This window comes from Drosophila subpulchrella, unplaced genomic scaffold (assembly GCF_014743375.2).
Source record: "Drosophila subpulchrella strain 33 F10 #4 breed RU33 unplaced genomic scaffold, RU_Dsub_v1.1 Primary Assembly Seq354, whole genome shotgun sequence".
NCBI classification, from domain to species: domain Eukaryota; kingdom Metazoa; phylum Arthropoda; class Insecta; order Diptera; family Drosophilidae; genus Drosophila; species Drosophila subpulchrella.
Window position 1 is genome coordinate 6,867,553 of NW_023665577.1, and position 217,003 is coordinate 7,084,555.

The 217,003-nt window shown below is 41.4% G+C and overlaps 19 protein-coding genes across 26 annotated transcripts; 8 read left to right on the plus strand and 11 right to left on the minus strand.

Moving 5' to 3' along the window:
* Nucleotides 1-13,101: 13,101 nt before the first annotated feature.
* On the plus strand, nucleotides 13,102-13,829 carry LOC119559990 (pheromone-binding protein-related protein 6). The gene is made up of 3 exons (XM_037873254.1): nucleotides 13,102-13,181; nucleotides 13,243-13,318; nucleotides 13,395-13,829. Exons 1-3 carry the CDS (start codon nucleotides 13,107-13,109, stop codon nucleotides 13,670-13,672), a joined length of 429 nt encoding a protein of 142 aa, XP_037729182.1. The 5' UTR covers nucleotides 13,102-13,106; the 3' UTR covers nucleotides 13,673-13,829.
* Nucleotides 13,830-14,961: 1,132 nt separating this feature from the next.
* LOC119559982 (general odorant-binding protein 83a) lies at nucleotides 14,962-19,040 on the plus strand. The gene is made up of 5 exons (XM_037873240.1): nucleotides 14,962-15,114; nucleotides 17,013-17,240; nucleotides 17,333-17,408; nucleotides 18,585-18,841; nucleotides 18,899-19,040. The coding sequence occupies exons 2-5, from the start codon at nucleotides 17,127-17,129 to the stop codon at nucleotides 18,914-18,916; spliced, it is 465 nt and encodes a 154-aa protein (XP_037729168.1). The 5' UTR covers nucleotides 14,962-15,114; nucleotides 17,013-17,126; the 3' UTR covers nucleotides 18,917-19,040.
* A 12,355-nt stretch (nucleotides 19,041-31,395) lies between these two features.
* LOC119560737 lies at nucleotides 31,396-32,317 on the plus strand. Its single transcript, XM_037874351.1, has 3 exons — nucleotides 31,396-31,679; nucleotides 32,064-32,115; nucleotides 32,181-32,317. Exons 1-2 carry the CDS (start codon nucleotides 31,524-31,526, stop codon nucleotides 32,085-32,087), a joined length of 180 nt encoding a protein of 59 aa, XP_037730279.1. The 5' UTR covers nucleotides 31,396-31,523; the 3' UTR covers nucleotides 32,088-32,115; nucleotides 32,181-32,317.
* Nucleotides 32,318-33,049: 732 nt separating this feature from the next.
* LOC119560486 lies at nucleotides 33,050-140,764 on the plus strand. Of its 2 annotated transcripts, none has more exons than XM_037873949.1 (18): nucleotides 33,050-33,693; nucleotides 55,259-55,911; nucleotides 95,297-95,429; nucleotides 108,093-108,231; nucleotides 108,311-108,380; nucleotides 108,721-108,831; nucleotides 114,183-114,389; nucleotides 114,466-114,611; nucleotides 114,749-114,899; nucleotides 116,861-116,991; nucleotides 117,062-117,221; nucleotides 122,225-122,473; nucleotides 123,487-123,612; nucleotides 124,084-126,096; nucleotides 129,092-129,226; nucleotides 135,975-136,133; nucleotides 136,689-136,951; nucleotides 137,614-140,764. In XM_037873949.1, exons 2-18 carry the CDS (start codon nucleotides 55,752-55,754, stop codon nucleotides 138,265-138,267), a joined length of 5,007 nt encoding a protein of 1,668 aa, XP_037729877.1. In that variant the 5' UTR covers nucleotides 33,050-33,693; nucleotides 55,259-55,751; the 3' UTR covers nucleotides 138,268-140,764. The 2 variants fall into 2 exon arrangements, with proteins under 2 accessions (XP_037729877.1, XP_037729878.1); XM_037873950.1 differs by having other exon boundaries at nucleotides 33,050-33,545.
* Nucleotides 140,765-141,800: 1,036 nt separating this feature from the next.
* LOC119561037 (GTP-binding protein 2) lies at nucleotides 141,801-146,572 on the plus strand. Of its 3 annotated transcripts, none has more exons than XM_037874866.1 (4): nucleotides 141,801-142,037; nucleotides 144,102-144,783; nucleotides 145,104-145,981; nucleotides 146,047-146,572. In XM_037874866.1, the coding sequence occupies exons 2-4, from the start codon at nucleotides 144,111-144,113 to the stop codon at nucleotides 146,317-146,319; spliced, it is 1,824 nt and encodes a 607-aa protein (XP_037730794.1). In that variant the 5' UTR covers nucleotides 141,801-142,037; nucleotides 144,102-144,110; the 3' UTR covers nucleotides 146,320-146,572. The 3 variants fall into 3 exon arrangements, with proteins under 3 accessions (XP_037730794.1, XP_037730793.1, XP_037730792.1); XM_037874865.1 differs by lacking the exon at nucleotides 141,801-142,037 and adding an exon at nucleotides 142,142-142,385; XM_037874864.1 differs by lacking the exon at nucleotides 141,801-142,037 and adding an exon at nucleotides 143,075-143,359.
* Nucleotides 146,573-146,709: 137 nt separating this feature from the next.
* Nucleotides 146,710-148,038, minus strand: LOC119561039 (evolutionarily conserved signaling intermediate in Toll pathway, mitochondrial). The gene has a single exon (XM_037874867.1). It carries the CDS (start codon nucleotides 147,949-147,951, stop codon nucleotides 146,710-146,712), a length of 1,242 nt encoding a protein of 413 aa, XP_037730795.1. The 5' UTR covers nucleotides 147,952-148,038.
* Nucleotides 148,039-148,335: 297 nt separating this feature from the next.
* LOC119561036 (protein dispatched) lies at nucleotides 148,336-155,405 on the plus strand. Its single transcript, XM_037874863.1, has 7 exons — nucleotides 148,336-148,889; nucleotides 149,503-150,510; nucleotides 150,756-150,847; nucleotides 151,659-152,204; nucleotides 152,269-152,907; nucleotides 153,145-154,125; nucleotides 154,328-155,405. The coding sequence occupies exons 1-7, from the start codon at nucleotides 148,734-148,736 to the stop codon at nucleotides 154,563-154,565; spliced, it is 3,660 nt and encodes a 1,219-aa protein (XP_037730791.1). The 5' UTR covers nucleotides 148,336-148,733; the 3' UTR covers nucleotides 154,566-155,405.
* LOC119561041 lies at nucleotides 150,708-151,634 on the minus strand. Its single transcript, XM_037874870.1, has one exon. The coding sequence runs from the start codon at nucleotides 151,570-151,572 to the stop codon at nucleotides 150,865-150,867; it is 708 nt and encodes a 235-aa protein (XP_037730798.1). The 5' UTR covers nucleotides 151,573-151,634; the 3' UTR covers nucleotides 150,708-150,864.
* A 47-nt stretch (nucleotides 155,406-155,452) lies between the features above and the next one.
* Nucleotides 155,453-157,897, minus strand: LOC119561040 (farnesol dehydrogenase-like). Its single transcript, XM_037874869.1, has 2 exons — nucleotides 157,281-157,897; nucleotides 155,453-155,833 (listed from the first exon to the last, which is right to left on the minus strand). The coding sequence occupies exons 1-2, from the start codon at nucleotides 157,851-157,853 to the stop codon at nucleotides 155,654-155,656; spliced, it is 753 nt and encodes a 250-aa protein (XP_037730797.1). The 5' UTR covers nucleotides 157,854-157,897; the 3' UTR covers nucleotides 155,453-155,653.
* A 3,279-nt stretch (nucleotides 157,898-161,176) lies between these two features.
* On the minus strand, nucleotides 161,177-162,086 carry LOC119560563. Its single transcript, XM_037874080.1, has one exon. It carries the CDS (start codon nucleotides 161,998-162,000, stop codon nucleotides 161,269-161,271), a length of 732 nt encoding a protein of 243 aa, XP_037730008.1. The 5' UTR covers nucleotides 162,001-162,086; the 3' UTR covers nucleotides 161,177-161,268.
* A 2,596-nt stretch (nucleotides 162,087-164,682) lies between these two features.
* Nucleotides 164,683-170,690, minus strand: LOC119560409 (facilitated trehalose transporter Tret1). 2 transcript variants are annotated; one of them, XM_037873844.1, is made up of 4 exons: nucleotides 170,549-170,690; nucleotides 167,039-167,211; nucleotides 166,216-166,629; nucleotides 164,683-165,780 (listed from the first exon to the last, which is right to left on the minus strand). In XM_037873844.1, exons 2-4 carry the CDS (start codon nucleotides 167,181-167,183, stop codon nucleotides 164,864-164,866), a joined length of 1,476 nt encoding a protein of 491 aa, XP_037729772.1. In that variant the 5' UTR covers nucleotides 167,184-167,211; nucleotides 170,549-170,690; the 3' UTR covers nucleotides 164,683-164,863. The 2 variants fall into 2 exon arrangements, with proteins under 2 accessions (XP_037729772.1, XP_037729770.1); XM_037873842.1 differs by lacking the exon at nucleotides 170,549-170,690 and adding an exon at nucleotides 167,785-167,915.
* Nucleotides 170,691-173,057: 2,367 nt separating this feature from the next.
* On the minus strand, nucleotides 173,058-181,099 carry LOC119560436 (facilitated trehalose transporter Tret1-2 homolog). Of its 2 annotated transcripts, none has more exons than XM_037873878.1 (6): nucleotides 180,905-181,099; nucleotides 175,806-175,914; nucleotides 175,592-175,741; nucleotides 174,793-174,978; nucleotides 174,491-174,735; nucleotides 173,058-174,289 (listed from the first exon to the last, which is right to left on the minus strand). In XM_037873878.1, exons 1-6 carry the CDS (start codon nucleotides 180,929-180,931, stop codon nucleotides 173,522-173,524), a joined length of 1,485 nt encoding a protein of 494 aa, XP_037729806.1. In that variant the 5' UTR covers nucleotides 180,932-181,099; the 3' UTR covers nucleotides 173,058-173,521. The 2 variants fall into 2 exon arrangements, with proteins under 2 accessions (XP_037729806.1, XP_037729805.1); XM_037873877.1 differs by lacking the exon at nucleotides 180,905-181,099 and adding an exon at nucleotides 176,483-176,817.
* On the minus strand, nucleotides 180,994-183,852 carry LOC119560437. The gene is made up of 3 exons (XM_037873879.1): nucleotides 183,554-183,852; nucleotides 183,300-183,504; nucleotides 180,994-181,495 (listed from the first exon to the last, which is right to left on the minus strand). Exons 1-3 carry the CDS (start codon nucleotides 183,745-183,747, stop codon nucleotides 181,328-181,330), a joined length of 567 nt encoding a protein of 188 aa, XP_037729807.1. The 5' UTR covers nucleotides 183,748-183,852; the 3' UTR covers nucleotides 180,994-181,327.
* Nucleotides 183,853-185,968: 2,116 nt separating this feature from the next.
* Nucleotides 185,969-188,254, minus strand: LOC119560721 (autotransporter adhesin BpaC). Its single transcript, XM_037874338.1, has 4 exons — nucleotides 188,069-188,254; nucleotides 187,517-188,006; nucleotides 187,351-187,452; nucleotides 185,969-186,735 (listed from the first exon to the last, which is right to left on the minus strand). The coding sequence occupies exons 1-4, from the start codon at nucleotides 188,093-188,095 to the stop codon at nucleotides 186,290-186,292; spliced, it is 1,065 nt and encodes a 354-aa protein (XP_037730266.1). The 5' UTR covers nucleotides 188,096-188,254; the 3' UTR covers nucleotides 185,969-186,289.
* Nucleotides 188,255-188,473: 219 nt separating this feature from the next.
* Nucleotides 188,474-189,501, plus strand: LOC119560723 (vesicle transport protein SEC20). Its single transcript, XM_037874340.1, has 2 exons — nucleotides 188,474-188,654; nucleotides 188,707-189,501. The coding sequence occupies exons 1-2, from the start codon at nucleotides 188,574-188,576 to the stop codon at nucleotides 189,307-189,309; spliced, it is 684 nt and encodes a 227-aa protein (XP_037730268.1). The 5' UTR covers nucleotides 188,474-188,573; the 3' UTR covers nucleotides 189,310-189,501.
* Nucleotides 189,410-189,939, minus strand: LOC119560724. Its single transcript, XM_037874341.1, has one exon. The coding sequence runs from the start codon at nucleotides 189,885-189,887 to the stop codon at nucleotides 189,627-189,629; it is 261 nt and encodes an 86-aa protein (XP_037730269.1). The 5' UTR covers nucleotides 189,888-189,939; the 3' UTR covers nucleotides 189,410-189,626.
* A 1,681-nt stretch (nucleotides 189,940-191,620) lies between these two features.
* LOC119560719 (THO complex subunit 1) lies at nucleotides 191,621-194,425 on the plus strand. The gene is made up of 5 exons (XM_037874333.1): nucleotides 191,621-191,801; nucleotides 191,872-192,555; nucleotides 192,813-193,099; nucleotides 193,159-193,461; nucleotides 193,516-194,425. The coding sequence occupies exons 1-5, from the start codon at nucleotides 191,724-191,726 to the stop codon at nucleotides 194,303-194,305; spliced, it is 2,142 nt and encodes a 713-aa protein (XP_037730261.1). The 5' UTR covers nucleotides 191,621-191,723; the 3' UTR covers nucleotides 194,306-194,425.
* Nucleotides 194,348-199,974, minus strand: LOC119560720 (zinc finger C2HC domain-containing protein 1C). Of its 3 annotated transcripts, none has more exons than XM_037874335.1 (5): nucleotides 199,629-199,974; nucleotides 198,261-198,570; nucleotides 195,141-195,695; nucleotides 195,018-195,053; nucleotides 194,348-194,955 (listed from the first exon to the last, which is right to left on the minus strand). In XM_037874335.1, the coding sequence occupies exons 2-5, from the start codon at nucleotides 198,312-198,314 to the stop codon at nucleotides 194,446-194,448; spliced, it is 1,155 nt and encodes a 384-aa protein (XP_037730263.1). In that variant the 5' UTR covers nucleotides 198,315-198,570; nucleotides 199,629-199,974; the 3' UTR covers nucleotides 194,348-194,445. The 3 variants fall into 3 exon arrangements, with proteins under 3 accessions (XP_037730263.1, XP_037730265.1, XP_037730262.1); XM_037874337.1 differs by lacking the exon at nucleotides 199,629-199,974 and adding an exon at nucleotides 198,639-198,924; XM_037874334.1 differs by lacking the exons at nucleotides 198,261-198,570; nucleotides 199,629-199,974 and adding an exon at nucleotides 196,139-196,327.
* A 2,066-nt stretch (nucleotides 199,975-202,040) lies between these two features.
* Nucleotides 202,041-213,847, minus strand: LOC119560722. Its single transcript, XM_037874339.1, has 4 exons — nucleotides 212,928-213,847; nucleotides 209,241-209,288; nucleotides 207,500-207,889; nucleotides 202,041-205,878 (listed from the first exon to the last, which is right to left on the minus strand). Exons 1-4 carry the CDS (start codon nucleotides 213,037-213,039, stop codon nucleotides 205,427-205,429), a joined length of 1,002 nt encoding a protein of 333 aa, XP_037730267.1. The 5' UTR covers nucleotides 213,040-213,847; the 3' UTR covers nucleotides 202,041-205,426.
* Between the last annotated feature and the right edge of the window lie 3,156 nt (nucleotides 213,848-217,003).

A 217,003-nucleotide genomic window follows, 5' to 3' on the forward strand; every position in this document is an offset into this window, starting at 1 on the left:
CTTTAAGCCGGAGTGGAGTGCAACTTTGTGCCACAATTATGCTTGGCAATTAATTTCGACTCGCGGGTGCATTAGGGCGAGCCGAAGACGAGTTACAACTTACTACACAACTGCACATCGCACCTGCCGCATTGTAAACTATGCTGCGGAATAATGCTGGCAGTGGCTTATCTGCACAGAGGCACAAAGCAAGTTTGTTGGCCAGCTTATCGCTTCGGTGGCCAAAACTTAATGCCTGGCTCGATGGCGATTAAACTGCAATAACAGAAACAGACCCGCCCAATCGTCCGCACTCAATAATCGGGATATTTGTTGTTCAAAAAATGTTACATCGCCGCAAATGTGTTTTTCAATTATCACCGGGATTATGTTAATTTGCGCTTCTTTCCTGCGCGTTTGCAACCGCAACAAATCGCCGATTTATGTGCATTTAGTAAGTAGATTTTACAGATTTTACACATGTTATGGCATTAATTTATGGTTATGCGAGTGGATGAGTGCGGGATTCTGTGTTGGATGTAATGGTCGTGATAAGGGCATGACTTGATGGAGAAGTCTTATTACACGCGGGCTTTAATTGAGTTTTAAAACTGTCATGTTCGGCGCAATGTGTATTAACTAGTTATTTTATTGCATTTTTTGTTGCAAATTGAAGCTGTGTTTACATAGGAAAGTTATGAAATAATTTTAACATAATTATTTTGTCATTATTTTTATGATTTGAAAATATTGTCCAACTGCTTTCTGGAGAACATCTTTTTATATCTTCATCACCAGTAGAACTCTCCATTCGATTGAGGGTCAATAAACAACACTTAATATGAACCAGAACAGATTGCTCCCCACAAGTTCCATCCATTTCGTTCGCTTTTTTGGGGAACAAGGAAGGCCACCAGTTAATATAAGTTTGATTCCACTTGTAATGAATCTTTCCAACTATTTCTTTATGCCGCACTCACAAAAGGAAACTTTCGCAGCGACACAGATTTCATTCCGAGACCATTCTGTTCCATTTACTGGCATAGTTCTGCTGGGAATTTCGGTGCTAGTTTCGCACTTTCAGCAGGAAAAGCTCGTCATTTAATTACAAAGGGGGCAGGAAACGGGGATCGGGCATAAAAGAGACATTCCATTTGGCCGGCCAACATGAAAGTATCCAAGTTTAGGCAAATTAAATTACATACTTTAGTTTCGGGGCCAGACACCAAATCAAAGATGCGGCAATGTGTTAGCCATGGCCAAGTTACGGACAATTCGGATTAGCAAACACAAAATATCTTAAATTATTTTGCCAGTCCGTCCGGTCCGAGTGAATTGGGAACTTTGCTCCTGCCGTTGCCACACTTTGACACATTTTGTTGATTTTCTTGTTGCTGCGTGGGTGACGCCCACGGGGCGCATTAGAAATGTTAGAAATGGAATGGAAGGGCCGGCCTGGGCAGGTTGGGATTGTTTGATGCTTTTAGCTAAAGGGCCAATATTGATTTCGATCTTAATTAACTTTGGCACATTTGCAGCAGCCTCCAGCTCCGCCCCCTGGATGGCAAAAACAAAAAAGGAAAAAAATAAAACAGACAAAAAACACCGGAGACGCTCGGACATTTCTCCCGTAGAGGTTTATTTGTGCTTGTTTTCTCTTTGGGTTGCTCCTTTTGCTAATTTGTTTGTGTGCACGTCTCTGTGGCGGTTGCTTTTGCACTGAAAAAAATCGATTAAATGGGGAGTAGGTTTAGTAACATTATTTTAAATATTCTGGGACATCTTTGCAAGCAAGCCAAAACTTATAAGATAGCAGACGGACCTGTACATAATACAAATCTAAAGAATGCCAGCATGTCTTTAAATTTTTTTGAAGTTTCGAAAAAAGTTATCATTTATTCAAAAGATCGATACAGCCATCAAAATCTAAATTCTTGTTCTGTCAGTGGACTCTGTTTCTCTAGTTTTAGTAACATTATTTTAAATATTCTGGGACATCTTTGTAAGCAATGCCAAAACTTATAAGATAGAAGACGGAATACAAATCTAAAGAAAAATTTATGTTTTAAGTGCTTTTAATCATCTATTGAAGAATTAGCAAGCATTTGTCTAGGAAACCAAAAAAATCTCTAGGCGACGGCAATAAAATAAAGTTTCCGTAATTTTACAAAATTGGATATTGGCAAAAAAATTTTTGATTATAAAAACCATTTTAAAAATGTCTTACAGATTTGATGCTTTAAATTGAGCTTCCTTTGATTTCTTTAGAGCTTCTGAACTCTATATTAATAATTTTTTAAGAAATCTGGTAAAAAAAACCTTAAAAAGTCTTAATAACCATTTTATCAGCTGGTAATAATTTAAAAGATATTAGTATCTGGCATAAATACAAAAATCTGTTCTCCTGCAGATACAACCATCAAAAACTAAATTCTTGTTCTGTCAGTGGACTCTGTTTCTCTACTGACTTTTTAACCGTACTGATCTGCGTTCTAAGAAAGTATTTCTGACCCTAAATTAGTGATTTTCCGCCGTGTTCTATCTGGATCCCACCCATCCGTTTCGCTTTCGCACACGGTTCCATGTTGTGTTTGCGGAATATTCTAAAGCGCAGCTCAAATGGGTGTCAACCCTTGGCGAAAAGTTTCCACTGCGGCCAGTCTGCTTTTGGTTTTACCTCAGTTGTATCGCACACAATACTGGCTCCCATTGCGTTTGTGTGTGCGGGGGCCCTGAACTTTTGCCATTATCAGTGTTTGCCACCAGGACAACCCATCCAACCTCGAACCTCGAACCACAATCCCTTCGCCCAGGTCCGCACTGATATGGTATTTTTTGATTGGTTTTACAGGGACTTCAAGTGGCGCTCGCTTTGCGTTTTAATTGCCAACTGAATTTTTGCAACACTCTGTGTGGGGTGGACTGCAAACAAATTTAAGCAAATATTTTTCTAGGCTTTTGTCTGCAACTGCCAAAAAGAGTGAAGAGTGCTGATGTGACTGTGAACTGCTCTTCTCCTGGCAAATCCAATCAAAGAATCTTCCCATTTCTCTTTCAGCAGCAGATTGATTGGGCTGAAAAGTTGGTTTCTTTTATATATTTCTACGCTCTATCCGTTTCTTTTTACGGCAGTGCTCTTTGGAAACCATCAACGGTGACAGGATGAGTAGTAAGCGAGGAATAAATGAAGATGATTCGGCAGCAAAGCCCAATTTGAAATCCCATTTTATTTTGTTAATTTGAATCACAATTTACTTATTATTTACAGATTTAGCAGATTTCCTACCACCTTAAAAGTTCGGAATCCAGCTTAAAGAGTTATTTATCAGAATGCCACGGAAATCTCTTAAGGTTAAGAATTTCTTTAGAATGTAACCAAAAGTATGCGACAATATATTTTCACCACAAAAGTTCTGGGAGTAGCCCCCATGTTTCTAAGAAAAATTTCCCATTCTTAGTATCGATGGAAATGTCGCTTTTCCCCACCTCTATTTGCCAGTTGGTCTAAACTTCCCAAGCTGACCCCATTCAAATAACTCACTTCACTTGCGCTATTTGCGCAACGGCTGCCAGGGCCATTATTAATTGATAATTTGTTAATTAAAATCACTTTGGCCGGCACATTGTTATGCGCAACATCTTAGCGCGCCGACTTTGATGTGACCTTAAGTAGGCATAATTATAATGCATATTGAAAGCCATATTCGGGAATTGAGCACTGCGTATTTATTTAATTACAATTGGGCAACTTTCAACTTGAATGGCTGCCTCCCGCATCACCGAGGGCACAAAAGGCCATGGCGGACAAAAGCTCAATGAAAAGGCATTTAATAATAATATTAGTCAACCGATGGCTGAGTTGCCAGGCGTTTAATTAATGAAAACGAAATGGCGCTTGTATGGAAATGTTTAAAGTGCCCAGGAGCCGAGGGGCGGCGAAAGTGAAAGCGAAGGCGGCAAAAATAGGAAACAAGGCCAACATCCTTCAGTCATTCTTTATTTTGTACTTCGCCGACTGGCAGAACGAAACTTTTAATTAAACAATTTCTGGCCTGGCAACGCCGAAAAAATTCAACTTCTTACGACAAATTGCATAAAAAACAGAAGCAACACAAGCCGCACAACCCGAGTATAGCGTCACATTAGAAAGTCCGCCCAGCATTTAGATCTAATTAAATTTCTGACTTTTCCGTTGTCATGCAAAGCCGAATAAATTCGGGCTCATAGATCCCCAGCTACCCAGTCGCAGTCGCATCCGAGGCGCACAGCTCTATGGCAACAGATGAGCGGAGGGCTTAAAGCCCGGGAAAGAAAAGAAGTTGACAGAAAGTTTTAATAAGGCAAGCGGACACAGGAGGGCCCCGAAAATAAACAAAAAATAAATAGTACGAGTAGTGGAAGTGGGCAAATAGAAAACGCAACGGGGCGAGCTGAATTTTCAGGCAGGAGGCATTCATTAGAAAATTTCTGGCCAGCTATAATTAAAGTTTACTTTGCCCTGTCCGTTGCAGCAGCAACTTTTCTACTTTTTTTTTGCTTGACTTATTTTTTATTCTGTTTTTTGTTATTTTTTGAGTTTGGAGGAGCCGGCGAGCTAGGCTGCAAGAGCCTGATAAAAAACTTTATGGGCGGGGTGAGTTGGGCCGTGATTTTCAAAAAGACATTACACATTACGAAGCTTAGAAGCGGGAGCAGCAGCCACAACAGCAACAGCAGCCATTAAATTGACATCGTTTGCATTTATTTGGTTTCATTCGGCTTTTTGCCTGACATTTTAGCATAGAAATTCGACAGGAGGTTGGACAGAGGACCGCGGAAAAAATTTCCATAGCCGCGGCCCGCTTCGAGCGCGTGGGCCAACCCTTTTGATGTAACCACGCTTTTGACTGGCGAAATCAACACCGCAAAATGCGAAAAAAGCCACGGAAAAACTGCTGGCTGCGGGGTATGAATCCCCAAATACCCTTGTTAACCCGACATTCACGGAACAGGCAGGGGATATATTTGTCCTATTTTTGCACACCCGATGCGGATAGATATTGTCCAAGAATAACAGTCTCTACCCGTCAGACCTTCACGAAAGACGCCTTTAACGAAATCCAAACACCGCTTCCATAACTACCCACTAAATTCAATCTCTTTCCGTTTATATTTTGTATCTGTTGTAAAGTAACATTAAGATGCTTAAGATAAAAGTTGGGTATTTTGCCAACTATGAATTTTTAAAATATATCTAGGGATAAAATAATGAAATTAAGCTTCAAAATAATCGTTGATGTAATATGTTCATTTGTTTTTCAGTTTTAAAATACAAAATCTGTTGAAATCGTCTGTACGAAGTCCTTACGTACTCTGGTTAATTATTTGAGGATAAGAAAACCCTTGAAGAGATATAATATCTAATGGATAATGGAAATATATAACACTTTTATATTGTTTTGAAAATTGTTATATCATTTTTAGCTTGATACAATTTAATCACATGAATTAAGGTCAGACTACAATTAAACTGAATTCTCATTTGACTTAATTAATTCGGCATTAATCGGGGGTGATATAGAAATATCTTTAGTTGGAATTCTTAAGTACATAAATTCAAGTTCCAAGTGAAGAAATTTCTGTGGCATTTAAAAAGGTATTTTTTAGTTACCTATAAGTTATAAGTTTTATTATATTATACTTAAAGATCCTTTAAGGTTTGCTTTCTGTGCACGTTACATGCTACTTTTTCATATTTGTGTATCCTTTGCAAGGGTATGAAAGCGAAAAGGGACACCAGCAAGATGGTAACGCTTACGGAAAACAAAAGGCAAGTCCTGCTCCAGCTGGCAGCTTGCCCTCCTGCTGTTCGCCGTTCGCCTTTTGCTTTTTGTTTGCGGCCGTGTCATTTTTACAGACTAAATTAAAATATCTGGCCCGAAAAAATGGCGGTCTAATTTACATTTGTAAAGCAAATGCCAGAAGCCTTTCTCCGCCGGCCGAGAGGAGGGAGCCAAATCTTAATCACTGTCAAGTTCAAACGCCCCGAGCTCATGAATATCAATGACAATCCTGAGCAGGGACACTTTCGAGCGTTTTCCTCCGTTCGGACCCAGTTTAGCGTATCAAATTTGAGAGTGGCCAAGTGTTAAATGAATTTTTATGCATATTTATTTTGGTATATGGAAACTGCGATTTCCGGCCCTGGTTTGGGGCCGGGATCGGGCATAAAGTACTCTCATTGCCGTTTGACATTTTATTTAATAAAAATAAATTGAGTTTACTTTGTTTGGTCCGCGCACATGTATTGAATGCGTTTGTATATTTTGCTCTTAATTAATTTTTAATGACATACAATTTCGTGTATTTATCAGCAATTTAATGCCCAAATGCATAACGGTAAATTTGCGAACCGAGTGGTCAGCATGAGGCAAACCACTCGCCCGGATCCAGTTAGTTTAACTATTGAAAATGATTTTCCTTTCTATAATTTGAACTATATACACGCCGCATGTTTGCTGAATTTGTGTTTGCCCCTGGGTGATGGAAAATGAATAACAAATTAAGAGCTTAACTAGAGGCGGACGGTACTATTTAATTATAGCCAGTATTTCAGGTGCATTCCCAAACATGCGATTATATAGTTGGTATCCGTATCAGGGACCGAATAGCACCACAGACTATTTTTTATTTTGATCCATTTTATTGACTTTTATTTGTTAATTTCGGGCCCAATGTGAAACCATATAAAATTATTAGCTTGTGTAAAAACGATTTAAAATTTCTGATGATTATAGATTTTTCGTATTTGTGTTGGTGTTGTAGTTTAGAAATATTATTACCATTATTATTATAAGGTAAATAAATAACTAGTATATAATAAAATGTAAAGTTACAATTAAGGAAAAAACAAATTTTTATATACATTTATATATGGACTGTAATATTTAAATTATATATTAGAACATATTGTATGTAATGTTTTTGAAATGATAGAGTTAATTGAAGTACTGACATGATATGTCAGTATATACGTAAATCCGGTAAAACTTGTAGGATCTTTTCGCGAGTTGTTTCCTTTAACAAAACACAAAGTTTTTGACAAGAAGGAGTGCTTAGATCTTTGGGCTTCATTCGCTGATTCTCGGGGTCAATTAGCATTACGCTAATAACTGGACAAAATCCCCGCCGGAAAAGCGACCCAGTTGCAGTTGTAGACCCAGTTCCATATCCATTTCCATTTCCCTGGCCGTTGCTACCCAGCTATTAGAGCACAATTTTCAAATGTGTGCTTGGCTTGCACTTTGGTTTAATGCTTTCATTCGAGTGGCCCGCATGCTCAACTTGCATTTAAGTGCAAAACTTTCTAATTATGTGCCCAGGGAGTGAGCCAACCGACGAGAATGGGCTTGATGTTGATGCGATGTTGATGTTTATACTGATGACGACTTGAGACTGCAGTGGCGGTGGAATGGCGACTACAACACGCTCTCAGCAAATTAATAGACTGTGAATATGTTAATGATGCAAGTTGTGTGTGTGTGGCTTTGAGCGGCGTTTTTGTGTTTTCAAGACCCTGCTGAAAAGGTCCGGGCCCAGGCATTAATAATAATCACAACAATAATGAGTGGCAATAAAAATATTAAATTCGCCACTAAATTCAAACGGCCTCTGACCTTGTCCAGTTATTTATTGTGTGTATTCCACCTCGCCTAGTGCTAATTTAAATTTATTGTGCCCAAGCAATTTCCAAGTGGCCCGCTATAAATTTCAAATGCTAAGCCGCCGCTCAAGCCGCAATCATTAATTATAATTCATTCGAGCTGGTTATGCAGCCGGAGAAGTGCTCTCCACTCATGGCCCAAACACTGGGCCCTTTGATGAAATGCGTAGAATGGAGTCCACAATCCCGACAACAGTAAATCGATTATGTCCAACGGCAAAAGGGTCTATGCATCGCACACTGACTGGAGCGAACGGTGCACTTGCAGAAATTTCGGTGTTAAAAAAATTATTTATATATTTTAAAAATTTGTAAGTAAATTATATTTCTAATTGCTGCAAATTAGAATTTCTTTAAATCTATATAATCTAAACATACTCTAGTTAATATATAAGCATTAAGTGATTGTATTTCATAATCAAAAATGTCCAAAATATAGACTATAGAGAACTATTATAGCATTCTTTTAAGGTAACAATTAAGCTTTAATTTATGTATAATACATATTCAACGTATTCTACACTATATTATAGTTTACAATCGAATAGTTCAAAGAATGTTTTTTTATGGTTAACACTAATAATTCAACAAAATAGTGGTTGTTGAGGTATGCGTCCTATAATCATCTGTAATACGTATTAAAATGTATCAAGTAAGTTATATTTCCTAAATGTAGATTACTAGTAATTCCGGTACATCATTCCTGAAACCCCAGTAAGTATTTATGAAATTCCCCATCTAAACGCATTCCTGCAGTGTAGTTTTCGAGTGGACTGCAGTTCGTTTAACGAAGTTGTCGTCCAGCTGTCATTTGGACTCTAGTCGTAGTCCTGCGGTGCCGGCCACTGACGATGAGCGGCAACTTTTCATGCCTGGGCCGCTCCAAAAAATTACACATGTAAATTGCATGTGCAAACCGCAAAACGAGTTGTGCCATTTGGGTGTGCGTTGCCAAATAAGGTGTCAATAAATTGTGCAGCCAGAACGACCAGACAGCCAGGCTGCTCTACTGCTGATGTTGCCTGCGAGCGTTTAATTTGCAAGTGTCAAATGTCAATAGATTGCTATTGCCGATGCTCGGCGCCGCATTAAAGTGCATTATTATGGCCCAGAGCTAGTGACAAGGATGCCGATGACAGCGGCGACTAAGCCAAGTCAAACAATGCATAATGAAAACGAAAATGGGAGGGATGGGGATGGGGATGGGGATGGGAATGGGGTGGGCATGACCCACCCACACATGTCAGCCCAAACGACCTGACCTTTCTGAGCTCGCCTTAAACTGCGGCGCCAGATGCCAAAAACTTTAATTACAACGCACGACCCATCTAAATCTATTATTTGGCAACATTCGGGCGTCGGCGATTAAAAATTAATTTGACACTTTGCGCTTGCATGTCAAAGTGTGCGAGTGGCCCTGTCCAAAACTTTTGCCGAGCGCTTAGCTTGCATAGTAATTAATGAATGCTGTGGGTGGGAAAGTGGGCGCATCGGCGGGAAAGTGGGAAAGCGGGGAAAACTGCAATGGCCATAATTAACGCGTTTCGTGTGCGACAAATGATGGTGCTCAAGGGTCTGGAGAGGGGCGAAGGGCCGTGTTTTAGCTCGCATTATTTTTAATGGCTCTGTGCGTGTTGTATTTGTGCCTCTTGTTGTTATTGCAATTAACTTGTTGCCCAAGTCCGCCGTTTGTTTCGTGGCATTTGGCCATTTCCATACATTTCACTGAGGAAAACGGGGTAAAAATTAGTGAAAGAGGGCTGTTTGTAACCCCCGGATTATTAAATTTATTTTCCATAAATGTGTACAAGTCTTAAACAGTGAACTTTCATATATTGTTTATTCTAATTAGTGGTAGATATGTATATCGAATACCTACATATTCGCCGAATTCGACTGTATCTTTGCAAGCTACAGCAATAAAATCTAAAAGTAGTTAAAACGAATTGAATACTTTTTGGAAATAATATCTTACGAAATGCAAGTTTACATTTTTATTAATATTATGTTTTGTTTTTAAGCTAAGAAAAATAGCAATAACATTATCGGCTAAATATATTATGAACTTTTAAATTAATTAGTAGCTTTTATCGACTGTTTTAAGCAGGAACTGTCAATAATGATTATTGATCTGTTTTATGAATACAAAGATCAACAACTTAGGTTCGACAGAACAGGACTATTGTCAATCTATCCATTTTTAAGTTATTTTTTAATTGATTTAAAATAAAATCGATATTCTTGTAGTCCTTATATGGTGTCTGCAACAGAAGCCGAGGTATCAAAATAGGTTCTATCTTAAGCGAAAATTAAAAATCGATGCAAACTGTGATTAATACTGAATGATATATTTCGTGTGATTTTATAAGAAATGGAAAACATTTGCAAGTCAACATTGTTTGCAGTGTATAAATGTTATGTACATGTTCTCACTGTTATTTTTGCCATCTTGGACCACAGTCCAACGCGGCGTATGATTACTGGGCTGCCTATTATCGCGTTATGCATTTTCGCGCCTTGGAGAGCGGTATTTGATTGCCGAAGGCGGGAGGTTAATTTAAGCGGTTCCTGTTATGAAAGCCGCATGGCAGCGGCAGCAGCAGCGGCAACGACAGCGGTCATAAGTCTTTCAATTTGGCTTGGCACGTGATGGCCGCTGAGCCACTAAGTCGCCGACATCCCTGCCACTCACGTGCATTGATACCCGGCTTACAGCTACTTAAGCTTTGAGCTTTGCCATCTCCCATCGCTGTCACGTGTGACCTCCGCCTCAGTCAGATGTCGTCAAACTTATTTTTGCCAATTTCGTTGCCCCGAATCGGGTAACAAGCTTGCTTCGTTGGATTAAAATATTAGCTCGTCATCTTGGCGAGCAATCGCAATGCATTTGGCATAAAACGGTGCGCAGAAAGCATTTCATTCTTCAGATACTTTTTATTTATTTTAACACGGATATTCATTTTTGTTAGCTAAATATCTGAGCAACTCAGTTAATTCGTCTCCAAGGAAATGAAAGAAAAAAAAAGAATTCCCTGCTACCTTCGAGATAAACAGGATAAGCTTTAGATGCCAGGTAATTCGTTAAGCCAGTTAAGCATCACAGAAAATAAGCTAGGTTCAGAAGGGGAAATATTATGTGCAATACACTGAGCAAAAATGTTGGTTCAATGTTTGCCAGCAAAAATATTTCTTTATCTACAAGTTTTGTTTTGGAATACTTAAAATATATTAATAAACAAAAAGAGAGTGCTGTATTACAGTGAGGCATCTAATATGTGAACATCTTTTATTCAATTTTCCAAGCGTCTGTATTCATTTCTTGCTTAAAAATTGTATCGTATTGGTTTTTTATCCTAGGCATTCCTTTTTTTCAGTGATGAAATTTAGATCCATGATGGAACATAGCTGCAGCATCTTGTGCAAAGCGAATAATGAACTACTGCCTATGTTGCATTAGTTTTTGAGAAGGCAAAACAGAGCTGGAGTGCATTTAGGATTTATTTTGTATTACTTTGCTAACAATTTGCTTCAAATTGGATCAGGACATGCAAGTATTACAACGAGAAGGGGAGTAATGAATAAAATAAGAAAAATGAGAAATACATTTTACCCAGCTGTTGCCATATGGAATTGCATAATTGTCGCGCCTGATCGATGGCGCTCATAAATCGGCTGACTGGCAATGACCTAAAGCATATTTAATTATTTAATTAGCGCTATCTAAAGAGCGTATCTATAATTTTATGCATCGACAAGCATTAATGGCGTCATAATAAAATTAATATGTGGCCGACAGCCAGCTGCAAGCGAGCTGCATCCTCATAATTATATTCCGCATTCGCCCGATGGCGAAAGCAACTGCTGTTGCTGTTGCATTTGATGCCGATGTTGCTGCCGCAACTGAAATTGCACTTGCTGCTGCACGAGTTCCGCGGATGCGCTTTCATTGCGGATTGAGAGCAGCGCATAGAAATTGCTTTGATTTCATGGCTGATTGAAGTGCGCTGCTCTGGAATCTGTTTGCCATTAGTATATAGACAACCAGGCTGAAAGAGTCCAGGAGGAGACCCACAAAGCTGGAGAGCTATGAATCTACCAATTACCTTAATTCTTTGACATTAGGAACTTATATAACATAAATCATTTACCCTTGCCTTTATATTTATTGAATAACCAAGAATTACTCAATTTTTAGAGCTCAATGTGTCGCAATAAAATAAACCTAGTTTCGACACTTCCAACTTAAATCGACAAAGTAAGCAATACGAACACAGAGGAATGTCAGACAGGCTTTAATCAAATTAAAAATGTTATATTTGCTTCAATATCTACTCTTTGTATTTAATTTCAATTTAATTATTTAAATTGTATTGAAAAAATATTTTTAGTGAAAAGAGAGCTTGAATTGAGACGTTGAAAAACAGAATAGCAGGTCAAAAGCGAGCGCATTACAAAAGACTTTAAACATTTTCAAACAAAGACTTGTTTTGTGAAAATACAAATAATAAAAGAAACTAAAAAGGTACCCTGAACTTCAGGGCCTGAAGTGCTCCTAATCTTAAGCTAAAATGAGAAGGATTCAAAGAGTGGTTAAGTAATATTTTTCACTTTAAGGAGTTGATAACAATAGTAAATCTTTCCTGCTTTAAAAGAAAGAAGAGTGGAAGATTCAAAGAGTGGTTAAGTAATATTTTTGATAAGAATAGTAAATCTTTCCTGCTTTAAAATAGAACGCATCTATTTGTTACCCAAAACAGTTCGCGTTCACCTTTCAATCTACAACCTCAGCCAGAGGTGATTGAAAAAGTTTAATATATTTTCAGGAGTTACCTTGATTGATGGCCCCTTTCAGTGCTCAACTTCAAGGCAATTGAGTTATGTTCGGTATTTCAAATATTTCGCATTGTCTACGCGAATGTGCTGATGTCGACGTGTCAAAAGAAACGCAAATTGGAATTGAATTTGACATACGTTTTTTGGTGGAGCGATATTTGACTTTTATGACATGTTTCCCCCACACAATAAAGGCCGTTCAATCGTAATGCGTGCGTGCTGCAACGCCCACAGAAATAAAGTATTTCAAAACCAGGCAGGCCCAGATCGCAATGAACCAGTTCGGCGTGTTGGGGATGACACTCAAAAATTGCAGGTCCCGGCCACATACAATCATTGCTTAATTTGTGTGTTTCTAGTTTTTAGTTCTCCATTTGGCAGCTGGCTATCAATTGCCGCTCTGTATGGGCTGTCATTTATTCATTTGCCTTGCGTGCTGCCAAATGGATTCGCAATTCGATTGCAAATGGCAGCCTGCAATTAGTGTGCGTTTTCTAATGACAGTCATCACGGCGTTGAATATTGAAATGGAGCCCCAGCAATCTCATAAAAGGGCATTCCCGGCCCTCTGGCCATTCATTGTAGTTTCAAAATGATCCAATACCTGGCCCTGCTGGTATTTCTCTTCGGCTGTGCCGCTGCCCAGGAGCCACGGCGCGATGCTGAGGTTTGTCCGGTGGAAAGCAGAGTTTCCAATTACTAATAATTATCTTGGTATTATCTGTCAGTGGCCTCCGCCGGCGATTCTCAAATTGGCAAAGCACTACCATGACATATGTGCACCCAAAACAGGCGTAACTGATGGTGAGTTATCTTTTGGGGAGGGATTTTGAACATTTTGAACTTGAAATAAATATTATAATTTTCCAATAACCCACAGAGGCCATCAAGGAGTTCAGCGATGGCCAAATACACGAGGACGAGGCCCTCAAATGCTATATGAACTGCCTCTTTCACGAGTTCGAGGTGGTCGACGACAATGGTGATGTCCACATGGAGAAGCTTTTGAACGCGATTCCAGGAGAAAAGCTAAGGAACATATTGATGGAGGCCTCCAAGGGATGCGTGCATCCTGACGGCGACACTCTGTGCCACAAGGCCTGGTGGTTTCACCAATGCTGGAAGAAGGCTGATCCTGTCCACTACTTCTTGGTTTAAGGACCTATTTACTTTAGACATTTCAGGGAAGATATTTTTGGGGGTTCTGAGTGGTCTTAGCGGATTTATTTAAGTCAAAAATAGTTACAAGTTGTGTGTGATATGCGTAGTCATTAATAAATGGTGTCAGGAATAATAAATGGTATTCTAAAAAATATTTTATTAAAGTATTTTTTTTATTTTCTTTATTGTTAATTTCGGTTTCACACGGCATTGTTACTGTGACAATTAACATGTTTTCTATAGGAATTCTTCAAGTGAAATTATAATTTAAATGAAAATTTGTAGACAACTAAAATGCCTCAAAAGAAGTACAGCCCAAATTCAAAACATACTTTTAAAAATGAGGAAAAATGGAGAGGAAATAAATTGGCAGAGTTCGTTTCCCACCCTGCACTTCAATTGGGCTGATTCAACTTAATTTACCTGTTGGTTGTTTAGATAAGGCAGCATCTGCTGCATCCATTCGAACAAGTTCAAGTGGATTTCCACTCGGGAAGAGCCCTCCGATATTGAGCTACTTACAGAATCTGTCCGTCTAGCCTGGATGGACAACAAAAGCTCCAACTGGCCATTGAGGGGATTGCTTTACCTTGATTACTTTTGCAGCCTGGAACTTTCCGTTTTTGCATTTCTTTCGCCTCGTCTGCCTCGGAAGTTGATTTAGCCTGCATTGGTTTGACCCACAAAACATTTGTGCACTCAGAAAAGCATTTTAGTGGGCGCACTCTCGAATCGACGTTATTATTTGTTTTCAGGCCAAGATGGGAATGAGTCGAAATCAGCTAACTTTGTTTTAACTTAAACTATTTAAAAATACATTGCTTGAGATATTTCTAGTTTTACAATTTTTATTTTCCGAATGAGTAGGGGATATTTTACCAGTTCTACACTTATAATACATATAAATATTCCAAATTAGTTCTGTTACTTTATAATTTTATTTTTTATTTTTTCTTTCAATTTTGTATTATGTTTTTATCTAAAACGGTTGGTATTTTATGGAGCTATTTTCTTAAAAATGAATAAAAAAATGAATAGTAATTTTAGACTAAATAAATATTTAACCCCTAATGAGGCTTTTTGCAAGTCGATGGAGAGCTCTTTCTTGCCGACGAGCGCCATTTCGAGTGTACATTGGAATTCTCCGCCTAATGATTACAGGCACGCCAGGGGGCGTGGTCCTCGAGTTGGCCCTGCACTTATATGGGCGATGCCATTATAGAGACATTCGCCTCGGCATGAAGCGTCAATTGGCCCGATAACTGAGTGCGGCAGTCAGTTGTGGTCTTGTGAACTTGGCCAAAATCAATATAAAAGCCAAACGCTGCAAACGGCAATAAAGCAAATTCAATTGTGACTGCGGTTGTCAAACAATTCTTGCGTGTCGTGTGTGTGCAGTATCGAATTTTCGACATAACTACTCCTGCTAAAAGCGAACGGTACGGTATAGTGGTCGGGCGAAGGACCGGCTGCCAGTTCCTGAACAGGAAAAGGACCTGAAAAGGGGGTGGGGCCAGGACCACACTTCCACCAGGTCGAAGGCGAATAAGAGGTCGAAGGTTGCCCAAGCATAGGCAAACGACGCGTTGCAACACGAAAATTGAAATGGCAATTAAAAAACCATCCATCGTTCCTGCCGCACACAACTGCGATACGTATACGTATACGTATTCCTACTCGTATTCGCACAAACCTCCATTCATACTACAAAAATGTGCTGTTGCTGTAATTTCATTCGTCCTCCATTTTTGTGCGAGTGTGCGAGTGTGCGAGAGTGTGTGAGTTGGGGGGCGAATGTCGTTTTGTGGCTTTGTTTCGGTTGTTGCGTTGACATTTGATGAAACAAAAGTGACAGTTGTGCACAAGTTGAAGTCTTTGTTTTGCGTATTTCGGTTGTACAATTTCAAACGAAGCGAACGAATGGGAAATTTTATATTTTGATACCCTGGCATCCGCTGAAAAGTGCAAGAGGATCGGCGTTCAGCTGGGATATCCAGTCCTCATAACAAATCCAATGGTATAAGCTTACTCCTTAAATTTCTGCACCCACATTCCTGCTTTCGTTTTTTAAATAAAATGTTTTTCAAATCATAAGCTCTTTAGAACTCCCATATGAGCCAGATGCTATAACAGATCTTTTATCTACTTGTAAGCTAAGTCCTTGACAAAATGTATTATATACTTTTCAAGCTTTTTCCCTTGACACTTTCAATAATTATAATGCTTACAGATCAGCCCGTTATCAGCGCATACATTTTTCTTAAGAGGAAATATGCTTTTAAATAAAAAGTGAACCTCACTTGGCTCGTAAAAAATGTCCATTGCCGCCCATCATACATCATAAGGAATCCCCGAATCCCCGAATCCTCGAATCCTTGGCTAGGCAATATATCACAGTCGACCTGAGCGAAGAATTTCGAGGAACGGGTGGGTTGGAGAGTCCTAAGTGGGAGGATTGGTCGTAGTGGGGGCATGCCACGTGGGCATGTGTTTGTCAGACGGAACACGACAATTGTAGACTTGTGACGACTTCGCTGACGTCTCGGGCACAGTTCCGTTTCCGTTTTGGCGGTCGCTTTTTGTTCGGCCATCAGCGGTTGGAATTAATTTAGCGTGCGCTGAGCTGGCAAGAAACAAATGATTTTTTTCTTGGTTTTCGTGGCTTTCAAAAAATACAAAATATAAGAAAACACAAGAACAAAAGTTGCGAAAAGGAAAGAAAAACGCTGGGGCTTAGAAAAACACAACCTTACACTATGAGTAATTTTGGTGTCAAATAAAATGTTATATATATTAAATATAGATTCGTACAACCCAAGGAACCAGTTTTAAATAAATGTTTCCTTCAGATATAAAGGTGTCTAAAAGTATGCAACAATTCATTATTACTTCTTCATTGCATACTTTTAGACGCTTTTAGAAGCTGTTTCAAAACTAAAGAGATTTGTGCAGCACCCCTTATAAAATAATTTATCTGAAGAAATTTTATTACATTTATGTTGAATTTCTAGCAATATAATTAAGGGAAGGGGAATTTTCCGAGAACGACACCAGCTCGAGAAATGAATTCTATTGTTGGCCTTTAATGGCGCTTTCCCCTCAGTGTACCCACACACTGCCTCGCCCATTGTCATTGTCCAGCTGTCACGCGTGGCACATCGTCGTCAACAGCATCTGCATCCTCATCCACATCCCATCCCCGTCCCCATCCTCGTCCTCATCCTTATTCGGATTCTCGTTCTTGTCCTTCCGACGCTTGCCCTCGTCCTGTGCCGTGTACTCTGCTATGCATCGCCGCTTTTGTTTCACGTTTCACGTTTCTCGTTTATTTTTCCAGGGCTTGTTTTTGTTTTATTCAGAATTCGCAAACAAGGCCGAGGCAGCGAACAATTTTTGCTGTTTCACGGACGGACCGGACGGAAGGGAGCGGAACGGAAAGAGCCACATTAAAATGGCTTTGAATGGCTTTGGTCGGCGTGTCAGTGCGTCTGTCCTTTTAATCGCCTTGTCGCTGCTCAGCGGAGCGCTGATCCTGCCGCCGGCTGCGGCGCAGCGTGACGAGAACGTGGGTTAATGAAGTGCCCGGCCGCGCTGTTGCGCCTCCGCCGCCGCCCCGCCCGCTGCCACGCCCACTTAAGCAACAATTTTTAATTGCAGTATCCACCGCCGGGCATCCTGAAAATGGCCAAGCCCTTCCACGACTCGTGTGTGGAGAAGACGGGCGTCTCCGAGGGTGAGTTGCAATGGTAATGGTCAGGTCCTTGGCCGAAAGTGAGCCCATAATTGCAGCCATCGCGGGCGAGCACTTATCGCACCCTCAGCCATGTGCTAAATTTGCATCCATCCAAGGGTTATCGTTGGGTATTTAGTGAAACTAAGTAAGCCAAAGGAATTGCCAGCAATTTGAAACCACTGAAATTCAATGAAGTTGTCCCCATCAAGTTGACTAATATAGGATACCTTTTGTAATCAGATGATACAATTGTAGGACCGTTTAATTTAGTCTGAGTGGATAATTCTATTAATATATCAGAAATATTAACAGATTAACATCTTTATGTTATTTTAGCATGGGTATGTTCCGAATCGCCATGGTTTACATTGGTAATTGGTACAGAAATATTCAAGTACATTGTTCTTGAATTGAGAACATTCGTTCTTAAAAACCGTGGAAGTACATTTTGGGTTCAATGTCCTCAATATCAAGACAGAATGGTTTTTTTAACGTGGAATTTTTTGTTTTGTTTTATACTGTCCCAACATGGACAACCAATAAATGTGTTAATATAAGACTTAGGATTTGGGTTTATCATCTATGGCAGGCTAGGAGAGTGGATCGATGGTCCGTCTGGTTTCAGTGTGTAGACTCGCAACATTGTTTCATTCAGAGAATAGAACATTCGTTCTTAAAAACCGTATAAGTACATTTTGGTATCAATGTTCTCTACATTAGAACAAAATGGTGAGACGAGAAAAGATAAATTGAGTTTACTTAACAACTTTTTGATAAATGTACTTTACTGACAGGACTAATTGTTTAATTGTTGAGATAAAGAATGTAAGTACCGAAAATTCAACATGATTCAATCACATTGTAAATATTTTAAGCTTTAAGAATGGGTTTATGTTTTAAAGAATATTATCAACTCAGATGAGAACGCCAGAATTCTCTCTGTTTGGGGATGATTCTTATCTTTATCAAGATAAAGCAAAATTAATTTTCTTGGAAGCCTCGAAATAACAAGATATTCTCAGAACATATTTAACAGAAGTGCTGATAATTTGTGCACGCTTGAGGGTAATGAAAAATTTTTGAATACCTATCCTAACACTTTAAGATGTCTTAAAAATCTTTAATAACAGAATGATAGTCTATTGCTTTGCATATTTCAAATTCTTTTTCTTGCAGCTGCCATCAAGGAGTTCAGCGATGGCGAGATTCACGAGGACGAGAAGCTGAAGTGCTACATGAACTGCTTCTTCCACGAGATCGAGGTGGTGGACGACAATGGGGACGTGCACCTGGAGAAGCTCTTCGCCACGGTTCCACTCTCGGTGCGGGATAAGCTGATGGACATGTCGAAGGGCTGCGTCCATCCGGAGGGCGACACCCTGTGCCACAAGGCCTGGTGGTTCCACCAGTGCTGGAAGAAGGCCGATCCCAAGGTGGGCATAACCCAGATTGCCAAAATCCCTAAGCTGAGACCCATTCCTTCTTTGCAGCACTACTTCTTGCCTTGAACACCTGGCCGAGCCTGTTCTGCGGCTTTCCCGTTGACGACCCCGCGCTATTTATAATGTAGTTTAGTTTTCCTAGTTTTTCAATAGCTGTCGAGTAATAAACGTAGGCGAGTTGTGCATGCAAGCTAAGCTTTCAATTATTTGCCGACTGCCAAAAGGGAAACGCTCAATGCGCTGAAAAGTGTGCTGCAAAAACGGGGCCACAAAAGGACCTCACACACACAAACAAACAAGCACACACACAGGCACACGTGTGCGCTTTTGACATAATTTATACGCATTGTGAAGGAGTGTACGCTTGTGTGCCTGCGACCGTGTGTAAATAAAATTATGCGTAAAACTTCGCCGAGCTTGTTGACGCCGACAAGCGTGTTACATTGCGGCATTTACATGCGAGCGGCTGTTTTTCGCTTTTTACTCTCGACTCCCTGTCAAAGCGGCCGAGCCCTGGGAAAAAACCTTTTAAATAAATGTTTAAACTGGTCAGGGGCTTTGAGAGTCATTAGTTCGGCTCCGAAAGAGGCAAAAAACTGCCGGTTTTAATATCTTATTGGGCATCAATCACTTTGCATCAGACAGCAAGTCAAGAGTTGTTTGCGCCACAGCAAAAACTTTCATAAAAATAAATAAACGTGATGGTAATTGACCCGCTTCTTGAAAAATGCTTTAATTGAGTGAGCGGATTATGGCAATGAATAAATTTCAGCAGTTCGGGCTCAGAAAGGGGAAAACGAATACATTTATAATTGTAGCATTTTATGTACTTAACATTTATTTTAATTGTGTTGTATGGGTATGTACAAAGCTTGGATAAGCAAGTAACAAATAAATTATTATTTACTGAGTCGGATTAGGCAGAAATCACTAGCAATTTGCTGTTCATTTTGACGTGGTCAAAATATTGCCGATTTAGTTTAATCAGCTTATGGTATTCATTCTAAGCTGCAGTGTGATGTACTACACAAAAATAGATTTTATTAAATCGTAAATGTAATGCCCATTTGCACGTGACAATTCCCTTAGAAATAAAGTTCAATTTGATGTATTTTCCTCACATTTCTGTGGCTTGAAGCTTCGTTTTTCCTTCCGCTGCCTTACATTTCCAAAGCCATTAATTCTAATTTTTTTTCAATTTAACATATATTTCATTGCTGTCGGTCAAATGTACGCTGGCACCTTTTTGAACCAACCGAGATGGGTTTCTGAGCGGGTTTTAGGGGCGGTTCCTTGGTTTTTTATTGTTTCGACGACTTGTTGCGCAAAGCTTTTCATTTCAGAGTCAATGATTTATTTTTTCACTTGCGCCCTCGCCCCCATTTAATGCTCTTTTTATTATTTATGCGTATTGGTTTTCATTTTTCTCTGCCGCCTGAGTGAAAAGTTTGCTGTAAAAAATGCGCTTAACTGCGCCAATGGTTTTTCCCATCAGTCCTCATCGCTGTAATTGTCGAAAGGAGCTTAAGAAAGCGGATTCTTTTGTGCCAGGCCAGCTCATTATTGTCAGCTGGCGATTCTCAGTTGCCGTTGTCATCATTACATTTCACTTAATACTAATTTCTTTTCCGGCTGCTGCACTGAACGAAAAATAATTAGAAAAAAAAACTCTCTAGGCATTATAAAATAAGAATCTTGCAGGAAAATTAAAAAACTTTAACTTAAACAAACATAAAGGTTTTACTTTTAGTAAGGCTGAATATAATATAGGATTCTTATCTAAAAATGTTGAAAATTTAAGTAACTTGTGTAACTTTAAGTAACTTAAAGTATGATCTCATATTTTGATTGAAATTAATAATTTAAACACGGTTAGTAAAGTGTTAAAGCTTTTGTTATTATTGTTTAATATTTTCTTAAGTAACCAAGGATAAAGATGCATTTTTTGTTCCACAGTTTTTCGTCCTGTGTGGGGATCTTCCGTTTTTGGGCCCACACATCTGCCCGACTAATTTGGTAAATTGAAAATTTTTTGACGGCCTTCAATGAAGTGTGGAAGACGACACTTTACGTTGTGCGGTTCATTGGAGACGGGATGGGACTCAGGACACAGGACACAGGACACAGCATTTAGGATCCTGGACCCTCAATGGATTTCCACACGAGCAGCTTGAGCCATTTAGGCAGCCAATTAGCTGCCCAAATGTTGGTTAATTTCCTGGGCGCCTGTTTTTGTTCCTAATGATACAATCATCTAATTGATTCGCCCCCCAGGCGATTCCGCTTCCATTGCACAATTCACCGCGAATTTGCAGGCTGACCTGTTTGGGTAAGCAGTCCATGCATTTGTAATTCGAAACTGACACAGTTGGCAGTGGAAAGCGATTGGATTGGCAACGAACTTGGCTGAGGAGTCTGGGCCACGTGGCGCTGACCGGGCGTACAATTAATGGAAGTTTAACTGTTCAATTGAAGCTGATTTTTTTGCTCCTCCTCTTCCGGCGGGGTCTCTTTTTATATTTTCTGAAATGAGTACAAGCGGCCGTGTGCCCTGCCATTAGGGCACTTTGTTCATTTTTCATTTCGTTGGATTTTCCGCGCGTTGGCAAAGTTTTTTTCTTCGCTAAACGCTGCCGCCGCTTCCCGCTTCCCGCTGCCTCTGCACTTATTTTACGGTCTATTGTTCGTTTTGTTGGCCACGTCCCGAGCAGAGGCCCAGTCCTCACTGACCGGTTGCTCGACCCATTCATATTTTCCTTGATTTCTCTCCTTTTGCCCGCCTTTGCTCTGGCTCACAACTTATTCCTGTCGTTTCCCGGGCAAAAGTAATTCAAACGGAATTAAATTTTCCCATGCCTGTGTTCGCCTTCGCGAAAAATTTAGGTTAGTCGCAATGGCCGTATAATTAGCATATAACTCGACAATTGGCCACAGTTTTGTCTTGTCTTCGGCAGTATCCGCGAGTGTCCGCAAGTGACGCCAGGTCTGGCAATGGGATTTGCATAAATTGACATTGAATGCAAATTTCTGTCACCACGCCACTGCAGCGGCGATCAAAATTGTTTTCCATGTAACGCAAAAAGAGGGAGACCAGCGCCAAAATCGCCAAGCTAAGCGTTAACAAACAAAACTCGATAACGAAATAAGAGCGGGAAATTTCCCTCGATTTGTATAAAAAATCAAATTAGTGTGCCATCCAGAAATGCAGCGATAGGCGCACTGCGAAAAATAGTTATAAAAAATCAGTATGGATAGCTGCCTTTAAAAATAGTTTAGGTTTTTCTAGAAAAACCTAAGGTACACCACCTATTGCTTTTTTTAGAGATAAATTTTTAATAATATAGATGCAATTAAAAGAAATTATTTATTTAAAATAAGATTCCTTGACCTAAGACTAAACAATTTCTGATATACATAGGCTCATAAAGTTTCTTTTAAAATATATCAAAATAGAACATATCAAATTGTAAGAACATGAAATCGAAAGCATAAGTGTAAAACTTAAAATCAAAATGATTGACCATTGAAGGCAAGAATTTATCATGGAAGATTGATCATTTCATATATCCATATCATATCTATTTTTTCTTTCAGTGTTCAGGAACAGAGACACATTCACTTGGACAGCGACGGCAACAGCAGCAAAGTAACTGAATTGAGGCATCGCAAAAAAGCTATGGGTGGGGGATCAGTTCGGTTCGGTTCGGTACGGTCAGAGGGCCGGGAGCAATCATCCCTTACTTGGTCGAAAACCCAACCCTTCCCGCCCTCACTACATCCGGCAATGTTGTGTAGTGGTCGCTATTGCGCCGATTTTTATTATGCTTTTATACATATCTTTTATTTTTTCACTGTTATCGGATTTGCATGCCCGGTTAGATGGGAAGCGAGAAGCCGAAAAATTGTTTAAAATCGAGCAGACTCTTGTTGTATGGCGGCAGGCCACAAAAGATTTAGTGGGGGCTAAAAATCCATTTTTACAACTAATGATGATGGAAAAGATTGCCAAATTTTAGTCACAATTTTGTCATCAGAAAGACTAATTGGGACTTAGTGAAGGGAAAATCGGTATTTTTAAGGACCTCGCAAAAAGTTAAATCGTCCCTTAGAGGGTAAAAACGTTTTGATTTCTTTTTTTTGCGAATATAGCTCATGTGGTGGATTTGAATATGCAACTATGTTGCACAGCAAGGTATTGACAGATATTTTGTACAAAAAACCGATATAAGTTTTTTGAAAAAGTATCTTTAGGTGGCCTACAAATATTTTTTGCAACTATTAATAAAGGCAAGGATTAAACGAATGTAAGGAACTAACATTGTGTTCCAAAAAAAAAATAGTTGTAGTTTTCCTATTAACTTCAAAGGGTATTTAAGCTTCAACTTATCGCAGTGATCTGGATTTCATGTTTTTCTGTTTTTTCCAGGTCTTTCTACGGTTCATTTGCCGCGCATTTTTCAGTCGGCACAAGTAAATGTTAATAGCGTCAACATCGACTGACAAAACATTCGCAATGCGGGGAGTGGAGGGTCCTGGCAGCAATTACGCTCACTTGCATCGTGTTGCACTGCCAAATGGCCTTATGCTGCATTTAATAATTGCGCATACGCAACGTTGCCCCTTAAAGCGGGCAGCCTGCAACTTGAAGTGGAAGACATTTTATTGCCCGACACACATATCGCGCAGAATAGGAATACAAAACAGGCCCGGCACTGTTAAGATTTGAAAACATGCATTCACCCGCAGGAACACATATACTTCGGCTTATCCTTTGTCTTTTGTTGCAGCATTGTTGCACTGGAGCAATGTGCCCGGCATTGTGTCCACGTCAGCCCGTGGCGATTCATCTGGCAGCACCACAAACGGCGGCCCTAGTCAAATTAACCTCCATAGTTTAATGTCTGTGGGCCCGACTTGTTACCGCCTGACATGGTAGTGTCAGCTCAACCCAATCCGAATGCAATGTGTATCCCAGCGGCACGTTGATTATGTGTCTCCCGGGGTCTTCACCTAACAATGGCGATGGATTCGTGAGTGGGTCGTGACTTCGATTGTGAAATCGTTGCTTAGAGTGCACCAGCATATTATTTCCGAATTTCGGTTTTCGATTCCACGTTTATTTGTCAATCAGTATTTGCTGAACACCGAGACCCCTCAAAAAAGGAGCCACTTTATAACTATATTTGCATTGCAAGTCGTAGTAGTTTCTCAAATAGTTCGTTTTACCAAACAAAATTTATATAGAACATTTAATTTAACTTTAAATTCAAGATTTGTTGTACAAATAGATAAATTAACCCAAAAACACCATCCCTAATCCTGTCACACGCCTTCCTCCCCAGAACTTGTTGCAATTGTATGCAAATTGCGCTTAGACTTCTGGCTGCTCTCATGTTCTATGTAAATAAGCCGACGGCCAAATGGAAAACAAGACGCAATCGTAAACCTGGCCAGACCATTAGGCCAGCTTTAGATGGGCTAAGAGAGACTTGGTCGGATTTGGAGTTTATAGAAAGTCGGCGAGTCACATTGCCGAAATGTTAATGAATCAAAGGCTACGAAAAGTTTGCGGAAAACTACAAAGGTGGCACAGGAAACGGGTGTCGGATGGGGGCCGGTGGGTGGTGGGCTGGCGGACTGGTTGGTCGGGGAGGTACGAAAGTGATGTGGGCGTGTTGATAAGGAGTGAAGGCGCCAAAGTCATGCATAATTAATCATTTGTTAATTATAGACTTTGACCAGGTACAGGTACTCGACGGACTCACCTGTCGTCATCGCCGGGGCACCACACACTCGTACGCACACACATTTGACACCTGGCAAAGTAATTGCCTTTGTCCACTTTGAAGTTGTTTAGTTTTTGCTCCGGGCTCATTACAACGTGGGCGTGGCGAACGCCCTCAGACGAAGCCCCCTCTTTCCCCTTTTCCCGCCCGCCCACGACGAGGCATTTATATAAATGAACTCGTCGCAGTCGCAGCTCCCCGCTGGAGAAACACAAACAGGGTACGGGCATCGTGTGTATACACTGGGAGAAATTCTTACGACCGCTTAAATATTATTTCATTTAACATTTATATATCGACATAGAATTATCGTTTTGCAACAATATACAAAATAAATTGGAAGATAAGCTATTATATACTTGCAGTTGTGTTTCTTTTTGAGTTTAAGTTAAGTTACTTTAAGATCATGAATTTTAATTATGTTTATCACAAAACATAAATGTAAATTTTCTAAAAAATTTATATATATATAATTGCTTGTGCTATGTAATTAGATTTTAGTAATTTAAATAAGATATGCCTATTGGTTTTTTAAATTTCATATATGATTTTATACGAAATAATTGTGTCTGATTAAATTCGTTTGATATTGCCGACTATCAAGGATATTTGGTAATGGGAAGCGCAAATTACTAATGCCTTATGTTTTAAAAACTATTAAAATACATATATCATGTATTATGAATCTAATATCTAGCTAACTAGTTCCATTTAATTCGATTCATGAAAAATAAAATATAATACGTAATGATAAGGGTGTTTTAAGTAAGTAAGAGAAGCCTTATTTTCCGTCCTAATGATGGCCATTAAAAGCAATGCCTTAAAAATAAGTCAGTTTACCAAAAAATCTACATTTTTCTGTCGCATGACATTAATCTTTCCCGGACTTAATGCAATATTTTTGCGAGTGTGTGTGTGTTTTGGCCATAGTTCACGTGCATGCGTCGCCCGCCTCGCCCCTCGCCCTCGTGCTCGTCGTCCTTTGGGCCAGGACACGGTGGGCAGCTGGTGTGCGAGTGCTTGTATGCTGACTGTACCATGTTTGCTGCGGAACAGGAAATGAGCACCTGCTGCTTATTTATATTTTCCGCTCACTTGAATGTAAAATTACATAATATTTTGTTTTCGTTTTTTCAGCTCCTGATGCTGCTGCTGCCGCTTGCCACTTGTGCTAGTCTGAAAATTGCTGTGTGAAAATACTTCTAGTGGAACATTTGAAGACAGCTGGCCGCAGAAGAGAAGAGCAGATTCATGGTGGCCTTTTAAAGAAGTTGAATCATCAGAGCGGGCCTTCTTAATTGCAAGTGTTGTTCATAAATTTAAAAGCAATTTACTTGCAGGTAGCAAGCTACCTCCGTTGCTACATGAAAATATTAAGTGTAAACAATTTAGATACAAAAGAGTTGAATGGAATTTTATGAAGGCCCCCGAAAAAGAGGGGAAAAAGTGAAAGGCCAATCATAGAACCAGCTGAATAGCTGCTAATTGAACAGATATTTTTCGAAGCGGAAAAGAGTTTGCACAAGGTAACATCATTCGAAATATTAGTTAACTATTTGTTCAAAATGTTTGCATACCACGGACATGGAAGGGCTTCCCCCCAGCTGCCAGAAAAAGTTCACTATTTGTTGGCTGGTTCGGTTGCAATGTGGTAACCACAATGTACGTGAAGTGGCGATGGGACGGCCAACTGGCCAAATGCTCATATGCGAGTTGTTTATGTTGTCGTTTTGGTTTTTTGGTTGTTTTGGTTGTTTCTGGCTGTTTTTGCTGTTTTGCTGGCCGCACAACTCGCTGCGGCCCTGGCCCGCATAAATTGTTGCCGCTTTTGAGTTTAAGCCAACAGTTTGTTTGCCGGTCATCCGCCGTTAGTTAATTGCCGTTGCCGCTGCAACTTGATTGCACTTATTGGTCAGCGGCACAATCAAATGCGCAACTTTTTGGCATGAAAGCTTAATTAGAAAGCTCGCATGTGCGGTGCGTAATGTGATAGTGTGGGCTCCGTTTAAGGCAAAACTAATTCCAACTCATAATTAAGCCACTTGCGCTGCAAGTTGGCCCGTAATCAGGCCTTCCTCCGACTCTGGCTCATTAAAAATGGCAAACAAACTGCTCTCACCTCACACAGATGCCGGGATGTTTTATATAATTTCTTCGTCCGACAGCGACTCAAATGCATGGCAATGCAGCTCAAGTCGCAGGCGCTAACTCAATTTGCCTGCGCGTGTAATTGCAGCCGGCTCCGTCGAGTTGTGGGCCAAACTTTAGTTGGCCTAATTGAGGGCATCATTATTCGCCCAGCAGAGCGGGCCAAACGAATGGCAGTCAGGGCTCAGAGCGGGCTATCCCTAGTTATAAGTCAAATTAGAGTTGACCCTCGCCAAAGGCATCTTCCCGGGGATCTTCGGGCGCAGGAGCAAAAGCACTTTGTGCTTAACGTTTTATTTAATATTTAGCCAAATTTACTCGGTCACATAAATCAATGCCAAACAACAGGCCGGGTGCTCCCATATGAATACTCAAGTGTCTCGCCGAGCAACAAATGGGACAAATTTCCATTTCAAGCCAATGCCGCATAAATGGCACATAATTTACGATATGAACAACGGAGAGGGGCGGCAGAAGCAGCTAACCAAACATGCAGCTAACTATCCAAAAGCTGGTAACAATATTAGTTAGCAAGAGCGGCCACAGCAGCAAGAGCTACAGAGCCACACTTGGAAAAACAGTCTACAACTTTCAGAGGAAACCCCCATAAAAGCAGTTATAAGTAATTTATTATTAAAAATGTATTATCAAAAATGTAAGCATGGTGACTCGTTGCTTGAAATGCCGATTTATTTGAAACTGTTTATATATATGCTATATTACCAAGTTCACTAATATATACACTGAGATAAAAGGCTTTTAAAAAATATTTGACTAAAAAACTAGATGTATTATCTAAACAAGTTAATTGAACAGCGAATGTAAGGATTTTAAATTGTTTCTTGCCTTGTTAACATGAACATTAAATTTCAATCAGTATTATATTATTAGTTTAGTATGATAATAATAACACCTTACTTTTTGGGTCGGGTATTTTTCCTGGGTGTACTGACACCATCGGAATCAGAGAGTAAACTTTACATTGGGAAACCCGCACCCGAAGCTGGCCGGCGTCAATGTGTGAAGTAATTAATTACAAAGCAACTGATGTGTATCTGTGTGTGGGTGTCCGCTGCGAGGGTGTGCGTGTGGGTCCTGGGTTTTGGATTATGATGCATGATCATCTGTGCTGCACGCACACTTGAAACCCAAGCCCTACACGCACACGCTGGAACAGATAGGTAATGCTATCTGGACATGTGCACATGTACATATTCCCCACATCCCACTAGCCTGGATTTCCAGTGGCCAAAAATTAAATTGATTTACACCTGAGGTGAGAAAGCAGATTGGTTTCCCAGGCCCAAATGCATTTCGTTATTTGAACAAAGCAACCGAAGATTTTCCTATCGGCAGAACTGAGTTGCGTGACAGATGGGGATCGTAATGAGATTTCCAAATAAAAAACTATCTAGATATTTTATTTGATGGAGTTTGAGTTATTATTTACAAGAGAACAACATTAAAGGCTGTCACAGAATTCATTAAAAATGTTGTCTTTCGGTATATTAATAATCTCTTGCATTCTTGGATTAATTTTTACAAAGTCTTAAAAGGAATATTACTATAATATTAGCTTGAGGAATAAAGAATCATAAAAGGTTATAAGAAAAGAAAAGAAGAAAAGCTTTAGGTTGGTAGTTAATCAATACATTTTTTCGTTACTTCAATAGGGGTTCTGCGTGAATGTTATATCTAAAAATAAATATTTATAATTTAAGTTGTGTATATATTGCAAGCATTTCTTATCAAGGATCATAAAAACTGAAATAAGTTAGCTATTGTAAGTTCGTTAAAGAGTTATCTTAACTTTGTATAAGTAGCATTTAAAATTAAATAGTTTCATTTATAATTAGAAATAGTCCTTCAGGATTTTATCCAAGTGTATATCTCCTTAGAGCTTTTTTATAAAAAAGGTATAGCTCAACCCATAATTAAGATGTAAAATGGAAAACTTCGTTTGTATATGCCTCGTTATAATCATAGTTTATGAATGTTTGGTGTGCCGTAGCGCCCTTCCCCCATCCACGCCCATAAAATTCGTATATGATTACGATTCCCATATAAATTCCAGACGCACAACGATTCCGCTTCCTTACGCTAATCCCAAAAGCCAAGTCTAGGGTATTCCACATTAGCACGGCAACTCTAGGCGTTGTCAGCCATTGGGGGCTAATTGAGCCCATAACCAGAGCCCGTCTTCTCTCTATGAGCACTTCGATTTAAAATTGCGGCGCGGGAGCCTCAAGGATATTTATGAATCCCAAACACGTGACGGGGAATAAAAATTCCGAAGGATCGGGGTATGGGGTGCATTTAAATTAATCACAGTAAAAGCGAATTGCCCAAAACAATGTAATATCCCGTGCGAGGACCTTTGGGGAACGGAAATCTGTAAACCGTGACGAGACCGAAACCAGAGCCTGTCACTGTATGGGTGGTGTGTGCGAGTGTGTGTGTGCATGGGGCTTTCCACTGTTTGTTTGTGTGCGTGCGGTTGCTCAAATTAAAACAAAGTGTCGTGCGTTTGATGAAAATGTAACGCATTTTGCTCAGCCAGCCAGCGACGCACATAAATGCTAATTGGCTTAAATGTATGCGTGTGTCCTTGTCTGTGTGTGGGGTGTTTTGGTATTTGGGGAAACGTTTTTCTACCAGCCAGGTGTTCAAACTTAAACATTTTATAGTTCGGTTAATTGTCAAAGCAGTGGCAAGAGCAGCCGAAAGTAAAAGGGTGCGCCGAACATTTGATGACTCAATTATTCGATGGTTTTTGTGGTTATCCTGCGGGACCATAAGGATTGTGAGGGGGTCTACAATGATGGTACACTGTGGGAAATGCCCCCACATAAGTTGAAAAAGCTTGTATATAATTGGGATTCGATTATCTTCAGAGGGACATTTTATATTAATTTTTAAGTAAGAGGAAGTTTATATTTTTATAACAGATATCTGTGGAGAATTAAAAAGAAGCAATTATTTGGCCATATTTATGTTCCCATTGCAAAGTGTCGAGAACAACCTATTATATTTTACTGTAAAATATAGAAAACCCCTAAAAAAACTATTTAAAATTCAAATTGTAAATGAAAATAATCATAACTATGTTTAGCAACTAACGTTTATAATTTATAAGATAATTTTATAGAAATACATTTCAAATCTTAATTAAGGAGATCATAGAATTTGACTTTGAGCTTGGCATTGTGGATTTTCTATTCACATTTATCAGTGTAAACTGTGATTTTTCCAGATGAGGTCGGAACCGTTTAGGCAGCTGTCGCACTGATTAGCATGACCTCTACGTGATTTCACCCCCTGAAAACTGGGGGTGGACAAAAAGAGCTCTGAAGAAAATTGAAAACAAGTGAAATAAAGTGATTGGCCATAACATTTGCGCGTACGCGTGCATTTTCCACTCTACGAGCTTGGCTTTTCCGTTTCCTTTCGCATTTCTCGGCCCGCCTGTGCCTTTGTGTGCCACAATTCTATGCTATTTTTATGTTTATCTGCTTCACTCCATTACGACTTTATGCTCTTTAGCAGACAATCAACATTGTTGCCGTTGCCACCCCAAAACAGCGCCCACTTTCCACCCCTGGGGGCATGCTACAAGGGCACCGTTTGCCGGGCGGACAATGCCCGTGCGAAAAATGCAAATTGCGAGTGGCGGAATGAAGTGAATGGGGCGTCGAATGATGGAATGAATGAATGAGTGAGTGATTGTTGCTGGGGGCCAGACATTTAGAGGAATTTGCGCTGCGCCGCCTTGATAAATAGCAACGCTTGGCCTAGCTTCACTTGGACTCCCTCATATGCCATAATTTATGCAAATTAATTTATAAAAAATATATACCTACTTGTACAGCCGTCTATGGCACGGACATATTTCATGCAAGTGCGACAATTTTCCCGCAAGTACGTAAATATAGTGCGCCTTAAAGTAGACTCATTTATATGGCTTTATGCTTTATGCGTAATTTCAGGCGCTGACATTTATGATGTATGCTCACAACAGCAGCATTCATAGCAATAGACTTGCCAAGTGGGCTTAAAATTCAACACAATAAATCAATACAATTAAACTAAAGCGTTCTTTAAACCGTAGATTCATAACTTGAAATATTTGAATTTCCCATGAAACAAGCAGCCCAAAAAGAATAGCACAATTTGAAGTCTTCTAAGTTTAATTTTGTATGTGGGAGACTGTTGTTTCAACAATGTTCAATATTCTTAGGAAGCATCCAAGAAAATAAGTGACACCAAAACTTTAAAACAAAAGTTTTAATATATATAAGAGTAGGCTAGAAAATTTTTAAGTTATGTATTTGTAGCTTATGAACTGTAAGTATTACGTATTCTTAATTCATAACTTTATTGCGATACAAATATAATTATATCATAATCTATGGGTCTTTAAATTTGTTGAATATATATATGTTGACGAATTATCATTCGATTGCTCCTATTGTTATAGGCACAGGTGTAAATACGTTTATGAATCTTCAGTTAAGTTGCCGTGACGACTGACGAATGACTAGACTGCCCTGTGGCCTCTGACTGAAAGTCAGACAGGTATTCGTTTGCCTGGCTGAAACTCGTCATGTGAATTTGATTCCCCTTTCTTCGCATCTAGTGGGCGACCACATTAAATTCATCCAGAGTGGAATATAAAAATTTCACAGATTAAAAATTGTATAGGCAATAGTCTCTGGAAATATAAGTAAAGCAGCGTGAAGATGCCCGAGAAACCAGCAGCGAAGTCCCCTCCGAAGACCCTGACCAGCATCAAGGGGACCAGGCCTTCCACCGCCTCATCCAATCCCACCTCCAACAGGAACAGACCCACTGGAACCGGAGTGGTCCGACCCCCATTGCCCAATACACATGATAGGGTAAGGCGTTATAACCATTTGGACAATGGTTATACGGGAATATATTAATCACTATATCTTAATGGGAACATTTGTCGATGTCTTAGAAAATCGAATTTTGTCTAATTGCAGTTTTACTATTTTCTCTGTGAAGTATTAATACGATTTATCTTTAATAATGTTGTCTTTGCAAAATAGATTGGATGTATTATTAAAAAGTACGGCAATCAAAAATTTTTTATGCACAATTGAACAGAGCAGTAACATTTTTTAAATAATAGAGGTCCGATAATAATATTTTTATATCAGGGAAAATTAAATAGACCTTAATGTTGGTCGTTGACAGTGTAACATTGATTTTCTTTCGTTTATATTTCACTAATTTATTGTTTTTAAATTTTATAGATTTGGAAGATCATGAAGATGTAATACCATGAAACAAAATTACTTTTAATGGGTAATAACTTCAGCAGCCATTAACACTGATGCCTAAGATAATACAATAATTTAATTTATTTTTAGGTCTCCAAACGGAATCCACACTTTTAAATCAAGATACTCTGTTTTATTACAAAATGCATTTGATTAAACGAAATCTTGAGCTTCGACAGTGCTGAATAAAGCGAGAAATTCCCACTTAGGAAACTACTCTTATAATTCCTTGATTTGCTGACTGGAAGTTGGTCGAAGCGCAGGCGCTGGTCTCCGAAGAGAAATGGGGGTTATTTATATTACAGGGCTATTTTCCCTTGCACTCTGACTTTTTATCGCAGTTTGCCTGAAGCTGGTTTAGAGGTAGAAAATATTTAAGTCAATAAGAGCCTTAACTGGTATTATTTTAACTATAAGGAGCTTATTATAAATGTCAAGAATCTTGACTGCCAGCATTTTGAGCGTTCATAAAGTGTTGCAATAGGTAATTGGGAGATATCTATTATTTTATGTTAAATATCCAAGAGACCGCATTTATAAAGATACAAAATATGGAAAGTAAACCAAATAAATAGATATAATGCAAATAAGATCTTGTAATATATGAAGTTGATTCAAGCAAGCAAAAATGTAGGTAAGGGGAAATATCCTAAGTATTACATTTTAAAAGCATCCTGCAGGCAGGACCAGAATGCAAAACAGCTTGGGATAGGCCCACTTCCCAGTTCCTTAAATGCAATTTAAACCAAAACAAACTCAAACGGCCGAGACTCTCTGGCCGAGCTCGTGGCATTTTACTTTCATTCGGTAATTGAGTGGAAACGAGGCGGTCCTGCGACGAAGGACTCGCCCGACGAGCGAAAAGTCCCCGAGATGGAATCGACCGAGCAAAGGACATTTTGGTGCTCGGCTGCGTTTTTGCCAATGCCGTGGCTCAGTTTCGTATTCGTGTCGGAACGTGGCGCTACGGTCTTCTGCCCAAGGATACGCGGAGTCCAGTCCGTTGGAGGAGCAAACGCGGCGCGTGGAACCCACAAAACAAATCGAAAAAAGAAGAAAAGCAGCAAAAGCACAACCGATTCGCTCGAGTGTGCCCGTGTGCGAGTGTGTGAGTGCCGAGTATCTGTGTGCGTGGATCGGTCCTGTGCTGTTTGGGGCCGTTTAATTTTATTAGCGCCCCGCGATGCGTCATGAAAATTGCAGGCAAAACACAGAAATACAATAAATGAAAAATTAAATATTAATTAAATTCCGCATACGAATCGCGCGGCGAGTGCTGCGATTCCGCTGATTGAAATGTTAAATAGATATTAAAAATTGATGGTGTACTTCGGCCACACAGTCGCTCCTTCTGCCGGATAAGTTGCCCCTCTGCGTACATACATATTGTGCATTGTGCATTGTATATTGGCATCTTGGCCATCGGGTGTGCGTGTACATGACTTTATTAAAATTGTAAGTCCCCAACTCGCGCGTGTTCTCACACATTGTTTGTGGACTCTTGCGACCGCTCCAGATTTCCCTCCCATTTGTTGTTGCACTTATCGCGATTACCGCACGGAGCGCTCCACCTACTTGCCACATCCTGCAACGTCCTCAAAAAGTGCGTACGAAACGGCAAGTTAATTGAGTTTTGGGCCCTGCATATGACAAATCCCGGCTTAAGCCGACTTTAATTAATAATACAAGCACGGAATTCTTTAATGTTTATCGCCTTGTAGTCGATTTAAATGGCTGTTGCGGGCGCAAATATATTCATGGAATCTTTCTGCGTGCTGCACTTAATTGCATTTAACTGGCAATTAATTGCCTGAGCTGGGAAATTGGTTACCCGCAAGGGGTTCAATTATTTTGTGTATGCCTTTATATCAATTTCGCAGCTTAAAGTCTCATTCAGAAAATGTGAATGGGAATAGGATTATCATCCGAGCCAATGTATGAAAATATTTGAAAGCCAGCTCAACAATGGAGGATTCTTTCTGTTGAAAAATATTAGATGAAGCTTAAAAAAGTGTATTTTATTTTTGGGAGCCAAAAACACAGCTAGCTCAATTCATTGAAATAAAATTTGCTTGGACAAAGGCAAATTTCTAGCTGTCGGCAAAAAAATGATAAAGAAATGGCCAAATACCAGCATTTGACCAAAATTTATGGCCCGACTCTAAAGCAGAGTGGTTCAAGCCAGTTAGTCCAGGCATAAAAGCTCCTTACAACAAGCCAAAGAGTACGCCAGAAATCCTTGCCTAAATTCAACCGCACAGATAGGCCGACAGACAATCAGCAAGTGGGCTTATTTGCGAGAGCCGGGGTAAGCATTTTGGCCAGGCATTCGGGATCTGCACTTACCTATCTGCGGCAGCAGCACGTTTTATAATATTTATGCATGTCCCTGCCGACAGGAGATGTGCACTCATAGGGGTCTGGGGTTTCAAGGGGTTTCGGGGGTTTCGGGGGTTCGAGGGGTTCCAAGGGTTAGCCAGGGTGGAGGGCTAAAAAATAAACCAACAGCCAGCGTGGACCTGGAGTGTGTGTAGAGGCACTCCGACATTTGCCAAAAGTAACACTCCAGTCTGAAGTGGGCCAGGGCATTTGAAGCGATGCATATCCGAGTGGTAGGCGCATCCGAGAATTACATTTAACATTATTTTACTTGGCAGGGGTTAGGCAAACAAACACAGATACAGGCGAAACAGAAGCAGGCAACAGATGCCGCAACAACAAAATTAACGAAATAAAAACAGGCCAAGGAAAACAAAACAAGTGCAGCCAGAGAACACGCACAAAACGGTCGACTTGAGTTCATGTGGGATGGAATTAACCCATTGAGTAATAGACGTCGCCAGTCCCTTAATTTAACTTTCTTTTGACCTCTTTTTTTTAATTCTCGTACATTTCTTTTCGCATGAAAGTGCTTTATTTACTTAGTTGTTTTTAATGTATTTTTTATTAATTTTAAATCAAAGCATAATATTACAAATTAAAATATATGTAATTCTTATCTACTTTTCTTAAGAAAGACATCAAAATCTATTTTACAAATAAATGTTACTTACAACTTTTTCTGTTTAAATTAAGCTTAAAATTTAACTACATCTAGTCTTATTATTATATTAACAATCATGCAATAATAATATTTTTATTTTATTTCTAACCGTTCTATAAAAGTAATGCAGTTTATGTCAATTGATATGCAAAACTTCTTCATATTATAAACATCTTTAAAAAATATTCTAAGAAGTTTGTTAAATGGTAATAATTTTCCCAGCTGTATACCAGCTCCCAAAGTCAATGGATGTTTTCCGTTTCGTTCCTGAGTAATGGGTTAAATGTGAATGCTGGCAGATAGCTGAGCAGAACATCTCGACGCCCACTTGGCTGTTGGCTTGTTTACACAAGCCCAACATTTTTGACAGTGCCACTCGCAACAAGAGGAACATGTGGAGCAGCTGCGGGAAAAGATTGATCCTTCGTCGCTGCGTAGCGAGAAAAATAAAAAAAAAAGAAATGAAAAATGCCTTCCAATCCTTGGCGATTCCCTTGGTCCTTGACTTTCCTTTGAACTATCGCAGTGGCCGAGACCGTTTGTTTTGCTTATTCCCCATTTGTTGCTTGCTTACAGCTGTCCAAATTTATTACGGCCAAAACAAATCGGTAAACTTTCTATGCCAACTTGCAGCAACTTTCACGTACTGCCCGTAGAACGCAGTGTTTCCCTGTGCACTCGCTCCTGGTTTCGTGTTGGCCTTTTGTCATAAAGCTTAACACGTAAAAATGTTATTGTCCGATGTGGAGTTGTGTGGCTTATGCTGATTTGTGTTGACCTAGTAAGCTTGCAGTGCCAGTGGCAATGGCAACGGAAACGAACCAGAATCGGAAAGAAGTATGGACGTTTTATGGTCGTAAGGCTGATTTAGGACTCCCAAGTGAAAGCTTTAAGGTCTCGGAACCGGAGAGATGTGGGTTAGACGTCGAAAGGCGTTGCATATCCGGGCCCCAATTATTGGGGTGCTCATAAAATCCTGCCCTGCATAGAGGGTTTTTAAGGGATATTTAGAGTAACTAATTCCATTTGGTTGAGTTTGGGGAATTTGATTTGAGTTGATGTACTAGCTGAAGCCCAGTCTACTGCAAAACGAACCCATTTTTTCATAATAAAATAACTTTGGGAATTTCGGCTAATGAAATAAAAGCCGAGAGTAAATTTAAGCACGTAAAAAATTTTTGTTTTTTATTTTTTGTTTTTGATTTGGTCCAAATTGGGTTCACTGTTAATTTGTTTAAAGTAAAAAATCTGTTGTCTGGATCTAGTTATCTAAAATTCTGCCTTTTATGCAAAACAAGTCCACTTTAAAGTGTACTATAAATTGCATGGACATAAATAAATACCGTTAAAAATCTTCTGCAAAATTAATGGAAACCTTAGCTTCGTCAAATCATTTCAAATTATTTATTTGATTGCCGTAGCCAATGAGGCTATTTAAACAGTTCATATTGAGCTTTCTAAAAAATAATACATTACAAATGCCAACTTATTGTTTTTTAAACAAAAATAGTAAGGTTAATAAATTTGTGAATGTAGTTGAATGTTTAAATTTAATCTGCCCATGAAATATGTAACTTTAGCTATAAGTATCTGCATTTAAATTACAACCATATGCCTTTGTGATTCGAGTTCTGTCAGTCCTTCATTACACTACAATTACAACCTCAGGAAATACTTCGGGATAAATTCGGCTACAGCGAAATTCGAAACAATAAATTGCAAAGCGCTGTTCAAACCGAAAGAGTTGCTAACTTAAATAATAAACAACGGCTGACGTAATGGCGGGCACTTAACCCTTATCGAGTCCGAAGTTAACCTGTAATTGCGGCACTTGAGCTGTTAACTCCCAATAAGTCCGGCGAAAGCGTTTCGAGTCGGCTCTAGCCGGGAATTACACTTCATTTGCCTAACCAAACTGGCCCACAGAGTTTTCCGCCCGGAGTTTGCGCAAAGTTTTAACTCTTATCTGTTGTCTATCAGGAAATTTTATGCGATTTTGTTTACCTATTTTAATGAGAACCGAAAAATGCTCACACCAAAGCGGCGATGAGCGAAAGGAGACGGAAAGGAAAGCACACACACACAGGCGGTGGGAAAAGTGGGAAAAGTGGGAAAAGCGGGAAAAGCCCTGGCGAAAAACCAGGTCAAAGCAAACAGAACGAAAGGGCCGAAAATTTATGCAAAACTCAAAAAAACAAAACAAACCGGGAGCGGCTGGAAAAAAGGCACGAAAGTACACACATATACATATGCGATGCAAGGACCATGTCCGAAGCGAAAGTGCGAGTGTGGTCGTGTGTGCTCGTAGGTGTGTAGAAATGGCGTGTATTGTATCAAATTTAAATGCACAACAGTAAAATAATGAATTCCTTTGTTTGTATTTGCATCTGTGCCTGTTGTTGTTGATGGGCGCGTTGGAAGACCAAAATACAAAACACAAACCAACCCAACCGAGCCGAAAAACAAAACAATGAAAACGAAAGAACACACACGTCACTGCTACACGGAAACAAATTGTGTCAAAGGTCAAACAAGCATTTTTGAGACTCTTCTCCCTTGCATTCCTGCCGGCATTTTCGATTTTATATGTCTAGGATTTTACACTCATACCATTTGAACTCTGAAATCGTATTTTAATTTCAAAATGTACAAGTTCCAACATTTATCTGAGCGTCATTGTTTATTAATATGAGGTTTTTAGCTATTTATTGCCATCTTAGGAACAGTTGAAATTAAGAAAGAAATATTTTAAATCGGAAATTTTAAAAATACTAAGTCTGTATCTAATAAAACTTTTATGAAAACATGACAACTTCTAAAGGACTTACCATTTAGAATTTAAAATTATTAAATATTATTTATTAAAAAAACAAACATTACAATATTAGCCGACATGAATTTAAAATTAATGTTCTTGTATATAAATGTTTGTTTCACTGCCTTTGATACCTGTTTTTTAATGTGCAGAAAATAAAACACAAGTTCCTGCTGCAAATATATTTACAGCTGCGGAGATGAAAAGGCCAGATGGAAATTAAGCTTATATGGAAATTAATGTGTGTACAGTGAAAAGTTTTTCTGCTGTTGCACGTGTCCGACAAACGAAAATTTACTCGCAACAGTCAACAGTTAGTGCAAAAAGCAGTCGGCCACCCAGACAGTGCAGTCGCTCTAGCCGTTTTTAAAACCAATTTTCAACTACATTTGGACTTCCCTTTTGTATTATCAAGAGTATGTGAATTTTAATCAGGTATAGGTATACAGATAATAAATTAATGAATTTTCAACATTTATTATTCTCGAAGATAAATGCTTAACCCCGTATTTGTAAGTTGTTTTTTTTGATACCGATATATCAACATATAAATACAAAGTGAACGAATATGTTTTTATTTAAGCTATCACAATCACTTCAGACACACATTGGAGGCAACCTCTGTAATGTATGACATAACTTCTATAGAAACATCCTAGGAAGGAAAGGTCTTGCCTTGATGACCTGTCTCAATATAGTTCCCTTTACCCTCTATACTTTTTGGCTTGCTAATTGCACGCCTTTTGTGTGGAAATGCAAAGAGCAATTAAACTTGTATTCGCCTGCGAAGGTTGTTCCATAATTGCATGGCTCGGACCACAAAGCAAGGAATTCGAGGAAAATTATAATTTCAAGCCCTAATAACGCGGCAAGGTGTAAGGTAACGAAAAACGCTAAGTGAGGGCGTGTTTCGGGGGGCGTGATGTGGGTTGGCTATAACTCAAGTCAGTTGGGGTCGGGCGAAAAGGGCGGAAAATAGATCTCAGCTCGGGTTGGATTTTCGGGGCGGAGCGCGGTTTTATGGGTATATGGAAAAATACTTGCCTACTTATCGGTGCTGAACTGAATGCTAAAATTAGCACGTGTGGCCCCACATCTAATCCCTATCAATAAAACATTGCGCAGGGCTCATTCCAGGTCATCATTTCGAACTATACCTTCCAGCCACTGTTATATTTAGCTTATTCTCGGCAGTTTATGTGGCCGCAAAGTGCCCCTTTCCTCGGTGAAGTTTGCAGTACAAATACAAGTTAAAGCAAATATTGCAGGGCAAACATTTCATTTAAACAATCAACGTCAATGATCTGTAAACAACAATGAAAAGGGTTTTTACTACCGTCGAGCATTTCGAAGGAGGCGTGCACATGCATACATCATACAAAACCAGCCAAGACAACTCCCACACACTCACACAAGGACGGCCATTGTGCCGGGCATAAACACACACTTTTAAAACACATCAAGCATACGCCCTGTATGGCATACGGCTCTGGTATGTGGCTGTGCTCCTGCGGGGTGTGAGCCCATTTGATATGAAGGTAGCTCGCGGGTTACTTTCGGTCTACAAACCGTGAAAATGTTTTATTCAGCAGCAACCAAACCAAACTAAATAGAACGAAAAAAACGTGAGTCTACAAGCAGACAGTTTCCAAAACACGTAAAGAAAAGGAGCTAAAGTTGAAAATAACTAATTTCTGGATTTGGCTGGACTTGATAGTTTTGTATGTGTCATAAAAAATAATGAGAAACTTTAAGAATTAAATTAATACCTGAAAATGACAGATCGAAGTACATAGTATTTAATGCTTTTTTAGAAGTACTTTTTTCTACAAGTGCACCCAGATACTAAAGTAAGCCACAAGCTACAGCAGCGGAATACAACGGAAAAGTTTCCGCCTTCGATGTTTTGTTGGGTTATTCATTTATTTTTTGTTTGCTGTTCTCAACTCCAACACATGCGGCTAACAAACAAGAGCGCATAAAATGTGACTTTACCAGAAATAAATAAGCCAAAGCGCTAAAAGCATTTGCCAGCGGCAGTGGCCCGCTTTTATAGAGGTGAGAAACCGCCGAGAGAGCTTTAGAAAATTGTCCATGCTAATTATTCGAGGACGCTGGCATGGTTTAAACTTGTAACAACCAGACATGAGTTTAATTTTAAGTGCCAGTCTAGGAAGTAATTCAGTTTGGTTCATTAGAGCGACTGCAGCAGGCTCACACATGAGACTTGCAGCAACGTAAAATTGACAAACAAGTTTTTGGGCGCTTACTTAACACCAAAGCAAACACATGTTTACAGCATGTTGCATATACATACAAACACCCTTGGAGAAGAGACTCTCGAACAAAGTCTGGCGCATATAACTACACTGAAAATAATTGATTCTAGGTGTATCTATTCTTAACATAGGTGCATCTTTGACTACCAAATAAATTGATGAAAATGATTTTTTATTTCAAACTCAATAATTTGAACTTTTTAAAATTTAATTTTTTTTATCAAGGGTTCTTATATATTTGTATTTATTAATAATTTTTAATTTGCAAGATAGATTGGTATTTAACATTTATTATATTTTAATGATGATACCATATAAACCGGTATTTCACTTTTATTATATTTTAAAAATTATATGATATCGATATGATATGGTATATCGACATGAGTTTCTTTGAAAACGTATTTTCTCAGTGGACATCAAAAATGCTCAAGTAATTATTAAGTACTGCTCTTTGCGGTAACCGAGGAAGGGCCGGGTCCCATGTTGCACTTTTCTCTACTTATGGCATGTTTGCAAGGGTGTTCGAGAGACTTGTGGCATTTTTTGCTCCTCGGGGCGTATGCGCAATATTTTTGAGGGCAAAAGTCGCAGCCGCATTGTCAACAAACTTGAAGGATTATCAGAGTCAACAAATGTTGAGGCAACTTAAGACAGGCTGGCTGGCTGGCTGGCTGGCTGGTGGCTGGTTGGGCGGTTGGCAGGGCAAACAAGTCGAGCTGGCCAAGATGCCCACTAAACTATTCAAATATGCACTTGCGGCCCAAACATTTGCCTGGCCAAATTCAATTTCCAGCAGCTGCTCTCCTCTCGAGGTATTATTGAAGTTTCTCCTTTTCGCCCAGACTAATAATTTAATTTTGTTGTAAATATTCTTGCGGTCATTTGTTTTAAATTCAAAATTAATTTCATTAATTTATTTGAGACCATAAATTGCCAGTAAAGATATGCCGACCGAGCCTTTGGCCAATTCGCATTCACAATTACATTGCATTCACATGCACAGGCATTTTAAAAAGGCTTCCATACGAACTGAATGTGTGCGTTGGCTTGTCCGGCGGAGAGTTGGCAAAATTAGTGCTCGTTTTAATTGAGTTTGTTAATAATTCAGTAATGGCCACTACATTCCATCGGTCTCCGAGCCAGAGAGCTTTAGCCACATTCCGGGATGCGGACGTGGTAGTGGGACGTTGGTCAAACTGTTACATGCCAGCTGCCAACGAATTTCCAGCTGCCTGCCATATTCGAGTCCATTACAGTTGCGGTTACGCTAGTAGATAGGGTTTTATATTTTCCCCACGAAACGATTCAATTTGTAATATCTAAGCCTATAATATTATGTGATTCATTATAAGACTTATTTTTCACGCACAAATTGTCTAAATTTATATTTATAGCTTAGGCTTATGACTATAAAATTTCTAAAAAAGGCTTACTCTTCTTTTATGAATAAAATATACCTATCGATAAAAACGATTGAGGCTTATAAAATAATTATCTATAGCAATAAATACATAAATTCATTTGGATTTTAATTTTATTAGTAAGCGGAAACCATTCCAAACACTCTTTAGTTAGTATGACTTTAGCCTATATATTAACCTCAAAGATCTTGAAAAATTACGCCGACTTAAACTTTTTTTGGAACGCCTTCTACTGCTATCACCATGACCGCAGCTGTAGGTCCTTCAATATCCTTATATGTAACTGAAATTGCCGAGCATGTGTATGTGCGTGGGAAAAACTAATTAACTAGTTTTGCATTTGGCTCATTTCATTTGGCTGCGCTCTCAGAGCTTTTTATGATTTTGATTAATTTTCAGCCATAAATATTTATGCAGCCAGCTTTATTATTCCGCAGCTGCTGGGCGGGCTGAGGGCATTTAGTTTAGCTCCAGATCCCGCCTCTCAGACGCACAAAGCAACCAGGCCAGCCAGTCAGCCTTTAATGTTTTCCGGGTCAGTCACAGTCACTCACTTCCCTTGAGCTCGTTGTCGGCACTTTTGTTTGTCAGCATGGACGATGACACCGCCGGACGGCCAGACACTCAGACGGCCGGACGGAGAGGGTCGACCCGGAGGACGGAGGACGAAGCATGGAGCACCGGGCCAGAACGGAACAGAGGCCAGGGAACAGGGAACAGGCCATGCCAGAGCCTCTGGCTGCGCTTTTTACATGGGAAACCGGCAGCACAAGCCGCTTCACTGGCACCCACATGGAGCGAAAAATATTTTGTGTTCTTAAAAGGCAACTATTGCGTTTGAAAATCCTGTAAGCTACACTTTTTTACCTAAAATATGGTCGGTAATATTTAAAATATTTCTAATATTTCTATATTAACAAATAGTACAAAATAGTACATTTTCCCATTTCATCATTTCTTACAAATTTTGAAAATACAATAAGCTACGTAGATTGTGGCAGCCTCTTTGGATTTAATAAAGTTATAATTGGCAGAAATAAGATTAAGTTGATTGCCTAAAATGCCAATTAAAATAAGTGTATTTCATTTTGCTTTGAGCTATGTACTTTACACATTTTACTACAACTTATTGCAGAAGCATAAGGCAATTGTCCAATAAAAATAATGCTAAACCGGTTAGTAAGAACCTAATTGCAAAATTTTATTGCATCACGTTTTACAGTATTTAGATAGGGCTACTCCCGGACTAAGGCAGGCATTGTACCCCCTATTTTTCTCAGTGCACGGCAGACAAAGAGGCTGTCGGTCCGTCGTGGTGCTGTGCACTTGGGCGACTAAGCTGCATCAGCTCACTGGGCAGCAGCTGCGACTCGGGCCGCTGGAGCCTCCTCTGTTGACAAATAAGCAAAGGCCGAGGGCCGCCAGTCTGCCGCCCACTTTTCATGCCGACAAATTGAGCAGGACATTGAATTGTCAACCAGGGGCTACGCAGCAGCCCTTGACGGCCTGACGAACACCCACCCACCTCCGAAACACCCACTTTTCAGTTGCCAACCCAAGCCCATACCAACTGGCAACTCCGGTGAAAAGTCGCTGTCTCTCTGCGGGGGGTTGATTATATTGTTGACGTTGATGTTGATGAAGCATGATTTGGATTTTCATCTTTATTGCATTATACTTAAAAACTATTAGCGGCCATCCAACGGGTCCACTAGCTGCGCACAGTGCTATCAGCTTGCTTTGTTACAGGAAAAGGGAGTATTTATGGTCCAAAAAGAGAGTTGGATTTTGTTTAAGTTTTAGATATAAAAATATATCGTTATGATATCTGTAAGATTAAAATTTTTTTTATTTCAATTGCGTTTTTTTAATTGTCTTTAATAGAGTCTTGGTTCAGAATATTAAAATATAGAATTTGAAACTTTAAGATTTTTATGGAACTTGAAAATGAGGTACTATGGGACTTATAAATCCTTTAAACTTAATCCCTTATTTATTTTTATACAGAAAAACCAAAGCTGTGACATTTTAGCTGTTTCCACTGCTCAGTTCTAGCAACTCTTTGGAATATAAAGCGGGCAACTGTGTTCCTGACATGATTGCATTAGCCGCGAATGGACTGAAGTCTAGACCAACTACTGCTAAGCCGGTCTCTCAGTTTGTTGCGTGGCCTGTTAAGTGATTTATGTGATTAGTCGCGTCGCCGGGCTTAATGCAGATGAATGATGCTGTTAAAAAATTGAGAAATCAAATGATTCCACTGGCAGGCAGTGGCTGTAATTTACAAGCTGATAAAAAGTGGCACTTAAGGCGACTGCGAAACGCTCGTTAGCCTGCATTCGGTGTGTATATAAATTTAACCAGCCAGAAAATAACGCCCGATAGACAAATGGCCAAGGGCTCCGTGTTCCCAAGTTCCCAAGTCCCCTAACCAACTCCCGTCAGAGCGACTTATCTGCAAGTTGAGCAGCTTGGAGCACAAAATCTTGATAATGGAAAATTTATTAATCCCATCAACGACAACAATAACAATAAAATGTAAACAAATGACTGACAGCGAGCAGAAGCTCTGTGGGAAAAGGGGTGGCCACTGCTTATGGAGGTGTTGCACGACAGTCGAGTCCATTGATACAAATCAAAATCGGCCATTTCAGGGTTTTATTGCGTTCGAGGAACTATGAGTTACGGGTCGAGTGAGTCCTAATCAGGTGGCCAGGGGTGCTTTTTATTGAAAATGTACATTATTCCAACACGCAAAGGTGGCCATTGTTTGGCTCTGATTTCCATTCGCCATAACGATGATAATAACGACGTTGATACACCGCATTCCGTATTGGGCTGTCAGTAATAACTCAATTGGCCAGATCGATGGCGTTTGATAGGGACTGTGGGTCGGGGATACCGAGCTGTGAATTGATGTTCTATAGTTTGGGTGGTGATTATCTAACATTTTATTGGGGCCCATGAGGGCTCATTGTTGGGATTTGTGTGTTTAATCGGAGGGCCAATTAACTAGGACCAGCGAAATGCGGGCCGGAATGCTTGACAACCTGAGCGGGCCGAAAAAAGCAATTTAGCAAGTGTCAAAAGTGGCCAATTTACTTGTTACTCCTGGCTTTTGCGCCCCAGAACTCCGACTCCCTGCTGTGTCAACAATGAAATCGGTGAAATTGGCTGGAAGTCCATCAAAAACCCGCTTAGAGAGGCGAACGGGAAACAAAGTTGGAATGAAATGAAACTTTACCAACTAATAGAAATGTTATTATTTGTCTGGGGGAACTCCCAGGCAAATGAAATATGAGGGGCCCCAAAAGTTGAGAGTTCCCAAAGAGCATTGAGTGCCCGTTTTTTCCGTTTGCTTTGTTTGTTAAATCAACAATTTGCTTGTCTCGAAACTTCATTAATTAAACATACCCACTATCCGATCTAGAATTGATTTGCGACTCTAACCTTGAGCAGTCGAGATTGTTCATCCAGCCGCATCATCAGTGAATCAGCGAGTAACCCCTCCGTTAAATTCTGAAATATTGAACTTTGCCACTAATTAACATTCACGCACCTGCAGTATCCCTGTGCCCCAAGGCCCCCGTTGCCCATCACGCCCTTCAGGTTGCGACTTAACTTTTCAGCGCACAATTTATACAAAGTCATCTGGGAGCCCACCGTCTTGGCCCGGAATCAAAATAATTTAGTTGCCACCTTCGTTCGCCTGCAATCGATGGCGGCTGTCGGAAACTTTAAAACTTTCCCCAACTGTTTGCACAATATCGCATGTTGGCAGTTCGGCAGCGAAACTGCTGGGCTGGGTCACCACCTTAACTCCAGACGACATTTCGGACGCTATATTATTACAACAGTTCATCAAACTCGGAATCAGTGCACAGAGAGTATCTTTGGGGTAAAATGTGGAGAAAGCATAAAATGTATACATTTATTGGTCCTTTAAACTTCTATCATAATGTTTTGTAATAAATCTAATAATTAAGTAATGTCTTGATCATCTTTAATAATTAAGACTCTCCTTTTTCAAGCTATTGGAAGATCAAATGATAGAACACTTAAATATATTTAAATACTTGGAAAAATATGAAAGCAATTATTATTTTTACTGTCTATTATAATATAATATTTAAAAGGTGTTAATGTCCTTTTAGGTGTATCAAAGTACGCAACAATACATTTTATCTCAGAAGTATTAACTCATGAGGTATCATTCATTCAAAAAGACGACTATTTTCTAGTCACTGCATACTTTTAGACACCTAAAATTAAATTGAAGAGTTATTTTAAAGCGCCCACTCCGTAATCCATATTTGAAATGTAATTTCGGTATCGATTCTTTTCGCTCTGTGTCTCGAACTATATTTATAGCGAGGTATCGCTGTCGATGCCGACGTCCTCGCTAATGTAGATGTAAACGGGTAGCCCCTGGGACTCACTTTTATCAAACAGCCCATTGGGTATTTGGGCTGGAGCTTTGGTAAACTTTGCCCCTGCTCAGCTCCCCCGGTCACCTCATCCTCACCTGAGCTCCCTGGCGGTGGTTGGTTAGTTGGTCGGGGGCCTTTAGTCACAGAAAGTTTTCGCTTTCGATTTGCTGCTGCCTGCCCCCCTTAACCATACCCATTTTCGTGCCAGGCCGTGGCCAAAACGCAAATTGTTGAAAGTTTGCACTAAAGTCGTTGATTTCATAGCTGAGAGGTGAGCTCAACTCGTTCAGAAAGTCTGCCAAAGTAGTTGACGTGAATCGATGGGGGGAGCAGTGCCGGACCGGGGCTCCTGGAATCCTGGGGATCCTGGGCCGGGAGGCAGCCAGCAAGGCACGTAATTGAGTAAAGTTGCCGCTGCGGCGGTGCAAATGCGAATGCGGATCCACTTGAAAGCCGAACGGCAAATGTTTCGATATATTGCGTCTGGCAGCCGGAGCGCGACAATGAAAACTAACAATAACTTCCATGCAGCGGACGAGTTTCCATCTCCCAGGGAGGCCACAAAGCTAAAATCATAGGCCGTGCCCGGGGGATCAGCGAGCGCTGCAGCGACTGCGGCCCAAACAATCGGCTTTTACTCCTGGGCTTTTTAATTGTCCGCTTCTGAGTGTGTGGGTTTATTGAGTACAGTCGTGGTCAAGAATAAAATCGAGGCAGATAAAAATGGTTGGAGAGAAAACTGAATATTAATATCCTCAAAACACCTTTAACAAACAATAGCACCTTAACATAGTTTTCAACGGTTGCCTTTTCAATAAAATTATTTAGCCTATAATAATAAATATAATCAATTTTGTAAAAGATATTTAATTTAAGAATACCTTTGAAATTTGTCATTTTAATTATAAATTAATTTTGATTTTCAAAGGGAATAGACAAATAACATTTGAAAAAAGTTTGTGAAATTTGTACTTTATATTAAGAATGAAGTAGTTAAGGTACTCTTTTAAAGCTTTTGACACAGAATATATTTTTGTGGCAAGTCCTATTTTTCTGATATAATGGTTATAATATTTTACATATTCTTACTAAACAAAATATTAAAAATTTGATGTCCATGCTAAGAACTCGAATTTGAATATTACAAAATTATATTATTTTCTGTTTACGTATATTTTGATGTACCAAAATTCTCCGAGGAAAAAACGCCTACAAACTACACATAAAATATTGCAACGAAAACTTTTAAAAGTTATTTTTACCCCTATATTTGTTTGGCAGCAGTTTTGTTGAAGTGAATACTAAGCATTAGCTGGCGGATTTCAGTAGTTTATGGCAGGGTTTTAGATGCTACCATTTTACTCGCAGCTGTGTGTGTACCAGCGTGCGCTGGTGTGTGTGACCGCGTGTCCGTGTAAGGACTTTGATTGTTTTCTTGATGGCGATGTGTGGGTGAGTTTTGCAATGGCTTCCGCCGGGTTCAACTGGATACTTCTGGTGTGTGTCTGTGTGTGTGCTTTATTTGTCGAGTGTAGCTGCGCTTCAATTTATGACATTTTGACAGCAGTGTTGCAGTTGAATCCGAAAGTTGCTCTCTTGAGTAATCGCACAGCTTTTTTTTACTTACAAGCGCGCAATTTTGTGGATTGCGCAGAAATATTTAGAAATATGTGTGTGTTTATAGAACTTTTCTGAAAGCCTATACAGCAGTTAGCAGCGGAACTCAAATTAAATATTTATGGTGAAGAATCTAAATGTGGATTTTCATGAGATGGGTCGAAAGAAGCCCTGCGAATATATCAATACATCAGTTTTAATCAAAGGAATAAAAGGGGTAAAATTGAATGGTGGAATCAGATACTTTTGCGGTAATATTCCCTATGATGGACAGTTGAAGGCCAACTAAAATTGTAGGCAATTATATTGAGTTACAATGGAAGCGACTTGAATGTTTAAATGAATAAATAATTGAAATGAAACTATAGACATTTACAAAAAAATGTTAGTACAATGCAATTATTTGAAAAAACAACATAAAAATTCTTTATGATTTCGCATAAAAAGGACATTCCAGTAATTGACTCTAGCGAATAAAAAATAACCGGCGAAGCTGTCATATTTTATTCGTTAGTTGATATGTGTTGTAACTGAAGCAACTTTGCAAGTAAAAAACGGAATTCAATGCACGCATTAATGTGTTATTCCCGATCCGTTCGGTAAGCCCATAATTAGTGCAAAACAATGGGGCCTGAACAAATAAATGTATCAAGCGTTGCAATTATAATTTAATAGCATTTTACCAGCTGAGCTGTTCGAAGCATAATTTTCCCCGACACATTCCATTACTTAAACTTCAGTCGCCGAGCGAAGGCAGCTGGAATTACAACGTACACGGCCGTATTTGCTCGAAGTGTTTGAGGAGGTAACGCTGACGCACAAATACAGCGAGTTAGCTATTAAACATATTTGACTTGCCGTCGAAGTGAGCAAAGCACACACCCTTGCACTTGGGTTCCCTGGTGGATGCTGTGTTGTCAATTTAGCTGTTATTTAGCTGAAACTGGCTGTCTTCGAGGATCAAGGATATCCGATAATGGTTACGAACTTTGTGGATCTTTCAATTTTTAACTTGATATAGAAAATTAGCCTATATATAGGGAGAAGTCGTTAGGAAAGGGATTACAAGAAATTAAAAAATAATATTACTGCATTTATACTTTGACATAAGCAGTTTAGAACACAGTTTTATACGGAAAATATATATTAAATGTATTAGTGACAGTTAGTGTGTAAAAAATCAGATCTTAATTTGTAGACTTAACTTAATTATGTTATTTATTAAATTATTCTCAGGTTAAAAGGCAATTGCAAATTACCTATAGGCTATGTTTTTATTTACGTTCTTACATTTTGACTTTGTCTAGGATTTAGATCAGATGATATATTTTGTTTGCCCTTAAGAGACTTAACATAATTAAACAGTGTTTAATTGTTCCTAACCTGATAAGTGAGGACAATAAATATTGAATTACAGAGAAAAAGTATGGGTTATTTGTAGGTTGTTAAAAAAAGAGCTTTGTATTTTTATAAGAACCTTCTAGTATATATTTTTAGCTCCTTTCGTGGCCCGTAATTAGCAGCACTGTTAGGATGCTGAAGGATTTTCCCCAGGTCCGTGTTTGTGTTGGTGAAGGGGTGGCGGTGTATGATAATAATTCAACAAATTGTTGTTTAACAAGGAGAGACAGCCACAGTCACGCGACTGGCTCCTCGCTCCCCAATCCTCACTGCTCGTCCTTCGATCCTTGAACCCCGAACCCCCAACCACCAACCCCCAACCCGAACCTCTCGAGCGTTCGTCGTGTTAATCGCTTTATATGCAGCGCTCTCAAGTGTGAGTGCGAGTGATGTCTTGTTTTAATGCAATGTGTGTGGGTGTGGGTGTTGCTGTGAGGGTGTAAGGGTGTGCGAGTGTGCGAGTGTGGGAGTGCCTGGGGCAATACACGCACAGCTGCCGAAATATCTTACCTCCATTTCATGAAATGAAACAATTAGGAGAAAAAGTTGCCTCTGCTAAGGACACTTTCCTTTGGCCCCTCCATCGCCTCTTCCCCCTCCGAACCCCCGCATTTCCGGAGGGTTTTCGGATATCCAAAGCCCAACCCTTTTTATAGCTCGGCAAACATGTGTATGCCTGTAAACAAGGCTGCCTGCCTGTGTGTGTCTCTGTGTGCGTTTAATGACAAAATAATTAGAAAACTTTTTGTGTACTTTGTAGCCGGGGCCCGGAGTCTGAGACTGAGTCCTCGATGTGTCGTAGTTGCTCGGATGTCCTCCCACATTCCGCCCTGTCAATGTCACCGCCAATTTGCTACTTCAGCCTGTTTTTCGGGCCCGGGCCCTGCCTATATGTACGGAAACGTGTGTATCTGCTTCTGGCTTCTGGCCACACACATCTGGAAATTGCCAAACAAGAGCTCCGCCTCCGCCTCCGCATCTGCCTCTGCCACCAACGGCCTTGGTGTCTTTGGCAATTAAGGGGCTGGGGTTGCGACATTGACACCTGACTGGCTGGGTTTTCCTGGCAGGGGGATCATTGCTCGGGAAGCATGTCGAAATGTTAAAAATTTAAGCAACTAAACGCTAAATATTTAATCAAAGACCCTGGGGTTACACCGCCGTGAAATTTAAAAGCTGCTAATGTTGTTATCTAATTAGGAGGCATGTTCTGTAAAAAGCTTTTACAGCTGAATTTAGTCCTTTGAAATGTCTTTACTGCTCTAAAGCATTTTAATGATTTTTTAAGTGGTGTTGCCCTGACCAAATATTTAAACCATATCGCTAAAATTAAGTTGTTATAAACTTTAGACTGCAGAATTACAAGCCATGTATAGCAAATATATTGAATATAATTTATAAATTTTGTAATATTTAACCAATTAAAATTGCAAAGATATTGTGCTCTGTTAAAAAAACTTGGGAGGCCCACGTGCGCTGAAAACGGGCATAAATACAAACTGCTGCAAGCCATTCGCAGCCATGTTTTCGTAATTTAAATATAACCCCATAGTTTTTCATAGCATAAGAAGATTAAATATATTAAAACCATCGAATTTTAATAGCTTGCGGATGGTGTAAGCCCTTCACGTACAATGCCCCAACTCTCCAGTGTGGGACGTAGATTAAGTGGCTCAGAGGAGCTTATTATTTCAGACGCCTGGAGGCGGGGCTGGCTTTGCTATCGGTTTTTAATTATCTTTGAATAGATGCCATTTGTATTAAATCGAGAGCACCGCAAGGCACCGGGGTGTGACTAATGCGAAAATCTGCGCGGCAGGGGCAATAGTACCAGACCATCCGATTGCCCGAATATTTTATTGGACTCGGCTATCAGCCACTTGGCATTTAGTTATTAAGCACTTGAGCATATGGCGCAGCCAGGGGGAGGGCCCAACTTCCGCCAGACAGACGCAGGATACACCCACTATACATGCTGCCAACAGACTGCGCCACTTTATTCCGCCGATGGCCCACATTGCGTATGCGTATCGTCACGAAACTAGCTGCTTACCGGCTGTGTACGTGGAGGTGTTTTTATTGAAGTGCGTGGCGAAACACTTTAACTCGTTGTCCGAGCTGACGCACGGAAGCGGGGAACGGGAACACGGGGATCCGCATCTGGGCACGACATCTCCTGGGCTTCCAAACCCACGAAACGTGCCAAATCGATGGCAGTCCATGTCCGTGGTCGCAGAAAAAGAAAAAGTCGTAAACGCGGTGCCAAGAAAAACCTCGAGGAGGTCCACAGCCATAAAAGAAATTACCCATTTCGTTCTCAAAACTGGACCTTTTCTCGAAGTAATTGTAATGGCATGCATATAGTTGGAAGTTTAGAATGCAGAAATGCTGTACAGTCTTAGTTTTCGACTTGCGTATTTTTCTAAACAAAATCAAGGAGGTTTAAAATAAAACTTAATCAGTATAAATTTACCAATAACATTAAAATCTGTTAATTAACTAATTAACTTGTTGTTTATATAGAACTTAGCTTTTATTATTTCTTGTAAGCTACGATTATCCTCATTTTAGGCTTATGTATCTGTAAAGGCCAAATGTTAGTTGCTTATTACTGTATGACACTTGTTTAAGTTTCGACTAACTGACTGACTTTATTTAAAAAAGTCATGGCAACCTCATCAAATGTTTTTGAACAACAGACCCTGTTTTCCCTCAGTTACCAGGACTGTTTGTAAGTTTAGTCAGTTAAGCAAGTGTCATACGGTTATACTTAAAATTTCAATTGTTTCATTATAGATTTTCCCTTCGATTCCATTTAAATAAAGCCCTATGCATGACATTTTGATTAACTCAATAAATTGTATAGTGTGTTTTGGAGTATGCTTGACATCAAGTTAACCCTTATGTTTAGCCTGGTTTGATGTTGTCTTTTAACTCCCCAATTTTAAACGTGTCCTTAGAGAAATAGCGGGGAACATAGCAGTTTCCGGGTACAAGCTCAGCGAAAAATTCCAACTACCCGGTGGAAAGATGCCAAAAAGGTTTTTGGTCAGGAGCTGGGCCCTGACCGATAAATGCTTACATGAACTCATGCCTGGACAAATACTCGTATGAATATACACGGAGCGAGGGCACATACGCTGCCAAGTATTTGCACTGCCCGAAAGGAGGAGCCGCAGAGGCAAAAGGACGAAAAAGGACGGGGAGCGTCGGGCTAAAGGCAAACTTTGTGCCACGTGTGGGGCAGGAATAGAGGGCAGGAGCTAGTTGATTTTCAACAGTTGAGTCGAGTTTATTTTGCCGGCCAGGTGAGACTGCGAGCAGGTTGGAAATGGTTGGAAATGGGGCAAAAGAACAGGCAACAGCAGCCGGCATTGCATACATTTTTGCTGCGTGCCTCGGCAGTTTTTCTACCATTTTCCACCCAGCCGGCCAAGTCGAGCGTGAAATGTTGATGAAGTAGCCGCACATGTTTGCCGTTCGCCTCTTGTCGTGCATAAGTTCCTGGAACCGGTTTCACCTCAAGTGAGTGTTTAGGCGCAAACTTTTGTCCTTCCCCGGTCTCCGCCTGTCTAAGCGCAAATTAGTTTGTCGGGCCAGGGGGGCAGAAGTTGGGATTGTGCAACATCAAATTCATGTTCCCCGTTCTGGCCCTGCATTTCGGGTGCCACTTGTCCCATATGCATATAAATAAGCGATAAAAAACGCTCTCAGAAAGAAGGAAAGTTTCGCAACTGGAGCATGTCATGATGCACGGCCACCATAGATGTTGAGGCACATGCATCGTTACCGAAACAACCGTCAAAAACGAGAAGAGCTGGCTTGGGCCAAACAACGGGTCGGAACTCAGGATTCCCCGGCGCCAGGACTCTGATTCAGTTTCAGTTTCAGTTTCTGGCACTGTTTCGGTTCCAAGGACAATGTAACCATGTTAAACAGCAATCAGAGTGGAAATACAAACCACTCGCTGGTAATTTTGCATGCAACGCTTAATGTTTGTGGCGAAAGTGGCGTTGATTTCGGCAGACAACTTTTTCAGTTTTTCGCCTCCGCCCGCCCCGCTCTTTTGGATTTTTATTTTCTGCCTGTGTTTTGTTTTTTCTGCATTACATTTCCCCCCTCCCAAAACAGTGTCGCTAAAGTTTTTCCAGGGGCGGTAGGTGAAAGGGGTGATGGTGGGGAGGGGCAGCCCCTCGGCAGCGGGCCAAATTAAACGAAATGTATACAAAATTCGCTGCAGCGACGCTGCTGCACTCGAAATTTGAGTGAGTGGCTGCCTGCATAAAATAAAGAAGCCCCGCCAGCAGCGGATGGCTGAGGGCTGAGCAGCGTTCTGCACTGCGGAAAAAGAGCTGGGCTTAACCTTATATTCGGAGATTATACATACTTATCAGCTAAATTTAAAAATCCCGAAATATAGTAATGTGTTTGAAATTGTCATTGATTATTTTCCTAAATAGTTCTATCTATCCATTTGCCTTAAAGTAATCGTAAACAACAACAATACTCCGTTCACAGTCCAAATTTTTTGAGTCCGTCAGCAGCTTCAAATTTCTAAGCATTAAATCAAATTTTCTGGAAGCTAGGAAAAAGCTCTTTGCTGAGACTCGATGCCACATCTTAGAATTAAGTTTTAGTTTGTTTCGTGAGTAAGCCCCGATCGGTTGCACTATATAAATACAAAAATACAAAAAAAAACACAAAATAAAAGTTTTTATATTATAGTGTTTTGTACTCACAAGTTTTATTAAAAAGGTTGTTTGTATATAAAAATTGCTACAGTCAGCACAAATTATTTGTAAGTAAAGTTCTCTAAGTTCTTGAAATTGAGAAATGGAAAAAATAAATAATTTATTTGAATCGCTTGTAAATTTATATCGTAAAGGTGTTTAATAGCGCTTTAAGACCGTGTTGCGTTAGAGGTTTGAGTTAGTGCATTTGAGTATATATCAGGCTTAAAGATAAGGTATTATTAAGATCTATTTAACTATAAAGGTTTTTTAAAAGGCTTTTAGGTCACCCAGACACAAGATCTCAAAACAGTGTAAATGGGCAAAGTGAGGCTTAATTAATAGGCAAATTGTTGGTTAAATTCCTAATGCTGTCAGGTTGAGCCATTTCGCTAGTAGGTTAATTAAACTATAGCCACATAAAATTTTAAAGGGGCTATCAATCTAGCAAATTCATTTTAGTTTCGAGTTGAATGTTTTTCCCCGAGTGTTTGGTTTGGTTTTCGGCCTGGTCGGGCGGCTGGGATGTGCAGGCAGCCGTGGCGTGAGATGTTTGCCAACATGTACAACAATGTGCTGTTGCTTTTGGTCTTGTTTTTGCTGTTGCTGTGCTTCTGGTGCTGCCGCGTTGTCTAAAGTTTGAAGTGCGCATAATAAGCCGGGCGGGGTGTGGGGATGGGGATAGGTTGGTATGGGGATGTGCCCAAACCATGCCAAATTAGGCACTGCAGATAGTGCCCCGAAATGTAGGCAACCGTTTTTGGGGGCCAAAAGAAGCGAGAAGTGCTCCGCCGAAAGAGACTGGGGTTCAATGAGCCCGTCATCATTGCGCAGCTTGTTAGCTTTCGAAAGTGAAACTAATTTCCGTTTTTACGTGGATACAACTTGCTCGAAACTAGGTCAAAGAGTAAGAGTTTGGGCGTGTAGTTAGAGCCAACACTAGGCAGGTCTTTCCTAATGATGTCTAACGCGAACAAAGTCAAGTAATTTTAATGACTTTCATGGAAATGGAAATTAAGGTTATAAAGGTATATATTTATGATGAAAAACTAATCCATTAGCTTAAGAAAAATAATTAAATTACTTGGCCAAACATCAAAAATATACCTATGTATTTATACTCTTAGAGTCTATTAAAAAAGTTCCCTTAGATAAAATTTTCTAAATTTAAGTGTATAACATATTGCAATGTGTCGCAATTAGCTGAGAAAGGGTTGAGTTAACAAAAAACTAAACATATGATACATTGTCACTATTAATTGCGAAAAACCATATTCTGCACCGGCGTCATTATCTCATTAAGCAACATGCAATTAGCTAATTTATTAATTTACTAATCCACTTAAAAGGGATTTCGTATTTCCCCCGGCAAAACTGAAATTATAATTCTGTACACCTCTCTATTTTTCCAACCCTCCACCTTTTGCAGAAAATTGAAATCGGAAAAACAATGCAACAATTGGAGAGCTTCGCACACCTCAGTGCCACGCAGCAGCAGCAACATCAACGGCAGCAACATCAGCAGAAACAGCAGCAACACCAGCAGCAGCAGCGCGAAAGTTATGCCCCGGGCAAAAACTGAAAATGAAACAACTTAATTAGTAGTTGTAGGAGTCGAGAGCAAAAAGCCGCGCACTCCCTGAATTCCGAATCAGACCAGAACCAGCAACCAGCGAACAGCAACCAGCTCAGCTCGAGGAAGTGGTAGTGGAAGTGGAAAAGGACGCGGATGCGCACGTGGAAGCTAGTACCCACACAAAATTTTAGGGAATTTTTCGAAGAAGGTTAAAGTGTTCGCGTGTGAGTGGAAGAGTGGGTGCACTTTTTCGAGAAAATTAAATTGAAAACAACATCAGAAGCGAGGCGAGTAAACAGTCTGAAATACGAGACGAGCCTGCATATAAATTGTTACACTTTACACAATGGATTTGCCAGCGAAAAGGACTTCCACAATGCCCGTAACAACTTCCTACAAGGCCAACATCGGCCGAAGCTGCCTGGCTTTATTCACGCTCTTCCTGTTCGCGGCACACATCAGCATGACTTCCGGTCAAATCGATTGGGACGACGACGATGATCCAGGTGAGTGAGTTTGAATGCACTGGAAGAACAGCCGTTGGTCTTGGCTCAAAACCAAATGTTCTTGATATACCTTAAAATAATCTAACACCCAGTCATGTACTTTGTGCCACAAAAAGCACTAGAGTTTTGAAATCACTTTTAAATATCAATTCTAGGTGGCTAAAAGTATGCAACAATATATTTTGAACTCAAAAGAACACTTAGTTCACTGCATACTTTTAGACAGTTTAAATTTGATTGTGAAACCTAGTGAATTGTGGAGCACAACCCATATATATATATTACAACTATTTTCTGGAGATTTATAGTTGAATAGTACGACATCTTTTAACTTACAATAATTTTATTGGAAAAGAATACTAACAATACCAGTTACATAATATTTCACCATCGAGATAACCAGTTTTTTCGCAGTGCCGATACCAATTGAAATTCGATGCGAACGTTAAGTTAGGCAAAACAATCCGGCCAACGACTGGCTACTTCTTTTATGACCGCTCACCTCGGGCGCCGTGATTTGCATAAATTGCAAATCGCTGTCGGAAGAGACAGTTCAATCAACTGGAGATCCAAAGCAGGCGAAGCATTTTCCAATTGAGTTTCGGTTATGTTTTTGTAATTAAGTTTAATTGCCATTAGGTTTACGCCCTGGATACCTCAAAACCACGGGAACGGGGCCTTTAATTAATCGCAGATTTATGGCTTGAGGTATGTGTACGGCCATATAAATGGAATTTTAATTATTGAAAAGCTACAATTAAAATATTTAATGAATTCATAAGTCTGACAGTTTAATTGCAAGAGTTTGCCATAACTTTGGCAGCGCTGAGGAGAATATTTATAGAAGCGGATAAATCCAGTTGTTGTGACAGGCCCAAGGAGCCGCTCAGAGGCTTTGTGCTTTCGGATACCTGTTGGACACACATTTTAATTTATTTATTTGCAGCAGCTGTGGGCGAAAAGTTCAATCTTCGGCCAGGCCATTAGCACAAATATTCATAAACTTTTGCCAGAGCTTGCAGTCTCTTTTTCTGAGGTCCTCTCTTCCACCGATTCAAATTCATCGGAATAATTAATTTCTGCTTTGAGGAGAACGCTTTCACGGCGCTTGGGCCACGGCCACACCCACACCCACCCACCGACGGACGGATGGCCTTGTAACCTCCACACTTTTCTATTTTGCGATCAAAATGGAAGTCCTTTGTGGCCCGGAGGGGGCCAAATCACACGGTTTGTCTCGTTTATCGATTTTCGCCCCATTGTGCGAGGCGCTCGGTGGCGCACGCTTTTAAGCTAACGATGCAAACTGAAAATGTTGACAACAAACATTTTTCAAGCTGTGAGCGGTGTGCCGTCCTTGTTGCAAGGTAGCCGGGCCTTAAACAAATACAGATAGAGCTCTATTCCCCCAGTGAATGTGCCACATGCCCCGTGTGTGTGGAAATAGGAGCAGACACGGCCGCCCGCCGAGATTCCATTTCAGCCCCGGCAAGCGGCACTGCCAGCTTTTACAGCTGGGAAATATGGTTTTGCATAAAATTGCGAATAAATGCTGCGATATGAGTCAAGGCTAAGATTAGGCCAGGCAAGATCTTAAAGCGCCGTTTTGTACTGAATGCTGCGGATGCGCCTGTGGAAAATTACAAAAATTAATCCGAGGAGGAGGCGGAATAAAAATGCCACAAATTTGCACAATCCGCACTGGAAAACCAACTGGCAATGGGATTTGTAGCCAATATATGAATGGGAGTTTCTTTTTAAAATAATGGGAAAACTTTAAATATTCCTAGGACACTTTATTGTTTTTGTTTAAGTGTTATAAATTATTTTTTAAATTTTCTGTAGCTCTTATAACATGTGGACTATTTTTTCCGAGTGCAGAGACGCAGCGCAATGTGGCTAGGGCCATAAACAACGAGCATTCTTCTCGGCCCCGCCAACACTGTAAAATTATGAAATCATAAAAATATTTTTACGATTACATAAAAAGTTGCGAAAATGTGGGCGTCGCTTACAATGTACGCCGAGGTCCTAGACACGGGGTCTGGGTTTTTCAGTCGGGGCTGGTTGCGAACCCCGGCAATTGCGTGATAGTATAAAATTCAACTTTGGACATATGACTTCATTATTTATCAAACGGCCGGGCTGGAAAGCGTCAAAGGGACACAGTGTCCCGGAATAGTTGGCCCCCAACCGCACTCCCCACATCCACATTGACCTGTGGCCGGAACCGAAACCTAGTACCATATATTCAAATTACGTGTGTCACACGGAGCCGAAGCCGAAGTCGAAGCCAGAGCCAAGAGCCAAGAGCCCATTTCCAAGGGGCCGAAAACGGAAAACCACATTCGAACAATTTCATTAAAAATGAGCCACATGTGTGGGACGCTTTTCGGGCTTTTCATTTGCTGAACTCTGCGGCTTTAACCCTATTAGCCTTTCGCCCCAGCCGGCCATAATTCATGTTGCTTTCATTTGTTTTGATTAGCAAATGCGGCCTGGATTGTAGGATTTTTGGCCAGCAAATTATAACGTGACTCGCGCGGCGGCCACTAAAAATCGTATGTATTTGGTGTATTTCTGCTCTGTCTCGTGCGTGTTTCTTTCACTTGCCACACGCAATCCGCAATCCACAAGCCGCAACGTGAGCTGTGAATTGCCGCGGCACAAAACACACTCATCCCACTGCGAAACGGAAGAAGAGCGAACGCGTTGGACATAAAAATTTTAATTTATGCCGTGTTGAGTGCGTTATGCCCCAGTTCGCCACAAGTGTGCCTACTTTAGATCTCCCCCATATCACACAATGTATGCAGATAGCTGGCACACGAGTCGGGCTGCTCCCCCGATTAACCGTGTTTCGGAACGGGGGAATATGTATCTCAAGTTTAATTAAACAATTCGCGAGTCAATGGAATGTAACGATAGATAGACGGAATTTATTCAAAGTTGCGGGAGTTATGAGAGATAAAAGGTTTCGGAATTCCAATTACTAACCGACTTGTTTGCCAACTTTGGTATAATTCAGTAAATAAAGTAAATAGGGCATAGACTTTATGTTCTTTGATTTCATAATTAAAGTATAATTAGCGGATAATGGATTTGTTCATTGAAACGCTTTTGGGTAAAATAAGGTAAATAATAAGTTAGCCAAAACATTGTAAATACATTAATTATTACAGTTATGTATTAATTGGTTATTAAAACGATGGTTCTGGACGTTTTTATAAAGTGCTGTTTATTTAAGAGTCTGCTTTCCTAAATTCTTTAAAAGACCCTTAAAATATAATATTTTGCCTGCAAACTCTATGGAAAGGCAGTCACTGTGCGATTCGAAGTCAGACCACAAATCGGCACTTCTGACGGGCTCTCTATAGCTCATTTTGCTGTCGTTCGCCAGGCGCTGGAAAATGTTGGATTTCCTCGAAGCACGCGATGGATTTCCATTTCCATTTCCCCACCGATGGCATATGAAGAAACCGGGCTGAGCGCGGCCGCAAATATGTAAAAATTATAATTCATGTTACATATTTGATGAAACACATTCAATCATTCGCCTGGCATGGCCGCAGCCCGATAATTACGCATTTCGCCTTTTTCGCAGTGTGGTTATTTTTAATGATAAATGACCGGGCCCAAAGTGTTGGAAATTTTTCGGAGCTTAGCCGAATATTTCGGCGCACGGGTGTTTATGTGCTGGGCGTGTTCTCCCCACCCAGTCGTGTAACTAATTTTGTGTCAAAAATACTTAGCGGCGACGGCGATAATACACACTCATGTTCAGAGTGTGTGCGGCAGGGCAACAAGGAGCAGGATGTGGCAACGCAATTTGTCATTTGTCAGAATCTAATGCAGTTAATAATTAGCTAAGCCGTCTAATGGCGAGGTGTCTCGATTCCTCTTGACAATGTAATGCTTGAATTCACTCCCGGTCTCCTTTGGGCCATTAGAGGAGCCAAGTTGCTCCAGTGCTCGGGAGCCTACGGGGAAATCAATGGATGATTAATTGCCCCAGCTAGATACAATTTGGCCTTAAAGGATTTGCCATTTACGTAGAGCTCTTGAATGTACACACAATTTGTATAATTATATTGCAAATAGGGAGTATAGAATATGGGCAATATGTAAATATGGCGGTAGGGTCAGTGACTTTCCGCAGTGCAGAGTTAATAAGCTAGTTGTAGTTAGGCATTATTTTATTTCATTTTAAATTTTAAAGCTGTTCGTAGTACTCTTTATAATAATAGGCTCCATAGGATAGTTAGGATAAGAAAATTTATTATAATATATCTTTAGAAAATTAACTGTATTGCTGGGAATTCGTAGAAGTAGGTGTGACCAGCTCAGGTTAAAAGAAATCCGAGTTATCAAGGCAAGCCTTCAATTCGGTTCCATACTTATGGAAACCAACAAAGTCCTGAAACCCTTAATTTGAACAGTTAAACGTGTAATCAATAAAGTCCGGATTTGCATACTGCTGAGAATCCCGGCTGTTGACAACATCAATGTGCTTATCCAGTGATTTAGCCGACTTTGGCTCAGCGGGGAATTTTGCCTGACAAAGAGAATAGCATTTCAAATGTCATGTATAAAAGGCAGAAGTCGAAAAAGGAGAACTAAAGCTGGTAGAACACGCGAAATCCTAGACCTCCGGTCCGACTGTCGCGCAGCAGACACGCTAAAACTGTTCACTTCGGCGAAACGTATAAATTTTCTATTGATTTATGCCAAGTTCGCATGCCATTTTTTTGGTTTTGCATAATTTCTGCTGTTGGCCAAATTGCACTCGGCAGAAGGACGAAGGGGGGCGGATCGGCGGAGGGGGCGGGGCGGCAGGATGGCCGAGGAGGACCAAGGCAAATACAATTGTTGCGATTGCGACTGTCTCCTCGCGGTCATGGCTCGACTGCTACTTACCAACACAATGGCGAACGCAATTCCGAGTGCCACTGCCTGTGCACTGAGAGAAAATAACTGAAGAACTTACTCTTTTGGCCTACTTGGCGGAACCCGATCACAAAACACAGAAATGCCAATATAGAAAATACAAGAAAAATATGATGGAAAATATTTTGGAACATTAGGTGAATTTCAATTAAGATTCCAATAAAAGTAATAATATCTTTTGTTTAAATTATATTAGTGGAATTTCAATTAAGATTCCAATTAAAAATTGTTTTTTTATTTTGTTTAATTTATAAAAGTGAAAAGAAATTATGAAAAGAAATCCAACGCACGCTTCGGAAGTAATTCAGTTTTCTAAAAAAAATTCTGAAATCTCTTGGCCTCCAAGATTATTAAAGATAATCTTGAAATTTCTTGATTTTCAAACGCTTGCTTATAAAATGCTCACCTTTTTCCCCGTGTACTACTGCGGCAGTTGCAGTTGCGTTACAGCAGTTACAGCAGCTACAGCGGCTGCCGCAGCTAGTGGCATGAATTGCGATGATGGAGTTATCCATTTATACTCGCATTTGCATAGAACCAGCGTCTGTGATTGCCGCTGGGCGAGAGACGCTGCGCTGACACATGACATGGAAAAATGAAAACGAAGCCCGTCGAGCAGCCAGTCTCTAGTCGCTTTCCCCCCAGCTTTTCAGCCCGCCCTATCTCGTTCTGGGCAGAACAAATGGTCAAACAGTTGCTACTGCAACCCATCCCCATGACAGCTTAAAAACTAGCAAAAAATCAGAAAAAAGCGCAAAAAGCCAGAAGAGAAACTGCTTTTCCAGCTACAGCTGCACGGGAAATGGTGCGATGTTAGAGGGCCTGCCACTGCAACATTTTCTATATATCTCATGTAAATATGATGGCCCACTACCGTGCACACGACAATGGCCGCAGTGGTAGCACTGCTAATCCATCCATTTCACTTTATTATTAATACCAATTCCCCCGCAAGAACTAACAATAAGCTAGAATTACTTGTGATTTTATTCCGAATTGCCCTATTTTCCGGTGTTGGCTAAAATCGCCTTAGCAAACCTTAAAAGCTTTTGCTTAACAAGTTATTTAAACATAGTTTTTAAGAGAACAATGTACGAAATACAACAAAGTATTTAAATATTCTTTTATTCATTTATAAATTTAAATAGGACAACTTTTTTTCCAAGCATATTTTCATATTTGTTTAATAAAATATACAAGAGAATCATTCAAAGTTGTATAAAAAAGTACAACAATGTAAAAATGCAATATAAGCACTAGGCTGTACACTTGTATTTTATTGTAATTTCTTAGCCAGAAAATTAAATTCTGAATGGATTTTAAGTTCATTTATAACCTCTAGGTAGACATTGGCCAACTCATTTGTAGATTCTTGTACCTAGAGGGCCACCCGCTGCTGTGCACCCCTATCTGGGCCCTGGGAATGCCTGAAATGCTGAAATGTGCCTTTCTGCTTAGCTTTTGACTGGCTGCCCGGCACGCTCGGTTGCAAGTCAAAACCATGTTGCACATCCATCACTTGGAGTAAACAATTTTTGATTAATCGCCGCCACCGGACTGCGACTCCGAGTGGCACTGGGTGTGGCGTGCACTTTGTGCAGCATTTCCAATTGCTGGAATGAAAACAAAAAGCACAGAAACAGAAACATGGCCAGCAAAATAAGAAGGGGGCACAACAAACTGTTTGGCACGTGCAGTGCAAAACAGTCCCTAAAGCGCCGGACATGTGTATACAAATTGTGGATGGTCGGGGAGCAGCTGCTCTGCTTTTGGCCAATGCAAATTGTGAGGCCTGATTGCTTGCCGACCGCCAAGTTAACAGCCAACAACCAACAACCAAGAGCACCCAACAAATTCGAGTCTGGAGCCGAATAACCAGCATCAATGGCCTCCATTTGGCTTTTGCATATTTGAATCCGGCTCTTCCGTGCGGCAATTTGTGCCGTCAACCGTTGTTAAGCTTTACAACTTATCAAAGTGATCAGGGGAGTCGGGGAGATGGGTAGATGGGACCCGGGTCCGGGTCCGGGGACACCGCTTAATGGGGGTTTCTTTTGTGAATTTCAATACATATTAAACGGGTTATGCCGCAAAAGGATTACAACACTTGTCCCCCAAGCATATCATTATGGTTAAACAATTTTTTCCGACAACTTTATTAGCCCGGCCCGAATCGAGTGACCCGTGCGCAAAAGGGTTTTTCCCGGAGAGGCGTGCGAAAAATTCTAAACAAATAAATAAAAGGCAAGTTTGTAGCCGGCAGGGGCCAGTGTGGAAAATTGCTATGCGGCATGCGTCAGCGTCGAAAACTATTTTATAGCTGATTCGTGTTGTCGTCGGCATCGGAGGGGAAAGGGGCGCGGCCGGGGGCGAGGGCGGCGGAAGAGGCGTGGCTAACGAGGCTGCTGGCCAACGGGGCGGATGAGTGGCGAGCGGGAGGCTGCGAATAAGTCAACGTGGCAAAATGTGTCAAAATGCGCAATTTATTTAATTCTCAACACACACACACTCGGACCCGACCCTTTTCCATTGGACATTTTCAGCTCACTCGGAAAAAATATGCTTTAAATTTAGCATAAAAGGGCACCTATATCAAGAATTAGGAAGAACTAAATTCAAGTTTTTAAAAAAAAAAATTTGTAATATTTTCTATTAAATATTCCTTAAACAAAATTTTCTCTCCAACGAGTAATCCAATTAACTATCTTATATTAAGCAGATATGTCAATTTATTTAGAGTAAAGTTTTTTTTAATAAATAAATCAAGTACTCATTTATCAATTTTTTATAAAAATCATTTAAGTAAATTAAAAATCTTATGTAAAGGAAAACTTACATATTATATTAAATTAGTACGACATTTCATTTGAAGTCCTATGGGCAAAGTATTTTTTCAGCATGTGCGAGTCAAGTCATTTTCAATGTCAGGGCTCTTTAAATAAATATATTTTAAATTTTTTAATAAATTATTATTTTAAACATAATTTTCTCTTCAACCAACAAATCAATAAAATATCTACGTCAAGAAAAAATTACATATTGTATTTAATAAATAATTTTGTATCTTACTCAAAGCTGTACATTTTATTTTGAGTCCTAAGAGCACAGGATTTTTCAGCATGTGCGAGCAAAGTCATTTTCATACTTTGTTTTTTCGATTTGACTTGATGCTATTTAAGCGCAAAACTTTTAAGTTGTTCCGCAAAAGTTTCGCAAGCAACATAAATTGGATTAAACCAGAAAGATGGCACCAGCGCGGCCAAAGGACCAAGGCGATGTCACACAACTTGCCAGCTTGGTTTCTGTTTTCCAATCCCATCTAGCCGGGAACCCATTCCATTTTCCTCTCCATCCAGAGCAGAGCTCTGTAAAATATTTGTTAATGTGAACGAATTCGAGCCAGTGCACGTGACGCCAGGAGAGGACTTAAAGCCAGCCAAATAGACCCGTTGGGCGGGTCAACTCATTAGCCAAATGTAGCCAAAAACTAAACGTATTGCCGAAAAACTTTGAGCCGTCAACAGGGAGGCCGGACTGTTCCGATCGGCAAAATCGAACGGGGAAAGGGGAAAACTTTGGCCAGGCCCCGGGGAAAACCATAAATGTCAAAGTCAGCTAAAAGTTTGCATAGTTTTTGACTTTCAGCAGTGTCCCCAGCTCCTCCCGGCTGCCCCAGATGCAGATCCTGGCCCGAGGCCCATGTGGTTGACATATTTGCCGGGGGATTATTAATTGAAACAAGTTAATTTGCCCAGAGTATTGCTGGGGACCAGAACCAGGACCAGAACCAGCAGAACATGGTTGGGGAAACTACGACAATGCCAAAGTAGACATGGCCAAAGGCTCGGCCACGCCCCCATCGCCCCCATTTTATGTCCAACTCACTCGACTTTATATACATATATATATAAATGTGTGTTGGCAGGCTAACAAGAAAGAGCCAAGCAAAAACGAGGAAAACAGCAAACAAAATGCCAGCAAAAAGTTATTAAGAGACATCATGTTCTTGTCCGAAGGATAAACTTTTCATATGCTTTTTGAATTAAACACTCAGTAATTTTTCTATCGCATGTGCACTATATATATTTGTGTATTTGCATACATTTGTTTATTTGGCATATGCATATCTAGTTTGGATAAAGTTTCACTGTCTGGGCAAAAACAACTTATAATTAGCATTTAAAGCCAAAGGAATTTGGGGACAACTTTTGGCAGACAGTTGGCAGGCAACAGTACGAGTTTAAGTCGAGTAATTGCACTCAAAGTCTGCATTTAATTCAAAGCATTTTACAATATTTTCGAAGGAGCAAATCGTGGGTAAACAGCACAGAAGAAGATTACTTTTCCGACAGACTAATGATGCATCTCCTTGTAATCAGTGCGCCCGGGTAATTCAAGATTGATTGACCTGCCAAATTAACCTGTCTCAGCAAAAACCAAAACTCACTTCAGTTGCTCTGCCTTGGCCAGGATTAGTTACTTACAAAGTCCTTTTATGTTTTCTCGGGATTTCCTACAAGTAAAATCGTACGATTGTTTAATATAACGCACTTAATTACTCAATAATTTAAATTTCTTTGCTTGCTAGTCACAATCATATGCCGAACTAAATATGACTTCCATAAAAAATGATATACCAAGTATTCGCAAACATTATTTATATGGGTATCTCTATTGTTATGGCTATATTAATTGGGTATGAAACTAGTTTTCACTACAGCCAGTTGGCTTTACGACTTGGCCTATGGTCGGCGTAAAACTTAAAGCCGCAACCAATATCTGGTTATTGTTACTGCCAGGCCTCATTATTTATGCCCCAAGTTATGCGGCCAACAGAACATTAAATGCAAGCTGCAGCATCAGCAGGAAGAAAGGACGAAGGAGCTGAAATGGGAGCTTCCTCCACACTCCATCACCGCAGTAAACTTTCGCGCTCGTCTGTCCGTGGGTCTTAGTCTTAAACTACATTTTTTGCCTATTTTTGCTGCCTGCACTGAGAGAAATACAAAAGTTGATCCTTGATTTAATAACATTTTACTTTAGAGAACTTGTTAGGCAAAAATCCTTCTTTGTATAGAAGATTGCTAGGAGTTTCATTCAATAATTTATATTTTATGGAATTAAATCATTTGCATATTTAGCTAATTTTTTGGATTGTTCTATTACTAGTTACTATTTATTCTACCTAAATATAATAGGTAAATTAGATCCAATTGCCATATTTAGTACACATAAATATTCACATATTTGGAATTCTTAAGCCGAACCGATTTTCGGCAAAAGTGTTGTTTGCCTCAGTTTCTTTTTTCTCTGTAGACCGAGGCACAAATGTTTTGTGGAATGCGCTCAAGTCATAAATTTTACAGTACATTGGCGGCGGTTGCCTTCGCCGAGGCATTGCCATTGACTTGCACTGACTGTGTTTGTCTATGTACTTGGCGTTTACTTTTATATTTACTACAGCCCGCAGGATCTCAGTTCAGCTCCCCTTTTTCCCGCCGTTCCCCTGGTTTTCTCCTGGTTTTCCCCCATTTTCCACCCTTTTCCCGCTCTTTGGCTGGGTGTAAACATCGCAGACAGGGCCGCAAGCATTCCGCTTTTATAGTTTATTGATGCCAAATGGGTGAAACTGCGAGAGTATTGACGTTGAAAATATTTAAGCTGCTGGATAACAGGGTGGCGTGGCGGCAACTTATTTATTTTAGCTGTTTGAACTTCATCAGGCAGCTCATAATGCCAGCGATAATCGCGCCGGAGGGCGTTAAATTTTAAGCCAAGAACTGCAGCCAGAAGAACGCTCTTCGCTCAGGAGCCCGTTCCGCACATGACAGCGGAAATGAATCAAATGCACCCGCACACACACACACTGGGAGTGAAAACCCTCCAACTAATCGGATTCTAATGGCAAAATAATTATCACAGGACTACGTACACTCAAGAACCCATGCTCCGGCACAATTGCGCACATTGCATTCATAAATTTCGGAATGCCATTAGTTTTACATTTGCGGTTTGTGCTCGGGGATAACCGCAAAGTGAAAAGCCGCAAAATTTCCAAGTCATACGGAAATGAATGCCGCTTGTCCGGCGACAAAATCCAGGGGGGAGTGGCGGCGCAGTGGCCCAGGAAAATGGCAAAGGAAAATCCACACAAAGTCGGTGAGACAGACACAGGCGGAGGCAGACCAAAATGTGGGCAGCTCGGTTAGCCCACAACACACATATTCGAGTGTTGATTTGTGCCCCGTACATGTGTGTTTGCGTTCAATCAGAGTTTTCAATTAATGTTACATCTCTGCTCGGCACTCGGATTAAGTGGGCCATATCTCGTAGAGTTTTAGAGTAACCACCTACCTAACCATGGTGGAAGGTATACCTTTCTGTCTTTAATTATATGGGTATTTAAAATTATATTGGTTTTTACACCAATACTTATGAAGTATTTAAGTAATAACAAAATATATGATCAATTCTATAAACTACAATTATTTTTTAAGAAACTAAACAAACACTTACAAAATATTATTTTGAACTAATGTAAGTACCCAGTTCAGTATAACCCAAATACAAATTTAGATATCAGTTTCCTGAAATTATTATATACATTTCAAATGACTTAAAACGATGTTCGGGGTTACAAACAACAGAATATCCTGTAGCTAGTGCCTATTATCAAACATGCATGATACAATATTAGACTTCATCCGCACAGTGGTACTTATTTCTGCCATGGCAATTAAACACGGCGCCAACAAATAGAAAGCAATCGCCAGCCCGGGCAAACAAAAATTGTCGGTGCATCAGCTGAACGAGCGACCAGCAGATATTCCATAATATTCAATTCAATATTTGAAACCGCTACATAAATCCAAACATTTGCTCTGCCACCGAGAATGGTTTCGTTTGGTAAATAAAGCCGGGCGACGCCGATAGACTTTGACAAACGTTTGAATGGGTTTGGAACTTAACCCACTAACGACTAGTGCCATTCAATTTCAATTGCCTTGGCTTTGCATTTTCAATGACCATTTAATATTTGATGAAGAAGACCCGTAATTTGGGTCGAGGAATTTTACTATAACTATGATATAGTACCGTTTTTGTATGTTAAGAATTATACATAACAGATTCAAAATGGAAAAGAGGTTACTTAGGGCTACAAATAAATAAATACTCGTATTACCTATGGCTCCCAAATACTTGATACTTTGGTGTGCTCTTTAAAGGTATTATTATCCCTAATTTAAAGCATATAGGCCCATATTATACCTAGCAAGGAGTTAAGTGAGCAAGGCATCTGCCTTTAGGCATTCTAGCCCATGGCTTCATTCAATATTATGAAACAATGGCTGCCAGTGAATATTGTAATTAAAGTTGGGCCGCCTGAAAAGGGGAAATAATCAATAGCGCGGCAACTGAATTAACTCCGGCACCCGTGCACAACGAGCCCAGGACCATCGCCACGAAATGGCCATCGTCCATCTAGTATCGTTCATCAGGAAACACTGGATGTGGATGGAGATGACTCCCTTGGTCAGCGCTTAATGCGAAAATTCAATTAGGGGCATAATTAGTTGTGGCAAGCGTTGAAGTTCAGATTTGGGCGACTCCGAGGAAGTGGAACTGAATGGATGCCACATACACACAGCCCGTTGATGAGCAAAAAATAAATAAATCTAGGGGCTGAGTTTTACTGCCGTCTTTTGTGTGATCTTGCATTGCTGCTGCTGTGTGTCTTTGCGCTTGATTAATGAGCATTAATTAATTCGGGCTAATTTACGAGCGGCCAAATCCACCGAATCCCGAGTTTCCAGCTCACAGTCCCGAAGACCAATTTCATTTGGGGCAACCGTAAGCCCGGCGACGCGCAGCGCATTGGTGTTAATTAACTAAATGCAACTGCAATAAAATTGATTGTTTTCACTTTGTTTGCAATGCAAATTGCTGTGCCTAATCCCCGCAGCAATCCCAACCTGCAACCTGCAATTCGCAGTCGGCGGACCAGGGAAAACGTTGAGGTCAGCCAACCGCCGCTGCCATTCGGAAATGCCCGAAAATTGTTTGGCTCCGGTCGGGATTTGGGATTGGGGATTTGGGACCTGGAACTTGGGACTCGTGATTCCCCATTTGCTATTCGTTATTCGCTCGCTGGAAATGACACTTTTCGCTAACATATGCGAGTCCTGCGGTTCGGCCCAGCTAAATTGCAGCGGCGGCAAATTTAATTAGAGTTTGAGCGGGCCCACAGACAAATGCTTGTGGGGAGTGTGTGGGTGTACGGATAGCTGGGTATCGGGATAGCTGGGTATCTGGATGTCTGAGGGACAGATGCACATCGCAAACACAGGGACAGTCGTGCACTAAGAGACGCAGGCTGCTCGCGAAACAAGTCAAATAACAAGTCACGTTTCAATGGCTAATGAGGTCATGTGTAAGAGCCAATGACGGATGCGGCGTAGCCTGGAGTACACTGGGAGAAATTATCTTTTCTTGATCTTAAGTTAATCTACTTTCCTTCCTAAGTAGGGAGAGGCTGATTAAAAGCCTATATTAGATAATGAGTAGAGAAGGGATGAATAGCTTAGTTATTAAAGCAACGTTTTATCATTTCTGTGGAAATGCCAAAATTATTATAATTATTTAATTTTATCTTATTAAACACAATTAAAACATAAAGTTTATTATTTAACAAATTAAGGTTAGCATACAATGACTAAAATAACTCCAATGTTGCTATGAAACAGGGTTAGACACTTCCGACTGCTATTAAAACATCTATTTTTAATATTTTTAAAATACGCTAGAAATGTTTCTGGTGCAACAACTGTGCCAATAATGTAATATTCATTGATTCATTAGTAATAAATTGTATCATTACTTGTATAATAGTATATTATTTAATCATTGGCCTTATTTCCTCAAGATTTTTAAAGTTTTGTCAATGGTGCTTTGAAATATTATTTTTATGCATTTAAGATATTATCCATTTATAGACCGTTTACTTATTAAATTATGACTATTTGGAATACAGATAGGCAATCTCCAATGTTCTTTAATACATGCAACCAATACCTAATACTAATTACTATCGGAATTCCTTTTTCGTATCTGGAATAGATTGCTTTTCTTCTTGAAATATGGAATATAAATTATGCTTATAGTGTAAGCCATTTTTCCGAGTGCCGTCTGCCCTGGCAATCCATGAGCTGCTCAAAGCCATTGTTAGCCAGGTGGAAGGTGGATGAGCATGAGGATGTGGAGTGTGGTTGCTGCAGACTGTCAGTTGGCTGGGCGGGCACGTTATAATAATGACGACGTGCAGCGGCAACAAGAGCAGCAGCCGCTCAAATGGAGGTCGTCTGAAGTGCCACCGACGGATATCTGGCTGAATGACTAAAGTTAACACTAACTTGGCAAACAAATAAACATGGAAACACAGGATGGGCCACGATGGGCCGGGATGGCATGGGACTGGGACCAGGAGCAGGACCAGGACAATATGTCAACACACATGAGCACTTCGGCTCTATGTGCCCCTGTGTGTACATAGGCATATAATTTCACCTTCCGACTTGGGCGCCCCTTAAACTGTTTGCATTATTGTTGCCGGCTGCTGGTTTGCGGCTTGTTTGCCAGTCCTGTTTGGACGCTGCATTACAATTACAATTACAATTAGAAAAGTGTATTTTGTAATTGTATATTCAGTAATTTGCCATGCATGTGCGCCGCACAGATGATTATGACCCAGGCCCAGGCCATTAACCCCGGGCCACTCCCCCTCGCTCCGAATTTCCATCGGGTACACCCACAAAATAAATGTGGAAAAAATTCAAAGAGGCCAAGGCATTGGCTGGGATCTGAGGGCTATGCACATGCTTTATGGGCTTGGTTCGGGCCCGGCATATGATATGATAATAAATATTTTTGTTTGCCGTCCCCAGCAGGACATTAAAGCCTCGAACAAATGAGCTGCGTCAAGGGTAGCTTCCTGAATTTGTCTAAGTCTCACTTAAATTTCACTTCTCTGCTGGAATAAAAGCCCAATCGATTGTGGAATATTCAAGTGTTAATTCCTTGGAGCACACACAGATTTTTTGCTACTCCCTTAGCTGCGGCCAAATTCCAGACTCGGCTGCAAATTGTAAAGACTTACACAAGAATTTGGAGCTCTGGTATTTATCCGATTTTCTTTGATTGCACCGACCTACAGCGTATAATCCTGCCAATAAAGTGAAACTTTAAATTGCGTTTAGTATTGAAAGTGCTTAGTCTAATCAATATGTATGCTTGGGACATGCATGCGACTTCTCAACTAACCCAAATGCGAGTATGCGACCTCAGCGACCCTCGTTTATGTAGTTACTCGAAGTTTATCTGATGTGCCTTACACCTTTATAAATTTCGTATTAATTCTGTAAAATGTTATCTTATCAATTTTTTTTCGAATTATTTAAAGTATTCAATATTTTAATGATTTGATATGTCGATTTATCTGTGTTTCATAGAGCATTTACCATATTATGCTTTATGCAGAAGCATATTAAAGCATTTTAAAGGTGCTTAATAATTGTTAAGGCTTAAATGTATGTATTCAGCTAATTTTTAAAAAATTAAAGTTTAATTTAAAAATTATTTGAGTCCTAAGAAATTTTAACTTGGTAGTTTAATTGCCCTTTAAACGTTATTAAAACGACGTTAATGAATTTCGAAATACCTAAAAATAGTCATTGCATTTTAAGGCTATAACCAGTTTTAAGTTTATATTGAATTCAAGATAGAATAAGGGCTCATTTTAAAACTACATTATATTTCTGAGTGCACTTCCAGTTTAAAAGTCGCTGCCAATAATGGAGTCACGTCGCACTTATGAAAAATATGGGATAATCCTACGGCCAAAGTTACAGCGAGGCGAAAGGCTGGATCGGCTTTAAAAGTTTCCTATCGGCACACATGTGTGCGGCGTTGGTTGTTCGTCTGTTCGACTGCTCGACTTGAGATAGGAGTGCTGGCAATTAAGCAGCGAACTTTTTTATGGCCTGGCCATAATTCGATTGTGGGCCTGGCATCGGAAAGAAATCGCAGAGAGCGATTCATTTGCATGACAACAACCAGGTGGAGGACCCACACTCCACTCATCCACCTGTCGAGGCACGTACGCGAGAGCCGAAAGGAAAACACGGACGCGAATCGGGATCGGGAATAAAAAATATATGCAGAATATTGCGTATACGCACCGGGTGACAACAATAGAGGCTGGATAACCAGGAAGTGCTGGTGGCGGAGCACCAAATTGATTTCTGGGCCTGGTCGGTAATCGATATCGCTACAAGTAGACGTGACTGCTCGTTTGGGCCAAACAATAATAATTCATAGCCACATGGGCTGTCCTCGCAAAGGCTTAACGTTTTATCCGGCCCAGGCGACACATTTAAGCGCACTTCCTGCAGCTGTTGCTGATATGGACCCACCCCATACCCCCGTAATCCTGCCACTCCCCCCCCCCACTGGGATATCTGCTCCGGCGCGTCCTTGTCTCTTATCAATATGCACTCGCATTAAGTGAGTTTATATGCGATAGAAGCAGCTCTAGGTTCCTCTGTTCGCATTCCCACGCTGTCTCCGTCCAAGCCCACACAAATTCGGGGAGGAAGGACATGTATCCCGCCGTTCGTCTGCCGCCTCGTCTATGCGTTCTCGCACATTTTTCGCTTTTCATAAATTTTTGAGTGACATTTTTGATGACATCAGAGCTTTATGCCATATGCCCTGCCAGACCCAACTAAAGGCACCTGTCACCATTGCCAAATGTGGCATGGCATGTTAAAGCGGCAAGTGTTAAGATGTCAACGAAAAAGGGGAAAGATCCCGGTTGCCAGTTGCCAAAAAAAGAAATGCCGGCACGGGGAGACTCCAATACGCTTAAAGCCAAGGAAAAAGAGGGGTAAAAGGTGTGATAAATAAATTATGCAGACATTAAAAAATATATATAAATATAAAATATTTATATATATATATTCCCAAAAAATGTTATTTGACACAATTTAAAAATATTTGTTATTAAAAAACATTTCATTGATTTACTTATATGACTAAAAAATATAACTGTTACGGAACCCTTGTTGATTCACTGGCTCAACTTTATAAATGCCTCCAAGAACTAAGCAAATAAAATAAATCCTTGGTAGTTTTCCCGCTCAGCCCAGCGACATGCGGATTCAAGATGAGTTGCAAACAACTTGACAAAGTCAACGGGGCTCAAGGACTAATAGGGTCGCTATGTCCTCCCTCTCGTTCTGTGTATCCTTTCACCTTTCGCAAATGTCTGAGGCACTTTTTGACATTGACACAGAGTCAGGGGGCAGGAGGAGGACGGGGTCGGGGTCGGAGGACGCGGGATAAGTGCGTAGGCCGCCTAACAGGATTATCTGCGAAAAGGTTACGCAATGCGCTATCACGTATCATAAAGCGTAATCTCGAGCGCGTGGTTTGTATTTACATGGCCCCCAGTAGATTGCTGTTTAAAATTTGACGCATGGAAACGCGTTGTCTCCTCGCCGCCTTTGTCTTACGCCAAATTAAACAAGTGCCCGCGGAAAGTCAAGTGTGTATATCTGCCGCTTAAAGCAACCTTGAAGTACCCGCTTTTTGGCGAAAAATCAATTGAGCCTAGGTGAGGGAATCGCGCGCAGCGATTTTTTCAATTTTTTCACGGCAAGGTTAATAAATGGATTTTCCGTGGGATGGGGTGTGAGTGGGTTTTGGGGTGCAGATACGGAGCGAACTGGAGCTGTCATGTCGCGGCTTGGCAGGGAAAATGCTGCACGATTTATGCGCCTTACACGCTAAGCTCCAAAGTATGCTACATAAGCTGCAGCAGCACTGCACTTAGAATAATGTAGCTGAAACACGTTGAAAATACTTCTTCCATTGAACCGCTTTAAGGAAACAAAATACTTAAAAATTATGGCTAGAAATAACCCTTTTTCAAGAATATATTTTTTAAAACACATACCTGTAAAGGTATTCTGAGCGTAACATATGTTGTTGCATACTTTTAGACACTCAAATTTCCATTTAAAAGTGATTTAAAAATCGAAGTGATTTCTGTGTAACCAATATAATGTTAAAATTTATTCAATTTCGGAGATTAAAATAATCCAATCCTAAACCAACAAGTTTAAAATACATGTGCAAAATTCGTTTGAATTTTTCCAAGTGCTGCAAAACCAGCAAAACGACGTTGAAGGCGCCGCCGCATATGTTTGGCTGTTTGGTAAGCTGAAATTCAAATTTTTTCACTGCCAAACGGAACCGAACGCAAAAAGGGGTTTTGGCTTAAATGCGCCACGCCATTTGTCAGCGTAATAAAAATCAAACACACACATTCGGGGGGAAACCTCAAAACCGTACAGCTCAGGAATAGGAATGCGGGGTGGGGGTTCGGGGTGTATTTGGGCCGGGTTGCGAAGGAGAGCTTCAGCTATTGAGAATTTATATTGGCCACATTTGTAGCCCTTGGCTGGCATTTACCTTGAGCGCTTTTTGAAGTTTTCGCATTTATTTCACTTCGCTGCTCCAATTTTTTTCGCCGCCCACTCGTTGTAATTGTGTGTGCACTTTGCCTTTAATGCGGCACCGTGTCAATTCGACCTTACCTGCTGCGAAGGACCTTCACTCAACCCCGTGTCGATGTGTTTTTACGGGGCAATTTATTGCGGCAATTTCTCGCGCGCAAATGCAAATGCAGGAGATTGGAGATTCTACGCGACCGCTCACCGCGCTGTTTACATTAGTTATTACGCTTATTTATGTGATTTTATGTGCCGCCCACTTGACTAGAGTGCGCGGTGTGGCCTTAAAATTGATGCGCACTTGGGGTTCTGCCCCCGCCTCTAACCACCTCAACCACCTCAGCCATCTCGGCACCGCGCCGCGATTGCCGCTATTAAATTAAGTTTAGTACCCTGCGATACGGCCAAGCCTTTGTCTTTCTGTCTTTGCACCTCCGACTCGACGCGAAATTCAGCCCCGAGCGGTACAGCATTGAGAAATCACCAAATAATTGCCGCGCTTACACTTTGTCGCTTATCTCGGGGCAACATTTACAACAGCAGCAGCAACATCAAAAGCAACAGCAGCAACACTCGCAGAAAATCGAGCTAAATGTACACTCAATTCAGTCTTGTTCTTTCGAGTTTGGCAATGACTGAATAATGATTTAAAATTATAATGTTGATAAAATATATTAGTAGTTACAAGAATATTTAGAATAGGTTGACTCTAAATCTATAAACTTGTGTTACAAGCCATTAAACCTAAAGGGACTTTCTTCTTTAAAATTATTATTTTTTAATATTTGTTAAAAATAAAACTAACCTACAAAATAATATATTAAACCAGCTGTGTTGAAATTAAAATTTAAAAATCGAAAGTTTTTAACGCCGACTTTTATTCCAAGTGTAGGGCAACTACGAAGCATCGCTTATTCCTATGGGAACGGGGCAGGCAACAAATTACAAATTCAACAAGCGCCAAGTGGACAACCCTCATTAATTTCTGGACCCCTGGCCCCCCACTCGCCCCTCGGCTGGCAAAGTTTTCTATTAAAATTAATAATGTTGCTAAAAACAAAGCGGCGGCAACAACAAAGCCGGGGCAACGACAAAGTCGCCCAGCAGGGCGGTTCCATCGAATCGCATCCCATCTCCAGGCAACGGACAATGTCACTTCGAATTTATCAGCAGCGCCATCAATGAGTGTTCCACGGGGGTTCCCCGAAGGTGGGCTAAGCGGATGGGTTTTATGACTGGTTGCCAAATGGCAGCGAAAGCTGTAAGGCGATACTTTTGAGGGCGAAGCGTTGGAACTTTCGGAAGTTTTACTTTGTGGTCAAACTTACTAGATAGCAAATGAGAATAAGTGTGCGTAGTTATAATCTACCTTTAATTTGTGGTTCAGAAACGCTTTTGATAGGGATTGTAATTTCCTTAAAATTGTTTATTATAGCCTCTAAACCTTTGAAGTGTAGTTAAGTACATTTGCAAATAAATTCATTGTTTATTTTTGAATTTCTTTTAGTTTCATGTACTATTCATTTGCATTTTTGAAAACAATTGAAGTATTTTTTTCAGACTCAACAATATTTCCCTTTAATTTATATTTTTTATGTAAGCTAGCCCAGTTTAAGCCAGACATTATATATAAGCAGCTTCTGTCGTTTTCACACAAAAACGTAAACACTCGTGTTACGCATGGAATATGTTAATTAGGCAGACGTAAAAATGTAATTGGAATAGTAATGAGTGGGTTACAGACATGAAAACACTACTTTAATATATAATGAAAACACAGTTTGATACAATATTGCTGTTGGTGCTCTGTATAAATGAAGGGAAAACAAACAAACAATAAATGATGGTGATTTTTTGACAAAAGTCTCACTTTAATAAGGCAATTTAAATGGAAAAGGGCGCGTCAGTTGCAGGTGACAGTTGTACCGATGTTTTTAGGGCACTTCTTGGGAAACACCCGGCAATGATGGGTATCCTTTAATTGGGTTTCGAGCACTTCGTCCTCCCATGCATGCAAGTTATTCCCCCGATGATTATTCATTCTACTCTTGGCAACACATTACCCATGTCACAGGGCGAAAGGCACCGCCCTTCGTTTGTCTAAACTTGTAATTGAAACTTCCATTCCGCCTCCCTGTCGCCGATGTAAAATAATTAGCATTATGCTGTAGAACTCGCTCCCCCATCAGGCCCATATCACAAAGGTTAGTGCTGGTCTGCCAACGCGCTTTACTTGAACCTAATTAATTGAGTTGCCGTGTTATGAATACTTCATGATGGGCACAGGATGGGGGATTCGGCCAAATAACCGCAGGTAACCTAACGAAGCTTGCTCCGTATATAAATATTTGAGGCAATTTTCAAGTGCGCCGGGACCCGTGGCCTTTGTCTTTGTGCGTGAAGAGTAAATAGCGCATTGGCAAACAAAACGGGCGGAAAAGGCGGAAAAGGGAAGCTCGGCCAAGAAGGGCGCTCCGAACTGGTAAAGCAATCAGAGAAATTAGCAAACAGAAACAAGAACAAAAAATCTTACCAAAATGGGAGGAAACGGAAATGGCAAGAAAGGAAGAACATAACGCAGTGCAACGTATATAAATAATTCAATGTTTCCACTTCACTTGATGGTTTGCTCTTTGTTTGCCCTCTTGGCACTTTTTGTCTGTCTGAAAATAAGCAATTGAATGCTCGGTTAAATGTAAGAAAAATCAATTTTCCAAACAATTTTACTGCTGCCTTTCCCATTTGACTGTGTATTTTTATGCACTTGTCGCCGGCTGCGGGCAATGCTCTTTCCCAGCTACTACACTCCGCTTTCTTCGCTCCACTCAGGCTTTGTTTTGCTGGAAAACCCTGGCGAACCCTTTCCCCAGCCCCCCAAAAAAGGGCAATCAAAAGCACAGCAAAATCAATCGTCAAATCACTTGAGTGCGTTCTCCTCCGCCGCCGTTGCCTGCGGAACTTTCTTGTACTTTCAATAGGTACTTCTCTAATGGATGGTATATGGTAATGGTTTTTAATCGAGCTTTCCTATCGTTACCAACGCGATTTCCGTGAGCGTTAGAAATATAAGATAATAATAGTAAGGCACTGAAATGTCATAACACTTGTACGCAATCTTGTAAAGATACTTTCGGAGCTAGAAGTTTTTAAATTGGTAACAGTTTTACATATGTTTCTTTATTTCTAAAGTACTGTAAGATATTTTTAATGAAAAAATCCGAGTATAGGGTATCTGAATGCATGTAAACCCGACCTGAGGCATCTAACTTGTTTTTCCTCAGTCTATTGTTGCCTTTGCAGCTGCTTCCTCCTTCCAGAGTCTCTTTTTGTTTTGTTTAGCCGTCAGTGCGATGCGACCAAAATAGCAGGCTAACGATTCCTCCGGGTCCGATAGCTCGACTACGGCGGAGAGAACGAAGGAGATAAGCATATTCTCTTAGCTCCGCTCAACTCAACTCGTTTCAGCTAGAATCTGGTTGCAGAACATTGAAAAAAATAGGTCATGTTGTTTTTAAGCCACTTTAATGCTTTAAAATTTGAACAAGCCTTTCAGTTAATTGCACTAGAGAAAGCAAGGTCACACTGGCCATTTTACTTATCAGTGTGACCAAAAATCTTTAAGACCCGTGATAGGAAATGTATTTTGAGTATATTCACTTATTATCAATCAGTAATCCGAACCAAATTTTAAAAGGTGAACCACGTAAATTTGAAAAGTTTTGCAAACACCTGCAAAAGGCGTCAAAAAGAATGCTTTGAGATCTGGGGCAGTTTTATTCCCCATTTGTTCTCAAGACATTTGGACTGATAACAAATAGTTGCATACTTACTCTCCGATATTTTTCACAATATTTTTCTGTTTGTGTAAAAGCTGGTTTGTTGCTAGCTGGTTTCTGGTCTTTGGCTGCGACTTTGGCCTGAGCTTTCGGCGTTTTAGGCGCTTCAATTGTGTCACGCATGCACGCACGTTGCTTCCGTTTTTCCGGTTGCCGGGTTTGCTATTTTTCCTGCTTCCTCTCCTACTTATTTTCATGCCGGCACTTGGGAAAAACAACAGAACGGGTGGGAAAAGTCGGGTACAAAAGAGGAAAGCAACCGGATTGGGAGGAAACCGAGGAGGCAGCGACAGACTGGAAAATTTGCATGTTTGGACATGTTGAAATCTTCTTGGGAGTTGCTTGTGGTACCGAGTTCCGCGTCGCTTTTTTCTTCTCGCACTCGATTTAGCCTAGCATGAAAATGAAATTTGCATTTGTCAGTGGCGCTGCAAGGATCCCCGGAGAGCCCCGCTCCGAAAATCCTCGAAAAGTCGGCCGAAGTCGAATTAATTTCGGCTCAATCCTTTCTCCAGGTCCAGGTAAACCCCTTACCATGGGTCATCCGACTGTTAATTCCCGATTTACCAGTGTCCTTCTACGCCCATGTCTCTCTGTGTGTCGGCACATTCGTCTCAAGTGTAAACATGCATTCGACTAAGTGAAACAGTTTTCCGGAGGAAGGGCTGAGGCCGAAGGAATTTTTTACCAAGTAAAAAATCCAAAACGAAAAAAGGAAAACAATGTAGGAGGATGATCGCATATAGGGGCACGTGTTATTGCATTTTAAGGAGATTTGCATACAACAGTCTTGCCCATAAAAGGATGTAACAGCCTTGGCTCTCGACGTAAAAACAAATCATAAAAATCTAAGCAACATTTTCCTAGTTTAGATGTCTTTTTAAACAGTGATGTGTAGTTATTTTATACAGTTTATGGTGCACAATTTTATAGTTTATTTCTTTATTATTTTCTATTTAGAAATATCCATTTGGGATTTATTTTAATATCTGGTAAATGCGATAAAATCATGTAGCCTAGACATTAATCAAACCAATTTTTTTTGGCAACAGAGGATTTTAATTAAGCTATGCATTTCTGAAAAACTATTATTTTAAGAAATTTGCTGAAAGTGTGTGTAATACATTCATGTACAGTTCAACACATATTTGGTTGCTCGAAGAGCCACTACAATTTATTGCCGATTCCTTTGAAATTCAACACTATGTTATTGATTTATTCTTATTTTTTGAAGATCTGCATAAAAGTTTACCCAAGAATAGTGGGCCAGTTACATCCTTATCCTGAACAAGGCTTAGTCTCACAAAATAGAGAGGACTTTAATTTATTTATGAATTTCTGTAAAACTTTAATATGAAAATATTGACTGAAAAATGTTAGGAAATATTCATGTATAATTCAAGATATAAGTGGTTGGTCTAAGAGCCACATCCCCTTACTGCCGATTACTCTGAAACAGCTAGGGCTAATAAGTTGGCAGAAGTTTTGCAACTGGATGATATGCATCTGGGGGCTATTGCCATATCGTAAGCGGAAGATGCTAAACAAATTTAAAGCAGGCAATCGCCCGAAGGTCATGTTGTCGTTTCCGGCGGCAGCAGCAGTGCCAGAAGTGGCAGCAGCAGCAGCAGCAGCAACTTAGCAGCAACATCAACAGCAGCAACACAGTGGCAGCAGCAACAGCAACGGCAGAAGCAGTTGGCAACGCACCCAGCTGGCACCGGATGCCCGGGGAAGCTCGTGCCACAGTTAAAAGTTCAATTTGCGCAATAGCGGTAAAGGCATTTCCACCCACCGCACACACATCCTCATCCTCATCCTCATCCACATCCTGGTACTCGTCCTCGTCCTAGAAGGGGATCCATTGAAGCGTAAGGAACAGGAGCTGAAACCCAGAAGCAGCATCAGCAAAAGGAAATTTTGCGTTAAATTATTACTTTCCGTTTATGCAAAGCATTTGAGCGCACTCACTTTGCTTTAACGCTGGTTTGTGGTTATGTTTTCTGTTGTTCCCCAAACAGTATCCCACGCACAGCTGTGTCCAAAATGCTAGTTGTAGTGAGGGACAAAAATGGGGAAGATATTTCTAGCACTGCCATGAATTGGATAGCCATTAAGCTAATGAAAAACTGAAAGTGAATTTATATCCATTTTTACTTCGAAGTGTGTCCGGTGTACAGCTGAGCTGAGTTATAAATAGATGGTCTTATTTCTTTAAAAAAACAAGGTGTTACCAAGAGATCCCCAACAGTCTTATACTATTTATTTATGGGACCTTATTTTAAATAGCCCTTAAACTATATATTTGTCATTCCCCTTCTATATTTTTGAGCGCCACTGTATTCATATTATATCTGGTAGAAGGGCGAATGTCTATCCGGACTGTGTGCGAATTAGTATGTGCGACAAGCAAGGAAATTGCAATAGCATCTCATGATGCCACTAAATGCAACGGCAACGCCAGCGACAGCAGCAAGGAAAAAATTCATTTGCAGCATTTGCAAAAAATTTTCATTCACCCCAGAGGTGTCGGGGGAATAGTGAGGGGGGTCGGAAAGGGGAGAATAAAATAGGGGGCACACTATACAGACACAGCAGCTGTGGCACACTAACTGAAATGAAACGAATCGTAACGTGGAAATTGCCGGCGCCGCCACTGTGTGAATGCATTTTAAAGTAAACGCCTCGCTTTTGTCATTTTAATTTTGCGGATTTTCCCATTTTCATTTCATGCCAGTGTCTTCTCCTCTGCCTCTTTTCCTCAAGGTTAGGCTGTTTTTTAATTGAAAATGTTCTGGCAACTGCCAACTGACAAGCTGTTACTGATACTGCCACTTTTAAAAGCTGTAAGCTCGGTAGAGAAATAAAGTAGGTTCTATTGATTTTAATTCTCGTCGTCACAAATATTTTTGTTTACTATTACTTATCATATTATTTATGAACCAATTTTTAAAAACAGTTTAAAAACGTTTAAAAGTAAGCTTTGAGAATATGCGATTGAAAATATTGTTGCATACTTTTAGACACCTCAGTAAGTAATTTGAAAACTCCAGGTTTTTTTCGCACTTTCCATAAAATCAAAAGGTTTTTTAACAGAACCATCTTGTTCGGCAGGATTACCTGTATTTTTTGCTCTGTGTAAAGAACACAGTGAGTTACCGAACTAAACTTACGCTGGGTTCACCAGTTCACTTGGCCCTCCTCACATGTTGGCCATTTATCTTGCTCAAGGTAATAAAATGTCTATAATTAGTCATTTAATATACAGATTTCCGTTTTGCGTCAAGGGGCGAAAACTTTTGCCAGGCTTCTGCTTCCTGGAAAACCGAAGGCAAAAAATGGCATGGAACACCCAACGAGAATTGAGAACAAAGTTTTTCCTCATGCCCACATGTGGGCAGTGCCTGTGTGCCGGGGGTGGGGTAATTTAAGTACAGCGAATGATAAACTACTAAGCAGCAGACTAGCCGACGAGTTGGGTGGCCAAGTCCTGAGTCCTGAGTCCGCGTCCTGAGTGCCCGACTGCCTTGGCGAACCTAAATAAATGTGCAATTAAGAGCTGCTCGCCTTAGTGTTGGACCGCACAATTTGCTGCCAACTTTACCCAGTCCACATAAATACTTATGGGTATGTGCCAACACTGAGGAAAAGGTCGTTAAATTATGAAATGCTACGAAGGCCCATAAAATCTTTCTCGTTAACCACAAATATAAAATCTAAACAGCTATAATACTAGTCAGAGTTGCCCCGATCGTAAAATCTCTCCGTGTTTCATGGAATCCTTAAAAAGGTAACAAAATTATTATTTAAAATTCTGGTACCTAGCAAAATGTCATGAAAAGTAATGGAATGATAAATAATATTGCTGTCTTCTTATAAATTGTGACCCTATAAAATACCATTTGACAATTTGTTTTCTTTAATGTGTTATTTTTCATAATATAAAGGCACTGTACAACTAATTAAAAATTCATCTGTCATCAGCTATGAACAAAATATCGCTAATACATATTAAAATTAAATTTTTCCTGGTGTATCTATTGTGTGTATCTGTGTGTGCGAATAAACTTTCCGTGTCTGTGTGTGTGTTGGGCACTTTTAACGTAATATGCTGCCGCTTGCCTGCCTGAGCTATGAGCATTTTTATAATAAATCTTGGCGCTTCCGTTTTTGGTTTGCAAACTTCCTGTTGGCAACGTCTTTAGTAGCCGGCGGAGGCAGACAGAAGGACAGAGGACTAGATAGTTGAGGAACCCACCCCGACCCGACGAGCCCAAGCCGAAAACCAACCCGACTGCTCTGTGATTTGCACGCAACATATGGACTGCGCTGTATCCGTATCTTTGGATATGTATCTGGCAGTGGGTGTGCAGCTGCAGCAGCAGCAACTTCAGGGGAATATAAATCTTCAAGTTTTTGCTTTATTGCAGTTGTCCGACTCTACGTACATCTCAGCCCAGCCTGAGCCAACTTATTGCGTATACGCCAGGTCTGCCGGTCTGAAGGTCTGAGGCTTTAAGGGAACACGTGTTCTCGCCGGCAGCATTTACATAATCTACTGTTGGTACAACCTTTTCGGACTGACGCACGCACTCTTTATTGCCCATTGTGTGTACTTGTGCCGCGGACCTTTAACGAGCGCTCAAATAAATTTTAATGTCTTTTAAATGATTTCCTGGGTGGCCTCAAAAAGGGCTTGATCTATGGCCCATCACTCCCCGTTCCTGACACCACTTAATGGCCAATATTCTACGTGTTTACGAGCCCGCTTTAGAGGCTCAATACCCGACTTAGTCCGGCATTCAAGTCCAACCAGGCGACGAGAGATCCTTCATAAATACTCAGTTTGGGCAGAACTTCTGCCTCGCCTGCAGTTGCACACTGAATACACCGGTGGCGAATGTGAATAAAGCCTTTCGGGGGGCACAAAAAAAGCTGAAAAGAAACAGAAAGTACACGTGGAAAATCAACAAAAGCTAGACGAAACAGAAGAGTCGAGTTTAAATGTTTCTTTGGAACTGCGAGTAAAAAATGCAACCATGTCGTCTGTGCATATACATATTTATGCCGTCTGCTCTTCGACTTTTTTCACTATTTCTTTGCACTTATTGCTTGATATTTCTGCAGCAGCCGGAAAAAATGCATTCCCCGGCCCATTCAGCTTGAGATTTCCAGTGGTAACGACATATTTCAAAAGGATGCCACCAATTGTGAGCTGAAATTCCTTTTTTGCTCGAGCTCTAGTCCTCGGAGGTGTCGAACATTCAACGGGCACTTCTCCTAGGTATACACACTAACCTCAAGGGGGTCATTATGTGGTCTGCGAAGCCTGAAGCCACAAAACCACCTAAAATCGTGATTATTTACATTGCATAAGGAGAAATCAAATAACAAGAGGTTGAATAAGGTAGAGGTACGTGGTTTAAAGATTAAGAACGGTTTAAAATAACTTTGAGTACTTGCTGGCTCTTAAATTTTAAAATTCTAAAAGGCTATCATCATAAGTGCAGTAATTTATAGAGATAATATTTGAAAGTATATAATTGGCCTTATTCAGCTTTTGCGTAAAGCAGAAAAGATAATACCGTTCATAATATTTATATCTATTATTGTACACTTTGAGTACTCCTACTTCCGCCGCCATGGCCGTGGGATCAAAGCGTAAATTATAAAATATTTTAATTCAAAAATCTGGCCCGGCTTTGAAGCTTTTCCCGCTCTTCCGCTGACCAGCTAGCCTTCCATCGGTCCTGTATATCCTGTTTGTCAACCAGCCAGCCCAGTTCGCAGCCTTTGTCTCCGCGGTCCCCGAGTTATGGCTCGTGGCTGTTTTTCAAAACAAAATTAGGGGCAACAAAAACAAGCGGGCGAGGGAAATAAAAACCGAAAAAATTGTAATGCAAATTTAATTAGGTTTTAAGTGCTTCGCAAGGACATCGCAGGCGACGCTCTTGTTGTTTCTGCTGTGTCTTGTCAAATATTTACTTTGAGAGCGACGGAAAATAACAACCAAAAAGGTTGGCCATTCCAGAACCATCCAGCCCCCCGAAACAAGAAGGTAATGAAATTTTTCGCGCCGAGTTCTGAAACAGTTTAAAGTTAATACGCCCAACTACGTGTCCACCGGCGGGAAAATTGATTTCCAAAAGCCGGTTTAAAGAGGGATTGCGGATGATCCGGGAACCTGGGCCTTGGCCAAATATTTGGCCAGGTTTAGGCATAATATTGACGTTAGTACTTCTGGTTTGGCAGCCCGAAAGCTAATTAGCGTGACCCGCATCACATGCAAATCGAAATGCCGGCAGAGCAACCCAATTGGTTTATTGTCTGGCGAAAGTTAGTCAATGAAAGTTTTCAGCGCCCCGGCTAAAATGCAAATATTTGTTCAACTTTATTAAAATTCATTTTTGTCATTCATGGCGGCGGCTGGAAACTCTTGACAATAATTTTGCCAAGTTGTTACTTTCAATGTGGGCACGCAGGCATGCAAGGAATTTTTGTGCTAAGCGGCAATAATTGCAAATTCCACTGCAGCACACACACATGACCACGCCCCCCCCCTCACACACAAGGATGCCAGCCCCGCCCCCTTCCCAAAGGAGGCGGAAAACTTTTGCCTTGTCTAACTGTCGGCAAATCGCAGAGCTCTGCGAAAATCTTTGCCAAAATGTTTGCCATAGGCATTCTGGCGAAACTTTTTGAAGCCCTGGCATAAGTATGCTGCGGCTTTTTATATGGCCACACTACATGCGGCTCTGTAAATTGCACACATTGTAATCTATGACACGCCCACAACTGCACACACACTACTGCATTCGGGGCGGAGTAATTAAAACTGATTAACAACAGCTGAAATCCCACCATGAATGGAATAATGCCAATATAATGCCCATTCGTACGGCTTCAATTAGTGCGCGAATCAGTGAGATTTTTTGCCAACTGCAAACATTGTTTTTGTGCCCAGATGCTGGGTACAGTGGAACATTCTAGGCAACCTTTTTGTTTTGTTTGGCAATTGGAAAACTTTTTGCCGCTAATACAAGTATTCGACTTATACTCTTTGAATGCGGTCATAATAAATCGAATTAAAATATTTTTGGAGGGGAGAATGTTCGTTGTGCAAAATGAATATTTAAGTAATTTATGTATCACTTATTAATCTGTTTGATCGCCAACCACTTGTTTTCAATTCAATATTTAAATTAATTAAACTGCGTTGCTCCTCATAATACTATTAAAGATAAAACGATATAGAAAGTTATAGCACGTTGAAAGCATATTGTGAAACAATATTAATGACGCTTAGATAATAGATCTTTAATCTTCTGTATACTTATTAATTTTAATATAAACCAAATTAAACACTTTGAAATAAATCAAGTCAAAGAAGATTAAGCACAGAAACTCATTGCACTTAAAGAATATTAGAGTGGCTGTGAATACCAATACACCACCAATACATATCACACAATATATTCCTAATGACTAGTAAAGACTGCAATAAAATTTAAGGAAATAATAAAAATATGAATGTAATCTACAAAATACTCCAGTAACTGTCGGTTGCTTAATCTGATGTTAAACACTCCGTTAAAAATAGAGCACAAAACAAAAATGTTGGCATTGCACTCGCCCACTGAATTGTTTTTCTGCAAACAATATAATTAAGCTGAAAAACCGTGCTCCTCTTGGAAACCCCCTTGTCCTTTTTGCGCTACATTTTGTTTTTTGCGGCAGTTTTTATGAAGCCACTAAATTATGCGGTGCACACAGTTTGGCCAGGACTGTCAATTGGGGCTATTATCATCGCTGGCTCGATTCCACGCACACAGAGCGCTCTTGGCCAGAACGAAAAAAGGAGAACGTATTGGGTTGATAGACATTCCGCTCAGCAGTCAAGCGGCGGAAACGTTACGTATGCGACCCGTGAGCCGACCGCCGACCGCCGACTGCCTGCCAGCAAACATAACTAACAGTTCAGTGCACACACTTTGCTCCGACTCCGGATTTTCGGGTCTCGAGCACCGAGCAGCTGCTCCAATTGCTCCATCGACGTGGCCCAGGCCAAAAAAAGGATAGCCAAAGGTGCCAATTGTTTGCTGGTATGCGGGCACGTATGTGTGAATTTATCGGTTGACATGACAATGCAGCTGCAAAATGCTGGCGTCGAACAGCACTTCAATATGCTGCCAGCCAGAGCCAGAGTGCGGAGTGCCAGACGGCATAGGAGCATAGTTTCCTAGCACGACTAGCAGTTCCAGGGCCTGATCAGGACCAGTGCCACTGCCATTGCCGGTGGCCAACTTATCCTGCGGGCTGCCAACTTCCTCCCCCATTCTCATCCCCACTATCCCAGCTATCCTGACTATCCTGACTGCTTGCTCTTCGATCCCTTGTGTACGAGACCACCATTAGGTGGGATGGCAGATCTGGGCAAGCTCACTTGTACTTTATGCCTCGACTAGTTCTCGTGTCCGAAGGGTCGCTTTTTTCCAGCCAACGAGACGAAGGGGGTGGATTGAAGAATTGGAAAAGGTGTTTGTTATCGTAAAAATAACTTGGTGAATAAGACATAAAATGAGTCCTATTTAAGTACTCTAAAAATAATACTAAGTTGTTATGATTAATATCAAAATTCTAAAAAGGAATTAATAAATGAGAATAAAAATACATCAACAACATATAAAATATAAAAATCACTTTAGGGCTTGATTTCTCAATGTCACGTTAACTTTTTCCATTATGTCTAATTTCTGTTATAAAGAAATGTAGTTTCTCAGTAGCATGTGGCTTTATATTAACTTTCTTTGGCAGATAACATACTAGAACTTTGACGGGACATTAAGTAATCCACCATTAGCACCACATACTTTATAAATTAATTAATAATGTTGGTTAGTGGCTTTTCATTATATTAATTAAAATATGTATTAACAGTACATCTTTCTATTATAAGAGAGTAACGCACTTGAAACATTAAACACTTTGCCTTTTACTTTGCATTCCGAAGGTCTTACAGCAGATCTTAAAAAATCTCAATTAATAGTCTCCTTTACCACAATCGCTTCTATTGTTCCCCTTCTCTGCTCAAGCGACCCTCGCCCTAGCACTCGTCCTGGCCGAGCAACTTTGTTGGCAGCGAGGGCGCACACCTCTAATGCGACCTCAACGTAAAATAATTGCTGACCAAAGTGCACTGAAATGCAGACACATGGCCACACGTGATGACCAATGCACTTCGGGTCAAAAGTACACAGTGCGAACGAGTGGAACGACGACGACTTCTGTGGAAAAATGAAAACGACGGCAGTTGCGGGGGGCGTGGCGGGGGCGGGGGCAAAACTGGGGCATCGAAGGCGTCTGCAAGGTCCTGTTGGCCAACTCGTTATTCTTACTCTTTCGGTGGGGTCGGTTGAAGAAAACCGGCTCTGTAATTGATGTAATCCCTGGCATCCGAGGCATCAAACTACACAGGGCTCCAACTGGGGTCAGTGTTTGTGCGGTTCAGGATCTGAACTCTGCCAGTTGATTCACATGCCTCGGGCTGGCACCTGCCCTTTGACCGGGTTCAAGCCGGGTTCTTGAGAATTCCCTCGCTTAAAGCACCGAGTTCCCCCGGCTTTAAGCACCCAGCCAGCACACACATATTCAAATATCGATTCGATATGGCTGTGCCCCGGGAGGCGATGGGAAATCAATAGCCCAACACCCACTCATCTGCGACAAGGCCGAAGGTCAACAATAATGTACAAGTAGACAGGCAGCGGCGTGCCTGCCTGTCAGTTTGTTATTTCTTTCGTTGTTTTACGGGGGCCACAAAGAAGCAAAAGTATTTGCCATTGTGCCACTTTTGTGACTGCTATCATGACTGTCACGATTGCTCTTGGCCCTGGCATTTTATTTATCATGTCGAAATTGAATTTGTGTTGTTGACTCGGTCAGTCAATTGACATGCTAATTGCCATGCCCCCACTTTGGAGGATGAGGGCGAATGAAGCGCCCCTAATTGCAGGCCATGCAAAATTTAAGCACAGAAAAATTACTCTGCTAATTACGGGGAGGAAAATGCGAGTGCAAGGTGTAAGCGGAAAATGGGCTAACACTTTCCCGGGGCTGTTGTCAGCCTTGTTCTTCTTGCCCCACTAAGCTGCATCAAAAATGCAGACCTTGGCTAAGAATCTCAGAGGGTGCACTGGGAAAATATCTTAAATTATGCAAGTATCTATACACATAGTTTATTAACAGGGAAGTGAAGTGGATTCTTTTGACATAAGTACAAGTCATCATTGTTTTACGTTCAGAAGTATTTAAATAAACTCACTAATAATGCTGTATTTAAAATCATCCAGAATATTTATTTTTCTTTATTTAAGAATATTGTACTGCTATTTTTCGGTATGTGTATCAAAGCATAGAGTATTTAATACATTGGGTATAAGGTTAGAGTAATTACACTTTATTAGAGACCATAATATATAAAATCTTTGGTATTTCTAATAGTACTACATATCTTTTAAAATTTAAACAAATGTGTTTTCCTCAGTGTAGTAACCAAACTCCCTACCTCTCCCATTCTCACTGCCTTCGAATCTGAAAGGCGAAAATTGAACAAAGGACTTTGTTTGTTTTTCAACTAAATTAGTGCAAATAGTGCAAACACACAGATACAGCTGCACACACACACTGGCACACAGGCCGCAAACAAAACGAGGGCGTGGCACCTGAGAACGTGAGAACCTGAGGCTGAGGATGAAATTGGAGGATGTGGAGGCTGCAGCAATGCGACTTTACCTTGTGCCACTTAGGCACTACGGCAGCGGCAACAACAATGCCACTGGGCTGTTGTTTTTAGTGGCATTCACTTTCTTACACGCACACACACACACACATCCTAGAACGCGACACGCACACACATGTGCGCTGGCATTGTCTGCCATTTTGTTAGCTTGCGATTTGGGCGCTTAAAAGTATGCTACGCTGGCCATTAACTTTCATCTCAATTACACGCACGCACAGAAAGAATCCAGTTGAGACAGCTCTATACTATATTTTATTTAGAACCTATATTTCTGATTATAATTTTGATCACTAGCTTGTTAGCTTATCAAACATTTACATGCAATCTTGAAAATATCACTTTATTTCCTATTTCCCTTAAATTATAAAAGGTCCCATTTCTTCCGGTGCACGCCGTGAAGACGCCAACTCACTCTCCTGCATACATGCATACATATTTATTTAAGGAATTTTCCTACACCCAAGACAACAATAACAATGCAACAGCAGCGACTGACGCAATGGCACGTTTATGCCACACGTGACCTGCTTTAGCTCCGGCTGGCTTTAGCTTTCGGCCAGGGTCGACATCAGTGGCTGCCTTTACAGTCGCACACTATTTTTACAAGTGTCTACAGTTAAGTGCTCGCACACACACACAGGCGCACACACAAGCGGCCATCCAGGACCTGCAGAAATTACCATGCTCAGGACTCGTTGTCGTTGTCGTTGTCGTTGGCATCCCTGCGGTTGTAGCGTGAAACGAGAGGAAAAACTTTGGCGCTCTCTTAAACAACAACACCGAGCACACACACACACTCGCACACTCACACACACACTCACCGCCTGGGAAAATAAGAAGAGGAATATGTATAAGCCAAAGCGCAGCAAAAGCGTTGCCGCGAAAGTGGAACGTGGAAAAAGGCAAGCAGCCCAAGTCAAGTCAAGCTAAGAAGCTGCCGTGGTCTTACACTGAAACTTAAGGAGTTCCAGAGAATATTGAAATTAAATTTAAGCATTCTAAGAATGTAGTTTTTGAGAAACCAGGACAGACCCCTATGGGGATGACAAGTCACTTATACATGTTCGCTCTGAAGAGCATTTTCTGTAGAACACCATTTCGTACTATTACAAAAATACTGAACATATAATAAAAGTGTTTTTTAACAGATTGGAACAAAATATGTTGTCTTAAGTCAAAGTACCATCGTACTTCCGGACTGCGATATACGGTATCATACTTTTAGACACCATATTAAGTGATTTGAGAATATAAGATTGAAACAAAATACGTCGTTTAGTTCTATCTAACTCTTGGAACACGTTTTATTATAACATACTTTTAGACACCATTTTAAATGATATGAGAATATAAGACTGGAACAATACACGACGTCTTAAGTTTTAAGTTCCATTGTACTTCTGGAATACGATACATTGTAGCATACTTAAAGATACAATTTTAAGTGATTTGAAAACTATACTGATTTTTGTGGAACAGTATTTTTAAAAACAATTTCTTTTTTTTTCATTCTGGGAAGTATTATGTGTACAAATATAGTGTAACAATAGCTATGGAATCAAGTATTTCCTGAGTCCTATTTTGATCTTAGGGGGTTACTTTATAGAAAATACTTTTGATTCCTTCCGACATTGTAGACATTGTAGATCGGTTTTTCCCCAAGTGTGCCGTAGATGCTGCCGTAGCCATGGATTTCATTATGCGCATTTTCTACAACTTTTTGGAGCAAGGCGCGTTAGCATTGCATACTTTTAGGCGCTGGAGCCGCTGCTCCTGCTCCTCGGGCTCCCCGAGATCCCCGAGCTGCTCTCGCCACGCTGTGTTTTGTGTCGAGCTTTTGCGCAGACACTGAAATGCAATTTGCATAAGTTTCACAGCTTCTTTCGCTTATATAGGGCGAGCGGGACGGGAGCGGCGGCTTTTCTATATAAATATAAATACTATGTGCATAACCCAAGTGCGCCGAACGACGTGCCGCAGTCAGTATGTGCCATCTATCCACTCCCTGCATCCGTATCTGTGTGTTTGCCTCGGTGCGTGCTAAGTATGTGTTGCCTAGCTGTTGGCAATTTTCATAACAAAAAATATAAAGAGGGACGGAGGAATGAAATTTGTGCTTGTTTTATACTTTAGCCAGCATAAAAAGTGAAATGACACTGGGTGACGCAGGAAGAGCGCTGGCGTAGCATATAGGAGCCAACGGAAATCAGCAGGAAATTCCCATTCCCTTGTTAAGATGTTTGCTTTGGTGTTTCCCCTGTGCATGTGTGCGAAATGTCGTTAATGTAGGTAAAGGTTACATGCTTGAATATCACTTTATATTGACATCAAACAAAGGACAATAAAGGAGGGGTATTGATTCAAATGCCAAAGCAAAGAGCCGTTTCTGAACTAGTTTTGAATCGTTCAAATTGAAGCGTATGTTCATAGGATAGCTTTAGGGGAAGATGTAAAGATTAAATTGCATTGTGTGGCAAAGCATAAGCCATATTATAACGAAGCGATAATATTTTCAATTATATATTAAGACCTATTATATTTGATCATGACTGTTTATGAAGTGTTTAACTACTTAAGGACAAAAAATTACAAACTAAACTAATTTCATTTCACAAACGAAACAAGAGACAGCAGCCCAATCCTAAAAAACACAAACGAATTATAGTGTTCACAGTCTCTGAAATCAATTTCCCAAAAATAGTTTAGCCTTCGATTTGCACTTATAATCCCAAATTGACCTATTTTGCCGCCTGCACGACCTTTGGCACATACTTACCCGACGACACGCACGCGACTGGATGGAGTGACATTTGTCTATCTGAACCGAACTGTTGCCGCTTGTGGCAGCCCAATCCGGTGACCTCAGAAGCAGCTTGCCACCTAAGCCGCAGCACGCGCCACTTTGTCCAAAATCCAGGCAGTTGGTTTTGGCTGCCTGATTCCGTGGTTGCGGATGGGCTGGGACAGGAGCTCCCCGGCCCTCCCCCTTTCGATTCCCCAGGGAGCCCCACGGGCAAATCACTCATTACACACTTACGCTTGCGCGACGTTGACGATGACGAGCGGCGGGATGATGGAGTTGGAAAAGGACATCAAGGGGGAGCAGGAGCAGGAGCGGGAGCGGGAACGGGCGAAGGACTCGCTGACGAGATGGCGGAGGCGGCGACGGAGGCGCATATCACAAATTATGTCAATTTGCTGCAACAGCCCGCCCGCCTTTGGGACCCTGAGACAGCGACAGGAACACCCAGGACACTGGGAAAAAATATATCCTAAATTATGGCAGCTCCTCAGATAAAAATATAATATCAATCAATTTGTTAGCACCTAAAGACGTTTCCTTATATTTTCCAAATTGGTTTTTGGAACTAGTGACCTTGATATTAGACCACTTTAAAGCAGTAGGATAGTTGCAGTAAATATAATAGATTCCGATATTGTAATTGTAACATTTTGTGACTAGCGCCCTTAATTCCAAACTACTAAATTTATAAATAAAAAGAAAACATGAGATAAGATTGAAGAAGAAACAGTATAATATATTAAAGACATTGAAAGCTATACAAAATGATCCTTAATATAAGACAATTGTATCATACTATTATTTATCAATTAATTTATAAAGAAATATAACACATAAGATAAAATTGAAGAAGAAACAGTAAAATATATAAAATATATTGAAGACTATAATTACGATATGATCTTGTAGTGTTAAGTCCCTGATCCACTTTTGCATGGCCTGTTTTTATAAACAATATATCCGTCACAGGGTCTTTGCTTTATGGCAAAAATAATTACATTCCATATTAAATCAATTAATGATTAAAGAATAATAATAAGGATTTACTTTATTTTAATTTTATATAATTAAGTTGGACTCTTAGGCCCATATTATACCAGCAAAAGCGGACTACAAATTTCTTAATTACAGTGGAAACAAGACATTAAATGAAGCCCTAGTTTCAATGCGGTTTTGCTCGGTGCAGAAGCTCCACTCGACTGATATAGGGGGCCTAACTCCGTCTGCTCGTCGAGCATTTGACATCTTACATGGGAATTACAAACGCACGAAAATTGCTACCATGTTCGGCGACAGCCCACTCACCAATACAGCTGTAGCTGCGCACCAACACAAGAACACGATGTACTAACATATATGACACACATATATCTGTCTGAATGCCTGACGGTCTGTTTGTCCGTTTGTCATTCAGTTTTCCAGCGTGGGCGATGCTTTTCGGTGGGCGGCTCTGGGTCGGCGTTTTCATGTGCAAATTTCTGTAGTGTGCCATAAATTATCCGACTGGGAATTGCTTTTCTATAAAACGTGCGCATATTAAATAAATGTCAACAATTTTTGGCATCGTCTGCAAGCCGAGCCTTCGCTCCTTCCGCCCCCGCATTTTTATTCCTCCACTCGTTTGGGGCTGCCGAAATTAAATTACGCGTAACACGATTGTGAGGCTCCCTTTTGGGTATTAATGAGCACCAGGCTGTAAAATAGGTTCATGATGGATGTGCTGAGTTTCTGGGTTTTGACAGCCGGACAGGTGAGCAATTGAGTTTTCAATTTTCCGCATCGAAATCGATTCGTATGAGTGTGTCGGGCGTCAATCGCTGGCAAATGTCTTTTCTGATTTGCGTGGGGAATTCGATTGACATTAAAATTCCTGCGGCATGTGGACCGTTTTATGGGGCACAAACGAGGTTGAAAGATTTGAAAGAGAATGCATCGCTTTCCTTAAATAAAATAAATTCTATCCGACGTCACACTTGAGCCTTTCTTAATCAATTAATTCTACTCACTCACAACTCTTTGATGGCTATTAATGTTTTATTCATCCGGCTGATTGATGGCCATGCATTTGCAGCTCATGTTTCTCTTATTAATTTACGACTTGTGACGACAGAACTGACTAAACATCCAAGTTCCGCCCACTTGCCGCGCTTTGATCCTTCTCACGCCAAAGGACAATTAGGGGCTTTAACTGGAAACCAGCCGGCCAACTTTAATCCATTGTCATTTCCCCGGATTGGATGGGAATGGGAGTGGGGAATCGGCGGTCTAGATTGGATTGGGAATGAGTTTTAGCCATCCGGAAGCGACGACGACGATGCCCTCGGCATTTCTCTGTTTTCAGTGACATCAATTGGCAGTTTAAATGCAAAAGATGAGGCCGTCCTGAAATCGCAGACCGGCCATCGCCATCACCATTGTCGACGTCATCGTTGTCGTTGGCTTCAATTTGGCATTAATATTCCCACTCACGTACTTGGTTGTGATTATGCGAGTACAACGATGAACGTCAGCGGCTATTGCGGTTGAAAGGAGCTGGGTGGTTGAAGGGATCTGGGTAGTTGGGTGGTGCGATGGTTGGATGGCTGGGTAGCTGGGTGGTTCAAAGGACCTGCCTTGAGGTTGTCGTGCGGCTGGGGCCTTGCGTGCTCCGCGTTTGTGGGACGGCAGTCTCAACGTGACACTTAAAAGGCAGCGTTTTGTTGACATTTGCTAGGAAATCGACGAAGGAGTCGACTCGAGTCGAGTTGGTTCCCAGTAATTGTGGCCACACCCCAAAAGCTCAGCCCGGGCGCCGAGCAAAAAGGACATTTTCATATTGTGTTAATGACTTTGGCAATAGTTTTGTCATGACATTTCAAAAGAGCCACCCCACCTGTCGTTTCATTCAATTGCATTGGGTGGAAACGGTAATGATACACCAAGGGAAAAATGAGTCAGGGATTTCTGGCATAAGCAGTTTACTTAAGAACCATATGAAAGAAAGTGGTTGACATTCAGTTTGTTTTATAATGTGTTTTATTTATATTCATTCTCATGTAAGGGCTCATTATATTTAACCAGAGTTTGGACATTTCTTAAAGAATTTCGATAAATATTCCCATTTTCTATAATATAACTATTTGTATTATTACTATTACTATTACTATTTGTCAAACTAGAGGTTTGGCGTGGGTTATTTTTTAATAACACAATGATGGAATACAGAAATACACATAACTTTAATGAATTGCTGTGCTGTTTATAACATACGAACTAATAATTTGATAAGGAATTACCAAATAGAGATCTGAGTTTCTTGAAAAAACAACTAACTACGGGTTATTAAATCCCTTTTTCCCTTGCTATAAGATTCTCGCATGCCTTGCTCTAGACCACATATGATTATTTTACCGCAGTGCACCCATAATTGTGATTCCCCTCTCCGTTTCAGTTTCCACAGTGGCCGTGGAGGCCGTTCTGGGACGAACCGCATCCTTGCCGTGCGACATCGAGCCGGAGGCGAAGGACGACCGGGTGTACATGGTGCTCTGGTTCCGTGAGAGCGCCGGCAAGCCACTTTACAGGTAAGCAGGTGCCCCAGTCGAGGCAGTCGAATTTGAATTCAGGTTAGCAGCCACTTGCTAATTTTATAGTCTCTTTGAGATTCCAAGTGTAAGTGGGGGGATGTGTGGATGTGTTTCTGTGCGGTTGACAGAAGTTCCGCCCTTTTCGGGGCTGGCCAACTGAGATCCCTGCGCCGGCTACCTTTGATTTATAAGCCCCTCCAGTGGCAACTCCCTCCACTCACTCGACCCGACAGCTTCATGAGAAATGGCAGCAGTTCATAATTTTCAAATAATTTATTATTTTAATAACATCATCAATATCAACTCAACTGGAGTCGGTTCGAGTGAAGACTACACTGGGCGATGATGCAAGACAATTAAATGAATTCTTGTATGAAAGGGTTTCATTTACTAAAATTTATATAATATGTCTTTTGATATTTAAAAAAATATTTCTTCTTGTTAATTACAACTTATATAAATATTAAGAAAACATAAAACTAATAGATAATTTTTTAAAATATAGATTAAGGACAAAAAAAAGGGTTTATTGATTTGGCAAATAAAGATTCTTAAGATTCTGTACCTTTGAAAATATTTTCCTTTATATGGAAAATAAGTTAACCTCTTATTTAAAGTATTAGTTGTTTCTGGGCCCTTATTCAACCATTTTCCAACCATACCCTGCAACCCACCATCAATTTTCTCCAAGTGTAGCTGCCGCATGAGCCTAGTCCTGGAGTCCCGAGTCCTAGGGGCCAGGACATGGCTCCAGGAGTGGGTCAAAGCAAAACAAAGCAACGGCATGCCAGGCAGGCCAACCAGGGCGACATGGGCTCATATATTAGCCGCAGGGCCCGAGGCAAAGGACATCCGGGGTGAAGGCGGGGGCAGCAAAATAATGGCATCCAAAGTGAAAACTGTTTTGGCGGCAACTTTGATTGGGGGCGGGGCAGAAGGAGCTCCACCCCCATCCACATCCTATCACCATCCCCGTCCTTATCCACACCCTCAGCCCCCGGCAGTGTCCTCGAACTCCTGCTGCTGTTATTTATAGAGCTCGCTGGCGAACGTGTGCTTAGGTTTAATATGTTGCACATTATAAGCAGACATCGATATCCTTTAGCCTTGTCAATTTTGCTTACATGTGCTTCCTTTTCAATATGTTGCCAGCGGGTGGACGGGCTTTTCGGGAATAAGGACACAGACAACGACATGGATATGGGTTCGAATACGAATACGAATACGAATACAGCTGTGTGTACACACGTATACCAACGCACGTGTATCTCAAGGGCGAGCGCGAACTGTTCACGAGTCCTGCCGCCCAGGACTCTGATCCTTGTTGATGCTGTTGTTCTTGCCACTTCGTGCACTCAATTGGAAGCAATAAATTTCAGACCAGACAAAGAGGAAAATATGAGGCAGGGAGGTGAGTGCCTGGACCAAGGAAGGCAAACAACAAAAAAGCGGAAAACTAGAAAAATGTGGAAAACAATAATGTCGCAAAAATTTCCGACTTTATAACCAAAAATATCCGAAAGTGATTCGAATTCGATTTCCCTTCCAGGACAAGTCGGTGCACACGAAAAAAAGCACTAAGGGAAAACAAGAAATAGGAATGAAATTTAGGGAAATAAATAACAAGAGCGCAAACAAGAACAACAGCAACAGCTGCGCAGCGAAGGGCAGGATTCCAAGGGAAAACTCCAGCCAGGACTCGGGCTGCGGCGGAAAATTGCCAGCTCTGCGTGAAATCGAAGGACACACTGAGGGGCAGCTGAATGGGGCTTAGGAAAGAATCAAAACCAAAAGCTAAAACCGAAAAGGCGCCGAAATTGAAAGCAGCATGTGAAGGGCGGAAAGAGAGAGCCGGGTAAATAGGATACAGAACGGGGTCCCCCAAGGTTTTCCACTGTAGTGATAGTGCACTTAAAGAAATTGCGAGCAGAGGAGAGAGAAGACAGAAAAAAATTGAATTTAAATAATTAGGGTCAGCTGTGTATCAGTCTTACACAATTCATTTTCAGAATTTTCAGCACACCAACACCTCAAGTTGTCATCTTATTTTATAAAAAAGGCATGACAGCTTTGTAAGATTTTATACCACAAACACACATTATTTACTTTAAAATCATATTAAATTGTATATTTGTAGCTTTTTGCCTTAAAATTATTTTTTTTAAATAGCTTAAAACGAAAAATAAAATGGGAAAACATATTTTAAAGTTCTATAATTTTGACAACCTATCACGCAGAAACCATTTAGGGTCGTCCCCTCAGTTGCTGACATTTTGGTTGAATTTTAAACAAGTCAGCAATTCAATAGTTTATGGAATAACCATAAAGTTTCAGCAGTTTTAATTTTACAATTGTTATTTTTAGTCTAAATAGCCACCCCTAAATGGTGTCCAAAATCCATTAGATTTAGATTACAGTACTTATATAGTTGCATGATTCAGAATCACTTCATTTTAAGCACCACATCCATGAGTACTGTCCCTTAAAGCCTTGTTTTTTGCCTCAGTGTCGAACATCCTTTTTGTGGGGCAGGCTTTGCAACATTTCCAAAGGCACGTCACAGCTGGCAGCCTCACCTAAACGGGCCGCACACACCTACGGCCCAAATACCCGGCAAGGTCCTGTCTAGCAGCTCCCTGCATTTGACAGCTTTACACCCAGATACAAAGCCAAAAGCCGAGGCCCCCGAACAAAACGTCGTCCTGCCCAGGAGGCTAAAAGCAAAAATATTAAAAATTATAATGTTAACTTTTGCTTTGTTGTTTGACTGGCCAGAAAGCAGACAGTTTTTTAGGGTTAGGCTATTTCGGGTCTTGGGGTTCATTTTTATGGCCCGGATAGCTGGCTGGGATTTGTTTCTGCTGACTTTGACCCTTGAAATGCGATTTTCATAAGATTTTTATACTTTTATTTGTTATGAATCGTGGCGATATAGGGCCAAGGAGCAGGGGCCGGGCGAGCTGCTTGCCCTTCCATTATTAAAATTAACATTTGCCATGACAGCCACCTGTAACGAGGAGCGAGGCGAAGCTCTGTGGGTCGACAGGCCGACTGTCACGTTCAATATTGCAGGCCGTCAATGGCATTGGCAGCCCCTCCACGACCACGCCCACCGCCCCCCACAAAGCCTACATAATAAACAAAAGGCAGGAGGAAATGGAATGGCCTCGGCTGGAGCGATACAAAGGCAAACGGGAGCACTGCACTCGCCGTATCCCTGGCGACTGCGATTCACGCTGGGATCAACCGAAATAAAGCGATGAAAATATGTAAAAATTGAATTAAATCAACTGCACTTGCACTTGATGAGCGGCTCAGGTGGAAACATAAGTATATTTAAATTAAAGTTCACTTGAGCTGTTTTTAATAGCATAAAAACCGTATTATGGACTTAACATCAGATTAAAGAGGTTAATAAATGCTACAAGTATCAGTTTAAAAAAGGCTTTCTTTTAAGTCTTAATTCCATGCTTTATTATTTAACAAATTTTAAATTGTAAGATGAGGCACTTCAAATTAAGGCGCTTATCGGAAGCTTCAGGCTTGTTCATTAACTTTGACCTACACATAACCGTGTGAGATAACCCAACTTTAAAATTGCTTTTATGTGAAACTGTTTTTTCTTAAACCCTATTCTTGAATGGTTACAAACCAAAACTAGTTTAGTCTATTATACAATAATGATTTAAAAAAAACATTTTTAATTAATTGATTCACATTCGACGTCTACTTATAACGTATTTTATTATAATAAGGACACTTAAATGTACACAGAGAAAATTATGACGTTCTCAAATTGAGTATTTGTATTCTCAATTTAAGGATGTGCTCAATTTAAGTTCAAAATTTGTGGAAAAAACTCATGTTGAGAAAAGCTGGACTCATTTTAAGAAAAAGGACTTGAATTGATCCCAAAATTCTAAGTTTGAGGAAATATGTTCTTCAATTTCCAACTTGAGAATTAATATTCTCATTATGAGTAACCGATAAACTCAAAAATGAGTTGCGAATTCTCATAAGGAGTTCTAGAGAATTGCGTTCTGTGAACGAGACGAGAGATGAGCGGCCTTTAGTTCGTTGCGTATATGGTTGTCTCTCTCTCACTAATGGGTGTGTAAAGTGGTGCGCGCCGCATTTGTGTGACTATCATTTGCCGTGTGATTTAGCAAAGTCAAGATGTGCGCGTAACACAAAGCTAAAAAACTATTTTAGTCAATTGGACATTCGTGCGACCCTTCCGTACCTCGAGGGTAAGTTTTTAATTTAAACTGTGTTTATAATGTGCTAAATAATGGTAGAATAAACAAACACTACAAAAATATTGCCAAAGCGTGTACATCAATATGTATGTACATATGTGTGGCGTGAAGCACGTGTCTAGTTTTGTTAGTTTCTACGTACATTGTACATACATACATACACATATAATTTTAAAATTTCTTTTTAAATGTACATTTAATAAAAGTCTATTTTTATTGTTTCATGCTTATATATGCATATACATATATTTACAATGTTTGCTAGCAATAACGTTTTCTTTTTCAGCCTTTTTGATCTTCGCTAGACGACCAGACAGCTAAGGGAAAAAATATTACAACATAGAACATGAAACACAAACTTAAATAAAAAATAATATGTATATATAACTGTATTACAAAATAAAATGAAAAAAAATATTTTACCTTTTTTTCTGGGAATGGGTGGAGCTGTTTACAGTACAAAAGTTCTTCATTTGAGAATTTAGAAGTTCACTATCAAGAACTTGTTTCTCATTTTGAGCGCTTGAAATTTCTCAGTATGAGAAAAGGGGATACTCGTTTCTAAAATGCAAGCTAAACTATTTCTTAAAATGAGTGCTGTTTGTACTCATATTGAGGAAAAATGTTCAAAAAAGAGCACAAATGTACTCAATGTAAGTAAAAATTTTTAGAGAAATTTGTACTGAAAGTGAGTATTTTGCACTCAATGTGAGAATTTTTGTTCATGCTGAATTTTTGAGTACAAAAATAGTCAATTTGAGTGCAAATTACTTGAATAATTCTCTCTGTGTAGTGTTATTAATTTCTGTTTTTTTTTATAAACTATAAAAATTCTACAAATATAAAAGGTTAAAGTCCTTATGATCCGATGATAAATAAAAAAGGTTAAAATTTTTATAGATTTTATAGAAAACAAATATACCCCAAAAACCCTTCTGTAAATATCGATGTTACGGTGGACTTTAAGCCAGGGCCACAATCAAGGTTAATTGATTTTTAAAGCTCGCATGGACGCCCGGCTGCTGGGTGCCAGGTATCCGTAGGTTCCGTGGCATGAATAATTAAATTTACTGCGAGCACTGGGTCGGATTGGATTGGATAGGTCTCTTCTGCCCGGCTCCTGCCCCTCCTCCTGCTCCTCCTGCTCCTTCCCAACTGAGCCGAACTGAGCTCGGCGGACTGGCTGTCAAAAGCGGATAATCTGAGTGCCACGCTAACTGCCATAATCGCCGGCAGCCGCCTGCCAACCGCCCCATAAATACAGGCTGAGCCGGGCGGCGGGAAAATCCGGAGGATGGGGGCAATCGAAAGTGCATTCACTTCGAAAAGGTTGAGCCGTGTGTGTATTTGGCTGCTGCTTGAGAATCGGTCTGCCGCGAAAGTAATAAACCACAAAATGGTATGGCAATAAAGGCCAACGGCAACGGAAGCGAAGAGAAGCTGAAGATGGCAGAATCACGGCCTCGAGTAGGATACCGCTGCACGGAAAAGAACATTGAGTTGGGGAAGTTAATTTAAGATAATGAGGTTATAAAAAATATTATAAAAATAGTATCTGGGAATTTAATGAAAAATATTTGAAGGACTTAAATATTATTTATTGGAGGGATATAAATATTATTTTTTAAATTCCCATGTGTTTATATCCCTCAAATATTTTTGGTTAAATTGCAAGATACTATTCTTATAAAATAGTTCATATCCTTATCCTCTAAAATTAATTTAAGCTCACAAAATAATTATTAGTTTATTGTGTTTAGTGTTTAAGCTGAATATTTAGCTGAATATTTATATTTATTTATCTTATCTTATTCTTATAAAATAGTTAATATCCTTATCCTCTTAAATTAATTTAAGCTCACAAAATTTTGTGTTTAAGCTGAATATTTAGCTGAATATTTATATTTATTTATCTAAAGGTATATTTATAACATATCTTTTTAATTAAATACAAATTTCGTACCCCGAATACTTTTTGAGTGTAGCCAAAAGGACAGGCAAAGTCGTGGTCCAAAGGCAATTAAGTCGAGTGCATTTTCGGCCATTTTACGACCGGCAGGCGGCTCTGCAGTCGCACTTTGCGCGAATTTCAGGTTAGATGGTATATTTAAAACTGTAATTAAGTTTCAAATGCATATGCAATTGTGTGGGAGGTCTGGGGTGTGCGTGTGTGAAAGCGGAAATGCAGGCGGCGCATGCAAATCGATTTGGCCGCCACTAAGCTCTGGTTTCCACCGCCGACAGAGAAATGCCACGTCGGGATTTTCTTTGTCGGCTCACCACTTGGTCACAGTCGGAAATGGTGGTCCAATCCTTCCCCTGATTGCGCATTCCAAGGCGAGAGCCCGATTACCCAACTTCTCTCCATCGTCGTGATTAACTTTTAATGACTTCGATTTCGGTAATTGGACGGAGGGAATTTGCCGTAATTGGAAAATTCTGTGAATTTAACATCATTGTGTGTTTGCACAATCTGTTCTTGTTTCAAGTTCCCCCAATTAAGTATTTATATTCGTTTTAATGGACCGAAAGGTAAATGACTGAACGCAATAAAATTGTTGCAAAATCCGCTTTGTTCTAAATTGTTTTGCTTATTGTTTAGTTCCGCTCAAAAATAAGTGCGTACATCATATGCAAATACATATAAGTGAATGGATTTAAAAGGGGGATTCATTAATATTCCTGGCTTTTAGAAGCTAAGCCATTTACTATAAATATCGCAATATTTATATATTTGGAACCCCATATCTGTTTGCCAAAAAGAGTCAGAAATCCTATCACCAGCGAACCCTTTTTCGAGCTAATTTTTAACCCCAATCAAAATATTAAAATCTGTGCTCCGACTCTGGAAGGGCTTTTGGCTCTCGAAACCCTAACCTGCGGCCACACTCACGAAGCACCGAAACCCAAATAGGCAAGCCCAAGATGAAAGTTTTATTTTGAATTTATTGCGGAATTTATTGGGCGACACTGCATAAATTTGGACTTGGCCACCGAGCACAACGAGAACGGCGCTGTTTGCGCTCTTTGTTTCTGCAGGACCTGCTTTTTTCCTCGGGTCCTTCATATATTCATATGCTACAAATTATATAGTAAAAGTTAAGAAGAAGATCGAGCGAAAACCAAACAAAAACCAACACCAGCGGCAACAATGTGTGGAATGATGCCAACAAATGTCAACACCGCTCGCTGGAAAAGCGAGGGGATCGGGAAAATTGGAGAGGGGGCTAAGGGAAAACTGTTGTTGGCAATAACAAAAGAAATTTACAGATATTACACAGCATGGCTCCATAATAACACCAATACCCACACAAAGGGCGACTGGAAAAAAGGAAAAACAAAACAAAAACAAAGGGGCAGTAAAACCATTTGCATACTTTCGGGTGTATATATGGGGGCGTGTAAACAGCCCCTTTTTCGGTGTTATTATTGTTTCATATTTCTCCCGGTGCTGCGTTTCTTTTGTTTGTCCGATGTGTGTGGCCCTGTGTGGAAACCAATTTTAAATTTGTTGCCACTTTTGTCGAGTTACGGAGCATACTTTTTGGCGCTTCAGCACGGCAACTCCCGCCCGTGCGATAGGGTTTCTTTATGCATAATTTGATACGGGCCGCCAGACAATATGCGAGTGTACAATGCGGAGCCTATTCTCACCTGTCTAATTTTGTCCATGGACGTGGATGTGGATGGGGATAAGCCACCCAGAGTGGGTCCTGTGTTGGCAGACCCTCATGCCCTTATAGTTTATTGCCTTTTGTCAAGCGATGCATAGTTGAAGTCCACAATTTACGTACCCTGTAAGAGGGATAGTAGGACGGGGTCAAGTGTATAATTCGGTAATATGGGAATACTGGGAGATAACAAATAATAAAATATTGAAAAAAATAATAAAAAATGGTAGGTAGAGTTATTTTGTTCAAGTAGAGGAAAGCAAACCTTTTGAAAAAAGTTTTCTAACTTTAAATTAAGTAATGCCGTATATGATAATTATATGTACAATTAACAACAAAAAGATACAATCAGGGGTGGATTGAGAATTTGGTTGTGGGGGGGATATAAAAAACTTTGTCGAGTATAAATAACAATTTTGGAATAAAATACATATTACGTATACATTTTAAAGGGGATCTATCATCTATGTCCTCCAGTGGACCCGCGCATGATTATCATCAAAAATATTTGCAAATATAAATAAGTTTCACCATATGAACGCAACTAACTAATAGAATACATAATTCAAGGCTTCTTAAATGAAGCCATATGCTTAAAATTAAAAATAATCATGATAAGGGCCTTCCATTACATATTACCTACAGATAATACAATACAATAATAAATATAGTAATATAATATAATATATCCAATATTTTAAAAGTATTTAACCTTATTTCTTAATTAATTCTTAAGACAAACAGATTTGTTCTTCTTAATTGCAACATCAATTTGTTGTCCAGAATTAAAGTTGATTCAATCAGTTAAAAGAAACCTGACGTTTGCGACATTTTAAAGCTTTGCCAGTCAGCTGTCATGAGTATTCGGCAGTCGGGAACGGAATCTCGGCGAAAAACGTTCCCACGACAGCAGCATCTGTTTAAACTGTCAGAAAATACCGACACACACACGGGCACACACGCACACTCCGACACGCTCTGACACATATTGTCATAAAATTATTCAATGGATATTGTGAGTGCAAAAGTTTTCGGTCCTTTTTATTTTTTTGGGAGCTTTCCCAGCCACCCCAGCCCTCTCTTAGCCCTTTTGCAATTTTTCTGAATAGGATTTCGTAAGCGTTACAAACTGAGGAGCGAACAAAAAGGAAAAACATTAAATGGCAATATGAGAAGCTGGCTTTGATATTGGATTTCGGGGCGGGGATCGTGGGTTGCGAATACCCAATTCGAAGAGGAGGGGGCGTGCCGGTCAAAGTTTATGCCAAGCCACCGAAAAAACCAAAACGTAATTACCAAACCCATGCAACGTCCAGTTCAAGGTCCGCCTTGCTTCGGGATTTGTTTAAAGAACGCAGCTCATTCATTGGGCCCAAGATAAAGTGCTACCAATTAACGCAAAATAAATAAAACTCAACTAATTGTCGGAAAAAAGCAGACCATCGACAAAGAAAAAGTAGAAGAATGGGCGAGTGGAAGAAAGCCATTGTGAATGACACAGATGCACTTGAAAAAATAATGAGAAAACTACAAAATGGTTTTATGAGAGAAGTTTCCTAATAGGATGATTCTGGGCAAGGCTAACAGCTTCTTCTGCTCAAAGATGGAGGTATCTCCAGATTAATTATAAATTTACCTTATCATTTTTTACAAATGAATTTCTTGAAGTGCAGAACAAACTCTTGAAGCGACGTCGCGTGGTTGCGTCCACTTGTCTCCCATGCTTTCCTACTTTTTCTGGACTTTCTCCTCGGCGCTCTCCAGCTTGTGGCCTTTCTTCGTCTGCTTTCTCCGCGGCCCCTTTCCCTTTTCCCGGTCTACGACGACAGTCAACATTTCTGCAACTGCCACAATGTTGTCTTCTTTTCTTGGCCTGGCCCATTTTATTTTGCTCCCTGCCACTCGCTTGCTCTCCCTGTTTTTCTGCTTTACAATTTTTACTGCCCGAGCATTTGGCGTTTATTTTTCTGTGCTCTGTCCTTTCCCCGGGAGTTCCTTGCTGTTTTGCTGGTCTGCTCATTGTGCAAACTTGGCATTATTGTTTCCTAAGGCCAACAACGAGAAAACACAACGTCAACAGAGGGCAAGCCGGGCTAAGACCGGCGTATTCTGGCCATATTTGGGTGACGGGATCGGAATGGTAAAGGAAACCCCATTCCATTCCATTCCACCTTGCCTTATCGCCACTGCTCCTCCGCCTTTGTTGACTATTCGGCGTTTCTCTATTGTTTGCAAATGCGCAAAATTAAAAGCGGGAAAAGCGAGAAAGGCGGGGAAAGCGCGGAAAAGCGAGGAAAAGCGCGAACCTGGAGCGCAGTTCTTAAAAGGAATTTTCCCAAGGAGCTCCCGCCCTCTGCAGTCCGTTATGTTTACATTTTCGCGCATATATTTAATTAGGCTAATTAGGGAACGTGCCCCGGCTTTGGGCAAGGCTTAGGATCCGTAATTTATTCGCCGCATGGCTTACTGCACTTGGAACACAATTAGAGGAATGGCCAAACACATGACAAGGCCAAGGAGAAAGTGGAGAGAGGAGAAAGCGGTGGCGGCAGCGGTAACGTAGTGGAGGAGCCACAGTGATAAGCATAAGAAATATGAGCACCGGATATAAATTGTGTCAGCGGCAAAATGATAAAAAACCACTTAAAGGCGCAAACAATACGGCCGCCGGGCGGAGGCCGCGAAGAATCCTGCCAGCCGGCACAATGACAAACCGCTCCGCTAACCGCAACTGGGCGGTGGGAAGGGACGAGTCGGAAGGGGGCGTGGCAAGGACCCACAGATAGCGCAGACTGCACGACGACAGCGGAAACAACAAAAGGACACAACTGGCGATGACTGTGCAAAGACGATGTGCTGGTGTGTGGGTCACTAGAAAGGTGCACTCGAAGAAAAGGATCCTGAAAATGAGCTTACCTCTTATTTGATTTTCAGCAAATAAGCAATATAGATTATAACTGCTCTAAATGCAAGATACTTATCATTAGAGAGTTTTAAATAACTTCCCAAAGTCAATAAATTTGAATCTGATATATACATAATTCTATCTGTTTAACTAGTCGTATACGCAATATTTGCTCATTTCAAGTGTCAATAAATTTCCTTTATTTCCGGACATAATTCTTAACTGTACGAATGCTAAGCTATCTAATATACTCCTTTATAACAAAAACAGAATCTTTTGAATTTATCTCTAGAAATTGGGTTTACTAGGCCTATGAGCAGTTTTTTTAATTTGAAGTTTTCCTTGAAGTTTTTAAAAGAAAATACAAGACTAAACATAAAATACAAACCTCAATTATATACTGATAGACTCATTTAAATAATAATTTAAAATATACATAACCCACAAAATTTAAATTTAAGGTAAGGGAAATTTAAAGTGTCATGTTCTCAGGCTTAAATTATTTTTCGAGTGTCTTGAAAAGAATTGTGGGAAAGCTTTGCCACCGTCAAGTCATTTACGGCGTGTCGCTGGGGCATCCGGAGCGGGGTCTTTGGGGCTGGGGGCGGGGGCGTGGCAATCTACCCTCCAGAACGTCCAAAGTCCTCAGACGGACATTAACAAATACAATAAAAGCGCCAAAGATAGCACGTCAGGCTTTTTAATGCGCAAAATTGCAAACGTTTGCTGGGTTGCGCTGGGCTGCGAAAATAATGCGAAACGGAAGAAATTAGTTGCGTGCAAATTTATGCTCGGGGTTCGTTTTGTCGACCCTTGCTGCGCGGGTCATCGGGTACAGGAAAAGGGTCATTTCGTAGACGCGTGAAAACTCTGGCCCAGGCCACTTTCGAGCGTGTCGTTTCTTACAATTTACCATTCAATATTTATGCCTTGCACGAGAAACAGCCGGTCCAATAAGTTGCCGGGTTTATTCAGAGGCTCTCTCGAGGCTTTAAAGTAGACTTTATAAATAGCATGCCACCTTGTGTGCTACTATGTTTGCAGTTTTCCAGAGTTTAGCCTAGCTTAAGTGTTAAGTGGCATGTTCTAGCTTTTGCCGTTCGTTTTGTGCCTTTATTTCATTTTTTTTATGACTACTTAGCATTCTCCTGGAGAGCCATATGTGAGATTGTGTCAGGTTTATGGCTTTATTCTGATTCTACTTTTTATGCTGATGCTCTAATGTGCTAAAGAGTATCAAGCCGGATGCCACTGCACTTTCAAAAAACAATAGCTTAGCTTTATTTCCTAATGAAAATGTGCCTTCGATAAATAAAGCTTGAAATGGAACAAAAATTGGTTTAGGTCCATATATCAGTCCATATGGACTTAGGTCAATTCTTCGAGCATTTTCCTTGAATATATATGGGAAGCACAAGATTAAGGTTTTGGGTGTACTTAATTCAAATAATGCTTTGACCAAATCACATGTACCTGTAAAAATAATGCATACCAATCACTAAATACAAATGGTGACCACCTGAAAACATTGAATTAAATCATTTACCCCATAAGGACGATCCACTTTGTATGCTCAAAGCATAAGGTCAACCCCCGAGGTCACGCCAACTGAAAACTTTCACATCGCATTAAAATTTACGACCTTCGCTGCGACATCTGAAATGCTCTGGGAGGCAATTGCTGACACAACTTATCGTCAATACCTTGGGTTTACCCCTCTATTTACTCATTTTTTGCATTTCCCCGGCGGCCGTTAGATGGAGATAACGAAGGAGGAACTACTTAGGCAACTTTTAACGTTTCCGCTCCGCTCTTCCCTTTGCAGCTTCGACGTCCGAGGACGGCCCTTCGAGAAGGCCCTCTACTGGTCGGACACCAACTCGTTTGGGCCACGTGCGTATTTCGTTACCGGACAGCAGCCGGCCAAGTTATCGGTGGACAACATTCAGCTGGATGACGAGGGCGTAAGTGGCTCAAACTGGACCATAACCACCCGAAAACGGCGCCATGTTATTGTATACTTTTTATTGGTTTCCTCAACAGGTTTACCGCTGCCGCGTCGACTTTCAGAACTCGCCCACGCGTAATCATAGAATTAACTTAACGGTTATTGGTGAGTACCCGAAAGGCAGTGCACCGCCATTAAGGAGAGCTCAGAGTCTCCCCCTACCAAGTACACTCCAAGAAATGTCTGTGTAGATTAGAAGAACTCCTATATCATTGACAGAAAATCAAATATTCTAGTATCAGCTACATTTTGTACAAGATCATTAAGCTCACTCTCTCAATACTCAGAGTCAAGGTTGAATAATATTAACATTTCAAAAACAAAGTTATAGCTTAAATTACTAGAATATTTTTCCGAATAGAACTCAATATACAGCTCCTGAAACTAACTTTTTTTAGTGCATCCTTTTATAACGACTGTCCCGCTTTCTCCGCTTTCCCTGCAGTTCCTCCGCATCAAATACTCGTGTACGATGCCTCCGGACGCGATGTTGCCGGAGCTGTGGGTCCATTGCTCGAGGGCGATAATATTGTGTTGACATGTGAAGTGCGTGGCGGTAAGTAAATCATGATAAACGACACCAACGCATACACGTACCCTCTGCCACATAAATGTGGCACTCAGACAAAAGGCTATCAAGCTGGGGAGGTCGGCGCAAAAACGCAACTGATTCCAGGGGCACACAGAGAAAAAGTGTGGCCAAGACCATGTCTTGGAACACTATATCTGTAGCTTGGTATAGAATTTATTAATTTTAATATTCAATAATATAAACACAGAAATCCTATGATTTTGAACTAAGTTTCCTTATATAGTTATTTTTAGTATTACAAAAAGTGTAATCTTCATTTTTTATACTATGCAATTTCCTCTACAAAATTTGCCATAGTAATGTGTTTTTTTTTAAGTGTAACTCGACCCCGACACTGCTAACAACTTTTTCTCCGTGCAATCTTTAGTGAGAGATTCCGTTTCAGCCTCGTTCGCATCCCCCACTCGACCCTGCCAGTCTATTTAAAGAATTAAAGATGAAAAGGCCCAGATAGGCCCCAGCCGTGACCGAGTCTGCTGGTTCGAGTGGGGACAGGGCCGGGCTGGCTAAGTCATCGTAAATAATAAAAATAAATGTATGTCAAAGTCTGCGGTGACATTGCCGCTCCACAGACGCCACCAGGACATCGTCTGTGGAGGATCCTCCTGCGTCTGTGGCCGCTGTCATTGCCAGTTTGCCACTCTGCCAGTTTACCAGTTTTCAGGGGAAAATGCAACAATTTCGAGCGTCTGGCGTGCTTTTGTCGTGCGAGGCACATCCATTGGCCGAGCTATGACCTGTAGGCATATGCGGCATCGTAAATCTTTAAAGAGGTCCCCAAGGTGAAAGGAAAACACCCGCACCCCATCGACCGCATCCACTAAACTTTTCACTCGCCTTTTTCTGCTGGCAAGTGTGAAAAATTTTTGTACAAGTTGCTCGCTTCGCTGGCTTGGCTCGAGGGGTTCTCCTTGCATGACTGAACCCCATGGATGCGAACCGAACTGAACCGAACCGAACTCAACCCAACGGAACTGGCGATGGCGACGAATGCCCGACATCAGCATTATAAATCATTAACTTTTCTGACAACAATATTTTCGGCGCACACCCCAGACATTTTCCATGTCAACTAGCAACGCGATTTGCGAGCTGCTTTTTTCTCTGGCCATACTAAATGGGTTTTCGCAGAGCTTAAAGTCCAAAATGCAGCTGATGGGGTAGAAGTTGTTACTGATGCTCGTTAAAGTTTTTAAGTCCGCTTGATAGTGGAATTAGTTGATTATTACAGACAGCCAGTGGACACGGTTCATTGAACTGCTTGAGTTGGCTTGGAAAGTTGGCCATATCTAAGAGCTTTGTTGTGCTAAGCTTGGCATGATTTAAAGATTGGATCTCAAATAGGATACCTAGATGATTTTCACTCCTTTATAAGGCAAATCATTTTAGCTTTTCACACTTTTAGTTAAAATATTTTTATACATTGTGGGGGAGTCATTTCCTAGTATATTTCTTCTTAGTATTCTATACTGTCTGTCTTGGGTGAAACTTCCCCAAAAGTCTTATTTTTTATGCAGGTAGTATATAAGTCGGAACGGCCTGGATCCTACGAAACTGGAGATTCGTTGTTCATATTCTCAACTACATTGGTTTCTTAATCGAACGACTTTAAGATATACTCAGCTTTATCATATGTAAATGAGCCACATATATGTACATTTCAATTGCTCGATATGGTTATACTTGCCATGCTATATTAAAGTAATAGCTGTAGAACTACAAGCTCTAATTGGAAAACAAAACTTCGCTGCTCAAGCCAACTTTCTTGTGCTTTGAACACCAAAGCGAAATCTTGAAGGACCTTCTTTAAGCCTGTTCTTGAACTCTATCCCGAAGTAGTGGCCCAATTTCAACTGAAGGATCCCGGGCTTTGTGCAACCCGCTCTTGGCAAATGCTAGCTCATTATTCGCCTCACCTCTCGAATGGCAGCTGGTGCTTGGTTGCTCCGGTGATTCCTGGCTGCTGTCACCGCCGCCTGCAGTGCTCCTGTTTACGTGCAGCACTCTCCAGCCAAAGGATTCATCCTGCGCCTTGGCATTTCGGCTCTTGGTTTGCTTTGGCAGCACTGCCTCACGTCGCCGCTTTGACTAACCGCATGTGAATGAGCTAAGCAGCCCGGGCCCGGGGTCAGGGGGCTTTGGTGGCAAAGGGGGACGGAGCTCCCTTCCATGTGAACCTGCGACGACGACGTCGACAACATTCGCTTTTGACACCTGCTGAGCGACACGCTTCTTGGCAGGTGGCATTGCCTCTGATTTGTATGCAACATTTTCCACACCGCCCCATGCTGCCACCCCTGCACTTAGGGAAATTGCTTTTCCTAAACCTGAGATAAAACTTGCTTTATTAGGGATAGTTAGCTCTTCGAAATTTGTACTCCAAACTAAGTATTACAATCAAAGTTTATAAAGGTAGGTCCCTGGAGTACTAATTTTATAAATTATCTACCCATCTATTATCAAAATCAGTTTTATTTAAGCCTAGATATTTAACAATGAATTAAATAAATAACTAATATAAATGCCAGGCGGTTACTATTAATATTGTCCGAAGATTTTTAATATAGATCGAGTAATTTTCCAGTGCATGGCTCCTTGGAAGACCGCAGTGCAAGCCCGTATTTCATTTGGCACCCTCTGAGGGCTCAAAGCCAAATTAACTAATATCGCAATTTCAGCGCCACATGGCGTCGACAGGCGATGGTGATGGCGATGGTGAGGTATTCGCTCGGCGACCGGTGGGTGCTCGCATCCTGATTAAAGCTAATGCAAATCCCGACGCCATTTTTATGGCCAGCCACCAATCATAGCCCCCGGCACAATAAACGCCAAATGCCAAATTGCTTTATCAAGTTTATTAACTTCGACTAATAGCAATTAATACCGGCAATAAAAAGCTAATCTAGCAGTCCGCCATAAAATGGCCGGGGTTATCCATTGTGTGTCCGGTTCCAGTTGAGTTCAGTTCCGCAGTCCTTTGCATATTTGACCCCTCACTCCGGTGGGCCATTGTCCGGCGGAGCAATTGTCAACAAGCGTAAGTATGGCTTAGCAAATGGCAAAGGCGCTGTCTTCATTACACAAAGGAAGTGGGCGGTGGGCGGTGGGTGGTGGTTTGCTGCGTGGTGGAGGAGAAAGAAAGTGGCGAGAGTTGGGGGAGGGGGAAGTGAAAGCCAGCTAAATGCCGCAGGGAAACTGTTATTTGTCTATTATCCCTGCATTCCCATCCCGTCCCCATTCCCATTCCGGCCAACATTTCGGCGTGTGTGCGTGTGTCTCGCTGGCTTATTGTCGCCGAGTATCCTTTGCAATCAGCCAGTATTCTGGCATTCTGGCAGTAAATTCCCAAGTCCACACTCCAGCTATCAGCTACTTTCGCCCTTCAATCTCCCGTCGCCCGTTTCCCATTTCCCATCTACCATCCCCCATCTGCAACCCCCAAAAAACCCAATCCAGTGCCAATCCCCAGCTGCTTGTTGCTATTGTTGCTCATTTCCGCCGCATTCACTTGGCTCACTTAATGGCCCAAACCAAACCCAATGGCTATGCCAAGGGCAAGCAGTCGGGGCCCAGGCTTTGGGCACTTAAACGGATTAAAAATATTTTCGTACATTTGATATGTGAGCGAGCGAAATGCCTTTCCCTACCACTTTCTCCGGGCATTGAGCGATGGCAGCAGAGCGAAAAAGTGATTGCAGCGTTTCAATTGAAATGCCGGGCTGCAGATTCGGAAAACTGCATCGGGAACTCGCAGCTCTGGCGAGTGAATCGATAGTCAATCGAGCATATGGCCAAGTCATATTTTATTAATTTAATATTTGTACTCATTGGGTAAATTGAGACAGGTAGAGATGGGTTTTAAAACGGATGTGAATGCGAGAGTTCATCTTTCTTTGGGCAGCTGTCCTCCTGGTGGTCTACTCGGATAAACATTTTTAATTTGAGTAACTTCTGTAAGTACTCAACAAAATAGTTCTCTTGTTTAACTAAAGTGTATAGAAATGCATTTGAGTTATATAAACAAGTTTCAATTTGGTCAGATCACAAGAAATCTAAACGGAATATTTATAAAATTATCGTTGCAAATGAAACCTTTTGAAAGGCAGATATGTGTATTAAATTGTCAATGTAAATATTGAACAATATCGCCTAACCGATTCTGTAATTCACTTTTAATTACTCTCAAATATATACCAAAATATTAAAATATATTGTGGCAAAGTCAATAACTTAATCTGCTTTCCCAACGCCACCAATTGTAACAAAATGCGCCTTTATCCGTTCTCCCCTCGTGTCGGGATTGTTTTTCATCCGGGGTCATCAGCATGTCCCCAAAAACTTTCCCTCTGGCTCCCCAACCAACTAATTCAATATTCACGCTTATGCGTTTGCTGGCAAACCCATGACCGCCTCCTGGCCTTTTTTCGACCATCCATCCATCCATCCCGGCCATCCAGCGCCCAACTTTGCTAGTTAAGCTGGCTAAGCCTTTTTTAAAAGCCTTGGGTACACACTGCTAAATGCGCATTATCATTAAAATGTTGAAAGTTTCCTTCATTTTTTTTCGGTCATAAATTTTCGAACGCGGCTCTGCGGTCACGCCGCTTCCGTTAGAAAACCACCTCGGGAAAACTCTCTCTAGACGGGCGGGTTAATAATGCATGAGTGGAAAAGTTTGCTGCCAGCGAAAAACAGTTGGCACGAAATTTAAAATTAATTTATGCATTAAGCATTAATTTAAATTTGAATTGGACTGGGGGGGTATGGCGGGACTGTTTCCCTTTGTGTTGCCATCGTGGAATCCATGAATTGTTTCCGAAATCGCTTATTTTTTACCACCAACCATTGTGAAAAGTCCCTATATATAATTTGTATATTCGCAATATATTAGGGTAATCGTTTCACATAACCATAAAACAGAAATTTAATTCAATAAATATTTCTATAGAACTACTTTTAAAACTGGGTTCGAAGATAATAATATTGCTTATTTCGAGAATACAATATTGCTATGAAAAGGAAATACTTATTAAATAATTTAATACAATCCCTATCATACGCTGTTGTAATTGACCAGATAGTATGCATTTTTAAATTTACTTATAATATTGAAAAACATATATTATTATTTGTTGATCGCATAAATCTTTACAAAAGATGAGATAATCTCATTAAATCAACTTAAATATAAGCCGTTTTTTGACCTACTCTGGATTGGACATAGCTTGAGCCTTACACCTTACCTTAAACTCGAATGAAATAGTTATATTCGATGATGTGCGTAATTAATATGGTTTTTCCTGCTCCATCAACAGGTCGACCGGAGCCGACGGTGACCTGGCTGAACGGGACGCGCGCCCTGGAGGCCGGCAGCGGGGTCTCCATGGGCCGCCATGTGACCGTCAACCGCCTGGAGGTGGCCCAAATCTCGCGCTCCGCCCTGAACAACACGTACCGCTGCCAGGCGTCCAACACGAAGCTGGTGGCGCCCGTGGAGCGCAGCATCCGCATCGAAATGTTACGTGAGTGCCGCAACGAGCAGTCAATATTGCCGGTCACGCCTAATCCCCTTAAACCTTAAACCCTAAACACCCACAGTCAAACCCACATCAGTCAATTTAACCAATAAGTTGAAGGTCTTCGCCTCGAACACGCAGTACAATCTCACCTGCATTGTGGCCGGCTCGGTGCCGGACACGGAAATCAAATGGACGCAGAATAATCGGCCCTTCAAACGTGGCCAGGTAAGCCCTTCTCCGCCCGGAGCCTCTAACTCAATCTTGGCCTGGCGAAAGCCTTATTTATGAATTTCCTCTTGTGGCCAGCGGGCACTTTTCTAATCGATTTCACTTCATTTCTCCCCCTCACCCACCTCACCCAGCTGTCAACGAGCCAGGGCAATGGAAGAGTCATATCCACATTGACATTTTATCCTCAGCCCGAGGACGACGGCACGATGCTCAAGTGCGAGGGCTCCAACCCACGGCTGCAGAACTCGGCCATCGAGGACTCGCTCGTGATGAATGTCATCTGTAAGTGGATCGTTTAATGGAAGGAACACTCAAAGAAAAGGGCGTAGACTTGGCGAGAGTTTTGTTTTATTTGTTACATAGTTTTTCTACCTAACATAAGGATAAATCTATGCCAAGGGCATTAACAATTTTGTGTAAATAATCATCTGTATTGTCAAAACTATATAAGTGAAAGAAATCGAGGACTCGCTCGTTATGAATGTCATCCGTGGAACGTTTAATGATAAGAACACTCAAAGAAAAGGGCTTAGACTATGAGAGAGTTTGGTTTTATTTTTTATACTCACTACTTTTTGTATCTACTAGAAGGTAGAACCTAAAGGGCTTACTTATTGGTGCGTAAAATAGCATCGTAATTGTCTATAAAAGTGAAAGACACATCAAATCATGTCCAAACGGTTACTCAAACCCTCTCAATGTTACAGGAAATACATATAAGAAAATGTAGGAAACAACCCTTAATCGCTTGGAAACGTAGTTTCTTTTGTAGGAACCCTATTTTAAATTCCCAGAATTCCTTTCTTAAGCTTTTAGAAAAAAATTCAACAAAGGGAAGGAAGTGGCTGCATGGGGAGCATTCTACATCTGAAATAGAAAATATTTTTTTAGACAGTCAAACAATCATGCAGAGCCAATGAAACTTTTTTTGCAAGCGCACACATTCCACAAAAGCGATTAGAATTTTCATAAATGCAGGCAGGGCACAAATCAAAGTCGCCTGTGCAAATAAGTCTAAATTATACGGCATTATTTACATACAGCCACGCTCTTTCCATCGGAATTGGCCCAGAATGAAGCCGTTCGCTGTGTGTCAATATTTATTCCGTTGACTTTTAGCGTGGCCATAAAAAAGCTGGCGAAAAATTTGTTGCCTGTTGTGCCTCGTTTCGCATATTTGCTCCAGCGCCAGCGAAATGTCATAAATTTTACTTTATATGATTATCAATTTAAAATCAACAGCAATCGCGACCTTCTACTTTTCCGAAGGGAACGAGCACGGTTTAAGTTCGCCCCCACTAACACGTTCCTTTGGGTTAGTTATTTCTGTGTTGTCACTTTGTTTTGCCATGGGTTTTCCTTCGGATAATCATAAATTTATTGAATTTTAAAGTCACGCATAGATCCCCAGCTATGTGTGCGAAGTTCAGCCATAAATAATGAATGGCGAGCGCGTAAGCTTCAAACTGAAAGTTACAGAAAGTTTTCCATGCCCTTTTGACCCGGTCCAGCGTGGAAATATGAAATTAGAAATACACAAGGAAAAGCTGTTTCAAAGGATTAGCGGCGATGGCTTAAGCTTTTAATGGACCGCTCCCTTGATTGGAAAACGGAGTGGGAAAATGGAAGACTGTGATTCATTTTTTCACCTGAGAGAAAAACCTGGTAACTACCTGGAATCAACTGCTTTACAGTTCCCAGGCTGCTTAACCCCTTCTCAGACATTTTCCGCGGCCATAACAGTAACAATTTGTTGCTTTCCCCCTCGCGAGGGTTTCGCTCTCAGTTTCAGCCAATCATGATGTTGTAAAAATGGCAAAAAGGATGGAAAAACACTAAATATTTTATATGATCCATCATTGATATTGGGGCGCTGCTCGCGGCAGCGGAACGATTTTAATTTAAAAATTTCTGTCATACTCATTGGTTAGCCTGTTTGGATCTGGGATGCGGGATACGGAGTGTGTAGGTTTATAACGCGGTTCCGTAGCCGCGTTGTTAACTTTTATGGGCTGCGCAGCGACGTTGTAGATTGATGACGACAACAACGCGCCGTACATTTCTCCGTTTTATTATGCAATAATATTTTTCGATTTTATATTTTATATGGGGACCCCTGCAGCCAGCCAATTTGAATATACACATAAGAAAAGAGCAAGGCGCACGTCGAAATTTCCATATTAGCACAGGCAATTAAGACGGGAAGCCAACTATTAACAAGTGGGTTTTCCGCTGCTTTCTAGATCCTCCGCAGGTCACCTTGTCGCTGGGCTCCACACTGCGTCCGGACGACATAAAAGAGGGCGACGACGTCTACTTCGAGTGCCACATCAAGTCGAATCCCAAGGAGCATCGCATCATGTGGTCGCATGACGTGAGTTTGGGACTATATTATAATGCTTAACTTGCCCTAATTAACTGGGTGATTTCTGTTCTTCCTGCAGGGCCAACCGGTCACCCAGAATGTGTCCTGGGGCATCATCATCTCCACCCGCTCCCTGGTTCTCCAGCGAGTGGGTCGCGTCCACTCGGGATTCTATGCCTGTTCGGCGGCCAATGACCGCGGGGAAACCCAGTCAGCCCCAGTCAACTTGAGGATACGATGTAAGTTCTAAAAGCTGCTTCACTTTTTAGTTAACTATAAAGAATCCTAAGATATTCCACATTTAAGAAGGACTCTACACAACTTTTTCCCCTCTTACTGAATTGAAATATTTGTTTTAATACCTTAAATTAAACATATTTACTTTCTGCTAGTGAATATACGTATACCTGATAATTTTATAAACCATATCCAACTGCCTAAAAAATTAAAAATGTAGTTCTTCCAACGTTAAACAAGAAAACGCGTATCTTGCGATCGGTGTTAAAACGTAAACTATGTACATAAAAATCCAATTTTGTAATACTTAACAAAAAAAACCGAAAATTTGCACAAAATTATGCTGACAGTTGATGTCAGTGGAGCGGAGCATTAAAAATACATATGCATAAATTTATGCGCAAATAGACAGACACCGAGAGAAAAGGGGGGGTGGTCGCATTTACACATTTATTTTATGCCACGCCCAGTTGGAAAATGGGCAGCCACAATAACAACAACGGCGGCTGTGCACTTGACAAAATCGCACAATGACCCTCCCCCCCCCCCCTGAACACACAGGATGGACAACAACAATGTCCAAAACTAAAGTATGCTAAAATGACAGAAAATATTTTGTGCAAAAAGCCGTAATATGCACAATGCAACGGATCTATATTGTGCCGCTCCCCTGCAATCCGTTTACATCGCCACACACCATATAGGGTATATTCTATACATAAAGAGTGTGTTGTGTAGCCTTGTGCGTGAGTGCATTTGAGTTTGTGTTTTATCAAACAAACGACACATCTTCACAAATTTTTACTCGCCAAAACCCGAATTTCAGTGGCCGTTTGCAGACATTTTAATTCGAATTTCCATGCCGGAAAATAGTCACATTTAAATCGCATACATGGTTGATACACTACACAATAGCAAAATCGATTTTCGAGAAGAGTTATGAAAGCATTTTATTATTTGGCTACTTTGATAGCCAATAAATAGTAGGTTTTCTATACAGATTACATTTATTTATATGTATTTATTCTGAAGAAATAAAAACAGTGACTACCTGGAAGTCTTGATCGAATAAAGTAGAACTGGCTACAATGTTTTGGCGTTTTAATAACTTCAATTAAATTCCTGAGGTTAGCTTTTAAGCAAATTTAGTTAGATGGCTTCAAGGCATGTCAAGTTTTAGCTTTCCCAAACCCTCCGATTATTGTTATTTACATAAAATAAGTAAGCGCCTTGCAGGTAAATTATAATTGGATTGAGCAGTTTAGTTCTGGGAAATAAGTGATATGGGATACCCATGGAAACCACATGAAGACTGGCTTGGTTAAATCATTAAACAGCAATTCTTCCCCCATATAACTTTATCTAAGTCCATTCCACAGCGAGTGTGCCAGAATATTCCACACCTGTCACAGTTCTCATGGCTTGTCCCACTTAATTGACACTTTTGTGGAATCCCCAGCCATTTTAATGGACTCCAATTACCATCGGAGTCAAACAGGCCGCTCCTTGATAATAACAAGACCGGGCCGCAAGTGTAAACTGAGACCAAACAAGTGATAACTCAATTGATTTCTAATTGTCACAGCCCTGATTTGACGAGAACTTCCATTATGCGGAGGCAAACCAACTGGGAGTGGGCAGAAGTAGGGGCCTTTTCACACTTTCAGGACCGAAAGTGTATGTAATTATAATTTGTGGACAACACGAAAATAAATGACCGATAAACGCCGCTCGGAGCCTTTGTGTGCACATATTGAAAATGTCTCAATTACCGTTATAGGGCATTACTTCCGACTGTATTTCTAAATAATTAATGATGCTTAAATACCAAACGGCATTTGTGGGGGTGTGTTTGTGTGGGCCTGTGCATAAATATGCATATGCCACATAAAGTAACCGTGCGGCATTTCCATCGGGGCAAAGTTTAGCCCCCGAACTTAACGTGTCAGCCGGGGGCGGGTTCGCCGGGCGGTAATAAAAATGAATGATCTGCTTTTATTATCGAAACTCACAGTCATTATTAAACCATTTATAATTATGGGAAAGGTCAGGCGGGCGGGGCCCTGGCCAGGTGGGTCAGGCGAGGGCACACACATTCAGCAGGTGCGCTGGGGAAAATTCAATTTTTATTCTGCATATTTAATGCAACAAAAAGCGAGGCAGTCCCACATGCAAACAAGGCGGGTTAACGAATATTATTTAATTAATTGCCCGGTTAAATGAATATTTTGATGCCAGTTAAGCCCGAGTTTGCATGGTTAGTTTATTAAACTAAAAAAAATGTAATTTTCTCAGATTTTTTCGGTTCGCTGCACAGATTCCAAATTTAATTGGTTGGCATTTCCAGCCTCAACACTATTTAAATTTTAATATGGAAATTGAACATTAACACTATCATTTTTTAAGGTGTGTAGGATACTCTTTATAAAAAAGAACGCACTGTAATTAGTTTATAGTTAACCAACGCATAACGATCATCGTGTGAGGCGGCTTACTCAATATTATTTAATTAATTTCCCAAGCCCGTAAACAGAGCAAATTATGAAGCCAAAAACATGTAATTATCCCCGATTTGAGCGCCTCGCTGCACAGTTGGCAAATTGAATTGGTAGGGACTCCGACCTCCAAACTCAAATAAGTAGCTACAACTGGATGGTTCGGGGAAAACAAACTTTACGCAGCATCAGCATGGGGATATGAAATCGAAAATGAATGAGAAACAACGGGCGACAAAGGCGAAAAGGGAAAATCGAACTGGAAGGCCAAAAACGAAAAACGAAGACATCAGCAAACGTTTGCATTGCCTTGCCATTATCGTTAACGCTGCCGAAAACTGAATACTGAATACGGGATGCCGTATAGCATTTACCCACTGCCCGTTACCCTTTTTGATAATTACGATAATTGAAAGTAAATACGAGTACAATGCATAAGGATACACGCCACCGACTGCTGTGCAAATACTACGTGGGCTATTTACACGGGCATCGCGCATACGCCACGTAAACATTTGCATACGGATGGGTGGCTGGATTGATGGTTGATTGGATGTGGAGTGGGTTCGGGGTTGGGATCGGATAGATGCCCGGGGTGGGGGTTCTTTATTGGGGGACCGCGATTGAGATAAATTGATTTATGGTTGCCAGCAGTTCGCTCATATCTCTGCAGAAATTAATCAGCAAAGGTTAAAATTGGCATTCTACGATTGCGAAATTGACGCCGTCATAAAAATATTATGAGTGCGAGGAACGAACTGCTCCTCGGGATCATAAAACGAAACAATCCACTGCAGCTTTATCCCTCTAGATGTTTATAATAATCCGAAATTGCGTACTTATGCCGCAGATTCATGGCTCTGTCCAATTTGCATAGCGAGAAGCATGGCATGCACTCGATCATAATTTTCACGAAATTCCGACTGGCTCTGTCGTTGCTCTGCAAACAATGCCGTGGCTTCCCTCCTTTCTGGTCATCTAATTGGTTTGCGACCATGCGAAGTTCTTGGCCGGAGTTTCCCCAGCAAATTGCACCTTGTGCTCCGGGGAATTGGCACTGGCCACATGGCTCAGCCTAGAATTGTGCGAGTGCCAGCGACATCTAGATGAAACCCAAATGAAGAAGGATGAGGAATGGCGAAGGCTTTAAGGAGTGGAGAGCAGAGGAAAATATTTGAGAGCAGGAACATAAAGAAACTTTAAAATTCTCCTTTAAGAGTGCCAGAAGATTTTACTACCTATAAAACCAGGCATTCAATATATCTATCATCATGTTAAACTAGCAGTGAAATAATATACTAGATTTTATGCTGCTCCATGTTAGAAATATCTATCTTGAAATCTTTGAATGCATAATTTGCTCTATTTTTGTACTATTATATTATAACTTTGTTTTTAATGTTCTGACATCCCTAGTACTTAGACCCCACTTTATCAACCCATAATACATAGTTTATTCATCACTATCTTACACGCTGTGCTCAAATATTTGTATACAAACTCATTACACGATTTTCTGCTTACGTCGCGACACACTCTAACTTTTCGAATAATTTTTAATAAAAAGCAACGAAAAGTGTTGCGGCTTTGGTAATAAATGCCTGCAGGTGCTTAGGTGTTGTGTGTGTTGTCTGCCGCGTTGTTTTGGTTGTTGTGTGTTGCTGCTTTGTCTCTGCCACGTTGTCGGGTTGTTTATGACAGAATTCGGCTGCCACGGGGCAACGAGGAACAGAATGCCACGCACATCGCACACTTGGCGCAGTTTTCAAAAGTTGCTAGCAAAACTTTTTTCCTGCGCGGGAATTTCGGGGCGGTTTGGGTACGTTTTAGGCATGCCTCGTGTATGACATAAAATTTCGAGTTCAATCGTTTGTAACCAAAAACGCAAAATGAGTTTACTTTGAATAAATCATGAGCCAAGTGGAAGGAGTACTCCACTTTGAAGCTATGTCGAAACTTTTGCTGGCAAGGTAGAAATGTATTTCAATTTTTCTGGAATTTATAAGGCTTAAATTCTTCAATCTATTAAACACGCCTCCTAGATATCAACCATTAAATATATAACTTTTCCTTTTAAGTAAGAAAGAAAACGTAAAAGTCTGTTCTTTTTAACAAGTTCCAAGATTTAAGAAACTGATATCCTCCAAGGAAAAGGACAACCAAATTAGGTATAATTTCCATTTAAATCCATGAATATCGTGTACTCGTCAGCAGAAGTGCCGTAACTTAATATATCTGCCTAGAAACATATTTAAAGATGGCAAGTTTAAAATACCCCTCATACCTGAGGAAAAACTACGCCAGCTGCTTTGTTTAAATTGAAAATCCGAGCTGTCAATTTGCCTGGCACACCCCTTCCCCGTCCTCGGCCTGTCAGCAAAATGTTCGCAATATAAATACTTGATATAGACAGGGGACAATCGGACAATTGCAGCTGCTCATTATTTTGCATTCGCCGTCCTCATCCTGCTCGAAATCTTAATTCGATCTCTCAATCGTGTCGCCAACAGATGCGCCCGTCTGCAGCAGCAGCACCATCACCGTGATTGGAGCCTCCCTGGAGGAGGCCGTGCCCATTCCCTGCCGCGTCAACTCGGACCCGCCCGAAATCGACTTCGAATGGACCTTCTCCACCAGCGGCGAGCACTTCGAGGTGCCCTCGGGCCACTACGCCACCATCCAGGACCCCACCATGACCACCACCAGCGACGTCCGTCGCACCGTCGTCGAGTCCAACGAGACGCACTTCGAGACCTATGGTGAGTCGATGCACTGGGAAAAATCTAGGTGTTAGTGTTATTACAAAAATATTCTCACTGGAAAAATAGCACGAAAATAGAAATATGAATATTAGGGTGGTCCACAAATATACGGTAAATGTTTAAGGTCCTAGTGCACACCGTTTAAAAGTTCACTTGCAAATTCATTTTATTTATTAAATCTAGGAGGCGTAGATTTCAACCAACCATTTCTTTTTTAGGCTACCTAATTTTTGCAGTTAATTAAAATTTTTATTGGCATACATGTCGTATGAGTAATTTTTCAGAAAACTTTAAGAGCATTGGCCAATCTCTTAAGTGTGTAAAACAATTTCTTGTTTTTAATTTCAGAATACGGTTTTTATTTACCCCCTGATGAACATATATAGAAATATTCTAAATATCGATTGTGGTTTGTTTGTGGTAACACAGAAATTAGCAAAAGTATATTTTTGGTTGGGTATAATATCGATTATAAAGAACTCTGATATGCGAAATGGATTTTCAATACTCATAGTATGAAATCGGTTTAAGAAGATATACATAGTTAATTAACGAAAACAGCTTTATGCATTTTTAGAACCAATTTTCTTTGCGGTGTATTATTTATAGTCTGCAGACCATAGACTATCATCCTTCTCATGAGAAGCTTATAGCAAACCGTTGGTGTAAGTGCAATGGAAAGGCATTTGCATGTGCTTGCGCTTGAGCGGGCATTAGAAATTAACATTTCGTAGAGGCCTAAGTTTGGCCAGTGGTGGTAACACCTGTATAACTGAACAATAGAGCAGGGCTGCTGAGGGGCACAGAGAGTTTTATCAATATCATGCACACACTCGCACCGCACGGTCCCAAATTGGATTATCTGCTGTCGTCCCAGTTGGCTTGACTGAGCTGCTCGGGCGAGCAGAACTTATTTCATTTAACTTTGCCGAAAGGGGCAATTTAATAACGCCGAAACTGGACTGCAATTTACACCTGTATTACGAACATTGTGCTCTATTCACCCGCAGTGGAGACCGTCAGCGAGCTGATCTACACGCCCAAAGGAGAGCGGGACTACGGAACTCTGGCCTGTTACGGCAGGAATGCCATTGGAAAGCAGTCTGAGCCGTGTGTTTTCCAGGTGGTGCCAGCAGGTGAGTCCTACTGTCCCTCATCGATCATTTACAGCATAACATGATCACTGGAAATTAAGCAGATTTTTTAAAAGCTTTTTGATGTAATAAGTAACATTAAAATAAAATTTATATGATGCATTATCTCTTGGTTCTGAAATAGCTCCTTATTTTATTATATTGATTTTTGTTAAGGTCTCAGAGTAATTTTTTCATTTTCATAAGCCTTTGTGTTCTTTAATCCTATTAGTTATAATACGAAAGTGTCCCAAATTAAATTCAAATTAAATTTCAATCGTTAAAAGTTAATGAAATGGTCGAGTTACCATTAGTTTTCGTGTACTTAGGGTATCATACTAGCGCTATGAGCATCAAAATTATTAACTAGGTTGTAGCATTACATTTTTCAAACAAGTCTTATTTGTGCAACACAATACGTGTGCTCTGAATGTTGTTTGCCATTGATTGGTTTCGCTTACTCGATCATTGTAGCCAAGCCGGGGGCACTGCGAAACTGTACCCTCCGGCCGTATGTGGTGACCTCCGCCTCGCTGAACTCATCGAATCAGACGACAATGCATGCCAATCAAATGCTGCCCACACAATACGGCAGACACGAGTCGAATTACCCGCACATGGAGTACGTACGTGAGCGCCATAACAGCACTGCCCGGAACAATGTGGCCAATAAAAATATGGGGGCCAGGACGAGTGCTGGCCAGGGCAAATCCAATAATAAGCAGCCCGGTCAGCCCGGTCAGCTCAGTCAGCAGCAGTTGCAGCGCCTCAAGAAGCGGACATCATTCACACCGTCGCAGACATTGGCAGCCATCGAGCGGCAGCGGCAGAGGAAGCAGCAGCAGCAGAAGCAGCAGCAACACCAGCCGGCACAGCAGCAACATCAGCAGGCGCAGCAGCAACACCAAGCCACTGCTGGCAAGTCCGGCGGCGATAGCAAACCTGATGGATCGCCGGCCAAGTCGCCAAAGCAGCGGGTGCGGCGGGCCAGCCAAATCCCGCAGGGACAGCAGCAACATCAGCTGGATGCAGGGGCAGCATCAATAACCAGCCAGCGGAAGCCGGCAGAATCAAATTTATCAATGTCACATGTAGGCAAAGGCGGCAGCAGCAGCATCCGAGGCAGCAACATCAACAGTAACAGTAACAATGGCAAACTGCCAGCAAAGTATTTTAATAAGCGACAGAAAAACATGCACAAACAGCAACGGCAACAGCAGAAGGGAACAAACGAGCACAACAGCAATATAATCCATCATTATGCAACTTCGAGTTCCAGTTCCAGTTCGAGCTCGAGCTCGAGGAGAAGAAAGCGGCTGGCAGCAAATGACATCTTGGCAACTGTGGCGGCAGCAGCCACATCGGCATCATTATCCTCCTCCTCGGCCACCTCATTGGCAGCCACTGCCACGGCGGCGGTGGAAATCGAGCAGGATGTGGCCTCCTCCGCCGGCAGCAGCAACATCAAGAGGTCTCGCAAATCCCTAACCATCCTTGACAAACAGCAGAAGCAGCAGAAGCTAAAGCAGCAGCAACTGTTGCTGCCGCCGAATGCCCCGCAAATAAGCAACCAGCCGGTAGCAGCAATTAGTGGCAACAATGTCAAGGAAACAGCAGCAACATCGAAGCAAGTTGCAGTTGCAGCGGGAGTCAAGGACAAGGCGTCCTCCAAGGAGGACTCCACTGACAACAACGACAACGATGATGACGACAATGACGACGACGACGACGATGAAGAAGATAATGATGATGCGGCGGAGATGGATGCTGAAACTGAGACTAATGACGACCAGGAGGAGGAGGAGGACCACGATGACGACGCAGACCTGGATGAAGACGTTGCCCAGCTGCCCACCGATGCCGATTACTTGGCCGACGGTCCTGCTCCCGGCGACTTGGAGGAGTACGAGACCGTGGAGGAGGTGGACGGCCAGCATATGCTCTCCCTGGAGGAGCAGCTCGATCTGGAGTCTCTGGAGGACAACGTCGAGGAGGAGGAGGCCGGCGATGACGATGATATGTACAATGTAAGCGATGATGACTTTGTGGCCAGCGTGGCCCTCTCCACCTCCGACACCACAGTCCCAGCCACCGCCGTTCAAAGGACAACAGAAGGACCTCACATGCAGGACAAAGCCACCCAAGTTACCGAGTCCGCCGCCGAATGGCAGCTCCCCCACTTCGACTACTCACGCATGGAGTACAGCTTCAGCAACGGAGTGGTCACCCAGAGTTTGCTGGGCGGTTCGGGGGCCGGGGGCTTGACTGGTAGCAGTCACGACGGCTTTGCGGGCGGCGGAACCATAAACTTCGACAACTACGACAACATCATCTACTCCACCATGGAACTGGAGTGCATGCCCGGCTACGACGGCGGCCTGCAGCAGCAGTTCTTCCTGGAGGCCTACGACTCGAAGACCAAGAAGCTGCGGCTCAACATGAGCAGCACCTACGTGGATGTGCCGGTGTTTCGGATCGATCTGTCAGGTGAGTCGGATTCTCTATTTATGGGTTAGTGAAGGGGAACATCTTCTCAATTTGGTACTCCAATGGTCATTTAATAGTACATTGACTCCTCTTGTAACTCCAGAAGCCACTCCCTATAATATTAACATTTATAGAATCATTTTTGGGGAATTATCATAAAATGACATTGGCAAGTAAGTAACATCTTGGAAGTTCATTGGATCCGAAAATTTAAAAAATAAATTATTCAGATTGTAGATAGGTAAAAAATTAAGAAATGACAGGAAATATTCAAATCCATACTGTAGTTACCTATATCTGTACCTGTAGCTTTAAAAATATTTGGGGTATCTTGTATGTCGTTATCCTTAACAGCTTAAATGAAGAATACCTTTACAATACCCAAGATCAACCACCTTTACTTTATAATGCAAGGCCATTTGGCATATTTTTTTGTCGCAACTCAAGGAAAATCCCCACGAACACAACTTGTTTAAATAGTCCGTTTAACGGGCCACTCAATTGCTCGGCCTTTAATGGTTCGGGGGAAATCCAATATTTCCGCAGATTCTCACAGCCCCAGAGCAATGTTTTATTACACGATGCTTATGTATTATTATATTTAAATGAGGTTGGCTTAGAAATCACGAGGCCCAGGGTGTTGGCGGTACAATATTTACAGTGCTGTGCGAAAGCCGCAAACTAAAGACTTGACTTTTATGCGGCCAGCAACAAGGAGCTACAACAGCAACAACATAGACAACAACAGCGCAAACAGTAAAAACAAAAACAAATCAAAGTAACAAGCTGAGCAAAAAGTTGAGCTGGCGAAATTGCGCGTTGGCTTCAAGACAAGGAGAAAATCCTGCGGCTGGGAAGAGGAATAGCTGCAGGGAGCGAAAATACTTCTAGAATTAGTTATGAATTTGATGGGCTTATCTAAAAAAAAAAAGTTGATATGCTTCAGAAATATTTATTATTTTATCCATAGAGGATTAATTTCTTTTATATTGGTAGTCAAAAAAATCGTAAATAATAATAATAATACTTTAAAATAGTTTTACAAATCTGAAAAAGATAAATGTAGATCTTACAAAATTAGTTTCGAATTCCAAAAAATTTTGAAGAATTTTATCTATACCGAAACTTTTTTGATTGTTGAATTCGATACTTTTGGAGTTTTAAATTCTTAAAGATCCTGTTTTGCTTAAAATTGAATTGAGAGTTTACCATAATTACTGGTGAAAGGAAATTGTGGCACAACCAAATATTATATTAACATTGAGTAAGTTGAAATAAAAAAGAACCATATCCTCTATCTGCATCTATAATATTTTTTATAGAAGATAGGAATACAAGTATCTGCCTTAGCCCAGAGATCCTTTTCTTCAGTGCAGCTAGCCAGCCAGCACTACGCAGATTAATTAGTTGAGGCTGCCAGGACCTCAACCTCTCCACCCCCCCACCCCCTCCCAGCACCCACTCCCCGCCACTTTCTTGTCCCTGAACCATCGCTGGCACATGCTGTTGCCTGTTTTGTTGTAATGAATTTTAGCTAGTCAGCAAAACTTTTATGCCAATGGCGTTTTGAGGTGGGGAATTGGATGAAATAGAATGCCGTCGAGGGGTGGGACGGACTGGGGGCTAGGGGCTTGAGGCTAGGGGCGTGGTTGGCCCCGAGGCAGAAGAAAGCTCGAATCGAGCTGTTGAAAAAGCAAGATTTATCATGGGGGTTAACAGGGAACCAAAAATTATAATATTACATTTGATTCTGCGGGTTTGAGGCGAGTTAATGAGCCACGGGCGATATGGCCCGATGCGATCCCTGCCCCCGTGCTGCAGTGGCATCTTTTTCAGCCGGCACCACCATATCATCGATGACTCGGGGTTAAGGGGTTTCGGCGATATTTGCAAAGTCAAACGAAGCGTAAAGTCACGATTAGTTAGACAGGCGTGTTAACGACGCTGACGGGGGTTGTTGGGGGTGGATCGGGGTGGATCGGGGTGTTTGGGGGCTCCCACCAAGTGTTTTTGTTCCTGCGGCCTGCCAATGTATGCGTATTAGTCCTGCCACGCCCCCACCGCCACCTCGGCCACCGCCCCCGTGCACTAGTTGCCATTTTAATGAGCTGCTATCGGTGCAAGGAGAGCACGAGCACAAACAAAACTTTTGATGCGCGCATTAAGAAAAACCAGAAAAACGGAAAAACAGAAAACGGAAAATCGGAAAATCAGAAAACACCGGAGCAGGGCAGGAGGGAGAAAAACACACGCAGCCGGGAACTTTTCATTTTATGCGACCGAAGTTTCGCACCGCGACGTGCTAATTAAATGCCTGTTTGCCTAATGAAGTTTGCACAGAGCACTACAAGTTTTAAATTAATGATCAAAGATGACCTGGCCATCCTAGCCCTAAGCAGAAAAATATATAACATGGCATAGCTTTGCATAAAAAAATATATAAAAGGTGGTATTAAAAAAGTTAGGTATTTATTATTGACAAGTTGCGTAACACGAGAAAATATTATTCTCGGGAATTTCAATGTGTTACAACAAATCATATTTTATTTTTTTTTTAAGTATTGATACAAAAGTAGTGTGGTCTTAAAAAGAAAACAAAACTATAAAATGAAAATAAATATTCTGTTTTTATTAACAATATTTGTTTTGTTTTATCAGTATATCATATGGAAAGAAATATCCTTAAAATACGTCTAGAAGTGTGGATTTATATGGGTGCATGCAATAGCGCTTGTTCGGTAAATACATTTAAAATTTGTGAGATACACGATTAAACAAACTGCGACATTTAAAGTGTTGTCTATATGGTAAAATCAAGTCCCAATCACTTTTGGATCTTTCCTGCGAAAGCAACCTAGAAAGCAATCCCCAGAATTTCTTTGGGAATAATCTCTGGTTTTCAGGAAAATCTTTTTGAGCTGCAAAGCAGCTAATCACTTTGCCCTGCAGTTGGTCACGGGACTAATTAATTTCCTCTGCTCTCGCCCTCACCCAGATCTGATGCCCATGGACTACTTTCCCGATGCCCATCCGGCCCTGCACTTGGTCGTCTACAGCGTCAATCAGAAGGGCCGCTCGGAGCCGATTGTCCTCGAGAATGTGCCCATCAATGAAGCGGACAAGCGTTCAGGTAGGTGAACAAAAAACGAGGGGAAACTACTGAAAAGTTTTCCCGGGGGGGAGGAGGGGTAACTTCCCTAGACCAGGACCAGAGCATTCATTGCTTTTTAAGCACCATTTCACCTTTAAAAAGTCATTCAAGTATTTGCATATTCCGCTTAACCGTTTTAGTTTCTTTCTTTCATTCATTTCTTTGTTGTGGTTCTTGTTGCTGCCACTGTTAGTACAATTGCTCTTTTATTTAACGAGTTTTGTTTACGCTGGGGCGACACTGCAACTCCACTTCGCCGGCTCATCCCCTGGAATCCCATCCCTTCGACCCACATCCCTGGCTAGCCAAAGTAGTGACACAAAGATTTCTTATTCATGCTTTGTTATTCAACTTTGACGCTAATTTTCTTCAAAAGTTTTTCCGTTCTTGCGACAATCGAGGTAAAAAGTGTGAAAGTGCTTGTTTTTGAGAGTGTGTAGGGGCTACAGAAGTTGGGGGGAGTACCTGGAAAAATGTTATAAAGCGTTTTTTACAGGCAGTATTTACTTTAACAATATTGATAGCCCCTAGGGTATTTTAAAGTTTCCTTAGCATGTTTTATAGAAATCCCAACAATGGTGGTCTTTAAGTATTCTTTAAAATGATATATTATGTTTGACAGACGAGACAAAAAGCAAACATTTTAAATATTTTTGAAATTGAAACTGTATCTTGATGACGTGGTATTAAGTAAATGAAAGCAACTTAGTAACTATCTTAATCAAACCTTGGATTTATCCCGTCTGAGGTATATATCGAATTAAATTATTCCTATTCCTAACCTTTCCTTGTGCTGATCAATTCCATTTATGCAAATATAATTGAGGCCCAATAACATCAGAATATCCCATATCCCATGGAATATTATTAAAGCAAGTAACTGAAATCAAGTTGTTGGTCTGAGCTGCATAAAGTTAATGAACATACAATTCATTTTCAGCAAAGTTATTTAAACTGATTAACCCATACTTGTTGGCAGAAATGCAACAAGAACTAATATGCCCCTGCCTCAAACTCAAACATTTAGATATACAAATTATCAAAATACCTCGGGCTACCTAAGCCGCAAACGATTGTTTCTAATAACCTCTTAAATAATTTGCCTTACTTTCCGGTAAATCCCTAAATGAGACCAACACTTTGGAAGACCAAAATCGATTCGGTTTGAGGAGACGTTGATGTTTGTATTCCCCATCGTTAGGGCATCACCGATACTACGGTCAAATTGAATTTGTTGTCCCACATTAAATCAGCCGAATACCAGCACTGGCAAATTATGCACCAGCATCCAAGTATTTACTGCATCAGCAATTCCAGTGGCAACACTACCTGACCAGCATCATTATTAAACGCACCGCACGGAGAGTTATGTATTACTTATGCTCCGAATACTGTCCGCACTTGGTCAGCCAATAATGTTTATCTGCACAATTGCATATTTGAACGCTCGGGCTGCCAATCGCCATGAACAACAAATCCACTCAATCATCTCCTAATGCGCTCCAGGCACAGAGCCCATCCTATATAGATGGCGGTGTAGATGGAGATGGAGATGGGATGGCTCCGCAGATGGCCTTTATCCTGAGTGCGGGATAGATTGAATGCTGGCCAACTTAGCCGGCGAATTATATCACAGCTCGGTTACGAGTTGCTTGGGGATCGGATGGCCCCCGAGTGTGGGCGACTTAATTTTGGAACATGCAACGCCTGTGCATGCAATCCACCTTCTATCCGAGTGTCAATATTTGCACCTTGGTAAATCTAAAAGCTTTTCTGCCAACAGCCGAATTAAATCGGCCAGAGGGGGAAACGGGCGGTAGAAACATTTTACAATGGCAACACTTGATGGCACATTAATGTAAATATAATCAATTTCATGTTTTAGCCAAAAAAGCGATGGCAACGTAAAACCCCAACAGAGAAAAGAAATATCTTGTTATGCTAAACTGACACACAGAGATTCCCCAGGAGTTACATTATTCCACCAGCACACACCCACATGCACTGAGAGAAATGTTCAAGAGGGAAAGGTTACCAGCTCAAGATGTTATATGTATATTTTTCCCCTACTATAATATGGACGAAGTATACTATCTGAAAAATATAAAATAGCATGGATTTTCAAAAATGAATTTAAATTTTTCATTGATATAAAATTGTCTGGACTGAGGGCTAAGAATATTATTTTATGCGACCTTCGTATTTCTCCCAGTGCACACACATCCACTCTGTGGTCGCAAGGTAACAAGGTATCAAAAGCAGCAACGGAAACCGAACAGACACCGGAGCTATAGCTTCTGATACAGCCCCACGTTGAGCTCGAGCCCAAAGCCCAGGCGCACAAAATATAAACGATTACTGTACGACAAGAAAAAATACATTAAACATGTCTTATCTGAATACAATATCCCAAAAGACAACGGTGCAGAAAGTGAAGTAAAATAAAATAAAATTATATGTTACGGCGGATCGAAGAGCGGAGCGGTAGGGAAATGTGACCGCCATTGCAATAGATGACAGCCAGCCCCTTTCTTCGCCACTTTCTTTACTCTCTTACCTTTTTTTACCGCTGTCTGCCTTGTTTCCTTGAAATGGAGCGCCAGACGCAGACAGCGTTTTCTTTATTTATGCTTACTTTGTGTAAACGCATTCCTGCCTTAAAACCCACATGGGCACGATGGCTTACACTGGCAGAAAAAGGAGATCTTATTTTGGTACTAAAATTACAAAGCTAAATATATATCACTACATCATTATCTTTACTATCAGTATATATTTATACATGGTATCCATAAAAACGTTATTCTTATAAAATACATTATCTTCTAAAGGCCTTTGGATGTACTCTATGATAATCATAGTCTTTTTGAATATTAAATAATCATAATATATAGTTCTTTAAAATTTAACTTAAATAGCCTGTCGAAATAAGTAACTATCCCTCTATATACTGCATTTGCCAACCTGATCCTTGGCATTATAACACGTCAAGTATCTATTCCTCAAGCAGGCACTTGTTTCGACATTTTCTCCCAGTGCCCTCCGTATTCCCAATACATTTTAACCAATCCACTTTTTCATCATCTCGTCGAATCATTTATATCTCAAACGGGAGCATTAAATCGAATTAAGCTTATGAGAAGAGGCAGCCGGAAGGAGGATAGCCAGGACCTGCACTCATCCAAATGAAGCCCATGCAAACAATTGGCTTATGAGCGGCACGCAGGAGCTGCTCCTGCTGCTCCTGCTGCTCCTGCTGCTCCTGCTGCTCCTTTCCCGGTGGTTCCATAGTGGTCCTGATCGGATACGGTTACTGCGGACCGGAGCCACTGAGCTCCCGGTTCCCACACGAGGTGACTGGCTCGATGGCTCTCGGGTCGGTTGTCTGGCTTATCCGCTTAAGTCGGGGCATGTGCATAGAGTGGGGCTGGGGCTGCCAGTTGGCTGGCACACCGTTCCAGGTGGTTTTATTGGTAAATATTTGCACAAGTGTGAAAATTTCATTACGCCAGTGTGCTTATATTTAAATTAAATTTCTTTTTCTTTCGGCATCTTGTGTGCCCTGTCCTCGGTCCTCGGTCCTCGGTCCTCGTTCGTCGGTCTCCGTTTCTGTTTCAAGTGCCCTCTTCCTGGTTGCCAAATATACATTTTATTTGGCAAGCGATTGCTCGATTCGGTTTTTATTCCTTTATGCCCTTTGTGTTGGGTTGGCTGATGCGATTGGGGATTTGCCGCTGGAAGGGCGGACGGAGGATAAGGATTCCCACATTTACGTATACGTTTGTGCCCGACTGGATAATTCGAAAATGTTACCGCTCACATGCAGAGGTGGCCCTGTCTTAGTGCCAATTCTTCACTCGCTGCCATAAATGAGATAGTAAATTACGTATCCGCCATGTGGCATCGTCCCGCCGAGTATCAAACGGAATGATGAATTTATAATGAATTATTCCCACTCTGGCATGACATTGAATAAAATGAATAAATTTGGCATTTAATTTAATTCACTCGCTCGCCAATCTGCACATCGATTCATAAATCATTTAAACGCCACATGAGCATGCCGAAATTAAATAACACTTTATTTATCTGCTCGGATGAGCGTTAAGAAATGAATAGGGGACCAGCCTTTCGAAACGCGCTTATTTGCGTGTCTAATTTGGAAATTGGTAAGCCCTCTGGATTCCGGCCATGCAAATAGGTCCCATGATTGATGCCTTGTCCTAAATCAGAAACCGTTTGCCGGCTGCAATTGCCAGGCATTTAGCCCGATCTAATTAAAATTAAAAATGTTATACGCCAGCTTGTTAGCTGTTCCCCCTGTGGCCCACTTTCCACTAGGGTTTTTTTGTGGAATTCAAATCAAATACAGCAAGCTGCAGAAGTTTGTAACTATTTTCATGATTTACCACACTGCAAGAGCAGACGTTAGGAATCTGTTCCATCCACATATACCCTAAAACTAAAGTTTCTTATTTTGTTTAATTAAAAACAATTATCTTTACTTTTAATTATCAGCATATACAAATATATTTAAATGTGTATCTCCTACATCGTTCAACCTACAATTAATAATCGAAAAATTGTATTCTCACGATGAATACCCTAGTAAAATCCGTCTAAAATGCTTTTAGCCATGTAGAACTCGATAAATAAACTACACATATCGAAATACCAAAAACTTTTAACTTTCACATTTTGAATGTGGTGTATGGCTGAACTCACGGCTACAAGCGTGTATTTGTACTTTTTTTAAAAGTCATGTGCCAGCAATTACAACCCACGTACAAATTGGACATAAGCGATGGCTAGTGGGTGTGTGGGTCTTTGGGGGTGTAGGGAGTGTAGGTAGTTGTGGTGTGTGTATTTTGTACGGTTGTGTTCGCTTAGACGCAGCCATGCATAAATGAGCAATTTCGCCAGCGGCGCAGTTTCGTCAACATTTGGCACAGCGGCAGCAGCCAAAGAATATTTATTGATTTGAAACTTTGGCGTTTGGCTGACAACCAGCCCAGGTTTATAAATTAGCAACAGTCTGCACCACCCATCCATTACCTTCCCATGGCTGCCTGTTGGTAGCATGTCGCCTGGTTATTACAGTAGCCACTGCATAGAATCGGACTTTTATAGAGATTTATAACAGTAATGGGGTAATGGGGTTCTAGTAAAAAAATTCCATTGCTTTATGGTTTATCCCTTTCTAGTGGTAACATCGAACTCAGCCACCTTTAATAACTTATTCTGAATAATGATCCAACAGTTATAAAAAAATAAACAAAACATGAATACATAATAATAAAACAAATCATCTATAAGGGTGTCTAAAAGTAGGTTGTGAAGAAACCTAGCTTATCTCGAATTTCAAAAATATTGTTGCCTACTTTTAGGCACATTCATATAAAATAATCAATATATATTATTGCTCGCTCTCTAGGTTTTCTCCGTTTTCATCTTATCTAATTTCCACTGTATTCCTGCTTCCTGGTCCTGACTGTTCAGTTGTTTGCTTATTGAAATTCTGCGTTGCATATCCGCAGGCGCGCACGATTTGTTGGATGTCGAATTGTTGAATGCGTAGTGTACAAAGGCGTCGCATCGCTTAGGTTGCGTATACGCAGTGTGGGCGGCCTTGTAATGCATATTCAATTACGATTTACCCGAATAGCCGAAAATCCAGCTGGCAAACGGATTTTAATTGAAATGCTTAGCGCCGACGTTAAAGCCATCGCAAATACAACAAACTAAGCGAGCAACTGGCTGAAGGACCGCTGTCCGTGGCAGCCACTTGACATGCGACGTGCGTTTTATGGGCGCCCAATGGCGGGGCGGGGAAATATCGGCCGATATGGGATATAGACATAGAGTGGGGTGGGTGGGGGCGACAGCCTGCCTGCTGGCTCGGCTGGAAAAGAGCTGGCAGAGCAGCAGTCAAGTGGCCAACGCCGCATCCAGTTTATTGGACCCTCGACGGCCAATGGCTATTTATCGAATTCAGTCAAACAAAGAACTGGCATATTGCTTTCATCATCAGAAACCGGGAAAATAACGTGCATATGTGCTGCTCACGTGGGCTTTATTTTACAAATTGTATTTTAAGTGGCGCACTCTCAATTATATCACCTTTGAACTTAAAGGGACTCACAGCGAATGCGGTTTGCCTTTAAAAGTCTGTATTTGACTTATACCATTTTTAATTGTATGGATGTTTTATTTAAAAATCGGTGTATATTTTTCGCTTTTCGTTTGCTTTCCTTCTTTTTATGGATCTGATATAAACCACTAAAGTATTTGATATTATAATTTCGTTATGGCTGACCATAACAAAATAAAAACGTTCATTCTTGTGAAAGCAAAATGTTAATAACAAAAGTCAAACAACATGTGGCAAATGAAATGGATGAGCAGAACCAATTAAATATATTTCGTTTTCTTTCAGACAATTGACGATATTAATAATTTAAATTTCAACTTTGTTTGCTCACTCATGCACATTATTTTAAATAGCAGCTAAGGCACAAATCCAACTACACACCTTTCCTGACAAAGCCTACAAATTGAACTACTACCCCAGTACTTTTGGCAGACCTCTTTGTTGTCAAATTTACTATATATCACTTAACTTGTTATATAAGTTTCATCCGTCTGCGTAAAAACCTGAAAGTAGTAAAGCCACATTTTCCGCAGCCGTGTGCTAATCGTTTTCCCATTTATTGCCCCCTTTTTGCAGATGGTCGCATGGGCCTGTCGATTTTGCCCCTGGCTGCCCTTCTAGCCGGCACTTTATTCACCGTGGGCATAGCGGTCCTATCCGTGGTGGTCATCGCCGTTCGCAGACGTCGTGGCCAAGGAGCCCGCAACATGTGCGATGACAAGGACAAGCACCTGGGTGAGTCACTACAACATGGTCCTATAGAGAGGGTTCCTATACCCTTGCAGAAGGGTCCTTAATTCCTTGCTGAGATCTACAATTCAGTAAAAAAAAGTATGGTTGACACTTGCTTTAGAGGCCACCATCGATAATATCGGTTCTATAGAACACTAGAAATATAATCGACAAAGTACTTTAAAATCTATTTAACGAAGATCAATGCTGAGCATTAGGGTTTGAACTAGCTTGGTGTTTTAAGAAATATACCTAATCATACAGACCTTCGTATTCCTCAAAAATAAAAGTAAAACTAAATTATTTTGCTGAGCTCTGTCGATGTTTTCTAAATTCTAAAACCATCGATAGTATCAATAGTGCTATCGATGGTTTTAGCAACCATTCTAGAAAGTAGATATAATACATTAAATAATGAATAATCATCAGGAGAGTCAAATAGTTTGCTTCAAGTAATGGGTATCTAAAATAATTTTTAATAAAACCCTGCAAGGGTGGCTATATCCCCGGGATATCCCCATTTCCATCCTGTTTGCTAATGTTTCATTCTCCTGACAGGCATGGATGTGACGGTGACGGCGCCCCTGGAAACGGGAGCTGGCCACCAGCGCCTGGTGGTGGCCTACACCCTGAAGCAGGGCATCGAAAAGCAGCCGGACATATTGAGCGCCCAGAAGAGCGCTCCAACTGGCGGTGACGCCTCGTCGCCGCTGGGAAATCGGCCGAGTGGTTTATTCGCCGGCGGAGGAGGCGGTGGTGCTGGTGGTGCATCTGGCGCTCCCATGACCAGCAACACTGGCGGCCACAAAACCACGGATTATGTAAGTGCCAGTGGCCAGGAGGAGGCGTTGCCCTCTGACTGTGCCATTTATGTAGCCGGTGCCACAGGAGTTTGTTGTAAATTGAAAGGGCTTCAAAAACTTACCTCTAAATTAAAGGGGGCTTTAATTCAACGAAACGTGTAGGGTGCGAACTAGTATGGTCTTAAAACTCATCAAATTATGCAAGCATATAGAAATTAATTATATTGAGAGGATTAAGTATTATACTTAGGTCATCTATCATAATTTTGTTGTAATATTACACACAAACACGTTTAAGCGAGCTAAAAAAGTCGTAACCATCGCATATTATATATATAAAATTCCTTCATCAAAAGATTAGTGCATTTTATCTGTTCATAATTAATATGGATAATGTTTCTTTGTTTATTTACTTTTATCGCAATTTTCCCTTAACCAATTGATTTCTGAAAACCATAATACTCTTAGAACGGTATATCATTCGATCGGATGATCCAACCAGATTTTCTCTTCCCTGCCTTAGAGGTTCCATTAGATTTATCTGTTCATAAATGAAATATTAAGATGTTTAATAAGGCTTGTTAAATTTATTAAATAGTAAAATAAACTCCTACTGAATACCAGTTACATAAATATCATCGATCCATCAACGTACATCGCTAACCCTTTGCTTGTTGCAGGACGCGAATGCCCCGCATCTGAATAGCCCGCCCTCGCAGTCCAGCACCTTGAAGCTGGAGAGTGACCCGGCGGCGGGTCTGGCCAGCGCCCGGGGCGGGAACGCCCCACCTCTCCTCTACGACGCCATGCCCACGCTGAGTCGCTACGAGCAGCTGGGCCTGAGCATGGCCAGCTACTCCGCCGGAGCGGCGGGCACGGGCGGCAGCAGCAGCACCCTCAGCTCCGCGGGCAGCACGGTGAGCAGTGCGATGGCCGCCAACGGAGCCGCCGGGGCGGGGGGCTACGCCGCCCACCTGCACCACACGCTGCCCCACAACATGGCTCCCCACCCCCAGCGGGGCCACGATCCGCTCAACCTGGCCGACTACCTGACCACCAGCAGCCTCATAGACTACGGCCTGAACAAGCCGCCCGCTGCCCACATGACGCTGCCCAAGGGCATGGGCCTGGGCCTGGGAATGGGCGTCGGAGTGGGTGGGGGAGTGGCAGGGGGCATGGGAATGGGCCCTGGAGCGGGACTGGGCTTAGGGTCCGTGATGGCCGCCGGCACGAGCCTGTCGCCGTCGCAGCTCAACACCATCACGCACAAGTCGGCGGCAGGACGCAACCACATCATCACGGACACACTGCCAGGGCCGGAGAGCTGCGTCTAAGGACATGGCATCCTCGCATCCTGGCATCCTGGCATCGTGGCATCCAACCAAAAGACTGGCGCACAGCAGTAGCCCAAAAACACAGCCGAATCAAAGTGACAGCGAACTACTAACTAGTCATGTGGAGCTGCGGTCAAATTAGTGGTGAAGAGGGTTCCTAAGAATGCTTACAAAGTATAAAATATTAGTTGTTGAAGCTTGCTTTGCAGCTTTACTGAAACTGAAGATTGGTTAGGCATTACAATTTTAAACTCCGATTACAATAATCAATCTGAGATGAATTTTTAAAGGGATAATTGTTTTGGTCTATTAAAGAACCACTGCCGGAAAGACATCAAAGGAAAAACTTAAAGTGTGAAATTCTTTGACAACATCACTTGGCATTTATAATTGCTTTTTAATTTTGTGGCACTAGCTTAAGTTAACGAACCAATCTATAAATCATTTTTATATCAGGTTAAAAATTAAAAAAAAAATATTATTAATTTAATGTTCTGCTTTTGTACAATCGATAACAACAGTTTAGAAGGAATTTCAAAATAGGATGTGTTTTTAACCAATCTTTTAGATTGATTATTTTAAATTATATACTAGGTGAATAAGAAAACAAAACGAAAGTTGTGTGAAAAAATATGTTGTAAGATCTGAAAGAATTGAAAACCAGTGATTAAAAAATAGATATGTTTAAAATTACTATATAGAATGATTTGTTTTGGGAATCTAAAATGTCCTAAGACTATTTTAAGAATATTTTTTGATATTATTATGTACCTTTTTCGTATCCAGACCGTATCCACTGCTAATTTGACCGCATTTTCATAAGGAAACCCTGTTCGGCGACGTCGCTTAGAAGTAATTATTAGAGTTAGAGGAGTAGCTAAAGTACGAATATGTATATGTAATGCGTGTGTCTGTGTCTCCGTTCGTTTGTAAATGTTTAAGCTAAGTGTAACCGTAGTTGTACTTGTATACTATATCCTTTGACTGGTGTAAACCAGAGTCTGTTCCCAGCTCCGAGCATCGAGTTCAGTCTTTAATTTAAGGGGCGACCCCCAAGGTGAAACTAATCTTCCAAGCCCTGGACTCGTCAAGATGCTGGGAGCAGAGGTCACCACTCCCTAACTCGTTGTTAAATCTGTTTGTCCCGGCTAAAAATAAGAACGAAGGACATATCCCCAAAAACATATCCCTTCCTGCCCAGACGAAAAAGCAAGCCGCAACTATTTGAACTGCCGTCGCAGCCCGAGATGAAAGTCGGGCCGACCCGAAAAAAGGAAAAGTTATATTGGACACGTCTTGCGCCATTGCGTGCCCAGTGCTGGTCATTATTTAACTTTTAAACACGCGCCAAAAACAGCAGCAGATTTGAATTTAATGGTCACAGCAGCCGCTCCCGCTCCTCCATTATCCTTCGTGGAATCCCCGGTATCCGTATCCCCGTCGCCATTAGCCACTCGCAGTGGAGGCGGCCAACAAGTGAGCAATAAAGAAAAGTTTAGAAAAATATCCCAATCCCCAATCCCGAGTCCCGAATCCCCTGCCCCGATTATAAGCTCACGAGCGATTGAATGGGTATAGAGCGCAATAAACGTGGAGGAGAACAAGAACTGGGCACGGATTTGTGCGCACGATAGCGCAAAACGATGACAATAAATGGAAAAGTTTTTAATAAGCTAATAAAATGATTTATGCGGGTCGAGCCGGGATAAAAGGCACGGAGCTTCAGCTCCAGATGGCGATTTGATGGGCCTCCGATTCTGGTCACTTCCGACACCTCATTGACGGGCATTAACCAGTCGGACCTGAGCACACACAACGAATGCAGTCTTAAATATTATTTATGGGTCCATAAATGGGTCGGCCACGTTCGGGCAGTTCAAGTAGGGGCGAAACTCTTTCGATTATCTTACTGTTCATTGGCAATTGTTATCGAGGCATTAGCACATCAGAAACTCGTATTGAGGCATCCAGCAAAATAAACTATATCATAGACAAGGGCTAACGACTATAAGTGTTCAAACGTTTGTCATATCAGTTGAGCGATTCTTTTCGATATATGTACGTCTTGACTTTCTAACGACAACGGTAATGGAAAACCAAAAATATTTAAGCTTAAATCATCGATAGAGTTTAGTGAAATCAATGTAATGTCATAATGTTTAAATGTAAAAGTTATAGCATCCAGGCAAACTGGTAGAGCAAATCGTAAACTTCCTCCAAGTTTATACATAGGCAAAGGTCCCCCGCTGTAGATATCCAAAATCAAGTGCGAGTAGTGGAAATTTTTAAACAAACCCAAAACCTGTAGCATCACGCCCTTATGTCGCGATCCGCAAATACTATTTTATGAGCCTCGAAGAGGCCAACGTTGTACATACATGCATAGGCAAGCCCCAAACAACAGACATATACACATCATTGTAACTAACTACATATGTAAAAATGCTTAAAATATTTGTGATAAAGTAATAATGTTAATGATAAGAATAAAACGCAAACATATTAATGAAAATACATTGAGTTTGAATTAAAACAATTTGAATTATTAATTTCAGAGGACTACAGGGCTGTGTTTATATTTTTGTTTGACCATTAAAAATGCATTTCTAAATTAACGGAGTTTCCGGAATAGCCAAATTGAATAATGAATAGCCAATTGAATTGAAAAATTTGAGTGCCTATACTATCAGATACACGTTACTCAGATAAAAAACCTTTAAACAAGAAACAGCGCCTAGTCGTTTGACCTCTTTTAAAACAAAATTCCAGAGGATTTTATTCGCGCGGCACCTAGCGGATGACATCTGTACTACTAACCATGCAAGGTATTCCTATCAACATAGTTACTCATAACTTTTAAAATAATATTCCGAATTGTATGATTATTGGCATGTAAATAGGTATTGATCAATAAAATCAATTTTGATTTGAGTTGAAAAAAAACTTTCAAATCTGATTCAGTCGCCCACAAATCACAAAAGTTTAAGTGTCCAAAAGTTTAAAAGTGTCCAGACCTATAGACCTCTTTTTAGATTTAGAAAAACACAGATTAGTAGCACTTTTAGATTTAATAGTTCTCAAAAGAAATTAAACACTTTCTCAATTGCATTTCAAGGCAAAATAAAAATATATTTAACGGTAATTAAGATTTTTCTTTTGTACGTTTATGGCCAGATGACAGCAATAAAAAAATTTTAACATTATGTTACTCCACTTTTTTAATATCACTTTTAAAACTAATTTATCCAACATACATTTTATAATTTCCTTCCCTTTTCATTAAGTTTTATAATCTAGTTTTGGGAAGCACTGATAGACTGAATTTTGTATTTATATTTTGAATACGTTTGTCCCCAGCTATTACCAGCTAAAAAGCTTCGAGTTTGTTTTGTTACAGATGGGTTAAGATTTGAATTTGAATAATGAACCGTTCACAGTAGTTGGCGCGTCAAACAGTGTTGGTAAGTGTAATGCGGAACCGGTTAAACTATTAACCGAAATGCACTAACGCCTGTCGAGCATAAACATCTGTTTTTTGAGTCATAAAAATGTAGGAGGATTATTTACGTGCAAAATTGTTTGTTTGCGGGCTTTTTTGGCGTCCCCAGCAGTATTTATCGAGAAAGCTAACCATAGCAAGTACAAAATTGCCATGGCAACGTGAATTGAATGTGAAATCAAGCACCCGCACAACAGACCCTTGAAGATCGCAGCACGCAATTGCACATAGGTTATTGCGTCAGAAACGAGTTCCCGAAACAACTTCAAACGTGAGTGGAGTGCATCGACACGCTTTTCGCCTGGCTGATGCAATCGCAGTGCGAATTATGTTTCTTGTGAAATCCCGCCCTCGCATGGGATGTACTTATTTCAGTTTCCGTATGGCAGTTATTCCCGGAATTTAAACTGTGCCGAGAGCTTTCCTATCAATTTCGAGACCTAGCGTCATTCGCAGCTGATCCGATCAAAACAAAATCGCTTGTGTAGAAAATCAGATGCGAAACAAACGCTGCGAAGACAAGACGCGAAAAGCTGACGAAAATACGCGCCGAAAACGGAAGGGTCTGGTCGACCCGAACATCCGCTACCTTTGACAGTTGCAAATTTAAACCTAAACGGTGGGTTTACTTGGTTAATAAATAACAATCTCCAAATATAATATGGTTATTAAAAAGGGACTTCTTCGAATCTTATTACACACGTACATATATGTCGGGTAAAAGCAAAGTGTTCAATTTGTGTAACGCCTTATAGGTCGGAAGGTGAATTAAGAAAATAGAGCTTTTGTATTCTTCAATATTGTAATATTCTCAAATTTTTTTTCCGAGCAACGGTTATATGTCTTTCAGTTTTACAAAGATTTTGGGTTAGAGCACTAAAATAATTAAAGAATCTTGTTTATGATCGACGTTTTTAAACTTTTTTATTTACTTACGGATTGAAAGTCTATATATTTCATAAAAGCAACTTTGTTATACATTTGAAACTACTCTGGAAATTATAAAATTAAGTAGTTCTTAGTAAATAAATTAATGAGTTTGAAAATTATTACCGGATATAAAAAACATAAAAGACAGCTACACTACCAAAAATATTACTCTCGAACGAAAACTTAAAAGTAGTTCTTAATAAGCTCTATAAAATATAATTTTTGGAATACAAGGAGTTTTTTAAAAATGATATTACCCTACTACACCCCCAAAAATGGCACACTCATACGCCCCATTTGTAGGGTATTGCGAAAGCTCTTGAAAATATTTATGTACTCGGGCTTCTCCACCCATTGTGCTTCGGTTAGGTTCGCACACTCATTCTGGTTCGTTCGCGGGCACAACAAATCGGAGCAGGTTATAAACAAAATCGAAAGGCAGCCAAGGCAGAGAGCACAAGTACAACTACACGGCACCCAAAACCCAAAACCCAGAACCCAGATAGCCGAATAACAAATTCGACCTGGGCAAATGAAAGCGCAGCCAAAATCGATATTTTGTGCCAGCGCAGCGCGCAAATAGGAACTGTTTTTAACGCTTAATATCTTGAATAATTTCAAACCGTTTGGTTTGACTTGTGAGCCAACTGCACAGAATATCTGGTAAGATGTTAGGAGTAATTCGGTTGTAAATGTAATACTGCCTTTTTCATTTCCGTTTCGTGTGTATCCAAACAAAGGCAAAAGTCGTGGCAAACATAAACAAGTTTCAAGGTCGCTGCAAGGCAAAGAGGACGGTCAAAAAAACAAACGAAGAAAATTTCAGTTTTGATGGATACACATAAGCAAATACGGTTGTGGTAAAAATATTAACTCGAAAGTGTGTATTACAATCCTAAAAAAAGAACAGTTCGTTATAACAAAGGAAGGGCCTTTCGTATCGTTTGTTGTGGTTTCAAAAAATTATTTCAATCTTTTTGAAATTGAAAATTTTAAAAGTATTAGTTTTGGGTAGGCACTAAAAGAAATTAAAAAAAAAACATTTTTAAACGGCCTATAGTTAAAAAAATGTATTTTTCAATAACAAAATTTTGTTTAATATTCTATATAAGACTATTAATATTATTAATTCCTAAATTATTCGATATTATTTAGACTTAGTTATGAAAAGGGAGTTTTTAAGACATTAAATAATATTTGCTTTTGTAAAGGTGTGTATCTCAACGCTATTATTTCACCCACAGCTGTTCAAAAATCTTTTGTGAATGTTTGTATTTCGATGTCGCAATTGGCCCAAAATTTGTTTTCTGAAACAAGGCGTTTCTTTGTTCAGAAGACAATGAGTTGCGATTACCCATGCCTTATAGAAAAACATACTTATGTATTCAAAATGCTTCTCTTCCAGCCACACAGTATGGAGTCCTTCCTGAGCCTCTTTGATCCCAATCAGGACGACGGCTTCGAGGAGGAGCCGGAGATCAATGGCAACAGCAGCGGCGGCGGGAGCAGCAGCAGCGACTATGAGACGGACGCCAATGCCAACGAGTGCAGCCTGAGCCACCTGGGCGGTGGACTGCCCACCGAGCGGGGCAACCTGATCTTCGACTTCGAGCAGGGAATGCTGCCGCCGGAGCCGCAGCTTGGAAATGTCGAGTACAAGCTGAAGCTGGTGAACCCGTCGAAGCAGCGATTCGAGCACCTGGTGACCCAGATGAAGTGGCGGCTTCGCGAGGGAAACGGCGAGGCCATCTACGAAATAGGCGTCTCCGATGCCGGCTACCTGCAGGGTCTTAGCGACAAGGACATGAACGCCTCTCTCACGACACTCAAGCAGATGGCCCACAGCCTGGGAGCCAGTACCTCGGTGCTGCGGCGGAAGACCATCGCCTCGCGACGGGCCGTGGCTGAGGTGCTCGTCCGGAAGATTCCCGACGACCAGCACAACATCGAGGTGCGGGTGGCAGTGCTCGGGGGAGCCGATGCCGGCAAGTCCACTTTGCTGGGCGTCCTCACGCAGGATGAGCTGGACAACGGACACGGCAGGGCCCGGCTCAACATGTTCCGGCACATGCACGAGATTCAGTCGGGTAAGAGTCAATTGAAAAAAGGAAATTGCTACTTTAAGATGATCAAAATATGGTAGCAACTTCTGAAAAAGTGGTAATTCCTTCTTCGTCCTGCACAGAATAATCTAAACCTTATTTTAGTTTACCTTAAGGGCACTGAAAAAGGGATAGTCGACATTCTGATCGAATTCATTGTACTTCTGAGTTTAAAATATATTGTTGCATACTTTTAGACACCTAAAACTACATTCACAAATGATAATCGCTAACAATTTTCATTATATGTTTTAGTATTTATCACTTCAAAAATATTAAACAATGTATTTTAAAATTCCCTTCAGGTCGCACCTCCTGCATCTCCCACGAGACCCTCGGCTTCGATGCACTGGGCAATGTGGTCAACTATAAGTACAATGAGATGATGACGGCAGAGGAGATCAGCGACAGGTCCAGCAAGCTGGTTACCTTCATGGATCTGGCCGGGCACCGGCGCTACATGCGCACCACCGTTCAGGCGCTGAGCGGCTACTCGCCCCACTATGCCATGCTTGTAGTATCGGCGGGAAGCGGCTGCAACGACACCACCGAGGAGCATTTGGCCATTGTCCGGGCCCTGGACATGCCCTTCTTCGTGCTGGTCACAAAAACGGACATCACATCGCCGGATGCCACGGTGCAGGAGTTGTGCAACCTGCTCACCACCATCGGGTGCCGAAAGGTTCCCTTCGTGGTGACCAACACGGATGAGGCCATCTCCGCCGGATCGAACCAGGTCTCCGAGAACATCGTGCCCATCTTCTGCGTGTCGAATGTCACGGGCACCGGCCTGAATCTAGTCACCAAGTTTCTGTACGTCCTTTCGCCGGGCATCAGCAACGCTGAGAAGGATCGCCTCGAGCAGGAGTCCTGCGAGTTCCAGGTGGACGAGATTTTCCGGGTCTCTGACGTGGGACCCGTGGTTGGTGGTCTGCTGGTGCAGGGTGTGCTAACCGAGAACATGCCCATGAAGATTGGCCCGCTGCCGGATGGAAGTTTTCACCCTGTAAACGTAAATACCATTCACCGAAATAAGGCACCTTGCCGGGTAGTTCGAGCTGGCCAGAGCGCCTCGCTGTCGTTTGCTCTGGATCAGGATCTGCCCACGCTGCGGAGTGGCATGGTGCTGCTGGGTGACATTGGGAATAGTATAGATGAGCCCTACGGAACTTATTTTTTCCAGGTAAGGAAGGAATTCTTATGGAAACGGGAATCTACATTCTAAAATATTTCAATTTCCTTTTGCAGGCCAAGGTATCAGTGCTGTTCCACGCCACGGCCATCTACGTAGGCTTCCAGACCACGGTACACATCGGAAGCATTCGCCAGACGGCCGTAATCAGGGGCATCATGGGCGGCGAGCGGCTGGGCACCAACGATTGCGCTTCGGTGATGTTCGAGTTCGTCGGCCACCCGGAGTACGTGCGCCCTGGGATGCGCATCCTGTTCCGCGAGGGCACCAGCAAAGGCATCGGAGTTGTGACGCAGGTGTTCCCTGTCAACAAGACAGGCGTAAAGTAGAGAAGCTGGATTGTTCCAATGACATCACTATATATCTCAAACCAAGATGACATGTACATATACTTAATTAGCAGTTAAAGAGGGGCGTCAAATCCTAGGCAGATCTTCTGTACACTTAGTTTCGGGTTCTGTGATTTTTCGTTTAAGCTCGGCTCACAATCGGAAATTGTGTGAAATCCTCCTTAATTACTCTTACTTCATTAAAAAGCCACACAAAGATACAAAGAAAGTTAAATAAAATTGATAAAGTGGACAATTTTTGTTTGTGAGGCAATCAAAGTTTTCTGTAAGAGTTTGAAAAATGGTGGACATTCTCCAGTAAACTTGAGCAATAACTTAAAAAAATAGTGTAACCCCATTTAAAACACAGAAAATGGCTCAACAATTTGTTTATTCCCGTCTACTGCTTGGCTCCTCATTCTGACTATTGCTCGTGCTATCACTTGTTGCTGGGACACTGGCGCCACCCTCGATCTCTTCCGCCTTGGCGGGCACTTCGGACCTGAACCGGAAGAGGACGGGCACCTCTCCTATGGAGGGGTTTCCGTTCACCTCCAGCAGGCGAATCCACGAGAGCAGGGAGTCCTTTGTGGAGGTGCCTGTGGCGCAGATGGCCAAGATGGTGCCGTCGTCCTGCTGGTGGACGGAGCGCAGTTTCCCCAGCTGATTGTGACGCCTAGGCGGAGCACGACCAAAAAAAGGAACTTCGATGTGGGAGACGTCGTCCTCGTCCAGCTGCCGCTCATCCAACTGGGACAGGAACTCAACGTCTGGATCGGCGCGCAGGGTGAAGTAGTTGATCCGGCGATTCCTTAGCCAAATGTGGAAGGGTCCCTCGATGTAAAGGGCCTTTTGGCGGGAGTGCTCCCGCAGCAGCTTTTCCTGCTCGGGACTCATCCCGCTCACAATCCACGTCTCGTCGATGGCATCCTTCAGCTCGCTGGTCTCGAACACCGTGATCTTGGATCGCAGGTCGACCGTGCACATGCGCTCCAGAGCCAGCTTGGCCATTTCCAGGGTGTCATCCGGCACTGGATCGGGCAGAGGCCACGGGGAGAGGTTCTTGAACTTGGGCATCCAGTACATCATGCGCCAGTACTTCCGGAGCGGGTGTCCCTGTCTGCCGAACACGTTCAGCAGCATCGCCTCCATCTCGTGGTCGGGCATAACCCCGATATCCTCCATCTGCTCGAGAAGGTCGATGATGCACTGCTGCTGCTTCGGGTAGTGCATGAACTCCGCCTGGAACAGGTTGGTGGGTATGAACTTGCCCTTGGGCATCACGTTGATCAGCGCCTTGTAGACCTCCAGATCCCGTTCCACCCCGAAATCAGCCATGTTCTTGAGCGCTGCGTAGATGAACTCCACATGGTTGCGGCGGTGGACGTCGCGCTCCTGGAAGATCTCCACCATGGTAAGGTAGGTGTTCTTCGTCCTGTCCTGCGCCGCAGCGAAGGGATTCCTCACTGCCGGCAGGTTTTTGGTTCCGGGCTTCTGGGCCTTGGGATTGGGATTCGGATTTGGGTTCTGTTTGGGGTTCTCCTCATCCGTGGAGTAGCATCGGAGGCGGGTGGCCAGTGACTGGCGTCCATTGGCGTGCAGCCGGAGCAAGCAATGCACGCGGCGCAGCATTTCTTATTTATAAAAGTTCGATTAAAGAAATTTGTAAATACGATTACAAAACATTGCACAAGCTGCGGCTCGGCGGAACTAGTTCGCGTTTTGCAGCACTGCCGCTCGAACATATGTTTTTGCAGTGCTGGCGGACTAGCTTGTTTTCTGCTAGTCTCGGCAGCGGGAAATATGGTGTGGTTTTGCCTGGAACTGGTTATTTCCAAATAGCTTTTCGATTAGTAGTTTTTGTTCATCGGGCCTTTCTTAATTGTAGTATATCAGCGTGTACAATCATTCCAGTTCTTATTTAAATGAAGTTAACGAAATATCATAGGTTATCCTTAATTTGCCCCGCCAAAAACAGCTGTTTTTGTTGCTTTGGGCAGGCATCACTGGTGCCCGGATTGTTCAATACTGGCTCACACCTCAGTGTATCCTTTGTGCTGCTTTTTGTTGTTATTTCACCGTCTTCTGCATTATCCTTATTCGCATAGTTTTTGGTTGTTTTGTGTTGTTTTAGTTAGTTCCGAACCCTGAGTTATTTGCACGGGCGCGCACTGTTGAAAATGCAATCCAACAAGTGGAACTCCGCGGAGGCAGCCTGACTGCCAGGCAGTATCTATAACAGAAGCAACACAATAGAATTTGGCTCCGTCCCAAGGAGCACCCCGCCAGCCCAAGGTTATTCGAGACTTTTCCAGCCGCCAAAAATGCACTGAAAAGCAAACCCAAGGAGCACTTGTTCCCACTATGCGAAGGGGCTAACGCGAATCGCGGGCACGGTACCACATTCGACTGACATGCTGTGCTTCGACTCGGAGAGGATGAACTGGTACTACCACGTCCTGGCCAGGCGCCCCTACCTGGTGGTCGTCTCCATCGCCGTCTACTGCACCGCCTGCATCATCGTGGCCCTCATCCTGAACAAGCTGCCCGACTTCAGCGATCCCACCTTGGTTCGTACATATTAGGGTCCACAATTCCACATTATTATTTCATTATAACTACCAGAATATTCAAATAATTCGAAACAGAAACACCTCGTTTGATTAGCACAAAAGCTATGCATTACTTAGATAAACAATTGTATGATAGATAATAGTTCGAACAGAATTATTTTTACCTTTTCTCGCATACCCCGATTTTGAGAATTTTTTAAATTAATTTATATTTTAATATTATTTTAATAATCAAAAACATAACTCCATGGAAACTCCATAAAAAGTTAAATTCTTGGAATATTGTGTTTTTGTCAGAAAGTTTTTTTTTTTCTAAATTTCATTCATAATATTCTGAAATAAAATTATTTGTATGTTTTTTCAGAAGGTGTAATGCTTTTTTGGCGGAAATAATAAAAAAAATTTGATATATTAAATAGTGTATTTCATATTTTATACTAGCTAATTTAAGCGTAGACTAGCGCTAAAAAGTATGACTACTTTACTAGTCACTTTAAGGAAAGTGATTCAATTGTTTTAAAACTAATCTTACCCCACTGAATTAAACATTTAGTTTTTTTTACTGTGTCATGAATGCTTACTCACTTAAAAACTATATTTTTCGATACAGGGCTTCGAGACGCGGGGCACCAAGATAGGGGAACGCCTGACAGCCTGGTACAACCTGATGCAGGAGACTGACCACCATGGATTGCTTTTCTCAAATCCGTCGGATCTGTGGGAGAAGAGGCGCGTGGAGCAGGGCTATGTGGAATCCAGGCTTCATCCGAATCACAAGCGACGCAAGAACAAGCACAGAAACCGAAACAAGAACAAACGGCGCAAGGAGCAAAATCAGAGCAATAACGAACATCACGATGTTTCCCAGAAGATGATGCAGTTCAAAAAGCGTCTGAAGGCCACGAGTGCCCCATCCGCAAATCTCGCTGTAGACACCTGGATGGGGGACAGCGGAGTGTTCCGTGACTACGAAATCACTAACGACAGCGCTTCCTCCTCGTTGGAACCCACCCGACGCACTGAGCAGATCGAGTATGGGTACAACACCACCTCAGTGGATGAGGACGAGCATCAGCAGCGGGTCCAGACCAAGAAAAGCACTTGGCGGCTGCTGAAACAAGCCGCCACCCTGCCCACCGATGGTTGGGCGGACATGCATCGTCGCCAACCCATCGAGGGCTTCTTTTGCGACTCATCGCCGCGGAAGGAGTACTCGCATTTTGTGGTTCGGCGCATCGGCCCCAACGCCACCGATTCACTGTTTGACTTGAACGGGCTGCTCGCCATGTGCCAGCTGCAGGATCAGATCACCGAGGTGCCCAGCTACCGCGCTTTCTGCGAACCGGAGATGCTCACCACGGAGTGCTGCCGGCCGTGGTCGCTGCCCAACTATGCCGCCATGCTGGCCAACAAAAGTTCCTGCTTCGACCTCACCGTAGAGGATGTTACTTCGCTGCAGACACTGCTCTCCGGCTGCTACGAGTACTTCCACGATCTCAAGATGGACAACCACTGCAACGAAATTCCGCATTGTCGTGCTCCAGAAGAGTGCAAGCGGCTTAACATTGTCTTTAACGTCCTGAATTTCCTCACCGATTTCGGGTTTATAAAAGCGAATGTGAGTGGTTTAAAATATATAAAAATAATTGGCATTCTCAATTCTTTTCGATTCATTTTTGTTATGAAAACTGTCTTTGTCCTTTACTAAATATATTTTAACCAACTTTTTATTTTTGTAATTTGTATTAAAGAAGACAATTACTCAAAACATTTTAAAATGAATGTATAAAAAAAATAAGATAGTTGTTTGCGGTTAACTGTATTGACATCTTTTAAGTAATATTTACATCTTTATTTTTTCAGGAATCCAACGTATACTTGAAATACGCTATGATATTTGTACCGGTGGCCCAATCCAATCGCCTTCTGCCGCTGTTCCACGAATGGGAAGAGGTGTAAGTAGGAATCCTTCTTAGTACTTGCGAAATTGGTACCGATCAATTGGTGACGAAGGCATTATGCCATTCTTAGCTTTCATCAAAGCTGGGACGCAAATAGTGTCAAAATAGGTGGTCATATTGTACTTTGTGAACAGTTTACGCAACTCGATAGCAATCCGGTCCAGTGTTAGATTCTTAATCGCATGTTCCGGATATAAGGAGCTCTTAAATGGCTCAGTTTCCTGCAAGCGATTATAATAGCAGCCATAAGTAGTCTGATAATCTCCATCCTCAGAGGCTAAGTATTTTCCGTCTTTTAATCGTCGTCGACTTACAAAAGAAACGAAGTCGTTTCGCGAGTAGTCGTACATATAAACTGATTTGCGCAGATCCTTAAGAAAGTTCTTAAGAAGATTAAAATCTACGGGTGGACACAGAAAAAACAGCTTGTAGATCTCCTCGTTGCACCATTTGTTGCGCTTGATAAATTGTGCGTAGTCCTCGCGCCAGTCCATTGATTGGGGCCATGTTTTCGTAATCATTTCCACTCCAGAAACCTTTAGATTTGCGGAATAGTGGCCCGTTATTAAGGAGGGGTCTTCCTGACATTTTCGGATAGGGGGATTGTAAACAGCCTTTCCGGTATGGTCCACGTAGTCTGCTCTGCTGGTGCTTACAAGCTTCCTGGTCCTTGGCATTAGCATTTTGACCAACTCTTTTTCCCTCTGCACCGGATTCATTTTGAAATTTTTTTTTTATTTTTTTATTATATTAGTTTTTTTTTGTTGTTTTCTGTTTGAGATCAAATTTCTGACTGATTTTGCAGGGAGCTGCGCAACGAGCTTGTGGAAGTTATTGCGATGGACCTGGGCCTTGAGAACGACCTTTTCAATGAGCTGCTGCTGACGGATGTCTGGCTAGTTTCCCTAGGAGGGGCCTTCGTCATGGCCAGCGTTTGGTTGTACACGGGGTCGGCATTTATCACCTTAATGTCCTGTATCGCGATTTGCTTTTCCTTGGGACTAGCGTACTTCTTCTACGCCATCGTATTCGAGTTCGAGTTCTTCCCCTACATGAACCTCTTGGCCGTTGTGGTGATAATTGGGATTGGAGCAGACGATGTATTTTTGTTTTTGAAAATCTGGCAATGTGTGTTGGCCGAGAGATTCAACAACCGATGCACCTTGACCACTCAATCCCAGAGTGCTCTTCCCACGCCCCTGGAGCTCAGCGATCACACGGAGTCGTTGGAGAACATCATGGCGCTGACCATGCGCCACGCTGCTGCCTCCATGTTCGTTACTTCGCTTACCACCGCCGGCGCCTTTTACGCCTCCTACAGCAGCTCCATAACAGCCATCAAGTGCTTTGGGTAGGTTGATACTTTGAAACTGTAGAAATACTAAAAGTAAACCCAACTGATTTTATTTTTTCAGGATATTTGCGGGAACCGTCGTGGTGACCAACTATTTGCTTATGATCACTTGGCTGCCCGCTTCGGTATCCATCATGGAACGACTCTTTGCCACCAGGATATCCTGCCGGCATCCGATGTCCCAGAAGTTAATCCACGCGAGCAAGAAGTCAATTAACAGATTTTGCCAGATGTTTGAGGAGTGCATTACGTACAGCATTTTGAACTACTCCTATCTGTGGCTGCTGATCTTTGGTGCTCTAGGCGCGTCCAGCGCCGTCATTGTGTTCTGGTATCCAGGACTCCAGTTGCCGGAGAAATCGCACTTCCAGCTCTTCGTCTCAAGGCATCCGTTTGAGATGTATTCTAGCATGAAGCAGCAGTTCTGGTTCGAAAAACCGTTGCAGGCGTACGAGAACTTCAAGATGCACATGCACTTCGTCTGGGGCGTTCAGGCAGTGGACGATGGCGATTACACGAACCCCAATTCCTATGGCAACATACACTATGACAATAATTTTAACGTATCGAGCAGGTCAGCGCAACTCTGGATCCTTAACTTTTGCCAGAGTGTGCGCCAGCAACCCTTTTACAAAGAGACCCTGGGCATGCTCTTGCCCAATTGTTTCATTGAAAATCTCATCGACTATATGAAGCGCAGGTGAGCGTTAAGCTTTATATGATATGATATTGTGATATTTTTAGCACACCATTTTATGATAGCCTTGAGTCTAAGCTTTAAGGCAGCTTAGGTACTAAAAAAGTAAAAAAGTGCATTACGGTTTTAGCTACTTTTCATTCGTATAAATACAATCTATAAGATAAAAAGACATTTCAAAAAAATTACTCTTCAAAAAGTTTAAAACCTATATTTTAAGAGGCTTAATATATATTTCAGATGCATAGATGATATGGACTTTACCAGGAAAGATCGTTCGCCATGCTGCGACGCCCAGTTTCCCTTCGATCCACACATATTCGAGTATTGCTTGCCACAGAGCATATCCAACATGTATGACACCACATTTTTCCGGCCTGGCGTGGCAGGGCCCAAGTTTGCAGATGCTCCTCGACTGGAGACGGACGATTACTCGGGAATAGGTGGAAATGAGAGCGCTGAGTACAGCACGAACGGATCATCTACACAACTGTTGGTCAAAGCCCTGGTCATCGAGTTCGAGTCCAACGTGGCCTACAGCACCATCTACGCAAACATTAAACAGTTCTACGAGTCTGTTGAGAACTGGTTTCAGCAGCAGTTGACCACGGCACCTCCTGAACTTCAAGGAGGATGGTTCACCAGCGACCTGAAATTCTACAATGTGCAGGACACACTCTCACATGACACATTGGTTGCCATTTGTCTGGCTATGGCTGCGTCCCTTGCAGTGCTGCTGTGCTTTACGGTCAACATACTGATTTCAATTTACGCTGTATTAACCGTGTCGCTGAGCATTTTTAACACCGTGGCGGTGCTCATCCTGCTTGGCTGGCAGCTGAACATTTTGGAGAGCATTGCGGTTAGTACAGCCATAGGACTGGCTGTGGACTTCAGCTTACATTACGGCATCCACTACCGAATGTCTCCAGTAAAGGAGAGATTAGCAGCCACTCAGTTTGTACTATCGCGCATCATTGGACCTACGGTGATGGCGGCCACCACGACGGGACTGGCCGGCGGCATCATGATGGCGTCCAATATTCTGCCCTACATACAGATCGGCGTGTTCCTGGTCGTGGTCATGATCGTAAGCTGGTTCTACGCCACCTTTTTCCTGATGAGTCTGCTGCGCGTGGCCGGTCCGCAGCATGGTTTTCTGGAGCTTAAGTGGCCGCTGTGGAACAAGCGGAACAGTGCCAGCAGCAAGTTCTATGAGCGGTAAGGTTTTAATTGTAATGACCCTTTTAAAAACTTTCAAATAATGATTTTGACCCTTGGGCTTCATTAGATTTGTTTTCGGGTTCGGTTCTTAGTCGGATTAAATTATTACTTCAAGATATATTTATTCTTGAAACTCTTTAAAGTTCTTTAACTACTTTTTATTAAAAGCATTTGTTATAACCTTGTATTTTTTCTGCAGAAAACCCAGCCAGGTGATCGCCAGCGAGCAGCTGCTGACCCCCACCAGCTCGGCCATCGTGGAACTGGCCAACTCGGAGACCCACGAGCTGGAGTCACTGAACTCCAACAGCCTGATCAAAACTATTTCGGGCACCGAAAGCGCCCACGCACTGTCCTCGCTCCCGAGAGACTTCGAGCACTCGTTCCAGACGCTGCACGAATGCAAATATCAAACGTATCCGTCTACATCCAATTGAGTTAGTTACTATTGCCGGCCAGCGCGCGTTGTTGTTGCCAGGGTGGATCAGGCAACTGCATTTTTATACAGGGTACGGCGGCACAGAAGCCTGCCCGAGATACATTTATATATACATATACAAACCGTGTGTCGGCATATTTAGTTTTAAAATGTGCTGGCCGAGGCATATGTACGTTGTGCGAGTTCTACATTGATATACTCTAGATATATGTGTAATTGTACTTGGTAGACTTAAGCAAAGCGAAATCTTGTAAACTCTCCTTAGTGTGCTATTTCCAAAAGACTTCAGACGGTTGCAATATGCTTTTTTTTATTTTGTTATTGCACGTTTGATGCTCCAGCCAAGTGAATACAATTTGAAACTGAAGCAATTAGCGGAGGTACTGGGTACGTCTTTGTCGGTAGGACTGTACGATGACGGTATTATTAGTTTTTAGCCAAACGTTTCAACGCTGTTTATGTACTTAACTGTAATCAAAACTATTTATACTCTGGATTTTTATTAGATGTTAAGTTGGGCCGCAAAGTTGGCGCCAGCAAGATGTAGTTACTTTATATGATAGTTATGTGCGCAGAGAATATGTGTTGTCTATTCTAGTTGTATGCGTTCAAAACAAAAACACAAAACAAACATACACACGCTCACGTTTGTAATAACCATGTAACTGTGATACAGAAGGTGAGAAACTTAAAGAAATCGGTGTTTATACAGACATAGTGTTATACCCGTAAACCATGACGTATTGTAATTACCTGCAACTAAAAGGCCCTGTACTTCCTTCATTGAACTTATGTGTTGAAGTGATTTAATAAATGTTACTTGTAAAACCACTTTAAATATACTAAACAATCAATTATTAGCTTTTCATGAAAACAACTCAGGAGTGGGAATCAAATTCCTCCCGTACTGGGAATATATTTACTTATTTGTTCTCTGTAAGCCCGATGCATGGTTTGCTTTGTTTACATCTTTCTGGATTTCATAATAGCACAATGTTTTCATTGATACTATCCACCTTCCATTATTGATTGTTGCAAATTGCTCGCTTATAGTTTACGAAAGTTCCAGTTCCATTAAGGCATCATTCAAAACGATTCACCAATTGGCTTGATGGTCAGCTCATGAATCTGCACGTTGGGAGGCGTTTGGATGCAATAAGAGACTGCATCGGCTACATCCTCAGCACGCAACATAGGGAAGTTTGGCCAAATCTCCCTGGTTTTTTCATCAATGATTTCCGTGTCGACGGCTCCGGGGCTAATGCTCTACGAGTGGAGAAATATTTAAATTAACAATTTGGATGGCATAACAAGAAAGGAAGCTATCTTCGGCAAGCCGAAGTTTTTATACCCCCGAAGGTCGTTCCTATGTAATCAATGTATGTACAAAGTCTTCCAATATTCAGAGATTTAAACAAGGAAGAACGCTATAGTCCAGTATCCCGGTACTCAGCTAAAGGGATAAAAGGAAAATGTATCTCAATATATGGTTATGTGGGCGGCAGACAGATTTAAGCGTTATGGGCGTTAGAGTGGGCGTGGCAAAATTTTTTGGGTCAATCGATAGGTATTGACGAGACTAATACATTACAGTCAAAATTTTTTCCTAATTTGATCCTGATTAAGAATATATGTATATACTTTATGGGGTCGGAAACGCTTTCTTCTACCTGTTACATACTTTCCGACGAATCTAGTATACCCTTTTACTCTACGAGTAACGGGTATAAAAATAATTACAGAAATATTAAGATAATGTTCATTTCAACTTACTACTGTATACATATTTTTACCGAGAACGAAATATAACGGTCTTTGAACTATTTTGACATTTGTCCTTCCTATTACAGCTAGATCGACTTGTCTAGTGATGCTGATCAAGAATACATATAACTTATGGGTCGGAAAAGTTTCCGAAAAGTTGCAAACTTCTGACTGAAATCATTATACCCTTCGCAAGGGTATAAATAAATTATGTTGCTTTTATGAGAGGGCATATTATACTACGGTAAATAGAAAGCGACATTACAATTTAACAGATAAGGGAAATTTCATTTGTCATTTTGGCAGTTTTGATAGCGTTATCTATCGAACTTTTCTTTTAAACAAAATTCGCGACCAAAGTGTGCAACCAAATAAAACAAGACAATTTCGGTATTCCTTTAAGCCAAAATAAATGGTCTTTCTAAAAGCTGTGAGGAAGGGCTTTTGATTACACACATTAAATAAGATTAAAATATTCTAATTTTAATCTACTCGTAAAATGGTAAAAATCCAAGGTCTTTTTAACTTATCATCATAGTCATCGTAGCTTTTTAAATAATATTGCGATTGGTATGATTGTACATGCATGTACATAGTTATGTATGTAGGTATTAATCAGTAAAATCAATTTCAGTTTTCATTGAAACAAAATCTACAAAAATGAGGGCACCAGATAGACTTTAGCGTTATGGGCGTTCAAGTGGGCGTGGCACAGCTCTGAATGAATCATTCGCTGCTTAAGAACCCCTAGTATCTTTATGTTTTATCCCAGAATTACCGAGATATCAGCGTTCATACGAATAGATCGAGTCCGTTCATTTTCAACGTAATTTGGGTGGAACTGATTTCTGTGCCAAAACGGGTTGCGTAACGGTGACTGGTTAAAAAACATTGTTTATGATAAATCTACGCGATGTCTTGCCACTGGAAGAACCCGTTCCCAACTCACCGTAATCTTGGTCTGAGTCTTCTTCTGCTGGAACTCTTGTCGCAGGACCTCCACCAAAGCGGTTACGGCAAACTTGGAAGGGGCGTACATCTTGAAGCCAAAGCCTGGCATACTGGGAATTTTGTGACCCACAACGCTGTTGATGACCACCACATGGCCATCGGTGACGTTGCGTCTCTGCTGCGATCTAAAGGCCTCGCGGGCGCACCACACGAATCCCAGGACATTGGTGTCCAGAACGGATCGCATGTCGGCAGCATTGTCGGCATCCGTGATCAGGGAACCAGTGGTAATACCCGCGTTGTTCACCAAGACGTCTGCCCCTCCGAGGGTCTCATCTATCCATGCGAACGCATCGACCACCTGCTGCTCCACGCTGACGTCACACTTCCGTCCATGGAAGCGAGCCTGCTGATCCGCTGGCAGGGATTCCTTCAGCTGCTTCAAACGCTCCTCCCGACGGGCCAAGCCCACGACGACCAAGCCCTTCGCCACCAGATCCCTGCAGCAGGCCGATCCGATCCCAGAGCTAGCACCCGTCACAACAGCAACTCGATTTGTCCAACGATCCATTTTAGCTGGTGTATTTATCTCTCCGTAAGTGTTGCTAGTTGAAAATTTCCTCAAACTGAAGCTCTTGCTCTCAGATACCTCACAATTTATACCCCCCGCTAGCTTTTTTTTTATCAAAAGCTTTCGCTCAATAGGTAATTAATTTTAAGAGAGCTGCATGATTATACATATCAATGATACCGATTTTACTTGTCATCGTGAGAAGAGAGGATAAAAAAGAAGAGCTAGAAACTTCTTAAGTTAAAAGCCTATCCGAGTCAATCAATCCAAAGCAAGCATATGTTGAAAATTTCAAAAACGAATATTGAACTACATATCATTTTTAGTCTCTACTTCCGAAAAACCCAGACTTTCGAACATGTCAGTTTTTAAGGATCCATGGATTTTGGGGTCCTTATTACAAATAACTTGGTTAAGACCGATTTCTTGAAAAAAACTGTAGTTATGTAGTAGGTCGTTAATACTTATTCGTAACGAAAGTTGATATCTGACAAACAAACACAAAAAGTGATATTTTGTCGCATGTAGGTAGGGTTACAACCCTATTATTAGGCAACCTTTATGGTTATTAATTGTTACTAATTGAGTGGAAAGTATGTATCATGAAGATTATAACCACAGCGGACGATAGAAATACTAGCAACAGTTAATATTTGCATGTCGTGCGTATCACAATGCCCGAAAATCTCCACCCCGTAAAGTAATCTGGGCATGAGAACAGGCGAAAGCGGTCTCAGTAGCCCATACGTTCGTCCAACAGTTTTTGAAACGTGTTTGCTCTATGTCAATGTATTATTCAATGTAATACCCAAGCTAGCAGCAGATTCTTCATATTTTATAATATTGTTCCCACACACAAAAAAATCGATAGGAAAAATTGACCAATATAGTAAAGTAAAACGGTTCCCAACCATTGAATTGTTAATTTTACTCTTACGTAATACGTAAACGTAAGGTTTACTATAGATATGTATGTATAAAAAGGGTAGAATGGACCCACCCAAAAATATAGTTAGTGAATTGTTTTTATACTTAATATATGTATACTTTAAAATTGAGCAAAATATTATTAAATTCATAGATACGTCACTGTAGCATGGTAATTCTTAAGCAAAATTAAAACACGCAACTTTCAAATTGCACCTTTAGAGTTGACTTCCAGCTAGTGTCGAAATATGTTGAAGTCCTTAGAGAATATATGTATTAACTAAAGTCATAACTTTTCAGAGTTTGGCTTGGAAGTCTAGGTGTACGAGACGTTAACTTTATAATGCCGAAGCCGAGTGCCTCTGCAGTTGCTTCTAAGATATATAGCGATTCGAGAGCTTATCCTGCACCGATCTAGAACCTAAGTCAGCTTCGGATTAAAAAATGTATTTTTTAAAGTTCTTTTGGCTTTTCATAGTTTTGTTTCCTTGGATGGTTGTACGGATATTTACTTTTAGGCTATCGATAGTGATATCTTGCTCTTCAGATACCTGAGATTCCGTAGCGTGTTTGATATTGAACACCTCATGCAAGGATTTTTCAAAAGACCATTCTTGTTTCTGGTAAAGCTTTTTTATCAAAAGAATTGTTCACGAATACGCAATATTTGGGATTTTACGTGCCTAACTGGTCTAGTACGTACACCCTGCTCTGACCAAGCAGCTACCAAATTTTGGGAGATATCTTGAACGCTTTCCTTAAGGGTTCGGCCTAACACCTTCGTCTCGTAAAATAGGGCAGTAAGCACGGACCTCTTGCTCGGCAAAGTCGTCCCTTTCCAATACTCTGGACCAAGCTTTTCGATTAAAAAATAGATTCGTTAGCCATCATTTACTGAGTTCTCGTTTGAAATTTTAACAAGAAATGGTATGGTATGACACATACTTATAGCGAAACTTTGGGGCCATTGTGCAGCGCCTAAACTTTGAAATAAAAGTTTTCTGTTTTGTTTTGTGGTGGAGTCCAGCGATTCCCCAATGGAGAGCTCGTCGGAGATCGTATTACTGGTGGTTAGTAGTACAACCTTATCAAATTCTTTTGGCTAGGGTGACTTCCCACTCGGCATGATCCTCCCTAATGGGCTTCTCAATAGGATTTGGCTTGTTGTGGTATTGCTTCCTGTGGGTCAAGTTCCACAATGCTAACAAACAACTTGGATTAGGCGTCCTCGGTTTCTACGCAAACTAGTCTCTCAGTTTTGAAGCTATCGGGCTGAAACTTTCCCAAAAGTCTTCTTTCTTTCGCAGTTAGTATATAAGTCGGAACCAGCCGGATCGGTAGTAGTACCTGATGTAGTTACATCTTAAAACTCCCATAGGAATTATAGGAAAAAACAAATTTTTTTAAATTATATCTTTGATGTTTTTTAACATATAACCTCTTACGCTTGGAAATACAATTTTTTTATTTGTTGTGAATTTTGAATTTAATTTTTTCAAAATTGGACGACTTGCTTGGTTGCAAAATAATGTGAATCAAATTATAGCTTCGGTGTTTTTTGACATATTATCTTATACTATTGGGAATATAATTTGTTGTGTTTTTCAGAATTTCGAATTAAATTAAATAATTATAACTGCAAGGGTATACAAACTTCGGCTTGCCGAAGTTAACTTCCTTTCTTGTTTTTTGTTATTTTGTCGTTTCTTTTTATAAGAAGAAGTCGGGGACTTTTTTGGAGCTCAAATCTTGAAAAGTACTCCAGTACTAAATTGCTAAAAATTCAACACAAAATTTTAGTACTTGAGGGAAATGTATAAAATTATTACTACAGTAAGATAAAAAAAAATACTTTCTATCTATACCCGTTACTGGTAGAGTGAAAGGGTACGCTAAATTCGACGGATAGAATGAAACAGGAAGAAGGTAGCGATTCAGACCCTATAAAGTATACATGTTCTTGATCAGGATCACTAGCCAAGGCGACCTAGCCATGTCCATCTCTCCGTATGTACGCTGTGCTCTTAGAAACTATAAGCACTAGATGGTTGAGATTATATACATATTTAGATTCCTTAGCTTCTGGCTTAGCGCAAGTTTGTTTGTGGCACGCTCACAAGCCGCCCAAAACTTTGACGATTGAAATAAATTACATTTTTCAGTACCTATCGATTGACCTTTAAAATAAATACCCACGACCGCTCAAACGTCCACAAACAATGCCGTATACTGATTCAACTGACTGCCAGGATAGCATGTGATAGAAAAGCATCCGGGAAATTCCGTAACATGAAACTCAGTTACAAACGCATTTTAGAATGGTGCATTAAAACCAACAGAATTCTTGGGTATTCAAATGGGTAAATAAATAAATATCAATTTGTAACACAGTGGAATTCATGTGTAATGCCTATTTATTTAGTCACAATTGCTATATCAGTACAATTTTAAGAACCCTTTTTATCCACCGCGGTGAACTGAGTTCCATTTAATGTTTGCGAAGGGTGTAGCGATCGATCGGGCCCGATGGCATAATTCCATCCTTGGCCTTTATCAACGCTGGGAGGCAGATTGTGTCGTAATATGTTGTAAGATTGTACTTGGTGAACAGTTTGCGCATCTCTTTGGCGAATTTGTCAATGTCCATCTTTTTGCCACTTGATCCCGGTTCTAGAATGAGGTTCGACTTAAACGGATCCTCCTCCTGTATGCGATTGTGATAATTGCCATAGGTCGTCTGATAGTCAATGCCGTCAGCATCCAGACGTACCCTTTGCTTGCGCTGGCTTTTAAGCGATTTGTACTGGTTGGGCGAGTAGTCCGAGATATACGTGGTTTTGAGCAGGTCCCGCAGATATTCCTTGATTTGATAGTAGTCGACGGGCGGGTGCACGAAGAAGAGCTTGTAAATCTCCTCGTTGCACCACTTGTTGCGCTTGACGAACTGGGCGTACTCCTCACGCCAGTCCATGGATCGCGGCCATGTCCTTGTCTTCAACTCCTGCCCCCGAACCTTCAGGTTGTTCGCGTAATGGCCCGAAATCAAGGCAGGATCCGTTTGCTTCCGAAACGCGGTGACGGTTCGCTTCGGCTTATCGGCCGTGTAGTCCTTGAAGAACGCTTGCGTGGTGGTTATGTCCTTGCAGCACCTGGGCAGAATGGTGTCCAGAAAGATCAAATCCATTTCGGCCAACGCGGCATCTTTCGAGCTCTGCGCCATTGCGGTTAAACAGTTTTTTAGTTTTTTTGTGTTTCTGTATTTTTAAGTGATTCAGTCAAGGCGTATGCTTGATTAGGCAAGACTAACTTCTGCCAAGCTACTGTGTATTAAAAACGTTGTGATAAATAATTGGACAAGTTTTGTCTATTGTCTATAACTTTGCCAGATACTTAATACTTACTTGAAGATAATTAGCTTTTATTGTATATGGGCATGGAAATTTAGAATGATAGAGTTAAAAAATAACACCAGATCTTGATTACTGTTCATGTTGTTCCGGTGAACATGGTCATTGCTTATCGGTATAACAAGACATCACTCTTGATATAAGAAAAGCTCATACTTCGATTTAATCTTAAATAATTCAATGGCAATTTCCATAATATTTTCCGATATTTTAGAAATATTGGCTTAGGCACAATTTACACTTGGCTTACACTCAAATCATACATTCAAGTTAAATTTAACATAAAACAAAACTGTGGCGAATTCAGAGGCAAACGAAATAAAATTCAGTGCATATTTTCGGGGGTTTGGTTAAATCACTACGTAGCATCAAAAATATATCTCGATGGCTGTTAGAAAATCTTATTTTCTTTGAATTGACATTTTGAACTGTGTTTACCAAAAAGTTCTCCTACGCAAAGATTCTCAGAAAAAAGACTTCAAAGTTGAAAATTTTCTGTTTTTGCTCTTTTAGTTCGTGAAAACATTTGAAAAGTGCCACTCGTTTTCTTTCCAGCACCCATCGACGTAAGTAAATAAAGGTCCACATTTGTAACACAGTGATATTTGTCTTCAAATTAATGATTACTTTGTTAGAATGAAAAGATACACATGATTGAATGGAATGTTATAATGAACGAATAATTTTAACAAAGCTTTCAAATAAGATTCTCCTACTTGTATTCGTCGGAAAGTATATAACTGGTAGAAGGAAGCATTTTCGACCCTATAAAGAATATGTATTTTCGATCACAATCACTAGCATGGGGGTATGGAGAACAGATTCTCCCACTTAAATTATAATGTCAAAACAAAAACAAATGTAAGGATGTTACGATTAAAATATGTATTTTATTTAAATTTTTCATTTCTACTTAACAAATTTTGTTTAAATTTAATCACAACCGAATCCTGCATTCGACACTGATATATACTATATACTATATAGCAAACAGATTTTCGGGGCTTCTTACACAGAGCCAGTTTCTTTCAGCGGTGTGCCACCCCAAACAGTCATAACGATAGGTTTTGCCTAATGCCCACGATTTCGCTATAGAGCTATATAACTATAGAGTTAAAACTTGACATTCAGATTCCACTAGGGATCGCCAAAGTTTGTGGCAACAACATTTTAAAAAATTGTTTCTGTGTCTCCGACCCCATACAATTTATATATTCTTGATCAGGAGCAGCCGAGTCGATCTAGCCATGTCCGCCTATCTGTCTGTGTGTGTGAACGCAGTGATCTCAAAAACTATAAAAGCTTGAGAGTTGAGATTTTAGATTTAAATTACTTATCTTGGTACGCAGCGCAAGCTTGTTATGCGAAGATGCAACGCCCACTCTGATTCCCACAATCCGCCCAAAACTGTAGCTCCTACAGTTTAAGTAAAAAAATGTTTACTATAATATATTGGTCTTGTCAATACATATCGATTGACCCAAAAAAAAGTTTTCACTGCCACTGTAACGCCCACAAACCTCTCAAAACTGAAGCGCCCACGCTTTAATGGTAGAAAACAGTTTAGCTTTACTGTATTGGACACGTCAATACATATCGATTGACCTAATAAAAGTTTGCCACACAACGATTAAGTCTGTCTGCCGCGCACACTACCATATATTAAAATCGCGTGTAGGTGGCGCTTTGCAATCTCGCTTTGCTGTTTGATATCTCCATCTCCATTTTGCTCGCTTTATCTGAGTAACGGGTGTCTGATAGTCGAGGAACTCGACTATAGCGTTCTTGCTTGTTATACCCGTTAATCGTGGAGTAAAAAAATACTACATTCGTCAGAAAGTATGTAACAGGTAGAAGAAAGCGTTTCCGACGGGTCGGATAAATATATATATATATATTCTTGTTTAGGATCACAGCGGAGTCGATCTGGCCATGTCCGTCTTACCGTATAAACGATGAGATCTCGGAAACTATAAAAGCTAGAGTGTTGGGAGTTGGCATGCCGATTCTTGGGCTCCTGCGCAGAGCAAGTTTGTTTTAGCAGACACAAACGACTATAACACTAAATCCCGTCTAGCGCCCAGATTTTTTAATATTATGTAAAAAATGTAAATTTAAACTTAAATGACAGAGTTTGCTCTTATTATAAATGCCTATACAAATGCCAAAAATAGTTAATATCGGACCAGTCATTAAAAAGTTATAACCAAATAATAATCAATATTTTGCATCGAGATTGCTCACCATATGCAGCAAATAAGCTGTTTTTACTAATAAGCCTCCGAGCCGCTAGGGGCGCTATAAGCTAGTTGGCGCTGTAGGAGAAGAAGATAGGTGGCGCTAGGTGTGTTAGTAAAAAAAGCAGAGTTGCTTTAAGCATATCTCCATCCCTCTCACACTCCCTTAAGCTGAGTAACCGGTATCTAATTGTCGAGGCCATCGACTATAGCGTTTTCTCTTCTTTTGTTATCTATTTGTTCACACCAATTAAAACCTTTTTTAAAGCTTTATCATAATTATTATTACTAACTTTTTGTTTACAAATTAACAGGAAAACGTGTAACAATTGAGTTCAGGCTTACAAAACTATCCAATAAAATACTTGCAAATTGACCTTAGACGTACGTTAAAGATCACTATGGAATCTAGGGCACTATCAAATACAGGATCTGCCTCCTAGTTACGCTTGCCGTTGAGTCGATCCTGGATCTCCTGCAGACTGAGGCCCTTCGTCTCCATCACCACGAAGAGAACGAAGAAGAAGGCCACCACCATGCAGACGCCAAACAGCCAGAAGGCGTAGTAGGATCCCAGGGCGTCCAGGCTGGGATAGAAGAAGGTGACCAGGAAGCCCAGGGTCCAGCAGGTGCTGGCCACCACGGAGGAGGCCGCCGACTTGATGTTCGCCGGGAACATCTCTCCAAGCACCGCCCACGGAAGCGGTCCAAAGCCCGTGCAGTACACAATGTTGTAGAGGATCAGGGCAGGTACCGGCATCCAAACCACGCTGGAGATGTCGCCTTTGACCAGCTGCATATAGAAGAATGCTCCGAGGGCCGCCAGTCCGATGGACATCACACTGGAGGACGTCAGCAGCATGACCTTCCTGCCCAGGCGATCGGCCACCAAAGGAGTCAGTGCCGAGGAGCCCACCTGGACGCATCCGATGATAATGGTCGCAATGGCGGGATCCAACCCGGTGTTGGCACTGGCGAAGATCGACTGGCTGTTAAAGAGCACCACGTTGATGCCCGACAACTGCTGGAAGGAGATCAAGCCGGCGCAGATGAACAGTGCCCTGCGGTTGCCAGCGTTCTTGAACAGATCCATCATGGTGCCCTTGTTGGCCATCGCCTCCTCCACGTTGGCCTGGATCTCCGCCATCTCGTCGTGCACTCCCTCGGCACTCTGGCCGCGGAGGAACTGCAGCGACTTCAAGGCCTCCGACTTGCGACCCTTTCCGGCAAAGTAGTAGGGACTCTCGGGCATCATGTAGAAGACCAAGTCGAAGACCACGGGCACCACAATGCAGCACCACTGCAGAGCTTGGTAGGAGACAAACGGCCCAATGGCGTAGACATAAAGAATTCCACCTGTCGAAAACATCATTAACAAATTAGATCAAACAATACTCGCCATATTAACGTGCAGTTAACCCTTAAAAAGGGTTTAATTTAAATTTATCTGATATTCGGCTTTATTCGGTTTAGACCCAAATTAATAGATATTTGAGATTTTTAAAAAGCAAATATCTTTCAAATTGTAATAAATAATATCAAATCACTATTTAAATACTACAAATATTTTTGGTCCTTGATATGAGATGCTATTTATTTAAGGAATTATACAAGGAAGGTTCGCCTTTTTGACTTAGTCTATTAAAACAGTATTAAAACATCAGTAATGTCTGTAGTTCCCAAAGTCCTGCCCGTATTTAATATATTTTATATAAAATAATTGTAAGTTCACTTAAACTGATAATATAACACTCCAAGTAACAGAATCTATTAACTGACTGTTCGACTTACCCACTATGAAGAGCTGCATCAGGGATCCAGTGGCACCGCGCACGTTGGCCGTGGAGATCTCACCCACATACATTGGCTGCACGGTCATCACAAAGCCGACGCCGAATCCTTGAATCAGTCGAGACATGTAGAGGATCCACACCTGGGAGGCCACCATGTTCAAGCCGAAGGCCAGGACGAAGAAGAGGCTGCTGGAGAGGAGCACCCACTTCCGGCCAATGCGGTCGGCCATGGGACCGGCCACGAAGGGAGCCACCAGGGCTCCGACGGCAATCAGGGACGAGATCCAGGCATCTTCATCGGAGGTGATGGGCCTGCTCAGCGGCGAGTCTGATGTGTCCGCAGCCTTGAGCTTGGGTCCAATTGGTGAGGTCCATCCAAGGGTGGTGCCCACCACAAATGCGGATAAGTTGGCTGATAGATAAATCGGAATTAAGTCATTTAAAATATAATTAATGTGTTTTAAATTATTAAAGGTATCATTTATTTATTTAATTTTGCTTTCTTTTCTCATTTATTCTCTGTTGTATTTTGTAGCTAATTTACTTTTTTTGAACCAAATGTATAATATTATTGTTCAACTGGGACCAAATGTCATACCCCTTGGAATGCAAATATAAAGTACAACGTACATCTTAAGTATATATCGTGGGGATGACCGAAGGATATGTATATTTCAACAAATATATTTTAAGATTTTTGACATTAATTGTAAACTTAAATAGCTGTTAAGTATCATACACTCTTGTTTAATCAGTTATTTGATCAATTTCTTTGCTGAAATAGTTATATTGCATTTCCACTTAATGATATTTGCACTCACCTGCCACGGCAGCCAGAAAAATGCGACCGGACTTGACCGGTTCGGGTGACATATTTCGAGTGTTTCCTTCGCTGATCTGAAACGTACTGACTTCCGTGTAGGAATACGGCACTCCGCTCTCTTCCTCCCGGTTTACTGAGGGCATCTCGCCGACTTAAAGTGTACAGAAGCAGCTGCAAGAGCGTAAGAATAAAAAAGCGAAAGTCCCCATTAGCAATTCAGTTGACTTGGATTAATGATGCTATCCCCATTTGAAATTCAATCGGTTGTAAGTTCAAACGGTCAGAACATGACACTGACTTGATTTCTTTGAGGCCATGACTCATACGCCACCATATGCGAGAGGAAGCCAAAAATGTTCCCATGATTCCGCCTCAATTCACCAATGGTTCATCACATTATCCGCCAATTTTTAAATCATCACGTTATCGAATCATTAGCCATTAAAATCTATACACATCATTTGGAGTTAATACAGCAAAAAGTTAAACGAAGGCGGAACTGCAGTCTGTTCATTATTTAATGCGATAAATTACCAAATTATTTTAATGGAACTATGAACAATTTAATTCCGTCGCATTGGCGATGCTAATTAATTTATTTATTTGTATCTGCTTATGTAATCACGGTTGACACTTTTCGCAGATTTGTGTAATGACTACGACTCCACGTCACTAGCAGCGGGACTTAATCACTTTGTTTCTGGGGATTAAAATTGATGGTTGTTCACTTTTGCACATCCTTACAGAAAAAAAATCCTTCAAAGCGAAGTAAATCCCACTCGAGCAGGATCCGTAACTAAAATGGAAACCGATGTCGTCTCCCTGAAGAACTGTTGTGCTGCTCGAATCACCGAATCGCGCGAATTTAAAGATTTTCCACCTTATATGGCAGGCATTCGAAATCAATACACGTCCAGTAATGCTCACCGACACTCGACTTGACGAGTGCTCTTACACGTGCATTATCTTATCAGGGTAGAGCCTCCCGTTCCACGGCAAACCCATCTATAGGCTATTGGGACTGCGAATAGTGTTTGTAGTATCATCGGAGCTGCCTTCTCCCGATCCATACTCTCTCTGTCATCGGCATCGGATCGGAATCTCAATATTTTTGTTGTGCCTTGTTTTGGTCGGAATTGCGCTATTTGTGTGCATTTTGCACTTGAACTGGCCCATATACGTATTCCCACATATGTAATGTGATAAGGTGGTACAGCAAAAACTGTGCCCCAATCTCAATTTGTTTGCTTCGCCGACCCGCCGGCAAAAGGGCGACCGGCCCACTTCAGTCCTGGCATATGTACATTGAAAAAATTGAATAACTGTTTACAAGAAACCCCTAGAAATCTCGTTATTCCAAATTTCAACCGAACGTAAACTTTGTATACTTTGAGTAAAATTTTTAAGGAGAAACCCATTTACCACAACTACTCTTAATTTGAATCCACATGTTTCTTTTTTCATAAATAAATGTATATTAAATGTATTAACATTATATTTTTTTCAAAAATATAACGGGTTTCCGTGTTCATTTTTTTCTGTGTAAATATATGTCCCTATGGGGCTTACTAATCTTCAAGTGGACTCCCTGTAACCCACTTTATTTCTAAATAAAAACAAATGTCACCGAATGCGTAAATAAAGTTTTGGTTACGATTGGTAATTGTTAAGTAATTTCCGATGCACTTTTACGGCACTGTCCTTGGATTTATTTAGCTGGTTCCAGATCAAAGGTGGTGACACAATTTCTGTTACTAAGGCGAGACACGTGAAGGGGTGTGAAAGGCTCTTGGCTTGGAACAGCGCCGATTGTCATATCTGCCTAGGTTAGTATCTCAACAAGTTAGTGGTCCGGGAACACCTGGGCTAGTTAAATAAAACACTTAAGATTGATCCTCAAATTGCAAAATTTCCTTAGAAAATTGATCCCTTTTTGAAGACTGTAATTCTTACGTAACGACATTCTTGTTTTGACACTGAAAATTAATTGCTATTTTTTGTTTTTGGCTTTCTGCTAAGCGTCAGAGAACTAGTCCATTTTATTGATGAAAGATTGCAGTATATATTGCATTTATTTTAAATTTATAGGCCTTCTTCATAAAATTCCTTCGTTGGGGTTTCTGGAAATAACACAAACTGATCGGAAAAATATGGATTGCTTAAACCCCTGTTGATAAGCTTTTCGAATGATTCGGACACATAATTTTATTAACTTCTTCCTCTTAAGGTTATCTATGGCATTTTGCAAACCTGCTATTTGTGCTTGCTAAACAAATGTGTTTTTAAAAGTATTGTTGTTTTAATATTGTTGATAGTGTTGACATTTTAATGTTTATAACCTGACAGACAAAAAGGGGCGTTTTTAAAATTGCTATCAGGGTGGAAATACACCAATCTGTAATACAGAGTAATTAAAAAAGTCAAATGTGCTATGAAATTAATAACACACTGAGACAGATCGGTGGCTTAGTGACGAGATAGACATTTTAGACATGTCAATTTGATAAGACCCTATTCCACCGCCTCCAAAATTAAGTGTTTTTTCCATTGATTGAGTAAATAGATACGATTCCAAATGTTGGCTACGCACACAGAAATATCTGGCATTTAAAAGTGTTATGCTTAGTAACAGCCGTCGGTTACCGATTAAATCGCGAAGTTGGCTATAATCTTTGAGGGCTCTACCTGATTTCTACTCGCTTACAGAACTCTTACTTCTGGAAGTTTTTATTTAATTAGTTCACATGTGCAGTGGAAACTCGACTTTTGTTATGCTCAACTCGACTTATGCTCAACTTTTATGTGTATGCCCATACAAAAGGGGATTTAATTTTAATGAAATAATTGAACATAGTTAAAGTTACATACATATTTGAAATATTTCATATTTTTTATAGCCATCTTAAAGTTTTTTAGCATGTTAATCATTTTAATGTAATTAAAGTTTTGAAATATTTTACACTTTTCCATTTAAAATTAAATTATTCAAGAGGGAAACGTAGCAATTTTTAGAAACATTTAAAAGCAAAAGTCTTGCCAAGATCAAAAACACTAATGACCATAATAAATATTGTTATAAAATTGGGAAAGGATCCTGAACTATTTCATAAAAAGATTACTATTAGATTAAAGTATTATTATCAAAAGGGTTCTGATATTTTACATCCTTAGAGAAATATTAAGACATCAAGAAACTTACTGAACAAATAGAATAAAGCACAACACAATGCGGACCGATCGCTGTGAAGCCAGATGGAAACTAATCAAAGAGGTAACACGTTGATTTGGGCAAACACTATCTCACTAACTTCGTTCTTGCTCACTGTGATAATACGTTTGATGTGAGCCCTAATCAGAGCACAAGTTATTATCATTTTTGATATTTATAATAATTCAAGGCGACACTCGATGATCAATTTATCAGCACTCGGCAGCGGGGTAACAAATCAATGGCAGCCGAATACAAACACTCTGGCGATACTCTTATTAACTAGGTCGTCTGACTTACCCATTTTGAAGCCGAAATTATCAATTAGTGGGCAATCAATGAAACACTGTCTGGCCGTGGAACGCGGCGTATACGTAATGTGAGAATTAGTTTAGTTCTGGACCGAACCGAGATCAAAGTTAACTGTTTGGCTGGCTGCCGGAATTGAAATGATGTCGGATCGCGGGTGTTTTGACGCTTTTGTGTTGGGCATGCAAAAATTATGACAGACGCATTTTATACTCGTACTTAGTCGCAAGTGAGGCTAGATAATACAATTTCACACACTATGGAGGAAGCTCACTCACACACGTCCCATTGTGGAGAACCAGACTTATCGCAGACATGGGCAACTATCATATCGAATTAAACGCGACCGTTGAACCGAGCTTGTCCGAGAGAGTTGAGCTCGGAATTTATTCGATTTTTATCAACGCTTTGTGTGCCTAGTCGGCAATTGGTCTCTGCTTTCGCAGCCTTTTTTGACACAGAAAAATAAACAAACCCATAAAAAACACATTTAAGGTCGGTTAAGGTGTTCACAGACCTCTAGTTCCGGGCAATAGTGTGGAAAAGTTTAGAGTAATTTGGCCGATCGGTATCTCCGGCAGACGGTGTGAATCACCGTTGAGGAAGTTAATTAGCATGCACCAGACCCGATTCGGGGGATTGACTTATTCCGATGGCTTATCGATACAGTTAGTACATACACAATTAAGTTGCTTGGCTAGTCGGCAAGTAACGTGCGTGCCCCACACATCTGCTAATTGAAATGTCTCCGGGGTAGGCACTTAAGTGTTTTATATCGACGTGGGATTCTGGTTAACGCCATCCGGAACAGGCAGTTCGGTATGATATACATGGGAATTACAGGCCAGAAGTCAGTGCGTTTGTTTACGACGATCTGCTAAATTTAAATCGAGAAAGTGAATTGCATTCGGGGGCTTGAATAATGATAAGGCAGCAGTTTCATGTTTTACAAACTGGTTATCAGGTCTTGACAAAATGTTTAAGTGAAATACAATGATTTGTTGTTTTGTGTAAATGGCAAAACAGGAGGCTCGTTTCGTTGCCAACTTGGTAACAAGTTCCGATTTGCTGGGTTCCAATTTCGGAATGTTCTCCTAAAAATAAATTGATAAAAATGGTCGCGTTAAAATAATTGTAGCTTTTATATCAATATTTACTTTTTTATTGAATAACCAAACAAGTACAACCCCATTATTAGAGATAAAGAGGCCATAAATCGATAATTCTACCATAAATACAAGTAGCTCTCAGTTGTAAATCGTTTTACTGCTCTATGATAACGAAACAAATATAAGGTACAAATAAATAATAACAATAATGCCCACCCAAACTTCCTTTTCCTCAATCAAAAAAACATTTTAAGGTTGCACAAGCTGCCCGATTAGGAAGAAAATATACAGTGTCCTAAATAAAGTTTCTACAAATTAGGGGAGTGAAAATATTTTTTCCACCTGAAGAATAGTTTACTAACAATATCCCCGGATGCTTACATTAGTTTAATACTACTTCGTATACCATCACTCTAATCGATTTATTGACCAGACACTCGAACCTCGAATGGGAATTTAAATTATCAACAATAACAGACTAAAAATGTTAAATGATCTCCAGCGGAAGTTTCATCACCTGCAATATATTTATTTTGATTTTAATTAAGGGTCTACACTGTAGACTCTACAGGGCTTTTAAAATTGCTTTTTACAATTTTGTTTGACATCCCTGGACATTTCTGATGAAATTGTAAAGGGATAAGGTAAACTAGAAACTGATAGCGTACAATTAAACGCACTTTTGATATTTCTGACAGTGTGTTTGGGTTTCTTATAGTTTAAATTAGATATCAAATTTATATTTTATCCACAAATGATTACATTGACATTTGTGCACCTCAGTACAAGCTAATCAGCTGCAAGCTCTAATCGTATATTGGATATAGCCCATCAATTAAAACGATTTGTTTACCAGACACTCGAACGCAATTGAAATTATCGGCAATGGGCGTAAACTACAACTAAAACGATCTCCAGCGGCAGAATCGCTCCCTCATTTGCACCCCCTGAAATATGACAATATTTGCCATTTGTATCTGTCTTGTTGCTGATTGTCGACAACCTGTTGAGCATGTGAGCAAATATCCAAGCAAATACGGGCCTCGGTGGGCTTCCTGTAATTGCGTTAAATATTTGCATAGAAATGCCGGCAATCGATCGTAGCGGGATGGCTGGCACGATTTCAATTTGCATTTTGTGCACCGCACTGCCGATTCCGATGTCGATCAATCAATCAACCGCCGATGACCTTCACACTGACCATGACGAGGGGGTGGGGGGTGGTGGGTGGAGCAGGAGCGCCGAGCACTGGCGCCAGGAGTGGGCGTGGCCTGTCGCTAACGTCCAGCCGATAGGAGGCAGTCGCCTGATAGCGGTCTAATTTCGCACTTTAGGGGCGTACCGGCCCCCGGGGTTATCGCTATCAATCTGACCCACAAAACACTACGGGCTTCTGTACAGTTTACTTTTATTATCAAATATATGTATATTTGTTACATGTTTAGTATAGTTACAGTTATAGGTATATGTCTTTGCCATCTTACACGTACATTTACACACAGCAGGATGTTTCTACAAAAAGGAGACCACTCCGTCGAATCTTACAGCTATGGGGGCGTGACCATGAGTACTTAGGAACTAATTGAACTACACTAAATGTAAGCTTCAGAGTCAATTCAAACACTGTGAAAACTGTGGAACATCAATAAGTTAAATTGTACATTTTGTGTATTATTGTCCTTAGATCCGAAACGGTTTCTTATACCTTTGCCAAAGATTATATCGGTTTCTCTTGGTTCAGACGGAATAAATGTTTTGTATGCTGAACTTAAGGCTTCAAACGAAAAACCTTCCTACATTACTTTTTGGCATTTTCTGCTTACCCACCTACGCGCTTATAGGCATTCAGGGGCCCCTAGTGACCGGCCAGCCAGCTCTGGATTTGGCTGGCAGTCTTGCCCTTCGTCTCCTGCAAGGCGATGGCCACGTAGGCAGTGGCCACTGCCATCCAGCCGCTGAAGAACCAGAAGGGCACATCGGGCCCAACGTCCTTCAACTGGCCGAAGAGCCAGGTCACGGAGAACACGCACACCCAGTTCATCATGACACTCAGGGACACGGCGGTGCCCTTCACGTCCGGCATGAAGAGTTCGCCCATCATCATCCAGGGAATTGGGCCGTAACCCACCGAGAAGCTGACTATGAACAGCACTATGCAGAGCAGGGGCAGCCAGTCGAGGGCCTTTGCATCCTCGGGATTGTGCTTCTGCAGCGTGTTGAAGGCACCCAGCATGGCCAGGCAGACGGTCATGACCGAGCTGCTGAAGACCAGCAGTATCTTGCGGCCGGCCTTCTCGATCAGCAGGGAGGAGACCAGGGTCATGAGCACCTGCACCACGCCCACGACTATGGTGCAGAGGCCGGGGTCCAGGCTCTTGCTCGCCTCAAAGATCTGGTTCATGAAGAAGATGACCGCGTTGATGCCGGAGAACTGCTGGAAGAACATGAGGAATACGGAGATCACCAGACCCTTGCGAGAGGCGCGATTGCTGAACAGATCCATAATGGAGGCATCCGCTCCGGTCTGGTCCAGGTCGTTCTGGATCACCTGGATGGCGCTGGTGGTGTTGCAGTAATCACCCCACAACCATTTCAGGGCGCTGTTGGCCTCGGATCGCTTGCCCTGGAAGCAAAAATTTATATTAATATCAATACTTTGTAAAATAACATACATAAAAAATTACATACAATCGTAATAATTATAAATGTGGATAAACATATTATCAGAGTAAAATGGAATAGTTAAGGTATCCGTAATTTTACAGTGCATATTTAAGTTTCGTTCCCTAACATACATTATAAAAAGGTTCATCAGCTTGCTTACCCTCTTAAGGAGATAGACTGGGGTTTCAGGCAGGAAAAAGAGTCCGATTAAAAGTATAATTGGTATGACAAGACACAGCAAGCTCAGAGTTTTCCACGCTACCAAATTCCCCATCACATAGATGAACAGGATGCCGATCGTGAGGAGCAGCTGGAACAATGTACCCAGGCTGCCGCGAATGCTGGTCTCCGCGATCTCCGAGATGTACATGGGAGCCACCACGCAGAAGCTGCCAGTGGATATACCTAGGAAAAGTCCAACGTTAATACCAATTTTGAAACAACGTCAGATCCATCACCTACCGATCAAAAATCTTCCCAAGTAAAGCCAGCCGACTGAATTGGCAAAGCTAATCGAGATCCAGGCCAAAATAAAGGGAACGTCCATGACCATGGCAGTATAACGTCTGCCGATCATATCGGCTATATATCCAGAGGGTAGGGCTCCGAAAAGGGCGCCTAGGGGCAACATTGAGGTGACCCATGTTTCTGCAAAATCAAACTTTTTCAGATAATCTCCCGAACTTGATAAGACCGTAAGCCCGTAACTAAAAACCGTAGTGTGAGCTTTCCTTTATCAATGACGTAGGGTCACCATGTACGGGATTCATTATCTATCTGTTTATTATCAATCTGTAGTCACGTAAGTCCGAACCACTTGTAACGACAAGGCAGCTTATATCCCCGTACTCTACTTGGAGGGTTTTAGTCAATCAAAATAAGGAGGGGATTCTAATTTGGGCGGGGATTTGCAAAAAAAACTGATCGATTCAACGCTTTTTAAATTGTGTTTCAATAATTTTCTTTTACAGATATTAAATTATTTAATTTTTTAATTTTTTTTTTATTAAATTTATGTTGATGTTGACTTAAACACTTTTGTATTCTGTCTAATGGTACCAAACATCTAATTAAACTTTATTAATGAGATTCGAAAAGTAAGTTATTTCTTTAACTACTATCCCTTATTTTTCGATCGCTAGTCAAACTGCAAGTACTCTTTGCTGTACTAGTAAGGTTTGGAAATTGTATTATCTATGCAGTTTAACAGTAGTCTGCTATCTACAAAAAAAGTAACAAAGTCTACAAGAAAGTTACTTACGTTGCGAAGGGGTCAGTTTAAAGTCATCTTCGGTGGAAACCGGTATAGTTTTAGTTCCATTTGCTGTATCGTTGACCTTGACAGATATCTGCGGAAAAACAGGAGAGGTCCAGGATAACGCAGTACCAGCAGCGACCGCACCCAAACAAACTGTAAGAGTTGAATAAACACACCTTAAGGACCACATCGGAATAAATAAATTAACTCTTCTCACTTATTATGGCCGCCAGGTATTGCCGCGTTTTCGAGTTCTTCGCTACGCTTTCTTGCAGGAGATCGTAGGTTATCGGATTGCGTGAGTCGCCATCCTCTTGACTGACAGTCTGCAAAGGAAAAGGACGCTTTTCAGGATCTGTGTGAACATATTAAAGTCTTCATGATGATTACGATTGCTGCCCTTCTCGGTTTCCTCAGCGCCCTACTTATGATAATAGGCAAAGTGCTTGCATTTCTCTGGACTTTGATTAAAACCGTATACGTAACTCTGAAAATAGCTAGAGCGCTACACAAAACGCCAACATTTAGCGACGTAAAAAAACAATTTAAAGAGATGTCTCTAGGTAAAGCCAAAACTGTATTAAAAGACAAGTTAAATAAATCCTAAAAGCTATTTAGTTTGATTACATATCTAACTAAAGCACCATTTCAGCTTACAACAAAATATTTATGTGTTTGTTTTTATTAACATATGTAATATTTCATTTTTCTTGACATTCTAACATTAACAGGGAAAAGTAACTTTGAAATTATCTTTATAACCAAATGTCAATACAAAGTATTATTGCTTTTCTCGCTTGTTAACTTTGAAAGTGGCTATTTCAAACACATCAGATGCATTTTTCTGCCAAACTCTCGTTTACGATGTTGAATCTTCCTCCAAACGGATTTTACCTGCCACCAACGAGCCATTGCGCGGACCACCTTTTCCGAATCCATTCGAGAATCGGCCGATTTCCGGGTTCTTTACCAACGCCTTATATAAGACGATCGCACAAAGAACGCACTGTGCCAAATTTGTTGAATCGTTGTTGGTGTAAAAAACACTATTTTATGGTTTGTATATATTGGCTTATATAGTTATTTCACTTATTTGTAGCGTTTCCCATTAATTATCTTAGGAAAGCGTTCCTATATATAAATATATTTTGTTTTGATTTTCCGCTAAATTTAGTCGATGCCTCTGGGGCAGCGGATTGTCTCGTGCGAACACCTCGAGACGACTGAATCTGAATCGTTGGACTCTTCGAAAAAACGTATTTTCATCTCGAATCTTGGCGAAAATTCTTCTATTGTGCATAGAACTTTTATTTTATCTGGCGCTTGTGTCGGAATTTCGTTGGATTGCCAGCAGATTACGCGCATCAGATGCAGTAGAATCTCTTGTTTTACGTCAGAGACAAATGGATTTCCTCTCGAAATAGGTAAAATGTGTATAGACGAAAGTAATGAACAACCTGTTGGAAGGATTTTTCAAGATAGTCTATCAAACAATCTTACAAAAAAATTGCCCCAGGAAGATATATGTGCATTGTCATATTAATTGTACATCAATAGAAATCAATCTAGTTCGTTCTCTCAAGTGAAACCACGCAGATATTACGCATACGCCACCGCACCTGAGTGGATCAAAGTCCAAGCAAACCAATACTTCCGACAAAGCGCCCGCCAGTTAAAATTAAATTGCTAAAGGCATCTCGGTGCGTTTGCGTTTACGATGCACTTGCCAAATAGAACCAAATCCATCGGGTATTCTCCGCCCGTAAATAGAAACATGTCTCCGATTAGATGACAACCACATAGAATAGTTCCTTATGAAGTTGATTCCTTGATGGATGTGCAAGCGACCGTTTAAAATGTTATTAAAGCGGAATGTCTAATTATAAAATAGAACACGTATGTGCCTCTTAATGGCGTCAAGTGCATGCCAAAAGAAACCTGTCGCCGCATTCACACCCAAACAAGTCGAACAGCCGCCGGCGGAGCGAGCGAGAGGCACATCGAGTGCGAAGGAGATAGCGAAAGGGGTCAGAACGATTCCGCAGACACACCCACCATTCACTGAGAAAAACCAATAGCTCAGCAGATAAGGAACTCGGAATAAATTAACTTTATTATTACTATTTGATGGGGGTATTAAAATGTTTCAATTGTTTCCAATAGTCATTTAAATTAAAGACGAATATAAAAACATTATTCTGATGATACTCGAATACAAAAAGAAATTGTTTCATTACTAAACTTAACATTTTGTGAATAAAGAAAAATGATAGGGATGTGAAACCGCTTAGATAGCAAACTGTCTTTGATAAAAATTCTGGAGTAACAACATTTTAAGTAAAGCCAAGAGCATTTTAAAACCGCATAAAATGTGTCTAAAAAATTTGTAGATACCGTATCAGTTGATTTTTGTGGCACTCCTATATCATTTTAGGTAGGTTGTTTTTCTCGGTGTACAAATAGGGGCGCTCATCAACATCACATGCTAATTAGTTTGCATCGTTTGCTGTGCTCTGTTTACTTTCTTTCGCTGTTTTTCCGATGTCAAGTTCACCGAGTGCCTTGTGCCATGTGCCATGTGCTTTGCATTCGGGAGGCCTGTTCCCAAGTACCTGCCCCGATTTCCGAGTATCGTACCCACCTATGCATTCGTATATACATTTGAGGCGCACGAGGGCTTTTATGTTCGATGCTTCCGCCTACACGCCCACATTTTCCCTGGTTTTATGGTGGCCCGTGCCATTGCAGCTCACCCAGCTCACCCAGATAGACAATTTCTTTTATTGACGCAATTCCCTTAATTCGCTCAAGTCCGTTGCCCATGCGGTAATTAAAGCGATATTGTTTACCCTTGGCCACCGCTTCTGCTTCAAGGTGTGCTGAGCATTTGAATACTCCTAAATATAGACTATGAAAATGGCAAAGCCGCAACAAAGTATATTTCTAAGTGGCTTATGGACTTACACTTGGCGTAGTTATACGACTAATGTTCTTTGGAAAATGAGGACTATAAGGTGCAACATTTTTGTATATTTGCAGTGTAGGCGCATTTGTATACCCAGGCAAAGCATATAATAAATGATCAGCATCAGCAGACGAGTCGATTTAGCCATCGCCGTCTGTCCTTCCTATCGGGTGGAAACCTTACTAAAAGTCTATTTTCTATAGCATAAATATTAAAGACAGCAGAAACCGGTTCGGACAACTATATCCGATAGCCCCGGAAAAATGATTGAAAAGTAGTGTAGCTTCGTTGGTTCATAAAATTGAAAATTGATTGTTTAAAAAACGGACGACTATATCATATAGCTGCCATTGGATTGATCCGGAAAATAATAGGAAACAAATTATAGCATCGTTGTTTTAACATATTCTTTTACGGGTATACTCTAATGTACAACATTTTTAAGATGTTACATTCAGGATACAATTCTTTAAAATATTTGAAATTAATGGCAACATCACAAAAATCGATACATTTTCGTCCAAATACAAATGCAGTACTTATTAATTTTCCATGATATGGTATAACTTCCTTTCTTGATGACTATGAACCTATGAACCTTAAGAGATACAGCCGCTATAAATAAAATGTCTGTCGGAATAAATAATTATCTTCACTTTATTTTCATAATGAATTGAAACAAAAGCTGTTTTTCTCGAACTTACTAAGAGATAAATATAATGACCAACTCAATATTATAATTAATGAAATTATTGGGTAATCATGGTTGCTTTGTAAGACTTATTTTTAAATTCCAAGTCCTTTGTTTCTCATTGTTGTTTTATACCGTATCGTATGGAAGTTTCTTCAACTTAGTGAAGGTTATTCAGACTTCCAATATATTTACACCCGAAACGTTTAATGAAACATCAAAGGAAATCACCACTAGTAAATACTCGCTATTTTAGAAATCGCATTTTACCGGACACCGCAATGACCATGAAACTCAAAAACTTATTGATATGTAAATATTATTATTTTTCCCTGCAGATTGCCCGACAGTCCAGTGCAAGTCAGATAAACTCGGAATAAATATGTCAGTAAACATAAACAACAAATACTGATTGGCACGCGACTGAAATAATGTTCATTATATTATATTGCTGCACCGATTATCTTTTTACTGACTGACTTGATAAAACGGTGCCCAGTGGAGCAGCAGCCGAAAAAAAAAAACCCAAAAACGCTTAGCCTTATCACCAGAAGTGGCTGAAAATGAATCATTTGGACGTCTGGAAATCGACTTTTTAAATCTGAATCGAAAGAGCCCAGCGTCACGCTCAAAGGTAGAAAGCTAGTTGGCCATTATCGAAAGCAGTTAGTGGCTGCGTGAACCGCACGCCAATCGTAGCTGCTGCTTCCTCCGAGATCTTGGCGATCTCCTCGCTCCCCGATTACGCCTATTGGATCCGTGCTCCATTACGGGTATACGACTTCCTGATGCCCCTTCGCGTCGTTCGGTAAGAGCCTCTTCAGGGAGCCTTGTCGAGTGGCAAGCAATCGATCGATAGCCTGTTCCACTGCCAAGGGCGAGATAGTGCTGTGTGCCACCCCCCAGGTACAAAACTCTCGATCCTGTGGCATTAAGCCCGCTCTAATCTTGGTTTATGGCTCCCGATAACACTAGGTTGGCTTGACAACCTCTCGTACGGAATCGTAAACAAACCTGTTCAATGGGGGGCCTTTATAAATCTTGAACTTTGCGTAAACTTCTTCAGGAGGCGCATTCGATTAGATATTTTTGCTGTCCACTTGGAAATCGTTTCACAATTACTACCTAATAAATAATTTCTTTGATTGAGGGCAATAAATGCAAATTTGAGTGGCTAATTTAACAGGTAGCGGAATTGCTTATACCATAATTGAGTGATTGAGAACCAAGCTCAATAGGTTCCTAAAACTACAGTAATTACTAGAGGTTGACCAGAGAAAACTTTGCTTTTCTCTTTTCTTTAAAAAAATCCGTAATGAAAAGATAAATATTGATTCTGCTTTCTACTTATTTTTACAGTTTATTAATTGATTTCTTTTGAGTGGAAAAACACGAACAAAACATGTGTGCCCTTGCAATGGCTCTTACTTAACAGCCAGATACTTCAGCATTCATATAGAAATCTAATCTTAGACATTCCCCACAGCTTGTTTATTAATAGCAATTTTAAATTTTAATGTTACCAAATGTACTGGCCATCATGTCGTATGCGTAATAAATTGATAGCGCACGTTAAAAGAACATATCTTAATGTATATTCCGATTGTTTATTTCTGCTGTACACTAAACCCAAGACAAACCATTTTTGTAGTTTAATTACCATTTTAACGTCCTCGGTAGCCACCATGTTGCAATAGCTTTTAAAGCAGCACTGTTTAAATATGTTTCCCCCTTCTGCGAGGTTATAGGTTCGGTCTAATTGTATTTATTTCGTGGGTGGCACTTTTTGTGATCAGTTTCGATTCTCTGGAAGCTTTAACTATCGAAACGTGTGGATGGGCGCGATGAGCGTCCGAGCTGAACTGAATTTCTCCAAGGAAATCGCTTAGCAGCTAAGCGAAATAAGCGGCGACTGCGACGGCGACTGCGACAGAGGCTGATACTAGAAGCCTGATATCGCAGTGGCAGAGGCAGCGGCCGCAGCAGCGACGCCGGCAGCAGCAGCCCGATATAATTCCGATTTATGCCCTGGGTTTCCACTGGGAGCTCGGTGACGCTCATCATTGATCCATGAATAATGCCACTAGAGGACGTCCAACTTGCTCACGCGATGATAGGCGGTCTTAGTCGACTGGTGGTCATGGTAGTTCTGGAACTTCTCGATGATTTTCCTGAAGCCCCGTTCCAGAGATGGGGAACTGACCTTATGGAACACTTTCAGAACATAGTCCACCAGGGCCTGGGCCAGATTCTGTACAGAAGAAAGTGAAGGAATGTTTAATAACATTTTAAATATTGATAATGCAAAATAAAATTCCTTATGATTTTACGAAAGTTTGGTGTTCATACCTTGTTTTTAAATTTTGTGGAGTAGTTGGATCACACCAAGAAGAAGATTTTGTTAAATTTGTTCTTTCGGTAAGAAAGAACCTTCTAAGGGAACGACACGAATTTTATTTTGAACTTAGTAATTTTGTATTGTATAATATTTACTAAAAGTATTACATATTCTTTTGTGGTTAATTTTTTTGTTATCATAGAAACTCCAACATATTTTAATTATGACTTGTAGCATTGACAAAAAAATATGATTTTGCTTAAAATGTGTAACTTATTAAATATAGTCTGATGATGAGTGCCTAATTTGTGATTATATACATTAGGCACCCTTAGTAAAACGTTTTTTGAAAGCGTTTTTTCTATTTTATTAAGCTATTAAAAAATAAATACATTATATTTTTTTCGCATTAAATCCTGAAGATGGTTTTTAGTATTATTCAACTGTGCTGCAAGTTTATACTTAAAAAGAAAGAAAGCTAACTTCGGCCCTCTCCAAGTTTCTATATCAGTGGCATCATTGAATGTACAGAGCTTTCCGATTTTTAGTAAACTAAAAACTTATAACAGAAATTTTAAGATATGAAATATTAAAAAAAAAATGATATTCCCAAGAGTAGAAGCTAATATGTCAAGAAACCCTAAGCTTATACCTTTTTTAAATTTAAACAAGAAAGGAAGTTGTATATCCTTGCAGTTATAATTATTAAATTTAATTCTAAATTTTTAAAAATAAAAAAAAGATAATTTCAATAGTTAAGGATAATATGTCAAAAAACACCGAAGCTATAATTTGTTTCATAGTATTTTCCCACCAATTTTCCGATCGTTCCTATGGCAGCTTAAGGGACCAAAGGGAAATGGAGATATGGAAGCAGCAAAGCGAGATTGAAATGCGCCACCTACCGGCGGTAGGCAGATTTAAGCGTTATGGGCGTTAGAGTGGGCGTGGCAAATTTTTTTTGGATCAATCGATAGGTACAGACTTCAAACAATTTTATCTGCACTTATTATGTAGTTCCGGGAAGATTCTTCTTCTCGCAACTGAATCAGCAAAAGCAACAATCAATGTCCAAAATACTGTTTAAAAGTAGCGCATAAAAAACATTCCGTCATATTATTGATAATATTACTTTTTCTTCCGTTGAGTATATTACTTCTGCGGATAGAAAAAAAGTTATTTAACGTGTGCATGCATATTTTAAGCTATAACAACTTAAACAATATGATAAATTTTACGGCAGCATCATAGCAACCCACGTTTTGGACAAAAATGCGAATTAATGATTTTGAATACTTATATTAAACCATATATAGCTCTTTAAATATTCGTCTAATTTTCACAAAGTCTGTCCTAACATTTTAAGAAAACACTTATTTTTTAAACCACTTGCCCAACCTTTGGCTGCAAACAAGAGTATTGTTAGATGTTAAACAAATACAAATGACTTTAAAATAAAACAAATCAACCAATAATTTCAATTAATAGAGTGATTCACTAAGACAGCAACCAGAATAAATAACTGCACATTAATTAGCAATATCCTGTTTTCAAAAACAATTCATATTTATTTAATGACACATATTTATTTAATGACACCCATTTATTGACGTATAATTTGTTCAGGCTCAAGATAATGTCTTTATATATATTATTAATCTTTTGGAAAACTATCTGTGAATCATACCCTTGCAGCCTTTCTGGGAATCATACTCACCCCTATATAAACGGATCCCACTTTGCATCGACTGTGGGTGAGGTTGTTGTCATTTATCATCAGCTGGAACATCACAGGATCCGCCTCTTCGATGAGAAGACCAAAAAAGTGGATAAATTGCACCGCATGCGAGTGCATGGCCTTTAGGTTAAGGTCGCGACCATCGCTGAACTTATTGATACCCCAATACATATCATTTAAGAAGCTACATAATAATTGTTTTTATCGTTATCTCAATAAAAAATAAAGCTTACCTATAGAATACATCCTGTCCGTAGCGCCGCTCAAAGGGTCTGATCAAATTCCACACTTGTCTGAGGGCCAATCTTTCGCTTAGCGTGAATCCTAAGTCGTCCTTGATTGAACCAACCTTTATTTTGGGTATACGCTTGGGGTAGATAGAGCTTGCTATACCGGATGGCATATTTGTTATTATTTCCTTACTCATGCTGAAATTTGGATTTATGGTGGTTTTATACAAAAACGGGAGCAACAACGAAAACAAATAAGAAATCTATTAAAGAATTAATGTCATTCCATTTTTGTTTTTCATTTCAACAGTTTGCATAGCATACTTGGAGGATTGGAAATATTTTCGTAGCCTCCAGGCAGACCTATTTGGAATTATTCATGTTTAGGGATGTATCCCTCAACTAATCGCCATAGCCGAGTGCCTCGACTATCATATATCCGTTACTTAGCCAACCAATTTCACTTAATAACTAATGGTTCAACTTAAACCATTGGGCACGCCGATGGCTATTGACAAATTAATTAAAGTAAAAATGAAATGAACATAAATATTTTTTTATGACTTGTGGAAATTGGGATTTGTGGCGTGGAGCTTTGCTAAATCAAACATTGTCCCTATAGGAAAAAGTAGTAGTAAAATTTACAAACTCTTTTAAAATGTAGGCGTCAGACAGATTTTAGCGTTACGGGCGTTAGAGTGGGCGTGGCAAACTTTTATGTCGATCGATACGTAATGACGAAATAATTTCAATTTTTATTTATAATATAAAGTCATTAAAAAGTTGTAACAAAATAATCTTAAAAATTTTGCAATTCAATCGAGGTTGCACGCCAAATGCAGCAAATAAGCTGTTTTTACTAATACGCCACCAAGCCGCTAGGGGCGCTATAGGCTAGTTGGCGCTGTAGGCGAGTGGCGCTATAGAAGAAGATAGGTGGCGCTATAGGCTAGGTGTTTTAGTGAAAAAAGCAGAGTTGCTTTAAGCATATCTCCATCCCTCACGCACTCCCTTAAGCTGAGTAACGGGTAACTAATAGTCGAGGCCATCGACTATAACGTTTTCTCTTATTTATTTGTATAGCCGTTACACGTACAGTAAAATAATTGTCACAAAATTCGTGATTTTTATACCCTTGCAGATGGTATTATGATTTCAGTCAGAAGATTGCAACGCAATGAAGGAGTCGTTTCCGACCCCATAAAGTATATATATTCTTGACCAGCATCACTAGACGAGTCGATTTAGCCATGTCCATCTGGCTGTCTGTGCGTCCGTTTCTACGCAAACTAGTCTTTCAGTTTTAAAGTTATCGGTCTGAAACTTTCCCAAAAGTCTTATTTCTTTTGCAGGTAGTATATAAGTTGCAACCAGCCGGATCGGACAACTATATCCTAGCTCCCATAGGAATAATTGTAAAAAAAAATTAAGAAAAATGATTTCTTTGGTGTTTTTTAGCATATAACCTCCTACGCTTGGAAATAACATTTTTTTATTAGTTTTGAATTTCGGAATTAATTTTATCAAGATCGGACGACTATATCATATAGCTGTTAAAGGAACGATCGGAAATTTGGTGGGAAAATAATATGAAACAAATCATAGCTTCGGTGTTTTTGACATATTATCTTATACTATTGAATTAAATTTAATAAAAATCGGACGACTCTAACATATAGCTGTCAAAGAAAAAATTGAAAGAATTATTTTAAAAAAAATTGTGCTTTGTTGATTTTGATCGTATTTTCTTTTACTCTGGGATATAGAATATGTTACCTTTTCAGCATTACGAATTTAATTTTACACAAATATTACTGAAACTAGCAACAATCCTTAAGAATTTAACATGGTGTTACTAACATTGATTATTTCTTATAACTGCAAGGGTATACAAACTTCGGCTTGCCGAAGCTAACTTCCGGTCTTGTTTTAAATGTGGGCTTTTATTTCCCCTTCGAGAACCATTACTCTCATATTTTGTTCAATATTACCCACAGAAATTTTGTAAAAAGCTAGTCTCCTCCCCCCTGACAATTTTGGTAGCCGAACAAATTTGTACATTTCTTCTGACGAAACTTTAAAACGATAGTTGAATGACAAAACCAGGTGACATCATAGGAAAATATATTTTAGTATATGCTGTCCTTTGCTATTTATTAGGTACTTGCAAAGGGTATTATAGTTTCAGAAGTAAAGTCTGTATATTCTTGATCACCATTAACAGCCAGTAGATCTAGCCATGACCGTCTGTCCGTTTGAACGCTTAATATTGCTATTTTCACTTATGGTATATTAGCTGGTCGTTTCACTTCTTCAAAGATTCGGAACAGCTCAAATAAATGATGTCTAGAGTCTGTACGTTTTCAAACAACAACCCTGCGATTATTAACTGTGACCAAATTATTTCAAAAATATGTATTTTATTAAACAGCGTTCAATAAATTCTTCAAACTAAAGTTTTGACCATCGCAATCGGTCTTCATTTCTTATTCTAACCTGAGAATGGCGATTCATAACTAGGCAATATTTCATTTCACAACTTGTATTAATGATTTTTTTTGGCGGAATGGATTACAAAAGATAACTTAAAATTAATTGTAAGTAAATCACAAGATCGGACATTCATTTGCCGTCTTTAACATTATGTAGGCCAATAATTTAAACGAACTATATTAAAATATATATTAATAGGAATTTGAACGTAGCTCACAGAGCAAATTAAAGTAGAGAATAAGCAACTCAAAGATAAATGCGAAAATATTGACGTGCTGTTAGCTTTTTGTTACACATCGGGCACTTGTGCGTGGAGCTGATGGCAGTTTGGATACATTCTCGGCAAAAAACGTGTCCGCATTTTGTTGACACCGGCTCGCGCTCTCTCACGCCTTCCATGCAGACCGGGCATTTGTAGGAGTCCTCCCTCTGGGACAACTCGGGATCTTGACGGGCGCGCTTGGGCGGCGACACATCGTCGAGATCCACTACTGGAGAATTTTCGATCCGCCGAGCAAGGACAGGACGACGATTGTGAATGGTAGGCGAGTCGTTCGTGTGAGTCTCTAAACGGCGTCTGGCTCCCTCGGGGGTGCACAAGTCGATAACAGCATCGGGAGCTCTATTACGGGCGGATCGAATTGGAGGTACGAATTCCAGATGGGACAAATCTATCACTTCCACTGGACTTACTAGAGGAAAATTAGAACAATTTTGTGTCGTTACATATAACATTGGTAAGTGAGCGCTATTGGGTTATTAGTTGTTTAGATGCTCTTCCTTAGATTTGTAATATAAGTTTCATTACATCTTAGGTCCAATAAGGGTTAGGTTATGGGCGTTTAAGTAGTCTGTTCACTTCTTTATCATGTGAATACAAGGTATTTGATATAGTAAACTGGCTTAAAAATACAAGAAAAAAATGTACATATATCAATGGATATTCCCGAGTTTTTACCAAGCCAACATTACCGAGGAATGTAATTTATAGAATATTTTGCAAAAGGACAAAAAAGATACATAAATTAAAAGACAAATCTAAGGAAAGACATCTAACATATTTGTAGATATGTTTACAACATATTGAGCAGCGACTTTCAAACATATCTTAAATAGCAAAAAGTGTTTTTGAGAAAAACGCAAGTAAATCTTTGTTGCACAGTACTAGGAGCTTTGAGACTGATCTACATACACTCCTGATGATTTTTCTTGTGGATTTTGTAATCTCCGTATAGACAGTTTCAAAACGCGGTATATAATGGAGTAACGAGAAATCCAGGCTTGGATTGGTTTTGATTTGCACTTACTGTCACTCCTGCGACGATTTCCACGCACAACTGTTGGTGTTGAGGTAGATGTTGGTGTAATGTTTATTGCATTCTGGGCCAAGCGATTGCAGTAGCGATTAACTGTAAGGCATAAGAGTCAAGTCAATCAATGTGATATTGCTACTAAATACTCAGGTTGACTTACTGCCATCTAATTCGGTTTCAAAATCGGCCAGACTTCGCGAGAGTGATCTAATCTGCGAGGGAACATCGTCGTCTGGAACGGACAAGTTGACCAGGGAGTTGGATTCATCGTGGATCATGTTCAAAGAGCTATCTTCCTGCGTGGACTGCAGGATGTTTGATCCGTCCGCGGAAGTGTCGGTGATATTGGATGCCGAGGGTGAATTGGATTCCAGGGACGAATGTTGTTCCGAGTACGAATGGTGCTCCAATGATGAACTGCTTTCCAAGGATAAATTGGTTTCCAGGGATGAACTGGCGGCTTCCAATGATGAATTGGAGGCTGCAGATAAGTTGGAAGCCGCCGATGAATTGGATGCTGCAGATAAATTGGAGGCCGCTGATGAATTGGATTCCGCGGATGCACTGGAGCTGGAGATAGAAGTAGCGGTCGAGTTGGATACCTCGCTGTCCGATGAGTGGCCAAGGACTAAAGATTCAGCAGAGGAGTCCTACTAAATGAAACGAGACGATATCTGAATTAACTCGTTGGGAGACTCGAAACCAAACTTACAAAGGAAAGGATAGTTGAATCTGACATGCTTTCGGCTGCAATAACTTAAAATGTTGATGAAGGGAAAGGCAGGTGTTCCTGGATGCGTCTCATTTGATTCGCGGTTGGTCCCAATAATTACAAAAATGCTCTGAAATTATGGTCGCTTCGCGGCCACAATGCTGTTTTAGAGATGAAACTTTAAGGGCATCCAAGCGCAACAACTGTAAATCGATAAGTGCAGTATTTTCCTATGTTGTATGGATGGATAATTTAAAGATATTTGATCAAAATTGCATATAAATTATTTAATAAATTCTATTTACAATTTGTTTCTAATATTTAGTAAGCTTTTGAAATAACACATGCCAACCCATTTTGAAAACGATAAATTTCAGCCAAAGCGATGGCCTATCGATACTTACTATGCTGAAAAGCTAGTGTTGGTAAATTAACGACTACTTGCACGTCACCAGAGCAAGTAATATAATTTTTGAAAAACAAAACAAAACAATTACCTGGAACCATGGACAAGGACACGTTTACGCTGCAGTCCATCCGGCAGGACCTCATCGACAACAACCTGCAGGCCAAGGCGATAATACAGGTGAGAGGCGCTAACTGGAGAGGCAGCCCAAATTGCAATCTCCCAATTGCAGGACATCCTAAACAGCCGCACCTCGATCGCCGAACTTGAGGAGCTGAACGAAGCGGGGCGCTCCAAGCTGTCGGCCATCAGGAGGAGCATCGAGCGCCTGGACGACTGGGCACGGGACACGACTGATCCGGCACTGGCAAAGGAGGTGGACACCCACCGCGACCAGTTCTCCAAGACGCTGCAGGCCTTTCGCAAGGCCAATGTGTCCACGATGCTGGAGATCGAGAAGGCCAATCGCGAGGAGCTGATGGCCATTACCGGGGAGAGTGAGCTGCGCCAGCGGACAACGACTCGGGCCCGCCACAACCAGGGCAGCCTGGTCTCTCAGGAGAACGACGTGACCGAGAAGATGCTGGCCATATCCCGGCACCTCTCGGAGACCACCCAGAAGAGCGCCGTCACCCTGGAGACGCTCGTGGCCTCGTCCCAGAATGTGGAGGCCACCAGCGACGAACTGCAGAACACGGCCGGCACCATCACCATGTCCGGCAAGCTGCTCAAGAAGTACGGACGACGCGAGTGCACCGACAAGATGCTTCTCTTCTTTGCCTTCTGCCTGTTTCTCGCGTGTGTCTTCTATATAGTTCAGAAGCGACTTTTCTAGAGCACCGGGTTGGACCCTTTTCCTGCCTAGCTTAAGGTTGTTGCTTTTGTTGTCTAGGAATTAGCTAAAATAGGCTTAGCACATGACCATAACTTCTAAGCACCGCTTTTATATTTATATTTATTTAGTGAATTACCCAACTTGTACATGTGGTTTTAAGTGTATGTATAAAATACAGTGCAGGCTAGTAAATGGCTTCCGTTGATCCTTAGAAAAATGTACAAATGGTAAATGCGGCTTAGACTTTATGAAAGGTCACCTGGGCTTCTGTTTTTATTAGTTGCGCATTGGTTTTGTTGTATAAAATGCTGGGCCGTCTAATAAGGACACTTAGGCACTCCGCCTGGATTTAAGAACCCGTTGCTGTTAACCACCCTACAGATGTCCTTGTAGGATCGCACAGGTTTCTGAGGTCGAGCTGGCGCCGGTCGTCTGTAGTCGTAGTTGCCAGGATAATATTGCTGCCTAGAAGCACTTGGATATTTAAGGCCAGGGAATAGCCGATCAAACACCAAGCTGCAGTGGACCGCGCTCACCGCCAGAATCCACAGCAGAATGTATACGATTGAGTTGCGCATGGCCACTCTGTCCGAGATTTAGATTCTGAATAATACCAAAGCTGATATGTATTAGATTCGGCTGGTCTACTTATAAAACTTCCGCGACCTTGCACAGAGTGGGAAAGTATTTGGAATCTTGAATCTGTTTTGATTTGCTTTGGAAGCTGATAACATTTAAGCGTGCCTCAGCTCAATGCTAACGCTATCAGGTAAATATTCGGCCTTATAACTTTGTATGTGATGTCAATGCATGTTGTTATACCCGTTGCTTGTAGAGTAAAAGGGTATAATAGATTCGTCAGAAAGTATAACAGGTAGGTGAAATAATTTTCGACCCCATCTCCCCTGTCTGTCCGTATGACCGCTGAGATCTCGGAAACTATAACAGCTACAAAGTTGGGATTAACCATGCAGATTCGAGAGATTCTTGCGCAACGCAAGTATGTTTCAACAAAGGGCCTCGCCCACAAACCGCCCAAAACTGGCGCTCACAGCTTTGATGCTAGAAAAAAGTTTCATAGTAACGTTTTAAGCTTGCCACGCCTACTCTAACGCCCATAACAATAAATATGTATGTTGCCTACATTCTTAACGATTTTTTAAATGTTTAAATGGGATTTTGTTTTGTTTAAACTCTTTAAAAAGGTTTTATCAAATATTGTATCGACGCTAGGTCAATTATTAGAATTTTATTTTAAAGATTGGTTTTTTATTAATTTATTGTAAGGCACAAAACTTAAATTGGTAAGGATACAATTTCATTTTATTTGGTTTGTTTTAGAATTACATTGAAGATATTTTTATCTTTCAGCGTTCATACGGACAGGCGGACAGGGCTAGATCGACTGATCCTGATCGAGAATAAATATACTTTATGGGGTCGGTACTTGAAAAATTGGGAGCAATTATAATTGATAAATCTGTGGCGACAACTATGGTATTCTTCTCAAAAACAAACGAACAGCCAGTATTTATGTCTTGCAAATGCGGAGGGTCAATCGTGGTTTTAGGCATATGGTTTCTTTGGCAATATGGCTTATAATTAACTATTGATTCCGTTCCGCAGAAACGAATTATTACGTCTTTTACGTCTATATCAACATATCAAATTTAAGGATTCTGCCATACTTTTTAAGACATTTTCAAGACATAGTTTCTTTGACAATATTGCTTTGAATTCTCCATAGATTACGTTCCCCCTTCGATATATCACTTTTTTTGGGCCCATCCAAATCGACCCGCCCTAACGCTATAGTCGAGTGCTTCGACTATCATAGACCCGTTATCTTGCAAGCCTATTTAAAATATTAACTAAGGTTCCGATTAAATAATAAAAAAAGTATGCACTGAAAAAAATGTTAAAAAATGTGGGCGTGGCACTCGGCTAGAACAAACATGGGCTTCATAGGACAATGCAGCATAAAAATATGGGCAGAGGAAAATAATCAATAACATTTTTTTCAAATAAAAATGAAACATTTTTTTATTAGAATGTTATTTTTCAAAAGTAATAAATTGTTTTTTCAAACAATTTATAAGAAAAAAAATCTTTTAGCACTACTTTTTGAAAAGTAATTAATTAGTTAACATTGCCTCTTTAATTATTATAAAAAAAAAAACTTAAAGACAAAACTCAGCTGATCCTTAATCATGTTTATCTTTTTTCAAAACTACATCTTCCCGCCGCATGAGAAATCGGATTGTTATCGATGGTTTGGTATTTTTACAGTATTAGTTGTACAGCACTAGGGAAAACCAAACAAGTTGGCAGCCCTGACCGTGTTGTTTTGGTTGAAAACATAAAAATTAGTTAATTGTTTCCTGCTGTCGACCGCGCTTTCTGTTTGAAACGAAATGACCACCGCTGTAGAAGTGGCCAACAAGGCTCCGGGGAAGTTAGCCAACTACTTTGAACTGCAGGCAGCTTTTGAGGTGAGGGACGGTGAATGACAGGATCCGAAGCCGGCAATCAAGGGCTCTGATCTCAACAATTAAATTGCAGAAAGCCCTGGAACTGGCCATAACCGATGGCAACGTGGAGCTCTTGGTCAAGGAGTACAACAGCTTCTCGGCCAACACCGAGCACGACAAGCGCCTGCCCATGGACCATGCCTTCCGTGTGCTCCTCATGAAGCGGCTGGAGGAGGATGTGCAGCGCATAGGCGAGCTAGTGCGCCTTTCCGTGGACGCCACGAGAGCCGAGATCGTTTCCAACACCATTCCGGTGGTGCTGCTCATCGACACCTTCGACGTAGTCACGCTGGACAAGTGCCAGGAGATCTTCCAGTTTGTCGAGGAGCTGGTGGAGGTGTGGAAGGAGGAGCTGTTCTTCGCCTCCTGCAAAAACAACATCCTGCGCATGTGCAACGACCTGCTGCGCCGCCTTTCGCGCACACAGAACACTGTCTTCTGCGGCCGCATCCAGCTCTTTCTCTCTAAGTTCTTTCCCTTCTCGGAGCGCTCCGGCCTGAACATCGTGTCCGAGTTCAACCTGGACAACTTCACGGAGTACGGGCTGGACAGCAAGGACCACGACGAGAGCGACAACAAGGAGCTGGAGGACACTGCCGAGGACATTCCCCTCAAAATCGACTACGACCTGTACTGCAAGTTTTGGTCCCTCCAGGACTTCTTCCGCAATCCCAATCAGTGCTACAACAAGGCGCAGTGGAAGATGTTCCAGATGGTGAGTAGCTCATTGTAGAAACGTAAGTGGGCGGCGCAACAGTGTTTGGCCACTTAATTATATGAATAAAGAAATGCATATCTGCATACTTGACTTCCGTATAGAACGCCTGGTATTGGTAAAATCGCGGTATTGTGTAGCATGACATCTCAAAAGCCATCTTTATGTTATAATCTTAGTTTTTAATTCACAGCTCACAAACTCGTCCCATTTGGAACCACAATTTAGTCAAAATCATTTTAAATACTTCTTTCTAGCACGCTGAGAATATTCTGCAGTCATTCTCGAGCTTCAAGCTGGAGGACGTGCGGCAGAGTGGCAGCGACAATGCCAGCGAGACTGGCCAAGCAATGGAGGTGGACGAAGAGGCCGCTGATGCGGCGGCGGTGAACGCCGTGGTCAAGGCGAACCATTTCTTCGCCAAGTTCCTGACCAATCCAAAACTACTGGCACTACAACTCTCCGACGCCAATTTCCGACGTGCGGTCCTGGTACAGTTTCTAATTCTTTTTCAGTACCTTCAAGTCAGTGTAAAGTTTAAAATGTGAGTAAAATAAGAAGTCACAAATGATAAACAGTAATCTATAACCAGTGCACTTGTAGTGATACTTATACCTTGACCGCAGACCAGGCGGACTTTATCAAGGATACAGAGTCTCGTGTTTATAAGTTGCTAGAGGAGACACCGCCGTACGGCAAGCGGTTTTCGAGAACTGTACACCACATGCTGGTGCGCGAGGAGATGTGGAATAATTGGAAGAACGAGGGCTGCAAGGAGTTTAAGAAGCCGGAGGAGCCGGCCGCCAACGAGGAGGACTCAAAGCCACCTCCTCCCAAGAGACCAAGGCGTGCATTGGGCGATGCCCTGCGTGATGCTGCCCGCAATGGCAAGTTCTTCTTGGGAAAGTAAGTACAGACAATTCAAGCAAATCGCATAATTATAAAGCAAAACCCTTCCAGTGATAACTTAACACGTCTGTGGAACTACTCTCCAGACAACCTGCAGGCCTGCAAAAGTGAGCAGCGGAACTTCCTGCCGCTGTTGGAGACATACTTGGAGACACCGCATGAGAAAGTCGACCCCGCCTTTGAGTGGCGAGCATTGCGTTTACTTGCCCGCCAAACACCACACTTCTTTACATCGCTCTCTCAACCGTCGAGCAAGATCTCCGACTATCTGGAGCAGGTGCGGAAGCGTCTCATCCGGGACAAGGAGCCCAAGCCTGCAGCTCTTTTATCCAGCAACTCTTCGGAGAACAGTTTCGGCCTGGCGGCGAACAATGCCAGTGCGGAAGGCGACCAGGATGCTACAGTGGCTCTTCAGGACGGTGAACCAGAGCAGGATCTCGAGGTAGAGGATAACGAGCCCGTGGTGGAGGAGGTGGATGAGGTGCCAGCACACGAAAAACCCCTAATGGTTACCAAAGAGCACATCCAAGAGGTGGCCCCCCTGATCGGCGAGCCCTGGATGAAGGTGGGCAAGAAGATTGGATTCACCAACGACGAGCTGCTCTTCTTCCAAATGGAGCACCCCACGGCCAATGTGGCCTGCGTTCAAATGCTGACCAACTGGATCTCCGATGACGACGACGCCACACTGGACAACTGGGCGTACATGCTCGAAGGATTGGAGATGAATAAGGCTGCCGAAGCGGTGAAGGCCATTATTGAGCGCGAAAAATCTGGATCAACTGCGGTGCCAGTCGCGCCTTCTTCCGCCGATAACGATGTGGAGGTGCTCTCCGATTAGCATCCCCATGCCCGAACCACCCTAGTTATAGCCTACTTTAGATTCGTTTCAATCATCAAACTTCTTTATCACAAGTAAAAGTATGGGCATGTTCACTGTTATCAACCAGAGATCAGCTAATACCGATTCCCAATCGTCATTCAACGCCTCTTCGGCGGGGGACCATTCCGGGGTTTGTTGTGCATCATGTTGACGCACTTGGGGATGTGCCTTTCGGCGGCCTGTTGGTTGAATCGACGTCCACAGTGCGGGCACTGGATGTAGTCAGGATTCTCTGAAGGCGGCGGCGGAGGCAGGTCGCTCAGCTTGCCACCGCGGGCCAAGTGTGCTTGCACCTGCTTGGCAGCCCTTATCGACTGGATGAACTCCTCGTGCTTTTTGCGCCAATTGTTCTTCTTCACCCCGGTGGTCAGGCCCTTCTGCTGGGCAGCACTACTGTACGTGGTTCGTGTGCGGGTTCCCTTCGGCTTCTTGTTGTACTTCTCGGCTTCGGTGCCTTCGACCCGCTGCTTGGAGGCGTCGAAGATCTTGCGCTTGTGGGACATCATGCGCTGGCACACCGCCTCGTGCTTCCCCAGACGATCTGTGTTGAAGTGGCGTCCGCAGTGCCGGCATAAGGCGGTGCCCTCTGGGGCCGCCGACGTGGTCTCCTGGAAACAAGAGGGCAAGGTCAGTATGGGTGCACTTTTGACTAATAATCTGAGATACTCACCATATTGCCCTTTTTAACTGGGGATTTAGGCGGCGACTAAACCGAGTCGAAATACATAAAATATTTGTTTGGAAATAGTTTAGCATGTGAATGTCAATACCGTGCCACGTTGATTGTACTCACCCGGCGAATCACAGGCGGCGAAAGGCGACCGACTTGCGGGGAGGCGCCACCGGCCATCCTATTTGACGTCGGAACCTTGGGACTGCGCTGCGGCGAGGGCGAGGGCATGGATCTTTGGGAGAGCGTCGACTCCTGGGCAGGCGGCGTCTTCCGGGTGACCACGGGCTTTAGGTTCCGATTCACAGTAGTCCGGGGAGTAGTGGCAAACTTATTGTTATTGCTGTCGCTGGTAATGCGCCGGGCGGCGACGGGCGGATCCCTCAGGTTCATGTCGGATACGCCCTTGATGAGCCGCTGCATGGGCGGCTGGGAGCGGGTTTTGGCTTGGGCGGGCGGCGATGGGAGGGTACCGATCGGCTTGAGAGGATTGCTGCGATCAATGCCCGCTCCTCGGCGACGCTCGTCGAACATCTGGCGCACTTTCCCATTGCCGATCAGCCTGGTGGTGGCCGCACTGGGCGCTCCAGTCGTTAGGTTCTCCACACCCGCCTTCGCGCCCATCAGCTCCCTTCGACGCACCTCCTGCTCCTGCTGGGTGCGCTGCTGAAAACGCATCTAATGATGGAAAGTAAATTGATTAAATTTCCATATGGGTGTATAGTAATTATTTATGCATAGGAAAATGGGATCGTAATAGATTAGATTTTCTAATTGTAGCAGGCTAATTTATCAAGTAAAATACACCGCTATAAGATATTTTAGTTTAACTAATTAACTATGACAAACCAGTTACACCTTAAACACATTTTTTAGATTTAACACGATTTTTCCAAATACGTAATTTTAGAAACAAAATCATTAAAGAAAAGTTTTTTTTTAAATGTTTTGGATCATGTTGGTTTCTGTATTTACCTCGAGGTTAGATAAATATTCAGAACCGACTGTGTACTATATTGGATTATAGTTTATAAAACTTTGTATAAAGCAATCAAGCTTGACCTTTAGTTCTTGCACTGTTAAACCTTTTAGAAATATTAATACGTGTTTATTTGTCTTACGGGTGCGGAGTTAGTGCTGCCGTTGCCACTGGGGGGCAGGTGACTCAGTGCCTCCATGAGGCGCCTGGCCGCCCAGGACTCGTTCAGCTTCAGGGGCAGAATGTGGTCCTGGCCGGGCTCAGGCTCGAAGTCGTACTGGAGCAGGTCTCCGTCCCCGTCCGCCAATTGCAACATTCCGGGCCGGAGAGCGCGTGTCAACTGAGCGAACGGGAACCGGACATTAGCGCGTCCATTTCCCCCGAGTGGAGTCATTAAGTGCACAGGTTTCAGTGTGTTTGTGCTTGTGCTCGTGCTTTGTTTGCTTGTCTATTCTGGCGATGAGGAGGTGTCACCCCCAGTGCCACCTACCAGCCCCCAAGCCCCTGCGAATAAATCCGTGCCCACTTACGTGCCGCCAGTACATAAAACCCCTTGCCACTCGACCCGCCTGGGCGAAGGAAACCCTATCCTGTCCCCGGGAGCGGGTCGAGGGACCGGGTGTGATTGTGGGTGTGGACGTGGTTGTGGGCATGCTCCTCCCGTGGTTGCCCCTCGGAAAACCCTGCTCTTAGTGCGCTTGTCTTCTGCCTCTGGTGTCCTGGTAGTGGCCTTCGAACTCAGCCATGGCCACCTGGCAGGTTGTCCAAAGCGAAAAAAAAGCAAGTCCTTTGTGCTTATCGGACACTCGAGAAATCCTAGCTGGCTGTCCTTTTGTTTAGCCAGCCATTTGTTTTTGTTGTTATTGACTTGCAGCAATAACAACAAAAAATCAATGACTGCATCGTTGCCAGGACACGGGCTACATGGGACACACATACACCCGCCCCTAAACAGCCCCGAATGCTCAGCAATTGTTGAATGCCGCCAAGGAGCGCGGCGACCAGGTGACAAAGGACCTTAGCATTGTCCTTCGCCCGCCCGCCCTTTCAGCGATAAAAATCGCGCGCGCCTGTTTTCCTGAGTAAATTTTCAGATTGATGAATTATTATAGGTGGATAAATGGACACCCAGAGAAAAGTCAGAAGGCTCAATAAAAACATCCTAAATAAATGTTTGTTCTACCCAATTTTCCTATTTCTAAATAGTTTACTTTTTATAGTTTAGCTATAAAAATGAACCATGGTCAACAGTTCAATATTATATTTTTCTACAATTAACGTATTATTGTTTAAACCAGGCAACATTACATTTGATTATTGAAATTTTTCTTATTTAACTTTAAAATTTAATTTAAAAATTCATATTATCATAACAATATAGTTGTTATATTGGTAGTTATGTAATTTACTTATTATTTTTTAAGCCACTAAAATTAAGGGTGATTATTAAATTTTATATTTTATTAAGACAAAATCACATCGAAAGCAAATCAAATTTAATATTAGTTATCTAAAATCATAAAGTTCTTGAAAACTATTTTTGAATTTATTTTTCTTTCAACCTAATTTTTGTCTCTTTGGTATAATATTTAATTGTGTTTTTTTTCAATTTCTCCCTGTGCAATTAATCATGTTTGCGTTCTTAATGTCAACCCTTTCGGATATTAAGTGGCTAATACAGTGACGTAGTTTGGCTAACACTAATTATAGCCAATTGCGGGGAATATATAGTACCCCCTGTGCTGTCGACGCCTCTGTTCGCCGCAAGCAGATGACATTCAAGGAGTGCTTTTTGTTTCGTTGCGGGGGCGACAAAAGTTCCCATTACCAAATATGAGCAGCGGCAAATACAAATTAATTAGCTGGCGTTTCGCTGAGAAACTTCAGCCAGAGAACCCAAAATAGAACTCCACCAAAAGCATCAAACCATTTATGGAAAGTCACGGAAATTAAAGTACATATCTGGCTTATATTCAAGCTACTCTTAATAAATGGCGGTCTTATAAATTTAAAAATCTTATACCACAATCCGTCTTTAATAAAGACGGCTATCAGCCTTAATAACTTCCTGCTTTTATATAAAGTTATTATCAAATATGTAACTGGTTTGTCACTATCGGCGTAAGTATTATTCAACATGCTACAATGCACGAACAAAACAAATACAGACTTTGCTTTCAAATGAGCTTCTTGGGAACCAGTGTTCTACCAGAAAAGCAAGTGTACAAAGGTAGACTGAACAAACCCCCGAGAGACAATCTCACCTGCATTTGCGCCAGCCGTGAAGTCTTCATCTCTCCGGAACCTTGTGACGCCATCGCCAAATTGAGACTATTCAATTCGATCCCAGTCGGTTGAATTCGATGCGAGTTGCCGCGAGGTTCGTGTGTGGGCTCCGGCCAAGGTGATGACGCGACTAAGCTGGGCTCAAAGTGTAGACCCGGCTCAGACCCAGACTCAGATTGAGACTCTCCGGTGAGTCACGCAAGTTGGCGCAAAACAAACAAAAAGCGGCAGCAGCAGGCCAATAAATGTCGCCAGGAGGCGTCTGTGGCTGTGGACGTGGGTGGCGATCTGGAAGTGGAAGTGGAAGCCGTTGAAACCGTGCCCAGATCAGGTCCCAGACCCAGACTTAGACTGACAATTGTGGGCCGATGGCCGCTCCTAATACGGTGCGATCAATGAACAAACCAATCCAATTGAATTCACTTTGACTCGCGAGAAACGTACAAAACTTCGATGAAAGCCAACGGTTATAGCAACGTGTACTTATAAAACTACAAATCTGGACCGAAAAACACTCGCGAAAGGTAGGAACGTAAGTTTGAAATTTGCCAGTAGATCTTAAACACAATATGCTGCCGAAAATCTGAATCGTTTCCGTACGATGAAATGGAATTTTGTCTGACAAGTGAACGAAGGCAGAGAAAGCCAACTGACTGGATAAGCAGGGAGCTTGTAATAATGTAGATATAATGAAAGTTACTCAGCCAAAGTTTGGAGATAAAGGTACAAACAACATTGGGTTTTCTAGTTATTCAGCCTTAAAGCATTTCTTAGTCAACAAAGTTTTAAATATTTTTAATGCGCATATTTAAGAATTTATGATTTATTATCATGGTTAAGATGCCTATCATCGAAAGATCACAGTCTCACATTTATTGTATTTGCGTGACACAAGTTTTAAATTTATCTAAAATTGTTTGTGTTTTTTCCGTATAAAAAAATATATTAATTCCTCTGAAAGTATATATGGATGACTTAATACCTTTCGATGAGGTAAAGTTGATTAGATAATATCCTAGTACGAAATGTACAAGCTCACCAGAGCTTTGATAAGCTATTCTTCAGTACTCAAAAATAGTTAATATGATTTATAATTGTCATCAAAGAGTCACGCCTTTTTCTAACTTCTTGTCTGACTACATTTTTATCAGGTCTTTGTCTGGGTCTAGGGTGTACGAAAACCGCATTCTTCTTATTGTCGCTCCGCTCACTCCCTAACAACACCATTAATTTATGTATTTTTCGGCTTTTTGGCACACGTCGTTTCTCGCTGACTAACTGTGCGCCGGCTTTGTTTGTGTTTGGAGCCGCGATTTGCATACACTGCGCTGCCGAAATGAACTTACCGGCTGTGTGGAGAACAGCCCACCAAGTCTGGACTGGAGCAGCTGGGAGTGGGCACTGTTGACCTGGGAGGCGGACTGGGGAGTGGACACTGGGCACGCGAGTTTATTGACACACAAAGGAGGCACTTAAACGAGGATTGAACTTTAGAGCCGGACCCGAAGTGGGTCACCGAAGGATAGGTGGTGGCTCCTCTGTGGGCAACTGGCCAGCTGTTGATGTACTGTAATTACGCATACGCCGCGTGTGCCTCGATTTGCGTCGCTGTCGCTGGTTGTTTCGAGGTTTTCCGCGTTTTCGAGGAGCCCCGCGCTGGCGACTGTTTGCTTAGAAGTTTGCGCGCTGACTGAGACAAGATTCCGATTCCAAGTCCACACACACAGTCCATATGGCATACCGATGACCGGCCCGAACAAGTTGCGAAGTTGGCGACATCGAGCGCTGCACCGCCAACTGATCATGGATGATGGCGTGTCGGGTGAGTCAAGTTATCGGGTAGAGCCCCCCCCATATGACGCCCCTTTCCCGGGAACCCAGGGCACACATGCACACATGTGCGTGCACGCGAAGAGAAACATGTACTTATCGCTCAATGGCCTTTTTGTTTTATTTCTTTCTCTCAGATGTTGTTGCTAAACTTTATTTGCTTTTTTACATTTATCAACGCTGACGCTTCGCAGATGTTTTCCGCCCTCCACTCTCCATCAACCCCTTCTGAAGTCATCGAATCAAAACTTGGATGGGGTGTATTTTAGCATTCGATTGGCAAGCCATAATAAATCATAGTTAAGGAGGAGGAGGAAGAGCTCTTAAAAATATTATCCGTAATACAAGTGCAGAGTGCTTATTTGAACATTTTTGAACTTAATCAAATTAATCATAGAGCTATCGAAATCGCACATACTTATAATTAAACATATTGTCTAATCTTGTCTACAGTCAAGCTTTAACTGGGAATTACTTATAACATTCAAAAAGATACATTATTTAAAAAATGTCATTATATATAAAACATAAAGTTCACGTATTGAAATACACTTCAAAAAATAATGTTTAGCTCTAAAACTTAAGGCTGTGATAGTTATAAAACATTTATAATTAAACAATAGTTTTGTTCTAAATGTACAATTATATAAAACATTTTTCGGCCTAGTACTGATGCAAAATTATAACCGTGTAGGGCATTCGAGCTTCGTATATGGCCCGTCAACTGATTCACTTGATGACTTCTTTGCTGTTCGCTTAACGTCTATTTGCTCATCGTTTCATAATAATTATTCATACATTGTTCGCTTGTTTGGGCTGCGGTTTGAAACCATTTGAGAGCGAACTCCGCTCCTCTCTTAAGCTGGCCAGTTGGCCAAGAGAGTGGCAGCACTTGCTCTTGGCTCGCGTTGCTTGAACCCGAACCTGAATCTGAACCTCAATCTGAATCTGAATCTCAATCTGAGCCTGCCGAAAAGATCTTTTGGTTTCTGGCCGGAACCGATGCCGATGGCTTCCTGGGTTGGCTTTGGGTCTTAGTTTGCTCGAGCTGGCGGCGTCTGGCGAGTGAACGTCTACAAAATATATTTATAGACACATACACATCTATAGAATAACGTAGTTACTTCGCTAATTACTGTTCGTGGGGAAACTCGGGGGATTTGGAAGAGTCTTTGGCAAGGCTGCGCGGCTGGTGGATTAAGACCTCTCGACATCTTGGGTTGGTTCGAGTCGTAGTCTGGGTCGGAACCTCGTCCGCAGCTTGCCACACCAATGTATATATGTGGGTATTATGCACACCTATGTATAATGCTTGTATAATTTGTATAATCTCCTGCGTGGGTCGATGAGTGCCGCCCTGCCTAACCGCCTCCTGCGTTCTATCTCTCCGGTTCCCAAAAACAGCTAATTCCGAACGCCGTCGGATTACAACTTGAATACGTTTAACAATGACACGGCAATTCAATTTCAATTTCAACATCAACATCAACGACACTGATAACAAACAACGCGAACTTACTAGCCTAAGTGTGAGTTGCAGCTGGGACCGCCGGGGCGTATACGCAACGCGCGCTTAGATGGCCGGATGGCGGGAAGCCTGCTTCCGCTTCCGGTGGCTCTTGCTCTCGGTTGCCGCGGGCGCCCCCTCCCCTCACGGATCATTTCACAACGACTTGCCACCGATTTCCGATTGGGTTCTAGTTCTACAATTTCATAATTCGGTTACATCAAATGCAAATGCGGTTTGCACGCGATGCCACGCTACCTATACCTAGGGTACTATTCACAGTTCAGCCGCCGGCTGAAAATGCGCAGCACGATAAAAACGGGTGTATCTCGCTCGATTCGCGGTCGCCATACACTTATAAGTGGGTGTCTGTATACACTATATATATATTCTATATACGGTTGTTCAGCTAACATCGGAAATGCAGTTTACGTGTACAATTATACTACAAAAATTTGCCTCTAAAGTATACTTTTGTTTTACATCTGCTTAGTTTCGCATTAAAACATCCATATTTTGGGTTTCTTTTGTTCTGTTTTTGTTTCTGTTTTCGATTTCGACATCGGTGTTCTTAATAAAGTTTACAAAAATACTTCTCGGTCCAACTGAAGAGCGTGGGGGATTGACACTTAATTGAAGCTTGACCTGGCTCGAGCCCTCAATCGAGTCATCGAACAGCATCGTGTGTGTGTTCTGTGTGTTTAGATTAGTTGTTGTTTAGTTCACGGAGCCCTTTAGGATTCCATGCTGGACGTGCTAAGACTATGCCACACAAGCTATCCTCGGTCCTTTATCGCTTTCGACCGGCCCGAGGCCTAAACAATTTACATACATTATTTAATCCGGTTTTCCTACATGCGTATGCGTGATTGTCCAAGGTTGATTTACTTTTACGTTTATTTTCGTTTTTCATTAGGTTTTAGTTTGGTTTTCGCATTTTCGACTCCTCTCGACTCCCTTACTCGCTCGCTAACAAATTTCGATTTATTCGGGCTAGGCTTCAGACTAAAACATTGTGGTGAGGATATCCTTAAATATGTTCCTAAACGCTCCGCTCATCGCTCTGGATCTGAATCGCTGTGTCTAGAACTATAAGCCAACATTCAATGCGCTCTAATTTAACGTCTAAACGACAATTGCTTAAGTCTTTTAGTCTACATTTCATTTACGTTACGTGGCGGGATCTATATGTGTTTCTATATAAGTCCCGGTGCCCGACTCGCGTCTCCCGACTATAGCTATAGGTATATTGTATACTGTATACATGCACATACATATATGTAGATACTATAGGGGCTAGTAGCGAATGGTGGGCGTGGTGTGGGTATGATAGCTAAGGCTGTGGGCTCAGGTTTAGGGTTTCGACTTCGGTTTCGGTTTCTGTTTCCGTTTCCGATACCGTTTACGATTCGTGTAGCTTGGCTCTTGGTTATTGTTGTACATAAATATAGCATATATAAGTATACAAGGACATGCAACAGATGCTTGGGGACTTGGTGAGTCCTGTTACCCGTATTTTACATAATATTTCGCGTTTCTATGTTCTAGCTCTATGCATATTCGCGGCATGCAACATTTTGAAAACCTGCACAATCTTACAGTACATTTATCGTATATAACTCTTAGCGGGCGCTCCGACTTATCCTAGTGTCTAAATATGCCTAATCGTAGTTACAATTACAGTTTTCTCAAGGTGTCCGTAGCGGCGTTTCCCTTTCTCACATGTTGTGGCGAAAGTTCCTCAAAATCAAATTCAAAATAGAATCGATGTGGGATGACTGCGGTGAGCTGAACGGTGCGATTACCCTTCACTCGGCTGTGGCTTCAAATGTGTGTGATTTCGAGTGTGTTCTTAGCTGCTAATTACTCGTACATACAGGTGTATACACGTCTTTGGCTTTATACTCTGTGATTTTCCTGGGTTGCTAACTTGTTTTGTGTTTCGCTTGATTTCGTTTTATAAACTTTACATCAGTACGGGTGGGTATGTCGATCTGCGTGAGTTAGTTTCGAAAACTAAACTGACATTCGGATGCCATCCTTAAGTGCTAACACTTACACTTACACTATAGTGTTCGACTGGCTGTGTGTGGGTGTTGTTGCGGGAGTATGAGTTTACGACTAGAGTTCGATTTTACCTCGTTAATTACTTGTTATTTACCTGGTTTTCCTGTTTACTGTCATTTCTGTTTAACATGCTATATAAAAATTGCTACGCTCCACTTTAAAATTCTGCGTGTGATTTCCCGCTTTTGGTTTTGTTTTCTTTTTTTGTTTTTCCTATCGCCTTTGCACAATTATATTAAACATTTATCGATTTATCGACTGACTTAAGTTACGCGCGCTTTATCTGTATAAATGTTTCAAAAATTTGCACACAAAATGGGTTTTGCGGGGAACGCCGGGGATTGGGGTTTTCCGGGCCTCGGTTTTGCGGTTAAATACTATCGATTCCAAAAATTCTAGAAAATCATGGCAAAACAATTTGAAAAGTGTTTCCATTACAAATTGCATCAATATAAATTTCAAAAGTCTCAAAATACACAAAAGTATTTCAATCTCTTGCGGTTGTTTTGCTCGTTTTTAATTTGGTTGTCGCCTCGTCTCGTCTGCATTATTTATTGTAATTTGTTTGCTCGTCGAGTGCAAAAATATGTTGTAGCCTACTTATATGCGCGATGCAAAAATATTTTCGCATTTCAAATGCTTGTGGTTGCAACTGCGACTGCGATGGCTGAATGCGGTTGGGGCTGGGTGGGAGTGGGAGTGGTTGTGGGTGGTTGTGGGTTGGGTGTTGGGGGTTGGCGAGTGTGCGGCTTTACATATGTGTGTCTATGTATTCTGCTGGGCACATGGACACACGTGTATCAGCCAGGGTTCGAAGGGGAACTACAGCGGCGGCCATAATAGTTGTGACACCCAAACACTAATTAAATTTTGTTTGGAAGTATTTCAAAGTAGATTTATAGACGAGTTAAACACGGAACTATAATAAACCTCTTGAAACATATGTTGCAGAATAAAATTTTTAAATGCCGATTTCTCAATAGCAAGTTAAGTATGTAGTTTGATATCTGACAGTAACCATTAAGTTAAATTATTTGAATTTTACGTTTTGTTTTCAAATCTGAAAAATATATAAAGGAAGAAGCTTAGTAAATCGACAGGTTTAACTAGGTTTACAACTTTTCAGTCAGATAAGCCTAACCGGATATTGAGAAACTACATTTTTTTCGATATACCAAATCAGAAATGGTCAAGACGTGAAGAAAATGACCCTTAATGATAATGTTGTCAGCAACTCATTAATTCTGTGATTTTTTCGTAATTGCCGGATTTTCTTTCATACATTTCATCGAAATGACAAGATTAAAGAAGGGACATCAAAAAAAGGTTCAAGATGTCACAACTATTTCCTTGGCCGCAGGTGTATATGCGCATTTATGTTTTTTAGAACACTGAGGTAAATGGGAAAAATGTTTTTTTCAAAAACGCGAGGAATCGTACATGTACTTGCAGTCTAACTGCTTAACGCATTTAGGGCGATGCACAGAGTAGTGGGTTCAGCGGATAGTTAACCGCACGGGACAAGGACAATGGGGCGTATGCGCAACGCCAGGGAGTTCCCTTTCCATTTGGCAACACCTAACACTCAGAGGTTAACGAAAGCACGGTTAAATATTAAGTACTTCCCAAGCGACTACCAGTTGCTTGGCGCCTTCCAATCGAAGGCGAAATCTGCGGGCAAGGACGAAAGTGTCCTGCCCGGCGGGTGGGTGACTGGCTGAAGGTCGTGCTGGAGGGAGTCTAGAATATGAAATCGCCGCAGTCCATGGCATAGTCGAAGTCCTCGCCCCCGATGTCGTCCACGCCCGAGGAGTGGAAGTCGAAGCCGCCGATGTCCGTGTGGTACACCGCCCCGCTGCAGGAGGTGTCGATCAGGTTGGTGCAGTGGGTGGTGGGCAGGGCGTGCAGGGTGAAGGTGTCCTCGCACTGCGACCAGGTCAGCCCGCCGCTCCACACCCCGTTGGGCAGCGTGGCCCATCCCCAGCCGTGGCCCCAGGGCAGGGCGCAGGCCAGCGAGGCCTTTGAGTCCGGCTTCTTGCTGAGGATGGCCACCGCCGCGTCGCTCTTCACCAGCGGATCCTGGGTCTGCCTGTACACCTTCGTGGTCATCGCCGAGGAGCAGCGGTGGTGTTTACTGCCGCTGGCTCCGTGGGACGCCGCCTTGCGCTGCTTCACCTCCGACTGGGTGGCAGCTGCGTTGATAAACACAATCGAAGTTCACGAAGTTGGTTAAAAGGTAATTAAGCAGTATTACTAAGGCTTAAAGTAAAAATCTTAGCAACTGGTACCTTATTTCTAATAGAGTCTGCAGTGCAATACATCCTAATCTATTCATTTTAATACCCCTTACTCGTAGAGTAAAAGGGTATACTAGATACGTCTGAAAGTATGTAACAGGCAGAAGGAAGCGTTTCCGACCCCATAATGTATATATATTCCTGATCAGGATCACTAGCCGAGTCGATCTGACCATGTCCGTCTGTCCGTCCGTCCGGATGAACGCTGAGATCTCGGAAGCTATAAAAGCTAGGCTATTGAGATTTGGCATGCAGATTCCTGAGCTTCTTAGGCAGCGCAAGTTTGTTTCAGCAGCGTGCCACGCCCACAAGTCGCCCAAAACTGTGGCTCATACAGTTTTGATGCTAAAATAAAAATTTAAAATAAAATGTATTGTTCTCATCAATACCTATCGATTGACCCAAAAAAAAAATTTGTCACGCCCACAAACCGCCCACAAACCGCCCACAAACTTCAAAAAATCGTAAATATGAACGCGGAATCTCGGAAACTATCAAAGACAGAGAATTGGGATTTCAGATTTACATTCCGTAGCTTTAAGCGCAGCGCAAGTTTGTTACGCGAATATGCCACGCCCACTCTAACGCCCACAAACCGCCCAAACCTGTGGCGCCCACAAATTTATGATAGATACAAAATTTTAAGTGAAATATATTAGCCTCGTCAATACCTATCGATTGACCAAAAAAAAAGTTTGCCACGCCCACTCTAACGCCCATAACGCTTAAATCTGTCTACCGCCGGTAGGTGGCGCATTTGCTGCTTGCATATCTCCATTTCCCTTTGATCCCTTTAGCTGAGTAACAGGTATCTGATAGTCGAGTTACTCGACTATAGCGTTCTTCCTAGCTTGTATTCTAGTCTACATACATTTATATATGTCTAATAGATGTCGAATGCTCCTTAGATAAGGTACAAAATGGGCATATAATTATATTTGCATACATGTAAATGAGGTGGAGGGTCTGATGAATGTATAGATACTATTGATTCATTAACTTGCTTGCATGCTTGCAAATTGTGGTTTTATTCTATACTTAAAACAATTTACTAATTTGAGTAATGTCAGTCCCAATGCAAGAAGGTAAACGGTGAGGAATTAATCAATCTTTGTGACTAATAATTTATGTCCAATAGACATTTTCTTCACAGGAAAACAAAGTGACAAGATGAGATGATGACTTTGAAGATATTTAGTATCAACTCCATCTTTGCAGATACGAGGAATGACACTTTGAAATGTTCGCCTTGCTTTTTGCTTGAAAGCGTTTATCTCGCTCTTGCGCAGAGCATTTTTTTGGGGTATATCGCTCTCTTATCATTTTTTCGGTTTGAAAACATTTTTAGAAAGAGGAAAAATATATCAATTTGATCCTAATGTTTTTTCTGTGTAGTTCGGTGCTTTATGTAAAGAGCAACATTTAACAAATTTGAACGGCGCCATCTTGCAACGGGCATTCATGAGAAATGAGTAGGCGGATGGATTAAAAGGGGGATCTGCTGGGATTTACTCACGTCTAATGCGCACCAGCGGACGTCGGAGCACGTTCATCAGGTGCGGCTTGTCCACCACCAGCTCGATTTGCGGCGGCGGCGGCAGGGTCTTGGTAATCGCATCGATCCAGTCGCTCACCTCCTGCTCCGACTTGGCCAGCATCCAGTAGACCTTGGACCGCTTGCGCTGCGATCCGAGGGCAATCAGCTGGGACACGTTCACGCCGGCCGGCAGCGGAGGACGACGCGGAATCTGGCCGGTCCAGTGGGCGATGGCCAGCATCTCGGGTGCCTCCTTCACCAGGATCTTGCCCGTCGGCGAGGAGCGCCCCGGCTCCGTGAACCAGGCCATGGTCGAGTCATCGTACAGCACCACCCATTCCTCCGCCCAGCGGTTCCAGAACATTTGCTCTGTGAAGGAAAAAGGCCACGGAATCAGATTGGAGAACTTAACCTCTGTAATTTTATGAGCTAAAACTAACATTTTGTTGTATTTTTAAAATAATGCGTATCTTATTTGTCTATTAAATAAATTTTAATAGTGCGGACTGACATTTTTGTTGCTATTAAAAAGCAAAGAAGTATTTATATTTTCGATCAGCTCATAGCCGCCTTCAGAATGATCGCGTCATAGATAGTTACGTTTTCTAATAAAAATATTTAATTTTAGTCAAAAACTTCAAGAATCAACATATCTGTATATTTATATATCTGTGAAATCTTTTTTTTCAAATCGGACCATTCATTAAAAAGATATAAGCAAATAAAGAGTGCAATCTTGGAAACAGTCGCTTTGGTACTTTCACATCTCCATCTCCCTCGCACTCCCCTTACCTGTGTATGGGTTTCTGATAGTCGATGGCATCGACTATAGCGTTCTATCTTTTTTCGACCTATATTGACCTACTTATATTTGTTTTAACTAAAGCGGTATTAAAACTTGTGCTCACCCAATTTAAATTCCTACCTCATTCTAAATTTTTTCTACTAATTGGAGCCAAGCGCTCAACACAAATTGTTTAGGCCATGATTTCCAATCCGGCCCAGCAAGCATGACAAAGACGCATCCACAGCGCTGCCAAATCATGAGTAATTTCACTTGAATGTGACCCCGAAATGATTATACCCCAGTCCTCATCCATCTACCTCATCCATTGATGCTGCGTCATCCTGTTGAGCCTGAGTTGGGAGGACTGTTACTGTTGTGCTGATTTGACAGATTGTCGGCCCCTTTAAGGGGTTTCTATTCGTCCCTGGGCAGACCGGCCTACCGTGCTGACAGCCACAGGAAAGGGTTTGAATCAGACGGTCCTTTCAAGGTTCTGCAATTGCCTAGCAACTAGTTCTGCTGCAGGTGAATTCTTCGTCGCGTTATTATTCGGAAAAGTTTGCAAAAAAAGGGTTCGGTCTTAACAATTTTGCTTTATAAGCACAAATGATACAGATGCAACTCGATAAAACATATAAAAATGTGTGTATAAAGAAGAATGCTTATTTCGGAAACGCGACTTTGCAATAGCCTCTCAGGTCTTTTTGATGATATATATGTTTTTAAGGTACTACAAAATGAAGATTAACAAAATTAAAATGATCGAGACCTTTATAAAAATCCCCATCACCAGTTAAATATAATTTTCGCCATGTCAAACATTTTTGTAACAACATAGATTTCTTGATAAATAAAAATCCATAATGGAAATTTTATTATTTATTTATAAATGTTATTATATACCCAAAATTTATTGTTACCAAAGATACTCACTTTTATAGCGCAGTAGATAGCCGCCCTTGATTTGCTTCCCGCCAGTTCCTGTGGAAAGTGAAAAAACGAGTTATGGGCTGAGTGCCAAGTGGGTGAATGTCCGCTGCGAATCTCATCTAGTCGGCATCCGCTGCCGAGTGCCCAGTGTTCAACGACCAGTACACGATTCCACTAATTGAACAGGAATCGCACCCTGCAGCTGGAGCCCATTTCCCATCGAAGGACCTCTTCCTCCTCCACACCCGACATCCGCCAGCTGAGGACCCGGCGCCCACGCACCGAAACTGGATCTGCAAATTTCCACTGTAAGCGGATCCAGGTGCGAGGCGACTGGTGGCTCCGGATAACGAATGGCGAAAAGCGAAACACGGAATTTCATTTAGCAATTCCCTCGCAATTGCAGCGGCAGCAACTCAATCACCAGCCGCTGCTGCCGCTGCAGTTGCCCTGCTGGCCTGGTCTCTCATTTCGAATTCATTACCACTGGCATCCCATTTATTTGGTCAAGTGTCGAGAGTCGAAAGGGGAGGGAGGGGGCGGGAATGCAGCAGGATTTGGGGCAGTGGCAAACACGACGCTTGCGGTGGACTGAATTAATTATTTCAACAAAGATGGCCAAGGCAACGGGCATGCGGAAATACATATATTTCATCCGAAGCCATTTCACACCTTTGACCACTTCACTGGCACGTGTGGTATCAGATGTATACTTGATAGAATGCCTGGGGGCAAATAACTAGTGCTTTAATTTAGTATTTTAGCCATTCTTAAATCTTGTACCTATTTATGTGGGGGATAAACTTAATCTCAAATTGGCACTTTTGTTAAAGGTTTGTACAGGAAATGTGAAAATTTAAGACACGATTTATGTACCTACATTTAAAGTGTTTTACTTGATAAGTGAAAAAATATACCTTTAAGCAGACACTCGAAATTATATTTAAATTTATGGAAAATGCTTATAGCATTGGTATAATATATATGTCTAGTAATTTTATAAAAATCTTTTTAATAATAATGATATTTTATTAAAAATTTAAACGCATTTAGCAGGGGAATTTCACTGTTAGCAATAACACTCAGGGCTACATCTTCTAGGTATAAAGGTGAAAATAAAGAACAACTCAAGAAATCTTCGAAGACAAAACTAAAGTTTTCTCCCGTGCTTAAATTGATAGCAAGATTTTCAAGTAAGTTCAATTTATGTGCTAAAGATTATAATGAATATTTCAATTATTTTACAAACAGAATTAAAGTTTGCCCCATCAAAGGGAAAAATCCTCTCATGATCCAACAAACTCAGCTTATGTATTATATGAAGTGAAATTAAATTGACATTGGCATTAAGTTTCAGTTCTCAGTACTGTACCCAAGCAGAACCATTTTTTCCGAGAAACTGATAAGCGATTAATGGTGCCCTGAAACAATTCTTGTAATTTCGGAACTGAAGAACCTCTCTAGCGCTTTTTGCCGCACTCGACCACTCGAGAAAGTTGCCTCTGCAGCAAACTGATTACGGCCAGAGTGGCTGGCGACAATTTGCTCCGGCTGAGAATGGGATGCGCTGAGGATGAGCCTGCACAGCATCTGAAAAACGCTCGAGGCACGGCGTGCTAAAAAACGTCGTTTGCCGTTAAAATGGTCTGGGTCTGCTCAGATTTTTTCTGCGACCTATCTATTTTTTTACACGAAGAAAAAAGCAGAACAATAAAGCCACCCTTTTCTCATTTCCATTTTTTCCCATTTCGGCTTTATTATGATCTATTATTATCTATTACGAGTATGACCTATAAAACTAATAGAACTTTTAACATTCTGCGCTATAAAGATTTGAGGGCACATTGAATATGTTTCATTTAAAATTCTTTAGAAGAATTTTTTTTTAACTTACATATGCTGAATTCTTAAAATGCTTTAATCATTACAGAAATCTTTCAGGTTAAATAGGAATTGCAGCGTAAAACCTGAGTCAATACTGCTCCCCATCCATGTTCCTTTAGTTTTTAACTTGAAGCAAACAGAATGTAAACAAATAAATAATCAAGAAATAATAAATATTTTAAGTTGTACCTTTAATTTACAAATAAAAACTTTGTTCAATTTTATATACTTTTATTGAACACAGACAAAATTGTTCTAAGTATACCCAGAAGCAAACGAAATGCAGACGGCAACGATAGACGCAGTCCAAGTGTCGACGGAGATGATGAAAGGATGAGCTCGGGAATGGCGTTGGAAGGGGTGACTGGGCGATGGGGGTGCAGGGTGCCTACGAATACGTTGCATCGGGGGTTGATGTTGATGAGAGAGCTCGCTCGCCGAAGGACACTGCCTGGCTTGTGTAAGAAGGCAGGGCAGCGGACATCATGTGCGCCACTTCAGTGCACGCACACAGCCACATGCAGCCATGCAGCACACACATCCGCACTCGCATCCTCGCATCCTCGCATCCTTACATCCACAGCCACATGACAAATCAGCTAGAATTGCAAGTGGCTGCCACAGACAACGAACCCATCCCCTTTTCGTACCCCCCTCGCACTGGGGCCGAGACGAATCGGAAGGCGAAGACAGCGACAAACGTGTACAGACATAATTGCTGGCCTGGCTAGATATGAGAGTGGATAAAGGGCTGGGATATACATATGTGTATGTAGAACACGCACTCGGAGAAATACCTCAAATCTACCTATCATGTTTCGGTATTTCGTGCATCTCTGATTTTTAAAGAGTGGCACTCCAATATAATCACTCAATTGTTGTTATTTTGTAGAATTTCAAAGTTCAAATGCAAAATCTCCCAACTAGTTCTCAGGCTTACAAGCAAACCAATTATTCACACTACACTGGAAACAAAGTGGGTGCAGTTTTCACGAAATCTGTAGAATCCTACGTGATTTACCGTTATTGATATACCTACTGAACCGAGTGACTAAACTCATTTATTTAAGGAACTTAAATGCTATTATCTCGAAGGATTCAATGACAATATAGAGTTTCAATTAAGCTTGCGGTATAGCTAGAACCAGTTGGGAATCATAGCAGAAAATCACTTGTTTCCGCTTTCCCAAACGCTGCTCCCAGTGCAACCGCATGATTTATGCATGGGACGAGCTGCAGCAGTAGCTGTAACCCGAAGCCAGTCTGATATCCTGTCTTTCTCGGCCGCAACTCATTTCCAGCTGGCTCCCTGGCAAATACCCAGATACCGCACGCCGTGCCTAGTGCGATATGAGGCTGTGTGGTACCTACTTAATGATTTAATGCAGAGCACACACAACGCCCACAGACATGGGCTGGGCAATGGGCGATGGGCGTGGCACTGTCAACAATTGCAGCATAATGAAACCGCATCCTGGATTCCGCTTGATAAGTTAAGGATGTACAGGCGGGGGACTGAAAGGATGGGGGGATGTGGTAGAGAAAGTATCAGACAGACGCGCAGCTGCGCCTGTGTGCGAATTCATTGAGAAAAATAAGCAGCTGGGAGGGGCGCAGAGGGCCAGAAAGGGGCGGGGCACTTGGGGTGGGGCAGCAAAAACGAGTTCAAGGGTTTTCCGCCAAATGAGGGCACACCGACTGCCTTTCGGGGCGCAGTTTTGGTTTCGGTTTCAGTTTAAGTTTGGGTCTCAGTTTCGGTTTCACTTTCTCCCCGCTCTCCCCATTTCCCCCCCTTTTCCCACTCACCCATCGCCTGGGGCTGTTGCAGCTGCAGCTGCTGCATCTGCTGCGAATGCTGCATGAACGAGCTGTCCGCATCCGCACTCCGCGATTTCACCTTGGTGCACATGGAGAACATCTTGGCTGGGCTGGCTTTTCCTTCGCTTTTCCCCTGATTTCCTCTACTTTCCCCGATAATTGGCTCGTGGCAGCTTTGGTGTTGCTGTTGTGGCGGCTGTCTTATTGGTACTTTAATTGATTTTGTTGCCGTGCGGCTCGAGTGGCAGCTTCCCGGGGGCCAGGACCAGGTTGGTTCCTCGAGTTGGGCTTCCAAGTGAAAGTGATGTCAGCGCCAGGCTCGCGTTATCAGGCACTCGCACACACACACACACGCACAGCGGCGAACCAACACACCGACGCAGCGAGACACACACAGCTTTCCCTTTTTCCTGCGTTAAATTTTCCCGATTTTCCTGCTTATTTTTTCTGGGGCTGCAGCAACGCCTTTTTGCCGAAATGCTGTTGATGTGGGGCCTCGAAATTAATGGATTTGCGATCCTGACACTGACGTCGCTAATTAGATTTCCGATTTTCGCTGCCTACTTTCGCGCTGCTCTGTCGCTGAGGATGCTGCTGCCCACATCCGCGTATCCGCGGCCTCGTCACCCCAGTGGACAACGGACATGGACGAGTAGTGAGCGGGGATGCCAGTCAATCAGTTGCTCCTGGGTCCGTGGTCACTGGTCAGTCGGACATGGCAATGCGGCGGCAGTTGTTGCAGTGGCAGAATCGGATCAAGATCCAGGATACAGTGGGTCAAAGGGCAGGGCTCTCCTCTTCTATGGCCGCAATAATTTGGTCTGCTGCTGCTGATGGTGCTGTATGTTGCGGTGGTTGGATTGCTGTCCGCTGCACACCTCTGCTGGGTTAGACGGCCGAAACTCGACTGGCGAGCCCTGCCGAGCCACGGCAACTTGGAACCCGAGAATACGAGTATGCCAGTATCCGAGAATCCGAGAATCGAGCACGGAGCATCGAGAGCCGAACCGCACACGAGCTGCTCCTGCCAAGAGCTTTCGGCTAGGACTAGGACAACACTCCAGCGCCAGACGCAGGCGGTGATGCTGCTCCTGGTGGTGTCCTTCAACGTCCTACGGCAACAACACCAGCGAACCCGCCAACGCCAACAGATGACAGGCTTTCACTCATCTTCCCAACTTTCTCCCGAGCTTTTTTCATACATTTTTCCACTCTCTCTCGTTTCTGGGTGGTGCGTCCGTGTTAGTAGGTTACCCAGTCACCCGCTCGCCCACCGCCCTCCTGCCCATCCAGCCACCCTGTCATCGCCGCCCATGTTTATTTGGCAGCCCACTGCGACTCCGGATGGGGCGGCAGCATCTGCTCCGCGCGGCGATAATCGGTAATAATGCGCTCCGCCACTATTCAAATGGGCGGCAAGTAAATAAACAGTACTTAGTACAGTTGGAGCACTTGCTGAGCCCCAAAATTGTACAGGACGCAGCTGCCGCCGCGCGAAAAAAGAAATTCTGGCGGCAGTGAAGTCGGGAAGTTGGGAAGTCGGAAAAGCCCCCTCCCCACCCAATCCCTCGAGTGTCAGTGCCAGCGGAGGCGGGAAAGCTCCGAACGGCTTGCCATGCAACTTACTGGGTGACCCAAATTGAAATATATTCAGGCTGCACGACGGCGATTTAATTATCTTAATTTGATTTTAAGTAGCGCCCAACGGGGAGCCAAAGTGGCTCGAGCCACATGGCGTATGAGTGATGTGTGCGATAGTTCGGTTGCTGGTGCGGCTATGTTCACATTTTTGCTATGTCAGAGGATAAACACGGTCTCTGTGAATCAAAATTCAATTATAGTATAGTGGCTAGTAACCGTGGCGTTATAAAAACCTTCCCTCTAAAGGAAAAACCCTTATTTTAAATGGCAAATACTCGATTGATAACGTATACGCTATAATTAAAATCACTGTGACCATGAGATATTGTTTTCAACGTAACATTCTGTGGTCTCAAGGCCATCCCAGTACTGTCAATTCATTTTGTAATTAAATTGTCATAACACTACTTATGTGTTCGACGAGCAGCAGACCCTTCAGCTGAAGTCGTTCCAGCGAAAATCATTCCCCGCAGTCCATTAAACGGCAACCGTTGTCTGCCAGCGAGTTACCCGCATTTATGGACCATAAGGCATAAGCTCCTTAAAAGCAATCTCGGTGTCTCCATTTCTGTTTTGCTGTCCTGGTTTCCTCTGCAGCTGCACTGGCTCCCGGATAGTGGGGGCGTTACGACCCAGTACTTCCATTCGCGCAAAAGGATCTCATTACACGAGACTTGCACCTGCCAGCGCAGTTTATATTCGATATGGTACATGTCTTTGTCGCCCTTCAATGCCATCTGGTTGTTCCCAGCGCTTTGTTGACGTTCCCTGTTCTGCGTTCGATGTGGATACTGAGGCCCAGACCCGAGCACCACGACCCTCCGAACCTGAACCTGAAATCACTTAATCAGTTTATGCAGCACAATTTTGCCAGGGCAAAGTGCGCTTGGTATTGGGGTATGCTATAGGTATTTTGCATTGCCTTTCCTTTTGCCTAGGCGCTCGGAGCTCTATTCGAACGTAAAGCCTTTGTAAATGGCATTAATTTGATGCTGCTTGATGTCTCCCGCTGCATTAATGGAACTCAAAAGAATTTAATTTTTGGTTATCTAATTTCTTAAGCTGGGTTTCCACTTCGATCTAATTCGTTATCCAAGCAAACAAAAAAATTTATTTAAAGTTATGACCTTTGTAAAAGAAGACGTTTTAAATTATCTTATCCGCCTGTAGGTATTAAAAGACTCCATAAAGAATATTTAATCATTTTGATAAATTTTTAATAAGGTTCAGTTGCCCATTATGGGTTGGGAATTCCTTCTTTAAAATAAATCCATACTCGCCGAAAAAAATATTTAAAAAATATATTTTAAATTTCCACGATTTAAAAAAAAACAAGGAAGAACACTATAGTCGAGTACCTCGACTATCAGATACCCGTTACTCAGCTAAAGGGACCAAAGGAAAATGGAGATATGCAAGTAGTAAATGCGCCACCTACCGGCGGTAGACAGATTTAAGCGTTATGGGCGTTAGAGTGGGCGTGTCAAATTTGTTTTTGGATCAATCGATAGGTATTGACGACACCAATACATTGCAGTTAAAATTGTTTATCTAGCATGAAAATTGTGGGCGCCACAGGTTTGGGCGGTTTGTGGGCGTTAGAGTGGGCGTGGCATATTCGCGTAACAAACTTGCGCTGCGTACAAGGCTACGAAATCTAAATTTGAGATCCCAATTCTCTATCTTTGATAATTTCCGAGATATCGACGTTCATATTTAAGATTTTTTGAAGTTTGTGGGCGTTAAAGTGGGCGTGGCAAACTTTTTTTTGGGTCAATAAATAGGTATTGATGAGAGCAATACATTTCAGTTAAAATTTTTATTCTAGCATCATTTGTGTGTGTTAGAGTGGAAGTGGCACTCTGCTGATGTTTCCGAGATCTCTGCGTTCATCCGGACGGACAGACAGACGGACATAGCTAGATCGACTTGGCTAGTGATCCTGATCAAGAATATATATACTTTATGGCGTCGGAAACGCTTCCCTGTTACATACTTTCCGACAAATCTAGTATACCCATTTACTCTACGAGTAACGGGTATAAAAATAATGCAATTTCTTGCTACTCTCACCATATGTGTACACATAGATATAACAGTGGCCTGATTTGATAACTTTTAAAGTACATAAATGCATATACATATGTACAATGTATTGTGCATACATATTTATTGTTTTCTTGAAATAAATAACCCCCTTTCTCTTTGTCTACCGGGTACTTCCCCTTAGCCAAAATCTTTTAGATTTCTTACGACATCAAAACTTCGGAACATAATGTTGTTGGTCTTATAGCTTTGTAAAAATAAATAGGAATTAAAAGCCGTTGCCCGGAGGCTGTCACCCCTTGGTAAATATATTTCGAGTTCATATCTGTGCGGCCCTTGTCGAGGATTTCAAGGCCTGGGCGTTTTCACTTTCGGTT

What these genes read in the sequence shown, in the direction of transcription:
- LOC119560409 (XM_037873844.1), bottom strand. Translation starts at nt 167,183, where the DNA reads ATGCCCTCAGTAAACCGGGAGGAAGAGAGCGGAGTGCCGTATTCCTAC. An exon ending in TTTTCTGGCTGCCGTGGCAG is followed by an intron (nt 166,630 to 167,038) that starts GTGAGTGCAAAT and finishes TTTATCTATCAG; the next exon opens with CCAACTTATCCGCATTTGTG. An exon ending in GATGCAGCTCTTCATAGTGG is followed by an intron (nt 165,781 to 166,215) that starts GTAAGTCGAACA and finishes TGTTTTCGACAG; the next exon opens with GTGGAATTCTTTATGTCTAC.
- LOC119560722 (XM_037874339.1), bottom strand. Translation starts at nt 213,039, where the DNA reads ATGTTCTCCATGTGCACCAAGGTGAAATCGCGGAGTGCGGATGCGGAC. An exon ending in CTATCTACTGCGCTATAAAA is followed by an intron (nt 207,890 to 209,240) that starts GTGAGTATCTTT and finishes TTTCCTTCACAG; the next exon opens with AGCAAATGTTCTGGAACCGC. An exon ending in TCCGCTGGTGCGCATTAGAC is followed by an intron (nt 205,879 to 207,499) that starts GTGAGTAAATCC and finishes TTATCAACGCAG; the next exon opens with CTGCCACCCAGTCGGAGGTG.
- LOC119559990 (XM_037873254.1), top strand. Translation starts at nt 13,107, where the DNA reads ATGATCCAATACCTGGCCCTGCTGGTATTTCTCTTCGGCTGTGCCGCT. An exon ending in AGCCACGGCGCGATGCTGAG is followed by an intron (nt 13,182 to 13,242) that starts GTTTGTCCGGTG and finishes ATTATCTGTCAG; the next exon opens with TGGCCTCCGCCGGCGATTCT. An exon ending in CAAAACAGGCGTAACTGATG is followed by an intron (nt 13,319 to 13,394) that starts GTGAGTTATCTT and finishes AATAACCCACAG; the next exon opens with AGGCCATCAAGGAGTTCAGC.
- LOC119561040 (XM_037874869.1), bottom strand. Translation starts at nt 157,853, where the DNA reads ATGGATCGTTGGACAAATCGAGTTGCTGTTGTGACGGGTGCTAGCTCT. An exon ending in AGACTCAGACCAAGATTACG is followed by an intron (nt 155,834 to 157,280) that starts GTGAGTTGGGAA and finishes CTCCACTCGTAG; the next exon opens with AGCATTAGCCCCGGAGCCGT.
- LOC119560436 (XM_037873877.1), bottom strand. Translation starts at nt 176,527, where the DNA reads ATGGATTCGGAAAAGGTGGTCCGCGCAATGGCTCGTTGGTGGCAG. An exon ending in ATACCTGGCGGCCATAATAA is followed by an intron (nt 175,742 to 175,805) that starts GTGAGAAGAGTT and finishes CAACTCTTACAG; the next exon opens with TTTGTTTGGGTGCGGTCGCT. An exon ending in CAGTCTATCTCCTTAAGAGG is followed by an intron (nt 174,290 to 174,490) that starts GTAAGCAAGCTG and finishes TTTTGCTTCCAG; the next exon opens with GGCAAGCGATCCGAGGCCAA.
- LOC119560724 (XM_037874341.1), bottom strand. Translation starts at nt 189,887, where the DNA reads ATGCGCAACTCAATCGTATACATTCTGCTGTGGATTCTGGCGGTGAGC.
- LOC119560486 (XM_037873949.1), top strand. Translation starts at nt 55,752, where the DNA reads ATGGATTTGCCAGCGAAAAGGACTTCCACAATGCCCGTAACAACTTCC. An exon ending in GACGCACTTCGAGACCTATG is followed by an intron (nt 122,474 to 123,486) that starts GTGAGTCGATGC and finishes ATTCACCCGCAG; the next exon opens with TGGAGACCGTCAGCGAGCTG. An exon ending in TGAAGCGGACAAGCGTTCAG is followed by an intron (nt 129,227 to 135,974) that starts GTAGGTGAACAA and finishes CCCTTTTTGCAG; the next exon opens with ATGGTCGCATGGGCCTGTCG.
- LOC119560737 (XM_037874351.1), top strand. Translation starts at nt 31,524, where the DNA reads ATGCCCGAGAAACCAGCAGCGAAGTCCCCTCCGAAGACCCTGACCAGC. An exon ending in TGCCCAATACACATGATAGG is followed by an intron (nt 31,680 to 32,063) that starts GTAAGGCGTTAT and finishes TAAATTTTATAG; the next exon opens with ATTTGGAAGATCATGAAGAT.
- LOC119560721 (XM_037874338.1), bottom strand. Translation starts at nt 188,095, where the DNA reads ATGTCAGATTCAACTATCCTTTCCTTT. An exon ending in TGAAACCGAATTAGATGGCA is followed by an intron (nt 187,453 to 187,516) that starts GTAAGTCAACCT and finishes TATGCCTTACAG; the next exon opens with TTAATCGCTACTGCAATCGC. An exon ending in AAATCGTCGCAGGAGTGACA is followed by an intron (nt 186,736 to 187,350) that starts GTAAGTGCAAAT and finishes ATTTTCCTCTAG; the next exon opens with TAAGTCCAGTGGAAGTGATA.
- LOC119561037 (XM_037874866.1), top strand. Translation starts at nt 144,111, where the DNA reads ATGGAGTCCTTCCTGAGCCTCTTTGATCCCAATCAGGACGACGGCTTC. An exon ending in CATGCACGAGATTCAGTCGG is followed by an intron (nt 144,784 to 145,103) that starts GTAAGAGTCAAT and finishes AATTCCCTTCAG; the next exon opens with GTCGCACCTCCTGCATCTCC. An exon ending in ACGGAACTTATTTTTTCCAG is followed by an intron (nt 145,982 to 146,046) that starts GTAAGGAAGGAA and finishes TTCCTTTTGCAG; the next exon opens with GCCAAGGTATCAGTGCTGTT.
- LOC119560723 (XM_037874340.1), top strand. Translation starts at nt 188,574, where the DNA reads ATGGACAAGGACACGTTTACGCTGCAGTCCATCCGGCAGGACCTCATC. An exon ending in AGGCCAAGGCGATAATACAG is followed by an intron (nt 188,655 to 188,706) that starts GTGAGAGGCGCT and finishes TCCCAATTGCAG; the next exon opens with GACATCCTAAACAGCCGCAC.
- LOC119561039 (XM_037874867.1), bottom strand. Translation starts at nt 147,951, where the DNA reads ATGCTGCGCCGCGTGCATTGCTTGCTCCGGCTGCACGCCAATGGACGC.
- LOC119560719 (XM_037874333.1), top strand. Translation starts at nt 191,724, where the DNA reads ATGACCACCGCTGTAGAAGTGGCCAACAAGGCTCCGGGGAAGTTAGCC. An exon ending in AACTGCAGGCAGCTTTTGAG is followed by an intron (nt 191,802 to 191,871) that starts GTGAGGGACGGT and finishes ATTAAATTGCAG; the next exon opens with AAAGCCCTGGAACTGGCCAT. An exon ending in GTCAGTGTAAAGTTTAAAAT is followed by an intron (nt 193,100 to 193,158) that starts GTGAGTAAAATA and finishes GTGCACTTGTAG; the next exon opens with TGATACTTATACCTTGACCG.
- LOC119559982 (XM_037873240.1), top strand. Translation starts at nt 17,127, where the DNA reads ATGGCTTTGAATGGCTTTGGTCGGCGTGTCAGTGCGTCTGTCCTTTTA. An exon ending in CGGCGCAGCGTGACGAGAAC is followed by an intron (nt 17,241 to 17,332) that starts GTGGGTTAATGA and finishes TTTTAATTGCAG; the next exon opens with TATCCACCGCCGGGCATCCT. An exon ending in GAAGACGGGCGTCTCCGAGG is followed by an intron (nt 17,409 to 18,584) that starts GTGAGTTGCAAT and finishes TTTTTCTTGCAG; the next exon opens with CTGCCATCAAGGAGTTCAGC.
- LOC119560563 (XM_037874080.1), bottom strand. Translation starts at nt 162,000, where the DNA reads ATGGCGCAGAGCTCGAAAGATGCCGCGTTGGCCGAAATGGATTTGATC.
- LOC119561041 (XM_037874870.1), bottom strand. Translation starts at nt 151,572, where the DNA reads ATGAATCCGGTGCAGAGGGAAAAAGAGTTGGTCAAAATGCTAATGCCA.
- LOC119561036 (XM_037874863.1), top strand. Translation starts at nt 148,734, where the DNA reads ATGCTGTGCTTCGACTCGGAGAGGATGAACTGGTACTACCACGTCCTG. An exon ending in ACTTCAGCGATCCCACCTTG is followed by an intron (nt 148,890 to 149,502) that starts GTTCGTACATAT and finishes TTTTCGATACAG; the next exon opens with GGCTTCGAGACGCGGGGCAC. An exon ending in AGCAGCAAGTTCTATGAGCG is followed by an intron (nt 154,126 to 154,327) that starts GTAAGGTTTTAA and finishes TTTTTTCTGCAG; the next exon opens with AAAACCCAGCCAGGTGATCG.
- LOC119560720 (XM_037874334.1), bottom strand. Translation starts at nt 196,312, where the DNA reads ATGTTGCAATTGGCGGACGGGGACGGAGACCTGCTCCAGTACGACTTC. An exon ending in GCAGCACTAACTCCGCACCC is followed by an intron (nt 195,696 to 196,138) that starts GTAAGACAAATA and finishes TTCCATCATTAG; the next exon opens with ATGCGTTTTCAGCAGCGCAC. An exon ending in CAGTTAAAAAGGGCAATATG is followed by an intron (nt 194,956 to 195,017) that starts GTGAGTATCTCA and finishes TCTTGTTTCCAG; the next exon opens with GAGACCACGTCGGCGGCCCC.
- LOC119560437 (XM_037873879.1), bottom strand. Translation starts at nt 183,747, where the DNA reads ATGAGTAAGGAAATAATAACAAATATGCCATCCGGTATAGCAAGCTCT. An exon ending in GGACAGGATGTATTCTATAG is followed by an intron (nt 183,505 to 183,553) that starts GTAAGCTTTATT and finishes ATTATTATGTAG; the next exon opens with CTTCTTAAATGATATGTATT. An exon ending in TGGGATCCGTTTATATAGGG is followed by an intron (nt 181,496 to 183,299) that starts GTGAGTATGATT and finishes TCTTCTGTACAG; the next exon opens with AATCTGGCCCAGGCCCTGGT.